Source organism: Triturus cristatus, chromosome 10, assembly GCF_964204655.1.
Source record: "Triturus cristatus chromosome 10, aTriCri1.1, whole genome shotgun sequence".
NCBI lineage: Eukaryota > Metazoa > Chordata > Amphibia > Caudata > Salamandridae > Triturus > Triturus cristatus.
In genome coordinates, this window is record NC_140593.1 from 132,623,539 (window position 1) to 132,911,896 (window position 288,358).

Consider the following 288,358-nt stretch of genomic DNA (forward strand, 5'->3'; position numbering starts at 1 on the left):
CGCCCGGCCCCTTTATTGGCAGGGTCACATGTACAGTGACGCCTGTGCTGGATGTGTGTGGGGTGAGTGTAAGCCATTCCGCATGGAATGTCTGGTACTGGCAACCACTTAAACATTGGACACCAGTGCAACGGAAACAGAAAACACATGCATAAAAGAGTCAACTGCTGAGCAACATGGAGGGAGCCGGAGAAAGCCCAGAGGAAAGCCAACATGCAAACAGAAGGGCACTAGAGATGAGCACGCTCATTTGAAGAAAAGGCCTCGGATTGTGTCCCTTCGATATATACTCCTGATGCAGATGCAATGGGGTGTGTCAGACCTGCATCATCTTCCCCATCAAAGTCCCAGGGGTCCCACACTGTTTGAGGTGACATTGCTGCACAACCTCTCCACAGCACAAGACTCAATCAGTAACGGATAATGGCTTGCGGTGCACTGAGTCACTGTCACCTGGAGTGCCGAGCAGGGTATCATGCCGATGATGGCATCCGCGACAGGTCTGAGCAACTCCGTCAGTCTGTCAGGACCACCGTTTTGACTCAGATGGCGGTTGGAGGTGGTCCTTGCAATGGTGGCATGTGCCTCCTGCAGTGATGCAACGTCCGGGCCGGTCCGGACTCGATTTGATGTGTGCGCCCTGGTAGGACGCAGTCGGGCCGGAGGCTGCATACAGCGCAGGGCCACCGCTTCAGTGGCCATCCAATATCTCAGAAAAAGGGTTCCCGGACTGGACCAGCACAGAGTTAGTGGCCCCGGATGCACTGCGGCCGGCACAGGCACCTAGCCACAGGACGGTGACTTGCGGTGCAGTCAGATGGCCCATGCAAACTGAGCGGGTCACCATCAATGTCCGAGGTGTATGTTCCGGAGGGTTTTGGGGGACAGTGGAAGGTGTCCTACAGGGCATGATGCCGAAAGGTTTGATTTTATCAGAAAACAGCAAAGGGAGGAGTGGAATGCGACCACCAATTCGGTATCAGCTACATGAGGATGAAAACTGCCCCCTAGTCCATGGATTCAGACGCCACCAAAGTTCGACCAGAGAGTGTCCATGATTGTCGGGGAACAGACTTAGTAGCACAGGTGCTGAGAGGGGATGCAGTCTGCGATGATGCTGGTACATTGATATGAACTCCACCATTGCTAAATCAAGACTCTGTGACCTACTGGACCGCAGTGTAGGCCAGAGGCAGCGGTCAGCAGTGGGCCACAGCCACATGTCGTTGGCTCGCGAGGCACAGAGTTAGTGACACAAGGCAAGTTGTGGATAGTGTTCGCTCACCTCCGTAACGATGATCCTGTTCCCTCCGGACTGCAACGCGTCATCCTCTTACGCCTCTCCGTGCGTGTGATGAAATGTATTCTGCCTTTGAATAATCGATGTTCAGTTCCAAATCGGTGACCTGCTTGACCGTGGAGTAGGCCTGAGGCAGCGGTCCGCACGAGCCATTCACCGAGTGTCGCAGGCATAGGTTGGATGGCCCCACCGGCCTGCGTAGTTCAGGTTCAGTGGCGCCACGTGTCGCCGGCTGGCATTGAACAGGGTTAGTGGCACCACGTGTCGCCGGCTGGCATTGAACAGGGTTAGTGGCACCACGTGTCGCCGGCTGGTGTTGGATGGCCCCACCGGCCTGCGTAGTTCAGGTTCAGTGGTGCAATGTGTCGCAAGATGCCCATATGGAACTATGCCTCACTGAACAGGGAGGGGTGGGTGCTGTGGCCGCTGGCCCTTGGGCTTGGAGCTTGCGCCAGCACGTAGTGGGCCCTCCTTGACACACGCCGGTGCCGGAAGGTGATCAGTATGGCCTGGCTGCACAGGGGCAGGAATGACAGGTTCGTGGTCCAGCATGCCGGGGTCCGGCAGCCGCACAGCATCGCAGGCAACTCCGCTCACGAGGGCGGCGTTGTCCTCGTGGTGGGGTGAGAGGCGCCGCCCACGTTGTGCTTTCCGGAAGAGGACCACGCCCAGGGCTACATGCTTTTTATTCACACCTCTACGCTGGTGTGGCATACGCCGGGCCATCCCACTCCGGTCACGCTTAGAAGGCGTGACAGGCAACATTTTTGCGAGGTCCCCCTCTGGCTGGGGTGACATGGTTGCGTCCACTGTCCACTACACTCCATACACCAGAGGTGTATGTGGCCGTGGATATGTGTGTGTTCTGCATACTACGGTCTGTCCAGCACATCTCCGCCACTCTTGGCATTGTGTACTTTCCCAATCATGGTTCTACTGCATCCTTCACACATGCCTGGTTGCCACCTCTCCCCACATTTGGCTATTGTGTGGCTGAGGTGCCATGCCGTTGATGGCTCATGTTCAGGGCTAACCCAGGTTACCATTGTAAGTTGTTCTGTCTTGTCTGGTGGATGGGCATGTTGTTGTGCATGTTGGTTGTGATTTTGTGACATGTGCATTGCCAGAGTTGTGAGTTGCATGGTTGTTGAGGTGAGTGGGGTGTTCATTTTGAACTTGCCAAGGGGCTGTGCATTTCCCTTGTTGCCATCCTGGGGACGCTGGTTGATGATGGACTGTCGGTGTGTGAAGGAATCTTGCACACTGGCTGTGTATTTGGATGCGACATTGTTGGAGGTTCCTCTGTGTTCTGATGTTGCCTGCACATTGATGTGAGACGTGTGCTTCCTGTTGCGGTGATTGTGTGCTGTGTCACCAGGGTGCGCTGGTAGGACATATGTGCTGTGGATTGCCCCAACACATGCGTGCATCCTGCTATGGCGTATGGTTCTTGCTTGGTGTCCAGCGGATCCAGCGCATTGTGTTGAACATATGGAGACTGGGGTACCAGGGTAATGGTGATGTCCAGGTGTGGGGGACTTGGATGTGGCTGGCTGTGAGTCTCCTCCGAATCTGGCGGGTGTTGTTTGGGGTGTGCCCTGGGGCCAACAGGTGCAGCCAAGCCAGCAGCTTGGTGTGGGGTGGGATGTTGGTTGTCTGCTGTGTTGGTGCCGTAGGCCTGTTAGGCGATGATGGTCAGGATGCGTAGGATGGTTGTCCCTTTCAGCCTGTGGTGAACAGTGACATTGTCAGATGTTGGGTCTGTGTGGCTGGCACGCTTCCTGGGGGTCCGCTGTCTTTGTCTGCGCTGTGTCTGTGGTGGTCCGGGGAGGGGGGGGGGTGTTCCAGGTGTGGGTTGGGGTCCTGGGGAGGTGTGGGTGGGTTTTGTGGCCCTCTTGGGTGTCCGGGCCGCATGATGAGTGGCTCCATGGCGTATGTAGCACTTCTGATGTGGCCCTGGGCTGGTCTCCCTTTCGTGGTGCTGGCTGCCGTCCGACTTTACACCAGGTCAGAGCAGGTGTATATTTCCTGGTGCTAACGCGCCTTATCGCCGGTTTTGTGTTTTTAACACCGATGTGGCTGGTCCTTGAGAATGTTGTGGTGTGATGTTGTCGCAGATTTCGGCACGGGAACGCCCACTCTGCATCTCACTAGCGATAGTTGCGGTGATCCTCTGTGGCGACGTTTTTTGCAGCTGCTATCGCGGGTAAACTGGCGCTCTGGGCTGTTAGCACCAGCTTGTGAATGGGGAGGTAAATTTATCACAAGAACACACTATATACAATGGGGTCTCAGGGAAAAGTTTAAAGACCTAACATGGATATATTCCCCAAACAATGAATAAACAACACAAATATCCACGGGTCTACAAGGCAGGATAAACAAAAGGAGCTAAACAACTGGAACAATCTGATTCATTCAACTCAGAAAAAAACTTCAAAATTGACGGATTCCCATCAGTCACCAATGGTGACATATATCATCATCTGGGTCTCCTCCTGATGTCACAATTAGTGGCATTAAGGGCTTTAGCCCTTGTATCAACAAGGGAAAATCAGAGTTGTTTCAACCTATTATAAACAGGCTCTGTAGTAAGACCTCTAGATGTGAATGATAGATTCCATGGGAATCATAATTGCAGTGCAGTGATATGTGTAAGTGAAGTGAGTTAAAATTTGATCAATGGTAAGCAAAATTATGTATTCACGCTTCACAAGGATCAAGATATAAAAACAGTGCAAAAAAGACAGTTTTGAATAAATAGTTGTCTAAATGTGAAAGGTCAACATTTTTCAGCAATAATGGTAAATTTATCGCCACTTTGGCTGCGATAAAGTGCTGATGACTCGGCGATAAATCCTTGTGAATATGCCCCTACATGTTAAGTGATTTGTGCGGTCACCTGATCACATGGGCAGGGCACAAGATTATGCGACCAGTTGTTACACTGAGGAAAAATAGCCAAGCTATAAAATATGTTAAGGCGAAACTTAAGCACAATAAAATACTGATAGTGCTGTGCATTACACAATCGAAATTGTTGAATGTTCCCAGAGGGGTCAAGCTGCAAATAGCAGGTGACAGAGGGGAGTGCGGCCAACTTAGCCCATCTCTCTTCCTCCCAAAATGTTTGGTTTGCATCCCTAAGTGCTCTTTTGTGTAGTAGGGGCAAGGATCTTAAAGGGTCTTCAAAAAATCCAGCCTGCCCACGGGCTGCTGCCATGTCCCTAACACCCTTCAACCAGAGAATATCTGGGGACAGAAAGAGGGACAGGCAGTCTTTGATTAGCAATCTATTTAAGGAGAAGGCCTCACTGACCCAAATCCCATGCCATAATAGCAGTGGGCGGGTTATTAAAATATCCTTGTGATGGGTAAGTCATGGCTCGATATGAATGAGGAAAGAGGTGATGGACTGTGGTACACCCAATAGGCGATTTGCAAAATAATTTTCGGCAATCTGTAGTGGCGAAAACGCCTGAAACCCCCAGACCACTGTACCATAGGTAGTCAACCCTACATATTTAACACAATACATAGCCAGCATGTGGGCAAGCAACCTTTTGCCCAGTTTGGCAGCAAAGGAAAAAACTATGTTTGTTCTCCTTGCTAGCTGATTGTTTCTGTTGTCCATCTGCGGATGCCAGGATCGCCCACAAATAAAGGTTACTCCCAGATAGGGGAAGTTAGTTACATATACACATGGGTAGCCTGGAGCTTAAAGTCCGGTCTCGGGCCTAGCCTATGGCTGCATGACATTACAAAAGATTTGGAAGTGTTGATCTTCATGTCTAGCCCCTCCATGAAGGATGCAAAGGCATCCGAAAGGCGCTGCAATGCTACAGGTGCACGACCTATGATGACAGCATCGTTAGCGTACAGTAGGGCTGGTATTGGGTGCTTTCCAATCTGGGGCATGTCTTTGCACCTTAGAACTAAATCCCTTTCCAGGTAGTTTATATAGAGCGAAAATAAGAACGGTGTAAGGACAAACCCTTGCCTGACACCCCTGCGCACACTAAACATTTCGGAGCACTCACCCCATTCCCCCAGGCGGAACATAACAGCAGCACTAAAGTCACAGTAAATGGTGTTGATGACTGATCTGTCTATGCCCAGACCTTCGATAATGGTGCAAAGTTATGAATGAGATACGCGGTCAAAAGCACTGGACAGGTCCATGAAGCCCAGGTATTGGGCACCGCTCATGCAATTGTTTATTCCGCAAAAAGCGGTCCACATCCCTCTCCTGAACCCATACTGAATGTCAGATAGAGAGCCACTCTTCACTGCCCAGTCCTCCAAGTGGGAGAGTCGGATGTGGCCTAGCACCTTCACAGTGAAGTTCAGGATGGAGATGGAGTGATAACAGCTGGGATCCTTCCGGTTGCCATTCTGAAAGATCAGTAAAAATGAGCAAGTTGGATCAAGAAGAAATCTTGGCAGAACAACTCGCTGCTCTGAGGGCATTGGATACCAGAAGACCACACAGGTCTGAGTTGCTCTTAAATAGGTCCAAAGGGACCCCACCCGGACCGGGGCCTTTACCACAGGGGCTGGCCTTAATGACCTCTTCGAGTGAGGGACAATACGTAGGGAGGAAGTTCCCCTGTGCAGTGGCCGGGGAGCCACTGTCAAATGCCTGGTTCGTCGCTAATGGGTGTAAACCACCCCCAAAGAAGATGGCCCATTCTTGACCAGATATGATAGAGTTGATCAGAAGTACATCGTTTTCTTTGAAAAATTGTTGGTTAATGATTGTCCAGAAGGCCTTTTGGTCTTCCCTAAGCAATGCTTCCTGAAGCGCCTCCCAAGCTTTTGATCGAAGGGTATTTTTCCTTGCTATAATCGCCCTTTTGTATAACTTCATGCAGTGCGCAACCTCAACAGCAGACTTAGGCTGGGTGTGACGTGAGGCCATCAGCTCTTTGTGGGACTTGCAACAAACTGTGTCCAACCAGCCCCTTATCCTACCAGACCCCACATGGGCCGCCCTGTGTAGTGGACGTGACACTGCTTCTGAAAGAGTGATGAATGCATCTTTGACACTGGCTGTATCGGCCTCAATGTCTAGGCAGGTCTCGAACAAAGTGTGATTGCCATTAACCAGTTGAGATGTAAAGGTCTCTACACTGACAAACTCCCATTTAAAATGATTGCCCTTGCTTTTGTTTATGGTAATGCTAATAGATCTCCTAGAACTACCTACCAACACCTGCCATCTACTGACGTCTACAACAAGACTTGGGAGAAGATGACCACTCAAGGCAAGATTATGTACCAGCTGATCTCTCACCCTGGCAGCTAGGATGAGAGATAGCAGGATAAAGTCAATTCCAGAACCCGGCCCTTTGCCCACAAAAGGAGGGGAGGGACATTCATAGACCTGTATTAATTCGCAAAACACAAATTAAACTTCATCATCAAAATGTGGTTAATATTGCTGCCAAATACATCATGGGAAAATTTAATTGAAGGGTTCCCTTCACAATCAGTTATGCCGCATACATCTTTGAAGTCAGGCGAGCAGAGATCAACATTGAAGTTGTCTCCCCATATCATGCCCAGCTCCTTGCCAGCCCTAGAGTTGAGGTGCTCCAGATCACAGTCCAATATTGCCAAGATACAGCCTCTTTCTACAGTTGGAATAATGTTGTAAAAGTTCACAATACCCAGTCGTGAACCTGAGCCGAATTCCAGGCTCAAAACCTGATAAAACAGGGTATCTGCAACATAGAAGAGTTTTGCATTAAGCGTAGTTGATATGTAGGTTGCCAAGTCCCATTTTGGGCATCCGGAAGCAGTAGGAATAGCTGGTAGGTGGAGTGTTTTGAACCCATTAATGTAAGAAGGCAAAACAATGCATGTTTCCTGTAAACATAGGCCCTAACAGGAGCACACAAAGTAAACCGCATAGGATGCTCAGATTTCCCTGTGATTCCAGCCACATTCCAGACCAGAAATGAGAATTTGGTAGTTGTGCACCTCCATCTGGTGTTGCGGTTAAAGCCAAATAATCAAGCTGTCGGGCAGATATGATATCGAATTCCCGTCCCCGCTGAGTGTCATTGAGGTTGAGATCTTACTGTGGATGACAATGTGTGGGCAGCCCACTCAAGAATCCGAAGGCTGTTATTGGAGATGATTGCGAGGGTAGGCATGGCCCAGTAGAAGGGTGACGGGTACCTCATAAGTCGATGGAAAAGACGTGGTTATTCACTGGGGGGGGGGGGGGGGAGGATCTTTTACAAGCTCCTTCTTGAGTTCATGTACCAGAGATTGGGGGAAGGCTGCGCATTCCTGTGGAATTACTTGTGGTCTGATGAAATTGTGAAGTAACTTCACAATTGATACCATTGATGGCTATCTGTGTGAATGACTCAGCGCATTCACACAGATAGCCATCAATGGTATCGATAAGGACTTGAAAAAATCAGAGCCAATGACATCTCTCAGACTACCACCAGCCGGTGCGACATGGCTGCTTGGAGTTGGTAGCAGTGGGGTGGTAGCACAGGTAACAATTCGATCTTACACATAAAAAAGTATCCATGAGCTGCCAAACCGAACTAGCCAAATCTGGGGAGGACCACGTAGTGAGAATGATGTCACTCACTCTTTGGGCTGGGTTTTCCCTAAACCCAATGGACTCTATATGTGTACAGTTGATATGTCTTGTGCATGCAGCTGCCCCAAGCAGTTTCAAAATGGTACTCCTGCTGAGTTAATCGTGTTTGCGCCTAGAAACGTAATGCAGAATAAAATCAAGATTATTTGTTGGAAAATAGAGGGTGCGCGCCACCTGCTGCGTTGCTGGGTCTCAAATATCAGTATTGTAGGTCCACGTGCTCAGCGGAGCTATTGAAGTCCTCACAGAGGAGGAGGGATGGATGGATGGTGGGGACGATGGGCCTTTGAAGGTCTGTACAAGAGTATGCTATACAAGGATGACGTTGCACAAAAGCTGATTCAGGGTTGGCGGGCTGTTTAGCAGATTCAGGCAATACCGGTGGATCAGCTGCCAGAACTGCAGATGGTCCGGGCCAAGTAGATGTAGAGGCATCCCTCCTCGGGGGAGTGTGCTGGATCCAGCAATGCCAGTAACAGCATTCGCAGAGTGACTGCTATTAGCATATGATATGCTAGTTGATGACTTGTGTGCACGTGATGGAGGTGCCAGGCTGCGAAAACATGCTGGTGAAGAGTAAGTTGGGTCTTCGCACCTTCAGCACTTCCTCATTATAATCTGACTTTTATGTTAAGTTGCAGTTAAAGAGGGGATAGATTCTGATTTGGATATCATTGGAGAGCTGTTTGCCTGGGGGCGAGGGAGTAGCTACCTGGCCAGCTATATGGTCATTGCCGGCGATGAGCTGCAGAGCAGGGTCTGGGCAAGGGAGAAGCAGAGAGCGGTTGGTGCTACGCTTGTGTCTTGCCTTTTGAACTCCCTTTTTGTTTGGGTCTTTGCTGTGTCTGTTAACTGGGGAGTGATGGTAGCCCTCTCATAAAGTGGACCATTGTTGCTGATTCTTGGATTGGGAGAAACAGCTCCAGGGGTGCCCACAATCGTGGTTGTAGCGCCTGGAGGCACGGTTTCAAATTAAATGGATTGCTCGAGAGTGGTCCCCACAAGGGCATTGGCAAGATCAGAGGTGGAAGCAGGGAGAGAAACGCAAGCAATCTATGAATTTGCGGGAATGGCCTCACACAGTGCAGGAGCCGTACTAGGGTACACAATGCTTAGTTGCTTCAGAATTGAACCTATCTGGTGGGAGGATGATGAAGAAACCCAATCAAGAACGATGTTCAGGTTTTGAGGTATCATAGCAAAGCCGTGGTTGTGCAAGGGCAAGACTGGAAGACAGCAGCCTGATCCGACTGTACTCTAGTAGCAAGATTATTCCCACAATGTGATCGGTTAGTGCAGTAAAGAAGTCAACTTGCATGTCAAGCATGACGGAGTGGTAGGACAGGGATGCTGAACTGTGTCCAGATTATTGAGCAGAGCATTCCAGAGGTTTGTACTAGGACGGTCTGGCTACAAGATGATTCGTGTGCATATGACAATCATCCCATAGCGACATTAGGTTGTATTGCCCCTGTGAATTTAAGTAATAAGCTCCAAAAGCCTCTTCTGTCGAAGCATGGCTCGGCCCTTCATTGGTCAAGCTAGTGGCCAAAGCCTCTGAGGTTAACAGGTTTAACTTGAGGGGACTCAAAAGGGTAGAAGGAGTCAGGTGGGACGCAAAGTTACTTGAGATGTTATTCCAATCATTTAGTTGGATGCATGGACTTAGCAGTGCTGGGCTAGTCGACGGACATGCCAGGCTGATCGCGCTAAGTGGCTGCTCCTGTAAACCTCACCCCTATTTGAAGTATTGACGATGTTTGCTTCTGTTACGGAGTAGATAAAATGGTATAAAACAGTTTCCAAGAATGATACATTTCCCTCCTGCAGGTCTGTGGCATGGACCTGAGCTGAAGTGATCAGAGATGTGCGGCACATATCCAGGGTGCCGTGGTTCGCATGGATGCTTCCTTGTGGGAATCTTGAGGGTGCTGACCTGCTGGGGGGCATGATGCAAGGTGTGCTGGGGTTATTGGAAATGAAGTAGTCCGCAATCCTAGTGCACCTAGGTATGGGCGAGTTCAAAAGTGATTTACAGGTATGCATGGGGCCAGGGTGAGGATGACGCTTGCTCAGTCATGGTTTCGCCAATCTCATCCTCAGTGATGGTAGACACATCTCTCTTGCCAGACTGCTTAGAGGCTGCTTTACTCCACCGCCCCTCCATTCTTGATAGTGGTGTGTTGGCCCGCCCCACTTTTTTCCCTGAACGCATAATTATGTGACTGGTTACGCAAAGTCAAAATCGGGGTCAGGAGCTAGGGGCACGCTTCTGCAGACTGTTGCTGAATGTACAGGTGAGCCATTGTACCGCCGGTGGCCAATGTCCAAATTCTTTCTCCAACGCCCCCTCGCCCCCCTGTGGTAGAACACGCTCAATAAGAGTTGGGGGCACGATCACGCTGCACACCAGCTCCGAGGCGCTCAGGGTCGGTTAATGAGAGTTAATACACTGTTGACTGTGGTGCATGAAAGGTCTGCTGCTCCACCTGCCCGTTACCCATCACTATGGGCCTTACCGGCTCTGGGACTGGCCTTTAGGCTGGCTCGAACTGGCACTAGTAGAAGTCATATGGTGTCTGAGCAGAGCAAGGCTCATTAACTGCCTCCCAGCACCACCAGCATCATTGAACAGGACCTTAATGCTTGTGTCCATCTCGTAACGCCACCTCCACTCCATGCCTCGCCAAACCGACCTGAGCCACCAATAAGGGCAGAGCGGAGGGTTCCCCTCAGCAACAACAGCCAGGTAAGCAAGCAGATGGAGGCGGAAGGCGGTGATGATTATTGCCCAAATTATCGGGGCCACACAAAATGGTATGGCAGCAGCAGCCTCCTCTCCTCCGAGTTGCGTCTCTGCATTGAGCATCTGGAAATGACATACCCTATATTCTACTCATTAAACTACAACTATCACCCGTTTTAATCATTTTAATTAAAATCTGGAGCCATTCTGGGTTTACACTGGAAAATAATTAGCTGGCCCTGCCACTGTAAACTCTTGACCTGGAGGTTGTGCCACCACATGGCTGCCACTCGTTTACTCTTCCTGGGAATGTCATGCGTGGCTAGGCATGGAGGTACTAGGAGGGGAAAAGGCATAATGGCCCCAATGTGCAGGGAGAAAACTCTCTGCAAGTCAGGGCCATTGTTAAATAAAAAAAACTCCAGCTTTTGAACCATCCCCTGTCTGGCAGATATCTCAATGGCGCCCGGTCCACAGCCAGGCGTGCAAAAGCCATAGACTCAGCTGACTAGACAGGCCGCCTGCCACGCTTCAAATGAGCCATATAGGCCCTGATTTACTAAGGCTTTACATTGCTCCTTGTACCACGCAATAGGATGCAGGGCAAAGCAAAACCTAGAATGAGCTTTACCAAGCCACACAAGGCCAACTTGCGTGGACCTGCATTCCTTGGTAGATCTGGAGTAACGCAAAGCAGCGCGAGTCACGGGCTTGTGTGGTGGCAGCTTTACATGAGTGGAGTGTGGGTGTTTCAAAGCATCCACCCATGTAGTCTGAAACATTCCCAGATTTACAAACACCAGCTGACCTGAGAATGCATCAGAATTATACGCCTTCCTACCAGAGGCGCAAGGAGGAGGAATATCTTTATTTCTCCTTGTTGTTTCATCCAAGCATGTTGCATTCTGCAGCAGACTTGGAAAGATGAAAATACCTCTAAGGATTGGTGTCCCTTCCTGCACAAAAACAATCCTGCCTGTAATGCAGGCACCCTTGCTCCAAGGTGAAAGGGCGTCAACGTTGGCGCTAGGCTGCAGATAGTGCGTCAGTGCAGGAAGAGGACAGGAATGCACTATATCTCGATAGCTATGCCACCTTCCTGCCCTTTGGTTGCAGCACAGTGCGGCAAGAGGTCATGCTGCATTACATGAACTAATTGAAAATCTGGCCCATAGTGATTCTATTGCCACATTACATCCCTTCTCATCGTTTCCCAGCAGAGAGTGCCTTATCTGCTCCTTCCTCTGTGTGCACCAAACTGCACAAGGGTGCAGGACCAGGCCATTAATACATGTCCCTCTGAAGTCAACAGAAAGAGCACAGCACCTTCTGTCCTTACTCCTTGTAATGTCTGCAGAAGGGAATAGAACCAGAAACACTTACCAGGTGCTCTTGTGCTGTCAGAAACCTCCTCCCAGCCCATCTATGGAACACAAAAAATTACTTTTTGCCTCCCATTTTCAAACATTTGAAGACAGCCCAGTGCCAAGAAACCAATTATGCAAGGAACATAGTGTGTGTGTTCTGTGTTGTTTGTTCAATGACTTTAATAAAAGGTCGGGCCATGCTCCTATGGAAGGACTAGAAGGTGCATCAGAGAGCGCATGGGATGAGTATGCGGAAGAAATGAGAAGTAAAGGTCAATAAATGCTTCATTCAGCAGAGCCTAAGATTGTGCTTCCGGCTACAAGTGAATGAGAGACTGCATGCAAGGCCACGGATGCACTACAAACCCATGTCCACAGAGTAGCAGCCCAGTCGCCTGGCTTAGACATACTCATAGTACTTCCTTGACTATCTTATTCCCACAAATAATAAAGCGTAAAGAATACAGGTAGTAAATAGAGAGTAACCAATAGCGAGGACAAATGTAAGCAGGATCAGACATCTGTACACCAAAGTCCTTTGTATGAAATCTGCATTCACACTATTCTTTTGCACAATCATGAGTCATTCAGGGCCTTTTTATTAGAATACAGGACAGCCTTCTGTGTTCGTGCTAGACTGCTTCTGTAGAGTGTAGTTGCTTTACAAAGTGTGGTCATAATTAACAGGGTCAACACATTCTAATCATTGCAGGGGTCTTACTATGAGGACAATAGATTAGTGGGCGTATCTTCATCAGCAGCAGCATCCCCCACAAGGTGCTCAGTGAATCTGTGATATAATTGACTGCACAGTGTAACAAAAAGCAAACAATACATATGATAAAGACTTAATGTTATGTTGGTTAACTTATAACGTGCATGAATCACCCCTTCTGGGGTATCTCGGTGCAGCATAGAACTCAGGCAAGAAGGACACATTGGGTCAGAAACAGCTCAGCCTTAAGAAGTTGACTGAGTTTGAGGTGATCTGTGCATTTCCATATGTTTATGGGTAGTTTGTTCCAGAACCAGGGGGCCAAGTAGTATAAAAAAAAAAGAATCTCCAACCCGAATGGAAACTCCCGATTCGAGGAATAGTGAGAAGGGATTTGTCTGAGGATCTTAAGGGTATAGCAGGTAAGGTGTGAGCGTCCCCGCAGGAGAACTAGGTCCTTTGCTGTTCCGATTTAGGAGTTATACAGCAGATCTTGAAGATTATTCTTTTTAGCGCAGGGAGCTGGTGAAGCGAGCGCAGAAGGGGCAGCCCTGGAAGGAAGATTTTGAATGAGGCGAGCCGCTGTAGTTTGGACCACTTGAAACTTACTAAGAAGAGTCTCATTGTTAGTGGTCAGTAAGACATTACAATAGTCCAGGTGGCTGATAACCAACGCTTGGACCAAAGTTTTACACACAAAAAGTGAAATTAAAGGAAAGACTCTTCGCAGTATGCATCATGTGAAAGCAGGTGCCAGTGGTAGCCACTACATGTGCTTGCATGGTCAGCACCTGATCAAGGCAAACACCCAGGTTTTTTTACTGTAACTTTAGGGGTTGGCACTGCACTTACTTCCAAAGGACACCAGTCAGGGGACAAGAGCAGTTGGGCTCTGCCAAAGAGCATGATCCCTGTTTAGCTGCTGTTCAGCTGGAGACTGTAGGAGAGTGGGATCTGCCTCTTATGGTTACTCCCAGTTTTTGCTGATGTATCAGTATTTTTGACTTAGTCTGACTGGGATCCTGCTATTCAGGACCCCAGTCTATCTGCTTTCTCCTGTAAATTAATTGCATGTACTTTAGGTACACTTTTCAACAGATATGTGGTATAGGTCATAGGTGTGTTGGCGCCTCAAAGAAAATACACAATTATTCTCTGTTATTCACTTCTATGACGGTGCTGTAAGATGTAAAGAAAACACAAACTCTACAAGGGAGAGCAAACGCTCGACATAACGGATTTTTAAATCCCCAGCACACGTAAATATTCGAATTTCTAACGTTCTTAGTCTGTGAGTAAAATACAGTACATAAACAAATCAATGAGTCATATGTGAAGTCTTCTTCTTTTTCTCTTTACTTCAAGAAGCTTCCAAGCGGAACATCAAACACGTGTTTCGTCGTATAGGGAAAATAGTCCCACGACTTCCTCAAGGCTATTTTCTTGTTCAAATAGATTTTTTGAATGTGGTTCAAATTCTGGACCACATGGGGGGTCTATTCTTGGACGAGGAAATTGGAGTTTCCAATGCGTTAAGGAAACATTCGAACTACGGGCTGCTGTACTCGGCGGAACCGCCTTTCTGAACGGGAGGACGAGGGCATGGGACACTTATTGATATTTTTAGACCATTGCTATATAAGCGCCACGATGGAAACAAGATTGTGAAACTCCAATTTCCTGAAGAGCCATGCCATGAATTCCATTTGCACAAGCAAAGAAGACTTATTTTGGTCCAGAGAGCATCTAATGTGGTCCGTAACTGCAATAAGTGCAGTTTGAGTGCTGTGCATGGGTCTGAACCCGGATTGGATAGGGGCCAGAATCCAACTGGATTCTAGAAACTCCATAAATTTGCTGTTTATTTTCCCTTACAGCAGCTTACTCAACAAGGGAAGCAGCAAGATTGGACGGTAATTGGACACTTAAGTATCAAAATAGTGCCAATATGTCTGTCTTTTAAAAGTGGCTGCCAGTGAATACTTGAGTGGGATTAGGAATATGGCACCCAACAGGTGGGGGGTGGGGCATTATTGAAAGCAGAAGGGAAAAATTTGCCAATTCGGATTGTGGCCCCCCTTTGCATTTCACCCACTGGAAATGTTATGGTGTTTTGCTACGCTGATTTAATTGCCCACCGATACGTTGACTGGGCTGAGCTTTATGTATGTAGTATATTCTCTTGTCAAAAACACAAAAACACACACACTGTGATGGAAAGAAGGCTTGCAGTGTGCCAAACCACTTCCAATCACTTGGGACAGCGACCCAACTCCCTGTTCTCGTGATCACCATGCCACCGCATTTTGAAGCATGAGAGCAGTGCAGCCCGACCTGCCAGGCCTGGTCCTCAACAAACACAAGCAACCTAGGCTTGGTTTCGAACGGATATGGACTCTTCAGCCAGGTATAGCCTGGTTCCAGTGGCACATTAAGGTACAAACGACTTCGCATACCCTGGACACCCATGGTGGTTCATCAATCACACAAAGGTGATGGGAGGAATGCTTGAAATCTGTCTAACCACTGGCAAACACTTGGGGGGGCAGCATCCGAACCATCGTTCTTTACCTCACCACGCCACCTCAGGGCAAAACTGGTCCTAGGCTGCTTTTATTTCGGTTCAGGGAGGACTTGTCTTGACAGTTTCTACTAGACTGTTCCCACTGGAGCAGGGTGACGACGGATTTGCATAGGGCTGGGTCCTAATGAGGCGTCATGGCGGGCACGAAACGATGGATTGGGAAACGGTCTCGAGCGATTGCCAGTGGCAGAGATTAATTCAAGCATTCCATCCATTACCTAGCTGTTGTTGCAGCGGATGCTCTAGATGCAATGGGTATGCCGGCATGGGTCCCGTGCTCACTGTGCCAATGGAATCAGGCTACACCGAGGTAATGAGCTAAGGGTGAAACTGGTCCTAGGTTGCATGTATTCTGGTTCAGGAATGACCGGTCTTAGCAGTTCGGTTTGGGCTGCTTCCACTGGAGCAGGGTTGAGACTGGTTTGCATATAGCTGGGTTCAAATTGGGGTGGCATGGTGGACGGGAAACAATAAATTGAAATTGCGCCTGAGCGATTGCCAGTGGCTGAGATTAATTTAAGCATTCCACCCATCACCTGTTTCTTGTATTAGTTTGTAATCAGGCAAAAATTAAAAATGGAGATTTTCAAAAAGTGACTGTCAGTGGCCCTACATTCAATCTGCAACCCAACGCTTGTGAGGCCTTTGCTTGTCTTCTGTAGATTGAAGCTCCCAGTTGGCAAGAGCAACTGGAGTTCAATAGGTTGAAGATTCCCCCGGGCAGGAGCACACACAGCGCTTTATATGTTTATACGAGTGGCCCTTAAAACGTACTGTGCGGAAAGCAGTGAGAGCAGGATTCACTTCCATGCACAATGCCCTCTGACGGAATGACACTGGCTCCATTTCCTTCCTTTCAAGTTTGATGAATGCTCAGAAATAATGTATTTCAAAGATGCGACTGGAGAGAGGAGAGCATAGGCAGGGCAGCTTCTGCTCTCAGTGCCATCCGCTGTCTGAAATAGAAGAGAGACTTGGATTCCACGCTGTTAAGTGAGGCAGAAAACAGACTCCTTTTCCAATCACTACTCTCAAATGTGTAACTCCGCGATACACCTGTGGGCTGATTAAAAACGTGAAACACGCTTCAAAGAAGGAATGACTGAAAGAGGCTGACAAAGGTGTATTGTGGACATGAGCTGTCTCTGAGCAGACCCTGAACAAACAACATGCAATCAATAGAAGGACAGCAGACCAGCTACCATGACCTCTGGTTAGGACACTGAAATGTGAAATTTAATGGGAGAGGATGTGGCGTAACGGCCAGAGCTGCCCACTTTGCAATGGGAGAACTTGGTTCAAGTCTCGGCGACGGCTCAATATCCTGTGATTCTGGGCCAATCACAATCTCCCCGTGCCTACCAAAAATGAAAGTGTCCTAGTGTAGTGTAACTGTTGCTCCTGTAAATTGCTCATTGGCTAACGGTCGAGTTTTCGCTACATAAAACTGCAAAAAGAAAACAAAATGTGTTCATATGTTGCAGCAACCAAGTGTTGTGAACGGGTTGAGTTAAAAATTACACATTTAAGAAAGAAACACATTTCATCAACACGTACAGAGAAAGACAAGACTGAGGTGGCCATTTAAAATAATTTAATCAGTACAAATAAAAAAGTTTAACAACCAAAATATTTACAGTCCTTAACTGTGGCACTCACATTAAATGCATGATTATTTATTGCTTTCATTGAGTGCAAACAAGGGAGTTTCACCTCTAAAACAGTGTGCAGCGCAGATGGCTCTAACGAGTTTACCGGTCTTTACAGGTTCAGTGAGTGGACCCAAAAAGGGGCTGACTGGAGTTTCATATTCGACATTCAAGTGCCAGGAGTCTGTGCTCAAAGCTCACATAGTTTCACAGTTTTAAGATGTCACAACATTGTTAGGTCAGAAGGCAGACATTCTTTCGTTGTGGTAACATTTAGCCATTACTTTTTACAGTACTGAAGTGAGTACCCTCAGAGGTTCTAGCACTGTGCACATGCCCTTGGCGAGAAATGGCTGAAAATGGCAACATTGAGAGGGCTTAGGGACTAGAGAACGAGGCAAGATGCTTACCACACCAAATGTCCCCTAGGGGGCACACGCCTCAAAAGAATACATGTTTGGTCCTAAAGATGTATTTATTCATTACCTACAAATAAGTTCACTAACACTTCACTATATCTGGAAGCAAGAACAAGATGCCTGGTGGGCTACGAAACACTCACTCCTCCACCTTGCAAGATCCAGATGTTCGGAAACCTTTATAACACCCATGTCTCCCCCCCCCACCGATTTATCAGTCTTCCTCCCATTTACCGCCACCTTAGTATAACGTTCCGCTGAGGTTCTAGGACATTACACCGCAGGAGAGTCATCGTTCTTCATTGTGCATCAGGGTCAATCCCGAGGTGAAGTCACAGACGCAGTGGCCCACTACAACCTGTTTTTTTCTCAGTACGTCATTTCCCTGAACTCCTTTGTTTTGAATAGTTAGCGGTTCAGTGTTCCCTGCTAGTGCGTCAGATCTGGTTGCATGGTCAGCTTCCGCTATCTTTTTTTCCCCCCTTTAGTTGGTGGGTGGGGATCTACGCTCATTCCCCTCCCTGTAACTGCTGCGGTGCTTATTACTGCGGTGCTTATTACTACGGTGTAGTGCAGGCGGTGAATTGTCCACGGCCAAATAGTTTCCACAAGAAGACCATATCCCTCTTTAAACTTGCTGATAGTGAATGTGCCAGAGTTCTCACTAAATTCCATGATATGAAAAGGAGAAAGTAGGTGAAGCCCTGAAAACACAATTTAGCACAATGCTATGACGCACGCGCACTATCAACACAAATGTTCTCCAAGTGACAAACCATGAACTGTGGTGGAGTGCACCGAGATATAAAACCCTTGGTTTGCATGGGGAGAAGACTGGACCAAGCCAGATTTATTCAGCTGATCTTAAAAAAAAAATAAAAGGGCAAGAAAGATGGAAACCATATTGATAGATTGTGGCAACAGAACACTGCCCGATTTGTTTGTGTCACGAGAAAAGTCTACACTATAAAACCCAATCTCCGAGTATTATTGGAGACAACTTTGATTGAGCAAGGTCACTAGTTTTATGATCCACGTTGCCCCAACATGTCTCCGGCTCCTCCATACGAGGCAGGGCCTAACAGGAAATCAATTAGGTTTGGCCTGGAAGTGCTTTTACTGCACATTTTCCCCCACCTTTCCTCCTCTGCTTTAAACTTGATGAATGACAATGTTTGCATCACTTGTGTACCTTCATGCTGTTGGTCTGTGCCAAAAAAGCAAACAGTCTGTAGAAGGTAATATGCTTGGCAAATAAAAACTTAACACCTCTCAAAGGATGCTCCTGGGTTTGTGTGGTGAACTAGTATCTGTGTTCAGAACACACCATGACAGTCAGAACAATCATGCTGAACCAATGATTATCAAACAAACCTGAAGGCCAGCAGCCAGGACTCTGAGTTGGGCGTGCTTTAGGTGACCCAACAGTTAATAGCAAATCCTCTCACCTCCAGAAGTAGGGAAGGTGGCAAACATGGGCCTGCATTATCCCATGCGCAGAGTCTGGAAGGAAGGCAACTAGACGTGCACTGGGAATTTCATTGGGAAATTAGTGTAAGGCAGGGAAGTTGGGGGATACGATGTTATGTTCTTCAAAGATAGACGGAAAGGTTACAAACAAGAGATGCGTTATGTACGCACTGCTCCAGTGTCTACCCCCACTGGTAAGCAATATGAGGCACAAACTATTTTTTTTTAAAGTCACAAACCAGGCATGAGACTGGCATCCAAAAGGCTGACAGACCTTGGATCTAGTAAATGATGCCGAAGAGAAGATAGGAGAGGGCAGCCTGACTTTGCCCTCTCGTGCGACAACAGGTCCTGGACCTGGTGATAATGCCCCAGTATTAATGCCCTGGCTATGTGGCTCACGGGATTTTAACACTTTTAAACTTCACAACTGTTGAGTTTATGTCATGCAACCATTTTTCCATAAGAGGGAAAACACGAACTCTATCAAATAAAGATACACTGCATGTTGTAAACACAACGCTTATCACAAACTTCCCCAGGAACATTCAATTTGTCAGGACTCTATAAGCGGTCTGAACAAGATTTACTCTTTAATAATAGCAAAAATCATAAAAACAGGGGGCACGGCTGGTCTGCCCATGATTGGCAGGAGGAGACACAGAGTAGTCCCTGGCAGGATTTAAAATTCGGATCTGCAGACCACACTGGATGCAGATGTATCAATAAATTACTCATACAACCGTTACTCAGTGATTAAAGACACAGTCCCACCCAAGTACAAGCTTGCATCCACAAACTGTTCTTCTTATGCATGTGGCACAGTAACCATAATCCATTCTACATTTATCAGTGCTTTATTGCACAACATGCAGTGATATAAAAAAAAAAATCTATATTGTTTGCAGTGATATAAAAAAAAATCTATATTTTGCAGGAAACCTCGAAATATGGAAGATATTTCAGGTTTCCTTGTGAGATAAAGGTTTCATCATAGTAACAGCCCCCAAACAACTCTCCAGAGTTTTACCACTGTCAGGGCCACTAGGATTATGTGGAAAGTGTATCCAAATTATAGAGCAACAAGTAAATTGTGTGGCACATTCTCTGGCAGCATTATTTTCATCACCTTGCGCTACAAACTTTTTTAGGTAAATCTGCAAACTTGCTGGCAATTATGTGGCAAATGTAAGTTCTTAATTGTGTGGTAAATGCTGCAACCTCAGCATCACCTAAATGTACTGGCCTTCATCACGGTTCATTGATTTCTCAACAAGTTACTCAATAATGGTAAACATTAACATTTTATGTTCGATCAGAGAGATGCTCCTTAACTAATTCAGCAGCGATCACATTTCTGTGGATTCCTTAATCCAGCAGGTCCCAAAAGACCACACTACAGCTCCTTTTAATTTGATGTCTTAAGTGCTCATTAAATTGGCCCCATGATAAAAGCCTAAGCCGCTCTAGAAGAGGTCTAATCCCGGTTGACTGCTAGAGTGGAACAACCCATAATCCCGGTTTGTACTGGATTAACAGGAATGCACAAATTAAATACGTCTACGTTTAATCTCAGCCCATCAGAAAGCAGTAGGCTAGTTCCTCTTTAATATTAACTACTTCATGGTTTTTTTCTCCACGCCCATACCAATGTCTGTCCTTATTAAAGCAAATCCTGGGGAAAAAAGCCCCAACACCTGCCCTCCCATTGTCAAACATGGTGGTATACAATCAAGTGCAGAGCTTCTTAGAAGCCCACGTCATATTGATTTACTCCCTTGCAGGAAATTCTTCCTCTCAGGAAGTCTAAAAATGGAGCTTGATGGCCGAAGAGCTTGAGTCTTCCATATTGCTCGGTTTCTCAGCATCATGCATACCATTGACTATGGAATCCTCCGGGACGCCTATGGGCTCAGGAAAAGTAGTGATAAGGCACTTGTCTGGAAAAGGCCCTATTCGAGATGAGACCTAATAAGACCCCATTACGGTCAGGCAACAGTAGTTACCCACCTACCAACCCCGTGAGAACAACAGAAGTCTTCTCGATCGCTACTATTCTTCAGTGTTTACCAGACGGCAGTAGTGCACACGCCTGTACACGTCTGAGCTGAAGATCCTCCAGTTATACTAAAGTGAAATCCACTTCATACAGTCCACTCAATCTATAGACACCGTGCGGTGCAGGAATGAACGAACTGAATCCAGATGGAACAGAAATTCTTCTGGCCATCCAGAGCTATGTATTCTGAAGACATGGCAAGTGTCTATGGAAACACATCCCACTGCCACACGGGTGGTGAGGGACAGGCAAGTGCCTGGAGCCCAGTCTTGCACTGGAACACCATGTTGTGCAATGGTTAGGACCAGCTTTTTCTCCATCTTAAAAATAAAAACATCAATGTGCCTTTATTGTGGAATTAGCAGTCACTGCTCTAGTGCTCAAACGCTAAGAATACATAAACAGTCTCTATCTCAGAGGCCAGTCTTTCACTGCAGAGCAGCTGCTGAGCACATATTTATGCACTGTGGGTCTTTGACTGGCTGCCTGTGGCCAAGAAAGAGGACTTTAAATCCCTGTGCATGGAACATCTATAATCGAGATCTAAAGTTGATGCAAGAAGCATTCCATCATCTAGCTGCACATGAAGCTCTACATGCTAATTCACTTGTATCCTTGGTGAGCTTAGGTGAATTGTGTTCCCCGCTCACCCGCTTCTCCCTCTCGCTTATAATCAACCGACTGACCCAACCGGTCCCTCTCGTCCATCCAGACTCCAGCTCCGCCATCTCCTCTGAACTCTCATGTTCACACTATCCAATCCCTGGAATTCACCTAAAGAGGAACTGGAACTGGTCCCTTTTGAGACAGGGCAGCATTTCCACTCTACTTATATGTTATTTTACTTTTGCTACATCTGTACCGAGCTTCAGATCACTACAAGGTGCATTAATTCAACACCTGAACATCAAAATACTTTTGGAATGTGCACAGAAGATTACAATGTCAAAGGGGTCTATTGGAAAATCAAAAGAGGACACACCAAGCTCGCACTCTGAAAACCTGGTGAGGCTGTGCAGAACCATCTGCCTGTGCTAGCCGTCTCCGTGTCTCGCGTCTACCCTTCAGTCTATTTCTGCAATGGGTCATTTCATTCTTAAGTGTAACACACTGTGACCTTTTCATGGAAAGTGACATCAGCTGATGCCTTCATCTTCTGCCATTCACACAATTGTTCATTGACAGAATCCTTGTAGGACACACAGCCCTCTCATGTGATTTGCTAGTTATAAAAACAAGTCACAGGGTAATGAGGTGCCGGCTCTCTGCTGTCCAAGACTATTAGATTATTCCTAAAGTAGAGTGTGTGTGGGGTGTGTATACAGTCGATTCAAATTGCACTAAAAGAGTCTACTTATCTAAATACTTTGAAGTTATCGTCCAACCATGTGACATGTTTTCTTTGTTACCACCTCGCCCTAAAAAAAAAAGAAAAAAAAGGGTGTATTAGGGTTTTTACTGGCGCAATGGCTTCCAAAATAGTGGTAATTCGAAGCCAAGAGCACCGATAGTGGCATGACAAGGGTGATGTTACCACAAGAAAGGAAGGAAAATGGGTGCTCTTGCCCTCATTAGCTTATTAGTAAAGAAAATATCCCTGGGGGCGGGGGAGGAGTATCAGTTGGCCTCGGTCACTCCTGAGTCTGGTGCCACAGCACCCACAGCTCTCAAGATAGCTACCAACTTGGCACACAACATCTTAAAGGAAATTGCTCCAAGCTAAATTCAGAGAGAATACTGTCAGTCGGACGACTTCCAAGTTTTCAAGCAGACGGGTCCACCCCCTTGTCACAAAAAGCAATTTATAAAAAAAAATGCAAAAGATATTTTTTTGTTGCCTTTGAGAAGCAAACTGCACGACAAAGACACCCTTAGCATACTGGTCAGGATGCAGCTGCTTCACAGGAAATGCGGTAGCATCAGACTGAACAAGCTGAAGGGACATCTGAGGCAGGAGATGATCAAGGCACCAAACATGATGGCCAGGTGGGTCTAGGACTGAGAGACAGGATGGAGGGTCCACCTGTGAAGACTTCATCAAGGCCATCAGCTGTCTCTGCAACAAACCACTCGATGAAATTAAAGAAATGTGGACCAAGCTCTACCACCGGAGGCACCAGGCCTCGATGGCAGAAGGGTCCATGAGTATCAGGGAGCTTAGATCTTCCGCAACATTACTGAGGGGAAGTCTCTGCTATGGTTCCTAACTATGGGTATTGTATCAGAGTGCACTCCTTGTCAAAGTCAGACAGCCTATCCGACACCAAGGGCGGGGGAGGGGTCTCAAAAACACGATGCATGTTCTACACAGGTCCCTTGTCAACAGTCCCCCCCATGCCCCCAAAAAAACAAGGAAAAATCACAGGTGTATGGGATTTTTACAGGGGCACTGGCTTACAAAATAGTGGTACATTGACCACAGGAGCACAGAGAGTGGCATGGCAAGGGTGATATTGGCCCAGTAAATGGAAGGAAGATGGGCACTCTTTAGCTTAGTAAAGCTCCCCATCCCCCGGCTGCCCATCTTGCACTGGTGCCAACTGAGGAGGAGGTAATTAAAAAACACAAAATGTCCAGCACACACTGCCCTAAGACGCAAATGGTTGTTACCCCACCTAAGCGCCACAGGTGTCCGAAACCTGAAATCTGCTTCGGAGACACAAAACTTGCACCCGAAAGTGAAAGGGTGGCTGTTGTGGCTAGTTACCTTGTCGCAGCCAACTGTTTTATTGTTTTAACTTCTTTGTGAATTTATTACTAACATTTTCTCTCACTGTGTTTCATGGGTTATACCAGAAATAGACAGACCATCAAGAAATAGAACCCTATAAAAACATCTATACACAAATCACAAATATTAGCTGGAGCTGACATCAATCAATACTAGGCAATCGTGGTCAATTATTCAAGACTCGCAGTCTGTTGAATGCTCCAAATGAAGGGTTTCATGAATCCTAATGGGATCATCAGCATTACTCTTTAAAGGGTAACTGGACCTCACCACCAACTACAGACTGAGATGTTATCGATGAACACCCAGGTCGCCCAGAAATCAAACAAAACTACAATTGTAACTGGGTGAGGAGAGCCTCCTGTTCCACAAAGGCACCAGAACGAAGACCATAGTAACGGCTGCCACAAACCACAAAACAACTTAATCTAGTATTGATCCATCTTCGAACCAGCCACTACATCATCCACAAAAAGTCTTTCACTGGAATAACACAACTGTGAAAGGGACTATCTTACAACTATTTTATTTTTCTAGAAAAGACCACCACATCTTCAAATGAACCACTCAGTGGAACGAGTAGATACCACGCACTGTTGCACAGTGACGTGATCTACAATATGCACAGAGCTCGTCGATATCCGGGAGCACAGAGAAGACCCTAAGTATTGATCAACTGGAAGGAGGGTCCACGGGACCCACGTGGAGCTAGAATTTAAGTCAGCGCGCTCTGCAGTGCGCATACAATATTTTGCAACAAGGTAACATTTAAAATATGCCACCCTCTGCAGGCTAACAAGGAATCTGCAATTAGCCAGCACATGTCGCCATAGACAAGCAAGACTGCGCCCTTGGAGTACAGACGCGTGGGCTCCAGAAGGCGATAAACAGTCCACTGAAGCAGCCAAGCTAAGCTTCTAAAAACTCAATAATTATAAACAATCTTATGTATTAGGTCTTTGTACTTGAAACATGGCTCCTGAGTGATGCCAGAGGGCCAGGGTCCTTCCGCTCGCAATGGACAGCACACACTCATTAAACATCTCCAATTTTAATTAATAAACACTCAAAGTATTTTAACGGTATACCCTCATCATACAAACACCCAGACAAAACCACATGACGCAGCCAGGTGCCAACCTACACATGCATGGACCATTTACAATAAACCAATGAAAAGCAAGATGGGGGATGTTCTATAACCCGCATAGAACACTGCAAAGAAACTAAACTACAAGCATCTTTTTGCAGGGAAATTAGCAATGTTATAAAAGGCGCATTTGACAAAGTCATCCAAAAAACCAGCAAAACTTACCCAGAGGGCCAACAGTGACAGCGAGCGCATTAGAAAAAAATCAAAGTGGAAGCAATCGGCCTAGCTGCAGTGGCCTATTGGAGTCTAGATTAGAATAGCATGGGTGACGCATGGAGAATATTGGGAGTATAAGATGGGCATTATAATACGTTAAACATATTTATCAATAATGACTATTGAAATGGTGCGAATTTCTACCTGCAAGGCCATATCATTTTTAGGTTTTTCTTGGTCTCACGGTTTCTATAAGACTGTAGTCACTGCAATCAAAAGTGTGGTGCCTAAAACCAGGCTCAACAAACCATATTTAGTTCACAATTGTGCAGAGTTTCTTCAGAGGCCCAAGACGCCAATCTCCAATAAAGTATTTTCATGCTTTTACTTCAGTAACTTCAAACTCCTCATTCGATCCCGCTCTACAGAGGGCTTTAGCGGTCTACAGCTTCAAACTCGACGGGTCGCAACATTTCAATGGAAACTGTTTAAGAACTTCTTTGGGACGGTGCCAATCGATCAGGCTGGACACATGAAATAATGCGCCAATGGGAACATTTAAAGCTAGGAGTAGATGGCACTATTATAAACATCACTGCCTTTACCATTACTCTTGCTTGAAAGGTCAGATACTCAAATGCAACTTATTGTAAAACGCACTTTCCAACCACGCACTCCAGACTTAACAGTCCTTTCATCGCGAGCCCTGCCTGTAATGGCATTCTAGTCGGATAGCGACGAGTGCATTACTTTTGTCTTCTCAATGGTGCACTCACTCATGCCTGGGATGCTCATCTTACCCCACTGTGGTACAACACCAATAAAGCGTAATCCAAGGACACAAGGGAAAGCTGGTCCCAACATGAGTTACAAATCGTTCGCATGGGCAGCACAACAGTTAAAGATGCACTTTGCAGAAAGTTCTGATGAATGGTCAACAGACCTGTGCCCAACATCTGAACAACAAACTCAAGCTTTAGTTGGTTTTCTTTCTTCCCAGATGTTGGACATACAACTTTGTTCAACTTAAAGTATGCAATATTCTTCTTTTTCAGTTCCTAAAATGTGACACTATGACAGACTGAGTGACATGTCACAGACTGACCTCCAGAGGTCATCAAAGACAGAAGCAAAGTAAGCATGTGTATGCCTCAGTATGGCATTGCTTGTAAATGCAACCAACGACACATAACAAGCACTGTGCCTCCCCAAATACACACACTAGTCGAAGGCAGAAGCCACCAAAGATCAATGTTCCAAAAGATTTTACCCCGCTTACAAACTAACCACCGAGCAGGAGCTGACCAGATTCCTGCTGCTGGCATTCCTGGACTGCTGCTAGGTAATCTACATTCAATTTGCACAGTGAAAAGCTGCACAATATGCTACACCAAGCAGCCAGTTTACCTCTCATCTAGAAAAAACACAAGAACCTACCTTAAAACCTCTCCACTATCTTCCACTGTCATTTAGTCCTAACGCCAAAGCCCTCTGTACCATGCAGGCGGTCTCTTGCAACAAGCACAGAGGATGACTTCAGAAGCTGGCTCCTCTGCTATGTACCAACCAGCAACCTGCGTCTGTCCAGCTCAAGGACAGAACACTTGAGTACATGGACCCTGGCTCTGGCACACTCTCATTCAATTCTTCAAAGCAAAACACCTGCTCATCAGAAAACTCCTGAGGAGTCGTGGGCACCAGTATACTTCATCAGAGGATGGGAATACCAGCAACACAGTGCTCGAAGAACGCCAGATAAGAGTCCAAACTTCTGTTTTGGATTCTCGGTATTAAGAGCCTGAACTACTTATCTAGCTAATTAAAAGCCTCCTCTACCCCCCAGGCAGGACCTAAACGCACACACTAGGGCGAGCGCTTTTAACCAGAACAACTCCCACTGTGCCACACTATGGCTTATTCCAGTTGTGGCATTGCCTGAAGCAGCCATGTGTACTTGTATATGTGAAAGACAATCTGTTTCGCTCCATAAAAACCAAACAAATGAAATACATCTGCATGATACAGTTGTACCTGCTCCATTTTGTAATGGCATACCCTCCCTCATAAGTTCCTTTTTGTCTCAAACAGGTAATTTGGTGGGAGGAGATGGTGCACACTGCGCGAGGTATACAGTGAAGCTCTGAAGGTGCACAATTCTTCCTTGTAAACCATTAAAACAAAGTTTGAGGTGCCACACACATTGGGAATGCACATCTGATGCAGTGAAGGGGACGGGGCTGTACATATTCAAATCTAACACCTTCTCTCCCAATCACTTATTCAGCACCTGGCAAGACAGACTAGGTTCATCTCCTACATGTGTAAGGCAGACAACAGATTTTTTTTTTCTTGCAAAGAAGACAACCATGAAAATCTATCAATTAAATGCATACTACAGTTTAAAAACAGGATCAGAGCAAAGAGCGAAAGGAGTATTGGATTTGATGATGAACAGTTTTGAAACTAGAAGATTTCAAGCCCCACAAGTGTGTTTCACAGTAGAGCGGTGAGAATTGTATTGGGCAGATGTCCCAGCAGAAACAAAAACCAGCATGTCTTGTGCAGTGACACACTGCGCCGCTTTTTTCTTACTCAAAAGGATGCACAAAGAACTGAATAGGTGACACAGCGACATCTAAAACGCCCTACCTTCCTAAATTCCAAAGAGGATTTGTTCCCGGCAAAGCAGAGAGTTTGGGAGAATTGCTGCCCAAGTGCCATTTTTGCATTTCTTTTCAGAAACGTAGCACATTACCCAACAATTGTGTGTGTTTTATTCTAACATTTTAAATCGAAGTGAATACATTTGTCAATTGCAGCATCTTGTAAATCGCTGAAAGATGTAGGTATCCCTGCTACCACGGTGTAGGCGTCTTCGAACTTGGATTGGTTTTGTCAATGCGCAACATGAATGAAGGAATGCAATGTGTTACATTTTCACAGTTTAAAAATACAATCAATTTTTTGGGATAGTTAAAGTGCTAAATTTCTGGAATTTGCAGACAAATCGTACATTCAAGGAATCCAACAAATTTCCACTGCTGCTGCTGCTGGGACCCAAGTTGGCCGCTAAACTAGATGGTAATGATAACAAGTGCTAAAGCACCACATTCAATGGACACACAATGTCCAGGCCTTTCACTTATCTGTATGAATCAGAGTGGATGAATGTGAACCTAGAGCCAGTGAAAACTTGCTTGCGTAATCAATATGGTGGACAAGGAACATCTGATTGGACAACTGGAGTTGAACCCATATCCAATCTTTGGCTTTTGAACACGCTAAGGGGATAAGGAGCAGAACCAGAATGTCTCAGCTCGGTACATATTTCATACGTTTGTCACCATCGTTCTCCAATACTGAAGGCACGCCCAGCACATAAATCTGTGTTCTCCAATAGGCAACCTACAAAAAACGGCATATTTTATATTTCACTTCATTAGGAATTTGCTATTCATAATAATTAATAGTACACAGTGATACCAGGAAAAATAGCTGGCTTTCTAATTTCAGGGTTTCCCAAAACAAAACTGAAGAGCAACATGATAAATGTAAAAGAAACGTGCGGCCGGAAATCCCACCCCTTAAAAAAACAAGTTTTGAAAAGTTGGGGAGAAATTAAGTTTACAGATCTAGGAAAAAAAACATGGAAAAAGAATAAATCAATCCCTCTTTCCCCACTTATCCTCAAAATAAACGGAAGTAAAGGGTATCAAAGATTTGCAATAAAACAGACAACACACTATCCCCGACTTCTACAGACACCTTTGTAAGAAACAAAAGTAAATCAATGCCGGTAACAAGCGTTTAACATCTTCCATTCAAATTAACATGTGGAGCAGAAAGAATTGCTTAGCTATGAAGAAGTGGTTTAATTAATCTCACAAAAAGTGCACGGTCTATAAAAAAAACCCGGGTGATGATGGTTGGAAAAGGAATTTTTTTTCTTATGAAAAAAATCTCAGACTGGAGCTTATTCGAGGTATGAACGGGGAGGTAACAACACAACACATGGGCACATAAATAGAAACAACAATCCACAATATTTGCACTTTATACCCACTTGCGATCACATCTTTTATTTTTGCTGTGGCAGTTGTGAACAACACTACTAATTTCTGAATGTATTTTTTTGAAAAAAAATCCCTGTAGGTTGAAAGCAGAAATTAGCGCGTAATACTGTTTAATTAAAAAAATATAATGCTATGCTTTGAAGTGCCTACGTCTTTTCAGTAACGCGTAGGTAGCGAGCATTTCAAGAATTTATTTTTAACTTAATTGTTAAATAGTTTACCACCTACACAACCTAGGTTTCAGTGGGGGTATTGCTGGGACCACAAATATATATATATGATATGATATTAAAATAGAAATACATCAATCAATTATACAGTAACACAGGCGTGTTCAAAAGAAAGGATTGTACCATTTGAGAACTTATGGCTGTTCATCACACAAGGTAAAAAGATTCTTTCAAATATGAAATTGATTGAAAAATACACCATTAATGCACATTTTCTTTCATCACTTTAGTCCCAAGAATCTGCAGTGACAGGGAAACTCTTCTCAATGTCCACCTCCATTCCAGTATTCTCCAAAGACAGCGTTGGACATTTCTAAGGGCCGTGCGTGGACACAAGACGGTCAATTCTAGAAATGCCATTTTGTTTTTTAATACCCGTTGCATGAATAACCCTAACTTGCAGAACTTTCAAGTCAGCATTCTCAATCGTTTGAAGATTGCATAGCTAGAGGATTAGGGATGTCACAACTGCCTCCCATCGATGAACAGAATGGAGAACAACCAGCTAGCAGATATCAGGGTACATGTTACCGCTTCGAGGAGCTTTCCATGGCTTCAGTTTGACTCCAGGTGATCCTAGTACGTTCAGCGCATCTGTTGCCTGCCCCCCCACCCCCAAATATTATGTCCGTATCCGTCCCGGAGTCTTGAAGCAACTTGCAATGTCAGAGTAGCTCAAGTGAAAATATACAACAGTTTTGGTCTATCGAAACTACCCTTTTAACATGTTCTCAAAACAGTGACGTATATTTTAGAAAAAAAAAAACAATAAGTGTACAATTTACTGCAAAACTTGCCAAATTTTAACAACAATTTGCATGGCTGTAGACCGTGAATTAAGTAAACTTTCAATTACGTCTGGTTAGCACTTCAATTTCACATGGAGAAATATTAGGGTCTCGTTAGAATATATTACATTGAAAAAGGCAATTTTATACAAACGTTATCCCATTTCTGTCCTTGAAACACCATTTAGTATAGGAGAACACGGTGTTTATTTGAGAGGAAACTAATATAAAAGAAATTTGGCTTTTTTTTTTTTTTAGACTGAAGCATATGAGATGAATATACTTTCACTGAGAAACGCCGTCACCCACAGCTAAAGATTTTATAGCATTTTCACTCGAGAACAACTTTCGTGTGGGGAAAAAAAATCAGAACAATGGTCTGCTTGGAGCGGAATCCAACTAAATAAAACAAAAAGTGTTCATAATAAGAAAAGGTTAACTTTGGCCTTGAGATATAAAACGTTCATCGACAGTAACTTTGAGAAGATATGATTTGACAGCAATTTGCAGCATTTTTAATCCCTGTGTGTGTCCTTAAAATGCGTGTTTGGCACACTGAGCTCCTGACATACAGCCGGCCTGCTGGGGGCTAATAATGCAACATGATTGGGTCCATTTGTGAAACCTCAACTTCCACGGGAACTCACAGAGATCTCAGGCGTGGTTTAAATTAGACTTCTTTTAAAAAGAATTTTCGAATATATTCTGGGCTTCCATCACATTATTCAGTGTAGAAAACTCACGAGAAAACCTACAATGGAGAAACAAGAGAAACTGTCTTAACACAGCAACACACCGTCTGTAAAGTAAATAAATAAAGGTGAATATATCAATGTCAAAGGGGACTGAAAACAATGCAGTGATAAACCTTCTGTCCCCAGACAAGATTCATTACTATGTCACACTACACAGCACGGTCTACAAGCAACCCTATATATCAAGTAACTTAATCTCAAGAATCAAAGGAAGACGTGGGTAGGCAAATCCTCACTGGGGGATCCCCACATTTTAGGTTACAGAAACTCCAAGCAAAGTCTCAGAGCGTCAGCACCCAAAGGCAGTAATACTTCAGATACGAATGAGCACTTCCTTGCGGTGGTCTTCATACCACAGCCTTGCATGGGCCGCTCTTCTAGTGTGGACTTCCTCCGGAATGGAGGATTTGTGGTGTAAGTTTCTCTTGGCGTAAAGTGTTTCACACTACATGATAGATGCCGGTCTTTTATTCACTATAGCAATATAGAGGATAAAACCTCACGGGGGATCGCCAGAGGCACTTCACTACAAGAGCAACGCTCCCATTCCCGTGAGGAAGGCTAGCGTGTCGGCACAAACACTGAACTGTAACAACTGAGGCCAACGAAGAAACGGTGTCTGTAATCCTAGATCCCCCATCATGGGAATTCTTTACTGGGTGCATGGAACGGAGTCCTGGCCATTAAAGACTATCGACACGCAGACATCGAAGGGATATCCTATTTTGGATCAGACAAGCAATGAAGACTGCCTGTTTGAAAACAATCACCCAGTCCAGATTGCACACCGACTGAGGCAGTAAGTCACCACGCTCCTGCAAGTCAGAGGCTCAGGGTTGTAGTACCATAGAGTTCTCGGGTCATGGCTACGTGAGGAATCTGAATATCCAACAATAGGTTGGAAGCCAAGAGTAGGCAAATTGGATTAATTGCACTCAATCACTATTCAAAATCAGGACAGAGGAGGTACAAAGTCATTAAACACTAAGCTGAACTATCAAGCCCCAGACAACGTTAGGCTTTCCTAAATTTCAAGTAAATTACCTATGCAAACCAGATGTCCTTAATCTGCAGGGTGCTCCGGGCATGATCTGTTTACTTCAAACCATTCATCTATGCACCTGGTAAGGGATCAGAGATACAAAAGAATAGGTTACAATTTCGGATTTTCATAGTAAGCGTTGAACATTAAAGGTAGAAAATAAACCAGTTTCATCACATGTGGTTTGGAACAGGGAAACCAGAAACTTAGAAAACAAAGCCCACAAAGTAAACAGAGCAAAATGTAGGCCCAATGTTTCAACTGACCAAGTTCTTGAAGGCATGAAAGGGTTATCGGTCCAGTGTTAACATAGCTGCAGAAGCCATAGCATCGAGTCAATGTCCTTGGGCTACTGAGAAATGCTTTGCACTTGTATGTCTGGTTCAGTGAAGATGCCTTGGACTTGGCAGAACTGTTGCACAGTTTTGCCAAAGATCACACACTTCTGACCAGGTGGAAAAGCCTACATTTGAGTGAACACCACCTTAGACACAGACCACATCTTTTCACGCTATGGTAGTCACCATTCTCCAAGTTGTAAGCATGCCATGTCTTGCCCAAGGCTTTTCTGCTACAGGCTATCAAAATCCAGTATTGTGTGTCCAAATGGTTCAATGGAAAGAAACCATTGTCACACCTGCCAGAAGACTCTTCCTCACCACCCCTCTTCTCTCCTCCACTCTTTTCTCCAGTTTCCAGTCACGTAGCAGGGACCGGCGTCACTGAGAGGACTGGCTCATTAAAACATGCAGCGAGTCAGGTTGGTGACTTGCACTGGGCTAAGACCCTTGACCTCCTGGTAGGTCGCCCCCCCCCCCCGCTGTAGCTCCGCCTGCACCCCCTTAGTCGCTGCTCGCCGATCGCTGCTGTTGCCACCACCGGTGAATTCGAGGCCCTCCTCCACCTGCAGGCTTCCACCTGCGCCTCATCCTTGGTGGCCAGTGGTGGCCTTTAGGTTCGCTGTTCACTGTTTCGTTTTGCTCCGTTTCCTTTTGCTGCCGTTGCTCTGTTCCTGAATTTGTCCGTGCCCCCTGCCCCCGCTCTGCTGTGTGCCCCCTGTATTTCATATCCTGATCGCCGCTTTGCTCTGTGCCCCCTGCCCCCCGCTCGCCGCGCCGCTTTGTGCCCCTTGTACTTTGCTTTCTGTATCCCGCTCGCCGCTCTGCTTTCTGCCCCTGTATTCTGTAATCTGATCGCCGCCTGCTCTGTGCCCCTTGCTTTTGTACTCCTTTCGCTCCTCGGTGCCCCGCGCCGGTCTCCCGTCCTCAGTCCCCGCCGCTGCCTCCCCTGCGGCCCTGCCCCATCCGCGTCCATTCGCCACACCCGTCCCTCGCCTCCCGCCTCCCAGCTGCTCCTCCCTCCCCACCTCCCCATATATGGCGGCCGCTGTGCGGCCGCGCGCAGCGGGCGCACCGCTGGCGTGCCTAAGGCAAACCCGTCTGCGCCCGTCCGTGCCTGGACCGCGCCCAGCGCCAGAACCCCTGGCCCTCGCACCTGCCAGGTCGACCACCTCCGCTACGACGCCAAGACCCTCATCTCTCTCAACCCAGGAAGAACCACACCTGCTGCAAGGCTGCCCTGAGGCACACCCACGGTTCCTTCACCTACCGGAACTGCAGCTTCTCCTGCCACGAAAGCTCCAAGACACTCACCACAGCGGAAGCCAACCAGCTTAGATGCATCCTGATTAACACCCTCTGCGCACACAAACACGCCGTCGAACTCTGGGACCTACTTGACACCACATCACCGGACGTTGCCTTCCTAACAGAGACCTGGATGAACGAAAACTCCTCGCCAGACATCGCCATAGCCATCCCAGACGGGTACAAGATCACCCGCAGAGACCGCACCAACAGGGCCGGAGGAGGAATCGCCATCGTCCACAAAAACACCATCAAGATCTCAACAAACACCAACGACACCCTCAGCACCGCCGAAAACATGCACTTCCAGATCCACACAAACCCAAAGACCACCCTAAGAGGCACCCTCATCTACACACTTCCAGGACCCCGGCCTCAATTCTGCGACCCCATCGCCGACCTCATCAGCACGCATGCGCTGACCTCCACCGACTACATCCTCCTCGGAGACCTGAACTTTCACATGGAAAACAACGACAGCAACTCCTCCACCCTGATCGCCAACCTCTGACTGAAACAGGTTGTCACGACGCCGACCCAAAACGCCGGCCACGTGCTAGATGCCATCTTCTCCTCAAGCCCCCACGTCACCTTCAGCCACGTCTCCGAACTCACCTGGACAGACCACCACTGCATCCACTTCTCCTTCCGTAAACCGCCCACACACCACCGCACCCTACAGACCCCCCGCCGCCGCTGGGGCAAAATCACTGAAGAACAACTACAAACAAACCTCGCACTCAAACCCCCCCGACGACCCCAACCAACCCGGATGAAGGGCGACTCGCCCTCGAACGCTGGATGAACGACTGCGCCAACACCATCGCTCCACTGAAAAACCCCACCAACACAGACACCAGCAGAAGAGTCAGCTGGTTCATCCTGGAACTACTCAACTCCAAACGCACCTGCAGGAAACTGGAAAACATTTGGCACAACAACAAGACGCCAGACAGCCGCGCTGCCCACAAAGATGCCATTCGCAACCACCACCACCTCATCAGGACCGCCAAAAGCACCTCCTTCACAGACCGCCTTGACAACAACGCACACAACACCAAGGAGCTCTTCACCATCGTAAAGGAACTCTCCAACCCCAGCTCCAACGCCAACGACATCCCACCATCGCAAGCCCTGTGCGACTCCCTCGCCACCTTCTTTCACCGGAAAATCACCGAAATCCATGACAGCTTCAGACCCCGGACGACCCCGCCGACCACACCACACCACACCGAACCCACCGCCCACGACACCCTGACAACCTGGGCCAACGTAAGCATCGAGGACACAATCAAGACCATGGGAACAATCCACTCCAGATCCCCATCCGACCCTCTCCCACACCACATCTTCAACAAAGCCAGCAAGTCCACCGCTCCCCACCTGCACAAAACCATCAACCTGTCCTTCGAGACCACCACCTTCCCTGAGATCTGGAAGCATGCAGAGATAAACGCCCTACTGAAGAAACCGAAGGCGGATCCAAGCAACCTCAAGAACTTCCGACTCATCTCCCTGCTTCCGTTCCCAGCAAAGGTCATCAAGAAGATAGTCAACATCCAGCTCACCCGTCACCTCGAAGACAACAACATCCTGGACCCCTCCCAGTCAGGATTCCGCAGCAACCACAGCACAGAGACCGCCCTCATCGCCGCCACAGATGACATCAGGACCCTGCTGGACAATGGCGAGACGGTTGCCCTCATCCTCCTGGACCTCTCCGCCGCCTTCGACACAGTCTGCCACCTCACACTACGCACGCGCCTCCACGACGCAGGGATCCGCAACAAGGCCCTGGACTGGACCACCTCCTTCCTCTCCGGCAGAACGCAGAGAGTCCGCCTCCCCCGTTCCGTTCCGAGGCCTCCAAGATCATCTGTGGCGTCCCTCAAGGATCCTCCCTCAGCCCGACACTGTTCAACGTCTACATGGCACCTCTAGCATGCATCGCCCGACAGCACGACCTCAACATAATCTCATATGCCGACGACACTCAGCTGATCCTCTCCCTCACAAAGGACCCTGTCACCGCCAAATCCAACCTCCACCAGGGAATGAAAGCCGTCGCCGACTGGATGGAGGACAGCCGCCTCAAACTGAACACAGACAAGATGGAAATCCTCATCCTCGGATCCAACCCCTCCGCATGGGACGACTCTTGGTGGCCCACTTCACTGGGGTCCCCCCGGGCCCCCACCGACCACGCACGCAACCAGGGAGTCATCCTCGACTCGAAATTCTCCATGACCAAACAAGTCAACGCAGTCTCCTCCACGTGCTTCAACACCCTCCGCAAGATCTACTGATGGATTCCGACCATCTATCTACATACATACATACATACATATATATATCTACCTATAATATTTCAAGTACCTGGTGAAAATTCAAGTAAAAAAAAAACGCCAGCTTTCCGCAATGTATTTCACCACAATGCAGTTTAAAGACATGCTTTTGTGACAAAGGCTGTGAAGAAAAAATGAGCCACTAATCTTCATCACGGTGAAATACATTACAGACAACTAGTGTGTTCTTCTGACTGGAATTCTCTTGTGGAACTTAGAATATTATAATTGGCTGGTTCTGGTACCTACTGCAAGGCGCCTGCACTGCATAGAGAGGAAGCAGCTTTCCTTGATTGGAGATTATATATATATTGTGATCAAGGGCTTGAGAGCCCGAAACGCATCATGGCGGCATTCACTGCAAGAAAATAAAAAAGAAATAGCACTAATTGGTGTCCGTTTCCTACTTCAGAAGCCTCGAGTATTGGGATACTTCTGTAAAAAGTTTGGATTCTTTTGTGTATATATATATATATATATATATATATATATATATATATATATATATATATATATTTTTTTTTTTTTTTTCACTGAAAAAACCATAGGTTTCACACATGTTATAGTTAGCTGTACATTTCACTCGTAAAAAACCAATGAAATTCCACGTTATAGTTAGTGCAGGCAACTATAACTCACGCGACCGCAATCCTCTGCTGATGATGTCAGATATTACATCACTGATGACATGTGTCTTTATGAAAAATAAATATTTGTAATATATGTATGGCTAAAGATACAGTATTAGCATCAACTGAGGATTGCGGTCGCGTGAGTTATAGTTGCCTGCACTAACTATAACGTGGAATTTCATTGGTTTTTTACGAGTGAAATGTACAGCTAACTATAACATGTGTGAAACCTATGGTTTTTTCAGTGAATTTGCAAGGTTTTTTAAATGCTAATTCCTAACTATAACGTGTGTGAAACCTATGGTTTTTTCAGTGAATTTGTACGGTTTTTTAAATGCTAAGTTATGTATTTATTTTTAGAGACTTTCAGGGTAGGAGCGGAGCGTAGCGCCCCTTTAGTTTTGAAAATTTCGCGAGGATTCGTCAACCGGTGCCAAAGTTATTCAAAATAGAATTTTCAGATTTCCTATGGAAACATGGTCCTAACTATAACTATCTACTGGCGACCGCCAGTAGATTGTAGTGTAATATATATATATATATATATATATATATATATATATATATACACACATACATATATACATATATTACCTACTGGCGGTCGCCAGTAGGTAGTTATAGTTAGGACCCTCTTACCATAGGAAATCCGGAACATTCTATTTGGAATAACTTTGGCGCCGGTCGACGAATCCTCGCGAAATTTTCAAAATAGGTGGGGCGCTACGCTCCGCTCCTACCCTGAAAGTCTCGGGGGGATTCGTCAAGCGGGGGCTGAGAAAAAAGGGGGGTCCCAAAACGCGTTTTTCCCATGCATTTTTCCATAGGACCTTTAGACACAGCTACAGCCCGAACTGCTGAACAGAGTTACTTGAAATTTGGCAGAGAGGTAGTCCTCAGGTCAAGGAAATGCCTTTTGTAGGTCTGGTGTAAATCTGTTCAGTAGTTCCTGAGAAAATAGCATTTAAATCAATATATATATCTGAGCCAGCTTACGGTGCGCTTACCGTGCGCTTACGGTAAGCTTACCGTACGCGTACGGTGACGTGCGCGAGCGCGATTCTGATTGGCTGTTAGATCTTAGTAAACATTCGAATCGGTCGAAACCAGGAAGTGTCGGCCGCCATTTTCTCTCTCGCACTCTGAGGGGAGTGGAGGAAAAGCAAACTCGGAAAACAATAAAAGAGGCTTGCTAGACAGCTCCCAACCACCCAGTCATGTTTAAGGTGTCCTCAAAGAACCCACAAAGGCAAAAATTAAATTTTGTAAATTTTCGAAAAATCGCCGATTACGCTTACCGTACGCGTACGGTAAAAAATAATTTAAAAAAAAAACCAATATCCATGCTCTCCACACCCCGTGTGTAAAAGGTGCCCGATGGGCACATTTTGTGCATGGCCTAATAAGGCTTTTAACAATCAATAGATAACCTTTAACAACGATGCGCCTAATACGGCCTCCGTGTGCGGACGGTGCGCGAAGCGCATCGTGCGTACATGGCCCATCTAGCGTAACGTGGGCACGCGGTGCGCGTAGCGCACCGCGTGCCCACCCTGCGTGCACGGCACTAACTGCGTAAAGTAACTTAGCATTCACAAATTCACTGAAAAAACCATAGGTTTCACACACGTTATAGTTAGGAATTAGCATTTAAAAAACCTTGCAAATTCACTGAAAAAACCATAGGTTTCACACAAGTTATAGTTAGCGGACATTTTACTGATAAAAAACCATTGAAATTCCCCCGTTATAGTTAGTGCAGGCAACTATAACTCACGCGACCGCAATCCTCTGCTGATGACATATGTGTCTTTATGGAAAAAAAATATTTGTAATATATGTATAGCTAAAAATTAATGGAAGAAGACATGGGTAAATAAGTGTCTAAATACAGTATTAGCATCAGCAGAGGTTTTTTCAGTGAATATACATATACATATACATATATATATATATATATCTCTCTCTCTCTATCTCGAATCCTCCTTCCGAAGCACCAGCCGGTACTCCCAAAAGACACGGACACTCAAATGCTGGTTCAGGTTTTCATGCTCGATTTATTTTAAACAAAGTATAGGTTCAGACGCGTTTCGACCGACACAGCGGTCTTGATCACATGATTAGCATAAACTGAACGTGGCTATTTAAAGGTGCCGTGGCCTCAGTTACGTGTAGACAGACAAAATACTCACATATGGCTGTACATAACGATTTCACCATCAATTCAAAGAAATATAATAAATTGAATATTAAAGCAGATTCAAACCCGGATTGTCAAACAAATTACGCTGCTGTCAATCATATAGCCGCAATCCGGGTAGAATGCCTGCACTGCGTTAGGATATAGCCATGATAATTGGTGGAAGGGAATCAAACGAGAAACACTCCTCATACATTATGTGCAAATGACGCATATCATGTGCAAACATAGCAGGAAATAAATGCATATGTCATTATCTGTGCAAATACAGAAAAGATGTGCAAAAATCCGCAAAATTATGTGCAAATATAGCAATCATTGTATATATATATATATATATATATTATCATCTACTGGCGGTCGCCAGTAGATAGTTATAGTTAGGACCGAGTTTCCATAGGAAATCTCAAAATTCTATTTTGAATAACTTTGGCGCCGGTTGACGATTCCTCGCGAAATTTTCAAAACTAATGGGGCGCTCCGCTCAGCTCCTACCCTGGAAGTCTCGGGGTGATTCGTAAAGCGGGGGCTGAGAAAAAGGGGGGGTCCCAAAACACGTTTTCCCCATGGATTTTTCCATAGGGACTTTAGTCGCAGCTACAGCCTGAACGGCTTAACATAATTATGTGAAATTTGGCAGAGAGGTAGCTAAAAGGTCCATGAAGTGCCTTTTGCAGGTTTGGTGTAAATCTGTTCAGTATTTCCAGAGAAAAAAAGCATTTAAAACAATATATATATCTGTAAGCGCACAGCGTACGCGCTGGGTGCGCGCACTCGGCAGTGCGCGAGCGCACTTCTGATTGGTTGTTAGAAGTAAGTAAACATTCGAATCAGTGGAAATCAGGAAGCGGCGGTCGCCATTTTGTCTCTCGCATAAAGAGGGGGTGAGAAACAAAGGGGGAGAACGTGTAAAGGGGGCAGAGTGGGGAGATATTGACCCACTAGGCATTGTAAGGGGGTCACAGTAGGACCTTGTAGGGCAAAAAAAAAGATTCATATTTTTAAAAAAAAATTCACCGAGTGCGCGCACCCGAAAAAAAAAAAAAAAAAGAATAAATATATATATATATATATATATATATTCACAGAAAAAAACATAGGTTTCAGGCACGTTATAGTTAGGAATTAGCATACGCACTCTGCAAACGCGCCCCCTGGCCAGTTGTAAGTTGGGGAATTAATTCCTTCAATACTGAGGGTCCCTGAGGGCCAACTAGCCCAACAGGTATCTCCAGTATGCGCCAGGGAGCTGCGTGGCAGACAGGTGTTCTGAGGCCACGCCCCTTTTTACACCTCTATGCAACGCAGCTCTGTGGCACTTACTGGAGGTACGCGCACGGTGAAAAAACTTAAAAATAAATAAATAAATACATAAATTAGCATTTAAAAAACCGTACAAATTCACTGAAAAAACCATAGGTTTCACACACGTTATAGTTAGGAATTAGCATTTAAAAAACCTTGCAAATTCACTTAAAAAACCATAGGTTTCACACGTTATAGTTAGCTGGGCATTTCACTCGTGAAAAACCAATGAAATTCCCCCGTTATAGTTAGGTCAGATAACTATAACTCGCGCGCCCGCAATCCAGTGCTCATGACGTCACATATTACATCACTCATGACATGGTCAGTGGCATTACTCATGACATCACCGATGACATCATCCTTGTGATAGAGTGGCGGTCGCGCGAGTTATAGTTATCTGACCTAACTATAACGGGGGAATTTCATTGGTTTTTCACGAGTGAAATGCCCAGCTAACTATAACATGTGTGAAACCTATGGTTTTTTAAGTGAATTTGCAAGGTTTTTTAAATGCTAATTCCTAACTATAACGTGTGTGAAACCTATGGTTTTTTCAGTGAATATATATATATATATATATATATATATATATATATATATATATATATATATATATCGCGCTAAGTCTCCAAAAGCAGCCGAAGTATCTACTGCCTCAAATCAGAGTGCGGACCACAAACTTCATTACGCCATTAAAAGATTTTATTCAGCCTCAGCTCACACGATCGACATGACGCGTTTCGGTCCCGGAAGGACCTTGATCACATGACGCGCTACACATCTCGCGGTGTCTTAAGTTGCGTTTTTTTTACATTTTTTTACAATTCATTTAAAGGGGACATGCCCAAGAGGTTCAGTACGATCATAGACAGAGGAAATTTCACATGTGAGTTTTATACATTTTCAAATTCTCACATTAAGTGTGCAAAATAGCAAATTGTTAAAATTGTTACAACAATGCTAAAATATCTACAATAATCTACCTTGTCCGTGTAATGTATAGATTTGTGTGGCCGGTTTCTACATTTTAATTTAGACACAGTCAGTCAAATTTAAAAAGTCACTCATTTAAATAAATAAGCTAAAAAGCATAAATATTGCTGCTGTGTCAAGAAGAAAACCTTTTCCATCTTTATGGCCATACTCATTTACGTAAATGTGTATATCAGCATATATAGGTGCCATCCCTTCGTCCAGGTATAAATACCAGGTGACAACGTAGATTTGTATTATAGACACTATGGTGAAATCAAACAAAGAGTCCTGATCGATATTGTAACAACCTCATATTTTCTTGTTAGCATGTGGGGGTAAGTGTGCGTGGGGAGAAGAAAAACAAATGAAAATCCCTTTTCTTTCCTATAGTGCTAAGTGCTATGTGTGCTTTTTATCTCCAAATTCAAAAAATGATTTTTTGCTTGGTTTAAAAAGAAGAAGAACCCGATGTGTATGTGTGGTATTAGAGAAGAGCACATGTGCAAAAACAGCAAGGGAAAAATTAGAGTATGAACATGATATTCCTTCTTATAGGTCTCAGTTTTCCTTAAATTGATCTAATTTATCCCAAAAAACTTCGATTATTGGACATAAAGCTGCTTATTCTGATTTTACCCCGATTTGGTTATGACAAAGGATATGGTTGGTAGAGATTCACAAACACGTGTAAAGATCTTCGGTTTGGTTGAGGCCATTAGGGTGCTTAGTATCCAGATTAAGAATATATCTGGTTTCTAATTGTCTGAGCGCTCTGACCCTGTCTCCCCCTCTTTTTTTGTGTGGAATACTGTCGATCAAAAAATATTTTAACAGAGTGGGATCGGGCTTGTGAAGGTCCTCAAAATGTCTGGCGACAGGATAAGCTGGGTCAGAATTCTTAATTGCCCTTAGGTGCTGGAGTACCCTCTTGTGCCCCTGTAGGATAGTACTACCTACATACCTAAGTCCACAGGGGCACTCCAGCACGTAAATGGCATGATCTGTTTTGCAGGTTAGGTATTTGGAGATCGGGATTTCTTCTTTGGCAAAAGGTGTCTTGAAGGCAGTTGTGTTAACGCCCTGTTGGCATGCCTTACATGATTTACATCGATAGAACCCCTTTCTTTGGCTTAGCCAGGTGACTTGAGTCTGATTTTCCAAGTCATTTCTGACTAATGCATCCCGCATAGATGGCGCTCTGCTGAAGGTTATTGACGCTCTTTTGGGGAGCAAGTGGCCTATGGTGGGATCCCCCAACACTATAGGCCAATTTTTATTGATTAGATTTCTAAGGGTTCTGCCCTGTTTGCTGTAGTTGAGGATAAATCTAAATTGATCCTCAGTTCCCTTGGCTACTCCTTTTGTTTGTAAAAGGGTTGCTCTATCAAGACTATTAGTTTTTTCAATTGCTCTGTCAATAATCTTTTTCGAGTATCCTCTTGCCAGAAATCTGCTTTTACTGGCGGCCTGTTCCTGTCTAAGATCAATAGGGTCACTACAGATACGCTTGAGGCGCAGCATCTCCCCATAAGGGATGCTCTGTATGAGGTGCTGCGGGTGTGCACTGCTGGCATGCAGCGTTGAATTGCCAGCTGTTAACTTTCTGTGTAATGTAGTGTGGATCTGACCCTCCTTGATATAGACCTGCACGTCTAAAAAGTTGACTGACCTTGAGCTGATATCTGATGTAAACTTTAAATTTAGGCTGTTCTGATTAAGACTGTCCACAAATAGAGTAGCGTCAGAGGTGCTGCCTCTCCAAATTATGAAAAGGTAATCAATAAATCTCACCCATTTCACTATGTTGTTACTGACTTGTATGGAGTGTCGTTGTGTCAGGACCAGTTCCTCCCACCAGCCCATATGCAAACATGCATAGCTGGGAGAGAAACTGGCCCCCATAGCTACACCTCGTTGTTGTTGATATAAAGCATTTTCAAAGAGGAACACATTATTGGTAAGACAGAACTCAACCATGTTGGCTAATATGTTACTATGGTCTTCAAATGGGGCACCCCTCTTTGCAAGAAAATGTCTCATTGCTCGTAGTCCATCTTGATGATTAATTGACGTATAGAGTGATGTAACGTCTAAAGTCATTAATTGATACTCATTGTGCCACTCACAGTCTTTGATTTTGGAGAGGAAATCACCAGTATCACGTATGTAAGAGGGCAAAGTTTGTACATAGGGTTGGAGAAAAAAGTCCACATATCTCGATGTGTTTTCCAGTAGGCTGTTGCGAGCTGAGATTATTGGTCTTCCTGGTGGTTGCAATGGATTTTTATGTACTTTAGGTATAAAGTACATGATCGGAATCGTAGGATTATCATTGCGCATGTATTTGTACTCATCATCAGTTATTAGATCTGCACTTTTCCAGGCCAACAGTTTCATTGCAAAAACCTTGTACATGTTCTTAAGTATCTGATGATCGCACCGCGTGTAACATTCCCGATCCTTTAGTTGAGACATCGCTTCATCCACATAGTTTTTTCTATCCAACAGCACAATGTTGCCGCCCTTGTCTGAATTGCGGATGATTACCTCCTTGTCTTTTTTTAGCTTACTCATTAGTTGTTGGTATTGCACTTTTTTTATGTTCCTCTTAGTGCCAATCTTGGAGTTCACAGCGTAATTAAGTTTCTTGATGCCATTGATGACTTGCTCGTTAAAAATATCGATAGAGTCCCTCACCGTGATGGGGTTAAATGTAGAGCGAGGTAAATAAATACATAAATTAGCATTTAAAAAACCGTACAAATTCACTGAAAAAACCATAGGTTTCACACACGTTATAGTTAGGAATTAGCATTTAAAAAACCTTGCAAATTCACTTAAAAAACCGCAATCCAGTGCTCATGACGTCACATATTACATCACTCATGACATGGTCAGTGGCATTACTCATGACATCACCGATGACATCATCCTTGTGATAGAGTGGCGGTCGCGCGAGTTATAGTTATCTGACCTAACTATAACGGGGGAATTTCATTGGTTTTTCACGAGTGAAATGCCCAGCTAACTATAACGTGTGTGAAACCTATGGTTTTTTCAGTGAATATATATATATATATATATATATATATATATATATATATATATATATATATATATATAATGTATACATACACACACACCCACACACACACAGACACACAGACACACAGACACACACACATATATACACACACCAAATATTGTTAGCTCCACAATCGATAACTCGCACAAAAGCCATGCAAACCATAACTCGCACCAAATGCAATCCTTATGAACTCACCTTTGGTGTAACAGACGACCACGGTGGGACTTCTTACGGAAGGAATCCACCCATCCCACGTGGTGTAACTTTTAAATGGCATTTATAGTTATAACATTCAGCTAAGGATGCAATCTTCAGTCTGCCTTCCCCCAGAGCCGGTCATAAAATGGCTCAATGAGTCAACAGTTTTTTGTTCGAAGTACATAAGATGCATTCTCCCCTCATTTCTCCTAGGTAACAATAGCAAGCCACCTGCTCTATGGAGAGATTGCCCATGTTCCAGGTTAACTTATTAAATTATCCAGAATACTACAAATTGTTTACCTTTCAACATTTTGATTGCATTGTTTTATAGCAGCACTACTGACAGTCTTCAAAGACAAATTAGGGATCTTGTCAGCAATACAAGGTTGCCTACATTCGGCCCGAGCAAACTTTTAATTACATTGGCATAAGCAGAGTAATTTTGCTAATTCCACATAGTCTTTGATGCCGAGTTGCCGATAACGCAATTAAACCTGCTTGCGTAATGAAAATAGAATTTGGGGGAAAACAGTCCTATCCTGAGAGCACATTTAGTGGCCTCTAGGGCTCACGATTGTTGTTCTGCTGCATCAAGCACTATTTTTTACTGCAAAATGAAAAATTTCTTCCATTTTGTACGTAAAGGTGTATTTGCTTTAAAAACAACAATAGTGCTAGATGCAAGGAGTTAGTTGGGAGGAAAAACCTACCCCAACAGCACATTGAGTGCTATTTATTTGCACAAAATACCTTCTCATGCTCACTTTGGACATGAGGGGGGTATTTTGTGATAAGAAAATAGCGCTAATTGACGGGTTAAGTGGGGTGAAAATTATACCCCAACAGCACATTTTGCGGGTGCAAGCGGCTGCTCGCATTTGCTATTTGTGTTCTGTTGCATTAAGCACCATTTCTTAGCACAAAGTGCATTCGTGCATAATTCTGCACGATTACTCTAAGCTGAATCACATGAGTTGCGCCCACCCCTAGTCCACATACGCCAAGTTATTGACTAGATGATGTCCTACGCTTCTGGAAAGAGATTGTATTCGATTCAGCTTTGGAGATAGAAGTGCCATGTAAATGCAAAAAAATAATGAAGCGAGAATACACCAAAGTTTCAAGCAGTTACAAAATGTTAACTTCTGGAGTTAGTGCCTTTTCATTAGATTCTAAGCCATGTGTTGCAGTGAAGTTTAATAATCACATTCACCAGTGGTTGATCTACCTCCGCAAAATTACAATTTTTGCTATAACTTACATTGATTAGATCAAAAACTTTACTATAACCCACAAAACGTGTATAGATGTCCTTATTTTTTCTCAGTAGTAAACAAGATCACAAACAAGTATATGGACCAGGGTCGCACCTTTAAAGGAATCCTGTGTGCCTTATTTATTTATTTTGAAAGTTTTATATAGCGCGAACATGACAACCGAGGGTATCAGAGCGCTTTACAGATTGTCCAGTAGGACGAGTACATGCAAACACAAATGATCAACATATCGAAAAGTACATAGACTTAGAATGTCCAACATTCTTATGAGCCTAGCATCTAGGACACAAAACAGCGTTGAATGTCCCGGGAGTCAAGTGGGGAAGGCAGAATGAGGCAGATATTTCTTCATTAAGAGCCCTTTAACTTGTGATTTGAAGAGGACAGTGGAAGGGATCACCCTGACTTCGGGGGGAGGAAGAGAGTTCCAGATCCTTTGGCGCCATACCTGAAAATGTTCGATTATAGGTCTATGTATTTCTTGAATTTTTGTGGTTTGAGTAAGAGGGTGCTGGCATTTCTGGAGGCTCTTGAACCACATGAGAGCTCCAGTTTCTGAGAGAGGTACATCAAGGTCTTGAGGTGGATGGCTGTGTGTGTCATGCATGCAATTTTCAGCTGAATCTGAGCTTCATATGGGAGCCATTTCAGAACTAGCAGGTACGGAGAGATGTGGTTGAATTTTTTTGTGCCCGTTATGAGCCTGACCGCAGCATTATAGGTCACCCTAAGGCGAGCCGTTTTCACTCTGGGCAGGCCATACAGCGTAGCAATGCCATAGTCCAGCTTTGCGACCACCAATGCTTGCACTGCAACCTTTGGGTCAAGAGCAGGGAGATAAGAGTTTGAGCTTCCTAAGGATGCTGAGTAAGCCTAACAGGCTACAATCATGGGTAAATGAGAATTAACAAACGCGTTACTTACCTTCGGTAACAATGTATCTGGTAGAGACACAGTTTAGCCGCAAATTCCTTAACGAATATCCCCAGGCGTCAGACTGGATCTGGAAAAATGTTACCCAGCAGTACCTCTGCGCGCTGGGGGGTGGCGTTGCTCGGCTCCACGGATAGGAAGTCAATGGAGCCATACAAGTCCCTCCCGGTGCGCTGACGTCAGTTTTCTACTGTGCAAGTTTTCCGCGCCACAACGCGGAGCCACTACAAAATCTGTGAGTGTGGGAACAGTGTGCCAAAAAAAGATCAGAAATCTTTGAAACAAAGACAATAATGCACAGAGTGATGAGAAACATCACCATGTATGTCAGAGAAAAGAGTACTTAAAACTGCAAGGGACCGAAGGGAGAAAACAGAGTACCCGCCCCTAGAAACAATTTAGCAGAAGCGAAAGCCATGCCCTCCTATGTGGCAAAAATAGCGTTGGAAAAGAATGTCATGCCAAACGATAGGCAGTTTGCAACCACAGGATGCAACTGTAAAGGGCAACAAGACTGAAACAACATGACTGATGGGAATTGACCACATTTCTACAACATCAGAGAATGTGCAACCATACACCCCAGAAATGAGCCAAAGAGCCCCTCAAACCAATTGACCACAGTATAGTCAAGGAGACCCTAAAGTAATGGGAAAGGAATAGATGATGGTGGAAGGGAGGGTAAAAGAACATGAAAAATACCCACAGTGGAAGAACCAGTGTGGAGGAATGTGGAAGGATACATAACTTCAGCACCCAAGGACAAAAATGAGTGTGGAAGCAACAGATAAGCAGAATGAGACATCACGCCCCGGAGGGAGGTGAAGCAGACCACCCCGCAGGAAGACCAAACCCACCTGTAAGGAGACAAGTGGGTTGAACCGAACCCGGTAAGGTCTTCGCAGAACGGGGAGGCTGGGTGGGCGTTAAGGAATCTGCGGCTAGACTGTGTCTCTACCAGATGCATCATTACCGAAGGTAAGTAACTCACTCATCTGGTAGAGACATCTAGTTGCGGATTCTTAACTTAGAATAGATACCAAGGCTATACCCTTGGAGGAGGGTCTGCAATTGAAACCCACCAAGTTCCAAAGAGAACTAATTCCTCAATAATATTGACTAAAACAAGGTGGAGACCGCAATGCCAGCACGGCTGACACCAGACCCACGGAGCTCAGGATGTAAGTATGAGCAAGGGGAGCAAAGGTACCACAAACCGTAAGAGGACGGCACAAGCCCTCTTTCAACCAGAATGACCACTGCATAATAGAAGAAAGCCTCAAACTTCTACAAAGAAAGTGAAATTGAGCACAGGATCCCATGGATCCGCAAGAACAAAGTCCCACAAAAGGGACAAAAACAGTATACAACTGAGCATGCACAACAGAGGATGCTTAAAATGATAAGGCAGGGGACAGATGTCACCATGTCGAGATACACAGAACCATGACTACCAGGAGACACCTGTATGTGGGTGATAGGAATACACATAACCACACCACACAAATGCAAAAAGCCCAATGAAATGGAACAGCGACACCACTTGCGCGTCGCCGAGAAGGCGGGTACATCACAAGGTAGTCAACCGGCCAACCATACCCAGTGGTACAATGGCTAAAAACACCGGCAAGGCCAGGCACATAGGAAAAGCTATCTCCCATGAGGGAGGGAGAGGAAGGAAGGAAGGGAGAGAGACAGAGAGAGAGAGACAGAGAGACTGAATCTGGGGCAAAACTCCAGGAACCGCAGCAAGGAAAACTTAGCATGCTGGCCTTGTCGTGTGTCCCCCTCATGACAGAATACATATAGATATATATGGAAAAGCCATGAACAATAAAAGACAAGGGGAAACTTGAAGAGCAGCCCTAAATAATAGGGAGCTGCACAATCGGGACCAATGGCACCGATGTAAACACCATCCTCCCCACCTGGGAAGGAAACCTGGTCTCCCGCATGACTGGCGGGAGTACTGACCATCACATAAACGACGAAGGAGTCAGAAAGACACAGTGTCAGAAAGAATGTGTACATAGCCATATACAGAGACTGCATGATGCCATAGAGTAACCTAGGCAAATATGTCCACTGAAGGCAGGAGCAGAAGTACCGGAGCTCTGTATGGCAATGAATAGAAGGACCTGGGATGGGATGGGCAGAGGGAAATAAGGGCACAAGGCAACACGCAGCAGTGACCAGTGTGGCGTAGACTCCACTGCCCATAGGAAAAAACCCAGACAGGGTCTGAGCCGTGAGAGAAGACCTAAGCCCTTCCCAACACCAGGGAAGAAGAGTAGACAATGCCACAAGAATAGGACGCAGCCAAGACAGTGGCGCAAGGGAAACCACTGCACCCCATGACAGCACACACACCCAGTATGTAATCACATGTCGTGTTCGCATAGAACACAGACAGAAACGGTTCAGAAGCAGGACAGAACGATGTGCGCACAAGGGACAGGTGCTTAAGTTTAAGATCGCCAACTTGGCTAAAGAACCTAGCGAAAGCTGAAGGAATAGCCAAAGGCAAGAAAGGGGAACATGAACACGCTGGAGTCAGCCAGGTGTGGCAGAAACCCAACAATACTCTGGAGAAGGCTGCATCCATAGAGGCAGGAGAGCACCACGGATCAACTGTAGGCCACAATACAGAAGCTCCAGGAGAGACCCATACCAAACCTGTAGGTCTCACCAGAGGAGCCGTCCTAGAACAGTAGGAAGAGAGGAAGCAACATGGTCTGCAATTTCGACTGACGACTCACAACCAGTGAAACACCAGGATCTAACATCGAACCTTTGGAGTAAGAGACTGAGACCTCAACCACTAGGCCTCAGTGATTCATCGGAACCACGTGAGAAGTCCACAGTATAATCCACAGGACAAGTCCCCAGAGGGACAGAAAATGTACAAATAAGACTCCACGGGAGCTTTCGAAACTTCCTGGGCAAGGAAGAGCAGCTACAGAACAGCCAACGAATACCCCACATAGGGTATGTCACATCCCTACAAAAAGCAAGGGACACCTCTTGAGACAAGCTCGTAGACAGAGGGCTCAAAAAGGAAATTCAGAAAACAGCTGGCCCTGCTGTGCCAAACTAAGGGAAAAAACGGCTGATTAGCCGCACAAACCGTCCGGGAAATAACGCCGTGAACCTATAGATGGATACCAGACAAGCAGGGACAATACTTAAACAAAATTCTGCAAAGAGGACTATAAACTATTGAAGTAATGGGAACCCAGACATGAGGCGCTGGACCACTGAGTCAGCATGACTGTCAACAAGATTGATCCTATCAGAGGGGAGATCCTTTAGATGATCCTGAACATTTTCAGGGTAACCAGCCAGGCATGGTGACGCAGAGCTACTGACCTGGCCATAGCCCGAACCACGGAATCAGTGGTGTCCATGGACGACCGGATGGAAAACTGAGCCATTTCACGGCCATCACGAAGCAGCAGGTCCAGGTCAGCACGGCGCCCTAGTGGAGAAGATCCAACAAAGGATCAGAAGGCAGAGAGACCGAGGGTGGATGCACCTCCAAGATATCTGCAGCCCTGCAACCCCCCCCCTCGCAAACGCCGCACTGGCCTCCGTGGCTATCCTAGGCGGTGTCATCTGTAGGAGATGGCTGTAGGCTAATCCGTCCACCAAACCACAGTGAAGAATGAGGAGCTGGTCCGTGACCCTGGGTGTGGTGAACCGTCTAGGGCCTTGTCCTCTACCAACAGAGGACCAGCCGGGGTCGGCACCGGCATCGACGGACGTCGAGATGGTGTCGGTTCAACGTCGAACACCACCAGAGAGGACTCATACGCCCGGCGTCGACTCGACCTCCACTGAGGTGGTAAAACGCAGGGAGGAACGCCGTCGACTCAGGGTCGAGCTCTGCGCTGCAGCTGCATCCGACGTGGAAGCAGGGAGCCCCACAGGGCTGTGCGGAGACGCTACAGGAGGGCCCGACGTCTGGCTGGGATGCACCTCCGGGCTATGTCCAGACGTCGCAGCAACTTCGTAACCGAAGTCAGGGCACTCGATCGGCGCCGAGGGTGAATCTGCCGGTGAATCCCCGACCCAAGTCCCCACCCCCCTCTGTGGGGCCCAAAGGCATGCCAGGGAGAAGGGGTGACCCAAAGATGGCCTGCAAAGCCCTAGAATAGGCATTCCATCTGGGTCCGAGTCGCCCCAGGGAATGGTGGGTAGGTGGGGGCAGGCTCATGTGGGCTTGAGTCCGGCAAAGACCGAGAGTAGCAAGCCCAGACGTCACGATTATGCAAGACCGACCACCTCAGTGACTTCCTTCTGTGCTTACCTGCGTCAGGTGAGCGACGTCTGCGGGAACGACTCGGGGGCCTGTCAAGAACAGGAGCCCCAGCATGAGAAGAGTGGCGCCGCATGGACCCCTCTGGTGGAGATGGAGACCGGCACCGCGAGGACTCTGAACGGGACATCCAGGCGGACACCAACTTCATACAACGTTCCCGCAGAGACTTTGGCTTCAGCTGCCAGCAGGCGTCACACTCCATGGAGTCATGGTGCTCTTACAAGCATCACAAACAGATCTCGTGTGGATTCGTCGCCGACATCTGCCGCATACAGATCCCGCACTATTTGAAGCCGGTAGGCATCACACATTGTTCCCGGAAGCTAAAAGGCATTGAGAGGGCCTGAAAACAACAAACATGCCAGAGGAACTGCTTCTCCCAGATCCGCGTTGGGACGCGGTAAAGAAGGAAACTGACGTCAGTGCGCCGGGAGGGACTTGTATGGCTCAATTGATGTCATATCCGTGGATGACGTCAGGTCGGAGCCGGGCGACGCCGCACCCAGACGCGCAGAGGAACTACTGGGAAAAAAAATTCCAGATCCAGTCTGACACCTGGGGATATTCCAAGTTAAGGAATCTGCAGCTAGATGGCTCTATCAGATTGTCTAATTTTAATTTCACAAAGATTTTACCTTCAATATCAAGTAGCACTATTAGACAACAGATTGACGGGTCCACAAGAAGACCCTTTTTGTAGATTGGCTGTGTAGGAAATTCACATTTTCTTCATGGTCACTGCAGACTTTTCACCTTTTGCTGGACCCTGTATTTTTGCTGGCTTTAGAACTCTGTGCACTTTACTTCTGCTAACTAGTAGTAAAGTAAAGTGCCTTTGCTCCCCCTTTACACATGCTTCAACTGACATATTGCTAATTGGTATACTTAGCTTATCTATACGTCCCTTGTATATGATACAAAATCTACCAGGGCCTGCAATGTCACTAGTGGACTGCAGCACCTACTTCGCCATCCACTAAAGTGACAGTGTAAAACATGGCTTTAGGCCAACCATTGTAGCCAGATCGTGACAGCTTAAACACTGCTATTCGACCTGTCAAAATAAACCTTTTTCACAGATCAAAAGCTCCCTTTTGAATATTAAACAGCCAGCCTTATGTAGGCCTTGAACCCAAAAAGCAAGGAGCATGAAATTTCGAAATGGGATACGTAGAAATATAATGTTCACATCTGGTTTTTGGGACCAGCATGCAAAAGCTATTTTCAATGTGTCAGGCCTAGTCGGCCTGTATAGAAAACAAAAGTACATAATAAAATACTAATACTGTATCTCAGTAAAGAAACCACCTAGAATTATTAAACTATTTTTAATAGTTATTAAAAATCCAATTCAATAGCAAAGTCCGAGTTTGATAAATAATCAGGAAAGTTAACTTTTAGAAAGTGACCTTTTACCGGAACAGCCAGAAAGCTAATTAACACAAGCCTCTGCCAGATCCCAGCCAGCAATTAATCTTGATCAGGTGTGAAATATCTCTTAGGAGCAAACAATAGGCTGACCTAACTGGGCAGAGGTGAATCCACTGAACTCAGCAGATTATGCAGGTGGCAGCAGTGGGCTTCCTTTTTGACGCTATAAAGTAAAATCCTGATTCAATATCAAATCCTGCTTGACAGGTCTGCTGGGTTCACAAAAACCCATAGCACACCTGGAGGGGGAAATAGCGGAATGCCAAGACAACTCTTCTGGATCCACTGTCTTGTTGCTGAAGGACTCCACTTTTCCCCCACTAGACTACAATCCTTGGGTTTACATAAAAGCCTTGGTGCACACCTGAAAGGAGAGAGAACAGTATGAAAAAAAACAATTCTTGTGGATTCACTGTCTAGTTGCTGAAGGACTCTGCTTTTGTCCTACCAGACTTCGGTCTCTTTATTTTTTTGTGGTTACAGTGGCTACGTCAAACTAGATTACAATAGTACACTCCCCACACATACGTTCAGGCTTCTGAGCCCAAGCTTATTGAGGTAGAAGACTTTTGTTTGGTCAGTTGGTTAGGGCGCGCCCAGGAGTAATTCCCATCCACCAGCTAGTGCCAGTCATTAATATGGCACCTCTAGGCATCCACTTCAGAATACTTCCTGGACCTTGTGAAGATCAGAAGAGTATTGGGCCTGCTGTATGTGACCAGAGAGGAGCCCTAAAGGGCTGGAACTGCTCCCTCTTGTATCCAGGACAAAGTGAATTCCATGGGTCATAAGGCTAACCTCCTGTTTGAGCTTCAGGAACACAACAAGCTACAAGAGGCTTTCTGCTGGAAGTATCCTGCTGACCAGTGGCAAGAGGACTGGACTCTGCTCCATGCCGAACACCCTGTGGGTCTCTAGAATGATCCACTGAGGTCCTGGGGGCTTTAGAAGTGTACTCCTGTGGTGGACTGGACCTACGTCAGTAGGTGAAATCTTAGACTAGGACAAACCTGGTTGCAATATCTGACCCTTGTTCCACTGTGGTCAGCCTCAAATTGTGCTCTGGTCCCGGTTCACCTCGACCGTTGTCTATCGTTGGAGCTTAGGGCTTCCTGGCGACATTTCTACTTGAACATTTTAAAATTCATATCTCCTTTTGCACTTATTGATTTTTTTTGTCATTTTAGTGTCACTTTGTTTATTAAATTACATTCTTCTTTATCCAATTTGGTTTGGAATTTTTGTTTTGAAGTTTGAATGTATTACTGGGCCAAAGCTACCAGGGGTTGAGCTCAGGTTAATTTAGTGACAATGAGGGTTCACCCCGTCAAGGGTTGCGATTGTTCCTTGAGGTGGGCACTAACCTGCCCCAAATAATAATCCAATTTCTTACAGTCTGAATAAGAGATACCTTCCAGGATTCAGGTTTTGCATCTGAAAATTATTACAAAGTGTTGTTAGAAACAAGGCCAACTTTTGTAATTCAAGCCCAAAAACAAATCTATTTCGATTCCATTTGGGTCTTCCAAAAGACATAATGAGGATACAGTGATTATAAGTGACTCCATGAGAAACAGTACGACCCCCTTCCCTTAAATAGGATAGCTTTCCAAAGCTTACAGCCTTTCAGTCCAAAAACTGAGAAAACAGACGAATTAACACAAATAGTGAAGAGACAGCTAATAACCAAACAGTAGATTATCATCCCTGCTGAGATGTCTGGGTTACTACGCACAGAGATTTCTGTGAGTAACATATACCCTGTTCCCTAATGCAAGTGAAAACCACTAAGTTCTTTAATAGAATTCAATAACTAGATTAGACAATAAAAAAAAACTATAACTGATAGATGGTTTAAGGTTCGCCACATACTTACGCTTTATGATATATACAAAGGCAAGGCAGTCGTGCAATGGTGTCTCCCTGTGTTAGCTCTTCGAGGCATATTGCACACTCCCCAGCATCTTTAGTCAGCACATCCTCTAAAAGAATAAAGGACAATTGTAAGTGCCATAATATGCACTAATAATGGCAGATATTCTTTTTGTCATTTTTGGTTTATAAAATACCGACACTTTACTATCGTATGCAGTCACTTGAAAAGGGATAAAGTGCTGAACACAACGCAGAATAAGCAGAAGTCACAAATATTTCATGGCAGAATAAATGTATAGGTAAAGGATGAGAACAAGTGTACAGGGATGGTAAGTGCCTGAGATTTACTGTCAGGACGCTACTCCAGAGGCTTAAACATTGTGATGGAATACTTTGAGGACATTTGAGACCTGCCACTGAGGCACAGTTTAAATCCCTCCCACTCCTTCTTCTGCAGGATACCCTGAAATCTTTAGGATGGGTTCAATCCCTTTAAATGCTAGTTCAACTGTTGTCTGGGATGGACCATGGCGACCCCGTGTTACATCGCCTCACCCCCTAAATATGCTGCCCTACAAAAAGCCAAAAATGCATCCATTTCGACTAGAAGGATCATTTGAACAGCAGGTGCAATATATTAGTGGAACACTGAAGTACAAAAGGTTCAACAAAAAGGAGCATTTCTAAACTTTGAGCTTCAGTGTTAGAACTAGGACTGCATCCTGCTCCTTAAGAGTGTTTAAGCTGACCTAGAACTGAGATCTTACAGTGTAAAGGGGTATTAACTGCTTACAAACATACAACTGACACAAACACGAATGGGCTGAGCGTTCTTTTCCTATCATGACACTATCCACCTGTTCTCTTCTTAGTAACTTATGCATTCTATAAATTTGTCCAGACGGGAAACAGGTGAACACAAGAGACTGAAAACAAAAGTACACAAACAAAGCCCTGAACATTATAGTTGAAGCAAACAATACCACAGGGCTATGCAAATTTAAAGTATTTACCCTGCCTGTTCAAAGTCTGGATGGAAATTGTCTCGGCAGCTCTAGGCATGACGCGACACATTCTGACTGTCGGCATTTCTAAGTAATATCTTGGCAAAGTGGTTTGCGTCTCAAACTGCTTGTTAATATGTCCTACTGGCTAACTACAGTGCAGGATAATGTCATAAGACATTGGGGCAATGTAATTATTTGCAACATTTTAATTTGTTGCTAAATTTTTAACAAATGATAGGAGCACAACCAACATAAACAGAACAGTAGCCAATGGCAGCCCAGCTCCGCACGCTCAGCAGAGAGCCAGGATCACAAGGGTTTCATTACTAAATCGCGATGGCTGGCATTAAAGTTCCTTGTCTACGACTGGACAATGGTTGCAAATATAGTTTGAAAAATGATTGATATGAGCATTTGCACAGCTCCCAATTCAATTTGGGAAACAAGCCCATGAAAGAATTAAGGATGGGCGAAGAGCTGGTGGTGGAAGGTGCTTCAATTTTCGCACTATTATGCCCCCTCCACCAATGACGGAGGGATGCTAAAGCAATGCAGGGTAAGAGAGGACGCCATTCTCCAAGCGCCTGTGTTTAGGCATATCCAAACCTTCATATATACGGAGTAGTGTAAGGACATCTTGCAAGACCTGCCTACTAAGATTAGCATACTGCATTTTCCTCACTAAATTCTGGCAGATCCAAAATTCTGCCTACAACACAGCGTATTATTAGTTTTGTGACTCCATTTCATTGTATTTTATGTGCGCATTCTAGTGAATTTCCCGCACTTGTAATTGTGGAAATCTGAAGCAAGCAATCAATCTCTCTGCCGATTTCAATTGACATACTTAGTCTGAGAACACCCGGATCTATGTAATGAACCATTCCCCCTATGGCTACATACTTCAACTTAGCTAGACTTCCTCCACTGCGTCTGCTAAATCTCATATATACATATGCAATCCTGCGAGCAAGCAGCTACTACTGTTTGGAGGAATAAGAAGCAATACCAGCTTCTAATCTGTCGAAAATGGAGGCGATAATTGCAAGGAATAATCTGATTGGATCAGTCCTTCAAGTGACACATACATGCCCTGCCTAAAGATGTCTTTTGGAACCCAGCCTATCTCAAGCCCCTTTATATCCTATCCAATTCTGGGAAAAGGACTTATTTCTGGCTGTTGGCCAGCAAGATACTACATTTTAATATGTAGTATGCAATTACAACGAACATGGCGGAAACTAATCGGAATAGAAACTCTTTGCCCGAGAGGGTTAGCAAACTCGAAGTAATACCTATCAAGTGCAGGGCACTGTGGGATCATTGGACTGTAGAATTTACTGCTCCAGGGGAGCAGTGTGAAGCTATCTAAACAAAGAGTTGTGACCAAAACACGTACTACATGTGTTATGGACAAGGTGCAGGCAAAAGGGAGACAGTGGGGCGAGGAGGTGGGGGAGGAAGAAGGCAGAAGTGCGCCACATTTGTGAATGTCATGCAAGATGCGGTTCTTATCTACAGTGGAAGCTGAAAGCTTGTTGGTGAATGTTGGCGGTGAATATATGCGGACAACACCTGCTACTGGTCTGTGAAGAAGATAGATCATGGTTATGAAAAAGGTCGAAGCGGGGAATTAAAAAGAGGGAACTGTATGCAGGCATATTCTAGCAGTTCCAGAGAGCAACACCGCATTGGAATCAGGATTAAACAGGATGACAGCATGGAGAGTAAAGCAACGTTTTGGTAGCAGGAATGAGAAGTCCATGGAAATCAGTTCAGATCGCACTACCGCAATATTTTCTCCCGCTCTTGAAGTGGGTAATGCTCTGGGGCCTGGTGAAGTTCATGAGGAAAGGAATTCCAGACTCTTGGAGCACATCCCAAAAATAAATGTAACGGGGCGTTTTGTTTCTTTCACAGAGGAGGGTGAACACAGATAGATTTGGTTTTGTGCAAGGGAAAGTTGACCCTTGGAGATCAGTAGCTTTCTGGAAAGGTTTCTGGTGGAATTTAATTGCCAATTTGAATGACCATCTAGAACGTAAGGAGAGGCACTTTTGGGATTTAATCATTGGAGTAATATGGCCCCATCGCCATATTTAAAGAGGAGCTTTTTTACAAAGTGTACTCCATACTGCATTCTACTCAAGCGGATGTTGGGGATACCTCATAATAGGGCCTTACCAGACTGGACCACATTTTGATATCCACTTCAGGAAAGAAAGGTTTCATGTTTCTCAGCTGCCTCAGCTGGCATGGGACTCGAGGAACCAAGGTCTTCCTGAGCGGATCCAGGTTCAGCTTAAAACTTAGAGATTTCACACTTTCGACAAGACGGAGGAAATGCCCACAGTCACCAGGGAATTCAGCCAGTTTTCAAGGGGAAGCAAGGGGTGATTGCAGGAATCTGAAATAAATGGATGTTTTTAGCCTTGGAGCTGATGGAATGCTCAGACATCCTTATCAGGAACCTTAACAGCTGTTTCTCAGCAATGGTATACTTTAGAGGAGTTGATTTTAAGACACAGTGGATTATCATTGGTATATTGATGGCAGGCAATGTTGAGTCTTCCAAGTCATAAACGCATTTCTCTTAAATAGTTTATTCTATCATACAAAAAGTGATTTTCCCTCTCTCTAGTTCTTAATCTATTTTACAAATGTGAGTGTCCATGGTCCTTGATCTTAGAATGACCAGCACCTTGGCAACTTGGTCAGATTCTGAAAAAAAAAATGATTTACCGGAGTCGCTTCATCTTGTTAGGCAAACATTATTAGCAGGGACCAGGTTGATTAGCGATGACAAGCTTTTACAATACTGCTACCTGGATTTATGTTCAAACAATCTCACACAATACGGTTATTTGCTGAGAATATATTCCTAAATGCTCAACAATGTTAATGTAGCTATGTTTGATCTCTTTCTCTGGCAATGACTCGATATGAGCTGCGATACAACTCATATGGATTGGAGTTCTTTATTGCCGTTGCCGTTGCCCCAACTAGGCAACGAGATGACATCCTCCATCAACTCATATGGATATACAATCAAAGGAGCCCTAGAGCTATGTGCCAAAGCAGGAATATCACCACCTAGTATCCGTATCCCATCCATTCTGATCAACTCTTCCAGTTAGTATTGGGCATTGCTAGAGGGCCAACAGGACAGTTGCTTAATATTTTCTCTCAGTTCAGCCCCTGTAGGATTCTGCACCAATCAAAAATACTATGCCTCGCTGCCGTTTGCCAAGGGAGCCCTTGTGCCTTACTACATTAGAGACCTGGAAGCAGCTGTGTGGGACAACTTTTGGGCTCGGTGGGTGCTCCTAATATCCCAGCGGTGGACATTTTATGACTGCTCTGTATCCCAGGAACCTGGGGTGGTGAATCGTTTGCCACTCCAGCCCAATGGGACCTCCCTCTTATTGAAGTCCCACCAGGCTGCGACTGCCGGCCTCGGAGAAAAGCGGGGACGGGGGTGTTGCGGCTGCCGGCAAACTGTTGAGACAGAGTCACATGACGTGGCGGCCTTTGGTGGGTCACCAAATTAGCCGCGTGGAGGTCCGGTGGCTGACCTGGGTGAGAGCAGGGATCCCGCTGGTAGCAGGAGATACCTATATACACATGGATGGCAGATGTGTCCTGCTGTACAGCAGACTAGATGGTTTGCAATTAGTATTAGGTAGTATATATGCCTCGAACACTGACCAGGGCCAAATTGGGATCTCCTTAACCAGGAAAGTATCTAACTGGCCTGGAGTCTCGTGGATCCTAAGGAGAGACTTTAACAGTGTCCTTGACACAACACTAGAGAGATCAGTACCACCTCTGCCATAAGCAGTGCCAGCACAGCACCCCAAAGAACTGAATGGATGGTATGAAAGCTGGGAGCTGGTTGATGTTTATGTCACCCAAATAAGTGAGAGCACTCCTTTTACTCCCCCGGTGCATAATATTTTCACAAACTAGACCGAACTGTATGCACAACAGGGATATTAGTCCTGTTCCAGTCAGCAGAATATAAACCGAAAATCACATCTGATCACAATCCAGTTAAGGTAACAATGGGATGGGGTAAGCTCCCCTCACCAATCCAATTTTGCGCATGCAAACAGCAATGATGACATCCCCTTTTGGCACGACATGGAGGCACACCTTGAGCAATTCTTTAATGATAACGAGGGTACGGGCTTCTGGTCGTTGATAGAGTGGAAAGCCTTCAAGGTCACTGTCAGAGTGCTATGCATTCAGACCACATCTGCGGCCCACAGATCCCAGATGGACACCCTATATAACAAAGAACATAAAATACACACTAGGGAGACGCAGACTTCTGATAGTTAGCAGATCCCAGAACTACTACTCTCGGACCTAAAGAAACAGTAAGCCACTTGCATGGAAAAGTTGAGAAGCCCTGACTATCCAATGTATTTATTCATTTATTTATTTTGAAAGTGTTATATAGCGCGAACATGACCAACGAGGGTATCCGAGCGCTTTACAGATTGTCCAGTAGGACGAGTACATGCAAACACAAATAATCAACATATCGAAAAGTACATAGACTTAGAATGTCCAACATTCTCATGAGCATAGCATCTAGGACACAAAACAGTTTTGAATGTCCCGAAAGTCAAGTGGGGAAGGCAGACTGAGGCAGATATTTCTTCAGCAAGAGCCTTTTAACTTCTGATTTGAAGAGGACAGTGGAAGGGATCACCCTGACTTCTGGGGGAAGAGAGTTCCAGATCCTTGGCGCCATACCTGAAAATGTTCGATTATAGGTTTCTTGAATTTTTGTGATTTGAGTAAGAGTGCTGGCACTTCTGGAGGCTCTTGAACCACATGAGAGCTCCAGTTTCTGAGAGAGGTACATCAGGGTCTTGAGGTGGATGGCTGTGTGTGTCATGCATGCAATTTTCAGCTGTATCCGAGCTTCATATAGGAGCCATTTCAGAACTAGCAGGTCCGGAGAGAGGTGGTTGAATTTTTTTATGCCCGTTACTAGCCTGCCGCAGCATTATAGGTCACCCTAAGGGGAGTCGTTTTCACTCTGGGTAGGCCACACAGCGTAGCAATGACATAGTCCAGCTTTGCGACCACCAATGCTTGCACTGCAACCTTTGGGTCATGAGCAGGGAGTTAGGGTTTGAGCTTCCTAAGGATGCTGAGTTGGAAGTTCGCTCCTTTGGTGAGGGAACTGATGTGTTTTTGCATGTTCAGACTCTTGTCTCGTATGATACCAAGCGAGGATGCAGAGTCCACGAGGTGAGGTCTGCAGTTAAGAGCCGTAAGCTGATTCAACCATTGTTCAGTGACCGGTGATTGCTTATGGGGTGAGATAAGGAGGAATTCTGTTTTTAGAGCATTTAGTTTCAGGTGGTTACGTGTTAGCCAGTTTTGTGTTTCCAGTAGGACTGAGTTGAGGGACTGAATGTCCTCAGGGGAGGCGATCTTAAGGTATAATTGAGTATCGTCCGCATACATGTGATGGTGAATGCTGGATGATTTCAGCATTTCTGTTAGAGGCTCCATGAGCGTGGGAGAGAGTGCTGAACCTTGGGGAACCCCCAGCGAAACCGGTGAAGGATGGGACAGGGATTGGGTGGCAATGTACCTTGCAAAGACACATAAGTATGTTGACAGAGCAGGCAGACTGCTAGTGTGTATGCTCAAACTTCCTCTGGCACACACTACAATAACATCAATCAGGGATCCTCTTGGGTGGCCACACTATACACAAGTAAATATCAATGCAGCAATCTTCCAAATATACCAGGGCTTATAGTGACAAGCCCCTCCACCCAACAAGATATTAGAGATGCATTCCTGTGGCTGGCCCAGCTTCCACGTCTAACATCTGACTAGCAGATGGACCTGGAGGCCTCTATCACCGAACAGGAAATCCCAGGTTTACTTCACGAACTGGCTGCTGGTAAAGTCCCTGGCGTGGATCCCTCTGAGTTTTACAATACATTCTCGTCCCAATTCTCACCCATTTTAGAGTGCTCTTTGATAACATATACAATGAAGGTGGTCTACCCCCCTCCACTAGAGGATCCCATAGCACCTCCATTCTGAAGCCTGGACTAGATTCCAAAGTCCTCAGTTGCTGGCAACCAGAATACTACCGGAGCTCCCAACCTTGATCAATGAAGATCAATGTGGGTTTGTCCTAGGTCCCAGCCTGAACTAGAAGCCGGGGCACTGCAGGTATCCTTATTCCCAACCTCCTGCTGCGCTACTGAGGGCTCGAAGCTTTTATCGGTTGCTGCCTCTACAGTGAAGCGAGGACTGCTGCTTACCCATCCCCTTTCCCCTCCCTGTGTCCCAGCATTACCCTGAATGGGTTTTCCCATGCACACTGGGAGGCTCTTCTAGGGCCTTAACGCACAGGTCTATTAGTAATATAACTCAGTTTGGCAAATTATACAACACCATACTCTGATGAGCTTCCACATGCTTCACGAGAAATATGACATACATGAAGGGGAATTTATAACACATGAACACATAAAAGAGGCACTGCATGCCCAATGGAACTAACTATAACTTGCACCCCATCATGTACTGCTTAGGACATCACTGATGACCTCATCCATGATACTCCTTTATCTCTACATTATTTTAAAAAGGAAAATTGTTAGTAAATGGCCTACAGTCATGCATAGGCAAAAATGAGTGTGAATATGTGTAGGTGCATATAATCGACAAGCCATACGCCGTGGAACTAAGTGAGACTGTTCATGGCAGGGTTATATGGTAAACGGTTTACCTACCAGTAAAGATTCGGTACACGCAGTACATCTTTTTAAACAAGGTAAATGCTGCTGGCCTGGTGTGGTTTGCACAGGCATGTTTCAAAGTAGGTTCTGCCAAGTTTGAGCGCAATAATATGAGAAAAGTCAAAGAATTTGGTCACAAACGATTATATATCTGTACATGTCTGGCCACAACTCCCTGTGAAAATGCCATACAGTGTTAGAATAGAAAATTCATGTTTGCGCATTGTTCTATGTATGTTAGCATTCGCGGTGCCATTTTGAGTTATAATCTAAACATATTCTTCGCTATTTCCGAGAAAAGGCCTCTGTTGAGTTGTGTTTCTCCAAGGCTACGTTTTGCATCACTAATGAATACACTGTTCTTATTAGCGCATTCCTTTCCCTCTAGATCAGAGGTCTTCAAACGGTGGGGCGCGACCCCCAGGGGGGGTCGTGGAGTCCTATGAAGGGGGTCACAGATTCACCAGCTTCACTTGTCCCTGCAAAAAGACAGCACTCCTGGGAGGCTAATTGAGAACGTTATCAGCTGCTTGCCTGAATGAAAGGCAAATGGGCCTTATCAGTTACTCTGCAAGTGTAAAGGATGCTTGGGAGCAGTTCTGGCTCTTTGTGAAGACAAAGATGTGTTTTTGAGTGGATGTGCAAAGAGTTAACAACTGGGCTGGGAAGTTCTTGCTTTTAATTGTAACTGCATTTACACAGCCCTTAGTGCCCCTTAAGAGGTGTTGAAGGGGCAGTTATGTATAAAAAGAAAACTACATTACATACTCTCTGGTATTATTAAAACCTACATTTTGAAAGCACCATTTTATTGTAAAACTATTCGCACGTTTTGCAGCATTCTATTTTACCCTGTGTGTAGTGCAAGTATAAAAAATTGACTTACATATTCATAGTGCTTTCTGTCACAGGCTGTGACTTCGTAGCACTAAAAATACACAACACTATTCTCCACTGCACCAATCAAGATTTAATTATGTGGTTCTCTGGTTACACACAGACCTCTGCAGTGAATTAACTAATAGAGGTTTCATAATGTACTACAGTGCATTTCCCACTGAGCAATAACTTTTTAAATTTATTTTTAATTTACGCTGCCCATTATTTTATATATAGATACTTGAAGGTGATAGACCTAAAAAATGTACAGAATATTTTGGGCTTATTTATGAGAGGCTTGCATCGACAGAGCATCACTTTTTTTGATGCTCTGGTGACGCAAGCATCTCAACCATACCTATGAGGCAGTGCAAAGTCACCCTGCATGGCTTTGCATTGCCTCATAGATATGGAGTAAGACATAGCAGCCCAAGTCACTGTGTTGCCTTACTCTGCATCAAGGAGGTGTTCTATGGGCTTTGCGTGGGGTTCCCACGCAAAGCCCATGGATTTTGATGCTGCTCCAGATTTACAAAATCACGTAGACCTGGGGCAGCTCCAAAAACTGACCCCTCCCCAGTGGAGGCGTAAGGAGGAGAAATGTTTTAATTTCTACTAGTTTTTTCCTCTTTCCATGTGTGCTGCATTCTGCAGCTCACATAGAAATAGGAAAACGCCCCTCAGGATTGTTTTGGTGAAGGAAGGTGCCTCTTCCCGTACAAAAACAATCCTGCCTACTTTGGTGCTCGGCAGCAATTTGTGAAGGGAAAAGGACTGGAATGTACCGTATTTCATAAGTACGGTGCATTCCTACCCTTTCACATTGGCATGAGGCAGCGCCGCAAGAAGACTTCCACCGCTGCCCTATGCTAATTCCTCATAAATGAGGCCCTTTGTTTCTAGCTACACCCCTACGCTCAATGACTTTTGGTTTGCTAAACACGGTTTAATATTTCCCCACCGTAAAAATGATTTGCTGTAGTAATTGGGGGCTGTTAGAAATGGGGGTCTCTAGTTGGCAATGGTTTGCACCCTTGTCCAAGTAGGGACCCTTCCTTCTAGTCAGGGTAAGAGGGATACACTACTGAAATAACCCCTGCGCACCCCCTTGGTAGCTTGGAACGAGCAGAAAGGCTTACTTCAGAGGCAGTGTGTAAAGGATTTGCACATACCCAACAGTAATACAATAAAAACACCACAAAAGGTCACCACACCAGTTTAGAAAAATATCCAATACTTTATATATTCAAAACAAGACCAAAACGATAAACATCCAACATAGAGTACTGAAAAATATGCACTTTGCGGGGAGCTGGCGTCGGTCGGTCCGGACTGCGTGTTGGACGAGGCAGTGTGTCGCAAGACTTACGAGTAGTGCCCCCAAGCCACAGTGCGGTCACATTTGTTGAAGTCAGCGATGGCGTCAGTGAGACCAGGGCGGTGTAGTGAAGCGAGGCGGTGCGGAGTGCGGTGCCCACAGGTCACAGAACAAACAGCAGCCCGACGGCCGTCGTCAGCGAGACCAGGGTTGCGGTGTGAGATGCAGCGATGCCCTCATCGGAGTCGGTTGCTTTCCCCCCCCCCTCTGTGGCAACTGAAACCACAGTTCCAGAGACGGTAACCAGACCTGGTGAAGTCTTTGCAGACCCTGAGACTTCAGTACAGCAGGCAAGCTCTACTTCAAGCCCTTGGAGATACTCAGCAACAAGTAAAGAAAGTTCAGTCCAGTCCTTTCACTGCCCAAGGCAGAAGCAGCAACTGCAGGCCAAACCAATGAAGCAACAACACAGCAAAGTTGCAGCACTCCTCTTGGCAGTTCTTTCAGCTCTTCTTCTTGGCAGGTTCCTTGATTCTAACGAGTTCTAAAGTTTTGGGGCCTTGCCCAAATATTTATACTCAGTTTCTCTTTGTGCTTTTGGGCAGAGTGCGCCTGTGCCCAGCCCAAACCAATTCCATTCTCTCTGGCCCAGCTTCCTGGCAGGAGGTGGAGTCAGCATTGTCCAAGGCAGATCAGGCCCATTCAGATGCAAGAAAGTCTCCTTCCACAACTATAAATACAGCCCAGATCTATTCAGCCCAGCCCTAACTCATCCAGGAAAGGCTGGACACACCTTGACCCCCCCACCCCCCCCAGTGGCTGTCTGATGAGCATGCATATCCCCAGCCCCTGTCACTCCAAAGCCAGTCAATCCACAGACCCAGCAGAGCCACACAGGATGGCTAAGCAAGAAAGTACCTACTTTCTAAAAGTGGTATTTTCAAACACAGAACATAAAATTCATCTTTACTAAAATATGCATTTTTATATTCTCAGTTCAGGCATATTAAACCCCATTCTCCATCTTGTCTCAATGGGAAGATATGCTTATAAGATGTTATAAGTAAACTCTCATTCTATCCTATAGGACAGATAGCCTTTCCATAGTGAAAAATGAAACAATATAATTCACTACCAGGACATGTCACACACATCAGTACATGTCCTACCTTTAATATACGTGGTACACTGCCCACAGGGGTACCTTGGGCCTACCTTACATGTAAGAAAAGTGAAAATTAGGGCCTGGCAAGTGGGTGCACTTGCCAGGTCAACATGGCAGTTACAAACCGCGCAGACACTGCAGTGGCAGGTCTGATAACCCTTTTCAGGGCTGCATGGGTGAGTGACAATCAGTACTGCAGGCCCACCAGCAGCATTTGATTTACAGGCCCTGGCACCCTCAGTGCACTTTACTAGGGACTTACTAGTAAGTCAAACATGCCAATCATGGAAACACCAATCCATAACACAATTTACAATAAGAGCACTTGCACTTTAACACTGAACAGCAGTAAGAAAGTGCGCAGAGACACTGAACCAGCAAAAACAGAGTCAAAACTAGGAGGTCTTTAAGGAAAAAAACAGGGGAAACATGCCAAAAGATGCCATGTTTAACAGGGGCATTTATGGTTGTCGATAGATGATGAGGAGAACCAGTTTCTAGAAAATTTTGTCACAAGATGTCCTTACGCCTAAAAAGGTTTGACAAGGGGGTCTCAACATCAAAAAGTTTGAAAACCACTGCTCTAGATAGAGGCCTTCTCCCACTTGTTTAGTGGCGGGCACGGGCAGAGCGACCTCAAGTAGTAGATAGTGTGTGCTCGGCCTCCGAATCAAAACTCATTTTCTGTACTTCACTGGTTTGCTGCATCTGCTTGGAAAATTCCACAGTGGGCGTGCCTTCATTGGTTTTGAAATGTACATTATGTATCTTTATGCTTGCTGACGTTAGTCCCTCTGCAGCACTACTAGCGACTGGGCAGACTGGGTTCCGCCCGGAGTGTACTTTGAATAAACAATTATTGGTTTGTATTCTCTGTCTGACTGACTTGAATCGGGCCACTTCCTACAACAGGGGTAAAGACAAATTGTATGTTAAGTCAAAGTATATAAGGTGTTCTTGTCTAGATGCAGAACGTCCCTCAAGTATTTGAGTAACTGCACATTGTTAAAGAATGTCCAATGTAAGGGTGACCACTTGCAGATCTTTTGACTCCCGGTGTGATTTAAAGCCTGGCTGTAAAGTTGTATGCCATTCAGTTAATCTCCGGAAGGTGTATAGTGTATTTCACAAAACAGAGAGTTGTCTATTGCACTTTGTCATAGGTGGTTTACCATTGACCAATACATGCATGCCAATCTTTGGATTGGGAGTCTTGTGACCTGTTTTGGTGGGTGTTTCAATTGAAGTGAATTAATAACACGTTTATTCATAGGTGCTCAAACTTTAAAAAGATATAACCCAATATAATCTATAGAGGCTTTTTGTTTTTTAGGCGAGTGAATTCAAGTACAAAGAGGGTGACACCCACTAACTGACATATATGCAATCTCAATCATAACAATCATAATAGGAAAGCAATGACCATTATCTTTTAATTACTTTTAAAGGATTGGTCTAATTTTTTACTTGTTGAATTACTCCCAGCCCACAAAGCAAGCCACACACTGGCAAAATCACTGGATTATGTCAGTAGAGTCATTGGTGTTGTCATCAAGGACATTTAACATGTCACAAATAACGTAGTGTGAGGTCATAAGCAGTGCATGAAGGGGGTGCTAGTTATAGTTAGTTCACTAAACTGTAACTTGCCAATTTCACAGGCTTTTAGTTTTTTTAAAGTCAAGTTCTTATCTCATTTCAACACATACCTATAATGACAATTTAACCTTTGATTTATTTCAGTGATTTTCAGTTTTTTTCAACAAATTAATTGGCAATTAAAGAAATTTTCATTCACATTGTACTTGAGTCAAGAAACCCTCTTTAACTTGCATTAGATCTTTCAGCTGGAAGCATCAATAAACCCTTCCCCTGCAGTTTCCAAGGTTACGAAACAAGATCATGCTAGCTGCTCTTCAGGTCAAAAGTTCACCAAGCATAGGCCGCGCCACAGAACACTACGCATTGCAATGATTGGCTGTCCTTGTTTTTGCTAATCACTTTAATCCAATAACAGCAAAGCCCATACATAGCAGTAGTAGGTATTCGATTGCAATTATCAAAAGAAATAGTACTTAATAGCTACCAAACCTAATGCACCCCCTCATTAACAGGAACAAATCGGGAAGCTAGGACATTAAATCACGTTTTTCTTTCCTCTTCAAATCACACACTCTGCCAGGACACCTCCCATTCTACGGCAGCTCCTGATCTGTCCTGCACCAGATCATCAGCATCAAGGTGCATGTGGGCATTGTTGGGCACTCCTCTGCCCACTGATGTCTTGAGTATGCCAAAGGCTGCGGCATTGACAAAGATGCAGGTTTTCCCTATGTGTATATTACATGCATTGGAAACAGAGGGATGAAATAGCATAAACTTCTAATGATTGAAAGCATTTCAAATTGTGAGCACCCCGATAGGATGATAGTGCTTTGTTAAGTAAATATTTGGGGGTCCATCAGCGGGGCAGTTCTATCAATTGCAATAAAAGCAACTTCAGAAGAGTGGTTGAATCTCTTCCACACACATAACATTTGTGTATTTCAACATATGTGGAAGTCAAAAGTGGCAGTGGTCCAATGAATTTTGTTCAAAAAGTAATTTCCAGCATTTTTCCGAGATTATCACAAAGGGGCCATCTACAGAAGAGATGGTGAGCATTTCACAGCAGCAGGGAACAGGATCTTTCTCAATAACTTAAAGGAATGAATAATTTTTTTCTCTACAGGTGGGCATCACACTACAAATGTAAAGGCTCCTGTCAGAGCCACCCCATATTCACTATTAAAGGGTCTATTTCTATTGAAAACATTTTCTAATAAATGTTTATTGTACCGAGTTACAAACGAGGATTAGGACAAATGGTCATTTTACCCAAAGTTTTTGGGATGTGGTTCTCTTATGTCCGGACAGGTATTGTGGATCCTGTATAAGCGCCCCCACCTTCCCCTCGCCCCGAAAAAAGTCACCAATTCTAGTCGCCCCTTCACACCCAGCTAACCCCCAACACATTAGGCAATCTTTGGCCATGCGCAGCAGAGTGTTGGCCAAAGGCCTTGAACCCACCCCTACACATACAGGTAATTTCTCAGCTGCCCACAGCCTTTGGCCCTGTGCTGTTGAGTGCTGGGCGCAAGTCCTGTCCTTTGGCCAGGCTATCCATTCCTCTGTTGGCAGTCATAACCCTCTGCAGCCAGGATACCTCTCTCCTGTACCCTTCCCTCTACAGCCAGCTACAAAACAGCTAACCCCTCTATTGGAAGCTAACCCCTCCTATGCCTTCAGCCATCCATAGCAGAGGGCTGACTGCAGGCCCAGGCCTTTGGCCAGGCCCTGCACCCATCCTCTGGAGCCACGCTACCTCTCAGCTGTGCATGCCATTTGACTATGCAGTGGAGAGATGAACCCCAGCACCCACCCCTCTGTAGCAAGGCAGTGGTTTGGATGCAGAGCCCTGCCCTGCCTTGGGCCATACCCTGTGCCCACCCTTCCACAGGAGGACCATGCACTGCCGAGGGCTGACTGCAGGTTCACCCTCCACAGGCAGGTGATGTGCAGATCTATAAAACTGCTCTCAAGTTATTTGAAAAAAAAACATTTTTGACTCCCTCTGTTATTAGCACCAACGTTATTAAAATATGAAATCTTTCCCTCCCTCCCACACTTTTTACTTGGCCTGGTCCCCCCTTGATGGATCCGCATGAAGCTTGTACATACCCATAGGAGATTAAACATGCTAAATATCTGCCAAATCTTATGTGGACTCATCAAATCGAGTATGCCATATCAGGGCAAATCAAAAACGCAGCTATTCAACTGACAATATAGCTCTTTAATGCCTTCATGCCCAACCTGAGCCCCTCTTTAAATGCTAATTTCTCAAAAATGTCTGAATAGATTTACACCAAACCACAAAAAGCACAATCTTTGCCGAAATTTTAACTTTGGGCCAAGTGTGACGTAATTGTGTTCAGCTGTTCTTTAATGGCGAGTTGTTGCTCCTCAGAGAATTAAAATGGGAATTCACACTTTTTCGATCCCCTCTTTTTCTTCGGCCCGCTTAATGGGTCTGCACAAAAAAATTCACAAAGGAGCCAAATGTTTTCTGTAGATTTGTCTAACAGCGTCCAAGTTCTCAAAAAAAAGAAATATGCTCCTATGGAAACAGACCTAGTTATCGCTACACTGGCGCCATTATCATTTATGTGATGCAATTCAGGTCCAACGGCAAAGCTGTGAAAAAAACAATATGTAGGTCAAACAGTGAATGACCTTTGTACACGATCTAGGAATCACAAATCAGCAAGAATTAAGAAATGTGGACAGCCTGTAGCCAATCATTTTAACCTTGTGGACCATTTGCAATCAGATTATCAGTTTTTTCCCTGTGGAACATGCCTCAAAGGAAGAACTACTGGATTCCAGAGAAAACTTCTGGGTGCACTGTTTAAAATCACTGAATCCAGGTGGACTGAACGTTACTGATATTACCACCTGATTACTGTATATTTCAAGGGATCTCAGGAATGCATTGTTTACACATTTGAAATAGAATCGTCACTCATGACTATGTTTGAAAATGGCGATTCTCAGATTAACATGAATAGAGAATCAGGATTTCGTTAGACACGGAGGCTAACATTATGCATACTCTTTTACTACCACTTCAATCAGCAGCACCTTTAAAGAACAAACCAGAATTAGAACTCCATTATCCATAAATGTCACTTTAATAGAACACTCTTCCTCTTTTAAATGCAAAACTGTGAAGAAATCGAAAAGTTTCATTTAATCTGAAACATCTATGTCAACATGCTTAAGGCTGTAAATCTGAAATGAAAAATAACACACGTAATAACATCTTGTTCTCAAAAGCACCATAAAATTACACATCCTTAATTTCTTGTCTACTTAAAAACTTTTTTTATTTTTTTATTCCAGTAACCTTAATATTTCTAATCCATATGGGCGAGACAGGAGGGATAATGTTAGCCTCCGTATTTGCAATGAAATCCTGATTCTCTATTAATGTTAATCTGAGAATCTCCTTTTCATTACAAGACCGGAGGCTACCATTAATCATGTGGAAAGCCCTTCAACAACGCTTCTAACGTGTTCAATTGGTCAAGAATAATGTTTTGCAAACATTCCCACATTTGACCAATCAGCTCCTTTCAAAATATATTGCCTCTTACCTCAAGACCAACAAACTTTACTGGCCATAACACCTCTCACCGAATGGGCTTTAAACCACTCCACATTCACCCCTGCTTGTTCCACAGCCATTTTAACCCATCTAGAAATTGTTGCATAAGTTATCCGCTTTAAATGGCCTAAATAAGAGAATAATAATGAATGTTCACCATCCCTTCTAGTCACAAATACTCTAGACTCATTCTCTCAAACAGTTACCCATACATAACTTTGGAATTTCATCATACTTTGAAAAACATATTGATGTACACATTTTTTGTCCTTTTTCAAATGTAAGAAAATACTCCCTCTCGACTAAACATCCTATTATTAACCTCTAGACATTTAACATCCGACAATCGTCTGCAAGACACCAGACACAAAAGCGTCGCCATTTTAATTGAAAGGTTATTAGTATTCAAATATGTGATCAAGAGCCATGAGAGGAATCATTTCAAAATCATATTCACATCCCACAACAAATCCTACCTCGATTTCAGGTCTCTTTAATCTCATGTTCTTCATAATCCTACAAACCAGAACATTACTACCAACTGATTCACCCCTGACTAAAAAGCAGAAACTGCGGATCTATAAATTATTTAACGTCTTGTAACTCAATCTTTTTTCAAATTGTTCCACTAAGAAGTTTACAACTTCTACCACAGATGCCTCCATGGGATCCACACTCCTTTCCACGCAACAACTAACCTAGATCCTCCAATGTCCTTTGTATCTACGTCTCGAACCTGGTGCCCAAGAGTCCTCGAGCAATTCAGTAGCTCCTCTCGACAGGCCCTCGAATGCTCCAGAACTATGTTCAACACCATAGGATGCTCCTCTCCGTCTTTGTTCATGAGTAGACCATCCCCTGCCGTAATTAACAAGTGAATAGCGCATGTCAACTCCAGAACTACTGGAAATCAAGCCTGAGACGCCCAAAAAGGGGTTACCAAAACTAATTGACATCTCTCCTTCCTCAGCTTCAGAAGAACTCTCTGAATCATTGCAAACGGTGGGAATGCATACCCCTTGATATCTATTCATTTCTGTTGGAATGCATCTACCACTGTTGCACCTGGATATGGTAATAAAGTGTAATTCTTGCAAATCTGAAAAGTCAATCTTGCTGCAGGGATCCACTTCCAAAGGACCCAAAACATGTTCCATTTTCCTGAACATTTTTTGATCCAGGTTCCAGGCGCTGAAAACACTTGCATGTCTTGAATTCCAATCTGCCACCAAATTCCTTTCACCTGGAAGATATTCCACTCTTAAGCTTATCTTGTGTTCCAGACAGAATAACCAAAGTTCCTTCCTCATTTCTGATACATTTTTTTACCTGCAACCTCCTAAGCTGCTTATGTAAGACACCGCTGAAACATTGTCCAGACTCTCCTTAACCCTCTGCAAAGCTCGATAATGCAAAGGGCCCGGGAATATAGCTTCGATCAATGATGAAAACAATCCTAATATGCTTGCCAAATCTTTCAAAGTCAAATTGACTTTCTTTACAACGCGTAAAACTTACTTCCATATCAACTTTATTTTCTATCCTGGTAACAACTCCCCAATTGTGTCTATTCTGAAACCTAACAATTCCAAACTCTGAGATTGAATCATAATGGATTTCTCCTCGTTTATGATAAAACAATCTTTCCAAGAGCTGAATCATATGCTTCAGTTGAGATACTAACTCTTCCACATCCTGCGACATCAAAAGTATGTAGTCGATAAATAATCATTCGATAACCTCTTTCCCTCAAATAAGCCACTACAGCACACATAACGTTCATAAAACATTGAGGTGTCGATGAAAGACAAATGGAAGACATTGAAACTGATATAACCATTTTATCCATCTTAACTGAAGGAATCATATTGTATTCCTCCATAGTAACTGTGAAATATGCATCCTAATTTTACCAACCAGATTCATTCCTGAAGCATATCCCTTAGCAGATGGATCCCCTCCATCTTGAAATGCCTATAAACTATTGATTGGTTTAAATACTTAAGATTCATTACCGGTCTCCATCCTTTGTCCTTTTTTACACTAAAAATCATGTGCTTATAAATCCTTTTAATTGATCTTCGACTAAACAAATTGCTCCTTTTTTTAACATTGCATCTATTTCTAAATCTGCTATTTTCACTTGCTCCCGATTTAGACTTAACTCCTTTGGTTACGTTACCGAACTTGGTTTCTCTACAAAATCTCTTTTTTTGAAACCTTGCATTGTACTCAAGATCCATGGATCGTTATTTATACATTCGCAATTTCTTTTCATAATTTTGCAACTGTCCCCCTACTCTTTTTTGGAAGAACCAAAAGAAATCTCCGTACTCACCACAGGTACGTACCAGAGGCTGCATGTTCTCTTCCCAGGACACTTTCATAACTAATTCAACAACCTCTATCATAGAGGCTTTTACTTCAGTTTGTATAGTCTCCGTAAACTTTTTTCACTCACCCTTCCTCTCACCATATTCTGTTCACCACTAATTCCTTCAGGGGACATTTCTCCCTAATCTTTGCAAAAAAAATGTCCTCTAAACTATATAACCAAACTAAATCTTATTCTCCAAGTTTTTTTTTTTTTGTAAAAACCTTATATTTCAAATTAAATAATGCTCTTATCACTTCCTCACACATCCAATCAGCTGTTTGTTAGTAATGGGTTACTGTCTCGGAGATCTCCATGCCACATCAGCATAATCTTTGTTTTTAAAATGCTTTCAAGCCCAATCCAAGATGACTCCCGCTATCTTGCAAGATCACAGGAATCAATCCCTGGGCCTTTCTTCGTATTCCCTAGTGCGTGGGGCTATTAATCATAAACACTCACGCTGCCATGTATTATGGGAGCATGCTCAAACCTTTCGCTGAGCTCCGCTCCCTCTTAACGGCCTTTTACAGCCGCACGAGCTCTGCTGCACGCGCTGGACCTCCTGCCGGTAAACTCTTATGCTCAAACTTACCTTGTGTTGCCGAAAACAGCCCTAATTAATCTTTTTGCGAAACCCATAGAATTTGGTAGAAAACAAAAAAGCATTTGCTAGATTTAAAACCGTTCAACACACCTATACAAACAATCCCGGCTTAAAATGTAACTCTAAGTAAAAGCATTTCTATCCAATTAACCACACGTCAGCTTCCATTAATTAGAAGCCCTTCTTACACATTCTTTCCTCACAAACTCACACTAATCACAGCAGCCCTCAAATATATATCAAGTTATAGAAAGTTGAAAGGTACGGATCAGATTAGAAGCAGCATTTAAAATAGGAAGAGTTCTATTACAGTGGCATTTTGGGATAGTTGAATTTTAATTCTGGATTGTTCTTGTTTGGAAGAGTTATTTAAATTTGCTGCTGCCTGAAGTGGCAATAAAGGAGTATGCATAATGAATGAATGGCTGAATGAATGAATGAAGTGACTTTATAAAGCGCGCATTACCCGAAGGTGTCTTAGCGCTAGGCGGATCAGGACTGAGGACATGGCAACAAGCAGAGTTAGGGCTGAATCACTTTATTGTTACCAGAGGGAAAGAGCCAGGTCTCTAGCTGCTTTCTAAATAGCTGCAAGCTAGATTGAGACCGGAGGGCAAGAGGAAGGGAGTTCCATAACTTTCCTTCACGGAAGTTCAGCATTCTGCCGCCCCAGTTTGCTCGTTTGATTCGGAGGATCAGGACCATGTGCGCCGAGCTAGATCTTAGTGTTCTACTGGGTGCATACCAGATGAATCGTTCCTGAGAATAAAGCATGCTGGTACAGTGAAAAGCCTTATGTATTAGACAGAGCCTTAAATGAGATTCTCTTCTCCACCGGTAGCCAATGAAGGCCGTGTAGCAGATGAGAAACTGGTTTAAACTTAGGGATGTTCAAAAGGGTTCTGGCCACCGCGTTCTGTAGGGACTGCAATTTTTTAGCAGATATTTTGAGGTGCCCAGATAAAGGGCATTGCAGTAATTCAGTTTGGATCCTATGAGGGCCAACATTACGGTCTTCTGTAAGTCCGTTGGGATGAGCGGGAAAATTCTTTTGAGAACCCGTAGCAACAATCTCTCCTTCCTCCTGATCCTGTGCATATTCCTCCTCTTCAAGGAGTCTGCGCCTCTCTACTAGAGCGTTGCTTAGGAATCGGTGTCGGCGGCGCCACACGCGGCGCCGGTGAAGTCATCAACGACGTCGACAGAGGAACCTCAGCTTCAAATCTCGACGGCGATCGAACTTGAGACAGCGTCGACTCAGCAGCCGAAGGAGTCCGAGGAGCGAGAGTGGAGGTCCTCGGCACCGGGAAATGCCAAGACTAAGTCGACGGCAAGAATGGAATAAAGGGTGCTTGAGGATAGAGATGAGGAACACCCAAGTTAAAGGCCAAAGGACCCACGGGGCGCGAAGGTGCATTGGATGGAGCAGAGGCCCAGGCAAACATGCCAAACACGAAAATGCGTGGAGTCTGACCCAGGAGCAGAAAAAGCAGGATATGGATCCATACCTTCGTGAAGTCGAATTGGAGGCTGCGGAGCCGGGGACGGCGCCCGCACAGGTGAAGCCACCCGGCCTGGTGACGACCCCCCCAAGCGGAGACATCGCAGGAGCCGGAGAGCCTTCATGCAGCAAAGAGCCTTTTGAAGCCGGAGACACCCGAGGAGAAGGAGAAATGAAGTCCTTTCTTCAAAGTCGCTCAGCCGGAACCGGCGACCTCGACCTTGACCTTGAATTCCTGGCTTTCGAAGAACGGTGCCAAGAGCCATGTCTCCTCTTAGACTTCTTATGCCTTCTTGACTTCGATGTATGGGAAGACGATGACTTCGCCCTTTTACGACCCCTCCTCTCTTTTTTGGCTTTGGCCATAAACAGCTTAGCTTCACGCTCTTTAATGGCCTTAGGATTCATTTTCCTGCAGCATCGGCATTCTTCGAAGCCGTGGTCCGACGATAAGCACCAGAGGCAATTCTCATGCGGGTCCGTAATCGACACATGCCCGCCACACACCCTGCAAGGTTTAAACCCAGTGTTCCTGGAAGTATCCATCAGAAATCAACAAGGATACAAAGTTTTCTTCAAGAAAATGGAGAGCCCCTAGAAAAACCGTTACGCGTCGATGGCACAGAAAAATGGGAACCGACGTCAGCATGCCGACTAGGTCCTCTTATGGCTCAGATAACGTCATGCGGTGTCGCGAGCGGAGCCATGCTATTGCGACGTCCTCGGCGACGTGGGAGAGCTAGGAAAGAATTTCCGCGGAATGCTGGTGCAGGGGGTATTCATAAGGTGAGGAATCCACAGGCAGAAGTATCCATCAGAAGTATCCCCCAGAGGTTACTGCATTGATCGGAGCATCGAAACAGTTTGGTGTCAAAAGTGACCAGGATCCGTTCCAGAAGGAGGTCTCTTTCCCAAAGAGCAGCACCTCCGTTTTTTCCAAATTTAATTTCAGACAATTCTCCTTCATCCAGGTTGCAACTGCAGCCATAAAGCTGCAGAAATTGTTGGCATCATTTTCAAACTGAGAGGAAACAGACACCACTATCTGAGTGTCATCGGCGTAGGATAGTACGGTCAGGCCGAAGCTCAGGATAAGCTTCACCAGGGGGGTGATGTACACATTAAACAGTGTGAGGCTAAACGCTGATCCCTACGGCACCTCACAAGGGAGTGAGAAGGAGCTGGATTTTGCATCTCCCACCTCGCCCCACTGTTGCTTGTTTTTGAGGAATGAGCTTAACAGAGTTAGTGCAGTGCTCCTGAAGCCTAGGCAATGCAGGTGTTTCAAAAGAAGAACGTGGTGGACCGTATCAAAGGCGGCCGATAGATCAAGTAAAATTAATGCAGCTCTGCCGCCTTTGTCCACCCTAACTCGAATATCCTCCGAAGCGGCCACCAGTGCGGACTCCGTACAATGGTTCGCTCTTAACCCATATTGGGCAGGGTCCAGCAATTGATGGGTGTCCAGAAATGTCAAGATTTCCACATTCATAGCCTTCTCTAGCACCTTAGCCGGGAATTGGAGGCAGGAGATTGGTCTGTAACTGTCCACCAGCTTGGGGTCCAAGGAGGGTTTCTTCACCAAAAGGAGAATGGAGGCCCTCTTCCAAATGTCAGGGTAGTACCCAGAACTCAGTACTTGGTTCAGTAGATCTTTAAGTGGCCCAGCCACCTGGCTAGCCAGCTTATTAATGATCCCCAGAGGGCAAGAGTCAGAGGGGGCTCAGACTTGATGGAGCTCATAAGGCTCATTGTTTTATCCCAAGTGAGAAGAGAAAAAGTCTCAAAAGTGGGAGGTGCCTCGCGACCCGTGAAAAAGCCTGAATTTGAGGCCTCTTCCAGTTTAAAAATAGAGTCCGTACTGGGTGACTACTGGGAGAATACCTGAAAGATACGGTTGTAGGTAGTTATAGTTAGGACCCTGTTTCCATAGGAAATCCGCAACATTCTATTTGGAATAACTTTGGCGCCGGTCGACGAATCCTCGCGAAATTTTCAAAACTAATGGGGCGCTACGCTCCGCTCCTACCCTGAAAGTCTCGGGGGGATTCGTCAAGCGGGGGCTGAGAAAAAAGGGGGGTCCCAAAACGTGTTTTCCCCATGCATTTTTCCATAGGACCTTTAGACACAGCTACAGCCCGAACGGCTGAACAGAATTACTTGTAATTTGGCAGAGAGGTAGTCCTCAGGTCAAGGAAGTGCCTTTTGTAGGTCTGGTGTAAATCTGTTCAGTAGTTCCTGAGAAAATAGCATTTAAATCAATATATATATATCTGTAAGCGCGCTCCGAGCGCGCCCCGTAAGCTTACCGTACGCGTACGGTGCCATGCGCGAGCGCGATTCTGATTGGCTGTTAGATCTTAGTAAACATTCGAATCGGTCGAAACCAGGAAGTGTCGGCCGCCATTTTCTCTCTCGCACTCGGAGGGGTGGAGGAAAAACAAAGTTGGATATCATAAAAAGGGGGCAGGCTAGACAGCTCCTAACCACCTAGCCTTGGTTATGGTGTGCCAGAAGGCCATCCAAGGCCAAAAAATATTTTATTTTTTTTGGGGAAAAAACGCCGAATATGCTTACCGTACGCGTACGGTAAAAAATTAATTAAAAAAACCCAAAATCCATATTTTCCCCCTCTCGTGTGCAAAATCTGCCCGTAGGGCACCTTTTGTGCATGGCATATAATCATTTTGTGAACATTTAATAGAAAACCTTTCAGAACGAAGCGCATAATATGTCCTCCGTGTGCGGACGGTGCGCAAAGGGCATCGTGCGTACATGGCCCATCCAGCCTAATGTGGGCACGCGGTGCGCGTAGCGCACCGCTTGCCCACCGTGCGTGCACGGCACTAACTGCGTTAAGTGGGCGTGCGGTGCGCAAAGCGCACCGCGTGCTCACTGTGCGCGCACGGTGCGCGAAGCGCACCGTGCGCGCACGGAACGAACTGCGTGAAGTGGGCGCGCACGGCACGAACGGCGTAAAGTAACTTAGCATTTAAAAAAACGTACAAATTCACTGAAAAAAACCATAGGTTTCACACACATTATAGTTAGGAATTAGCATTTAAAAAACCTTGCAAATTCACTGAAAAAACCATAGGTTTCACACAAGTTATAGTTAGCTGTACATTTCACTTGTAAAAAAACAATGAAATTCCACGTTATAGTTAGGGCAGGCAACTATAACTCACGCGACCGCAATCCTCTGCTAATGACATATGTGTCTTTATGGAAAAAAAATATTTGTAATATATGTATAGCTAAAATTTAATGGAAGAAGACATGGGCAAATAAGTGTCTAAATACAGTATTAGCATCAGCAGAGGATTGCGGTCGCGCGAGTTATAGTTGACTGCACTAACTATAACGTGGAATTTCATTGGTTTTTTACGAGTGAAATGTACAGCTAACTATAACTTGTGTGAAACCTATGGGTTTTTCAGTGAAAATATATATTACCTACTGGCGGTCGCCAGTAGGTAGTTATAGTTAGGACCCTGTTTCCATAGGAAAACCGCAACATTCTATTTGGAATAACTTTGGCGCCGGTCGACGAATCCTCGCGAAATTTTGAAAACTAATGGGGCGCTACGCTCCGCTCCTACCCTGAAAGTCTCGGGGGGATTCGTCAAGCGGGGGCTGAGAAAAAAAGGGGGGTCCCAAAACGTGTTTTTCCCATGCATTTTTCCATAGGACCTTTAGACACAGCTACAGCCCGAACGGCTGAACAGTTACTTGAAATTTGGCAGAGAGGTAGTCCTCAGGTCAAGGAAGTGCCTTTTGTAGGTCTGGTGTAAATCTGTTCAGTAGTTCCTGAGAAAATAGCATTTAAATCAATATATATATCTGTGGCAGCTTACGGTGCGCTTACGGTAAGCTTACCGTACGCGTACGGTGCCGTGCGCGAGCGCGAATCTGATTGGCTGTTAGATCTTAGTAAACATTCGAATCGGTCGAAACCAGGAAGTGGCGGCCTCCATTTTCTCTCTCGCACTCTGAGAGGGGGTTAAAAAACAAAGGCCAAAAACATGTAAAGGGGCTGTTTAGACAGCTCCTAAGCACATAGCCATGTTGAAGGAGTCCCCAAAGATCCCCCAAGGCCAAAAACGGAATTTTAATTTTTTCGATAATTTCGCCGATTACGCTTACCGTACGCGTACAGTAAAAATTATTAAAAAAAAAAAATATCCATACGATCCCCACCCCATGCGCAAAAGGTGCCCGAAGTGCACCATTTGTGCATGGCATATGACAATTTGAAAAATTAAAATATTACCTTTCACAACGAAGCGCATCATATGTCCTCCATGTGCGCACGGTGCGCGAAGCGCATCGTGCGTACATGGCCCATCTAGCGTAACGTGGGCACCGTGCGTGCACGGCACTAACTGCGTAAAGTGGGCGCGCGGTGCGAAGCGCACCGTGCGCGCACGGAACGAACTGCGTTAAGTGGGCGCGCACGCCACGAATGGCGTAAAGTAACTTAGCATTTAAAAAACCGTACAAATTCACTGAAAAAACCATAGGTTTCACACACGTTATAGTTAGGAATTAGCATTTAAAAAACCTTGCAAATTCAGTGAAAAAACCATAGGTTTCACACATGTTATAGTTAGCTGGACATTTTACTGATAAAAAACCAATGAAATTCCCCCGTTATAGTTAGTGCAGGCAAATATAACTCACGCGACCGCAATCCTCTGCTGATGACATATGTGTCTTTATGAAAAAAAAATATTTGTAATATATGTATAGCTAAAATTTAATGGAAGAAGACATGGGCAAATAAGTGTCTAAATACAGTATTAGCATCAGCAGAGGATTGCGGTGTGAAACCTATGGTTTTTTCACTGAATTTGCAAGGTTTTTTTAAATGCTAATTCCTAACTATAACGTGTGTGAAACCTATGTTTTTTTCAGTGAATATATATATATGTGTGTATATATATATATATACATATATATATATATATATATATTCAATTAAATAAAACAAAGGTCAACCCTTTGTTATAGATTGGAAAACTATTTATTCGTTTTATACAAACCAAACTTAAAATACACAAACGTTATATATTTTCAAGTAATACCTTAAATGTATGCACCACCTTTAAATTAATAAAGCTTCAGTTATTATTTATCTACAAACAAGTACTGACACATTTTAATTTCTTACATTCTGCATTTAATTTATAATTTAAACAACACCTTCAAATTATAACTCGCACACACAATAAATAAATAAATATCTGATACAACGTCTGCAGGTGGTACAGAACGCTGCCGCCAGATTCGTTTTAGCACTCCCTAGGGACTTTTCGGCAACGATGGCCAGGAAGAACCTGCACTGGCTTCCCATTAGTTTTAGAATTTCTTTTAAACTTCTCTGCCTCACCTACAGAGCCGTGCAGGCTGGCCCCTCAAATGCCTTGGGGTCTCTGTTCACCCGATATATTCCCAGTAGGTCTCTGCGATCTTCAGACTCTAACCAGCTGGTAGTTCCTCGCTCTAAAAGAGCCAGATGGGGGAGCAGAGCCTTTTCCATTGTTGCTCCTCTACTCTGGAATGGCCTTCCTCTGGAGATTAAGTCGTTACCATCCCTGTCCTTGTTCAGGAAAGCTCTTAAAACCTGGTATTTTATAAAGGCCTATCAGTAAGCTCTCCTGTTTTTCCCAGTCAGCTTTATTTGTTAGGCGCCTTGACGCCCATTGGGCTAAGTCCGCGCGATATAAGTTCTGCTTCATTCATTCATTCACACCGCATACATGGTGTATTTAACTCGGGAGTCACATTACAGAACTATAAATCGCCACTCTACCATGCACTGTTTTCACGAACAATTTGATTAGCGACATCATAACTGTTCTTCAAATTATTATTATTGTACATGGTATAAGTGAGATACTAAAGAACGGTATAAGCAGTGTGGATGTAGAGTGGAATTGCATTGAATGGAGCACAGTGTGGTACAGTGGGGGCTGTAGAGTTGAGTGTTTCACAGTGCCATAGAGGGGGTAAAGTGTCATGCAGTGGAGTGGAGTGGAGTCTAGTGGAGATGCGCATCAGAGAGTGGAGTAGCGTGTTCTAGAGTACAATGGGGTGGAATCAGGTCAAGAGGAATGGCGTAGTATTTTCAATGGAGTAAAGTGTTGCAGAGTGGTGTGGTGTGTGGTACAGGGGACTGAAATCCTATGTTGATGAGTGTTGGAAAGTGATTAAAGTATTGTACAGTGGCATGGAGTAGAGAGCGGTACGGTATGGTAGAGTGGAGTGGGATAGACTGTCGTACAGTTGAGTAGCATATAGTGGAGTGCCATAGAGCGCAGTAGTGGAGCACAGTAGAGCAGTGTCTGGCAGAATAGAGTATATTAATGGGGGAGCGATATAAATGGAGATACGTAGAGTGCTGTAAAGTGCTATGGAGTTAAGCAGTGCTGTTCAGTAGCATTGAAAGGAAAAATTGTTGAAATGTGTAGTGCCGTACAGTGTGGTAGAGTCGAGGGGCATACAATGTTGTTGAGTGGAGTCTAGTGATGTTGAGCAGAGCATAGTGGAGTGGAGTCGAGTGGAGTGGTGTAGAATGGAGTAGCGTACAGTGGAGTGACGTGGAGTGGCATACACTGCAATAGCAATCAATGGATGTGAGTGAAAGGGCACAGAGTGGAATAGCATAGTGAGGAGTGGGGTAGAGTGGAGTTACGTAGTGTGGAATAGTGTACAGTGGAATAGCAGTGTCATGGAGTGGCATACAGTGGAGTGGTATACAGTGAAATACTGCACAGGGGAGTGCAGTAGAATAAAGTGGAGTGGAATTGCGTAACACAGTGGTGTACAGCGGAGTAGCATAGAATGGAATATTGTACACTATAGTACCATACACTGAAATAACGAACAGCAGAGTGGCATGGTGTGGACTGCCAGAGAGTGGAAAAGTGTACAGTAGAGGGAAATAAAGTGATGTACAGTGCAGTGGGGTATAGTGGAATCGCGTTCTGTGGAGTGGGGTGGAATAGAGTTGAATAGGGTACAGTTGAGTGGCGTAAAGTGTAGTTGCATACAGTCGAATAGTGTATAGTGGAGTGGTGTGGGGTAGAGTGGAGTGAGGTCAAGTGGAACAGCGTAGAGTCGTAGAGAGGAGCTGCGTGGAGTGGCATATAGTACAATAGCGTACAGTGGAGTGACTAAGTGTAAGAGTACAGTGGAGTAGCGTAGAGTACAGTGGAGTAGCGTAAAGTACAGTGGCATGGAGCAGCACGCAGTAGATTGAGGTATAGTGTAGTGGCATGTAGTACAACAGCGTAGAGTAGAGTGTTGTAGAATGGAGTGTCAGAGTGTAGTGGTGAGAATGGAGTTGCGTACTGTGGAACAGAGCAGAGAAGCATAGCTTACAGTGACGTAGACTGGAGCTTCATTGAGGGGAGTGGTGTACACAGGAGCGGCGTAGACTGGCATAGAGTGAAGTGTCAGAGTGGAGTGCCATACAGAGCAGTGACATACAGCAGAACACCGTATATTATAGTGGCGTACAAAGGAGGGGCAGAGTTTAGTGGCATACAGTGGAATGTTCTAGAGTGGACTAGCAGAGTGGAGTGAGGAGCAGTGCATAGAGTGGAGTGGCATAAACTGGAGTGGGCTACAGTGGAATAGTGTACACTAGGGTTGAGTAGCATGGAGTGGCATAGAGTGGAGTGTTGTACAGTGTAGTGGCGTACAGTAGAATAGTGGAGACTGGAGGGGTGTAGAGTGGGACAGCGTAAAGTGTTACTGGCATAGAGTGGAGTGGCATATAGTGGAATAGCGTACAGTAGAATTTTATAGAATGGAGTGTCGTACAGTGTAGATGGGTAGAGTGTAGTAGGGTATATTCGAGTGGCGGATATTTAAGTGGCGGATATGCGAGTGGCGCACAGGTGAGTGGCAGTGTGCAATAGTGTAGTGTATTGGCGTACAGTGTACTAGCATAGAGTGGAGTGGCATCGACTGGAGTGTCGTACAGTTGCGCAGCATACAATGGAATAGAGTTGAGTGGTGTACAGTGCAGTTTTGCACACTGGAGTGTGTTAGTGGAGTGGTGTACAGTGGAACAGAGTAGAGTGGTGAAAAGAGGAGTGGCATAAAGTGGAGTGGCATAAAGTGGACTGGCATACAGTGGAGTGTTGAAGAGTGGACTGGCGTGGAGTGAGGTACAGTTCAGTGGTGTACATTGGAGTAGTGTAGAGTCAAGTGGGGTATACTGTAGTGGCATTCTGTGAAATAGCGTAGAGGTGGAGTGGAGAGACATAGTGGAATAGAGTGGAGTGGCATATAGTGAAATAGAGTAGAGTGGTGTAAGGTGGAGTGAGGTACAGTGTAGCGGTGTACAGTAGAATAGCGTAGTCAGCAATGGCGCATAGTGTAATGGTGTACAGTGGAATACTGTAGTGTGGAGTTTTGTCGAGTGGGGTACAGGGGAGTGGGGTACAGGGGAAGTAGCAGAGTGGAGTGGTGTGGTTACAGTGGAGTAGCGTACAATGGAGTGAAATAATGTTGAGTATTATTGGAGTACAGTGCAGTGCGAGTGGTGTGTCACACAGTGGAGTAGCGAAGAGTGTAGTATGGTACAGTGGATTGGGGTATAGTGTTGTACCATAGAATGGAGTGATGTACAGTGGATTGTCTGAGTGGAGTAGTTCACAGTGAAGTTGCTTATAGCGGAGTGGCAAAGAGTGGAATAGCGTAGACTGTAGTGTTGCAGAGTGCAGTTGCATACAGTGGAGTGGAGGGGCGTGTAGTGTACACTGGAGTGTCAAAAATGGAGTGGCATAGAGTGTAATAGCGTACAGTGTAGAGTCACAAAGAGGAGTGGCGTAGAGTGTAATAGCGTGGAGTGGCGTACAGTCATGTGTGGTAATGGAAACAACATAGCGTTAAAGCGTGTTAAAGGATGTAGATGTAATGTGGCAGGAAAATAGATGGAGTAAATGGTGATCTTTGGTAGTATGTGTGAATAGTGAAATTATAATTTTGAAAATACTTAGTTGTATGTTGTGCCGCTCTATACCACGGTACATGCGCAGGATAAGGTAGTATGTGACTGACTAATGGCCTTGTTTACTAAACGTAAAAGGCAGCCATGTCGTTTTCAACACATTTAGGCTGGGTTCTGGGTTAGGGTATTAGATCTAGGTATGTAGCCATTTTTAGGTCTCGCTGAGCCAAAGGCTCGAAGAGACATTTTGTATGTGGGATTTTCAAAGTGCTACCCAGTGTCTTTTGGCTGGCCTAAACCTTGAGTGCTCGATCACATGCACATGCACAGCTGCTCCCACTCACCCCTCCCTTCTCTATATCTTTCACTTTAGCCGCTTTGACCCTTGCATTCCCCCCTCCCTTCTCACCCAGCCCTTTGATGCTCTGCTCGATTACTGGAGAGGTGTGGCTCACTGGTTAGAGGCGGCAGACCCGTAAGCAGAGAATCGGCCAGGGACCAGGGTTCAATTCTCGACGCGGCAGGGTCGTGGACCAGGGTCAAAACAGACTCGATAATTCTCGCCTCGGTACCTACTCTAACCAGGAACACACTCGGCAACTCTGGGCATTAAGCTTGCCTCATCTCTACAACGGCCCCCCACAGACGCCGGGGATGCCTGGTTTCACCTTGGAGATACCCAGAAAGGGACCATCTCACAGGGAAAGCCAGGACGGGTTCCCCAGCGGTCTTCAGCGCCAGGATACTCCATGGAGTCACAGTGCGCTTTACAAGTACACCTACATTTACATTTACATTTACTTTCACTTTCGCCGCTTTGATGTTTGATTTTTTGTTATAGGTACAGAAATAACAGCCCCGTTAAGTTACTTTAAGCTTCTGTGTTCACACACGTCATAACACTGCAAAAAACAAACAAATGTCGGCGATGATTTCAAAGCTTTTTGTTCAGCTCGGACCGCGCTTGTTTTTGTAGGTATAGAAATAACAGCCCCGTAAAGTTGCTTTACGCTTCTATGTTCACACACGTCGTAACGCTGCAAAAAATAAACAAAAGTCGGCGATGCTTTCAAAGCTTTGTGTTAAAAACTAAGGCACTTTGCTTGTAGGTGTGTACCCCTCCAACTAACTTTGAAGTTCAAAAGACACCGAGGTTTCCGTAATTATGCATGCGCTGCTTCGAGCACTTCAGTAGTTAAAGAACTGATGTAAGGCTGTTCTGCCGGGTCTCCATGCAATGTGGGAGTCTCGTAATGTGTGCAAAGATATGTGTCGCTCAATAGATCAGAAAGTTGCAAAACAATATTTACACATCTGTGTCAAGGAATTATCTTAGAAGCATCTCGAGCCGTGGCGAAATGAGGCTTCTCACCTCTTTCTTCTACCTCCAGGATAGCGCGTTGCTAGGGATCCGGTTTCAGTTGCAGCGCACAGTTTATAGAGATATCCGCCATTAACAGGCTGCTAGGTACAGAGTGTACTGCTTGCTACATCCTGACCAAACGGCTGTACATGGAAATGAATTTCAAAGCAAATGCAAGAAATGCTGCTTTATTAGAGAAAGCAACGGACAAGAAAGACGATAGGCTTAAAATAAAAATGTATCTAAGTACAGTGTTAAATAAGTGATTGCCATGTGAATAAATAAATAAATGCAACGCTGCAAGTCGGCGATGATTTCAGAACTTTGTGTTAAGCTCGGACCGCGCTTGTTTGAGTGTAGGACGAGGTCGAGTCACACTTTGGGCTAGTATAGCACACTGATTGCTTTGTTGACAGTCTCGTAGCGCTGTACATAAAGCTGTTGCTCCCGCTGACCATGCTCCTCCGCTTCCTCCCTGGTCTACACCATACATGTATATGCGTGTCTCTAGGTCCTTGCTTTATTTATTTGCAATTTTATATAGCGCAAACTCGACTCAAAGGTATTGGAGCGCTTTACGTGACTTTCAGTTACATTAGACAAGGTCGCATTTATTTTTGAGGCACAGGTAGATTAAATGATTTCCTCGGATCAGGACGCCGAGACTAGAACCTGTGACCACAGTTCCAAGGTAGACAGCGCTGGCCGTGACACCACATCCCTCTCCCAGTGCCTCTCTGGAGCAGCTATGACGTCAGGCCCCTACTTACCTCACCCACCCCCAATTTACATTGTGATGCAAGCCCCGGCGAAAGAAACCACCATTTACGAGCACGAAACTTGCTAAACTCAATGCTGGGAGCCGCTGTTGGTATCCTCTTACGGCTCATAAAGGAGGGCGGGATGAGTGTAGGACGAGTTCGAGTCACACTTTGTGCTAGTATAGCACACTAATTGCTTTATTGACGGTCTCGTAGCGATGTACATAAAGCTGTTGCTCCCGCTAACCCTGCTCCTCCGCTTCCGCCCTGGTCTGCCAGTTCCACCATATACGTATATGCGTGTCTCTAGGTCCTTGCTTTATATATTTGCAATTTTATATGGTGCGAACTCGACCCGAAGGTATTGGAGCGCTTTACGTGAGTTTCAGTTACATTAGACAAGGTCGCATTTATTTTTTAGGCACAGGGAGATTAAATGATTTCCTCGGATCAGGACGCCGAGACTAGAACCTGCGACCACAGTTCCAAGGTAGACCGCGCTGGCCGTGACGCCACATCCCTCTCCCAGTGCCTCTCTGGAGCAGCTATGACGTCACTATACGTGTGACACCTTGAACTCGTTTCTAGCAATTATAATGCTCTAGGACGAATGTTTACCTAAAGTGCATAGAAATGCACTCAGTCTTTAATACATTCACATCTCTCTTTAATTTGCTACATATTGTGGTATCTCAATTTTTGAATACCTCTGGTAACATCCCATCAGATTTTTATCAAACATTCCAGTACAATTTTGTTTGTATCTGTAATCTTTTATCGTAAGGATAAGTCTGTCATTTTCAAGAAATCTTCTGCATATGCACAAGGTTAAAATAAGCATGTATGGTGAGAAAAGCACCAAGTAGGAAAGCGTCGAACCCGTATCAAATTGAAAAGAGAAGAGACAATAGATGAACATAGTGAATTACCTCATATCACTGTTTTCCCACTCTGTCATTGGGCTTTCCTAATGCATCTACGAGCCCAACATGCATGTTTCAAACATGTGGCATCAGGGCTTTAAGTGGAGTGAAAAAATGAGGGGGGCTCTCAAAGGGGTGTGGCCAATGTATTTAAGGGTGTGGCTTAAAAAAACTATCTGTAGTTAGCATAGTGTGCCGCCCGACCTGTATTTTTCTGTCATTACATCTAGATATAGGATATTTCGATGCCTCGTCAGGAGTAGTACGCGCTACATAAATGCAATTATAATTACAATACTACGAGTAACATCATACCTACAACAAGTCAGGACGCTTGGCTTTGTCAATGTTTGTTAGTTGCATAAGATATATAAGCAGCAATTATGGCTTGTAAATTAGTGAAAAAACTTCCACTTAAAGCCCTGGTGACACCACCACAACAATGTTGCTGCTCCTGAGTTTCAAAAACAGAAGGGAAATCCCGAGAGAAAATGACGCTCTTTAAAGGATTTCCCTTCCCCCTACAACACTCACCTGCCAAGACATGATGCCATAACTTCTCCACTAGTAAGAGGTGAGCAGTGTGAGCCGGCGCACATCGATGTGCCTGCTTTCACTACAGTCTGGAAAAAAATGGATCGCCTGTGCCACGGCACAAAACAGAGCCCGAAAGAGACCTGTTTCGAGGCCTCCTTTAAACAAGCATTTGCAATGCAATAGGTCTCGCATTTACGCGAGTTTAAGCTATTTGCATTGTAAATGACGATGCCTTTTATTTATGTTTAAAAAACGAAAACACAAATAAAAGGCATTGTTATTTGCAATGTGAATAGCTCAAACTCGCGTAAATGCGAGACCTATTGCATTGTAAATGATTGTTATTGTTGTTCCCTACCTATAACCATGTCATCAAACTGTAAATAGGTAGGGATATGTATTCATTATTTTCAATATATATTTTACAGCAGTTTAGGATGAACTGCACTTTATTTTCTTTTTTGTTTTAAGTAGCAGACAATGTTTATTTAGAGGAGCGGGTACGTGGAACCAAGCTGTACCTTGCTGATAAGCCCATACCGAGGATGAAACCAATCCTGGGTTGCGTGTGTTCCGGTTCAGGGAGGACCTGACTTGGCAGTTTGGGCTTGACTGTTCCTATTGGAGCAGGGTCAAGACTGATTTGCATATAGGTGGGTCCAAACTGAGGTAGCATGATGTGCAAAATAAGGATGGATTGGGCAGCAGCCCGAGTGATCACCAGTGGCTATGATTAATTCAAGCATTTCATCACTGTTTTGTATACTTACACGGCTGAAAGCTATGACCAGCGTGGGGATGACTGCCTGCAGGCGGGCTGGCCGCAGGGCCAAGCCACAGGACAGGTCCTGCGGCCAACGACCTGCTGCACACGGCCAAAGGCCACGCGCAGCGTTGCGTTAGCTGTCTGCCCTCGCCATGCACTGATAAATCTCACTTAACTATAAAACTTTGACCTTTATTTTTTTAGTGAATGTATACACAAATGCGCACACATATACATGCATATAATACATAACTATGTAATATCATCCTATACTGCCAATCAAGGGGTTCTAGTGACATCAAAAAACACAAGGCCGAGTGGTTTCTAAAGGTCAACAGAACACCAATATGGTAATATCGGACAATATTACACCTGGTGTATTTTTCCCAATTTCATGTTTATTTTAGGGTATTTAGCTTGAAAACGTTTTTCCTCAAAGTGCAGCTAACAGCGGGAACTTATTGGAATTATAATGTTAAGGCTTTGTTTACTCACCCTGAATAAATTGTTTATATAAGAATGGGCAATGGTCAGAGTCCGTGAATTGAGGCAATTCTGAGGCTTCAGTATTTGCCACATATTTATAAACATACTACATCTACCGCCTAATTTGCCATATAGTTCGCAAAATTAACAGATTTCACCAAAAACGTTATTCCTACCTCAAATGGATAAAAGTAACTGACCGGGAATGTGTTGCATAATTTTCTTTTTTTGCTGCATGATTTAGATAACCTTGCCTCATAATTTGCCACTCAATGCCACATAAAATGGAGTAGCCATGACAATGTTAACATTTTTCACAATGATGAAATCTAGTTGTCACAGGCAACTAAGATATGTTATGTTATTTAATACTTGTAGAGAGCGCAGCTACTCAACAGAGTGTCCCGGCGCTAGGCAGTACATGCGAGAAACGGCTTTCAGGGCAGACTCTACCGATAGCTTATTGTTGGAACAGCCAAGTTTTGAGTTGTTTCCTAAAGAAAAACAGGCCGGTAGTTTGTCTGAGTGTTATTGGCATCCCATTCCCAATGCGGGCCACCTGCACCTGAAAGGATCGGCCCCCTCTGAGAGAGCGAGCGAATTTGGGCACAGTCATCAGGTGTTGGTGTGACGATCTTAATTTTCTACCGGGAGTATAAAAAGTCACCCGTTTCCTAATGTAATGGGTCCCTGTGCCATGTAGCGCTTTAAAGGCTAGCACAAGAGCCTTAAAGTGGATTCTGCTACGAATGGATATCCAGTGTAAGTTCTTCAGATGGGAGGCAATCCGTACTCTAGGACCCAAAATAATAATGGCCCTAGCTGCCGCATTTTGGATAACCTGGAGTTTATTTAGTAAACTTTCCGGGAGGCCCAGTTATAGGACATTTACATAATCCAATCTCGAAGTGATGAGAGCTTGGACCACTGCCTTTCGGTGAGGGAGCGACAGGAGGGGAAGAAATTTCCGAAGCATTTTCAAAATGCCGTAGCAGGTACCTGCTACCGATTGGACTTGGGTTTTCATAGCAAGAGAATCATCCATTTTTACCCCTATATTTTTCACTTCTCCTGCTGATGCCTGAGGGGGTGACATATCGGACAGCCACCATTGTTTCCATGCGTCTCAGATAAACGAGCCGAAAAGAATAACTTCAGATTTCTCCGGATTGCATTGTAGCTGGTCGAGTCTGAACCAGGCAAAAACCTCAGTTAAGCACTTATTAATCATCTCTCTGTCAAGATCCTCGCCCTTGTTACAGGTGAACAACAGCTGAGTGAGTCAGCATAAAAGTTATAATTGTTGCACCACAGGCTTCCGCCAGAAGGGCGAGGGGGGTCAAATACAAGTTAAACAACATCGGGCTTAGGGTGGAGCCATGAGGAACTCCAACTTTGAAAACTCCCCATTTTCATGGTTTCCTGTGAAACTTGGGTTTTCTGGCCATGCATTTTGTGCTACAAAAGCACCAAAACATATAATAAAATTATACACACACATCGACACACAATTTATTGTGGAGAGTGAATCCTGTCAATCGCATATTGAAAAACCAATACAAAAGTATAATGAACGTTAATAATTGCTATTTTAATCACGTGATCAATACGTTGGACTAGGCTAAATTTATTTATTTATTTTAAACACGCACACTTAGGTATGACCTAATCTGCTCAACAAGGCCTCATACGAATGTGTGTAAAAGAGTGGCAGACTGAAATGCCACGAGTTGTTTATTTCATGACATTGCACGAAATAAACATTTCACATTTCACATTTCATTTCATGTATTGCTCAGTTTATTCGTCCCGAGTGGTGTAACCCTCTTTACGCTGTGAAACTTATTGCGTTGAATGCCATATTGCTTACGAGAGATAAGCTTAACTTTTGTTTCTCATTCGCTGCTGTGCAACTCGTATTTTCCTTTCACAAACTTGGATAAGTTTAGTTCCTGGCCGCCGTCATATTGTGTGTTCTGGTCTGTACGCGTAGGATAGTTCTAGACAAACAAATGAAGTTAAAAGCAAATTAAAGAGCTCTTGCCTTTTACTAAAAACACACACTTCCCAATGAAAAAAAGGCTGCATACTTAACAAGAGAAAAACGCTTTCACTAAACTTAAGCAATATGCGCTATTTCTGGACCATAAAAAATGCGTAAGTGAATGCAAATTTTTCATCGCACCCTTTGCATAAACTAAACACCTTCAAAACATGAGCAACTTTTACATTTGACACCCGGCGTCACTGGTGGAACATTAATACCACTAACTTGGAGGGGTGATTGGCCAAGCCTGACACAGTCAAGGCACATCTAATGTTGACTGGTTCTTTAAAAGCCATCAGTTTTAAAAATATTACCCATGCACCAGTTCAAAATGTCATCTTACAAATTGAATCGACAGCAGTACATATTTTTGGGTGACGCAGGTCAAGCCTTTCAACAATATGCATACTTAAAACGAAGTCCGTCTACCCAATTCCAATATGAGATGCACTATGCATATCGTGCAATATTCTCTCCGGCATTCAATCCTATCCATATTATGGAATATTCTCTCCAGCATTCAATGCTATGCATATTTTGGAAAATTCGCTTCCGCATTCAATCCTATCCATATTATGGAATATTAGCTCCGGCATTCAATCCTATCCATATTATGGAATATTAGCTCCGGCATTCAATCCTATCCAGATTATGGAATATTTGCTCTGGCAGTCAATCCTATCCATATTATGGAATATTAGCTCCGGCATTCAATCCTATCCAGATTATAGAATATTTGCTCCGGCATTCAATCCTATCCATGTTATGGAATATTCGCTCCGGCATTCAATCCTATCCAGATTACCGAATATTCGCTCTGGCATTCAATCCTATCCAGATTACGGAATAATCGCTCCAGCATTCAATAGGACAGAAGCAGTGGCACACAACTATCATTCGGACCCTCATTTCATACATGCTGGCTCTCGTAACGGAGTACGGTTATGGGATGATCTTCTTGTGAATATGGAGGAGACCTCATCAATCACTGAGGTGTAGATCAACAACGTGCAAATACTGCAGATTAATAGGGTCCAATTTATCAGCTGAAAATCAAACTTGCCTAAAATGTAGGTGGCCACGAGCTCAATCTGTCAACACAAGAAAGAGACCCTCTTGTCTCACTTATGTCAGTTATCAACGAAAGACACACCCCATGATCACCATTACTCTTTCATTCTATTAATCCTACAATGAAGCCGGTTAATTGCAAAAGTATCTATCCTTTAATTAAAAACGCTAATTTGATAAGCCAATAAAATCCAATAAAAACAATATCAATAATTCATTGCATACATCTGTATCACAAACTAGGATTAAAACCCTATTGCATATGAATAAATCTCTAATCTTTCCTAACTATATACCTTCGTTGTTCTCCTTTATGACCGAATCACTGTGTTTTTTCAATATAACGTCATTACTTTATAAACCTAATCAATATTTTCCTGAAAAGGCTACAAAAGCGTTAACAAAACAAAAATAGTTTTTATTAAAAAATATCTTGTCATGGTTGTTCATCAAGTTTTGCTGGTTGTTGGACAGGCAAGAAGCCAGACGTTGACTCCCGCTGGCATAGACCATTGACATGTAAGAAGGTAATGTCTCTGCTGACAACAATAACTGTACATGTAAGATCTTATGGGCATCCTCTTGCTGCTAAAGCAGTACCCTTTGAACCCAGCTACTTGTGCTTTCATAAACTATTACTCTCACAATCCATAGTTCCTACATTCATGACTGATAAAGGTAGCAAGTCGGTGAATGAGGTTCTTTCTGCTTAGCACTTTGCAAAAAAGCAGACTTTTACACAGCTTGTCGAATGGAATCTGCCCTGGAGGCAGGATCATAATAACCTAACAAAACCGAATCACTACCACAGCTCTTCTAATCTCCAACCTGCATTTAGCGTGTTTAATCATTTATTTCAAATACTCAATAAGATAGTACTGTGACCTTAGTCCTGGGATTCTGCTAGTGTAGAATGATCCACCAACCCAAAAGCTACACTGATGACCTGAAAGGGCCATTATTTATTCTTGGCCTGGGCGTAGAATGCTATTCCTGACAGATAGCAAGACTGCCTCGTTTGAGCACTAGATCCGCAATCCAACTGGAAAGGACAGGGCACCAGCCGGAGGTGCTTAGAGCAAGCTACGAGTCTGCTTGATAAGAACCTATTTCTTTTTTTTGTATGAGTGACCCTTCCAACCAATTCTCTCAGGTCATCGGGCATAGATCCTTCACCCGTGGAAATGATGGTTATCCTCGTATTGATACAGTAGAAGGCTTTGGAAACTTATTTTAGGATTCACCAGGAAATTTCTTTAACAAAACTAGCTGGGACTTTCAGATGGTGTACATTATTATTTGCTGTTCCAGGCAGGGGGAATAAAATGTACACAGCGGCATTGATTCACAGCTCATAGTGATCACAAAAAAGAGATAATCATTAAATATGTTTATCCTTCAATCAGTGATACAAATCGCTGCCCATGCAGATTTACGATGTTTCATTCATGAAGTATTCTGCACCTTCAGGCAGGGAGCACATTGGTAAACTGTACGAACCAGTCTGCCGATTCACAGACTGGGATCTTTTTTAGATTGAAAATACCATCCCACATAACTTTAAGGTGGGCGGGCAGTGAGGAATCTATGGTTAGATCGAGTATCCACCAGAAGGAGTGTTACAGATGGTAAGTAACTTGTTCTTCTGATGTATACTTCTAATGGCAAATTCCTCACCTTGTGAATAGATACCGAAGCAGTACCTCCCAACGTGGTGAGTCTGTGGAATGACTCAGACTAAAAGGTTCTGGCGGACTAAGCGGGCAAAACACCTATCACAAAGGAACTGCCTGTCAAGCCAGTTGGGTTTTGTGAACATGTCCACAGATGCCCACATAGCGGTGTGACAAATATCCAGGACAGGCACTACACGTGCCAAAGCAGTGGAAACTGCCGTGGCCCAGGAGGAGTGGGCCCTTAGGCCTTCTAGAGGCTAGTTTGTAGCCAGTGGACAGCAGATATTAATGCAGGTGGCCTATCCATTAAGAGATGGTCCATTGATGCACCACCTTATCCTTTTTTGCTGCATAGAATCTCCATGAACTAATAGACAACCTGATGTTCTTTGGTGCGATTGATATAACCAACGAGTGTCTGCCTGGGTTCAAAATAATGGAGTCTCTCTTCCTCTTTCAAAGGAAGGAAGGAAGGAAAGACAGAAACATGATGGCTTGTCCAACATGAAAAGCCATCACCACCTTCGGCTGGACCGCAGCTTGAGTAGTTAATGCCAATGGGAGGAGAAAAAAATCAAGACCTGCTGGACCAAAAGCAAAGAAGAACATACCAAACAGATTTTCCTGCAATAGGTCCAACTGACAGGCACTGCACCAAGCTACAAACTTTTCCCTGAATATGTATGCTCCTATGAAAAGGACAGAAACTTCATTCATGCAAAAACTCACAAGCCTCCAAGAAGTTTCAAATCTGTAATGTCCTACATGCATTAGTGTTTGGACACCCAAGCGCAAATGGAACATTCAAGAGGATCTAGTGCAGGCTTTTTAATTAGCAGGATTGTCACCGCTTGGTACAGTATTAGACCTTAATGAAGTTTTCTGCAGCCTTGGCCATCGTGGTGTCACAGCATTTACAGCTTCCTCTATACTGACTGGAAAGGACCTCGATTTAATGCCGTCAAACTACAGTTGTGAAACAGCACTGAAGTTTAAAAAGAGAAATGTGGGAACGGGATCTATCGGACTGTCAATAACGGTCAGTAGGGTTATGAGAGAAAGGCGTCTAACCAGAGATGATCTTTATGTTACCAAACTTGTCAATGAGGTATCGAATGGGTTTCTGAATAACACACAAGAATATTTTACGTTAAACGAATAATTACTAAATATTATATACAATGCACTGGATGAAAAGTGGATTGGTTTGAAGGACAATAGAAAGCCCACCTTGGGTTAGAAAGGGGGGGGGGGTCGGGAAGGGGAGCGCAACTGATCAGCCTGCTTTAGAGAAGAACTTTTCTTGGAGACTTGAGCTAAAGCTCAGAAGAGCAATAAACAAACCTGTAGAAAAAATGCCTAATGTGGATGCAAAAATGCAGACCATTTTAATATAAATTTCGAAAACCATAAACAAATATAACTTTCTCCATCGATATGGTGTGTATGCCAACATGTTGGATCATGTGGGGTTCCTGGATTCGAGATAAAGCACCGCGGTCCATGGTGCTGAGTGGCTGAGAACTGCCGAGCCTGCTTATACGCCAAGAGTTCTCCGGCTATTGTAGGTGGGGCCGAAGGCTGTGTCCACAGAGGTCAATATGAGAGGCCTCAACCACTGCACCTTCCCAGTTAACTCCGGAGGCCTGAAGGCCAGTGCGTCTTCTCTGCTTCCACGTCGGATCCAAAAACTACACCAGTTGCTCAACGCAATGTAATAAACAGTTGCAAATTGCCACCGCCTACACTAGAAAGTTAATGCCCAGAAAGCAAATTTTTCATCGCTAGAACTGCAGAGGTGCGTATGTTTGGAAAGGATGGCAAGCAGTCTTGAAATGAAAGCCAAGGTGCAAGATGTATATGTTTCAGAGCAGAAGATGTATAACTCGTTTGGCGCCTGCTTGCATGTGTTGCGCTGCTCAACTTGCAAACAGTCAGTAAAAAGAAAGGCTGCACATAGTTTCGACTAAACCAAGAAGTGCTCAAGGACCGTGATATTGGTCTGGTTTGTGAATGAACTCAGCCATGGTCGTCTTACCATTATACGTTATCCGGGGCTTCGTCAAGCACATCACGAGATGCAAATCCATTTCATCTGTCGAGACAAACTTCGAGCAGACCGGGCACTTGAAACCTTCAAAACAAATCAGAGAGACATTTTGGTTAGGATCAATTCCTTCGCACGATTTTAAATTGCAGTTATTTCAGAGGACATATTTCCAACATAATTCCAATGTGTACGAGGTAGCAGGATACAACAGCATTGCAAAGCCAATTAGAAAGGCTTTTTAATAAGTAACAGTGCTTCTTAATTGACTGAAGGAAGTGAATGTATGGATGGGTGAATCTATGAATTAATGGGAAGCCGAATGTGAGAGTGATCGAATGCTTGAAAGAATGGATGAGTCAGCGCATGGATGCGTGAGAGCATGGATGAGTGCATGGATGAGTCAGCGTACGGATGAGGAGATGAATCAGTGATTGGATGCGTCAGTCAGCACAGGGGCATGGATGAGGGCATGGATGAGGTTACGAGTAAGGGTGTGAATAAATGATGAGCATATGGATAAGTGAGTGTATGAAGGAACGGATGGGTGCATAGAAAGACAGCTGGATCCTAATTAGGCATACCCTACATAAGACACCTGTAGATAGGTTCGACTAGAGCTGCACAACCGTCATATAGATCAGAAAGCACACAGCACGTCTCGCTCGTTGTATCGCAATATATGGGGTCTACCTTAAAATGTGTGCGTTGCACCTAGTTCAATATCGTATCGAGTGGAAAATGTAAAGATTGCCATACGGACGTCTTGCAATGAATCCGCAGGTGCCCCTTCAATGAATCACTCCATCACATCATTGGGGATGGATTTTATTTCAGACTGCTGCACGATTCACCTTGTAAGAACCGTTCATTTGGTTTTTAGGTCTCGCCTGACCCAGCGCATGCGCTGGTCTGGCGAGACATTTTGTGAGGGCTCCAAAAAGTGCTACCAGGCCAGCCTAGAGCTACAGTGCATGTGCGCGGGCGCGCGCGTCGCGATTTACCGCGATTACTTTCACTTTCGCGGCCGCTTTGACGTTTGATCGCGATCACTTTCGCTGCTGCAGGGTCGCTTTGATGTTCTCCGTGAGGCTTCAATAGATTGCAGCAGGTAAAACAAGCATTGGCATAGCCAATGGGTCTCACTTTTGGGACCTTATAAGTGTTTAGTTATGCAAATGTTGCATGGCTAAACACTTATAAGGTCCCAAAGGCGAGACCTATTGGCTATGCCAATGCTTGTTATAATGAAGTTTTTGTAAAGTTGCACGTTGTGCGATAACTAGTTAATAACAATCAGTAAATGTGGGCTGATCAATGTGCGAATGACGATTAAAACTACCAGTAGCCGAGAGGGAGCGGACAACGTGCCTCGCGATGCTGATTTCAAAAGCTTTGAGGGGCAGATAAAGGTGTCCCTAGCCAGACTTGGCGGGGACTGAACGGTGTCAATGAGGGGTTAAATGTACACACACATTTTACCCTTGCGGCTGTAACCGACACGGCATGGAACTGTACTCCTAACCACAGAGACACCTGGCTACCAACCCTAAACTTTTTAGGTCTCGCCTGACCCAGCGCATACGCTTGTCTGGCGAGACTTATTGAGAGGGCTCCAAAAAGTGCTACCAGGCCAACCTAGAGCTACAGTGCATGTGCGCGCGCGCCGCGCTTTACCGCAATTACTTTCACGGCCGCAGGGCCGCTTTGATGTTTCATCGTGAATGCGATCGCGATCACTTTCACTTTCGCTTTCACTTTGCATAGCCAATAGGTCTTGCTTTTGGGACCTTATAAGTATTTAGTTATGCAACTATTGCATGGCTAAACACTAATAGGGTCCCAATGGCTATGCCAATGCTTATTAGTTTTTACACTACAGAGAATCTGAAAACAAAAGCGAATGTTAGCACCCATGGGAGCTATGAGTGAAAACACAAAAAACACCAGCACACTATTAGTGGTCGAATGTATTAAAGGGCTGTTTAACGTCCCGGTGGCCTGATTCCAAAGAACACACGGCACAATCATGAGGTGAAGTCTCGACACCTCAAGCGGGCTGCACAGCTCACGAAGAGGGTGCGGGGTCAATGACGTTATATATAAAGGTCTTTGTCAGCTACACATTCAAAGGGTCGGTTCTAAAACCTCGATCAAATGCAGAAACGTATAAACAAGCAGCCCTCAATCGCTCTTCACAAACTGGATACACAGGTTTTAGCTCAATCTACGACATCCCTTGGTAGCATAAACCATTTTTGTATTGTAAACAAAGCCACCCATTATCATTAGCTCCACATTTAATTTGCGTGTTTGTCACCAATTACCAAGGATGCGCGCTGCCCTGCAGCAGTCAGCCCGTTCCTCTTCCTGCTTTGATCAAGTGGGCGCTGTAACTGAGCGCTCAATCACTGACCTCCAGAGCACCAAGAGAAGGTCGCAAACTTGACCCATCCGAATAAGAACCTTTACATTCCCCGTCTGACTCCCTACAAAGCTAATCCAAGTTATGTTACAGCAGAGCTGGCACTAACTTAACAGGGGGTGCCTGCCAGATATATAGTTCTCTTAGGATTACCAAAGAATTTACCACTTATAAAGGCTCATCAACTAACGCTTTGGATAGGACCCTTCAATCACCTTCAGGATAAAAAACTGAGAGGAACTCTTGAGCACTGGACAGAACCTTTCGATCACTCAAAGGTGAAAAACTGGGAGTAAGGCTAGAAAACACGCCATCTACACGTACACAGAGGAGCAACGCACCAGACCTTTCAATCAGCTCAAAGGTGAAAAATCTGAGAGTAACTCTGGATGACAAGCCATCTACAACCCCAGAGGATCATTGGACAGGATCCCTTGATCAGCTCCAAGGTAAACAATCTGAGAGTAACTCTGGCTGACAAGCCTTATACAACCCCAGAGGATCATTGGACAGGATCCCTTGATCAGCTCCAAGGTGAAAACATTACAGTAACTCTAGAAGACAGGCTATTTACAGATCCACAGAGGGACACCGGACAGAACCTTTCAATCAGCTCAAAGCTGAAAAACCTGGGAGTATCTCTAGATGACGTACCATCTACAAACATAGCGGAGCACTATTATAGAATGTTCTACCTTAACACTCGTTACCGAATCACAGTCCTTACAACCCCAAGCTTCAAGTGCCAACTTAATCAGAGCCCTGCTAAACTGAAGGATGAACTAATGCCATTTTTATTTACCATGGCCTGGCCAAGATCAAGGATACTCAATGCCAGAGCCTTGCTCTTGGCCTCAGAATGTATTAACATGTACGTTAATCGAGAGAATAACTTCATCTGTTGAATCGACTGAAATGCCTTTGCATTCTGCATGAAAGCATATGTGTGAAAGATCTAAAATGGTCTTCGGGAAAAGCCTACCCATTAAATTCTTCAGGCTCATCTGATTTGAACGGTGGTTCTTAACCTTTTGACTTCTGTGGAACCCCCTCTGAATCACTTCCCAAAGCCGGGCATAGCAGCCTAAGCAAGTTCTACAATTTAAACCTCAAAAAAGTTATTTTTGCGGGTGGGATACCTCTTGAAAGAAATGCAGAACCTGGTGGGATACACGAAATGAGACCTAATACACATTTCTAGGTTGGGAGACTTAGCAGGAAAGGAGAGCATATACCGCTTTAGAAGGTTAAGGAATGAATATCACCTGGACCCCCCTCAAAAGTTCCACTATTACCAACAACGGCACGCCTTACAGGCGTAATCCACAGTTGAAGTAGTTAGCAACTCCAGCGCCTCGAGACTCTCACGGGTGATTTGTAACGCTTTATAAATCCTTGATTGACAATCTGGAAAGACATGGAAGGCAGCAGCCCCATAGAAAACAGGATACTGGGGGAGGAACTGACAGCAAAGGTGGTTTTGTTAACAAACCAAACACTCTTTCACAATAGGCCCAACACCCTTCAATCCCAGGGGAAAAATTGGTAACATGAAATCGGAGAACTGGAAAATGTAGACTGGGAGGCAGCACACATGCACCCATTTGAGGAACCAATTGAAGCGAGCAGGAGGCTCATTCAGCTGAAAATCCACTATAGGAAGGACTAGAGTAGGAACTGGTTACACAGGACGGGTAGAGCCCCCTCTCCCAAATGCCCGAGGTGTGAGGCCCCAGATAGTATTAGCTTGGTCCGGTCAGAGAATAGGAAACAACTGGAAACCAATAGCACAGCCCGCATGTCTGAGATCCTAGGAGTACCGGTCGACCCCGCAGCTTGCCCGGTTAGGTATCTCTGGAGACTTGGACCTACAGAGGAAACAGCTGCTGTTGTCCTCGAGTGGGTTTGTCCTGGCTAAGAGACACACAGCGCACCAGTGGGAAAATCCAACAACCCTCCCCACCAGAGAGATGATGGGGATGACCCATTGTATGGAAGCAGAGAGAGTGGTCTACAGAGGGAGGAGCGCCTCCAAAGGATTGATCGAATATGGGGAAACTAGAGTCAACACTATGGACTGCTGCGGGATAGCGACGGATCGCTGAATACATCCAAGAAATAATACTACCACTGTCCTGGACTTTGTCCCTTGTTGGTATGAGGTTGATGGACATGGAGCGGTGTGCAGTAAATCGGGAGGGGAATGAGAAAGGGGCTGGACCCCACTGAAGGTGGTTTCAAGGAAAGATGAATACAAAAGAAATCTGGTAGTGACCTTGTGGAATTTTGTATGTTGTTTTGCAGCAAATGTTTAAAATACAATTTTAAACAAAAATTAGAAGAATGATATGGATCCTACGTCGCAGGCAGGTGTGCTTAGAATAGGCACAGATACGCTTCGTAGTTTTAATGCACATCACAGGGAAATCTGAATCTTACTGACACAAAATGTATTACTGGCTTTTAATTACTGTACATTGTTTGAAGACATTCTTTAAACCACAAGCCTAACTAAAGAGATAAAAATTAGAAAAAGGGATAAGGATGGGGGGAAAGCTAAGGCAAAATAAAGTGCTGACCCATCAGAGTTGTCACTGAAGGGCACTTCTTTTTAAGCGGATATTCACATGTCATCATGGGTATACAGTCACTCATGATACAAGAGCTTTATGTGGGCTGACCCACTCCCCCATGCTGCCTGCTGTGGTAGGAGAAAGCAAAATGTGAATGGCAGCTGAACAGCCCAGTGGACGAAGAGGGCTGACCCAAGCCACTCTGCAAGTATTTTTATTTATGAAATTTTTTCAGTACTTGAGCCTGGAGAAACAGACAAAGCTGTTTAAAGCCCAGACCTAAAAATTGAACATTTCTCAATGTAAAGTTGAATACCCTGATCCTCCATTTTCTTGTCCTCAACAGTCTTTAAAAAACACAAAGGGCTTCGTAGATCAAACCTTGGCCTAGTTTAGTGATACCAATCTGTGCTAATTTGCCTTAACTGAGAACATACTCAAATGCTGCAATGTGACTTGATTCGAAACCCTTTGATAAAGGGTCAAAAGCAAGAGGATGTTTCTTTCAACTTTAAATCAACTTACTGTTCAAAAACATTATTTTCAAACTAGAACAGTTACTAAGATCCTTGGTACAAACAAGCATTAAAAATGCAATAGGTCTCGCCTTTTATTAAGTTAAAGCCATTTGCAGTGCTACACAATACCATTAGCAAAGCAAACTGCTTTAACTTAATCAAAGGCGAGACATATTGCATTTTCAATGCTTGTTTTTCCTAGCATTGGCCACGCGCACACACAACTCCTGCTTCTCCCCCTCCCCCACCACATATCGCGTCTAGCGGCCGCATCAATAAGATGTGGCCTAACGACTAGAGCGTACGACCTCGAAGCTTGGTAACCAGGTTCGAGTCTCTGCGGCTCAACCTCTTGTGATTCTGGGCAAATCACTTCATCTCCCCACGCCTAACAAAACATGGATGTGCCAGTCTGGAACAGCTGGTGCTCGTGTAAAGCGCTCCGATACCTCCGGGTTGAGTTCGAGCTATATAAACCTACAAGACAAAAAACACGGCTCTGCGGATCTCACACGCCCTCACACGTGCACTCACTGTCACGGGCCTCAGAGATGCTCTCTTGCTCGTGGGGGATGCACTCTTCTCCCCCTCCATAAGTGCCCCTCGCTCCCAGAAGACTCGCGCACTTCCTGCTGGTTGGCGAAGAGTGAGACACAAGCTCTCACATGACAAAGTCGGGTATAGCGCCCACCAAGCGCATCTCGGGTTTAAATAAGCATCGTCATACAAATAGAACACGGTGACCAGTACGGGGTGGTTTGCTCTCCCCACGCCCCAGTGACACACTCAGGAGTGACACCCTCAGTAATGACACACCCAGTAGTGATACATCCAGGAGTGATAACCTCAGGAGAGACACACAGGACTGACAAACTTAAGAGTGACACACTCTGGAGTGAAAGTACATGGGCCCCTGTCCCTGCAGGCTGGACTCATCAAGATGTGGTTAGAGCATATGACATCGAAGCTGGGTTACCAAGTTCGAGTCTCTGCGGCTCAACCTCTTGTGATTCTGGACAAATCACTTCATCTCCCCACACCTAACAAAACATGGATGTGCCCGTCTGCAACAGCTGGTGCTCGTGTATAGCGCCATGATACCTCCGGGTTGAGTTCGAGCTATATAAAATTGCAAGACAAAAAACACGGCTCTGCGGATCTCACACGCCCTCACACGTGCACACTGTCACGTGCCTCAGAGGGGGATACACTCTCTCCCCTCCATAAGTGCCCCTCGCTCCCAGAAGATTCACGCACTTCCTGCTGGTTGGTGAAGAGTGAGACACAAGCTCTCACGTGACAATGTCGGGGTATAGCGCCCACGGTTGTTAAAGTCACCAGAGAAGCCAGAGACACTTTTCTCTTTTAGAGCCGTCCCAGTTGGACTGGCTCGCCTTACTTCCTTTTGTGCTAAAAGGTTTCTTATATTTATGGGGCCATGTGTTTGGCCCCATAAAGATGATCAACCTTTTACGTCAGCAGTAAGTCGGGGCAGCCAGTCCAACTGGGACGGCTCTAAAAGAGAAAAGTGTACGTCACTGGAAGCTCTTTTCCAATGGCTGGCCACCGCTTACCATAAACGGTGACGCCAGCCAATGGAAAAGAGGGGCGGGGCTTAAACCCCGCTAGTGAAAGCTACCCTAAATCATTAAATCTCGCCAGCGAGACTGTGCATGTCTGCGCAGCCTACGCCAGGCGAGACCTAAAAAGCTTGTTCATCTATGCTCTGAACACCTAAACTGACGCCATAATGTACTTGCGGCAGAGCCTATAATAATCAACTAACACCTACAGTACTAATACATCCCTTGACAGATTTATTAAAGGTAAGTTTCCAACCATCATTTCCACAGGACTGCAGCGAATGTAAATTAGGAACAAGCTGCTCTTTCCCCTCTGCATGACCCGGAAGCTTTACTCTCTAGGATATGAGAGATGAGGCGGTTAGGTTAGTAAGGGACGCAAGAAACTGTAACCATCCCAACAAAAGGATTGAAACAAGTGTCCAGCGTACTTTTAATTTGGCAGAATTCCCTCACTTCCTAGTTCCTCGTCTCCAGGTGTGATTATCTCCTTACTATGGCGATTAAACGATGAACGTTATGCTCAATGAACCAAATATTTTAAAAATAAATCCAGGGGAGAGTGAGGCAGTAGGAGAGAGAGAGAGAGAGGCAGTAGAAGAGAGAGAGAGAGGCAGTAGAAGAGAGAGAGAGAGGCAGTAGGAGAGAGAGAGAGAGAGAGAGAGAGAGGCAGTAGGAGAGAGAGAGGGGAGAGGCAGTAGAAGAGAGAGAGAGAGAGAGAGAGAGAGAGAGAGAGAGAGAGGCAGTAGAAGAGAGAGAGAGAGAGAGAGAGAGAGAGAGAGAGAGAGAGAGACGCAGTAGGAGAGAGAGAGAGAGAGAGAGAGAGAGAGAGAGAGAGAGAGAGAGGGGGGGGCGCAGTAGAAGAGAGAGTGTGAGAGAGAGAGAGAGAGAGAGAGAGAGAGAGAGAGAGAGGGGCGCAGTAGAAGAGAGAGAGAGAGAGAGAGAGAGAGAGAGAGAGAGAGAGAGAGGCGCAGTAGAAGAGAGAGAGAGAGAGAGAGAGAGAGAGGGGCGCAGTAGAAGAGAGAGAGAGAGAGAGAGAGAGAGAGAGAGAGAGAGAGAGGGGGGGGGGCGCAGTAGAAGAGAGAGAGAGAGAGAGAGAGAGAGGGGCGCAGTAGAAGAGAGAGAGAGAGAGAGAGAGAGAGAGAGAGAGAGAGAGAGAGGGCGCAGTAGAAGAGAGAGAGAGAGAGAGAGAGAGAGAGGGGGGCGCAGTAGAAGAGAGAGAGAGAGAGAGAGAGAGAGAGGCGCAGTAGAAGAGAGAGGCGCGCAGAACAGAGCAATCAACGTTGTTTCCGTGTTACATAGAAATAAACAATATTTTTAGGTAATTGAAACTTATTTCATGACTTCCGGGGCAAGGGTTTGCCTGGAGAACGGATGAAACTTGGCCCAGCATTGTCGTACAAATGAGGCCACCTCCTCGAAAATGCCTTACAAAATAGAGATGTTCTGAGGCCTTTTCTGTGAGTTTAGGTCTTAACTATGGGACGGAACGGAGGTATACAAGGAACACACAAGACAGCAGAGAGATTAAGACTCGGAAATAAGCCTTGTAGGAAATAAAATGCATCTCTCATGCAGGACTTGAGCTATTGGCTCCATCAGCGAATTGTACAGGAGTCATTTGTCGTTGGTTTAGCTCAGCTGTTCTTTCTTTGGCAAGATGTAATTACACAGGTTTGATCAATAGTGGCTGTGATATGACTATTAAGTGGCTATTATAACAAGCATTGGCAAAGCCAACAGGTTTTGCCTATGTGAAATTTGGCTTTGCTACTGTTTTCTTAGTTATGTTGCAAATGGCTGACAGTAATGTAACAAGCATTTGCAATGCAATAGGTCTCGCATTTACCAGAGTTTGAACTATTGGCATTGTAAATGCTAACAGCTTAACTCGTGCAAATGTGAGACCTATAGCATTATAAGTATTTTTTGTTGTTGTTAAAGCCCCCATGCCACACTGTCACGTGCATGAAGGCCGTGCCCCTTTCTTTAAAAAAGCAGTGTCTAACAAAAGGTGCGTGGCCGCTATTAAAGTGAAACTGAGGCATGGGGGCTTTTACAAAACAAGCATTGGCATAGACAATAGGTCTCGCTTTTGTGACCTTATAAGTGATTAGCTATGCAGCACATTATCCTGGGTGCTGTGCCGCCCTAACCAAAGCCAAATGTAGTTAATATGTAGATCAACACCAGACACTGTATTGCTTTATCACACAATGAGCATGTATTCCGTATGATTAATAAGGGAAGCTTTTAGAACGTAATTACAATACATCGTGAAGCCACATAAGCACGCTTAACCCATTTGCAACTGCAAAAGCCACTTCAAGTTGCCCAGCACATTACCATTCTGTTTGTATGGCATGGGATGCTTTGTATCCACTAATGCTTTATGAGCATATATCAAGGTATGCAGTCCTGTCGCCGCTTTACACAGCCATGCTCACACAATCACAAAAAACAACCACAAAACCACAGTTATGTTCATAGTTAACAGCGGCTAATGAAACACAGCTTTTTACAGTGCACCCTACAATGCAGCACTTGTCATATATGATATAAATAAAGGTCAAGTACTTCACACATCTAGGTAATGTCAAATAACGTTCTTTTTATGCAGAAAGACCTCACAACTTGTGAATTTTTCATGAAAATTGTTCAAAAACGTTTTTTACATTTTTTTTTAAAAGGTAACACTGACCCTAACACGCAAGAGTGTACATATTTCCATCAGTTATGAACATATCTCAATATACTGTTTTAACTGCGTATGTTACATAAACAGTAGGGCAAGAAAATAAAAATAAAGAAAGGTAGCAGAAAGAAAGTAATAAAGGAAAAGGGACTATTGAAAAACAAAATACACGCCCACAACTCCGGGGCAACCACAAAAGTAATTACAATTTTACTACTAACAGGTAGCTCCCTATCACTATATTAGAAAATGTGAGCGGTGCCCCCCTCAGCGCGTCACTCACCTCCCAAGGAAACAGGCATGGTAGGAGAACACCAACACGAGGCTTGCCACCTCTAAGACCCTACACACTTGTATCCGTGCAGAGAGAGAGAGAGAGAGAGAGAGGGACCAGTTGCGGCAACGCTAGGACAAAAGACAAGTGGGCACCGAAAATGCAATGCAAACATTCAGGGCCGGAGCTAAGGAACAAGTTTGTGGCACGACGATGTGGAAATGACCTTTCTCACACATGGGGACAGGTGGAGCATGAAGAATATAAGGAGACAAGACTGAGTACAGGGTACAGCCTTGGGCAGCGTAAGAGTATGGATCACACATACACGCCTGAGCAGGACGAGCGTGGTTCCGGTGGATGGGGGCAAATTTAAGGTCTAGAGACGGGGGGCATAGTCGGGGTAAACCCAAAACAGGGGCTGAGCTGGGGACACGAAGGGCAACGCTTGAGTATGACAGACAGGAGGGGGCACAGAACCATATGTAAGACAGACAGCCTGCGACCCACAGGGTCAATCACCCTCCATAGGGCGGCCCTCGCCCCGCACACGGCAGCCCGCAGTATGGTGCCGGTGTGTGTCACTAACACACCTCTCCAATCACTTCCGGGAACTGACCTCGCTGATCAGAGATAGAGGAAGGACACACGCTCATCATAGCCGGAGAGCAAGCACGGGTCATAGACACATAGGAGGGACACAGGCTGGTCAAACCTGGAGAGCAAGCCCGACTCAAAGACACAGAAGGACACAAGCTGATCACAACCAGAGAACCAGAGAGCAAGCACATCTCATTGATACTGGAGGAAGGACACTCTGTTTCCAGAGGGAAGATGGCCACAGTTGCAGAAATAGAAGTTGGACTCACTCATGTGGTAGACTGTCCGCGAGACGCGCTCTGTGGTGGGGGAGGGGAGGAGCATTGCGCGAGACGGAGAAGCGAAGCGAGGCGCGCACGCTTGTGCACGTAACCGCACGCTCTATGCCACACAAAAAGCTGTGGTCGGCTTTTTTGAAGCCCACTAACTAAAAGTCTCGCCAGAGCATCGCATGCGCTGGCTCAGGCGAAACCTAAAAAGCATCAGTTTGTCAAACACATTTTTTTTTTGGTGCAAAAGCCCACATGCCGAGGTTACACTTTAATAGCGCCACGCACCTTTCCTTAGACTGGGCTCTTCCAAAGAAAGGGACGCTGCCTTCATGCACGTGAAAGTGCGGCTTGGGGGCTTTCACAATAAAAAAAATATTTACAATGCAAATAGCTCAAGCTCTGTAAATGTGAGACCTATGGCGTTGCAAACAAGCGCCCGACATTGCCCCGGCTGCTTTGAAAGTAAAAGCGTGCATGGCGCGCTGAATGTAAGGAAAGCACGTCGGGACTGCAGTAGGACAAGCCTATCAAAGAAAATAGTGCTTAAAGACAAATTAAAACATACCGTGTCGCAACAAAAGGAAAAGGACCAGTTGCCATGGGAGGTTTCAAATGAAGACAAGGCTGTACTAAGGAGGGACTAACAAGGCGATTAAGGAATCAGAAACCAGCATTTCTAAAGGACAACGAGTGGGCGGGGCTTCAAATCCCCAACTCAATACAGCATGGCTTGCAGAGCAGTGCATGTGCTGGCCAGGCTCGACATAAAACCGAAAAGAAACAAACATATTTCTCCTTGTTACGCCTGCTCTGGGGAGGCGTAAGGTTTTGGCGATGCCCCAGGTTTACATGATTTTGTGAATCTGGGGCAGCATCAAAATCCATGTGTGTTGCATGGGAAAGCCCACCGCAACGCCCATGGACCGCCTCCTTGACGCATAGTAAGGTGACACGACCGGCGCTACTTTGTCTTACTCAATGGCCCAGATTCACAAAGGTTTAGCATGAGGTTAGCATAACTTTTATACTGCTAACCCGACACTAAACCTATTTGGGGATTAACAAACCAACGCTAATTAGTATTAGTGCTGGTTTGTATGGGAAAGTGATGCAAAACAGCGCAAATCACCGCTTTGCATTACTTTGCGTCGAGGGGCGTTACATGGGTGGTACATGGCCGTTCCCATGCAATCACCCATGCTTTCTGATGCTAAACCCCATCAACTAACTTTAGTAGACAGGGTTTAGAGCCAAAAATGAATGCTGCTAAAAACCAGGCGTTAGAAGGAGAGATGTTTTCATTTCTCCTTTCTTTTCTGGCTTTGCATGCGTGCTGCACTGTACAGCACACATACAAAGTAGGAAAAGGTTTCAAACTTGTCTAGCCACAGTATTTTGTACAAGAAGGGTACCCTTCCCATACCAAACCTATGGTGGACGCAGGCACGCCCCGAGCACTATCGCGCCAAGGTGTGTGCGTGACGCATGGCTGCACATATCAGTTCCAGCGCAAGACAGAGCCGTAGCTCTTGAAAATGGCGCTCTCATGCATTCTCCCTGTCACGCCACGCAGTGCTGCCTCTTTGGGTGCTGCTCTGCATTGCGTGACACCTTTGAGAATCTGACCCATATCTATGAGGCCTTGCAACAGCATGCTGGGTGGCTTTGCATCGCCTCGTAGATATGATAGAGAGACTAGCGCCGCCGGAGCCTAAAAAAGTGACAGAGGCGGCGCAAGCCTCTTGTAAATAAGGCTCCATGTGCACACCGCTTCTTGGCTAGGTTTGATTCTAAGAACTACCAAGCCGGTCAGGGTTCCTGAGAAGTAAAATTGCCCAAGATGACACAGTGATAGGCAGCGAGAAGGAGCGTGGCCTGATGCCGATGAAGTAAGCAGCGTTGCTCAGAGTTCCGCTCGGCCGGCCCTAACCTAGTGCCATCCTGTCACTACACGATCAACTAGACTGCTCCAGTAGCACTCCCTGGATGAGCGCAGCTGGGGCCCTAATATCGGAGCAATATTGTGGCTTGGAGAGTGAGATAGGCTGCCGGGGCCCGAAAACAAAATGGCGGCGGCCACCAGAGAAAAAAGGAACTGGAAGGACCTAAGAAGAGATGAGCTTCGGACTTGAACGTGCCCCACTGGTAAGCCACCTAACAGAAGAAGAGACCAGTGACTGAGCCCCGTATGACCTAGAGCACCTCTGCCCACCTCTCTGTGTTGCTCCGGGTCCGGCAGGCTCGCGCCTGCGCTGCCCGAGACTCTAGCACCAAAGAGCGACGAGGAGCTCTTGAACGCGAATTAATGCCTGCTTGTAATACGAGCGCTCCGACTGGGGAGGGGAGTGCCTTCGAATTTGCGGCACCAGGAGGCGGACTCGAGAATCCCTGCAGGTGAGGTTGCAGAGAGACCCTACACTCAGAGTGCTAGAGTGGGCCGGAGGCAGAACCTCGCCTGGGACGGAACGAGGAGCACCCGCTCCAATTTTATTTCTGCAGCCCCACAACCCAAGATGCGTCAATGGTTTCGAGCGTTACAAGGGAGAGTGATTCAGATTCCGACAGTGATGCTGCCATGCTCCTACACATCAGACACTCAGTGAGAACCGCACTGGTGGTGAGGCAGTAGAGGGCTTGCGAGGTGTGAGCGCGCTGAACCCCTTAACAGACAGAGGGACTGCCCGAGGTAAAGAAGTCCTGTGTGTGAGTTGGACCTGACGTGAGGCCTCCCTGGGAGGTGCAGCTAATGAACAGCAGTTAGTAGTAGACTTGAGCATTCCAGTATAATAAATCTAGCTCGCAATACCCATCGCTGAAACACTAAGGATACCTGGACTCCAATACCAATTAATATCTATTCGCTGTTGCATGTGCTGAATTCCTGGTGCGTTGAGAGAGAGGAAGCGTTCTGCTCAAACGCCGCGAGCGCAGACAGGAGATGTACGTACGCGTGCATAACTCCTCTACAAGCTGTCGCCGTGAGAGTGAAAACGTGTCATGTGCTCGTTCTGCTCAAACGCTGCCGGCGCAAACACCGCGAGTGCGGACAGGAGATGTGCGTATGTGTGCACAACTCCTGTCCTCTGCGTGCGTGCACATGTCCTGTCCCCCTTCCGCCAACAAACCAACAACAATAAATCTCGCCAAGGCGAGCAGCGCATGCGCTGCGTCGCTAGGCGAGACCTAAAAAAGCTGACTGACACAGACAGTAAATAGCAGTGACCAAGCCAATAGTTCTCGCATAGGCGAGGCCTATTGGTTTTGCCAATGCTTGGTATGGAATGGCATATGGTAAGTTATAAGTATTTACATAGGGTTTACAACGGCTGAAGTGCTAATGTTATAGAATGGAGAATGCTCTGTTCAAGGTGTTAGTGTGTCCAGATTCAGAAGCATTTTAAGGCCATACAAAAACTGTGAAAAGAGTGCCATATAAATGTGCGGGATGTAACATAAGTTGAAGGTAGACCAAAAAGTCCACCAAGTTACAATACAGCTTTTATTACAGTGATGCTTTAGGATATGCATTACTTTGGGTGCAATGGTTACGAAGTAACTAAAAAAAGGCACCCCTGAATGCTCGTTTAGTAGTAAAATATAGCAATAATCTGTGTTCACTGGGTTTCCAGGACCTTTTGGCTCCTGTGCCACTGCACATTCAAATCCAGAGCCTAGTGTCTGCAAGGAAACTGTACTTGTGACTGCTCGATTAGTAGTAAAATACAGCAATAATCTGTCTTCAATGGGTTTCCTAGAGCTTTTGGTTCCTGTGCCACTGCAACTGCGGCACAGTTCAAATCATGGCCCTTGTGCCTGCAAGGTTACTGCGCTTGTGGGTTTCCTAGACCTGTGCCACTGCAACACCATTGAAATCATGATCCTAGTCATAAAAAAAAAAAACACATACTTTACACATCAAAGTGAAAACCAAGCATTGTTAAATTGTGTTACAATGTGGCTGGCTCTTTCCTGTGAAAATATCTTATCCTGTGCTTGACAGAGAATGGGCCATAAACAGTGTAAATTGCCCAAGATCACTATATGTTAGGCAGATGCTAAAATGTGGTTTTGTACTTTGTTCCTAAAAAGGCAGTTTCACAAATTAAATGGACTCACCAAAGAAGAGGAACTTTGCAAATGTTCTGTGCAGATGAAGAACGAGATACCATTTGAGATGGCCATGTCTAAAATATTAAAGAAAGGCACAAGCAGGCTCCATGGAGAAAGTACACTGCATTCTTCTTTCCTATGAACGGTCTCACCTTGAAGTCAGCCCAGGCGCGTAGCTAGGGGGGGGCGGTGGGGGCGGACCGCCCCAGGCGGCACTACATTTAGGGCGGCTGCCTGCGGCGGCCTTTTATAATTTATTGAGGGAGTGGGACACGACACACACACAGTACTGATAAATAATAAATAAAGTTAGAACTGTCTTGAAGTAAGTCCCGTCCCTGTAAAGTCCGCCGCGGCCCGGCCGTTTGAGTGCAAGCAGCGCGCTGCGCACTGCGCGCGCTGCTGCTCCACTCTTGCAATGCAAATTCAAGAAATAATAAATAACACGTCATTGTTGCCACAGCCACACATGACAACATCACAAACAACATGATGATATCAATCTCACTGACCGTTATCTCTGCGGGCGCGGTGCCGCGTATACGTAGTACGTTGCTTGCTGTCTGACTCTGACTGGCGACTCACTGGCCCAATCCCCAGCCTGCTCCAGGGCCGTCAATCTGGAAGGCGCGCACGGCGCGCCAGCGCTACCAATGACGGCCCTGGCTACATTCTTGGCCCGGCCCCGGCCGGCCCTCGCGTCGTGATGAGAACGTAGCGGAGCAGCGTCACGCGCTTCACCGCTACGCACTCTAGTCTCGTGACGACCTGTTGTGGCCTGGGTCACGGGCAGTCTGAGTCTCTCCTGCGCAGCGTCACCGCCGGCCCGTGGATAAATCCTTAGTGCAGCTCTGCAGGCGTAGTAGGTAAGAGAATGCATGCTGCTTTGCTTCATTTCTTTTTTAAAAATATGCGCGCAGGCCCAGCAGGACACGTACTTCAATCCCCTTCGGCAAAAACAGTACCCAGTCCCAGTACCTCGCTTTAAACATGCGTCCTGGGGTGGCCACAGCTTTTTGCTTGCAATGAACTTCCGTTTCATCTCTAAGCCTCCCCAACCCCCTTAGGGTTCAGAAATTCATCAAAACTTGGCTATTTAATCCCCCGCTATAGGCCCATTTAGCCAGCGTAATTACTGCATGTGTCCAGAGCCAAGACGCCCTTTCGGAGCATTTGAGCGCTTAATACATATTATAACATAACAACACAAGAGCCCCCCAGCACACCATCTGCCTAAGGATGACGGCGCGGAGGGACAATGGGCTTGATTCAGAAATGGGCAGATTAACAATTTAGCACAGAGTGGTGATTAGATCATATCAAAGAATCATGTACGGTAAATTTATTTATCAATATCGATGATAATAACCCCGAGAATCAAGTATGAATTGTAATAGTATTCACCAATAACAGTATTAGCTTTTGTTCTAGTAATGACGTCAGTCTGCTGCATTCTGTCTTTAGAGCCACTGCATCTGTCACTGTCACCTATTGTAATCACAAGAGTTGGCCACTCGAACTCAAATGCGCATATTTTAGGTGACACATGGTGAAAACGAAAATCAATTTTTGCCTATTACACATTTTTCCAAGGCATGGGCACACTTTGCGCACATAAAAACATCAGGATATTGTTTAGAGTGTGTTTTGCACAACAATGTTGTGATAGTTGACATCATTTAACAATTTGCACAGTTGTGCGTTGCAAATTTTGCAGATTTGAGAATACGCAAAGTGGTACTCCACAGAAGTAGCAGGATGGCTCAGTGAAGTGAGCTAGTGATGCGATTTGCTGTGATGTGCAGAATTTCTGCTATGCTGACTCAGCCTTTCAGACTTTAAAGGTGGATAAACCGAATACTATGATATTGTTTAATAGTAATGCTGGACATCTATCGCAGGTAGAAACGACACAAATGCATTCTGAAGCGGTATTTCGAAACAAGTTATTTATTAGACAAGAAAATGTATACAATTTATCCATTGAATATCAAGTAAAAAGGTATAAAAATTGCCCAACTTTTATGTCTTGAAATTCTTCACTCAAGGGGGGTTTGGGAATGAAAGATCGACATGTTTAGTTTGAAAAGCGAAAAGTGCAAAACAGAAATGGAGAAACGTACTTTGGATATATATTGAGTCTATGAAATTGCCCATTAGTTTGAAAAACAAAATATGTAATTTCTTTAATTTTTCAAACATTAGATTTCAAAAGTTTTTATTGGATGTTTCCAGATAATCAAACACAGAATAAAACACATACAATAAGGACATAATACATTTGAGGTGGTAATATGACAATCTATACATTGTAGATTGAGTTACATGTCATACGCTTTGATAGCTTAGTCGTAGGGCTATAGGGTCCACCTCAGACAAACCTCTGTTAATCAATAAAGTAAAAGAATGCAAAATACAAAATATATCCTGAAATGGAAAAAAGAGTAAGAATACCATAACATCGAAAATGCAATTACAGGTATGCATCTATTGGGCTAAAGTGTGCCGTGACATTATTTGCCTACTAGTATAGTGTAGCGAACTTGTGTAAGTCATCCCTCTATGGCGGTTTATGTGAATTGAAGTACAGGCAAGGTTTTTCACACATTAATTGTTGTTGAAGGTAATTACAAGTCCTGTAAGTAATTTTAACCCTCGCCCCTCACCTGCTAACATTATGCTGACTCCATCCGTTGCACCATCACTTACCTCATAGGTGCCTGAAGGGTGGCTAGCTCCTAGTCTGTAGATACCGTGGTTTGATAACAGGTTCCCAGTTAGGGGCACAATGCATATGCCCCATATAAAATCATGCCTGGTATAGAATGCCAAGTGTAAATATGACCTAGAATATGAGTGAGGATATTTATGAACTCAGGAACGTGCCATGGCGTCATAATGTTCAGTGTGTATGCCTTGATAAATGTTGCATCTTTATTACTGTGCTATAAGAACATGAATGGATCAGCCAATCGTTGTGCCAGGATAAGGCATCAAAAAAGTTACTGGGCAATGATGCATCAGACTACGGTGCCAAAATCAATATGCTATTTGATTTGTGTGACAGAATCCGAACAACTTACTTTTATTATATAATAATAACATGATAATCATTTTAAATGGTCTGCAGATTGTGTCCCAGCCTAAAGAACGCCAGTTTCTTCTATAAGTGGATTTTTTCCTTGGCACTGGCCCACGGAGCCAGAAAGAGCTCCAGGCTTTGGGAAAGTACCTGTGTTACAAACACCGGATCATTCATGGTATCACCAGTACACACATGTTTGTGGCCTTGTCTATTGAGACTTTTCCCCCAACACATGTGCTTTTCAGTCTGGGTGGCAGATGACGCGATAGTCCTTTGTCCACTTTGCAGGAAGCAGCAGAGACAGCAATCCTGCAGACTTTTAACGTATGGCGCGCTGTCTAATGGTGGATTTTTCTATACAAGGGAACAAAAGGAACCACATATTACTAATCTACTAACTATTTAACTCTAATATTGGGTTTAGGAGTAGCATGCTACTTGCTGGAAAGCGCTTCAATGTCTTGTCAGGGATAGTAAACGCTATGTAAACGCTATGTAAATACAAGTTACAATTTACAACTACCTTGTATGAGGCTGGAGTCTATAGATGTCAGCAGAAAATCATGACTTAAAAGAAGTCCAAAACTGAAGAGGAGTTTGTATGCCAATAATATGTTAGTTTAATTTTCTTAAATGTGTGCCTGCATATTTAAAGCCCATGATGAATGAAGTCTGGATGTGTAGCGCTGAGAGGCGACAAAATACTTCTAATCCACTCACCCCTCCACAGAGGACCTTGGAGTGCATCTGATGAGAGCTTTCATCCTGACACCCCTGACTACTGTCATATGAACTTTTCTGCAACTTCAAAAAAACAGGAACTTTGTCAGGTTCCAAAGGCTTAAGAACTGGGCAGTCAGACTTTGTCTCGCCCTTCGAAAAACGGACCACATCAAACCCATCCTTAAACCACTCCATCGGTTCTCTGTTGACATCATGAACGTAAGGTCTTCTTTGCTGCGTCCATACAACATAATGGGCAAACCCCTGTGTGCGGCAGAAGCTTGCATCTCTTTACACTCCATCCAGCCCAATATTCACCAGGTTAGATCAACCGGTGATCACGCAAGTGCATGACCCAATGTTCACCCGTCAGATCAACCGGCGATCACGCAAGTGCATGACCCAATGTTCACCCGTCAGATCAACCGGTGATCATGCAAGTGCATGACCGAATATTCACCCGTGAGATCAACTGGTGATCACGCAAGTGCATGACCCAATATTCACCTAGCAGATCAACCGGCGATCACGCAAGTGCATGATCCGATGTTCACCCGTCAGATCAACCGGCGATCACCAAGAGCATAAAACACGGAAGATCATCACTCTGGACTGGGTTCAGCCTGTGGTCCAAACTCAAATAACTAATTGTGTCTTAGGAAACCTTTGAAAACCTAACTATTCAAGCCTGCCTTACAGTAAAGTTGAAAGAAACTGGGCTCGCGATCGAAGATATCAGGCAGGGTTAATCACTTGTTTGTCTGGACGCTCACTCCCTGCACATTTTTGTGCTCATTCAGCCTTATGTCGGGTACTCGGAAGCAACAAAGGAGACTTTTTATCACTCTATAGTAATTCTTAAAAACATAAAATCTGCAGGACTCTTCGTGGAACATCTTGGATTGCATTATGGTCAGAAGCAATTTATTCCCGCGAGTTGATTTCATGAGCCAGTATTGATTTCAGGCAGATCATTGCAGATGTGATTAGAAATGAACCATGGTAACGTCCCCACGTTCTCTAAGTGGGCGTGAAAAGCACTCAGCAGTACACGAGTTGTTTCACATTCCCTAAGGAAGTGAAAAACGAAATAGCTGTTTGGTGGTTTATGTCGTGGGCTTGTTGCTGAAACGGAGACTCTGTTTCTACAAATCTTTCAGTATTTGTGCATCAAGGTGCAGGGAGGAAGACCTCTCTTGTGCTTGTGCGCAGCGCGCTTCATTTAAACAGTTTAGGGCCAGGGCCCAGGGGGTCGAATCCATCACCATCATCATTCAGTTGAGCTCACTTTGTCACCCCAGTTCACACCCAGCTATTACAATTGGAGTAAACAGGAGTGTCCGGTCCTAGCCCTTCATCGTATACATTTGCATATGCATTAATAATCACTTGACCTCCATTGACAAAGAGGTCTCAGGGTCATTATTCCCAAAATAGTTCCGAATTACCACTCTGTGTGACGTTGCGTGGGGGCCGTAGTGAGACCTGTACCTGTTTCTTCCTGGAATGTTGTTTGTGGGCAGGGCAGACGCTTGGCATAGGCGAGCTGGGCCCAGCCGAAAGAAGAGGGCAGATCAGGTAAGTGGCAGTGAAGGTTGAAGACAGGAGGCATGACCTAATCTACATCACTTGCACTCCACTGATGGACAGTTTCTAGTTCTTATCAGAGCAAGTGAAAAGTGTATGTGAAACCAGTGATAACCATAATGGTATCAACTGTCAGGACAGAAATAGTTAATATTCATTGAATTAATTCTCACTTAACAGGAACAACTGTGTCCGCCAGAGAAAGAACAGTGCAGTAGCTGTAATAATTTCTCTGAAGTAGTAGATCCCATCATACAATGCACTTAGAAAATTATCGGTGGGAGCACAAGGCAGGGGTATCACTGCCCATCAGGCAAACCCCACTGGGGATGAGATAAAATGCCTGACCCCACGGAAATAATTAACTACCAGTACCACCAGCCATTAGGAGTCACAATGCCTAGTCATGGGGGCAGGATTCATCTATACCAAAAGGAGTACTATTGTAGGTTGACCTTTATCACCCACTAGAATCTAGCACTGGGTTGGTGAGCAACATTTTATGGTGCACTTGTCAGTACACTCATGACTCTTGTCTGTTGACAAAAAATATAAAAGAGGAGCAGACAGTTACCTGGTCAGTGTACCAGGACCATGCAACCCTGCAGAGATGCATTCACATCAAGCTCTAACAGATGGCCTCACAACAAGCTCCTTTCTATGCAAGTACAAGATGAATAGTTGACACTAAGTCTTTGCCCATTGGAACCCTCAATATTGTTATCCATTGGCCCGTTCACCTTCCTATCCCAGGGTCACAAGGGTTTCCATTGCTTGTTCCTACCTTTCCTATGTTCATAAATATTCGAGTCATATTGAACACTCTGGTGGTACGTGAGTCTACCTTGAGGATTGCTATCCTCACTTTGCAAATCCGTCTTGACCCTGTGCCCCATGGGAAACTTGAAGTTTCCTGAGGTGGCAGTGCATGCAGTGAGATGTCCAGTGGGGCTGTGCATGCACTTTAAATGTCCTCAAAGGGGGCGGCTGTGCATGCACGCAAGATGTCCTTACAGTGGGGGCTGTGGCTGTGCGTGCAATTGAGGTATCCTTACAGTTAGGTTGTGCGTGCACTTGGGATGTCTATACATTACAGAGGGGCTGTGCGTGCACTTAGCATGTCCTTACAGTTAGGTTGTGCGTGCACTTGGGATGTCTATACATTACAGAGGGGCTGTGCGTGCACTTAGCATGTCCTTACAGTGGGGATGTGCGTGCACTTTAGATGTCCTAACAGAGGGGGCTGTTTCATCATTATTTATCATGGCCGATGCAGGACAACAATAAGACAACAATTTTAAAAGATGCCCCAATAACGCTGGTGATTAATGATCCGCTGGAGAGCAATTATTTGTCTGTTAGTAGTTTTCAAATAACTGGCTGAACTGTATTTTGTGTGGAAGCTCAGTGGGTTGCTGCGCCTGCCTTAGAGAATTGGTAACAGTCGATGGAGATGGGTCCTGGGAATACATGCAGAAAGTCTCTGAAGACTGAAACTGAAATTATTCAAGCTGCATTCCATTGTTTTTTCCTCCACTGTGCCTCTCGGGACAGATTGCAACTCGGGCGTTGTCTTGCTCCAATAAGAAAAGTCTAGCAAGGATCCCTCTGAGAGGGAACACCCGCAACCGCACCCCACCTGGGCCTTGTCAGTGAGGTCCTTTTGAGTCCTGTGGCAGAGTGAGCACAGGACTCACGCTTTTTAGTTTTAATGCACATCAAAGGGAAATATAATACATTTAGGTGCACACAAAAGGTACTATTTATTTCGAAGTACTTTAACCACAAGGTTGTTTAAATACTCCGAAGCGCATAAAACTATTGAAAAAGGGATAAAGAAGTGAAGAAAAAAGTATCAGCAAAGTAAAGTATTAGCACCAGCCCTGGCACTGAAGTAGACTTCTTTTTAGGCAGATGTGCCTATGTGAGTAGGCAAAACTGGTGTGAGCCATTGCCCCTGCTGCATGCTTTGGAGGGCGGAAGAAATATGGGAATGACATTTGAACAGGCCAGGGGATAAAGATAGCTGATGCAAGGACCCTTTGTGTATTTAGCATCTTCTTGCTTTGTTGCCTTTCTGTAGCAGGCTCTCGTCGCCTCTTGTGTCCTTGTTTGTTAATTTAATGTCCGCCAGTCAGCTATTATGATCACACACATTTGTTTTTATTAGGTATTTCATGAGTGCATTTAAGCCCATTATGAGATTTAACAAATTTGATTTTGCTTTGGGATTGTGCTAAAAAAGTGGCGCAATCCCAATGCAAAATCAGGGCCTCAATTAATTTTAATTTTTTTTTCAAACCCTGCCACAAAGAAATTGGCAACAAGGAGAAGCATGTTAGTAGATCTTTTATGCTTAATTGGTTACAAAGTCTGCATTTTCTAATATTTTTATAGGGTTAAGGCATCTGCTGCAGAGGTGACCAGTAACTATCAGGCAATAATAATTGGTGAGAAGAACCCTGGAGGTTAAAGTATTTCTTGGAGAAATTTCTGTTGTGTAGTCCCAGATCTGACTCAAAGTAGCATAGAAGGTTAATGTGCCTGCAAAGCACATCATGTTATATGCAGATGACAGATTTGTTTTAATGTAGCTAGGTAAGGTTACTGCTTTGAACAGAGATCCGTTTGGTACTTGCAGTTCATAAATAGTAAGCCTTTTAATCTAGCACCGTTAGCTTTGTAGGATATGTGACTGCTACAACTTTTAACCCTCACTGACTCATGCAACACATCTTGTACACTGATTTACACGCTTGCATGATTTATTTTCAATCTGTATGTTATGTAAATCGCTCTGAAACCCTGCATTGGGATGAGTAGCGTTATAAAAGAAAGTAAAGTAGTGCTATTTAAATTGTGTTTAAATACTGGGACAGACCAACACATCTGAGATACTTACAGTTCATGCACTCACATAAAGGGGCCAAAGCCAAACAAAGTCAAAAGCATGCCTCTCTTAAGTACCTGTGAAGAGATAACCAGCTGTGTGCTTTTGTTTCCCTCCGTTGTATTTACTCTGGGGGCCCAGCAGGAGCTAAATTATATCTATGCCCGCAAGCACTGCACTGCTCAAAAAATGTACCTCGCCGGCGAGTTGCCACGCTATGACAGCTGGGACGTGATGTGACGCCCCCCTCCGTATGGTCATCAATGTACAGAATGGTCAGATAACAAGACAGTGAGGGTTACAAGGTCTAGGAGTCGCATGCCCTTCTTAGCTCACTGTATTTTATTGCAATTTAAACAGGGAAGACTACAAGCTAACATTTTAAAATGGATGTATTTATCCGTTATTCTTTTTATTATGAATATCTTTCTTTTTCTTATTCTTTCAAGCTTACTTAAGATGAAGCGAATAAAACCAAGTGGTGCAGCCTTTAGAAAAATGAAAAAGGCCAGAGAGGAACAATTAAAAAAGCATGAAGGTGCACTACTGAAATACCTCAGTCGCGAAACAGAAACTCCTAGTACTACTACTACTGTTACTGAAGCAATTTCCGAATCTGAATTCCAACCATCATCAAAGTCAAGTGATCCTTCAACTTCAACAAGTGATAAGGGGTGTAACCAACAAGAAATTCCAGCTGTTGACTTAAAAGATGTTGGTCTTTGGCCAAGTAGGATTAAAGATGACACGCGTATCTTACTGGTAGGACAAGGGGCGTCTGTGGTTCAACATCTAGATTCTGATTTTGGTGAAGTCATTCGTGAGGGTGCTTTAATCAAAGGACGAACCAGAAAACTTACACGCGAGTGGTTTTTTCAAACTCTGCCAAATAATGAAAAAATGTTGAGATCGTGGTTGGTGTACTCTCCTTCCAAGAAAGCTCTTTACTGCTTTTGTTGCAGACTATTTGCAGACAGAAGTCATTCAAATTTTGATTCTACAGATGGATTCAACACGTGGTGGAAACTCAATCCTAAAATTTGCGATCATGAATCTAGTGTGGCCCATGTTCGATGTTTCACACAATGGAAGGAGTTGGAAATTAGAATCCGATGTGGAGCAACAATTGACAAAAAGGCACAAGAACAAGTTGAAAATGAAGTAAAGAAGTGGAGGGAGATACTTTCAAGATTGTTGGATATCATTAGATTCCTAGCTAAACAAAATTTGGCTTTACGGGGTCACCGAGAAGGAATTCATTGCAAGACTGATGATGAACCTGAATCAACAGGAAATAGAGGAAATTTTCTAGAATTGGTTCATTTGTTGGCCAAATACGATCCAGTGCTACGTGAGCATACTGTAAGAATTAAGCTGGGGAAAAAGTATGCTAAATCCTATATGTCGCCTACTATCCAGAATGAGTTTATAGAACTTTTGGGAGAAAAAGTAAGAAGCAAGGTTATCGAGCAAGTGAAAGAAGCTAAGTATTTTTCTATGATATTCGACAGCACCCCTGATATTTCTCATAAGGATCAGACGAGCCAAGTTTTACGCTATGTTATGATCAATGGAAATAAAGTGATGGTTGTGGAATCATTTGTCGATTTCCTTGAAACAAAAGGTAAAACCGCTGAGAATATTTCAACTATGATTTTGCAGAATTTAGAAAGCAACGGAATTGATATTCAAAATTGTAGAGGACAAGCATATGATAATGCTGCTGTGATGGCTGGTCAACATACTGGCGTTCAAAGACGCATCAGGGAAATTAATGGAAAAGCAGAATTTGTCGCATGTACAAATCACTCCCTGAATTTGGCTGGTTTACATGCAGCTTCTGTTGCTGTGAATTCTGTGACCTTTTTTGGAACTGTGGAGCGTTTGTTCGTGTTTTTTTCTTCCTCGACCCATCGCTGGGATATTCTGACTTCAGTCACTGGCCAAAGTGTCAAGCGTGTAATAGAGACTCGGTGGAGTGCACGGGGAGATGCTGTGAGTGTTGTAAAAAAAAATTACTCAAAAATCTTAAGTGCTGTAGAACGTTTAACTGGTGAAGAAGAAAATAGAGTTACCAGGTCAGATGCTGGTGTGCTGCTTGTTGCTTTACAATCTTTTTCCTTCCTGTGCTTTCTTGGCCTGTGGGAATCCGTCCTTGTTGAAATTAACGACACTCAGGTCTACCTCCAAACCAAAGGATTGAATATACAACAATGTGACATAAAACTCAATGCTTTAAAAGCCTTTCTAACTGACAATAGGTGTGAATTAGTTAACAATTCAGTAGCTTACGCCAAAGAAATTTGTGATGATCTTGGGATAGTCATGGATCGTCGGTGTAGAAAGAAGAAACTAATGGCAGGTGAAGAATCACGAGATGCTGAATTGACATACGAAACTGAGTTGAGGAGAGAAATGTTTTCTTCACTGGACAGAGTGATCCAAGAAATCACCACAAGATTTCAACAACTTCATGTTCTTGCTGAAAAATATGCTTTCCTTACTCCATCGAATCTTTTGAATGACAAATACGAATGTCAATTAAATCATTATCATGATGACATTAATGAGGAAGAGTTCCTCGTTGAGAGAAAAAGACTTCAGAGTTTTATTTCTGTTGCTGCTACGCAACACGAAACAGAGACCTGGAAGGACAGTCCCCTTGAACTTTTGCAGTTTATTCTAAAATACAGTCTTGAGAACTCCGTTCCAAATATTGTAATACTACTGCGAATTTTCCTCACAATTGCTGTAAGTGTTGCTGGTTGTGAGAGAAGTTTTTCTAAATTGAAATTGATTAAGAATTACCTAAGATCTACAATGAGTGCCTTACGTTTAAGAAATCTTGCCATACTGTCTATAGAACAGCAACTGAGTGATGAAGTAGACTTCGACGATGTCATTGATGATTTTGCCAATAGAAAAGCAAGAAAAATAACATTTTAGAATGTTGGATTTACGTTTTACTTGAAAATTAAACATAGTGTTTTCATTTACTTTCCTATACATCATTTTGAATTTTTGTTGGGTTTTTTTTGTGTTTTTTTTTCAACTCTTTATTTAACTTGGAGAAACCTTGGTCATGTGATACAGCTCTGCACCTTACATTTTCTTTCTGCACCAGTTTTAACACATGTCAGTACATAAGTTCCAACTAAGCGGGTAATGTTACAATATATGCAATGCACTTCTTAAACTGTACAGTGGTCTTCTGTTTTGTTGTATTTTTGGTGTGTATTAAGAGGGGCGGCTAATTAAAACAATATTTTTTTATATTATTACAAGACCTAATAATAAAGTCATAGTAACCTTAGTGTTGTTTTCAGTGAATTTACTATAATGAATTCATATCCATCTTCCTCCCCCCCTCACCCTTATTGTGCAGGGGGCCCTCCCGCCATGTTTGGGGTACAGATTCTGAGGTGGGCATGCGGGACCCCAGGCCTCTCATTTGGGAAGAGGCCAGAGCGGTCTTTGGCACCGAACGACAGGTTATTGATAAAGATCTGATTGACTGTCCTAATCCTCCACAGTTAACCGGTCGATGGACCCTCCACTCCCCTCCCTTCACACACCAGCAGGGGGCTGAAGGTAAACCCCACCCGGCAGTGTGCAAGCCTTGCCATTCCGTACTTGACACATTATTATGATTTTACTGTTCTTGTAGACTTTTAACATTGTTGGTTACCATGAAAGTAATGTGAACACAAAATCGCAGAAAAATTTAATATTTCTTGTTTCTTCTGAATATTCAAGGAGTGCCGCAGCGCTGGAACAGTTTGTCCCGGGTCTTGGATAGAGTTGAACAAGTTCCCATGGCTCCCACAACTGTGTTTAAGGATTGTGATCATAATGTGTCGCCCCTCCCTGTATTTTAGCTTTGGGCCCCCAGGCAGGCTGTGCACCATGTGTATGCTCAGGCTGCTGTGAAGGAGAGATGCACTATTGCAAGCTGGTTTTGGGTACCAAGAGCACATGTCTTTTCATTCCCAGGGAGTTGGTTGCTTCTGCTTGGAAGTAATGACAGGGCGCGACCCCTGGTTGTTGCCTTTGGGCCACCAGAGTGGGCTTTGTATCCGGTCTGTGTTGGAAAGGTGGAGCTGACTGACCCCTTTGTGCTGCGTTTAGTTTTAAGGGCACACAGTGAGTCATTCCCTGTGAATAATTAATTTGCTGTTTTTGAAAGATAAAGAATCACAGGCTTCGACACTGTTAAGTTAGTTTTGGGTCCACAGAGCACATCACGTTTGTGCAGGTCCCCACTGCTTTAATGGGGGGGACCATGATGTATGGTCATTTAATGTCAGCTGTAGATGAAGGTTACATGAACAGTGTCATGTATGTGCATGTTTGCATTGTGCGGAGGGGATTACCAGGTAATTGTTCACGCAGCTCTCTGATGGATGTCACATGTGGTTTTTCTGAGTCCCCAGGTAGATCATGCAGTCTGTGTGTTCTCTTTTGTACTGCCAGTCACCGGTGTATTCAACTGTGTAGCCTTGGACCGTGTCATGTATGTGCATGTAAGTTGCATGATCAAGGTAACTATTAGAGGCAATACTTGGTGTCTCGCGGACCTCTTTGAAGTGGGTGCCACCCCCCCCCCCCCCAGGGGGGGGCGGCAATCTGAGGGAGAGCCCCGGGCGCCACAAGCTCTAGATACGCCACTGCGTCAGCCGAAAGTAAAATAAACCGGCTCTCACGAAAACACAGCCAGACATTTGACCTTGGACTTTAAATGCCCAGCAAATGTGACGAGATAACAACAAGATTTAAAGGCCTGTTTATTACAGAAAACGAGTTTGTGGAAGAATACTGTAAACCCGGATTTTGCATGGGGAGGTACGAATTCAAGCTGCACAGCCTACAGCAAATAAACCAGCAAATGGGAAGCCAGAAAGTGTGAGTTACAAAACACAAAGCCAATGCATTCCCAGGTCAACTTTCTGAAAGTCCCCAAGGCAACCGAAAAATTTAACCCCGATTGAAATAGTGTATACTTCGAGAGATGGCTTTATGATGATCTGATTAAGATGCGAGATTTCTTTTTTGGTATCTTGAACTACAGTGGGCGTTCCGTATAACAATTCTATAAAGTGGCGTGTAGCCCTGAAGGAAAACGCTCTTCTTTGTGGAACTCAGTTCTCCCTTGTACTGTGGTATTCTTCTTTCTGTCCCCTTCTCGCAGATTAGTATCATCACTGCCTCGTTCCCACCTGCCCCGCTACAAGCAGGGGAAATTACCAAAACGAGACGTACCTCAAGACTAGTCCCAGATTTGTGAGGAATTAAGACCATAACACAGGACGGAGGACCAAGGTAGGTTAGGAGGGGAGGGTTAAGTCTACTGAGGAGGATGACATTAAGTGGGGGGTGGTATGCGCCGAGACATAAAAGAAGAGGCTTCAAGCAGTTCCTGCAGTCTTTGAGTGGGTGAATTCCAGTAATTCCCATTTCAAATGTGCCCTCATCTTGCTAGTGGTCTCATTCTCTGCGTGGTCTATTAGCTCTCTTCATTTCCAGCTCATGCCTTCCACTCCCATCTCATTTGCAAGTAGCAGTCAGGCTGTCTGCGAAGAGACCAGGCAATCGCACGCGGCTCCAATGTAGGTATACTGTTTTCCATTTAAAGAACACGGTTATCATTTTTTCACTGAGTCTCACAAGTCCCAAACATCCTCTGAAGACCAGACGATAAACCTCGTCCCCAGTCTTTACATCCATACTTAACAATATTTTAACCTGCATTCTTTGAGCTGTAAATTCTTTACTGAGTGGCTCCATTTGCCAACATCACTCCTCCGTGGGTGGGCATCAGACAAATAGCATCAGTGTACCCTAATTCGTATTTACATTAAGCATCAGCTACCTTAAATATTGATTCTTTTATGACCTTTTCGTTCAGCATCATCATGATCGTGCAGCCTACAGTTCTTGGAGGACAGTCTACATTATCAACCAAACGCACCTCTGTATGCCCTCTCTTTGAGCACTTCGTGATTCTTTGGTATCCACAAGGCTGGATGTTCCCTCGCATTGTTCCTAATTTCATCTTCCTGGACTCCCCAGTAAACTTACTATCAACTCCCTCCTTTGATCAACACTTGTTTGGTGCTTCATGTGCCATCGCCCCAGCTCAAACAGGAGCATAACAGACCTCATCTGTTCAACTTCTCCTGGGCCAATCCATACCGACTGTTCAAGCGGAGTCACTTCATTGTCTAGCGCTGTGACTGTCACTCGTAAATTGGCACATTTGGTATTTAGCAACAGCATGTGTTTATCCTCTCGAGCACTTTCATTGTAATAGTCCTGCAACAGTGCAAGAAAAAAAAAAAAAGGGGGTGCCCGATACACTTCTGAAGCTGTCTGGGAGTTGATCCCTGAGCGACAAAGAAGCCCGTTCGTTATGTGTATACTAACTTAAAGGGGCTTTCAGCTAGCCCTCTTCTTCCATTGGACTGCGGCTGTGTCATTCACTTTTTTCTTTCACCACTGGCTTCTAGTCGAAAGAAGGATGGCCTTCAAACTTCTCGCCCACGCATACAAGGCCTTTCACAACACCGGACCCGCATACCTGAACAGCCGCCTCTCCTGCCACGCATCTCTGAACAGCCCAGCTCCCACTTGCCACTGTCCCACGTATCAGCTAGACTAGAAGGGGGGGGGCGGGGAGTCCTTCTCCTACCTTGCAGCAAAGCGTGGAACACCCTTCCCCTCCGGCAATCTCCCACACTGTCCCAGTTCAGGAAGGACCTCAAATCCTGCTTTTCAACTGAGCTCCCTCCCCAGCGCCTTGAGACCCTCACTAGTGAGTAGTTGCACTTTACCAACCCTGATTGATTCACTATAGAATACTGCATGGAGCAGTGTGTCAGCCCACTTTCACAATTGGCCAACTTCACTGACAGCATTCTGCTCTGCCACAGAGAGCACATTCTTATACAAAGTAGTTACTGTATATATTTACTTTTAGAAAGTACTTTTATTTTATATTGGCACGGGCAAAGCAGCTCACATAACAAGAACTTGTTTTATGACAAAACAAGCATTAACAAAAATCAAAAGGCTGTAGTGAATTCCAAACCTATTGGCTTTGTCAAAGCTTGTTTCATTTGTCTCTGTGTGTTTTCTTGTTTGGATTGAGCATGGTTTCAATGTGGACAGTGTAGTCAACTGCACAAACAAATTAGCCTCTATGCCCAATCCCCTCTAAAATGGCCGCCACTCTAAACTCCTAACCTCCTTCGCTCTCACGGTTTTGAGGGTGGCAGGGAAGCTGCAGTCCTGTCTATGCACCCTTTACCTCAGCCTCTGCATCTCAGGTGTCTGGCAATAAAAGGGGATTCCAGACCTCAAATTGCTGTTCATTCACTCCCCTGTGTCCTGCCACATGGGCACTGCTCACCACAGACCTAACCTTCACCAGACTGCCACGCCGAACTCCGCATGTCTTTGCCCTGACAGGAAGCCTCTGAGCTGCGTCGTGGCTGTTTCGCAGGAAGAAAAGCGGAAATCACCAAGAGGTTGTCATTTAAACAAGTGTGTTGTCCCTTATGAGCTTCCGTAGCCCATCTGTAAATTCTGTGATTTCACAATCATAAAGAAAACCACATCTCAGACTTTGAGTGACAGAACGCGGAAGGAGGAGTAATTTCAATGCAGCTTAACATGGAGAGAATAAGGCAGGGTGGGCTGAGAGTTCCAGGGACGATGAAACCGCACTGGATAGTAGTATGAAGTATTTAATACATTTTAAAAAAAGATGATTTACAATATAGGTCTTCAATATTAAACTAATGTATAAAGGTAAAAAAAAAAAAAAATACCTCAGCTAGCAGATTTTGCAGCTCAGGATCTTTCCTAAGAGTTGAACTTAAAATGCTGAAGTTTCAACACCAAAGAAAGACAAAAGGAAAAGCAACTGCTTGTCTCAATATGCCGAGATGCACCTGAAGCAAGGGATTGTCGTTTTCAGAGATGAAGCATCAAGTCTGGCATGAGTAGCCCTAGAACATTGAGGCACCATCTGGCAAAGAGCGAGGGCCAAGATACATGCGAAAATCCCTCGGCAAGTACCGCCATTTTCTTTTTTGCCACTTGTGATTAAAAACTATTTTTTTTAAAAGAGGATGGACTGATGGTGTAGGTGTTGCTAAAGGAAAAAACAAACTTCTTCGTATACATCCTGACTATAGTATTACAATAGGCAGAGGTGGCCACTTTGAAGGATCCGGCCACAGCATGATCAAGATCAGAACCAGGGGTTTCACACCCTTGACGATTCTTGTAGCTCCATCATTCATACCCCATCACAGCCTTCGATTACTACATAACCACCTCCCTCACTCGATCATTGTAATAAATCGGTCAGCGACCCGATAAAACAAAGAAAGTAATGGCTCGAATGATTGAGTTACTCTCAACCACTGGTAATTACTCGACCCGCATTCCAGTCCATCGTTTCTTGCCCACTATGGCATGCTAGTGCTAGACAGAGAGCACCCATATAGAATTCATCTTGGTCCTTCTCCTACAAGAGAAGTCCAACATGAACTGCCAGGTCAGGTCCCTGCTACACCAATTATCACTTTTAAGATCATGATATTTTGACTATTTAGCCTTCTGTACTTTCAATTAACCAGTACACCCTCGAAACTTCCTTTCACTGCATGAGAACCAAAGGCCTACCCTTTTATTGCCCAATATTTACTTCTTGTGTGGTGTCCTCTCTTTCACTGCATACCTCTCCCCTTGGCACAATAAGAGGTGATAGAGCACTGGATGTCTTTATCCATTGTGTCATCATCACCTCTTACTGTGCCATGGACCTTCTCACTATCTCTCACCATGCCACCACCAGCTCTCATCCAGCCACCGCCAGCTTTCACTGTGCTGCCGACATCTCTCAGCCTGCCGCCGCCGACTCTCAGCCTGCCGCCGCTGACAGCTCCCAGCCTGCCGCCGCCAACAGCTCCCAAGCCTGCCGCCGCCGACAGCTCCCAGCCTGCCGCCGCCGACAGCTCTCAGCCTGCCGCCGCCGACAGCTCTCAGCCTGCCGCCGCCGACAGCTCTCAGCCTGCCGCCGCCGACAGCTCTCAGCCTGCCGCCGCCGACAGCTCTCAGCCTGCCGCCGCCGACAGCTCTCAGCCTGCCGCCGCCGACAGCTCTCAGCCTGCCGCCGCCGCCGACAGCTCTCAGCCTGCCGCAGCCGCCGACAGCTCTCAGCCTGCCGCAGCCGCCGACAGCTCTCAGCCTGCCGCCGCCGCCGACAGCTCCCAGCCTGCCGCCGCCAGCTCCCAGCCTGCCGCCGCCAGCTCCCAGCCTGCCGCCGCCAGCTCTCAGCCTGCCGCCGCCAGCTCCCAGCCTGCCGCCGCCGACAGCTCCCAGCCTGCCGCCGCCGACAGCTCCCAGCCTGCCGCCGCCGACAGCTCCCAGCCTGCCGCCGCCGACAGCTCCCAGCCTGCCGCCGCCGACAGCTCCCAGCCTGCCGCCGCCGACAGCTCCCAGCCTGCCGCCGCCGACAGCTCCCAGCCTGCCGCCGCCGACAGCTCTCAGCCTGCCGCCGCCAACAGCTCTCAGCCTGCCGCCGCCAACAGCTCTCAGCCTGCCGCCGCCGCCAACAGCTCTCAGCCTGCCGCCGCCGCCAACAGCTCTCAGCCTGCCGCCGCCGCCAACAGCTCTCAGCCTGCCGCCGCCGCCAACAGCTCTCAGCCTGCCGCCGCCGCCAACAGCTCTCAGCCTGCCGCCGCCGCCAACAGCTCTCAGCCTGCCGCCGCCGCCAACAGCTCTCAGCCTGCCGCCAACAGCTCTCAGCCTGCCGCCAACAGCTCTCAGCCTGCCGCCGCCGCCAACAGCTCTCAGCCTGCCGCCGCCGCCAACAGCTCTCAGCCTGCCGCCGCCAACAGCTCTCAGCCTGCCGCCGCCAACAGCTCTCAGCCTGCCGCCGCCAACAGCTCTCAGCCTGCCGCCGCCAACAGCTCTCAGCCTGCCGCCGCCGCCAACAGCTCTCAGCCTGCCGCCGCCGCCAACAGCTCTCAGCCTGCCGCCGCCAACAGCTCTCAGCCTGCCGCCGCCGCCAACAGCTCTCAGCCTGCCGCCGCCGCCAACAGCTCTCAGCCTGCCGCCGCCAACAGCTCTCAGCCTGCCGCCGCCGCCAACAGCTCTCAGCCTGCCGCCAACAGCTCTCAGCCTGCCGCCAACAGCTCTCAGCCTGCCGCCAACAGCTCTCAGCCTGCCGCCGCCAACAGCTCTCAGCCTGCCGCCGCCGCCAACAGCTCTCAGCCTGCCGCCGCCAACAGCTCTCAGCCTGCCGCCGCCAACAGCTCTCAGCCTGCCGCCGCCGCCAACAGCTCTCAGCCTGCCGCCGCCAACAGCTCTCAGCCTGCCGCCGCCGCCAACAGCTCTCAGCCTGCCGCGGCCAACAGCTCTCAGCCTGCCGCCGCCGCCAACAGCTCACAGCCAGCTCCCAGCCTGTCCGCTGCAGACGGCTGTCAGTCTTCCACCGATGGCCAAACTGTTGAGTGGTGGCCGGGAAAACTAGGCGCACACGGCACAATATTAGTACAAATCCATATTAGCTCAAGATAAATACGCTATTGTCCATATCTTATATGTTGGTGCTCTGGAGGAGGGAGAGCCACCCAGGCTCACTCACTTGGAAAAGAAACGTCTCCGCAATAGGCAAAAGGATCTCCGAGCACTCAATAATTCAAAGGTCACTAATGTTTGCAGTAACCACTGTTTTTATTAAAAAAATCCAACCACTTGACAGAGCCGTTTAAAGTTTCTTGCCAACACGCGTTTCGTCTGTTATTTAAATTTTAACATCAGACTTCATCAGGGCTGAAACACGAAATTAACGGCATCAGAAGGAATGTTCAAGTGTATCGACATATAGAAGGATATTGTAGTCTATCCAGTCCCATCACCAGGGTAAATCACCAAAACGTGCCTCATATTATAGTCAATCGATACAAGACTGGAGTGAAAGAGAAAACATTGCGAGATAGATAGATAGATAGATAGATAGATAGATAGATAGATAGATAGATAGATAGATAGATAGATAGATAGATAGATAGATAGATAGATAGATAGATAGATAGATAGATAGATAGATAGATAGATAGATAGATAGATAGATAGATAGATAGATAGATAGATAGATAGATAGATAGATAGATAGATAGATAGATAGATAGATAGATAGATAGATAGATAGATAGATAGATAGATAGATAGATAGATAGATAGATAGATAGATAGATAGATAGATAGATAGATAGATAGATAGATAGATAGATAGATAGATAGATAGATAGATAGATAGATAGATAGATAGATAGATAGATAGATAGATAGATAGATAGATAGATAGATAGATAGATAGATAGATAGATAGATAGATAGATAGATAGATAGATAGATAGATAGATAGATAGATAGATAGATAGATAGATAGATAGATAGATAGATAGATAGATAGATAGATAGATAGATAGATAGATAGATAGATAGATAGATAGATAGATAGATAGATAGGAATTCCCAAAATATTTGTCTAATAAAGTCTGGTCAGGTCTCCTGACAAAGAAGTCCTCAATCTGCAAGAGGAAATTACCCAATTTATTCATAATAATTGATAAAGAAAGATTCACATGTTAACATTCAATATGAATGCCTTACCAAGTATTTCAATATGTAGATGCAAGGACTTCGTGTAAGTCATCGTTGCATCGTAGTATCTGTGAACAAAGTGGAAAACACTTTGTGAGCTATGGCCCAGTGAGTTCCAACAGCCTGAGTGATCCCAGTGTGTTGTGGGATCACAATAACTCTCTCCAAAAGGAGATGCACTTCCCTCAACATCCCTCAATTCTGTTGGTTTGATCATTCTACGTTTGGGAGGGCTTCCACCCCCAGAGTTCCTCTCTGTTCCCTTTAATGAAAATTGTGTTTCATACACTGGCGCGTTATGCATACGCAACCAGTATACAAATCCATATGCTATATCAATCCTCATATAATTCAATTCCCTTGGTAGACTCGTTTACCTTCGAGAGTATAGCGATGTCCGCACGTCTCGTGTCCGTGGCTTTCTGTGTGGGCGCCATGTTATTCCAATTTATACTAAAGCTAGGGGTCACATAAACGCGTCAGTAAACGAGTCATTATTCCTTGTATACCGCGCCGCCATCTTGTAATAAGGTTATTCCGTCAGTATTTTCAACTCTATATGTAGCCTTGTGCCGACAGTGGATCGACGTTTTCTAAATCTGTGTATACTTACGTCTGTACACAATTTTATTCTGTGGACAGTATACATACTGTAAGGTTTGTTCATAATGTATATACCAATCAGCGTATGATTAATTGTAGTCTGATGTATACAACTGATACTCATTATTTCTGAATGGAGTACGCGGATAATCCTCCCGAAGATAAAACAGAGTTTGCTCTGCCCTCCAATTCAGAAAGTTGGGATCTTTATATAAACTACTAAGAGTGACGGCAATAAATATATAGTTAATCATGCCGTAACGTGATATGTTAATAGTGACTAAACCTCGTGATTTACTTATGTTGTTTTTTGAGTGTCAAAAGTCAAAGAGGACATAACAAGGATGAGAAAGAGAGAAACGGACAGAAAAACGAAAACTCATAGTTATTAACGTCTCTATTTTGCACGTTGATGAACATGCTCTGTTGGTATAATAGCATCACATAACTTGCTTTATGCTTATACATAAAGCATATACTTTCATATGTACATTGTAACCAAGAGCACTGTCCTATTCACATGACAGCTCAATACAAAATTAGGGGCATCTAACCTAACCCCTTAAGGCTCGTAGATTATCTGTGTTGCACCACACTTTCACATTAATCTTAAATTCCATGTTCCGTTAGCTCGACATAATAGTTCATTACATAATTCTTTTATAAAAACCTTTCACATTTCACTAATCCAGGTGCAGCAATAGGTCTACATTTAGCCTAAACATATTAAACATATCTATGTCTAAATGTTCAGATCAGGTAATTCAGTCTCCTAGAAAATAATGCATCTCTCGATCCATATTCAAGCCGTGTTGTACAGCCGTAAGGCGCATAATCCAGATTGCCTCTTGGCTTCGTAGCAGGAGTTCTGTTGCCACCTCTGTCAACTTGTTGTACTACTTCCATTCCATGAAAATGAACGGGCCTGTGTTGGCCTTGTTTTTCACAGGTAAATGTGTGAACCGCAAAGGGTTCACACGCAAGGCTTCCCTTGCTTGACTGCTCTAAAATGTTCTTGTATTCTTTCTCTCAGCATCCAAGCCAATTATCCTTCTTATTCTGTGTAGGGTAGGTAGGACGGAAAAGTCCGCCTAGTGTCATACCTCTACGAAATGTGATGCTGGAGTTCTTTGTAAAGTATAGTGCTATATTCTTGTCACCCACCAACAAATGCGAATGTCTATTCAATATTTTACTTATTTTCCCAGTATTACTTCCAAAGGACATACTAGGCTTTATGTTCATATGTCTGTTTTCCTTCTGCATGTTATCGATAAGGGTTGTTACTCTATCCAACTTGGCGGCTCTGCTATAAGCTCTGTTAATAGTGTTAGGATCATAACCCCTATTGCGAAACCTCCGTTTAATATCCTCTAGACTCATTAGGTATTCATCCTCACAGCTATCGTTCCTCCTGGCTGTAACCATCTCGCCAAGTGGTACTGCCTTGATTCGTTGACTCGGATGGCCACTCTGAGGGTAGAACTGTATTCCACAAAGTTTCTTTACAAACATCCTGCTCCTGAGTTGGTCTGCTGTATAGGATTAAACCCAGATCAGTTGACTGGGGGTGAGTGCTTGCAATGCTCAACACTCCGTCCATCATTTCCTTTTGTACCGCTTTTCCTTTAGTTTTGCTTTGTTCGCCATAAGTTGGCAGGGTATGCTCAGACGTGAGTCCCTTGCTCACTTTGCCACTGGATTCAGGCAAGCCTGGCTGAAGACGGCTGAAATGCCAGAAACCGGTCCTAGGAAGCTTGTTTCCGGTCCAGGAAAGACATGGCTTGGCAGTTCGGGCTGGACTGTTCCCATGAGGCACAGGGTCAGACTGATTTACATACGGCCATGTCTGAACTGGGGTGGCAGAGTGGGCTAAAGAACGGTGATGGATTAAACCCAGATCAGTTGACTGGGGGTGAGTGCTTGCAATGTTCAACACTCCGTCCATCATTTCCTTTGGTTTTGCTAAGGTGCTACATCAAGAAACTGAATTGTTTTTTGGTTTTGCTAAGGTGCTACATCAAGAAACTGAATTGTTTTGTTTGCTGAAGTGCATTGTAAATGACATATTACATGAATTGTGCTCCAAGTGGTGTTTAAAGGCATATAGATCCTCTACTGTGCCAGTCCATATCAGCAAAATATGGTCAATGTACCTGCCCCAATAGTGTGTATAATGTACCCAGCGCTCTCCTCTCCTCTCCTGCCCCAGACCCACTCCTCCTCAGCTACTTCCATTACAGTGAGCTCGGAGTCATGGAGTGCTCCGAGATCCTTTTGCCTCCCACCGACGGCTCTTAGGATGCCTCCGGTTTCCCCCTTCACGGTAAAGTCAGCATTATAGATATCATTGCCTCGGTATCTCTCTTGGTTGTATCCTTCCCTGATCAGCCAGGGCAGCCCGGGAGGAGAGGGCTCTCTTCTCAGCTGCAGCTTTTCTCACATCCGGGGTTTCCATTTGCATTAGCGTCACTTAATGGTGATGTAGAATCATTGCAACGTCAATTACTAAGAAGTGAACCGTGCTCATTTCATTATTCACGAGCCTGATAAATTGAGACTTCTGTTCCAAGCGATTCTTCAATTCCAGGGTCTATCGACCCGCCCGGCCATGGGAAGGGGAAAGGCATTTCCGTGTGTGTTGAAGTCCTGTATGAATCATATTAATGGACCACAGTAAAAGAAAAAAAACATAACAGGCAAAAAATGAAAAAGCACTACAATACTACAAATGTCTGGGTGTAATCTGGCCCTTAAAAGATATTTTCAAGATCACTCTTTTCAACACGGACAAGAGAGACGCGCAAAGAACAAAGAGCGAGAACGGACTATGTGTGCTCTCAGTCTTGTGGATGAAATGAAATACTGTTCAAAGGTCCTCTGACCACAGCTTTAGCCTGTAAGTGCCGAAGTGCTGAAGTCACAGAACAGTAGTCCAACAAATTGCATTACTAAGCGCGAATGCATCCTAAAACAACACACGCCACCAGCAATATTCACAGATTAGATGGAGGTAAGCTCCCACCGGCACTCACTTTATCGACCTCCAAAGGATGAAAGGCTGCATTGCTCTGCCAGCTATTAATTGACCCAGGGTCAAACCTAGATCCTTCGGGTCAATGCATGAGTTCCCTGAGCAATCAGACACCGCTCACGGCTGCAGTAAAGCCTCCCACACTAGATATAATGTACTTAATTAAGGGGGGGGGGGTGGAAACGAAAGAGGGGGAATGACAGGAGTTGGGTTTTTTTTACAAACAAAAAAAAATATGAACGGTTATGTTTTATTGGCGTTGATCAGCGCGCATTTAATAACAGCTATTCGGCAGGTGTTCTAGTTGTCCTAGTAGTAGAAAACTTCCGGTGAGTCAATCTCGAGGAGTGGTGCCAATTCCAGGACCTTTTTTTTTTTCCATCCGCGGAGCAGCGAGCAGCGAGGCGTGAAGCACCGAGCAAGCAGCCCCACAGTCCCCCGGCCTTCTTCCAATAGTCCGCAGCACATAGGTGGATGAGTCGCCCGCTCAGCGAGGTGCGAGGAGGCTCCGACGCCCCAAACGAGAGGGAGTTCCAGGCACGGGTGTTAGTACCTCCCCTCGTACCAAGTCTTGTTTGCCAGCACGCTTGGAGCATCGGCAGTAATTTGGCGATCCAGCAGGTTAGCAGCGGGCAGTTGAGCTCTGCAACACACCAACAATACCAAAAAGACAATAACTAAGTGCCTAGCCCGAAAACAAACAACAAAGGCTGCCACCGGGAGAGCGCCGGGAGATTGCGGATACCCTCCCCTCGTCCGGTGCCAGAGCAGCTCAGAGGAGCCACGTGTGGGGGGTTCAGAGAAGCAGTGGCTAGATCAGCCTCCGCCGGCACTGAGAGGATCACCAGCACACTGTGCTCCCGGCAGCGGCAGCCGGCTGGCAAAGAGGTACGAGAAGGCACGATTCGGCATAATTAAGGTTTGAAAAACCGTTACCGATTGACACCAGACATTACTAGACATCTCCCAGACAACTGCCGAGCTGTTGGGCCGAGTGCCGCCCTCCCACTGCCCCCACCACGCTCCAAGAAGAGAGTGTGCAGTGTTTGGCTGACCCCCCTCCTCCTTCTCTATCTGGGGGGGCGGTGTGCTGCGGTGTGGCATAACTGCCGGCAAGCTCTGAATCTCATGTTTTAGCGTGCACGAGCGTATAGAAGAGAGCTGCCTTCGAGCAAGGACTGCGGAGCGCCGTCAGAAGAGTTCAAGCAGGTTAAGTAAATCAAGCAGTGGTAATCAGAGGCCCTATCCTTGCCCTATTCTCCCCCCTTTCTAGCTCCAAACTCCACCTCCTGTGGGACGAAGTGGGTTCTCTCTACTTTTGGGGTGGCAACAGCCCGAATGAGATCAGGAAGGATAAGGGAAGAGATGCCGCCACGGTCGCTCAAGTCCAGGCGGGGGAAGAGCAAAAAAACAAACCCATGCCCAGTCCAACTCAGCGCCTGCGCTCTTCAGCTGGAATCAAGAGCAAGACTGCGCGCAAGATCAAGCAACAGTAACAGGGCAAGAGCATGAACACAGCAAGGGTATGGAGCAGTGCGTTCCCTCCACCGCCACCAATGCTATTCGTTTCGACCAGCCCAAGATCTACACAAAGTTTCACTTCTTAAAAGACATTGGGTCAGCATTGTACTCAAGCAACGCTGCACTTACAGGATTACAATCTCCCATGCTGCCTACGCCACCCAATGCTTCAGCTCAAATCTGCAAAGCGGATCTACATCAGGATAATCAATCGACTAAACTACTGTCAACTAGCCCCACATCACAAGAAGGGCCTACGACGGCTCAATCGGACATCACTGCTTTCATACCAACAGAGATCCCAGGGCCTTCGAGCATGAGGCCAAGAACAAGCACGAGCCATCAAGGGCGGTCTCTAGGGTCTCCAAGGGCTCAGCCCGTGGTCCAAGGGCTAAAACAATTTTTAGAAATCGCGGAAGCCTCAAAACCAACGCAGAAGGATGGCGTGGGACCCGGGAAACATTTTGCTATTCGGCAGGAAGATATTTTAAGTGAGTTGCGTGTCAGTAGTTATTGCGCAATTACCTAGTTTGGATGAGAACCTAAACATATCAGGGTTTTTGGATTGTGCTCAAACTAGACCAAGTGCGCAAAATATCTGTGAACACTCGCACACATCTGTGCTGCACCGGTCATTTAAAAAGAATTATTTACACAAATTAACCCATAAATAGACAAACGAAAAACATTGCCAGGGAACATACTTTATCGTAGCATGACACTCCGCGCCCAGACCCCTGCCGTGGACTCCATACCTTTTAATATATTCATAAATGAGGGCGTCTGCTACAGAGTCGAGTCATCAGGCTGGGGTTCAAATAGGAAAAGCACGTCTGGTTTTTGCTGCTAACTTGGCGACGTCCAATAAAGGTGCACGGAATGCAGCGCACGATTTTATGTTCAGAAATATTTGATAATGTAAAATGATTTTTTTTGGGGGTGGGGTGGGGGTTTGCATTGGGAATCATCCAAAATCTACTTTTCCAACAAAATAGGAACTTCAGCACTCTGCTACAGCTAAAATCGCTGAAAGGAATTACAGCAAACACGTTGAAGGCAGATACGTGAACTTGACTCTCAAGATATATAAAACCTATAAACGGAGTATGCCCTAGTTAAACTAAACACTTTTTCATTTAAGGCTTTCTCAAAGGAAATGTACTACACTTTTCAAAGTGCATGCCTACAAACCTCTCGGAAGGTGATTGTGCTCAATAAGCCCATAGCCACACTAGATATATAGATATATATTCCAAAAATCCAGAAGTACGGAGCTTCATTACGGCGGTCCTGGACGGGCTCCAGCTGTCCCATAAATCAAGAAATAACTTTCACACATACGATGAAAGAAATCCAGGACTCCCACAGCTTTAGAATTTTTATTTCAGGCACAAAGCGCCTCATCAACGCGTTTCGCTAACAGCTTGGTCACCGTCCGTGGCCACCGTCCGTGGCCAAGCTGTTTCGCCTGTGGGAGTCCTGGATTTCTCTCTCTCTCTCTATATATATATATATTCACTGAAAAAACCATAGGTTTCACACATGTTATAGTTAGCGGAAATTTTACTGATAAAAAACCAGTGAAATTCCCCCGTTATAGTTAGTGCAGGCAACTATAACTCACGCGACCGCAATCCTCTGCTGATGCTAATACTGTATTTAGACACTTATTTGCCCATGTCTTCTTCCATACATTTTTAGCTATACATATATTACAAATATTTTTTTTTCATAAAGACACATATGTCATCAGCAGAAGATTGCGGTCGCGTGAGTTATAGTTGCCTGCACTAACTATAACGGGGGAATTTCACTGGTTTTTTATCAGTAAAATTTCCGCTAACTATAACATGTGTGAAACCTATGGTTTTTTCAGTGAATTTGCAAGGTTTTTTAAATGCTAATTCCTAACTATAACGTGTGTGAAACCTATGGTTTTTTCAGTGAATTAGTACGGTTTTTTAAATGCTAAGTTTTTTTCCCTTATAATAAGCCCTGTACATTTGGTGGCCTTCGGCCACCAAAAGCACAGGGGGTGGGGTAAGTGTGGATAGTGTTTTTTGCCCTTAACATAAGCCCTGTACATTTGGTGGCCTTCGGCCACCAAAAGCACAGGGGGTGGGGTAAGTGTGGATAGTGTTTTTTTTATTTTTATTTTTTTACCGTACGCTTACCGTAAGCGTACGGTAAGCGTACCCCGCGAAATTGCCGAAAAAAAAATAAAACCGTTTTTGCACTTGGGGGATGTTTGGGGACTCCCTCAACATGACTATGTGGGAGGGAGTTGTCAAAACAGCCCCTTTACATGTTTTTGGGCTTGTTATTTTAAAAATCACTCTCAGTGCGAGAGACAAAATGGCGGCCGCCGCTTCCTGGTTTCGGCCGATTCGAATGTTTACTAAGATCTAAGAGCCAATCAGAATCGCGCTCGCGCACGCCACCGTACGCTTACCGTAAGCGTACGGTAAGCGTACCGTAAGCTGTCTCAGATATATATATTGATTTAAAGGCTATTTACTCAGAATCTACTGAACAGATTTACACCAAACCTACAAAAGGCACTTCCTTGACCTAGGGACTACCTCTCTGCCAAATTTTGAGTAATTCTGTTCAGCCGTTCGGGCTGTAGCTCGTTCTAAAGGTCCTATGGAAAAATGCATGGGAAAAACGCGTTTTGGGACCCCCCTTTTATCTCAGCCCCCGCTTGACGGATCCCCCCCGAGACTTTCAGGGTAGGAGCGGAGCGTAGCGCCCCACCTATTTTGAAAAATTTGCGAGGATTCGTCGACCGGCGCCAAAGTTATTCAAAATAGAATGTTGAGGTTTTCCTATGGAAACGTGGTCCTAACTATAACTACCTACTGGCTATCGCCAGTAGGTAATATATATATATATATATATATATATATATATATATATATATATATATATATATATATATATATATATATATATATATATATATATATATATATATATATATATATATATTGCTGCAGCAACACATGATGGATGGAATGCTGAATGAATCAAATATTCACCCCCTGTCAAGAGACAAGAGATCTGGGTTTAATCCATCGTTCTTTTGCGGACGTCACCCCAGTTTGGACCCAGCCATATGCAAGTCAGTCTTGACCCTGCTCCTAATGGGAAAAGTCCAGCCCTTGAGCAGAAACAAGCATCCTGGGACTGGTATCGGGGTAACACCCCTCATCAGCCAGGCTAGCTTGAATCCAGTGGCGCAGTGAGCACGGAAGCCACGTATGGGCATACCCTGGCCACTTAGGGCAACAAAAGCAAAAGGAACAAATGATGGACTGCTTTCTGGTCACCTTCCTCTTGTATTACAAAAGGTCTCCCTCACATTTCATTATCAGGATTAGACTTAAGACCCAATTCTGCATTCAGTAGGCTCTCCCCCAATACTCCTCATTTAGCAATGGTGCCAAAAGACTCAGGTGTTTGTGTTGAATATGTTCCAAATAACAAATGTTTTTTGTTTTTTTAAAGCTCTTTTACTCCTTGATGCCACTTCTTTGCACTGCAAATCAAAGATCTTACTATCACTCAAGTGATAAAAGGTGAGCATGGTCTTGCCAGTTTTTGAATTTGTGACCTCCAGGCCACGCTAGATATCAGATGCGAGTGCTTAACGTGTAACAAATACATTTTCACCCAGTTTACTTTTCAAGACTCTGACGAAAGACATTTAAGGACAGATTTTTCCAATGGAGTGCACATATTGTGCCTTTAATTTCTTGCTCAGCAGCAACCTATTCCCTTAGAGGTTAGATTAGAATCTTTGCAAATGTTAGAAGGGGAAGGGGGGGGGGGGGGGAAGGGGGATCTGAAAATGGAATCGAAGTATGATCCTTTAATTTTGCTCAATCCAAAGGGCGTCACGAAAATCTGAACATTAACCCATTTTAAATGAAATGAGGGCGAGAGTTGGATATATGGAAGCACCTGCCGTCACAAGCCTCCTCACTCCGCCATTGACCATGCAGCTTTCAAGTGTCTTTTGGTCATCTGGTTACGTTCTACTACATGTTTTTCCATACCAACATTGTAGAAAGGGTACGGTGAGCGAGCAAGTCCTACCCCAATTAATCTGAAAATTTATTAAAATAAGTGCCTGTGGAAGAAGGTTAGGGGGACAGATTTGTGACGGTTCTCTTTCACCCCATGGATCAGATGAGAACCAGCCGTTTGTCTGCTTCAATTTGAGCTTCACCTCATCTATAGCATTAACCCCTCCCCCCCCCCCCCCCCAATTGAGTTTTGGTGCGGAGTAAAACCCAGTAATGTGTTGGGCCTCTTTGACTTAGTCAATGTGTTTTTACTATGAATATCTTGATCCCTACTTTGGTTTGGCTTTTTGTCTTGCTCATCACACCAAGAGGCTGTAAATAGTGGCTGCCATTTGCTGGAACAGGCTTTTCATATGAGCAAAGATGGGATTCTGCTTGCAGACCTGAATCCTCATTGAGAGTTTATTCTTGGCCCTGGTTCCCCTTGTTTTTACCCTCAGTTGGTTTGGAGGAGTATGTGGCGTCCATTGAGGGCTCCAAAACGTTCAGTGTGCCCCAGGGTCAGATTTTAGGCCTGTTGCTTTCCATTATTTATGTGGACCGGGCAGAAGTTCCCGTGGTCGAACTGGATTCTATGTCAGGACCGCAGGTGAGGATTAGGCTTTCTTTCTCAAGGAGGCTATCACCGACTGGTGCTGGAGGATCCTGTCAACTAATGGCATGGAGGATCATAGGACTCTGGACGATCCCAGGTCAAGACAAACCGAGATACTCATCAACAGAGCCAGAGCCAACTGCATGCTTAACTTCGGGTTGGGGAAGATGGTCCTGTCTGGAGCGGAGCCTGGATACAGTGGAGCCGAGATTGTGCATGTCCTAAATTCTCTACTGGACACGGTGATAGAGGGTCGGGCTTACAGGTCAAAAAATGCATTTAGATCTGCCATTTTATCAGTGCATGCCCTGTAGAGAGGGTCCCACTCAGAGAATATGCCTTAGTGTGTAGGTTAATAAGGGGTGTCAGAATGACTGTTCGCTCAAAACTCAAACATGTGTGTCGTAGCGACGTAAATCTGGTATTAAACCTGTTCATGTCTTGGCAACAGCAAGAGTCCCTCTCCTGAAAGGAATTAACAGGCAAGTTAGCCATGCTCCTCTGCTTGGTATTTTGCAAGAGGGTCTCTGATGTTAGGGCGCTGGATTTGACAGGAAGAATGTTTACTCCACATGGTGTTAGTTTCCATTTCTAAACATTCTAAATGCAACACCAGTGAGGTATCCTATCTGGAGTTTAAAAGAAGTCCAAAGATGTAGTATGGTATGTTGTAGTAAGCTCCATTAGACCATGATGGAGGAGTTGAGACCGATGGGAGTGTTGCAACTTCGAACTGCTATAAGAAACCGATTCATGGTTGATGTATCCCCTACCATTGCTAGATGTGTGAGATGGGTATGGCAGGAACAAGCCCCTCAAGATTTGCTTTCTCGCTTGGGGCTAGCCTAAAGGAAATATTTAAGGCCGCGGATTGGTCTTCCAATTCAACCTAAAAGCATTTTTATTTCAAGACAGTGGGGAATTGCTTTGACGCCTCCGGTCCGGACATTCACATTTTTCTAGCTGGCGTGGAAGAAAGACTTTCATCCTCTTATGGTTAAGAAGGCAAGGATGATTCCCTCCAGCGGTTATATGAAGGATCACATATTCTATCTTGATGATTCAACCCAAGATGTCTTAAGGAGTAAGTATGGTGAATTAATGCCAATTACTGATGATCATGTTGCATGATGGACATCAATTGACTGCTTGTTATACTACTGTTTTCCCAGTAGTTCTTGGGAAGTGCAGTTTGTTTTGACTGCTGAGGGAACTAAAGTGAAGATAGAAAGAATAATCTTTGCCTCCTTGTCCTTAATACAATTCTAAACTTTATTTCAAGCTACTTAGGAAATTTTGTATCCACATTCAATAGTGCGTGTTAATATGCAACTATAAATGTAGGTGTCGGCGGAAGACCTTTGACTGCTAAAGCACCATCTATTCGGGAAATTAAAATGTTTGGATGCCCCTTCATTTTCTTAAACTCAAGAGCTCCATACCAGAGTTCCTGTTTTTCTCTTTCGCAATCCAAACTTTCTGCTGGTTGACGCTTGCAGGAACCGGGCACTGCTGGCATCATTCCTTCTCTTAATGTTTGCAAAAAAGTCACTTTGATTTGAGCTTGAGTCTTATCTTTCCACCAGCACACCGGTCTGAAGCTGGCCAGGTCTGCAAGAGTTCACCTTCACTATCAGTGATGCAGAAATGTGATCCTTCTCTCCGACCTTCAGTTCGCTCTTTGAAGCCTTGTTTTTGCTTGGATTGCTTTTCTTAACTCGAACTTCGCAAGCAGTACAAATCCAATCCATCCCTCCAAGGCTGTGTGTTTCCTGCAGCTATCAGACTAGTTGCAGGCATTACTGCACTTTGATAAAGCCAATCAGTTTGAAGGAAGAGAATTGACTGCCCTTGCCTATCGCATCCTTTTTAGGTCAAGCCTGTAGCAGCGCGCATGCGCTACTCTGCCAGACTTCGTGAAGGGGCTTCTGAAAGCTGACCACACGCTCGTGCGTGTGCTTTTGTTTTTATCGGCTGCAATTGGCTTTTGCGTGCGTCTTTTTAAAAAGACAGCACGCAATTGGTGAAAGGCGGGTGCATGTCCCAGCTTACTTTAGAAATGGCCGATTGGTGTCTGTTACGCGCAGCAGCGGCATCTAGTTTTAATTATAAACATGTGTTTATAATTAGCGCGCGTTTGCTTTGCTGCCACGCTCCCTCACCCCCACGCCTCTGCATTGCGCGCGCACTACTGGTTTCGGTTCCGTGCTTGTTGGCAGTAAGCTCTCAAAATCTTGGCGATTTCCGAACGTCCAGGCGTCTCAAATGCATTTTGCTTTCTGCGTTTGCTGTTCATTTCTTAATCAGAAAATGAGCGTAGTTGTGTCTTGTGTGTGTTCTTGGGCTACCTGCAGTTTAAGTATGTGGAGTGCTTTAAAGCAGACTGTTTAATGCAGCATGCACAAACACAAAAGCGCTATATAGCCGACACCTTAATATCAACAGTGGAGACTTTCAAATTATTTATTTTCCGAGTGCTGAGAATTCACCTGAGATGGCCACAAACTTTTGTCATCACGCTGCCGGCGTCAAATAGGTGAATGTGAAACTTCTACTGTCACAGCTCGCAAACTATCAGCTGCATGGCCAGGCCAAGGGGGATGTGTGTGCGCATCTAAACTGGCAATCAAACCAGTTCTATCAGCACCGGCCAAAATATATTGGTAAATAATCACTGAATTGCCACATAATCTTATTTAGTTAGTGGGGCCAGTGTTAATTTTCTCTAAGATTCATGTCTGTCTACACCCTTCAGTTTTTGGTGGGCGTGTGAGACCATTTCAAGCATGCGCAGCGAACAGCATGCATTTCAAACTCCTTGTCTTAATAGTGTATTGCCTTTTCTGACACAATGTACCCTGACTCGGTGCCTTGCTGTATCGGTGTAATGTGACCCCCCCTCTCCCCCCGAAGGCTAGTTTACAGTTATTGCTCCCTTTCTATGGTGAGGTGCATCAGGCTCTGAAAAGAGTCTCTCTTCCTGGACTCTGCTGCTGCCCCTGACGGGGCTTGTTGTACCTGCGCCTCTGAGTGATGGCTCTTAGCGTCGGGTTGTTGACATTCAGGTTAACTATTGGCCTGCTTGGTGGGGGTAGCATTTCAGAGGCCCCCTCCACGGCAGCGCTTCCTCAGTGTCATTCCTGCAGGATTCACCTACACCAGCCAAGGGTGGGATTAAGTTACAGAGAATGTCGGCGATGCGCGATTACGTTTTTCTTTCTTTAAGTACTTGTATGGGTTTCCACAGCGTGCACCAGGCCTCATGGGCATCAGATCACTGTACATACATTTGCAGTTATATATTTCTTACAGAAACTACAGTAATCTATATATATCTAAACGTAGTGTTTCTTTACAGTAAAACGCATATAGATGTCTTCATACCACTTCATTCCACTACACAAATACAATACACAGCACAATTCCACCCCACTTAGTTCCGCAACTAACAATTCCAATCCAACCCACATAATTCCACTCCGCACCACATACATCCACTCCAATCCAAACCTAAACACATTGGTAAACGACATTGTCATTTAGAACGCCAATAGCTCTAACTCTCTTTCATTTATTCCATCCTGTTTTCATTTTTCTCTTTGTACGTTGTTCCCTTCCCCCACTAAGTCGCCACACCACTTCCCTTCTTTCCTACAACTGTCTTACATATGATTTCACTCCAACGCTTCCTGCTTACACATATGCTTCCATACTTTATAGCGTGCGCTTACTTCTTTCCAAAAACACTACACTGCAAATAAAACATAAATAAAAAAAGTGTAATTAATATCACCAATAGCTCTAACTTTACAAATGCGAGACCTATTGCATTGCAAATGCTTGTTTATTATTTAGGATTGCCACCCAGCTTGTGCACACTGGAACTCTCCCTTTGGCCAAGAGGTGGAATATATATATGGTCACTAACAGGGGCCTAATGACCAGAGAGCACCTACAACAGAAGGCATTTAGATACCTCTTAGAAAGAGCTAAACCATTTTTAGTATAGCGGTTTCAGTTTGCAACTATCAATCTAACTTTAGTATTTTCCTTTGGGGTTGATCCAGCACTATGGAGTTACCCATTAACTATAATCTAATGCACTGTATTCCTGTCATTCCTTTTGTTCTTTTTAATAATATATTTCGCCTGTGACATTCTGTGAAGCACATTATCTATTGTTTGTGCTATCTAAAAAGTAAAAAAATCTAATTAAGTACATATTTAACTAAGGTTGATCGCTGGTGGACCGGTTCTGAGACAAAATCTGTCTGGTTAAAAGCAGAGTCGATAAAGGATAGGCTGTGATCATATCTATTACTATAAACGAAACAAATACGGATGGAGGCACTGTATCCATATTTTTTATGCAGATTAAAATTTATAGAGTCCATCAACCACTAAAATGGTCTTGGATTGCTATAGAATGATAGTCACCACAGCACACAAAAACAGGAAATAATAAAAATAATAAAATGGTTTCGAGTTTCTTCATAAAGAGAGTAAATGAGAAGGTATATTTAGTTCTAAAGGAAGAGAGTGTTCCAGAGACGTGGAGCCATTAAAGAGAAGGCTTTACCTTCAGATTTGCATTTTTTTTTAGGCAGGTTGATACTATGTTGAGCTAAGAAGCATCTAAAAATTAGTTCAGTTTTCCACTAAAAGTGTCTTCTTAAAGGGTCCATCATGTTACAACTCAAACATCAAGGAAATTGACTTTCCAGAACCCCTATTGTTGGAGACGGTTGAGGTGACTTGACAGTGAGGATGCATAAAAAATGACCAGTTTTTTTCTTTTCATTGGATGACTATTTAAAATTAAATTCACTACAGAAATCCAACATGCTGACCCTGACAAATGCCTTTGACAGGTGGGATGAGATCTCAAGGACTTAAAAAAGACTCAATCCATAGAATTTTAAAAGAAACTGTAGTGAGATAACACTGAAACTTTCACATGTATACACTACATAAATCATACACAACAGACCAGGTCCATTAATTTTCAACTGAGAAACAATATATTTTTTCCAGGATGGTCTACCAAACCTACAAGGCCAACTCCTCAAAACACATGGCAATATTAAATATATATATCTCCTTCTCCCACTATTCTCCTTTCTTTTTGTCCAACCATTCAGTCATATACATTTTCTTAAAAGTGGTAAATGCATGTAACTTTTCTTAGAAGGAAAAAGACAAATACCTGGAACAACTTGAATAAAAGAATTCAGGTTGACACTTGTTTCATATTTGTGCGGCCAAATAACAATGATTTGTATTCACTTATAAGGAGAATTCTGGAAAAAATGGGACTGTTTAATCAGAAAGGTGATGGAGTAAAGTAACAAAAAGCCGGAGTCTAAGGAAAAGAAAAATATTACTCTAAATCTAAGATTTCTAGAAGTATATCTTTAATGGGACGAAAACCCTCACCCACCAGAGGTGTCATGCTTCATCATAGGGTTTCTCTTCACAATGCAACAGCTAGCCACGGCTACAACTCCCACACTAATTGGAAGGAGCTCTTTGGATGTTTTAGTACATTATAACCCTATGGAGTCAGTCGTGTGGTGAGAGTTGCAGTGTGGCCAGTGCTGCAGTACAAAAAATATATATAAACAACGTGATTAAAACTGACTACAAGACAGACGTTATGCTTTATTAGGGTCTGACTGGGACAGGACTAAAAATTATGCATGAGTGAATATTTAGGGAAGCAGTTATCTAACCCAGACGGTGTTCTTCATAATGGTCAACATGTTTCTGCCGTTACTCAAAGTGTAGGGCATTCATCAGAACCTCTATTAGTTCACTTCTGCTAATCTCATAGGAGATGCCAAATTGTGCATACACAAAACAAAACACAAAGTGGTCACCAAAAACCCATCATGAGATCCACTTCTCCAAGACCAGTAGGGAGATATGATCAAAGACAAACGCAGGAGAAGCCTAGCCCCCGCATTTTGGACCACCTGGCGGGGATTTACCAAAGCCCCCGCAGCTCCTAAATAGAGGATATTAGCGTAGTCCAAGCGCAAAAGGCATCAGCACGTGGATAACCACTCTCCTAGCCTCCAGAAGAAGGAGAAGGGGAAGAAATGTCTTCAGATTGCAGAGCATAGTGAAACACTGGCCCACCACCGCAGAGATACGCAGCTGCATGCAAAGGGCAGTGTCCAGCTTCAGAAGGAAGGTCTCAGACATAAAGACGGAATTCAGGATGGCATTGGCCAGGAACAGACACTCCATCAGGCAGCTAGCCGGAATTTGTGAGGCTGCACTCATACTCGACCCAAGCAATCTTTCCAAGTTTCTTCAGAGAAGCCAAGACGAGGGGTGAGTCAAATCCTGATCTCTCTCAGGAAGGGATTTGCGTCAGTCTCTTCCTCATCCATTGGCAGATGGGTTCAGAGGGGTCAAGCAGTAAGCTGCCATCGATACCACCAAGTATGGTGCCCATTCTGCCAGACAGGCAATGGATATAATGAAGACAGTAGACTGGTCATCAGAGTCCACTTCCAAGAAGTTTTACTGTAAACCAGTCATGGGATTAGTTTCGACGAAGATGCTTTGAACATGCACAAACCTTGCCTGTTGTTGTGACAAAGAAAGTGAACTTTTCTAACTTACAATAATGCAACTTTCAATTCTATTAACAATACGGTGGGAAGGATTAGCCAACCCGGCAGTCATTGTATTGCTTTTGTCCTCCCATGGACACCTATGCTGAGAAAGTAGTTAACCAGTGTAACTGGTTGAGTTATTAGGTTTTTGAACTGTGATGTGACATGATAAAGCATTTTATTCTCCTGAGCCAGACACAGATTTAAGTTCAGGGCCTTAACAATATTTCTGTGTGTATTTATGCCTAGAGTCAGAGAAAAGAACTGGATTGAGTTGAAGGGACTTGACAAGTGAGCCCCCATGAAGAAAGTGAAGGCTCACCTCAGGAGACTGTGGACTTCAGTGGATTGTGACTGGTGGTTTTTATTGTGATTTTGCCTGGGCACCATGGGAGATGTAGTTTCACTGTTACGGTTTTCCATTTGACAGGCCAACAAAGAAGAAAGCTTATAGATAACCCTCACCTCCGGGTCATCAACAGAATTGAAAATGTCCTTCTCATAAGCTAGGACTAAGTACTTTCATATGTAGCCCTACCGTAGCATGTCTGTTACCTATATGTGCTTTAGTCACGTATTCTAAATTCTAATTTATCTAGAGTACATTGTGGCTTTCTCAGTGCTGTAACCAAATATATCAATGAGATGCTACTCCACAGATCGTTTCATTGTATAATAAGACACCTCTCCCAAGAGACATGTGGCAGAAGACATTATTGTATGTAACATAAGAGTGATTCAGCTTTTGGAAAGTACTCATTACACCCTGTGGGCTACGGGCACCCAATAGGTCTTGGGTTGCACTTAAGGAAACAACAAAATAAAGGGATGAATGTGTGTCATGTTATGGTGAAATGCATATTATCGGTCATTATTCTGCAAGCAGCGGGCTATTCACAACGCCCCCCTTGGTACGATACTGACGTATCGGAGACCGCACCACTCACTACTGCATACAAGCCAGGAACTGGCGATATTCAGTCCTTAATAACCACTAGAATGAAGTTATGGTGTAACAATTCCTTCCTTATGTTTGATAAACTACAGACAGAGGGAATGTCAAACGACGCGGACTAACCACATCCACCCCCCCATTTAGGTTGAAGACCAAAACAAGCATTGTTTGCCATGTAAAATCCACCTCTGACACACCTCGAGCAGGAGGTGAAGTGCTATTATGAAAAGGGAATTATGTAAATGTCGCATTTGCTTTGTGACATGTTCGCTGAGAGGTAAGTTAACGCGGCCAGTAAATCATGGCTTTCTGCTAAATTTCCTTCGGCAAAACCAAGTGCATTTTAGAAACATTAGTAACATGACTGGGTATCCTCTGACGCTGTAGAAACCGTCTATTAGTAAGAAAAAGCTGTAAGAAAGCAGACAATGTTGTCATATTGTAAGCTAGGAGCAGGCCACTTCCAAAGAGCCTTTGTTTCCAGGTAGTAAAGCGGCTTTATTTCAACAACAGACCAAAGTCTGCGAGCAAAGGTGAAAATCCAGCCACTGTTGTGTAACCAGGCCAGTTAGAGTATACAAGTTAAGAGGGCACAACATTTGGTGCACTGCTGAAAACACTACGGAAGGAATTTAACACATCTGCATTTCATATTTTATCAATTCAAGCATAAACGCTTATAGAATCCACATCAAATGACAGAACCACTGAGTGTTGGGTGGCATTAAATCAGTGTATTGTATTGTATTTGCATTTGTATCGCGCTTACTACCCCCTTTATGTAAGGATAAGAGGCAGACGAGTGAGACATCGCTTGCACTGATCACAGGAGAGATCAGGAGTCATCACGATGGGTCATAAGGGAGTAATAGGGATGTAACATTTTTTAAAATTGAAATGGTGGTGGTTGAGGGATATTTTGATGGCGCGAGAAGGCCAAAATATATTTCAGGGGGCAAACATTCAGTAATTCACGAGGAAGGATACTTGATTTCTGCGCACTTAGGCTCTGTGTCTAGGCGGTGCCCAGGCTACGGGTGGATTTGAACACAAGAATGAGAACTTCAACATGAGGCTGAGGTACACGGAGAGACCATGCTCTCGGCTGTAGATGAAAGTGGAACGCAGCTGAAACAAACTGAACAGTAATGAAGTCACCACAGGTGAGGTGTGCCTGTTTAGAGGATAAGGAGATGCAAGCTTGGGGCTGGGTTAGGTCCTTTCTGGAGGGTCGGGTGCAACAAGTCTGGTTACCACCAGCAGCGTCTGCTCCTCAGCCGGTTACTACTGGGGTCCCTCAGGGGTCGTCCCTTAGCCCCCTCTTGTTTAATATCTATCTTACTCCTCTAGTCGTGTTGGCTGAGGCTTTGGGGGCTAATGTGATCGCCTTTGCTGACGACACCCAGTTACTTTTCACCTGGAAAAAGGATGAGGAATCCGTGGCTTCCATTCAATTCTGCCGGTCTTCGGTATTTAAGTGGCTTGCGGACGCCCAATTAAAATGTAATGAAGACAAGTCGGGGATCCTCTTGTATGGCAGTTTTCCCCCTGGTTTTAGAGATCTGATCTGGCCGTTTGAGTTCCCGCCACCGTTCTCTAGCAGTAGCACAGCGAAGAATCAGGGAGTTTGGTGTGAGGATAATTTATCTTTCGCCACCCAAGTCAAGAGACTTTCAGGGTGTTGCTTTGGCCTCCTCAAAACCTTGAGAAGATTTCTTCCACTTCTCCCACGGGCGGCGAAAGAGACAGTTGTCCGCGCGCTCATTCTTTCCCGCCTTGATCATGCTAATGCTCTTTATGTGGGGATTCCGGCATACTCCCTTAACAAACTCCAGGTGGTGCAAAATGCGGCGGTTCGGCTCCTGTTAGAGATCCCCTTAAGAAGCAGTGTGCGAGGTTATCTTCGCTCTCCTCACTGGCTTCCCATGGCTGCTCGGGTGAAATTTGAATCTATTACCATCGCCCATCGTGCTCTGCATGGCCTTGGGCCAACTTATTTGCAGAAACGTCTCTCTTTTTATGTTCCAGGGAGACTGCTACGCTCCTCCGCTCTTCTCCTGGCAAAGGTTCCCCGTTTAATCGGCACAGGCTTGGTGGTTGTTTCCCTCGCTGTTATGGCCGCTCAGGCCTGGAATGCTCTTCCGTTTGCGCTTCGCAACATTGAAGATCCTGTGGCTTTTAAAAAATTGTTAAAAACTCATCTCTTTGTTTAGTACGGACGAGCATCTCAGTCCCTCTGTGCTCGTCCCGGGACACTCCTTGGAGTAGCTGCGCGCGTTAGAAAACTAAATAATATAACAAGCATTTATCAATGATGTTCTAGGTGATCCGAGAGGACAGCATCACTTCACAGTTGAAATTAACCCCTAGATTTCACGCTAAGGAGAAAAAGAACAGTTGAGGAATTATTTCTGTATTGGCAGGCTTAAGCACCGGGCAGTATGTAGCACTCTTTTGTCAGATCTATAAAAATAAAAAAAAGTGTCAGTAACAGAATCCAAACAGCGAGTCCCCCGAACCCCGGGCAGAGGGAAAAGATGCAGAGATGTGGCTTTCATAAGCAGTAGAAAACCAAAAGAGAAGAATATTTGCCAGACAAAAGCTGAGCAGAGGAAGAAGTGAGAAGTTAATGGCAGAGACCTATGGACTCCTACTAGTACTACTTGGTGTAAAGCTCAAGAAGCACCAGAACGCAGACTACGATCGGTCAGTAAAGTAGGAGGGTAACTGAGTGCAGTGATAACTACAACTGGCACTGTGAGACTTATGTCATGAATGAAAGGCGGGGGCCAATGGACGGTGTCTTTAGACAAGCCGTATTTACAGCATCAGCGAATATCACAGATGTCTGTAAAGATAAACGAGTTCGAATAAAGAACTAGAGCAGCACTTCCCAAACTATGGGTAGAGACTCCATTTTTGGTGGGTTATAAAAGTCCTCTATATCTGTAGGTAATATTTTAAATGATTAGCTCTGTTTGTGCACCAGTGCAAAGGTGCAGAACGCGGTCTCTATATCCAGTTTTAAAACAAACCCTAGCAAGTATTCTCAAGCAAGGCTCTGGGAACCATCCAGTACTTTTTGCTCCTGTTTTGTTTATTTCACAAAGCTATTTCAACAATGTTCAATATACGTGACCATGCACAACCATACCACTTGTGAATGACTTTCATACCTACATTGAGAAATACGGATGTGGCTTAACAGCGACAACAGCCAACTTTGGATCTGGGGAACCAAGTTCACGTCTCGAAGTTGGATCAACATCCTCCGATTCTGGCCTAATCATTTCATCTCCTGTGCTTATAATAAAATGAATTTAACCTTGTGTAATGTAATCTCCTGCTCATGCCCTTGGGCCGCGTTAGCACTATAAAAAACTGCAAATATACATGGAGTCCAATATGCACCACTGGGCCTGGTTTGAACACAGAAATGGATACGAGGCCTTACCCCCCACACTCTTCGGCAGAAGAGGTTCTCTCATATTTTCGAAAATCGCTGGCATCAACATAGATTTTTCAGAGGCCTTGTAATGTTAGTGAACAGATACCACAGGCCAGCACCTCGTTCTGAAAAGTGTTCTAACTCCAGATTTCAGGGCCGCCCACCATCTGCCACTTTTACAGGCAGATCAATATCTTAACCACAATATATATATTATATAGGAGGCCGCCCTGAAGGGTTGGAGGCTCCCTGCTAGGTTTTTTTTTCTGCTTGATAGATATATATATATATATTTTTTTAGGGTTACAAAGTGTGTCATTCTAAAAATCGGGTGTTGGTTCTAAAACATTTGGGAAGCACTGGCAAGAATGCTCGCCTAGCTCACAGAATGCCCCTGCTCTGGGAGTCATGCTGCAGGAGCAGACCGTTAAAGAATCAATCACTTTCCTAAACATAAACCTAAATATTCATGCGAGTCTCTTGGATAAATGAGTCCCAAGAAACATTCCTTTCGGATGTATGACTTTACAACGCACACTTTTACAACGCATGCACTTACAACGCATTTTTTACAACGCATAATCCATTACAACGCACTACACTTACAACGCATGACACTACAACGCATTTTAAAAAACTACCATTACAACGCATACCATTACAACGCATAATATTTAATTGCATTTAAGGTAAGTATTAGATAGTATAGGGGTAAAAATTACTTTTCTAACTCCAGGGGGTGCAACAGTAGGGTAAGGGTTGGATAGTATAGGGGTAAAAATTACTATTCTAACTCCAGGGGGTGCAACAGTAGGGTAAGTGTTGGATAGTAGAGGGGTAAAAATTACTATTCTAACTCCAGGGGGTGCAACAGTAGGGTAAGTGTTGGATAGTATAGGGGTAAAAATTGCTATTCTAACTCCAGGGGGTGCAACAGTAGGGTAAGTGTTGGATAGTATAGGGGTAAAAATTACTATTCTAACTCCAGGGGGTGCAACAGTAGGGTAAGTGTTGGATAGTATAGGGGTAAAAATTACTATTCTAACTCCAGGGGGTGCAACAGTAGGGTAAGTGTTGGATAGTATAGGGGTAAAAATTACTATTCTAACTCCAGGGGGTGCAACAGTAGGGTAAGTGTTGGATAGTATAGGGGTAAAAATTACTATTCTAACTCCAGGGGGTGCAACAGTAGGGTAAGTGTTGGATAGTGTAGTGTAATATTATGCGTTGTAATGGTAGGCGTTGTAATGGTATGCGTTGTAAAGGTATTTTTTAAAAATGCGTTGTAGTGTCATGCGTTGTAAGTGTAGTGCGTTGTAATGGATTATGCGTTGTAAAAAATGCGTTGTAAGTGTAGTGCGTTGTAACAGTTGCGTTGTAAAGGTTGTTCCCCATTCCTTTCTATTTGTTTCACATTATATAAAGTGCTCCCACTGGGAAAAACTGAAGTACCCAGACACTGCTTTAAAAGAGTCCCTTCATTGTTCTGTGTGATTTTCAGTACATATTTGAAACAAGGTTTTCATTAATCGAATGCAGTAATTTATAAGGTATACAGAAAAAAATGAGATCTGTCTCCAAACAGCTTCATTCGTCTAAAAAAAAGAAAAAAACACTCCCACAAGAGGAGTTTAAATGAGGTATGATGGAAAAAGCGGATGGATACTTCTGCGGAAACAGATGTGAAAAGAGGATGCTGGACATAGGACATGATCTCATTAGATTTTTTTAGCCCCTTTAATAGTCAATTATTTAATATAGGACTAAAAACTCAAACTTCCCGAAACAATTTCCTGAAACAGCTGGTTTCATATCTGCATTCACCCCTTGATGCTCATTTACGTCCGCTCACTCCTAAGGAAAGGCTTCAAAGTCAACAGCGCCTATTCTCGCAAGATGGCATTCAGGGGAGCCACACATTTATTGTGAAGATAAAACACTAATACTCTAGTTTATTTCTCATTAGATCTCTTTGGTGAAGCTACAGTAAAAGATTAGGGACCCAAACGACAACCTGCTGCTGGAAGTAACAAGTTTCACTCAGACTAAAGACAGTTTTTAACATGGATGAGGAACATATTCAAGATATTTAGGAATTGTGAACTCATCTAGCATTCTGGAACGTTAACCATAATGTCAAGGACGGAAGTCAACCCCTCAGTTTCCTCAATTACTGAAATCTCCTTTATAGAATAGCAGACCTGCCCACCTTCAACAAAATCTTACTGTGTGTCAGAAAGGGGCCATAATGGGGCGGAGCCTGTGGAGGGAGGGGTTAGGATCCTAAGCGCATTGCCTCTGCAGCCTTGAGACTGCTTTGGAGGGGGTGTTGCCCTTGAGAGGGAGCAGGGCTTTGTGCAGTTCACTGTCCATGATCCACTGTAACCCCCCCCCCCCCCCCATCCCTCCGCCCAAAAATATGAGGCTTCTAAGGCGGTCGTTGATGTTCCGGGGAGCTTGCAAAACCCTGATAGACACCGGCTCTAGACAAAGGGAGTTGAAAACACTCACTGACGGTGTTTCCAACTCAAATTGTCAGCAACTGTGTGATAGCAGCTCCTCGCCGGGAGACCGTGTGACACATGGTGGCACTGTGTGATATCAGCTCCTCACCGGGAGACCGTGTGACACATGGTGGCGCTGTGTGAGGTGGCAGGTCTGGAAGGGTTTTCAATTTCAGCTCCTACTTCAGGACAATGGTATTCAGGTGTTTCTCACATCCATCAGTAATGAACCGAGAATGCTAGCATTCATGTCCTTCAGAGAAAACCATTCTCTCAAAGATGGTTCACCAATACCAGGAGAATCAGTATTTTTCACAGGGTGAATAGGCTTAGAATGCACCACAGTCTCAACAAGCATCAGCAAAGCCAAAAGGTCGGGCTTCATCAAGCTGGTACAATTGGCAATTTTTTTTTTTTTATTACATGTCTTTGGTACAAAAAGAAAAAATACGCTGGCACCTAAATGTGGCTGCCATATGCTTGCAATAAAAATCTGAAATTCACTACTGATGTTTTAAATAACAAGCCTTGCAGCTGTGCCATGAAATGTATTTGTGAAGGAGATGAGAGAAAACCGAGACCCAAGTAAGTACTAAAAATGCAGGCAGCTACAATTTTACAATGTCATTTGCTCACATTAAAACATCTACTTTACGAAAGGAGATGTAAAGTAAATGACCAACAATGCAGCCATCTAAAATGCAGGCAAAAGGAACAGTTAATTACAGATAAGATTAAATATAAAAGCACAATTTGAACAGTTTTGTCAATGAAAAGAACAGAAGCTATTTTTAGGTAGATGTGAACAATATGCACAGACTTTGTGCAGTCACTCAAAGTGAAGAAAGCCAATGTGTAAATTGGGCTGACCCAGTGTCCCATGATGTATTCTGTGGTGGGTGAAAGCAAAATGTGAATGGCAGCTGAAAAGACTAATGGATGAAGCCTGCTAACCAAAAGCCCCTACATGGATGTTTTGTATGCATATTTTGAAAAACAATAATCTGGCTTGACAGCTGGAGCGGTCTCAAAGGCCAGTCCTAAAGATTAGTATGGCAACACAATTAATTGCATCATATAGTGACTAAAATGTATTACCCTTTCTATATACTCCTTTTTGAGAAAGTCAAAACCACGCATTCACTACAATGCATTTCAATGGGACAAAAACCGCAAGTCCTTCTTACCAAAGGAAAAACCAACAGACATGTATGTTTATTGTAACCTTAAACCTAATAACACTACAATGAAAAACAACCCATTTGACAAATAACTTTTTTTAATTTCACCCCAAATTAGCAATACTACCCTCAGTCAAATACCTAGAAGTGCACTGCCCTTGGATTACATTGGTTACTTATAATTCTCTTACAACAAACCATAGTCCAATTGATTTAAATCATGAAAAATATAGGATGTAAGCGTTCTGACCCACGACAGGAGGGGCAGAGGGGGGTAGCAGCAACTGGAACACCAAACTCTGCCCAGCCAAGCAAATGACATGCATTAAGACTTGATAGTGGTTTGCTTTTTCAAGCGCTCCACATCACTTAACCCGCTTTGTGCCAGCAGTATTGAGCATGCCATGTAAACTGATTTGAGTCTGCAGTATTTACATTTGCCTGCAATAAAAGCCATCAGAGATATTATAATTTGGCAACAGTTAAGTATGCAATGCTTGATGATGTCACCATATTGCATCACAGAATTATTTCATTATTGCAAGTGGTATTTTAATTACTATCAATTTGGCAAAAAAAACTACAAGGTTTTACCGCTAAATGAACTTTGCAGACACAAGAATCTTAATGTGACTTGGCCAGCAACACTGGCAAATTGAAAGACCACAGCCAAAAAACATTTTGTATTGTGGTCAGCTGCGTTTTGTTTGGTTAACAAGATATCTCCCCCCCCCCCCCACCTGTCAGTGGAGAGAATCTGCATTGTTCACGCATGTCTAAAAAAAAAAATCCTTTGGTGTATTCTTTTTCGGATACATGGAGTATTTCTGTAACTTTCAACTCCTATGTTTTTTGAATTACAGATACTAGTGGTGAGGTTCACAAGAAGCTTTTGCAAGAGGAATACTATATTTCAATGGGCCAAGTGGCAATGGAAGAAAAAAAAAAAAAAAATTACAAATCCTATAACAAGTGTCACAGCTCAAAGATGTTCAGAGGTTGGAAATTTGTGAGTGTGTCACGCATACATCAAGATTATCGAACACCTACACGTGGATCTGCGAGAAAATGAAAACCCAATTGTTCCAAAGGCAATACAGAGTGTTTCAGAAAATAGAGATCATGGCCTCATCTCTTTTATACAGAAAGAAAATCTTGAACCCAATCTCTAGTTAGTGGGATCTTAAAAACTATTTACAAGAAAAGGGATTCTAGGACCCCTCTCAAGAAAAATGTTAAGCTCCTTCCTCTTCCTCACTGACCAGATAATGCAATCACTTGAGGTAGTAGGAAAAAAAAACCAGCAACCGCAAGAAAAATTAAAAAAGAAAAAATACCTTTTGTACATAACTCACAATTTAGCTAAGTCAATAAAGGCTAGATCCAAATGGTGGTGCTAAACGACACAAATTACTGAAATGTGTTACATACATGCTTACTAGCGCAACACATAGTATTTGAATCTTTTGAAACTTAAAATCCTAGCTTTGGAGCCCTAGAAGACGAACACTGTTAAACTCAGGAGGAAGAATAGTTTCAAGAGTGAAAAAAAAAAGTTGTTTTATCACAAACATCTTAATATTAACTTTGGCTGAAGCAAAAAAGGAGTCCCGAACACAAATATGATAAGGAGGGAAAGGATTAAAGGTGCAGATTTGCCTCTCTTGACGAGGTTATATTGCCACATCCTCCTCCTTTTTAAAGGAGCATTAAGACTTAGTGGTTGGTACACCTCCACCACAGAGTAATAAAAGAACAGAAACACTATTTGCAACTGAAACTATAACTGAAACTGATGTCATTCGCCTAAGATTAACCTGAAAAACTTGAAAAAATGCAGGCCACCTATGTCTGCGCAGGGGGCATCAGTGTAGGTACAGATGCATGGCAAATTTTCAGATTTATGAATGATAACTTGCTACAAGTTATTAATATAATGACAACTCACTTCCATATTCTGTCGTTACTCAGAAATGTTGTCATGGCCTCAGCACTTCCAGACCTACATTAAACCCAATGGTCTCCCGAACCAACCCAACTCCAAGTAAGACCGCATGCACATCAGTAACCTTAATCTTCGCAACTAAGAATAAATCTTAACTGTACTATATAAAGAGATACAATTATTTTAATCTAGAAATTTGACGGTAGTCAAATATTCAGGGAAAAGAAAGATCGCCACAGTTGTCTGTACCTTAGAAAGTTGTGTTCTGAGAGTAGGAACTGACAGCAGAGTTAAAGAAACTGGAACATTAAAAATGTCCTCAAAGTAGACCTCGGGGTAAGGAGTCCAGAATAGGATCACTTTAGGTCTGTTCATTTTGCCACGCTTACATTTATTAAATGTTCTTTATATAAATGAATTTTGTCCATGTAGCCACATCAAACCTAACTGTCAATTCCACAAGCCCCAAACATAGCCTAGATGTGCCTTTAAACAGAAGTCATGGGAGTCCAACAGCAATCAACAAAAACACAGCCTCTTACAAAACACATTCTAAAGACCTCTATACAAACAAGCATCATAACAGACATACCACACATCCAATGCTTAATTTGAGCAGGTGGTTGCTAGTGGGGCCCTCCCAGCATTCATTCTTTTTTTCTCATAGGGTATGTACAGAGAGCAAGAGAGGGAAAGCACAAATACGGGAAAGTAGGAGGAAGAGAAAGACAGAAAAAGCATCACAAAGGAAGAAAGCAGGAGCCTTCAAGAATAAATGGGGAGGAAGTGCTTGGTAATAAAGAGGCATGAGGTGGATTCAAGGCTCTGCAGCCTTGGCATTTGAGGCACCCACATTTAACAGCACCGGCCCCATGCATCTGAGGGGAGATTTGGGCAACGGCACTCACTCTTTCACAAATTAGGCACTACATATAGCTGTGTGTCAACATGCTCACAGCAGTGGAACCTGGGTCTGATCTTTGTGACTTGCAAGGCATTGTGAGGGTGTGTGGTGGTCAAGAAGTGGTACAAATTGACGAATGGTCCAATAACATGCCTGGGTGCGAAGAGGGCAATTTATGAAACTAGAGGTTACCCAAGAAATAAAATGTGAGAAATGTACTGGAATAATGCTGAGGCAGGAAGTTACTATCTAGGTATACTCAAAATAACTTGACAAGTTTGTGAATCTGTTTTACCACTGCAACATAATCCCTGATGTAATGGGTATACGCGATGCAGTATTTTCCATTGACTATGGTCCAAAAGTTTTATTTTGTTGTGGTTTTGCATTTCAAATATGCTAATAGAAACAGTAAGAAAAATAAAATATGAAATGAACTGGATGTTAAAGCATTTGACAGTATTTTCTACCACTAGCTTCTTACTACACATATAGCTCCGTCGAGCAATGAGCATTTGTGCATCCGAAGAAATACATAAACAATGTGATACTGTCCTTCAGCTGCACCCACCAAAAACTTATATACTCGTTAAAACTAGGTCTAGGTGGAGTTCAGGAACTCCGCGAAGTGACAAGAAAACTCAGCCACTCTCCGTGGAGTTCCGCAAGAGGTGGAGTGAGGTACAGCATAGGTGTTTGTCCGGTGCTGTAACACAAGAAGAATAAATAAATAACTAAAACCCATGGCAAATGTAATGAATAAATAAAGACAATCAGGGGGGGGGGGATGCACTCAAAATAAAATAAAAACTTACCTGAATGTGACTACGGTGCTCTCCTCACTGCTGGAGCTGGAAACAACTCCCTTGACCAATCAGGGCACTGCATGAGAGAAGCGCCCTGATTGGAGCGCTCTGGTGGCTTTGGCTTGCTCTAACCCAGCTGTCTTAAGACAGCTGAGTTACAGAGGTTTAAAGTGCACGTGTGACTGGCTGTCTCAAGACAGCCGGACAAAAAGATAAGCGCACTTTAAACAGTGGCATACCAGCCCACCCTCCTCTCTGCTGAGTGACATGATGCTTTCACTCAGCTGCCCCCCCCCCCCCCTCTCCCCAGACGCTCCGTTTAGGACGGGGAAGAAAAATAAAATGGTAAGAAATTTTAGCACCTTTTTTTTTAGGGGTTTGGGGGGATTTTAAGTGGGGCAACACTCATCCGCTTCGACGGAGGAGCCGCCCCAGCTTCTAACATATTCATTTGCATTTATACAGTAAGCTTCTCTGATTACGGTCATGGAATGGAAGGCTGACCATACTTGGCTCAAGGCCGTAAATACACTCATCCTTAGAAAGAAAAAACAAAATGTTTTCCATAGGTTTTATAATTTCATGGGGACCTCTACAGCTGAATAATTAGCATCTTATTTTGCAGAAATGGGTATACATGCATTCTTTTTAATGTTATTCTTTCCTTTGATGGTTCAAACTCTGTACCTACCTTGCTTCCTGTCCCTGTAGGACATTGTGAAATCCTTTAGTTGGCTTGTGTTACTGCTTCTGCTATTTATCTACATAACGGCGCCTCCCACTTTTTGGGGTGATTTCTCAAACATCCTAAAAATGTTAATGCCTTAGAATTGCTCATGTATTGAACTCTGCAAGGTGAGGTTAAAATATAATTTTATGCAGCAAGGGGGTACCGTTGCAAGGCGGTTCTTCAGTCCCGATGTTCAGAAAGAGCACACCACAGCAGGCACAAGAAGTCTTAGGTCAGTGCCGGGTCAGTAGCTGCTGGAAGTGGTAGTCAGAAGCACCTTGTAGCACGGGGTTGACAGTCAAAAGGGAGGTGCGTCTGAAGATGGTTTGTGGTCGCTGCCAAGCAACATGTTGGTTAATGGAAAAGTTCTCCGGGTTTTCACTTATTTTGTGGTATTCTCCATTGCAAAGAGGTTACATTCATGAGTGTGGAATGGCATTTGATAATAGTGCCTACTACTTTGAAATAAGATGTAGGACCACATCAGGATACATTGGTCATACAGAGCTGGAACCTCATCCATATCTCGGCTGCCAAGCACAGGCTCCAATGTCGAAGTGATTGTAATAGCATTTATATAGCACTTACTACCCCTGTCGGGACGTCGAGGTGCTTTTTAACGAGTAGCACGCTACTCCAGAACCCAAAAAGCATTAGTGGTGAATTTGCAGAAGGAAATATGAAATACATTTGAGCGGTGGACATGTGAGTCTGTTAGCTGGAGGGACAGAAGAGGGAAGAGTCTAGAAAGTGTTTATTTGGGGATCATAGCAGTAGGAGTAGTTTTTATATGTGAGGCTCCTAGACAGCGAAATATCTACCAAGCTCTAGGGAATTTCTGTTGCTATTGCCAAGCTTGAGGGAATCTACCGAAAGCTTGCACTCGCAGCCTCCTTAGGATGGATTTTTTGGGGAACTGAAAAGTATGGCTAGGCTGAATAATCAACTGAATAATGGGATTCAGGGTCGCCAGGGCAAAAAAGACCATTTGGTGGAAGCCAATGCAGCGGAGCTTCTCAGATTGCTGGTTTGCTTCTGTGCCTCTTGCATCAGTGGTCTAATGGTATTTATGGTATTTAGTAAGCAGAATACCACATGTAGAGCTTGGCTCACCAGGGGCCAAAGTCACCAAAGATTCGGATGAGACTTTTCAGGGATGTATATTTTTCCATCCACAAACATTAATAGCCTTAACTCCCTGACCAAAAGAGCTCTCTTAAAGAATATATTTTGGAAACATCACATTCACTTTGCACAAGAGAACTGCTGCAGAAGTGATAATGAGTTAGGAGTCAATGGGAGCTGGGGAGAATATGCTGATTTGAACAAGACTTGATTCAGGATGAAAGTAGGGAGAGAGGCTTAGGGGGTGAGAGTGAGGAGTGAGTGAGCGAGAGACTGAGTGAGACACTGAGGGTGAGAGGGTGAGAGCATGAGAATGGAGGGGACATTTCTTATAGTATGCAATTTCAAACAGTGGCTAACCTTTCCTTCACGCTAATTATGTACAGGAGAAAACTTCATTCTAGGCAGAAACTTAGTAACTTTTATGTTTTTGTAAGGTGCAATCTGATGGGAGGAAACTATCATGGTGTGGATCTCTCACTGGACAGGTTAGGAGTCGCTGGGCAATCCTGGAACCTGAAATATCACCCATAAAGTTTTAACTTATTTGAATCACTAGAGTGTTTGTTCGTTCAACCCCTGACCTTGCCACTGAATAAAATAGAAGGTTTATAAGAACAAGTTACTTACTTTCGGTAATGCCTTATCTGGTAGAGACATGATCTAGCCACAGATTCCTTACCTTTAAATTTCTTGGGCGTCAGACTGGATCTGGAAGATTTTTCTTTTAGCTATACCCCTGCGCACCGGTAGGTGGCAGAGGTCGGCTCTGCATGACGTCGGCAGCAGTGTCTGCACCTTAGTGACATCTGCGTCACCTATAGATGCACCACCTCAGTGCGCAGATGTCACTTACTTTTCATGACTTTCCACACCAGTAGCACGGAGCCATGAAGTGCACTGATATTAGTATGTTTACAACAAATAGGGCCCTAAAAGGGATCAGCCCTGACCTAGAACCCTGTCCGCAGTGCAGCGAGGATGGGTGGGTCAGTAAGGAATCTGCAGCTAGATCAGGTCCCTACCAAATAAACAGTTACCAAAGGTAATAACTTGATCATCTGATAGGGACATCTAGCCACAGATTCCTTACCTTTGAATAGATACCCAAGCAATACCATCCCTGGAGGAGGGACTGCGGTAAAGTTTACACAAGAAAATCCAGAAAGACAGAATGGTATAAGAGGCCTTTCCTGCAGGCCTAACCGTTGAGGCAGTAATGCTTGGTAAACGTGTGCAGGGATGACCACGTTGCTGCCTGACAATTGTGGAGGACTGGAACTCCATGTTGCAATGCTGTGGTAGCACCCTACGGAGAGTTGGTCATCCATCCAGAATTCTTTTTTGCAGTCAAGGTAGATCAACAATGCTCTTTTTGGGTCCAGGTGGTGGAGTTGTTCCTCTTCCTTAGGCGTGGAGCATAAAAAACGGGGCAAGGTGACAGACTGCCCCACATGGAATGGTGTTACCAGTTTTGGAAGGGAGGAGGCCCTAGCGCGAAGCACCAACTGTTCAAGAAATGTGGTCAGGTAAGGAGGCTTGGATGAAAAAAAAACAGCAATTTGCTCACCCTCCTGGAGGATGCGATTGACACTAAAAAGGCTGTTTTGATGGTAAGCAGCAGGAAGGGGCAATCGTGTAGAGGTTGAAATGGAGCAAACATCAGGAAGGTGAGAACCAAATTAAGGTCCCACCGAGGCACAATGAAAAGGGAAGGTGGGAAGATATGTACAAAGCATTTGAGGAATCTATTTACAATGGGAGTTTTAAATAATGAGGTTGGTCTGCCAGTCGCAAAAAGGCAGACAGGTTGAATGGTACCCTTTTACAGTGTTCAATCAAAAACAGTGGGGCACGGTTCCTAGGGAGGGGTGCAGAGTGTCACTCACTCCCTTGAAAGGAAGAAACAAAAAGAGAAAGGAATAGGTCACCTACGTCTAGGACTCTATAGTGACAAGGAAGAACAAATCTTATTCCTTCTTTTGCCCTCACACACCCCGAAGGATGTCATGCTTCATCATTGGGCAGTTGCTCCTCGCCGGGCCGGCGCTGCAATGCCCTACGGGTCCCCCGGAGGGTCACTTTGTCGGAGATCTTCTGCGAACTGCCGTTTGGTGCATGCGTGTGCGCGGGGGGGTGCTAAGTGAATAGTGAATGCGTGCATGCAGTGATCTAAAATTGGCTAAGGGGTACCAAAAAAAAAGTGTTTTAATAAGGCGGTCCCCTTGCCAGGCTAAAAAACCCTTAGGTTATGCGTTACCTTGCGAGGCATAATGTGCCTGGGTAACTTAGACGGTCAACATGTTTCGCGCCTCCATGGTCCCATAGCATACGTGGCGCTTCTTCAGGACCAGTGAAAGTTGTGTAGAGTGTAGTGCACGTGAAAATAAATTTTAAATAAGTCAAGAGAATCAGTCACCCTCTGAATGATCAGTGCAGGGCCCAACCTGTGAGTTCTACAGGTGGACTGCAACTAAATAGTTGAAACTGCTGTCTGATAGTCTACCTAAAAGCCATCGGAGAAGTACTCCATGGGTTAAGACCGTGGGGTGCCTTACCGGGCCAGTGGCTCGGGTGCCAGCTCGACACACACCTACCCCATCCTCACGTCTACCCGAATTTAGGTACTATTTAGTTGTAGTCCACCTGTAGGAAGGAGCAGAGACAAGACAGAGTTGTAATTTAGATCATCAAAAAAGAAAGTACAGAATGTTACACAAGAAAGGGACTGCTGAGAGGTTTAGATCCTTTTATGGGAAATTGTTTACTTCAGGACTGATGAAGTCTCTATCATATAATGCAATATTCAGTGGGATAAAGTGTGATGCTTTCTGCTAACGTGTTCAGCACATTAAAACCAGGGAGTTCTAGTTTTTCCTACCAAGAATGCTTTACGAATGTCAAACTTTGGTTGAGAGAAAAAAAAATTCTCATATTTGTGAGAAAAAAGTCTGAGATTTGTGATAACCAGACAATGCTCTACACCTAGTGTTCCCACAATTCTCCAGTTAAAAACAGTACCTCACACGTGAAGGTTAGTGTACTGTAATGGATAGGAACAGGCCACCAAAGCTGTGCTAAGTGAGGTCATGGTACACTCAATGTCGTCTTAAGATGGTTAAAGTTCTGGCTTAAACATGTCCCATGCAATAGGGTCACACACAAATGCGGGGTAGTGTTTTTATCAGAATATTTGTCATAATGAGGGAAAGATGGACTTTCACAATTTGCCATGAAGTTTGAGTTTTCGGTCACAGAAAAGTGAAAAGGTTGTGATTTTTACCAATTCTTTAAGAAATGCAGGGTAGTCTAATTTGCAAGAACTCAGAAAATGCATATCACCCTGGATTATCATGGGTCTCTACTTCTGAAAAACATCTGGTGTTGGTAGCTTGTTGTGCCCCAGGCACAAATAATGCAGACATCCCAAATGGAGTACCATATCTTCCCCCTCACCCAATCACAAACTTCCCTTTCCCTGCACTCAATCTCCAATCCTTTCTAGTAAACGGGCAACAAAAGTGGTGCTGGGAAAGTTCATCTCCAAGCTATTCTGCCTGCCTTGCGGAGTCCCACAGGGCTCCGCATTAAGCCAGATGTTGCTCAATCTATATGTTACGCCACTAGCTAAACTTATTAAAAAATGTGGTCTTTCCCTAGCCTCCTACACAGATTACACACAAATTGTGGTGTCACTGGGGAAACACGAGAACAACTCGGACCATGCCTTTAGAACCTGCATGACCGATGTTAGCAAACGGATGGAATATAATTGCCTGAAGCTAAACTCGACGAAAACTGAGGTCATCCTCGTTGGCCTTAACCCATCATTTTGGACGCCTGAATAGAGGACTCTTGAATTGGGCCCCCTCCCATAGTGGCCTCTTGAATTGGGCCCCCTCCCATAGTGGCCTCTTGAATTGGGCCCCCTCCCAGAACCAGCAACTAAAGTGAAAACACTTAGGATTCCTGCTGGATGAAGAATTGAAGCTGAAAGATCAAGTGAACAAAGTTACATCTGCCTCTTTTTGTTCTCTGAGGCTCGTGAAAGAAATTAAAACATTTCTGCCATCAGATCTGCTGAAAATAGTAATCATCTTGCTTGTAATTTCAAGGCTTGATTACTGTAATAGTCTACATCTTAATCTTCCAATAGGATCTTTGAAGAAGCTGCAGACATTGCAGAACGCAGCAGCTAGATTTCTTTTTTAAATCCCTAAATTTGAATCAGCTAGAGGAGCCATCAAGAAACTTCACTGGCTCCCAGTCAAACAACGTGTTAGGTTTAAGGCACTTTGTCTGGCCTACAAATCATTGTAGGGACGAGGGCCATCTCGGTTCGAGGATAAGCTCAAACGGTATATCCCAGGGAGGCCTCCACGAGGGTCCGCTATGAACCTTGTAGTCCCTCCCATCAGGAGCTTTTTTAGGACTACCGCTTTGATCAGAAATAGCCTACCCTTGGAACTCAAAGCTGCCTCCTCTATATCTATTTTAAGAAAAGCCCTGAAACATGGCTCTTTTCTCAGAATTAGGAGCAGGGTCTGTCCTGTAAGGTATCAGAGTATCTACAAGGACAACCAATTCTGTAGCTGTACCCGTTTCTATAGCGCCAAGACGCCTTTGGGCAGGAGTTTGCGCTTCATAAATTTCTCATTCATTCTAGTGCATGGATCCCTGCACAAGCCTATTGAAAAAACTCACACATCTGGTTCTTCCACACTCAGAAGATCAGGAGGAGCATAAACTGCGGTTAAGCTTGGGAGAGATATGTTCCTTTAGAAAGGGATGCTTTGAAAACCTAAATGATAAAAGGCGGACGAACCTGCATGGTATCCCCACAATCAGGAGATAGAGGAACACAGCTGGGGCACAAGCCTTTCCAGGGATTAGTTCCAGAAGTAGGGAGACTGAAGGGTGTTACTATTTGTTTGGAACACAAATTGCTAAAAATGAAATGTGATGTTCAGTGTGCTGTCAGTCAGGGCAAGGGAGGTCTGGCTCGCACCACTAGATTCTTTAGTTTAAACAGAATTAGAAATATATATAGTTTCTATATTTATTTGAAGAGTTTCATATAACGCAAACACGACCCGAAGGTGTCAAGGTGCTTTAGAGTAAGCACAACTGAATAACACAAGGAACAAACAGTAAATAAAAATACATAGTTAACAGCAAAAAAGATTAAATGATACACAGTGGGATATGTAAGCAAAATAGCAGATGTTACTCTGGTTACATAAACGGAAATAAAAATAGAAAGTAACAAAATATGAAGGATGTAAACGAACAATATGCAGAATATGTGAGAACGCAACGTTCGGAGGTAGAAGAGGGAGGAAGTTACAGGGGAGGAAGAGTAGAGGCATAGTTTTCACCAAGGTAGTGATGCACAGGTTATGTAGGGGGTGTGGGGGAAGGGGTACCAGTGGCCAGCCCTGGTGAGAGGAATTTATTGGATAGAAGCATTTTTACTTCTTTCCCGAAGAGGGATGCGGATGGGTTGCATCTGATCTCCGTGGGAAGAGAGTTCCAAATGTTAGGGCCCATTCCAGAGATTAGAAGGAACGGTTGTAGATTTTTTTTTCTTGAATTTTTGTGTCTTGAGAAGTAGGGAACTCGTGCTCCTGGAGGATCTATTTCCTCCCGATAGGGTCAGTTTCTTGCACAGGTAGGAGGGGGTATTGTGGTGCAGCACTTTGTGGGTCACGCAGGTGATTTTGAAATGCATCCTGTATTCGAAGGTAAGCCAATTCAGTGCACGAAGTTCAGGGGTGATGTGATCACTTTCTTTTCAAACCCATGATGAGCCTGGCTGCAGCATTGAGGGCCGCCTTCAGAGGTGCAAGTGAGGTTTTCGGGAGGCCCACAAAGGTAGTGCTACTTTAGTCAAGCTTTGAAACCCAAGTGCATAAGTGGCAGTTATGAGTTCTGCTGAGGGGAGGAAAGGTTTTAGTGTCCTAAGGATGTGCAGCTAGGTTAGCTCCTCTAATGATGGAGCGGATGTGCTTTTGCATTAAGAGGTCTTTGTCTTGGGTTATACCTATAGATTTGGAGGAGTCGACGATGTGTGGGGTGCAATTCAAGGAAGAGAGAATAGTAAGCCAGTCACTGACTTTAGGGGTGGTAGTGGGTGGAGCGATCAGTAAGAATTTGGTTTTAAGGGCATGGAGTCTGAGGTGGTTACGAGTTAGCCATTGTTGTTTTTTTCTTAGGGTGGCGTTGAGGGTGTGATGTCGTCAATGGAGGTTATTCTCATGTAGAGTTGTGTGTCGCCAGCATACATATTGTAGGAGACGTGGGAAAGTTTGAGGACTTCAGTAAGGGGCTCCATATAGAGGTTGAACGTAGAGTGTCAGGGAGAGGATAGAACGTTGGGGGACACCCAGCGATAGCAGAGACTGCTCGGAAAGAGTGTGATTGATTAGGAAGCACTGCAATAGGTTATGTAAAAAGGAGAACCATTTTAGCACAGTGCCGGAGAGACCCATCCTATGTTCTAGAAGGTCAAGTAGCGTAGCATGGTGGATGGTGTAAAAAGCTGCAGACAGATCGAGCAGGATTAAAAGCCGAAATTCAATTTGGTCGTGCGAGCGCAGGACATCGTTGACAATGTGGACCATGGCAGTTTTGGTGCTAGGACCAGAACGGAAGCTGAATTGACAGTGGTCGAGGAGTAGGAATTGGTCAATAGGATTGTGGAGCTGCAAATGTACACATTTCTCTAGGAGTTTGGCCACAGTAGGGATTGTGGAGATGGGGCGGCGGTTGTTGGGTCGGACTGGTCGGAGTTGGGTTTTCTTAGGATGGGGTGACCTGACCAATTTTGAGGCAGTCCGGTAGAGAGTCTTGGGTGAGAGGCATTGACTATCCTGGTCCATAGTGGGAGTAAGAGGTGAACAGACTCATTAAGGCGTTTCGGTGAGGGGAGGAGAGAAGTGAAGTACTTTCCATATAGTCCTGAGCTTGGTATCTGTCATCAAACCTACTGTGCACCTTAAACAATCATTTTTGCCACAATTTTGCAATCTGCTCTAATATTAAATAATTAATTTTATGGCATGACACAGAGGCCAATATTATGCAATCTCCTTAGCCTGTAACGTTGACAGCACCAGTGTCCATGGGTTTTTACATGTTTGTCGGATTTAATTAAACAGGATTGTTTTGATGTAATCTCCCAGACAACTAGTCATTGGAAGTAAGCGCCCTATACCTCAGAACCTTTGGGTCCCAAAATGACAGGCAGATTTTGCAAACATACAAGATAATCTTGGGAGAGATGGAGGAGGAGAGAAGTGTGCTAACTTTAGAGAAGGAGGCTCTGTCATAGGTATCATGTTGGCATATAATTTACATAGATCAAACATTACGTACTTAGATAAGGAATAGTCATCCAGCGCTTTCCGTGTGTGAATTCAGCAACTTCCACTAGTGCAATAACCGGGGGGGGGGGGCTCCTCCACTAAGAGCTCTTAGAGAAGGAAAAAAAAAAATTATAACCTTGTTATTAGCATTTTATTTTCTTTGCTGTGTTAGGGTGGGCGGGGCTGGTGGCACAGGTGGAGAAATGGTGTGCACACACTAAGTGCGCATGACTGTTTGGCAGAGTTAGCATGCCACCAGGCTTCAATACACAGCCTGGTGAGGAACATGTACAGGCTCCCATGTCCTCAGCTGAGCGCTGAACCACTGCGGTCAGACCAATCATGACGCTTGCATTGCAGCGTTGTGATTGGCTTTGGGGAGGGAGCATGGGTGCTTCCTGGATCTGGGGCTGCCAGGAAGCTATGCAACGGCGGGACATGGCGGCAGAGAAAAGGTTTTTTTTTTTCTTTTTCAATCAACCCTCCCCCCCCTCCCCCTTCCTCCCCACTCTCCACCCGCACCTCCGTTCCCTTCCAGCCTCCACTGGCAATAATTCCATCATGGAACGTTGGTCTACTAATGACCACAGAACTATGCAGACGTTGAAACACACATATCAAAACAGAAATAATGTTTTCACTGAAAGCCACCAAAATAGTACAGATTGCATTTCATAGGTAGATATGTGGTGATAAACTGTTCATTAACTCCACGTGGACTCTGCCGGGAACAAGAACTGAGAAATGAACCCGCACTTACGATACGTTGACCTGAGCAGAACCAGTGCTTTAAATGGGCCGGTACTCACAGGTACTGAGTACCGGCACTTCTCATTTTCACCGAGCTGAGTACCGGCACTTCTCCACTGCCAAAGAGAGTACCGGTACTCAAGAAATGTAAGCTCATTGCTGCTAGTGCTGCTGAGCTCGAGGCAGTCAGAGTGGAGCAGATCTGTAGGGCACTCTGACATCCAAAGCGCCTCTCTAGCCCTTAGCTGAGCCACCACTGAACCAATCAGCAGCGACTCATTTGCATTATGCACGGGATGTCCGGGTGTTGGAAATTTCACCGCCCTGCTGTGTCTGACAGAGTAGGCCCCATCCAGGCCCTGCTCTGTCAATGACATATGCACTGTCCCTGACGCTCCGAAGTAACTAAGGAATAATCCGTAGTGCGCCTTTTGTGTATTTGTCGGCTTATGTGTTCGTGTTTGCCTGATATTGTGTGTGTTTGAGAGAGACATTAGATCAGAGGAAGAGAATCGGGACACTCAGGGGACATTTGAAAAGAAATTCGTGGAATGCTCGTTTGTGTGCGCACTCTACAAGATAAAAGATTTCACTTAAGTCAAGCAAGTAGGAAGAGTATGACATTAGGAAGCAGCAAATATTACAAAAACAAGGAAACATTAACATTTCGCGTTTGCCCTTCATTTCATGTAATGAGTTGAAATGTTTCGTTAGATTGATAAGTTTCTCGCATGTTTTGGTATGTCCTGAAAGGGGTGTCAGAGGCGCAACTAGATCCCAATTTTGTTTTGCGGGGGCAGGGGGGGGGGGGAGGGGGTGGGGAGGACGTCTTCTTCCTGCAATAGGCAGAGTGGAGATCCAGGGGTTCTAAGGAGTGAAATAACAACATAGGCTCGTTAACAAGTAAATGGTCTTTTAAAGACCTGTGAAGTACTCGGTGTGGCTCCAATAAGACAGACGCCAGACCAGCCAGCCTACAACAGCTCAAAAACTGTCTCAGACTGTGTGTGCCCTGGAAGCTGTCTCTGCCCGGGCTGGCACACACGACGGGGGGGGGGGGGGGGGGGGGGCTGAAGCCCTTTGAGCCCTATGGGCGTTGCGAGCCTGAGTGGAGTAGATCTCATTATTAATTATGCTATGCCAGCGTCTCGTTGGTCCTGGTACACACTGAATATTAGCCTGAAAGTGCTAACAGTACTGCAGATGGCTTGGCTGCACTCATAGTTTACAAGCTCCTTCCATTATGATTTAGGGCTTGTTCCAAACAAGTCTTCACACCACCCTTTATTAGCATATGTAGCTGGTAATCTGCATATATGGAAAGGATAGTTCAAGGGCAAAATTAATATTCAATAGAAGTGTCTTGTTATCATGATGTCTCGCTCCGCCTCTAACCCCGCCCACTAGCCACACCCCTAACTCAATTTAATGAGTACCTGCTTATATTTTCCCATTTAAAGCACGGAGCAGAACTGACTCAACAGGTAACACTGGTAACAGCACACAACCCAGCCCTTTCCCAGCTCAGCAACATTGAGACTATAGATCATTTTTGACACAGAGAATAAACTCCCTCTAATTACCTACAGAACAACCAGATCCTAAAACGACTCCTAAGGAACAGATTTCCACTGAAACATGAACAGCTACAGAGAAAACCTATCCGCACAACAGTAAAAAAATATATGAAGGCACCCAATATCAGTTTACAAGCTACACACCTCAAAAACCAGAAGCAAGCAGAAGACTCTACTTCTGAGCTTCATGTCAAACAGTTCATGCAAGTCCAAACCATGACGGTCCAGCATGGAGAGGGACTTGCCTGAACGGGCTAGTAAAAGGTATGTATTTATTTGTTCATTTTTATATAGCACAGACATAACCCATCGATGCTAGAGCGCTTTACAACAGAAATGGCTCGTTACATAGGCGCACTGTAATGCATACAATGGGAGTGGTGCCCTAGAGGAGAGGATGCAGTTACACCGGAAAGAAGAGCACCCCTGAGCAGGGCTGGATGAGCTCCGAAGCAGCCGCTATCCGGGGGGGCTCCCTTGCAGCTCCTGGTCCATGGCCTGGCAGAGACCAAGGTGATTCAGTAGAGGAAGTGGAACCAGAGGGAACTCCACCGAGAGGCAAATAGCAACGCTAAGAACTCTGAAAATACGATTAATTTACTTTGGGAGGACATCAAAGAACAAATTACTCACCTTTGGTAACAGTCTTTCTTGTGGCTATTCTATCTAATTTCAGACTCCTCGTCTTTAGTATATCCCCACGTACCACACTGATCTGGAAGTTCTTCATAGCTTTGGCTCGGTTCCCCCGGAAGTGAAGGAGCGAACCCGCATAGAATCAGCTCCAAAGCGTGCAGACATCAGTTTCTTGCTGGACTCTTTCTGCACCCTACGACGCACAAGACAATTGGCGGTACCAGTCTGCGGATCTCCAATTTGGAGAATTTTATAAAGCACGAACACAACCCATGGGTATCAAGCTGCTGCACATAAACAACCGTATCCCATTTCAAGACATTAAAACAAGTATATTCGTAACATGAAATTCAAAATAAAGGCAACATTAGAAATCAACCTAGGAAGACCGGCTCAGCATATCCCCCGCCTCCTCTCGGTCGTCATGATAAAGCGCTGCTACTAAGATGGCTAGTTCAGAAAACAGCCACATCCAATATGCCAAAAGGTTGGAAGAGCTTTGCTAATGGCTGCAACTTCATTGCTTCTACACTAAAACATTTTGAAGGTTTGAAGTGGTGAGGACATGCATTTCCACTTCTGTACAGATGTTCCTCCCTCGGCTGCTACGAGCACACGAAAGGTCACGCAGCATGTTAGCCGCAGACTCCAGCTGGGAGCAGTCAGCACTCTTCTCACTTACAAGCTCCTGGGACTGAAGGCACCCTTACAAACATGGCTACACAGCTCGATCTTTGTTGAATTTTGATGCGTGTGTGTTTAAAGGGGCAGCGCCACTGAACTTTAATGCGAACCTCCTCTGGAGTTCCCACAAGGTAGGTTCGAGGTCCACACTCTCGCTGTAAGGGCGGCTGTGAAATCTACTTCGACAGTGACGCAGCAGGATGCTGTTCTACAGGAAAGGTAGGGTTCCGCGCACATGCGTCACAGAATGCAATTCCTCAGAGCCTTCATGCAAGAGGAGCGCTAGCAACACTTTTGTACTCCTACCGCAAGTGCAGGGTCCACCATGGGAGGAACCCATTGGTTCTGCCTACTGGTAGCATTGGTACATAGCTAGAGAACAGCCTTCAAGCACTGCCATATTTGATGCCTTCCTGGGATAGTCTTCAATGTGGTGCTGTGACATTGGGCGGATGCAAACTCCATAACCCCAGTTAGTTCTGTAATCCACCGAAGTGTGGACGAGGTGGAAGACACAAATCGGTACAGCCGAGACACATTCTGTGGCAGCATTCTGGTATCAAATGTGGTCCTTCTGAGCATGTACCACAAACATGCAATGGGAGTACTTGTGAAAGTGATGCCCCACTGCTCCAGGATTAAAGATGCCACATTCAGTGACAGTGAACTGCAATAGAGAACTTGTCAGTTGCTTTGAGGATCCGTGACCCGATAAGTAGTCTGCATGCATGCGCCTAGAACACGTAAAACAGGTCATAGAACCAGATCTGCAAAACACACATTGGTGTAATGAGTCAGATGTTTCCTCCAGATATCTAAATTTGTCCACAATCGCATATCTGAACCGAAAAAGATCATTTGTTTACAAAAAAAACTGCCTCTATAAAGTTTTGTGTGAGAATCTTAAAGCCTAAACTCTGCATTTTATCTTTTATACTATGGTAAACACATTTAATTACTTCTTTCCCAGGTGTGGAAATTGATCTCTTGAATATCATCCTATGGGCATTTTTGCTATGGAGGCAATGATAGTCCGCTGCAATATACTTTCCTTGGGAAAAGCGAATAGATGTTAAAACAGTGCGACACATTTCTTGATCTGTAATGTTTACATAAGGTGAGCTATGTAAAGATAGATCTTTGATGATCTGCCGATCGGTGCATTATAATAGAAAACTATTGCAGTGTTGAAAATGAAAAGTAAAGAAGACTAAGCCAATGGATTGTCTTTGTTTATTTCCGGGAAATCACAACATGTGAAGCTCCGCCTTTGAGGCGGTCTGTGTTGGAAACACGGACGTCTTTCAATGTTGGAGAATCGTCATCTATACGAACACCAGGTGTAACAGACCTTTGTGGGTTGGTACAGTCCGTCATAGGCCAAGCTCTCCATTGACAGTCCTTTTCCGAGGTACAGTGATTTATCAGAGTTGAAGCCTTGATGCATAAAACCTTATATCCTTTTTGCATAGCCAGAAGCCTTGTTGGATAGCTTCACATGTCCAACAGCTGATACAGTCTCCTTTCCACATGTATGTAACCCAATACACTTTAGGACTGATTCTGGAGTGCATGAATTATCAAATGTCATCACTTGATGAAGACTGAATGCTGGTACGCAAAGCTGCCATTCTTATGCCTTGGAAAAGCTTCCTCCAAACTCTCATCCAAGACTCGATGCAACCATGCAGCAGATTTGAAGCAGCTTCAATACATTTCCAGGGAGCACCGACACGTTTGGGCTAATGTAGTGTTTTCTAGAGTTTTGACATGTTTCAATATATTTAATTTTGATTTATTGTATTCCGGTCTATGAAGCCACAGTCGATTAAGTTCTTTGACCACATTACGCCTATTTATGGTTCACAGATCTCGGATGGATTTAAGGGGTGGTATTCATGACATTAGCCAGAAGAAAACTTCAAAATCACTGGCCAATAATCTTGTGAAGCTTTTCTGACAGGGTTTCAGGCTTGCGCTTGAAGCGAACAATTCTTTACAAACCCTGCGGGTCATCGGTGGAGCTTGCATCTGCATCGAATTTAATTTTCCAGATGTCGACCTGCCGTACTCAAAATATCATTCTGTAACACTGTAAACATGACTCACACTTAGTTGGCAAATGTCATTTTCTCATTGTCACTATGTATTTTCTTCTCATGGTCAATAAATATTTGTAATTTTCAGTTCCTCCAGTCTCCGATAGTGTAATTCCTTTACTAAAAGCAACTTGGATTGGATGTAACGTATATAAAGGGCTTATGTTATCGTTGTTCCTCTGTTGTGCTAAGATGCTGGTCTTATTGTTAACAAAAATTATACTGCTGCTAAAAATTAGAGCAACTCGGCTCAAGGGTAGTGTGATCGAGCACAATAATGGGATGTTGCGTAAAAAGCATCGGATACAGGTGGGTTAAAAATGAAGAAAAATGTATATGCACGTCTCTTGTTCTAGATAAGCTGAAAGCAGTGAATAATAAAAATGTTTTAAAAAAATTACTTGTATAAAGGGCTGCGTTGAGTTCACTTTTATCCGCCCATCCTTCCCAATGGAAAAAAGTCTAAGTTGCTTGGATCGGTCAGCTCGTTTCTGGTTGTATTTTGGGGTAGCAACATTTATAGATCATATTAATGATCACTTCAGATAAACAGATGTTTGAATATTTCATATGCTTTTCACGCCACCTAAAGTGCCCTTTTGAGTTCCATGTTTAGTCTGATTAAGTCCTTACATGTGTATCCCAATAAAAATTATTACTGCCCTCAGTCATTTGATTTTAAGTTTTGAATTCAGCCCGTTCCTCAGAAAATGTCAAAGTTCTTTTTAAAGTAATTTAAATGACTGTTTAAGTCCTTAAAATCACGTATAGCGTCTCAGCTTCAAAAGGAGCCAACTTCCAACGGTACGTTGTGACATTACGGGCGTTAGGTGAAAAAATAATCCTCAAGGCACTGCCTCAAAATCCGTGGCTGCCCAAACTTCCCACTGTCTCCAGAACCAGTATTAGTATTCAACATATCCTATCTAGGTTCAATGCAATTGCTTAGTGGTGCACTGAGCATTCTAGAAAGATTAACTTCTGGGACTCAAAGGGCATTTTGCCCATATTCCAAGAAATTTCAAAGAGGAGTTAAATTTAGGGGCAATGTTCATGTGAAGAGACATTCATATGGGTTCTCCTGCATTTACATCTCTTTGCAGCGGTATTCCCATTTTATCTAGGACCTACTTAGAAACTGGACAAATGCAAAGACCAAAACAGACACTGCCAAAGAGGCTACAATGTACGCTGCCTCCTTGCTAGTCCTTACACCTCTTTTTTTTCAAATGAGGTTTAAGCCAGACCCTCCTCAAGCTCACTATTTGAGGACAGGCGAGAACAAAATGCAAAAGGGTCTGAACCAGTGGCGGCTACTCCTGGGGGCGTCAGGGCTGTGCCCCTCTGATGTTCAGGACCACTTAAACATTCTTGTTCTACTCTTTAAAATGGATTACTTGGGCAATACATCAGCGCCCATCTGCCTGATCTGAAGTCCGATTAAGGGCCAGGTACTCAGTCAGGCCGATCAAATTCATGGGAGTGAACACAGAACTGCCTTAGCAAGCTGCCACCATCATTATGCAGGTATTATCTTTTCATGGCCCTTAATTCCCATAAGGAGATATAGTGGCATAGTTGTGTTGCATGGCGCCTATGAAAACAAGCATGACCAGACACTGCATGCTGGAGGCCTCTTTGCGAATTACCAGGTCACTCCAGGGCTTTTGCTCCGTCCTTTTCACACCCACTAGATAGATGATTTTGTACAGAAAATTCTACCAAAAGGCCGTCTGTATACAATGTTTACGGTCAAAACGACGGACGACAGCGACTGTGCTTTCAATGCAGCAGCAGGTTGAGGTCACTAAAGTCAGGCATTTCATCCGAAGAGAAGCGCATCCTGCCCAGATATTTACTGGCTGTGCTCACACCGGCAAACCTGTCCCAGGTCAGGTTTACGGTGGCCCACCAGTGACCCATTTAACAAGCATTTGCAATGCAATAGGTCTCGCATTTATAAGAGTTTGAGCTATTGGCATTGTAAAATTACAATGCCTTTTATTTAGGTTTTAAAACAAATAAAAGGCATTGTTATTTACAATGTCAGTAGCATAAACTCGCATAAAAGCAGTGTGAGGCGTGCAGCCGTGTGAGGCGTGCAGCCGTGTGAGGCGTGCAGCAGAGACACGTGGAGGGTGGGGAGAGAAGTGTGGAGGGTGAGGAGAGAGACGTGTGGAGGGTGAGGAGAGAGACGTGTGGAGGGTGAGGAGAGAGACGTGTGGAGGGTGAGGAGAGAGACGTGTGGAGGGTGAGGAGAGAGACGTGTGGAGGGTGAGGAGAGAGACGTGTGGAGGGTGAGGAGAGAGACGTGTGGAGGGTGAGGAGGGTGAGGAGAGAGACGTGTGGAGGGTGAGGAGAGAGACGTGTGGAGGGTGAGGAGGAGGGTGAGGAGAGACCGAGGTGGAGGGTGAGGAGGAGGGTGAGGAGAGACCGAGGTGGAGGGTGAGGAGGAGGGTGAGGAGAGACCGAGGTGGAGGGTGAGGAGAGACCGAGGTGGAGGGTGAGGAGAGACCGAGGTGGAGGGTGAGGAGAGACCGAGGTGGAGGGTGAGGAGAGACCGAGGTGGAGGGTGAGGAGAGACCGAGGTGGAGGGTGAGGAGAGACCGAGGTGGAGGGTGAGGAGAGACCGAGGTGGAGGGTGAGGAGAGACCGAGGTGGAGGGTGAGGAGAGACCGAGGTGGAGGGTGAGGAGAGACCGAGGTGGAAGGGAATCAGAAGTGGAGGAGAGAGAGAGGTGGAGGGTGAGGAGAGACAGTGGTGGAGTGGGGGGGAGGGGAGGATATCACTTTTACTTCCTCTCCTAGTGTAAGGTAACGCCCCCACCCCACAGGCCCTGCCGGGGCCGAGAGCAGATCACTGTTCGCATCAGCCATCACCCGAGACCGCTCCGTACTTGTTGGTAAATAGAGGTTCACTATCTGTTGATAATGGGATTCACTTGGGGGGCTGACTTACCTCCTCCACCCCCAGGGCCAACACTGAGAAGGCATCAGAGACCTGGTGCTGCCTATGCTGCAGTACTGCGAGAGAGAGGGATGGGGGGCGGGCAGAGGAAGAGGAGTGGGGTTAGAGAAGGGACAGGTGGAGAGAAAGAGGAGAGAAGGGACAGACAGAAAAGGAGCAAAAAAAGAATTAGAGAGAGTAAAGAGGAGAGTTGGGGAAAATGAAAACCTTACGAGAGAACATGTAGCAAAGAGGTGGAGAGAGAAGATGGGAGAGAGTAAGGACGCAGCCAATAGATAGGGCAGAGACAAAAAGAATCGAAACAATACAAAAGTATTTTCCAAACTTGTAAATAACCACGGGCCAAACAACTGATCTGCAATGAAGCATCCGAATCCGGTATATCATGACGTTAACCATGCAATAAAAAATACATTAAAAAAAAAAAAACCACCCAAAAACACGTATACACCATGTTGACCCTTTTCCATGCAACGTATTCTAAAACGCCATTCTCATTCATACATTCACAGCAAACCTGTTCACAAGAGTGACAGAAAATGTGGTATTAGTGTTACATTTTTGTTTACATCCATACCCGCTCACTTATGCAATTAAAGGATTCATGACCACACGGTTAAACAAAACGTACTGATTGGCCTTGCCGTGAAGGAGAAACACTTGTTGACACACACTCCCGATCTGTGAAACATTCACCCCACTTTCTCGAAATTGAAACCAGTGCATGTGTCCGACGAACTCCCTGCTGCTTATCTGAATGCACCAGTGGCAGAAGATAGTCACCATCTTGCAACAACACAATTAAAGGGAGGCATGTCTGTCTCTCCCCACCGCCACATGTCTCTGAGTCTTACTGTCTCATGCGAGATCGCCCTCTAGGAGACAGCTGACACCGACTCTTCCCCTGAGACAGTACGGGAGATGCGTGTGTGTGTGAGCATAGTGTGTGTGTCTATATGTATATATCTGTGTGTGTATGCATGTGTGTGTGTTTGTATGTGTATATGTTTGTGTATGCATGTGTGTGTTGGTGTGCAAGTATGGGTGTGTCATTGTGTTCATTTGTCTTCATGGATGTGTACACCTATGTCTGTGTATGCATGTTTGTGTGTATGTATATGTGTTTGAGTATGTTGGTGTGCATGCTTGTTTATATGTGTATGTGGGGTTGGTGTGTTGGTGTGCATGTATATGCATATGTTTATGCATGTCTGTGTGTGTTTGTATATGTTCATATGTGTGTGTAAATGCATGTGTGTGTTTGTATGTGTGCATAGTTGTGTATGCATGTGATCAGAGGGAAGAGTGCACTTGAGGGCAAAGAGGAAAACATACAGGGAAGAGTATGTGAGGGCAGAGAGAAAAATACAGAGGGAAAAGCACGTGAGGGCAGTGAGAAAAATAGAGAGGGAAGAGTCAATGTGAGGAGGAGAGAAAAATAGAGAGGGAAGAGCTCATGTGAGAGCAAAGCGAAAAAAATACAGAGGGTAGGGCGCATGTTAGCCCGGAGATAAAAACAGAGGGAAGAGAGCAGAGAGAAAAATATAGAGAGAAGAACACATGCGAGGGCAGAGAAAAAAATACAGAGCGAAGAGCACATGTGAGAGCATAGAGAAAAAATGCAGAGGGAAGAGTACATGTGAGGGAAGAGACAAATACAGAGGGAATAGCATATGTGAGGAAAGAGAGAGAAAAATAGAGAGGGAAAAGCACATGTGAGGGCAGAGTGAAAATACAGAGGGAATAGCACATGTTAGACCAGAGAGAAAAACATAGAGGGAAGAGCATATGTGAGGTCTAGACGCCTTACACAATTGGCGCCCTGAGCAGCATTTCCTTTTCATGCCCTGGCACAATCAATCTTACATTCTATGTCACGTCACTCAGGAGTACAACCTCGAATGCTAAACACTGACCAATGAAATTACGTGGCGAAACACCTGCCTATTCAGTGTCATGGACCCCAGGGCAAGTAAGTAAATGACCCCCCAACCTCCTCAATATGCTACAGTTATATTAAATACACGATTTATCAGCGTTCGTGGGCCCTGGTGCCACTGCACCTGCTGCACCAATTGAAGAAACGCCCCTGGGCAAAGGTACACAAACAAGGAATCAATGACTGCCGACCTACCGGAACAACTGCAAAATGATAAAATAAAAATACTTTCCACAGAACATTTACGAGAGAATGCATAGAAGCGCTGCCATTATAGCATTATTAATAGAAGATCGTTGCTACACGTTTGTTTTTGAAGTGTCGAATTCTAACCTGGAGAGTGAGGATGGTATATTTTAGGAGGGCTGAAGAGGCGCATGGCGTGGGATCGCGCTAGCATGCATCACAGCTCACAAACCTCGGACACATTAGGGGCAGCGGAATGTACAACATACAGTAAGTATGTGCATCACCACGTTGTTACAAAATTGCAGAAACCTGATGCTTTGGTTAAAACATGGCCACAATGTTATCAACTACTGCAGAAGAAAAGATGGCCGAATGGGAAACGTGTGGAAGGAGAGGAGTTTTCTTGTTTGAGAACAAGGCTGTAAGATTACGACGACATTTAAAAGTCAATTGCTTCACTAAAGGCGAGAGTTTATTATTAAAGTAAATTAAAGGGAGTGGACAAAAATAACCGGTTCCTAGTCGGGAAAGATGGGTCTAATGAAGCAAAGCTAATGAAGCAAAGGTGACCCAAACAAGATGGACTTACAAAGGGATTTAAGGACAGTGAAAAGGAATCGAGCAGAGCATCAAAGGGCTGGGTGAGAAGGGAGGGGGGAATGCAAGGGTCAAAGCGGCGAAAGTGAAAGTAATCGAGCGGAGCATCAAAGGGCTGGGTGAGAAGGGAGGGGGGAATGCAAGGAGCAGAGGAGCAGCTGTGCACATGCACGCCATCGTGCACTCAAGCCCTAGGCCAGCAAAACCATGTGGGTAGCACTTTTGAAAGCCCACTTACAAAATTTCTCAAAGAGACAGCTTTCGCTGTCTCAGCGAGACCTAAAAAGGTAGCTCGATAAGCTCGGTTTTTCTTCGGTCATTGCTTTCCGCAGTCTCACAGTAAATCCATTTTGGTCGCTTGCAACAGATTTTTCGAAAATGCTCCCAGATGCGCAGAGATGAACTCGTATTAAAATGTACATACTTTATTCCTCATTTGCAACAGGTAACACTGGTTACAGCACACAACCCAGCCCTTTCCCAGCTCAGCAACATTGAGACTATAGATCATTTATGACACAGAGAATAAACTCCCTCCAATTACCTACAGAACAACCAGATCCTAAAATGACTCCTAAGGAACAGATTTCCACTGAAACATGAACAGCTACAAAGAAAACCTATCCGCACAACAGTAAAAAAAATATATGAAGGCACCCAATATCAGTTTACAAGCTACACACCTCAAAAACCAGAAGCAAGCAGAAGACTCTACTTCTGAGCTTCACGTCAAACAGTTCATGCAAGTCCAAACCATGACGGGCCAGCATGGAGAGGGACTAGCCTGAACGGGCTAGTAAAAGGCATTTATTTATCTGTGCATTTTTATATAGCACAGACATAACCCATCGATGCTAGAGCGCTTTACAACAGAAATGGCTCGTTACATAGGCGCACTGTAATGCATACAATGGGAGTGGTGCTCTAGAGGAGAGGATGCAGTTACACCGGAAAGAAGAGCACCCCTGAGCAGGGCTGGATGAGCTCGGAGGCAGCCGCTATCCGGGGGAGGTCCCTTGCAGCTCCTGGTCCATGGCCTGGCAGAGACCAAGGTGATTCAGTAGAGGAAGTGCAACCAGAGGGAACTCCACCGAGAGGCAAATAGCAACGCTAAGAACTCTGAAAATACGATTAATTTACTTTGGGAGGACATCAAAGAACAAATTACTCACCTTTGGTAACAGTCTTTCTTGTGGCTATTCTATCTAATTTCAGACTCCTCGTCTTTAGTATATCCCCACGTACCACACTGATCTGGAAGTTTTTCATAGCTTTGGCTCGGTTCCCCCGGAAGTGAAGGAGCGAACCCGCATAGAATCAGCTCCAAAGCGTGCAGACATCAGTTTCTTGCTGGACTCTTTCTGCACCCTGCGACGCACAAGACAATTGGCGGTACCAGTCTGCGGATTTCCAATTTGGAGAATTTTATAAAGTGCGAACACAACCCATGGGTATCAAGCTGCTGCACATAAACAACCGTATCCCATTTCAAGACATTAAAACAAGTATATTCGTAACATGAAATTCAAAATAAAGGCAACATTAGAAATCAACCTAGGAAGACCGGCTCAGCATATCCCCCGCCTCCTCTCGGTCGTCATGATAAAGCGCTGCTACTAAGATGGCTAGTTCAGAAAACAGCCACATCCAATATGCCAAAAGGTTGGAAGAGCTTTGCTAATGGCTGCAACTTCATTGCTTCTACACTAAAACATTTTGAAGGTTTGAGGTGGTGAGGACATGCATTTCCACTTCTGTACAGATGCTGCTACGAGCACACGAAAGGTCACGCAGCATGTTAGCCGCAGACTCCAGCTGGGAGCAGTCGGCACTCTTCTCACTTACAAGCTCCTGGGTCTGAAGGCACCCTTACAAACATGGCTACACAGCCCGATCTTTGTTGAATTTTGATGCATGTGTGTTTAAAGGGGCAGCGCCACTGAACTTTAATGCGAACCTCCTCTGGAGTTCCCACAAGGTAGGTTCGAGGTCCACACTCTCGCTGTAAGGGCGGCTGTGAAATCTACTTCGACAGTGACGCAGCAGGATGGTGTTCTACAGGAAAGGGAGGGTTCAGCGCACATGCGTCACAGAATGCAATTCCTCAGAGCCTCCATGCAAGAGGAGCGCTAGCAACACTTTGGTACTCCGACAGCAAGTGCAGGGTCCACCATGGGAGGAACCCATTGGTTCTGCCTACTGGTAGCATTGGTACATAGCTAGAGAACAGCCTTCAAGCACTGCCGTATTTGATGCCTTCCTGGGATAGTCTTCAATGTGGTGCTGTGACATTGGGCGGATGCAAACTCCATCACCCCAGTTAGTTCTGTAATCCAGCGAAGTGTGGACGAGGTGGAAGACACAAATCGGTACAGCCGAGACACATTCTGTGGCAGCATTCTGGTATCAAATGTGGTCCTTCCGAGCATGTACCACTAACATGCAATGGGAGTACTTGTGAAAGTGATGCCCCACTGCTCCAGGATTAAAGATGCCACATTCAGTGACAGTGAACTGCAATAGAGAACTTGCCAGTTGCTTTGAGGATCCGTGACCCGATAAGCGCCTAGAATACGTAAAGCAGATCGTAGAACCAGATCTGCAAAACACACATTGGTGTAATGAGTCAGATGTTTCCTCCAGATATCTAAATTTGTCCACAATCGCATATCTGAACCGAAAAAGATAATTTGTTTTACAAAAAAACAGCCGCTATGACGTTTTGTGTGAGAATCTTAAAGCCTAAACACTGCATTTTATCTTTTATACTATGGCAAACACATTTAATTACTTCTTTCCCAGGTGTGGAAATTGATCTCTTGAATATCCTATGGGCATTTTTACAATGGAGGCAATGATAGTCCGCTGCAATATACTTTCCTTGGGTAAAGCGAATAGATGTTAAAACAGTGCGACACATTTCTTTATCTGTAATGTTTAGATAACGTGAGCTAAGTAAAAATAGATCTTTGATGATCTGCCGATCGGTGCATTATAATAGAAAAATATTGCAGCGTTGAAAATGAAAAGTAAAGAAGACTAAGCCAATGGATTGTCTTTGTTTATTTCCGGGAAATCACAACATGTGAAGCTCCGCCTTTGAGGCGGTCTGTGTTGGAAACACCGACGTCTTTCAATGTTGGAGAATCGTCATCTATACGAACACCAGGTGTAACAGACCTTTGTGGGTTGGTACAGTCCGTCATAGGCCAAGCTCTCCATTGACAGTCCTTTTCCGAGGTACAGGGATTTATCAGAGTTGAAGCCTTGATGCATAAAACCTTATATCCTTTTTGCATAGCCAGAAGCCTTGTTGGATAGCTTCACATGTCCAACAGCTGATACAGTCTCCTTTCCACATGTATGTAACCCAATACACTTTAGGACTGATTCTGGAGTGCATGAATTATCAAATGTCATCACTTGATGAAGACTGAATGCAGGTACGCAAAGCTGACTTAACGCATTAACTGCAATTCTTTTGCCTTGGATAAGCTTCCTCCAAACTCTCATGCAAGACTCGATGCAACCATGCAGCATATTTGGAGCAGCTACAATACATTTCCAGGGAGCACCGACATGTTAGGGCTAATGTGGTGTTTTCTAGAGTTTTGACATGTTTCAATATATTTACTTTTGATTTATTGTATTCCGGTCTATGAAGCCACAGCCTATTAAGTTCATTGACCACATTCCGCCATTTTTGGGTCACAGATCTCGGATGGATTTAAGAGGTGGTATTCATGACATTAGCCAGAAGAAAATTTCAAAATCACTGGCCGGCCAATAATCTTGTGATGCTTTTCTGACAGGGTTTCGGGCTAGCGCTTGAAGCGAACAATTCTTTACAAACGCTGCGGGTCATCGGTGGAGCTTGCATCTGCATCGAATTTAATTTTCCAGATGTCGACCTGCCGCACTCAAAATATCATCCTGTAACACTGTAAACATGACTCACACTTAGTTGGCAAATGTCATTTTCTCATTGTCACTATGTATTTTCTTCTCATTGTCAATAAATATTTGCAATTTATCGGATACATGTGGGTTAAAAATGAAGAAAAATGTATATGCACGTCTCTTGTTCTAGATAAGCTGAAAGCAGTGATTAATAAAAATGTTTTTAAAAAATTACTTGTATAAAGGGCTGCGTTGAGTTAACTTTTATCCGCCTATCCTTCCCAATTTAAAGAAGTCTAAGTTACTTGGATCGGTCAGCTCGTTTCTGGTTGTATTTTGGGGTAGCAACATTTATAGATCATATTAATGATCACTTCAGATAAACAGATATTTGAATATTTCATATGCTTTTCACTCCACCTAAACTGCCCTTTTGAGTTCCATGTTTAGTCTGATTAAGTCCTTACATGTGTATCCCAATAAAAATTATTACTGCCCTCAGTCATTTGATTTTAAGTTTTGAATTCAGCCCGTTCCTCATCAGAGAATGTCAAAGTTCTTTTTAAAGTACTTTAAATTTCTTTTTAAGTCCTTAAAATCACGTATAGCGTCTCAGCTTCAAAAGGAACCAACTTCCAACGGTACGTTGTGACATTACGGGCGTTGGGTGAAAAAATAATCCTCAAGGCACTGCCTCAAAATCCGTGGCTGCAGGGCTATTTTGCCCAAACTTCCCACTGTCTCCAGAACCAGTATTATCATTCAACATATCCTATCTAGGTTCACTGCAATTGCTTTGGGGTGCACTGAGCATTCTAGAAAGATTAACTCAGATTTTTGGGACTCAAAGAGCATTTTACACCTATTTCCAAGAAATTTCAAAGAGGAGTTAAATTTAGGGAGCAATGTTCATGTGAGGGAGACATTCATATGGGTTCTCCTGCATTTACATCTCTTTGCAGCGGGATTCCCATTGTATCTAGGATCTACTTAGAAACCAAATTAGGTTTAAGCCAGACCCTCATCAACCTCACTATTTGAGGACAGGCGAGAACATAATGCAAAAGGGTCTGAACCAGTGGCGGCTACTCCTGGGGGCGTCAGGGCTGTGACCCTCTGATGTTCAGGACCACTTAAACATTTTTGTTCTGCTGTTTAAAATGGATTACTTGGGCAATACATCAGCGCCCATCTGCCTGATCTGAAGTCCGATTAAGGGCCAGGTACTCAGTCAGGCCGATCAAATTCATGGGAGTGAACACAGAATTGCCTTAGCAAGCTGCCACCATCATTATGCAGGTATTACATTTTCATGGCCCTTAATTCCCATAAGGAGATATAGTGGCATAGCTGTGTTGCATGGCGCCTATGAAAACAAGCATGACCGGACACTGCATGCTGGAGGCCTCTTTGCGAATTACCAGGTCACTCCAGGGCTTTTGCTCCGTCCTTTTCACACCCACTAGATAGAAGATTTTGGACAGAAAATTCTACCATAAGGCCGTCTGTATACAATGTTTACGGTCAAAACGACGGACGACAGAGACTGTGCTTTCAATGCAGCAGCAGGTTGAGGTCACTAAAGGCAGGTATTTCATCCTAAGAGAAGCGCCTCCTGCCCAGATATTTACCGGCTGTGCTCACACCGGCAAACCTATCCCAGGTCAGGTTTACGATGGCCCACCAGTGACCCATTTAAAAAGGTAGCTCGAGAAGCTCGGTTTTTCTTCGGTCATTGCTTTCCGCAGTCTCACAGTAAATCCATTTTGGTCGCTTGCAACAGATTTTTCGAAAATGCTCCCAGATGCGCAGAGATGAACTCGTATTAAAATGTACATACTTTATTCCTCATTTGCAAAGCAGCATCGGAACAAGAACAAGTGCATCGTAGTCTGTGTTCTGCTATGTTGCCCCAAATGTCCCATCACTTTGGAACACAAAGCTAAGATGTAGATGTAATGAAAACATTTACAAAGAGTCCCACATTGATGCACAGTTGCAGTCAGGCACTATCGAAATAAGAAACCTAGTCGTATGCATAATTGACTAAAAGAGTGTTTAGAAAGACCAGAACCGGTCACCATTGATTAAAATTAGTCTCTCAAGCCCTGGCTTGCATAGCAGACTTTTTAGGTCGAGCCTGTAGCAGTGCGCATGCGTTGCTCTGGCGAGACTTCTTGTAAGGGGCTTTGAAAAGCTCACCACACGCTCGTACACGATCGTGCGTGTGGTGAGCTTTTCGTCACAGGCTATTGGCTTTTGTGTGCGTCTATCTAAGACCGCACGCAATTGGGCAAAGGCAGGCACATGTTCTGCCTTTGCTCCGCCCACGGCCTACTGCTTGCGGTTACACAGGCACCATCTGGTTTGAATTATTGTGCCCAGACACGTGCGCGATAATTCAAACCAAATGTCTTGCTGTGGCGCGCGCGCGCACACACACACCACTCGCGTGCTTGTTCTAGAAGCAGTCATCCTGGACAGGCAGAGGGCTGCAAAATGCCGGGTGAGTTTTACCTGGCGCCCAGATCATGGAATTACGCAATTGTGTAGCTGGGAGCCTTCTCACGGAGGGGGGAGTTAGTCATTCTGGATATATGATTCACTCTGCTGCATAACTTGTATTTTTAACAACAAACCAAATGTACTTTAAAGGTATTATAAAGGGCGGGTGCAAGGCAGAACCAGACACACTGCAGTAGTTAACTAGTCACATCTTAGCTGGCGATTTTTGTAATCCGACACTGAAAGAAGTGACAGTTTTGCCCAGAAAGTGTTTACATTCCCCCTAAGGACACGGAAAGGTCTATTGTTTGCATCAGGAAATAAAATCCTCGCATACTTGAAAGAAACTTGAATAGGCGGGAAAACGAGTCCTCCTTTGACATGAACATGGTTTGCTTCAGTATTCATGCAAATTCATGTTTACGTCACAGAAACACTGGTGAAAGCAGAAACAATTTCAGACTTATTGCTCAAAGCTGCACTTATTTCAAGAGGGCACTCGAAGAATCCCAAACATGTTGCGTCTCTTGGGGTTTGTTTTGAACGCAGAAAAGCCACCTAGTAGGACACTTGACCGTGATATAGATGTACAGTAACATTATCCTCAGAGTTACTTGGAAACACCCATTGTGTGGACACAGAACCTGCCTCCCACCCCCTCCATAACTGAAAAAAAAGGTTTAAAAAGAAATTGCATATAGATTGCTAGGCTGCCTCCGTGTTGGTGCTTCAGTTTACTAAGAGCTGGCTGCTTAACTTGATCTTTGATCACAGTCCACCAGTGGAGACATCAGCCTTACTCATCAACTACCCGGCAATGTATCCCAGCTTGAATTATTTTAGTGCTACTTCAGTTCTCTGTAGTCCGTCTTCAGCCTCTAGCACTCGAGTTGAGCCCTTCCTGGCAGTCGCGTTTTGGTCTGTGGCCTCATCCCAAAAAACTATTGGTTCTTAGGTCCTCCCATACATTTTGGGAACTTTGCTCCATCCCTAGTCTGTCCCTCTAACCACTCCCGTAGGTTCTTGTCCGTCATGGATGTTTAGCTTTTCACCTAGTCCTTTATTTTGGCTTGAGATGTTCCTATTGTTTGGGTTTATGCTGTTAAGCTCCTCCCAATGTTGATTAATTGTGGTGAACTGTTGCCTTGTTTGTTTTTTGGGGCTTCAGCTGCACCTATAGGAATATATAATATGGGACGATTGAGACTGGATAAAAGAACTTTATCGGTTATAACTGCAGATAGTTGTAGAGTCTTGTGCCAATCCATGTCACGTGACGTGCAATAGCAGTATTCAATCGAGTGGTTGCAAACCTTCCTGTTGTGGCCAATCTTCACCCCTCTGTCGCTCCCCTCTACCCACACGCGCAACCATCGTCCACCCCCTGCCAGTATGGCCTGTCCAATCCGATTAGGGCATTCCTTCAGCAGCCCGAACCTGCTAAGTGGTGGAGCCAGAAGCGCGCCAGTGCCAGTTAGCTTAATCTGATCATGGGCAAAAACAAACTCATTAAATTAACACTTGATAGACGAATAAAGCTGTTAAAGTAAAAAAAGAAAAATTAATAGCAGGGCTGTGCATTCAAGGGGTCACCCGGTATGAATCTTAATGAGGTGGTAAGCAGATGGCCGCCTTCATACTAATGCGCAGTCACATTTTGATGACATTAGAATGTGCGGCTCTTCTAGGGTGCTTGATGCAAAAATACCTTCGCTCCAGCAGTCGTGAGATAAGCCGTTGCCACCCCTCCCCTGGCGGGGCCAACGTTTCCACCCCCTGCTTTAAGGCCTGGATCTTTCCAGGCCACCTCTTAGTTTTATTTACTTAATTCTCCAAATTTCCAGCCAGAAGCCGGCATGTTGGGTGGGATGCTAAGCCAGTGGTTGCCTGGGCGCCTGTACCATCCTGCCTAGGCGCTGATATGAAGTGATTTCGCTGTGCTTCCCGGCTGCCGGCTCCATTGCTGTCATTCCTTCTTAGCCGTGATTGGATGGGTGTGTGTGGTGGAGAGTTGGGTGACTCTGGTCCCTGAATGGGTAGAAGGGACTGTGTCCTCGTATGGTCTGTGAAAACCTGTACTGAATCGACGTCAGACAATGTACATGGCTCTTAATTAACAGTGGCGGTCAGGCTGCTTTAAGCAGGGCCTCATTGGAGAAGTAGTTCTTTCCTATTTTGATCACGTGGTTTTTGGTGACGCGGGAAGACTGGTTTAGAATGAGAACTCATGTCAGTGGCTTCAGCAGCGTGGCCACAAACTTGCATCTCCTTTCTGGAAAAATTGAAGTTACTGTGAAGAACTTGGGTCTGACATCCGTCGGGAGTGTAGGGGTGTCTGTTATGTTATTTGCAATGCCTCAAGTGTAGGTCTGTTTCTTAACGGAAGAGGCGGGCTATACCTATTGCTAACATTTGCAATTTTTGGCATAGAGATGCCACTATGGAAATTCAGTGGCCTGCACCATGGGTCATTGTTTTACCTCTGGGGCTTAATCTTTTGCTGCTGTTTTCACAAATATAAATCATGTAAATTGGCGGGTGCTCTTTGTGATGTCTTGGCAATGCTGGTCTCTACTAACTGGCCCAAAGGACTGCCGCCCTCCCGTGTCGACCTCTGAGTGGCTACGGTTTCACCTGAGGCTGTGGTTGCATGTCTGCTTCACCTGGAGACAGTCACTTCAGGTCTACCTTTCAGCATGTTGACGCAAGATTTAACAAGCATTAGCATAGCCAATAGGTCTCGCCTTTGGGACCTTATAAGTGTTTAGCCATGCAACACTTGATATTGTTGCACCAAGGATATTGTGCTGGATAACTAAACACTTAGAAGGTCCCAAAGGCGAGACCTATTGGCTATGCCAATGCTTGTGTTAGTAACAGCAGCTAGCAGATGCCAGCATTCATGAGTACATGTTGCCTCACGTGAAACTCTACATCGGCCATGTACTCCTTAGCAGACACCCACAAGCATCAAAGGCACTGATCTCGTGTTAGCTGCATGGGTGTCAGTGCATCCCTTGCAAGACAATTTGCAGAACCTTGACTTGGCACACATATACCTGCATTCATGGTCGAACTTTTGCAGAAGACAAGAGAGATTCATGTTCACTGCTGACATCGGATGTGACCAGTGGGCCATGAACCGGAACCCATGCAAGGCCAAGTCAGCCTTCGATAAGAGTTTAAACACGGAGCACAATGGAATTTGGATGTACCAACAGCTTTTATTTACAGTCGTTCAAAACACCTAAACGGACATGAAGCAATACATAAAAGTAAATTATTAAGTTTTCGTTAAATACAGGTTTGATGTACTTGTGGTCAGTACAAATTCCAAGACAGTCTATGTATTAGTAGCAGAACCTGCTGTGGGGACTATGAATTGGAGTCGTTTCACATGTTCTCTTCTCCCACTTTGTATAGCTTTCATTTGTTCCTTATAATGCATTACAGCGGAGAGTACAAGTGTGGTTCTTGACTCATCCATTAGAGCTTTGCTTCGCCTCTCTTTTGTCCTATGGCAGTCCCAGAGTCTGAAGCAGCACCATTCAGCTTGAGTCTGAGTGACAGTAATACAAACATGTACAAACTGCTCATATCTTGGTTGACAATGCACACACTGCCATCCTGCAACGCACAAGCGGACTGAGGGGAGGCGGGTCTTCACAAGTGCCACGCGGCTCTCTATGGAGCACTGCATGACAGCGCCCTTACCAATGACAGTGCCCAGAGTCACACTTACAAAGAGTGACGGACAATGCCTGGAACAACCAGGCCCTGCGCTGTCAATTCGGTGCTCGAGGCACCTGGAGTTGTCCATGCAGTGTGAAGTTTTGCCAAGAGGGAGCTGTGTGCCCAGGGTGTTCATGACCACTGGTGGCTGAGGAGAAGTTTAATCGAGACCCACACAGAAGGTAGACGTGTAAAAAAAAAAAACACCCTACTTAAATTCTGTAAGCATGCACGCAAGAGGGTGTTAGTAAATGCTTGTGTTCATGGGTTTGCACGCTTGCATGTGCACGTGAAAATGCAGGTCGGCTCCTGGTCCTGGCATAGGTGGTGGTGATGCAAGACATTCTGGGGCCATTCACAGCAGTACTATGCCTATTCTTGGAGAAACACAGACCGTGGCCTATTTGGAGCAATTCTTTGCACCTTGTGTGAAAATGTGCTATAAAATGAACTATTGGTTCTCGTTTTTCAATTTTTATTACGGGGGAAAACCCCTGCACTACCCTGGAGATAACTCAGCTTGCGCCCTTTACTCCCTCACTCATTAATATTCAGAGTAGGTATTACGCCGCACCACTTTCAAAGATCACCAGCCACCAATGGCCAGAACCGCACCATTCCCAGAGGCATTCACAAATGTGTGTGCAGCATTGAGCTTAAAACTGTTCATCACCCACAAGCTTCAGGCTACATTCTTGTAAACAGTCCCATCCTGTGAACAATAAATGAGAATTATATTCCACCCAGGTTCAACTGCATCTACCAAACAGAGGCCAGGCCTATCAGGCACAAGGGGTTCCTGACCAGGCAGTAGGATCAGCTGAGCCTTTTTCATTCTACTTCTATGCTTTACTTTCTCCCAGTATAAGGGCTAGTGACGGTGCTGAGCCACAATAGTGTGCATATCAACAGGGGCTTCGCCTTATTGAAATGTCAAAAGGGCTCACCGTCTAGATGACATTTGTAAACCTTGGGAGGCAGTAAGGGTTCCCTTTTGGGGTTTTGAAAAGACATTCACACTGGACAACTCATTTTCAAGTCAGGGCTCATTTTGTACCTCTCAATCAATGCACCTGCATCGAGCAGTGAGAATCGGAGCTAAGATACTGAAAAGTAACCAATCCATCATCTCAATTCTTCGACCACCACTGATCATCAGCTGAAGAAGTGATATTCAGGAAGGACAAGGTACAGGTGTGACCAGAACCAAACCTAGTTGATTTAAAAAATGTTTATTCATTTAATTGAACTACACTACTAATCTCATATTGCCCGGAAATTGTTAAATAAATCCCTGCAGAAACAATTTGAACGCAACACAGAGAAAATCTAAAAGTCAATTTACAGCAACAGTAAAACAGCTGAAATTTCAACCTAGAAAACAAAAATACACCACCAAAAAGTGGACAAATAATAAAGTTACAGACTATTGTATCAAAAAGCAATTTAGACTCCTACGAGGGAGGTGAATCTATGTTAAATAAACTGTTGGAAAGCAGCAGATCTCTTCAAGTGTGTCCATTAACAAGGCCAAGCGTGGTCATGGGCTTCGGATGAGTAAAGGTGTCATCCGAATAGAATATTGTTGAATCATACTTTCTACAATCTTACCCAGAACATTTGGTGGAAAAAAAAAAAGACTCTCTCTGCACGTAGTTACATCGACAATAAAAAAAAAAGAGGGGAAACATGCATAGACCATCTCGGCGCTATATAATCTCCCCATCAGCACTGTGCACCAGGCATGCGTCATCCGAGCGACATTGAATTGTGAAACAGATCGTCCTCGTGAGGTTACTAGGGGTGGGCGGAATTTGCGTAATCGCGTTACGCAAATCTCCGCGAAACGGTAAAAAATCTCCGCGAACATGCAGAAATTCCGCGAACACGCGGAATTGCTTGTTCGCGATACTTTTTTCCTGTTCGCGATCACTGTTTGCGTGCTCGGGGTGAAATATCTCGCGAACACGCATATTGAGAACGCGAACAAGCAAAAAATTTCGCGAAGTTGCGGAACGTAGATTTTTTGCAATTTCGCGTTCTCCACGGAACGCGAAATTACCCAAATTTTCGCAAATTCCGCGAACGGAACGGAATTTACCGCCCAGGCCTAGAGGTTACCACATGGCCACGCCAGGCAGATTCAACTCTACGAATCTTGCTATTAATAACCCCTTTGCAGACACCAGAATCTTTTGAACCATTTGAGGGTTCTTGTGTCTTGCTGAAGGTTCTCTAGGGTTGTCGCTCACTGGCCAGAAGCCGGCCCGACAACCCTCCCGCCCCATCCCCATTTTGCACACAGATTTGCAATTCTCCTGCCCTGCTTTCCCACTGATGTCCGTCTCTTCCTTTTCATGGCAGGGAGCAGCCAGCATAAGCTCTTTGAAAACAACCGACATAATGCAACAAGTTGGGCACACGGGCGCGGACAGTCCTAGAGCATTGCTCCCTGACCCTTTAATGAAAACCTTCATCCAGTGAGTATGCCTAAATTACAGGGCACGGTTCACCAAATAGCTAAGCAATGAAACACAGTTTGCAACAGCAGTTCCTAGGGTATTGCTCACCGACGTGTTGAATGGCATGTTTGCTGTGACTATTTCCAGCGCGCATAACAATTGCGGCAGATGGTTCGCTAAACTGCTAATTAACAAAACACATCTGACACATGGGTCTCTGGCACGCGCATGGAAGGCGAGTCAAGTCCGCGTCGCATGCCTGTGTATTCGGAGTTCCTTCAGCGCAGGTGTGATGCCAACTTGGTAAGCAAGTACAAAAAGAACAGATGACGGGCGGAATGCTGAATTAATCATTCTCCCAAGAGCAGATTAAATAAAAAATGAAAAAAGCCAAAAAACAGGCATGATAAAATTATAATAAATCAGTGCAATGCAGCAAGGAAACCAACACAATTACACATCACTACAAAGAACTATTACACGTGTCACTCTGTTAATAAAACTCAACCAATCTACTGCTTAAGAATTAGGCTAAACAAAAAAAAGGAGAGGCCAAACACCATTACGCTGGGGAAAGCCACACATTTAAAAGTCAATTTTCTCCTTCAATAATTTAGGCATATGGGAAATTCACATTTAGTAGTCCAGAATCGATACATTTTGATGATGCTGGTGATTACCTATATCACTCTCTGATGCAAAAACAGGATATCTATAAATAAAACAGACAAACTCTTAATGGAGGTAAATGCAAGTTATCCAGTACTGAACCTACTAATGGTAACAAAAGCAGCAGAAAGCCAATCCATGCTGCTCACACCATCACAGTCGTGATGTCAACCAAGAGTCTGCATGGTCTGAAAAGCAATCCCAGAAGGGCCGGGTCTTGCCTTTGGAATTAAATACTTAAACAAATTAATTAATAGGACAAACCCTGCATATCACTAACTTTTGTCCAGTCCCTAGTCTTTCCTTTGTGCTTGAAAATCCAACTTCAACTAATCGTCAAGGTAAACTAAACTAGTAGATGGGCTCCAGTGAATCTCCAGTAAGGCTTTGAGGCAGCACGGCAACTGCAATGATGCGCTCCGGATCCTAGATACAAGGACCTCATGTCTCCTTATCCGCTTGAGTTGTCAGCTGCCTTCAGCATGGTGTACCATGTCACTTTCCGGGAAATCCTAAGTGCACGAATGGGGCTGAATAACAGTCTGACTGGTTCTCATCATAAAAGGATCACAGGAATCAATGCGTAAAAATAGCAAATTCTCCTCCAACTCGGGAAGTTTCGCCCATGCATTTTTCTTTCTCCCACCCTCTTCAACCTCTATATGAAACGGTTTGCCTTCCTTCTTAGAAGCTGTAACTTCCTATATTCCCTTTACAGCAATGACACTTGTTGGATGTGGTCCTTTTCCCGGGTCATCCCCAAACCTTATGCCTTCCATCCTCCTGTTTTTGCAGACTTCCTTTTTGTTGGATTTCTGGACTCTGCAAAGATTACTACTGCTAACCAGCACTAAAGTGTTTGTGCTCTCTCCTATAAACATGGTAAAATTGGCTTACCTCCAACTGGCAAGTTTAATTTACTAGTATGCCCCTACCAAAGTGGTACTACATGTACCCAGTCAGCGCCTGTAAATAAAATGCTACTAATAGGCCTGGAGCACTGATTGTGCTACCCACTTAAGTAGCCCTTTAAACAGGTCTTAGACCTGCTATTACAGCCAGTGTATGCAGTTTAAACTGCCTTTGCAATCTGAAAAATTAAACCTTTTGTCACTAGCTGGTGACCAAACCGTGCACCAGACCCAAGATGCACTACCGACTGGCATGAGTTTGTGGGCAGAGCACTCACCAGGGGCGCACACAAACATTCTTCTTTATATGTCCTGGTAGTGAAAAAATCTTAAATTATTTTTGCACTACTGCAAGGCCCGTCTCTCACACAGGATAACATTGGGTTACCTTATGACATTTAAAAAGTGTGAACATTTAATTGGGAGTAGTTGGACATTTGAGTTTGGTGCCTAACGAATTGTAATTTAAAACCCTTGTTAATGCTAAACTTGGATTTTAAGTCTCAATTCTGAAAATGACGCTTTTACAAAGTTAATACAAAGAGATAATGGATAGTTCTTTAGCTCACTTCGCCACCCCAATTCAGACATGGTCATATGCAGATCAGTCTTGACCCTGTCCCTCATAGGAACAGTCCGGCCCAAACTGCCAAGCCAGGTCTTCCCTAGACCAGAAACAAGCATCCTGGGACCGGTTTCGGGGTAGCACCCTTATCGGCCAGGCTAGCTTGAATCCAGTGGCAAAGTGAGCAAGGGACCCATGTCTGGGCATACCCTGCCTACTTAGGGCGAACAAAGCAAACACAAAGAAACCTGGCCTGGCAGTTTGGGCTCGACTGTTCCCATGGGGAACAGTGTCACAACTGATTTGCGTTTGGCTGGGTCTAAACTGGAATGGCGTGGTGTGCAAAAAACAATGGATTTAACCAAGGTCTGTGACTGGGAGTGAATGTTCGATTGATTCAGCATTCCATCCATCATTTGTTCTTTTTGCTTTTACAAAGTTTGTATTTTCTTGTCCCAACCATTTGGTGCCTGTAGTCTTTACCCTGGGTCACATGACTAGGTGTAGCCGGAAGCTTGTGTTTTGTATTTCTCCCAGAAAGTGCAACACAAAGGAATATGTGTTGACAGATTGGGCCATCTCTGAATGGAGGATGAGGAGGAGTTGTCGCCTACCACAGTTGCACATCACAATGGATTTGCCTGAACACACTCACAAAGGGTTTGACACTAGCGTTTTGTGACACCAAATAAGCTGGGGCCAGGACAGAGGCAGAAAATTCCAAACACCTCTGGGGTGTAAACCTCCAGAACCTTCTCCTACTTCAAAGCTGGCACCTGGTATAACTATTGGAACCTTTGGGCCTGTGGAAGACTGTGCTGCTCTGCAAAAAGGACTGCTACTCTGCTGCCTTGCTACCTGAGGAGTGAGAAGGACTGGACCTGCATCCTAAACCCAGGACCACAAGGAGGTCTCCAAGGGCTAGTTAGCTGGCCTCCTGATCAGAGCCTCAGGGATAGAAAACACTCAAACAACATTGAACCCAGCACCTGGACTCTGTCTACTGTCAGTCAGTCCTACCCTACCCCACCCCACGTGGTGTCACCCCAGTTCTGGACCTTTGCGGTCCTCAAAGTGTTCTGCCATCCCAGCTGTGGCCTGTGAGCAGAACCGCCGCAGCATGGCGCATCCCCCACAGCCTCATTGGATCTGCCGCTGTGCGATGCATCCCCGATACGTAAACTAACATCACAGCCTGCAACTTTCTTGGACCCACCACGGCGCGACACATCCTCAATGCAAGCGTTCACATTGCAAGCCCCTCATCAACTGAATCCACAGCAGCATCTCCGCTTCTTTGTAATCACCGATGTCTGAACCTGTGACTTTGTCCCGGTCCTTCGTGACCAAATACCCACAGTTGACGATTTGTACTTCTAGGCAATATTTTCACTTAAATGTTTAAAATTGCATATCTCTGGTTCCAAACTATTGGATTTTTGTCTCCATTTATTAACTTCTACTCTATTTTTCTAAATTGGTGTGGCACTTCTCTTGTGTTGTATTTTCACATTATTACTGTTTGTAGTGCTGCATAAATACTTTACGTCTTGCATGCAAGTTAAGTCTGACTGCTTTTGTGCCATGCTATCCGAAGGATAAGCACGGGTTAATTTGGGGCGGCTTGTGTTTCACCCTGACGGATTGTGGTTGCTGCTTGAGTGGGGTTACACCCCCCTCAACCAGTAACCCAATTTACTACACCACCCATGTTCAATGAATGACTCCCAGTAGTCCTGAATGACATACAACCTGGAGGCAAACCACTACCTGAAACTTAAGTTCCTCCTGTTATCCCACCCAACTGCCCTCTTTAAATTCAAGCTTGACTCAATGGGGGAAGAGGAGTTGGCCTAACGGTTAGGGCGGTCGACCTCGAATCCGGGGAACCGGGTTCGAGCCTCGGCAATGATGCTGAACATTTTGTGATTCTGGTCAAATCACTTAATCTCCTCGTGCCTAACAAAAATGAATGTGTCCCCGTGTAACACAACTGGTGCTATGTAAACCACTCTGATACCCAATACCTTTGGGTCAAGTTTGTGCTACATAAAACTCCGCAAGAAAAAAAAAATGTACCGTGTTAAACTGCAGCCATTCAATCGTTGAATTCACTGAATCTCTAAAAATTGACTTGTACCAACAGCGCAACCTTCCAGCCCACATCAACATGATGGCAAAAGATACACCATTTCCGTCCTGTGAAATAAAACTTGTTCTGCCCAATACCAACTTTAAAACTAGAACTCTAATCTCTTGTAGCGCCTAGGCTGGTTTATGGAAATTTCCTTAGCAATTCCCAAACTACATCTTGCTACCATTAAATCCAACCTCTATGTGGCTGTCAGTGTGGCTAAACAAACATTTACATTTAACAATGGCTCACCTAAGAACATTCAAAGGGAAAGGGCCGGGGAAGCAGAATTCTTCTGGGACTTGCAATCTGTGCTTAATTGCTTTTTTGAGGCCGGTGGCGAGTAGAGAGAGCCGCTGCTGAGAGCTGCACGGGAAGGTGGATGAACGTCTGACTGGACACAGGATTGGCAGTGCACAGATAACAGTATCAATCCCGACAATTAACATTGCTTCTGGTTAGCATCCGCTGCTGCTCAAAAATACACAGGCCTGCATCACCCTACAATTGATTCTTAGAGATACACAACAGGCACTGTCAATAGTGCCTCAGAAGGCCGTGTATATGCTTTTTAGACAATAAAATAAAATAATAACAGGGCACGGGCTTTGCTTCTTTTCTTTCAATGGCTGAATGGAGTGTTCTGGAAGATGATTTCCAGTGACTGAGGAGAAATATAAAAGCAGGCTCATATACACTTTGAAGGCACTTAAGAGGTAATGGGATCCACACATTCAGACAAGGCTGCACCCATCCTAAGCACCTACTGAAGATCATTTTGCTGAAACGTAAGAAAATTGCTGGACACCAGGACATGTGGTTAGCCAACCAAAATAAAAGTACACCAAGCAGGTTCATCAAACCACTGCAAAGAGGATTAAGATTTAAAAAGTCAGAAAGACATGGTAGGTTAATAGAACCTGTTTGGGGAATTTTCCTTAGGTGAAGCAAAAGTTTACTTCCCTGGTAAGAGTTACAACATACTCCCATCCAGACCCAAAAGGCTTCGATGAGAGAGCTCGTTTCTCAGGAGTTTCCATGTTACCAAGTAAACATGCTTGGAGTTCACAAAAAACAGATTAATTCCCTCCTACATCACACAAAGCATGTGTCGAGCAAAGCCTTGAGACCTATAATAAGTCAAATCATAAATGCACATAGGCAAATAGTGTCAGAAAATGGAAATGTCATAGAAACAACTGCTGGACAGAGGATTTGACCTAAACTGCAGGCATGGTTTACCGCTTCCACTGGAAACAAAGGTGATTTTTAACTACTGCTCAAGGGGACTTGTTATACAGTTGGCAGCTCCACTGACGGAAAGCATCCTTTCTGCAGAACTTTACCGTGAAACAGAAGACACAAAGCTTCTATTCTGGAATAGCAATATTGAAGTATGCAAAATACTCAGTTCATTGCTAAATTTCCTTTGAAGGAGAGGCAAAAACAAACGGAGGCGAGAAAAGAAAAGTAGAAATGTTTAGGATAACATGGTGTAGTGGTTCTTGCAGTCATTCATTCCCACGATATTTGAATGACCCAAGGATACATGTGCGCGGATACTCATCAGATGATCGCTTTACTCCGTGTTAGTAAGTTGGATATTTCATGGTCACGTAAGATCAGGTACTTTCAAAAGATAAAAGTTATGTCGTCAGTGTTCATTGGGGTCAGAAGAAGAAAGACTTCTGCTTTGCCACCGATGCGGGATAGCAGGTTGATGGTCACATTTTGACGAATATGGTCACAAGAATGTTTTTGGGTAATTTTGGACTGAAAGGTAATCATCAAATGATATCTTCAATTTAATAAAGACACTAGTGGTTCTACAAAAATAAGCAAGCATTTCCAAAGCCACCGTCATTAGCTGCCATCCTTTTGACTTGGTCAACACTAGTTTTGTTCCCTTGTGGATTTTGTAAAACTATTGTTGATGGGTTTGGGATTGATGCAGGGCCCTCACGAATATAAAAAAGAAAATGTCTAAAACCGATAATATTTTGGGGAGTTCAAAAGCACACATTGCCTTTGTAGTCCCTGGAACTCAAAGGAACTACTTAGTGTGCAGACGAGATGTGCTATTTATGAAAGACCAGAATGTTGTGACTCACAAAGAAGTTAGCCAATGTTTGCAGTGGGCGGAGCCATTTCCCCTGTTGTATGCTGTTTTGGGAAGCAGAAACATGTGAATCACACAACAACAGACCAAAGGATACAGACGGGGTGGCTTAACAGCCCCTGTAAATAAGAAATATATACGTATAATTTTACTAAAAATCAAAAATGTCTTGGCTAACGCCAGACCTAGAGCTGTTATGGATTACTTTTACAAAGCTGGATGTGTATCCTCAGAAGACAAGTCACAAAGCAATCCCAAACCTTTTGACAGAAACTACTTCTATTAACCACATCTAGAGACAAATGGGGATGTCTGATTTGATCTACACATTTCTTAATGTCGATATTCAACAGGAGTAACCTTACCAAGATTACACAATGACAGAAGGAAAAATCATAATAAAATAAAACGACTACCACATAATCTTTGTCCACAGTGTACAATACACAACTACTGGGGTTTTCAATGTTTCGGGGGCACACCCTGAATCTTTAGCTTACCACACACAATCTAATGCAGTCATCAGGCATCCTGCCAGTTAGCTGGTCTTACCATGCTGCTAATACCTTTCACATGTTGGAGGACAAAAACATGGAAAACAAATTCGAATACCCTTGACAGATCTGTGGACTGGGTCAAGTGCACTTCTGTGAAGACTGAAAGAGAAAAGTAAAAACTGAATTATGGGTTTTATAGCTCAGGGACTGAACTCCTCACATTCCATGGGGAAGAAATGCCCAACGGCAGACACGTTTTGCTATAAGGAGGAGATACTTTATTAAGAGCTGCACACTTCAGAGCCTACTCTGCCAGCATTCAGACCACTTGGTGTAAGGGGAACCGGATGTTTCAAGTACACTACAACATAACTATAAACAGCAAAAATAACTGAATGGGACATCATTCCAAGGCACATGTGTGCACAATACCATTTTGAACCATGTGGCTGCAATCTAGATGAAGTTTCTGCCCATTACATTAGAGCTCTTAGTCACTGCTAACACGTTAAATCCTTAAATGTCATTTTGAATTAGAACCCTGCAGATCGGAAGTGACGCAGATCAGGAAATAATGCAATGAAAGCTGAATATAGGATCCACACATCAATGACCCAACGTCTGCTTTGAAAACAAAGGTAGTAAGTAGTAGTCTCCGTATTTTAAAACAAAATCGGGGACACAAATCACAGATTTGAAATGTTTGCAGGCAGAGAAGACAGGAGCACAGTTTGCTCGGTGGGTTACTGGGCCTGATATAGTCATCTTTGTGCAGCCTGAGGTCCCACGTCAAAATACAGTGGTATACATGCACTCCTCTCGTAAGCAGCAGACTCGACTATAGTAACGCACGCTACAACTGCACCACCCAGAAACTCCTAAGGAAACTGCAGAGCATCCAAAACGCCTCTGCCAGACTCATCCTGAACATCCCACGCTGCAGCCACATCATGGGCCACCTAAGAGACCTTTGCTGGCTACCTAAGCACAAAAGAATTCCCTTCAAGCTCCTCATGCATGCCTACAAAGCCCTCAAAATGCCAGACCTGCATACCTAAACCACTGCATCTTCTTCTACACTCCCACCAGACCTCTACGCTCAACTGGCCTTGGCCACTATCCCACGGATCCCCAAGTCCATGGCTAAAGGAAGAGCCTTCTCCTACCACGCTGCCTCTGCACCTAAATCAATCTTCATTGCTGTCGCAATTCAGGAAGGACCTCAAGACCCGGCTCTTTGACTGAACCGCAGATACACCCCACCCCACTCAGTGCCTTGAGACCCTTACGGGTGAGTATCCGCGCTTTATAAGAAACCTGATTGATTACCTTGCAAGTCTATCATCTTGTGGCTACCTCTAGATCTGTGCAGCACATGAGTCTCTCTCTATGTTACGGAGACATTCACAGTCTAAAGATCCATCTCTCTGCTCCTGGCTCTACATCTGCGGTCTTACACAAAGCGGATGGGGAGCGAGGGAGGGGGTAGGATGAGCATGGAGGGTCAAACGCAGACATGAATACCGAGTTCAGCCTGACCCCATTATCTGAGGAGTAAAAACCCCGAAGTGGGAGGGATGGAAGTGCACGAAGGGCTCTATGTAGACAACACAATCAAGTTCTCCCTTGAATGGTTTGGCAAGTGAAAAGCCCAAAGTAGGAGGCACGGGAGACCATGGAAAGCCATATGCAGACAGAAGTCCTAGCTCCTCCTTGTTCCATTTGGTAAGTGAAAACCCCAAAGCGAGCGGAGTGTATGAGACTGAAGGGCTATATGCAGAACCGGAAGACGGGAGCAGGAGACCACGGAAGGCTGTACGCAGACAGAAGACCGAGATCTCCCTTGAGCTGTTTGGCAAGTGAAAGGTCCAAAGTAGGAGGCATGGAGGAGAATGGGCGGCATGTGTAGATAGGAAGGTCTAGCTCCCCCATGTCCCATTTGTTAAGTGAAAGAACCCAGGGCCTATCTACCCTGTTCAGTACAAAAGTACACGTGAATTTCAATCTGCACAAATGAGCACTGGGAACTCCATTTCAAAACTCTGCAGATGCAGGTCTAGCGGGAGATTCTCAAATATTAGCTGTGACCCGGCATCACGGTGTCGAAGACCACCACTGTATTCCTTTCCATGCTAGGTGGGCCACAGTTTGGGAAACAGAAGGACCTGTTGAGATGCTCCTGAAGAACTGAGGGCATGCAAGCTCTAGAAAGACAGGAAAGACTTGTATTCCACATAGTGTATCTCGCATTGCACATTGAAAGTGTTCGCTGGCGTGTGATTAGTGTCAATGTGAGATAGTTTTAAATTCTGTGCACTGACGTTTCAATATCAAAGAATGTGTCTGTAAAGTTGTAGCAGCGTTATAACCCAACATGTCTGATTGGAAATGCATTTCATAAACTGAAAAAATATTTTTCCGGGGCTGCCCACGCGGGCAGCATAAAAACCGTTGTGTGTCACACAGCTCCGAGTCCTTTACTGATGACTCGGGGGGGGGGGGGGGTCATGTAACTCCATAGGTGGCGTCATGCATTACAGTGATAATATTGGAATCCAGCCTGTTCTGTTGTCCAGTAATTTCTGGAGAAGTTATTTGGTTAAACAAAGTGTCTGGTAGCCTCTTCCGTGTGTCATGACAGGCAGCAGCCGTCTGTCCTCAGATGCATCGTCACGGCGCAGTAACACTATGCAGGCACGCTGGTGTACGGGGTTTCAGGAGCACCTAAAAGGCACCAATACAGCATTCCACCACTTGACGTTTTGTTCATAGCAGCCCTCTCTACAAGGTGGAATGCCAGCAGGAGGGCCCGGCTGAAAAACACACCAAACGGCAAGGAAATGTAAATAAACCCTCCAAAGCAAACATCTGAAGTGCGCGGGTAATTCAAATGCCTCACAGGGATTCAATGTGTTTAAAAGGAAGCAACAGGATATGAACAATCACACAATCCCACTTCCGCCGCTCACGGAGGGGTGAGAGTATTTACAAAGACTTCTGTTCCAGCTGTCAAAATTCACAAGCGTTTCTAAACGGTGGAAACTGTGCCGGGATTTCGATTTTTATTGTCAGGAGGATAATAATCTACAACACGTTTATTGAGTCCGAGAGAAAACCTGGTAAAACGTATTTACCTCGTTTCATCGACTCCGTTAAAAAATATATGACAGCAAGAAGATGGCCCAGTCCCTGCTTTAGTCGCGCACGCTTCAAGCCAACTGCTTACACCATGTCAACGAGCAACCATGCTGCGCCTTACAAACATATCACACGGAGGGAATGAAGTTCGCAATGGGTATTATGAAGGATTTGGTTTATTTTTAACCCAGTCATTCTTTCCTTTTGAAATGCCCTTTCTTAGGTCTCTCCTACAGGTAGCGTTTCCCGGGGAGCTTTACAAGACCAACTTAGTTCAATTCTAGTAGGTGGCCTTTGGATCTGCCCACTGCTTACCGTTTGGAGGATTTCTTGTACATTTCTTTAGCTTGCTTCTTCTAGGATTGTTTTCCTGCCTCTTGTGTTTCTCACTCTCCTTGAGCACACCTTTTTCCCCCAACCTTTTGGCTGTATGGCTTTAATCCTTCTATGGCTCACATTTACTATGTTTTCCTTTTTAGGTTGAGCCTGAGCCAGCACGCAAGCGCTGCTTAGGCGATGACCTCTTGGAATCGGTCTGTACTTTTTCGAAAACTCGAGCATTTACTGCACTGTTTTCAATGAGCACTCGTCCATGTACGGCACCCACCTTGCGGGAGCGAGCATGGGCGCGCTGTGTGCCATCTTTCGGTTTCGTATTTCAAAGGCTTCGCCTTCACTCTGTGTCCGCGCCGCCGGGCACTGTTTTCTGTAATTGCTTTGGTCCTGCCTGACACGCTCTTAGGCAAAGCGCTTTGTGTTCTTGTTTGTTCTTCGAGTTTCATGCTGTATCAAGAAAATGAGGCCTTAATTCGCTATTGCAGACCCTGGCCCTAGATGCTGCAAGACGTGGGTTCACCTCAACAGCTTTGCTGTAGCAAATCTTTACGTGCTGCCCAGAGGCCGAGGGAGAAACTCGGCTAGAGATTTTTTTTGAGCTGCACGGCTTCCACTGGGATTTTTTGTGGTATTTAGACTTTTGTCACATTGGATTATTTCATGGCATTCTAGGCGCTTGAGCAGAGACATTTTTTTTGTTTTGCTTGGGTTGCTGTTTAAAGAATTTGGTGTGCAGTTTTAAACTTTTGCTTGGTGTGTTTGTTGCAATACTTGTGTTTTTATGCATTTATGTAAACTGAAATCAGCTACATTGAATATGATTTTCATGTCGTCCACCCAACGCTTTCTGAGGGAGGTCCCACAACTATCTCTCCACCCCCCCTGCGTGTTGCTGCTCAGAGCCAACGCAGACAAGGTGCAGGTGCTGCTGAACTTGTCCCGATGTCTGAAAACGCCACCGGGACCATTGCAGCATATGTGAGTGGGGCCCAACTTCTTAGCATGGTGGACGCCGTCCACCCGAAGGAAATGGTGAGTGGAACCGTCTACGCGTGTATACCTTTGAATTGTGCCCTGCGTACAGGCTCCACGCACACAATTTTGCATACACGCACACATTGATAGAGTGATACGTGCACAGAGGACACTAGCCAGGCGGGTAGATGGGTGTATACCTGGTGCTCGGGGTGGATGCAAGCATAAGATTTTGTTAGCAGTCTTAAAGAGTAAATCACTTTTCAGGTGTACAGTGGCGTGTTAGTACCAGTTCAATCTTTGCCCCCTCCCTAAGCCACACCCACTGGGGACCTCCAGACATGTCCCTGTTCGCTCAGCCCAGCAGACCTCCGTGTGCACATGCCAGCAGTGGCATACAGCTGTGGGTGAACGCTTGCATCACTCTGTTGCTAGCATTCAGCAGCCTGGGTGCTCTCCCACCAGTCGGACTGGACTGTCCTCGCAAAGTGAGCAACAAACGTGGTGGAATGGAATAAGATTCAGAGTAATGACAGTGGTTAGCACTGACCCTCGCTTTGGTTTTCTCAGTGGGACCTATATCCGGCGGGCGGGCCCTGACATGGTCCCGGAGCTCAATTTCTCATGGGGTTCAAGTGGCCCCTCACAGATGAGGACCCAAAAGTCCTAGGCGCTATATTTGGAAGACCTCCTTTGATCTGTACGTCCTTCGCTTTTAAGGGCAGGTGCAGCCTGTAAGGTGCACTGCTTGACTAGGAGTGCCTTCTGCTCTCAGGGAGCCGCCCGGTGGGCTGGTGTCCCGTAAAGCCCTCTGTCCCCAGACAGCAGGCACCCACCCCCTCTGCATGAGTGTTGTCCACCTTGGACTTCCTTTTTAACGCTCCGCCTCATCTGCGGGCTCTCTCTTCGCTTTAGGTGACCGCCCCAGCCCCTTTTAACCCACCAAACACCGCTACACTCTTGATAACTACTGTCAGGTAGAGAGTACCTGCACTCCTTCGGTTTGAAAGGGAGTGTCGGCATTCCTAAGCAGAGGCTCAGTACAGTGGGGACGGTGGTGTACCGCCGCTGCTCATTGGCCAATAGGTACTCTGGGATAGTGAGTACCACCACTGCTCATTGGTCAATAGGTACTTTTAATAGCGTTAGATTTCCTTTTCAGTCATTGACCCCAGTGCTGACCACGCCCCCCCCTCGTTCAAGGTGATGTGATGTAAAACCAGCCAGTGACGCTGCATGAACATGTATTTTTGACCGCTATGGACCACCTTCAAACACTTCCCCACAGTTATAATTGTCACAAATGACCATCCCTCTTTACGCTCTGCAGAGAGGCCAAGAATTGGAAGTGCTTGTAGTCTGGCATCCTTTATGACCCCCTGTTAAAAATAAGACTGCCTTCCACCTGAGCTCCGTGGCTCTCAAGCGTGCCCCTTTATAAACACCCACCCAGAACCTGAACTGACCCAGACACCCGAGACTCTGTTCACAGTAAGCACTACACAAGAGCCATGTTCTGTGGAGGGGAAAAACTACCATCAGAACCACAACATCTGGAACAAACATTCGCACAGCCAATAGGTCTCGCCTTTGGGACCTTATTAGTGTTAAGCCATGTTGTTGCACCAAGGATCTTGTGCTGCATAACTAAATACTTATAAGGTCCCAAAGGCAAGACCTATTGGCTATGCCAATGCTTGTTCTCTGAGTGCCTGTGTGCTGTGTTCCTGCTCTACCCGTGTGCTTCACTCCTCTTTACACACCCTGTACTCCCCATGTTGCTTCTGACCCCCCCCCATGCTTTTCTGTATAAACACAGCAAAAGGTATATTTTGCCAGGTTTGACTAAAGAGCAGACATTATCAGTTTTTCTCCTTTTATCGCCTGCCTTCCATATGTTGCATAAATTCCTGGTTTGACACACAGCACTTAAGTCTCTGAGGTCGGGCACCCTGCTGCACTAACTCGATCAATGTTACGGGCACAAGGTGCACAAAGTTACTGCACAGAGGTCTCTCTTCTCCCCAAGGCCCATAAATCTGCTACCACGCGGCTGACACGCACCAAATGGACAGAACATTTGTTCCAGTTCAGAGCTACTTAGAGGAGAAATAAAAAAAATGAAAGCTTATGTTTTTAAATGTTGCCACTTCCCCAGACAGCTGTTATGTTTTTAAAGTACCTGTAACTAGTCCTCTGTTATTTTTTAACCGGATCACTTGCAACAGGGGTTTAAAATTATGTTCAGAGTTTCCTGCGTAAAATTTGAAAAATAAACCATGCTGTTTATAAAGACTGAAAATATTCAATGCAGTTTTCAGTTTTAAGATACCTTAAAATAAGTGTTTGCTTTTAGCTCAGTGTTTGGAAATGCTTTTGTTCAACTTTATTTTTGAAGTGATTTACAATCAAGCACTGGTAAAGCCAATACCATAGCACTCATCAAGGCAAGACCTACAGGATTTGCCAACACTTGTTACACATATTGAAGCAGGCCCCTCTACTCGAGTCAATATACTAAACACCTACGCAGACAAAAGCGATGTTATGTAGAAACATAATAGATAAAAATGCAAAAAGTCTTTAGATGTATGCAAATCTCCATTCAACAGTTGAGGTCATTAAATTTCAGTACCCGTTAACATACATTATTACTGCCATTTAAGGGTAGTGCAATTCATATCGTTACTGCCACACAAATTCTTGGTGCTAGCTGATAAAACGAATGCACTAAAACCTATAATTGCCCTAGGAGTCTGTCTTGTTGTTTAAAATGGCAGTACCTTTCATTAAAAAAAACATCGTAGACAAGTTGCGATGACACGGCTGCAGAGGACATATTTTATAGGCGCACAAATGTGTTGTTACAACTACAAAATGAGGCAAGTGCCTCTTCCTATTTATCGATCAGAGATGGCTCATTAAATATATTTTAATAACAATAAACGCGAACAAGTAGTGCAGAAGTGATTTTCTTTAAGGTAGAGGTGCCCGCAGCAATTTGCTGCTTGGTCCTCTGCCTTAAAGAAAAAAAATGGCTAAAAAAACTGGTTTGGAGGACGCAACAGGTAGTGGGCAGGGAAAAGCAGCACACAAGGGAGAGCAACACGGGATGACGGAGAAGCACGAGTGCGAATGCAACTTGGAGCACAGGGCAGGTATTTGGTCCGGGAGAAGTACACATGGGACAGAGCTCATAAAACACATGCAAAGTCAAGGATTGATCAAGCAAAAAGGAGAAAGCAATTCCTAACAAGCATTGGCATAGCCAATAGGTCTCGCCTTTGGGACCTTATAAGTGTTTAGCCATGCAACAGTTGCATAACTAAATACTTATAAGGTCCCAAAAGCGAGACCTATTGGCTATGCCAAGCGGCAGTGAAAGTAATCGCGGTCAAGCGCGCGCGCCCGCGCACATGCACTGTAGCTCTAGGCTGGCCTGGTAGCACTTTTTGGAGCCCTCTCAAAAAGTCTCGCCAGACCAGCGCATGAGCTGGGTCAGGCGGGACCTAAAAAGTGAGCAGTGGAACAACAGAAGCCAGCCAGTCAGAGATAGAAGATAGGCTATGCTTCAGAGGAGGAATGAACACAAGATGGACAAGCGGAGACAAGGAAAGCCACCGATTAAGAAGCACGCAAATGAGTGACGATAAAGCCAACGAAGGGTAAGCAATGGCCGGGGATGTAAGCTTCTGCAAGTTATTGGCAAGCACACGATAGGTCTTTTGCAACCAGACAGTTACACTGTCTGGTAGGCTCGAACTGAAGACGCTTAGCAGCTGTTAGCAATTCCCTTAAATATATGAGTAACTTAAAGCGCACAGTTTAAAATCCACTTACACACACTCCCAGCTGAAATGAAAACTGTGGAGATGGAGGAGAAAGCCAGTTATAAGCACCTTGAGACCACTCAGTATGTTAAGCATATCACATATAACTTTAGAAATTAGATTTTGTACACAAGAGGTTAGACTGAGGCGGCACTCATGTTTGTGCCCAGCCAGGCATGGGTTTGAATCCCAGTAACCAGAAAGCAACCCTCCATCTTTTGAGGTTTGTGAAATGGGGGCAACCAGCCCAGGATCTTTCAGAGCTAGAGAACTGCAGGTCTCTGCCAGCAAATGTTCTAGGACATTCACAGGCACCAATCATGCCTCTGAAGCAGAAGCCATCTTCACCTCTTATCAAGCCTCAGGCCAGTTCAGTGGTTTAGGTGTGAACCGTTCGCCGAGGCTGGCTACAGGAGAAAAAAAAATCTCAACCCACCTCCAGTGGATATTAAACAAGCATAGGCATAGCCAATAGGTCTCGCCTTTGGGACCTTATAAGTGTTTAGCAATGCAACAGTTGCATAACTAAATACTTATAAGGTCCCAAAAGCGAGACCTATTGGCTATGCCAAGCGGCCCTGCGGCCTCGAAAGTGATCACGATCAAACATCAAAGCGGCCGTGTGGCCGCGAAAGTGAAAGTAATCGCGGTAAACCGCGGCGCGCGCGCCCGCGCACATGCACTGTAGCTCTAGGCTGGCCTGGTAGCACTTTTTGGAGCCCTCTCAATAAGTCTCGCCAGACCAGCGCATGCGCTGGGTCAGGCGAGACCTAAAAAATAGTGAAGTAGAGCAATACTTTTAAATGCATGAATTCCAAACCATAACAAAGGGAGACCAATTATTTAAGCCACCCTAACCATAAAAACAGACTGATCACAAGAAAGCCTAAATATTGACTAACAAGACTACCCAACGTTATTCATGCGATCACGCCAAAGCAGTTCCACAACATATAGACCACGCACACATTTTATGCTCGTGCACAGCTGAGCCAGGTATCCAGCATACAAAGAGGGACTCAAAGGACAGCGTTAACGATTTAAGTAATTCCACCATGAATGCCGAACATGCCACTTCGGTAAGTATCAGCATTGCAACACTAGGGATGCGTTCACACCAGCATAATCTTGTGAATTTTTGCAATTTCGCTTTACGACTGTTGCACAAAATGTCTGAAATTATGCCATCGCTTAACTTTGATTCATTCGGGTAAAAATCCTATCACAGAAGCAAGGGAAGAATGCAAGCGGCTATCGTTCATGTCACAAGCAATATTGAGTATTTTGTAACACAAAATGCATTGTTGCGTCCAAAGCACACATTTGGTGCTTTGAAAAAAATAGGGCAGAATGCCAGAACGCCATTTGGCATAATGTTTGGGCATCTCAGCTAATTTCTGCAGAAGAAAAGAGGAAATGATGCTAATCTCACCCCAGCCGACTCACCCCCGCACAGGATGTCAGTGGACTAAAATTGTGAAAAGGACAATTCATAGTCTCACAAGGAATCGTTGAGATACAATTAAAGTTGTACCAACACACAACACTCTCAGAATCAGAGAAATCTGGGCTGCTACCAGACCATTAAACAGAGGTTCCTGTGTTTCTACAACCCAGGATTGCACTGTAATAAGCATCTATCTACCTCTGTGTTACAGACCATGTGACTATCAGTTGAGCATGCATCAGATACACCAAACCTCTCAGAGAAACCAGCAAGACACTTGAACATCTCCAAACCCCACATTCAAGCATGATCACAGGAGCACAATCGACTAGTCGCCACAAGCATAATGTCCATGTCAAAATGTGGCTTTGTTAACAAGAGCTTGGACTATGCATGGTCTTAATACTGCAAAGTCAAACTTACCCAAGATATTCAATGACTCACCTCAGTACAGAAGTTGCCTCTGACATTAAAAAGACGTAAAGACCACAGTCCGTGAGCAGTTGCAATGCGGGCATTCAGTAGCCTTACCATCACTCAACCACCTTAAGAAAGACCCTTTAAGGCATAGACAACACAGCCTTACAGCGGATGACTGGTTCTAAACCGACACATGCTTGATGTACAGAATGTTGAACAATGTCAAATATTCACCCCAGTAGAGACATTTGGGCCTACATCCATCGGATTTTTTGCACCCCGTGCTATTCCAGTTTGAACCCAGCCATATTCAAATCACACTTGATCCTGCTCCCCATTTGGCTGGGTCCAAACTGGGGCGGGGTGGTGAGCAAAAGAACGATGGATGAAACCTAGATCTTTATGAGTGGGGGTGAATGTTTGCATTGTTCAGCATTCCGTCCATCATTTGTTCCTTTCGCCTTTGGTTCTAAACGGACGGCACTGCAAAAGGTAAAATAGATTGAATGCTCCTGGCCGCAGTCACCAAGTGGCATACATGCATTACTGATCCCTCCTCAGACCAAGTTATCACCGCTATCATCGTCACTGCATCAACCCTATTCTTCATACAGTGTCTGGTACCAAAATTCAGCCTTTTTTGTAGCACAGTAAACACAGGTGTTACTAGGATTTTCCTCACAAACACGTCTTTTGCTGAACTCGGAACGAAGAAAGGCGGAGTTAATTGATATCTGCCTACAAGTTGAACACAAATTTCAGCAGGGAGCACAAAACACCCTGATCTTACCATCCACAGGGCTGACCGTGAAGCGGAAGCCTGGTGATTGTAAGGTGGTGCTAGGGAACTACGACAGCACAATTTCAAAAAAGTTAATATGTAGTATTTGATTTATTGTACAACATATATCGCAAAGCGATTTAACATTAAAGAACTGAAATTAGATCAGGGCCAAACAGCTCTACGTCCACAGGCACACAATATACCATTCCAACAAAGGCCTGGACAAGTAATGCGGCTTAAAATATAACAGAAAAGTAAACGATGCCCATTTCTGAACTTAGAAGGATGTCTTTAATTCTATACTAGTATTTAGGCCTGCTCGCCAGACTAGCTTTCCAAAAGAAATCACAATAGGGTGACAGAAATGAAAGCGAGAGAGGAGAGAAAGAGGGAAAGAACAGCCACTGGAGTGTTCAAGTGCCATTCAGCAGTTTCTGCAGCCTATCCAGGCTTACAGCATGGGACACTGGATTAGCCCTCTTCAGCCACTGGCTCAGTTCACTGTGAGTGACGAGATTTTGCTCCTGCACACGTTCAATTTTGTTGAAGAAGTGCACTTCCGTGTCGGGTCTGGTAGGCCAATTTTTCATTTCCGGTCTTTTTAAAAAAAAATATTTTAGCACTGGCTCATTTTTACATACTATTTTCCATATGCATGCCATCTTTGGGTGGTGACATTTTAACTTTATTATCATTGTTATTACATTTGATGTCTGTTCCATATGATTGCAAAAAAAAAAAAAAAAAAAAAAAGAATTAAAAGAAGATAGAAGCCTTGTGAAGCTCAGACTGACTGAATGACTTTGCCAATCTTGTTTCACTGTACTAGAGCTTATTATGGTTGTGGTCAGAACAGGCAGGTTCAAAATCCTATAACTTAAAAAATACATTAGGCCATCAGTTCATGCAAGCTATAGTATGGGTTGGCAATGTCTGTTTAACAGGCGGTTTTAATGCCATACGCTTTACATTCCCAAAAGGAAATGCATGTGCACTAAAGCTTTGCAGTACATTGTGCTCTGGGGCTTTGTCGGGGTGGCGCTATGCTGGCTGCCCATACCTGTGCGCGCTAACTGTAAGGTTCGGTCGCTGCTTAGTCTGCAAGCTAGAACAGTAGTCACAGTAAGCAATCAATGGCCTGGTACACATCCGATAAAATCTCTTTGTGATCTGCTGGCTTCCAAAGATCAGCTCCGAGGGATCCTTTCCTCGCCAATAAGCTTTAAATAGAGCTGGTTATATGGGAGCAACAGAACCTCTAACGCTCAGGACAAACAAGCTGCACACCCTTCTCTTTGTAGAGGTATTAATTAAAGGCTATATTGTGTCTTTGGCATGCTGTGCAGAGCTGGCCCTGGTAGATTCAAGCGTGGAGGATGTGGCGCATGTAAAGCGGAACATCGCTTTTCCATGCTTTGGAACCCTTTTTTCCGTTTCAGAGCAGATTCAGGGCCACTGGAATAATGCGATACTGCAACTTTTTTCGGCATAGTTGTGGACTTGCCGCATTTGCCACGATGGATTTAGGCCCAGATCTCTGTACTAGGGTGAATGTATGACATTGTTCTGCATTCTGTCCATCAATTGTTCTTTTTGCATTTGTCACCCTGAGTGGGACGGGTATGCCCAGACGTGGGTCCCGTGCTCTCCATGCCACTGGAGTCAAGCTATCCTGGGCTGATGAGGGCTGAAAGCCAGAAACCGGTCCTAGGATGCTTGTTTCCAGTCTAGGGAAGACCTGGCCTGGCAGTTCGGGCTGGACTGTTCCCATTGGGTGCAGGGTCAAGACTGATTTGCATATGGCTGGGTCCAAACTGGAATGGCATGGTGAGAAAAAAAACAATGGATTTACGCCCAGATCTCTGTACAGGAGTGAAAGTATGACATTGTTCTGCATTCTGTCCATCAATTGTTCTTTTTGCCTTTGCCATGACCTGCAGATGTTGACAAAAAAAATGTTCTAGCTCAAACTAATCAAAAGTTAATAAAACCATGGCAATATGTGTTTACGCACAGGCTTCACACAGGTAAGTAGATCATTTTTTAGTTGCTCATTTCTGTATTTGGTTGCTAAATTGGTACTGAGGTCAAATCATTGCCAAGACATTATTGCCAAGTGTAAATTAAAAAATAAATATAAAATACAAAATTAATACTATAAAAATGTGCTGCAGCATTTGCCTATTCTTCCACCATACTTTAGTTAAATATGCAGCATAATTTGGTGTACACACACACACACACCCCCAAACCCAAAAGGTTACAGGGACGTTATAGTTGGGCTGACATTTCACTCGTACAAAACCAGAGAAATGCAGCTGTTATAGTTAGCTGAGCCAAGTATAACTCACATCCCCGCAATGCACTGCTTATGACCTCACATACTACGTCACTCATGACATAGTCAGTGACATCACTGATGGCATTACTGATGAAATCATACAGAGAAACACTAACTCACCCACTTACACCCCCATAAATCATGCCATACACCCACTGCCACACAAACATTAACAAACACATTTTGGAACTGATCCATACAGCTAGTTAACACATCAACTCACTTACAGAGCCACTAACAGAACCAGCAACTCCCATATACAGACAACAATGAACCTACTCACTTACCAATACAGCCAGTCACAGATCCAGTTAAAGAGACGGACACACTTACAAATCCAGTCATACACCCATACAGCTACGAACACAGTAAATGAGTTAATCATACACCTACTCACTTACCCATACAGTCAGTCACACAGCCAATAACTCACCCATTCAATTACTCACACAGCCACTTACTTATACAAATACTCACTCATCTATACAGTAACGGAGAGAACCACATACTTTCCCAGACAAACTCTCTCATGCTCACTTGCCCATACAACCACTCAACCAATCAAGCACCCATTGGCCCACATACACCCACTTACACATCCACTGATGCACCAAGACAGCCACTCGTGTTCTCGGTCACTCACCCATACAGACACCTATGTTTCTGTTCAAACACCCATTCAGCCACTAATGCAACCTCTTATTCGCCATTTACAATCACTAATACAACAACTCAATCCACGTTACAGTTACTCACACAGCCACTCACTCATAGACTCACTGACACACCCACTTGCTCACCAATACAAAAATGTGCACACCCACTATTTGATGCATACAGCCCCTTATATACCTAGTTACTCCTCTATAAACCACTTAAACACCCACCCACTTACCCATACAGGCTCTTCCGCAGCGATTTACCGTAGTAAATATGTTCAACATTTAGTAACTTTCAGAAAACAATCCCTGGATGATGTCATCAGTGTCATTTGAGATGGTAGTGATGTCACTGGCCATATCATGAGTGATGTATTATGTGAGGCCATAAGCTGTGCATTGTGGGGGCACAAGTTATAGTTAGCTCAACTGACTATAACTGCTGAATTTCTCAGATTTTGCACAAGTGAAAAGCCAGCCGAACTAGAACGTCCCTGTAAACTTTTTCAACCTGCAACTTTGCATAAAGTCTAATATGCAGCTGACTTATACACACTCACCACAAAGGCTCTTGTCAGAGCCACCCAAGAACCCAAAATGCTGTGCATTTTCTTGTTAAATGATTTGTTTTGGGTATTTTTTTAATTTGCAAGAAACGTCGCGATGATCGTGATCATGTTGCAAAATCACAAAACAAATGCAAACATCCAACGACTACCATAAAAAATTAGAATGTGCCTTTTATTAAGAGGTGTACAACACATACGCACACATTTTACAATATTTTAGACACAAGGGGTTTATTACTGCACTGTTACTAGTCCTATTTTTATATGGAGTTTTACCAAAAACAATCTTTTAAACCAATTTTCCATGTTCACAATTATTCTGAGTATCACGAACAGATTGACAACCACAAAGATTGCACCTTTTTTATAAAGTATAAAACACTTATATGCACACATTTTACAGTATTTTAGACACTAGGGTTTTATTGGTGCACTGTTTAAAATCATATTTTTTCAAGGTAGTTTGCATAAAATTCTTCTTTAAAAATAAAAAAATGATGTTTCCGCAGTGACACCTAGCATCACGAATACATCGATACCCTTGACAGTACATGGTGGGTGTGCTGGCGGTAGTGGCGAAATCGCAAATATTGCGCACGATTGTTAAAAAAAGACCATTTTGGTCACATAACTTGTGTCGCGCTAATAACCCCATTTGTCAAGCACGGGGTCAGAGCACCTCTAACTTGAGCCCTTATGTCACTTTTCCCAAAAAATGTCAGCCTGCAAACAGTCCTCGATACATAAAATGGCAGCCACAACTTTCTGATCGGGTTGCGGCCAGCCAATCACAGCATTCCCGTTGGCGCGCACTTTTGCGGTTTACCACGAACTCATTGCAATTTACCTGCAATCATCGCGAAACCGCCGCAAAATATCAACTACCAGAGATATCACTATAATGTTCGGATACAGTTTCTCAAGAACTACAGAACGGATATGCATGAAATAACAAAAAGCACAATCTGTGTAAAATCATCTAACTTCCTACCAAATTTTGTGTAATTCCGTCCAGCGGTTCGGGCTGTAGGTTCGACAATACATTCCTTAGGGATTTTATATTGCAAATGCACCCTTGTTTCGCATCCCTGTTTCTCGGTCCCCACTGCACGGATCAGCCCAAATTTTCCACGTGACACACAACCTAATTTGACACTTTTTTGGAGGAAATTTCAAGCAGATTGGTCAAACACCAAAGTTATAGGCAAGTCAAAAAATGCTTTTCCTATGGAAACTAGGTCCCAACTATAACTACCGCCTGTAGGTAATAAATAAATGATATATATTATATATACACATACACGCCTCTTCTTAAACCACACAAAAGAATAATTTTTGAGTGCAAAGTTTCTATTCAAGTTGGTAAACCTGATGGACTTGCAAACAGTGCCAATTTTGTCAACATCGTGGGTGAAGTCTAAAGTTTGTCACACCCTTAGTTTCGGAACAGGCACACACCTCCAGTGCTAAGGGCTAATGACCTAACTAGAAGAAAACAGACAATGGCAAACATTGGTTTTCGATATACAATAGCTAGGTTAAGACTCTCCTTTGTAAGGAAACAAGGAGGTTCAGACACAGTCTTGCAATGGATAGATTTCTGCAATGCAAGAACTCCATGTGAAGATCAGCAATGTTATCACTCCAGACCATAGGCCAGGAGGGCACGCTGAAATACTGCCAAGGACCAGTAAAGGTAACTTGACAAAGGGAAATAAGAAAGAATATGCCACTTTACATACTCTGGTATTATGCAGTGATTCACAATTGGGTAAATTAGCAGTCCCGGTTGGACACAATTATAAACAAAGCTATGCACAAACAACTAACTTAGCCAGCATTTGTAACGCAATAGGTCTCACATTTGCAAGAGTTAAAGCTATTGGCATTGTAAATGACAATGCCTTGTATTTATCGTTTTTGATAATTAACACATAAATAAAAGGCAGTGTCATTTACAGTGCCAATAACTTAAACTCCTGCATATGCAAGACCTATTTCATTTCAAAGAAGTGGCCGCCATTGTCCCAGGCTGCTTGGAAAGTAAAAGTGTGCATAGCGCCCTGAATGTTGTAGGAAAGCAGGTCATGCCTGCAATAGGAGAAACGCATTAAAGAAAATAGTTCTTATTGAATAAATAAGACATACCATGTACCAACAGAAGCAAAAGGGCCAGTCTTCATGGGAGGGTACAAATGAAGACAAGTAGGCACCAAGGAGGGATTAACAAGTCTATTAACGAATCCGATGCCAGCATTTACAAAGAAAAATGGCACATGCCAATGAAAAATATGGGCGGAGAGTGGGTGGAGCTTCAAGTCCATACTCGAATACAGCATGCCTCGCAGAGCAGCACATGCGCTGCCCAGGCTAGACCTAAAAACAAACTAAAAATAATTCTGGAAAAAGAAAAAAAAAAATCACTTTGAATATTTGGAGAATGACAACTTCAAATTAGGAGAAAAATATTTTGGAATTGTATCCAATAAGCAGACTGTTTCTGCAGTCCGTATGTGCAGAAAGGAATTATTCTGCATACTTTGACTTAAGAGTTGGCAGAATGTTTTGTTTACCTGTGGTCTATAGGAGTATTCTGAATGTGGGACGGTGTAGGCAGTGCATGGACAAGAACACGGTCTTCCGAACTGAGCAGTCCTACAACCTATTGAACACAAAGAAGTTGTTCACACTGCTCAAACGAAAATGGCAATACCCTACAAACTCCCTGAAGAAGGTCCAATATTCAGCAACTCACTGAAACAGAACACCACGTTCAACTCAACAGTGTAAATAAGGGACGAAAGCTGGACACCATCAAAACAGTCTGCAGTAGGGATAGCATAGTCTTTACAAGTATAAAGGAGGGCTTGGGCACAATGGCGCTTAATAAATCTGAGACTACCAACGAGAATCAAAAGTATTTGCTCGTTTATATGCATGCAGGTGCCCCTTCCTGTACATAAACAATTAAATTATTATGATTTGCTACTTCTATGTGCAGGAAGGTAAACCTTCCTGCACATTAACAATCATTAATGGTATTATGCTCTTTCATAGAAAAATCAAAAATGAGGAGAAATAAAAGTATTTCTCCTCGTTGAGCTATTATAATGCCTGCTATTGCACAGCATTCACTTTTGGCCCCAACTCAGATTTACAAATCCTTGTAAATCTGGTGCAGCAAAAAAATGCAATGATTGTTGCGGTGGAACACCCACAGCAACACCCACTGCACGCCCCTTTAACACAAAGTGATGTGTGTAAAGGGACCATATTTACAAGACAGCGTTAAGCCAACCAAAGTGTCTTAGCACCGCTTTGTAACTATGGAAAAGGGCATATCGCACCAGAACATCACAAAAGTGACTTTCTGGTGGCGCTATCCTCTTGTAAATATACTCCTTTGTTTTAAATTATGACATTAGTTTGATCTTCTGCTTGTAATCTCTTAAGCTAAAGAGCTGGAATTTGCCACCCAGGTTTTGGCTATCAGAAAAATACTTGCACTTGAGAACAGGAACACTTCAAAGGGTAGGGTAACGAGGGGGTCATGGTGTATATTTTTTAATGGGGAATGCATACTTTGTTAATACGAGGTCACTACACATGCGAAATGTTTGAAGCAACCTTCTTTATTTGGTCTCGAAGAGGAATTAGGAACGAAGAAACAAAAGAAGGTGGTGTTCCAGCACGTGTCGACAATGAACTGCATGTTCAACACATACTGAGATGCGCAATATAGATAACATGTAACAAGAGTAACAATAGGTCTCAAAACCAAGCAGACCTCATCCTTGGCTACAAACATAAAAGGTGACAGAAGGAAATGCCTGAGTCAGCACAATGTAGATGAAATCATACTGGTTAAGAAGTGGCAGCTCGAACATGTTCAACGCTCCATCAGTAATGATCCAACCCACACCTTACCAAGGAGGCATAGACATTAACTGGAATACATCTATGAGCAAAGGCAGAAGAGCAGGGTTCGTTGCAAGGAATTTAACAAGGAGATCATGAAAATGGGGCATGCGGCTCCCGCAGTCCTCACATTCAGGTAGCCACTACCATGGGGTCACACCTAATACCCACAGCAAAAGTGTGTGCGTTTAATTCTCTAGGATTGTGAGACATCCTTCTCACCTCAATTTGGTGCAGTGGCTAAAACGTCATCCATCAACTAAGTCATGGACAGGGAATCCTTCATCGACTGTCCATTCTTCACAAGAATTTGTTAACCCTAACAGAGACCAAATTATTGCATTGCCATTTATTGATTTATACCAATGTAATAGTTGATACAACTTCAAAGGGCCCAGAACCATGTGGCTTGCACACTTTTGGTCTAAAGTAGACTGCAAACATCAGCTGCACCACAAAGAGCATGTATTGCCTTCTGCTGCATGACAGAACACAGTTCAAAACACACTGCATTGTTACCAACGCTCTACACCAGAACCCCGGTTATTCCAGTAATATTTTGTTTGTCCATCTATATACAAACCACCAGCATCAAATGGATGATGGGTGGAACCAATAAATGCTACATATGGTCTATGGATGCATAACAATGTGCCCTGATTAAGTTCATGTGGTGAACGAAACACGTTGGCCGTTTGCTGTAATGTTTGAAGACTCATTTTATCTGCAAAGAAGAAAAAAAAAACGATATGCAAGACATGCAACGTAGAATTGGACCTCTTTGAATGAACTTTGATTTATCGTGGCACCACTGTTTGTGGTGATATTTGACCTTGGGTCGCACCTTTTTGAGCAGCAGGTGCTTTAGTAGGGTTCATGTATTAGTGGCTACAATATTTTTAATGCAAAAAGAACTATTGATGGACGGAATGCAGAACAAATCAAAACATTCACCCCCAGTCAAGAGATCTGGGTTAAATCCATCATTCTTTTGCTCACAATGCCACCCCAGTTTAGACCTGGCCACCCCGAGTGGGAAGGGTCTGCCCAGACGTTGTTCCTGTGCTCTCCATGCGATTGGAGTCAAGCTATCCTGGCTGAAGAGGGGTGAAACCCTGGAACCGGTCCTAGGATGCTTGTTTCCAGTCCAGGGAGGACCTGGCTTGGCAGTTCGGGCTGGACTGTACCCATGAGGCACAGGGTCAACACTGAGTTGCATATAGCTGGGTTCAAACTGGAAAGGCATGGTGAGCAAAAAAAACTATGGATTTAGGCCCAGATATCTGTACTGGGGTCAATGTATGACATTGTTCTGCATTCTGTCCATCAACTGTTTTGACAACATTTTTAATTTCAATGTCTAGGACAAAATGGAAGAAGCCGCATCTAAAGGCTCGCTGCTCAGTTTTGTTGTCTTTAGAAAGTTAGTGTAATTGTGAAATGCCTATAATCTAAAAGTATGACCATTTTGAAATGAGTTGAAGGGCAGACTTCTGAAGTAAATTGCTAAATATCATAGTGTAACTTGGAGGAAAAGGCCCTCAATGGGGAGGGAACTGGTCCTGTAATATTTGAGCATTTTTTTATTCTGTTGCTTTGAGTTTGCTCTTTCCAATGCAAGCATGGGCCAACAGGTCGCAGTATGCCATGTACCAATGACTGACCATGACTGAAATGCCATCCCTCAATAAAGGTGTTCTTGAGGACATGGGGCCAGTTGGAATCCATGCACCGAGTGGGGTAAAATTAACATTTTTTTACATTGCAAAACAATTCTAAGAGCCTGAGGTAGCATGTGCTATATATAAAAATATAGATAGATTAGTTCCAATAAGGAGCAACCATAGCTTAGTCTTTTTTGTTAATTTCTATTTGACTCAGCTGCGCTATGCCCAGGTAGTCCCTCCCCTCCACTTGGTTAGGCTATTGATATATACGGTAGTTAAGCTTAAAAAAGTGACATTATGCTCACTTACAAGGTCTACTTACTGATAATATATGTTGCAGAAATATGCAACTACGGTGTGAAAGGCAGTACAATTTTGAAATTGAATACGGCGATAAAAAACACTCAGTTGCTCTTACTGATATCCAGACAGTGTTACACCACGGTCATTTGTACTACTATTAAAATAACATTGTCGTCTTTCTGCGGTTTTTAACAGCCACGGGTCATGTGTGCTTGTTGGTCATATAAGGTTTCGACAGCTTGTTCAGAGCTTATTTTAGAAGCACTTTGTGTTGTGTGGTAGTTTCATTTCCGTGATTCTATCACGTGTCTTGGGGAAGCGCGTGGCAATGCTGTTGGTTCCCTGCAAGTGGGTCCAAGAGTCCAGGCAGGCATGTGCTGTCTGGGGACGACCATTAGTCATTATGGCAGAAGTATACTCCCTGAACCACTCAGACATGATCAATGTGGGACAGAGGGTGTGTTCCAAGTCCGGTAACGTGGAATTAAAATTCTAGCCCCGCCAGTGGACATAATGACAGCAGTTAAATTAGTTCACTCCCACTGTTTTTATGTAACCTGTAACTGCCTACCATATTATCATCCTTCCCAGGCCGATAAAGTAAGGCAGGATGAGCCTCGCAGCAGCATGTTACTTCACAGCCTCTTGTGGGGTGCAATAAATGAAATGTTAAGCGTTATTCTTATTTCGGATCTTGGAGAAATCGCTTGCCTCTGTCTCGCGTGCACCAAGTCGCTTAGAAAGGGAAGGAGAAAGATTCCTGCATCCCATGTATGCCAGCGCTGCCTCTCCAAGAGCCCCTCGGTAGAGTATCCAGTTACAAATAGTTTTAATAAATCCTGGTCGCATATTACGTGCACTTTTCAGACCTGCTTAAAAGCTACGGAGGAACATATGTTTTACCCAAGTTGTGTATTTAAACTAATTTTGGTGCTAAAGGGTTTCACTTTTCCTTAGTTAACCAACAGAACGGTCTTTCCTTTTTTGCCGCCCGTCCCCCTCACAAAGGTCAATGTCCTAAACAAGTATTTGCCAGAAATGGGTACAGCAGAAACTATGCGATTCGTCAAATAGTTAACGTGGGACGGGTAGGTTTTCAGTTATAAACAAATAAAAATAAACTATGCATGCAACGCCGAATGTAGAAGGAATCAGTGCATAAAACAAGGTTTGTTTCCATGATAGCGAGTCTGAAATACAGGTACTGCAAGGCAGGGGACCTCTTTTTCGGCCAGCCGAATGAAATACACGGTAGCAGGTCAAGGCATAGTCACCCATTAATTAACAATAACTACTTCAAAGGAAAATCTTTGGGGGGTGTGAGACCCTAGGTGCTCGCTCATTGTGCAGCCTTAACATACTATCTCTAGCTGCCAACTGCAGGCCAGAAACGAGGGAAGTATCCCCTCGAGATAACATGCTTGACTGTACAGGCCAGGGTCTAGGCGCTATGCACACAACACAATACAAAGACACACGTACCTCCGAACAGGTGAGGCGAGAGGTGCGAAGGCAGCGATCCGATGAGCAGCCGGGGCCCTCCGTGGCCAGCGGCGGTGCGGTCCCTGCCCCCCTCCTCGGGGGTGCTGCTGCCCGAGTCCTGAGAGCCGCTGCCGCCACCCCCGCTGCTGCTGTTGGGGATGTTGAAGGAAGACTGGGCCCGGGAGCCCACCGAGGTCCCGCCAGCGCCGCCCCCGGCGCCCACCCCCGTGCTCCTAGTCCTGGGTCCCTGGAGGGCATGCTGGGAGGCGACGAAGGCCTCGGCGGAAGAGGACCCCGAGGGGCCCTGCTGCGGGGGCACACCTGTTGCATACACCGGCCGGACCGCCGCCGTGTAGAGCCCCGGCCCCCCCGGGGCTCGTGCGCTGCCGGCGGGCCGGTGGGTCCCGTTGCTGCTGGAGGGGATGTCCGAGCCAGAGTACGCCCTGGTGCGCCCATCTGAGGCGGGAGCGCTGCTCTGTTTACCGCCCATGTCCCTGCGCCTCGCTTCCTGCTTTCACGCCGCGAGCCTGCGGGGCCCGGTGTGCACAGTCCATGCACTCTCCCTCCTCCGAGTCAAGGCTCCCGTCGGATCAAGCGCCGCTTTGTTGGAGGAAACATTAGCTCCAGGGTGCATTCCCCATATTCCACATTCCTACAGAGCAGCGGCGCTTCCCGGTGATCGCCTACAGGCCAAGCCACGAGACGGCAGCCCCCCCTTCCTAAAAGGTGTGCTGTCCTCCTGTCTGTCCCCATGGCTGGTCACCTGCCATTCTCTGGGCAGCGTGGCCGGCCGCCACGCCGTTCAGGCAGTCCTCCAAAAGGGGATGACTCCGGAGAACGCCATGTTGGGTGTGCGGGTGAAAGTTCAGATTATAATCACGGGGGAGGGGTTGTTTATTTTGCCATCAACTACACACGCAATGCAGGAAGAACAAGGCTGGTGGCAGACTCGCCGACGGGCACAGTTAATCAATGGCCGCGAAAGAAGGACGTCTCTGGTGAACACACATGGGGAGAGCCTCGGAATTCACCTTAGTGAAACCCCTCATTTTTCTTTCAATGAAAAATGGTATCGAAAGGGGCAGGTTCTGGTGTCAAATTAAGCCAACAACTGAAATCAATTAACTGATGACAACGTGTATGAAGAGAAGGAGAAATGTGTGATGGATTTGAGGGTTGTATCCGATTTAAACTCTAGTGCTGCCTGATAGAACAAAAAGCTTACAATAAGAAAGGGTTGGTCCTACAGGAACTCGCCTGTATATCTGTCAAGAAAGCACATGCTATTAAGAGGGCTTAAGCCTTCAGCCGAAAGCTCTTTTTTTTATAACAGTAGGCCACCATGGGCATACACTTAAGGAATATGTATGTGGGTGAACTCTATGTAGGTTGTGAAGTGGAGTGTATGTGTAGATAAAGTACAATGACAACTCCAGTGTCTAATGTGTGAGAGGGCAACGCGTATGTGGTGGTAAAGACTGTGTATAACTGTGCTGGACAAGTCTGTTGTTACTGGTCCTAAGGTGTATGTGGAGGACACTGCACACATGCAGTAAAAATATGTTGGTGTATGCACAGAAGCTGTGTATACTAGTGAAGGCTGTAGGAGCGGGGGATACTGCGAGTATTGTGAAAGCTGAAGTCCGTATAAAGAGGAGAGCAACTAAGAGGGTGAACGTGTGAGGTTGGAGGCCACAGGCTAGTCTACTCAGAATAAAAGTGTATTGACTGCCAGGAATATGTGGGGCCCCTGAGTAAATAGGAACAATATCGTTGCAACCAGTTTGTGTGTCTGCGAAGAAATGTTGATTGCAAAAAAGTATGCACGTTTATAGAGAGAGCTTTTGTCTCTGCTGAAGGGCCCTCAGTGTGCCTGGAAGGAAGTTTCTAGAAGTGTGTGATGAATGCTGCGAGGATAAATGCGTTTTTGCGATCTAGCAAAAGATCTGCCAGTCCATTCCTGCCAGAATGCAGGTTGTCTGTGCTTTTAGCATACCCTGCTTTCCGTCATGGCACAGGTCTCAGACTGGCAGATTTTCTTGAACGTGTGTATGTTAGGACAAAGGCTTTAAGGTTAAATTCTGCCTATGTCATAACACGTGATGTATGTTGGCAGCCTTTTCTGTTTTGTGTGAGCCAAGCCACAGGTGTTGTTGTTAATCTGCAAGCCTCCAACGTGTTGCAGGCAAGACACAGGTTTCATGTGCTGTTAGGATCCCCTCGTTCGTCTGTTAGGATACGAGTTGACAAAATCCCATGCTGTCTCAGGACTAGTTGAGAAAATCCTCTGCTGTCCTGCTGAGGACACAGGTTTTGTTGCTTGCCCCTCAATTCGAGATTTGGTGACCCTCCTCAAAGTGTATCTGCCAGGAAACAGGTTTTACTTTTGCTGGCAGATCTCATGCGTCGTCAGCACCTGTCCTTGTTCCGACAAGTAGGCTCCCCGAAGTATGCACGTCAGACACCGCTTGAGCTATATCCACAGGCGCTCTCCTGTGTGCCTCTTGGGAGTTAAGTTTCACTTGGTATTGGCAAATCTTCGTTGTGTGTCGCGTAAAACCGGTACTGTCCCAGTATGCAGCCTCGCAAGAGTGTGACTGCTAGCACACAGGTTTCTTTGTGTTGCCTGGCGCCCTGCGCTTTGTGTCTGATTCCAGTTGGCAGGCGCTACAGGTGCTGGGACGGTGTTAGCAGGCTGTAGGTGCAATCAAGGTTTCTAGCAGCAGATGCCACGTCGCCCACCGTGTGCTTGCTCAGCCACAAGAACCTCCACCGGTGTGTGCCTGGCTGCCGATAACAGACTCCCCCAGTGTGTGCCTGTGTCTGGTGTGACAGCCTTCCCCGGAATGTACCCGGGTCTTGATGCTGACAGCAGCCTCCCGTGTCTGCTCGTGCCTGACTCTTGTTGGCAGGCTCTCCCGACGTCTGCCCGGGACTGGATCCTGTCTGCAGTCTTCACCGCGGGGTGTTGACAGGTCTCCACGCGCGCGCCCTTCAGCCGGCTGTTTTGGTGTCTGCAGTTCACCCCTGTTCGTCCTGCCCACACTGGTCAGCTTCCCACCGGCAGGCTCCGGCGGGCGCCCGTCAGCTCCTCGTCTGCAGGACCTCGCCAGCCGCTGCCCCGCGTGCGGAATTGGCAGCGACTAGTTCCCATCACAGGAAACGACCTAGCGACGGCGCTGACGTCACAAGAACCTGCACGTAACTACTGCGGATCGCGCCTGCGCAGTTAACCCAACTTTCGGCACGTCCCCGCTTGTGACAACCCCGAGAGTAACTACCCATGGCTTTCTATTGGTTCAGCGTGGTGCGAATGGGCGTGGCCGTAGAAAGTGAAAACAATGGAAGCGAGGACCGTGGAGCCCCGCCCACCAGACGCCGGCGGTCTAACAGTCTGAGTTTCCGGGCTGCGCGTGAGACCTTGTTGCAGACAATGAGCTCGGAAGACGGGGGCGAGGTGGGCTGAGACAGGTGCGGTGGTGGGTGACAGCAGAAAGACGCTGGGCCGAAACAGGGCGAAGAGTTGCTTAAGGGAGAACACCTAGTGTCACCTGGTTAAATGACAGATCAGTCACTGTTTTGGAAAGCAAATCACCTTATTTTGTTTTTAATATTCAGTACAGCTTAAAGGCCTAATAATCTTCTTCCTTCAAACATACACATTTTATGTAAATTATCCACACAATAGTTTGGTAGCTGGCAGCAATAGGATTTGAGATTAAGGTATCCAAACGGAAACCACAGTGGTCGAAATGGGCGGGATCCAAGGGGCACGATATGCCCATACTTTTTTTTTTAATTTAAGAAAACCATTTCCCATATTTTCTTTTTTTTTTTAAAAAGATTGCGTTAATTCCAAACGTCGAAATGCTACAGCTGAAGTGTAAGGCAAGAAGTCTCCCTGTGCCGTGAAACCGAGGGCGGGCCAGACATCAAAACAAGCTTTGTCCTGCCCTAAAATAAATGTAAATGTGTGCAACTGGTTAATCTGCAAATGTAAAGTATGCTTGGGAGCAGGTATTGGCTTTAATTGATGGAGTCACTGAACACTTCCTGAAGAGACAGTTTGATTGTTTTTGAGTAGTATTGTAATAGAGTCACCAGCTGAGATGTAAACTGTGTGCTTTTAAAGGATAGTTATAAAAAAAAATACACAACACGCAGTCTGGGTATAGCTAAAAACTATATTTTGAAAGCACTTTTTAAAATTTCAAACATTCTGTAGCAGCAGGCCTGTGGCCAGGGATACTTGGTTCAGGAGGAATGGCACCTGTAATGGCAGCATCAAGAAAAGATTCCAGATAGATCCTAGTACCATAACATTTTAAAAAAAAATTTAGCTGTATTAATGTGATTTCAAAGCAATCTGTATATATTTTTTTATCATAGTATGCTCTTCCCTGAGGATTTGTTGAATTGTGTGTAAAATGGTGTGTTTTAAAGCATTTTAAGTCAACAATGAATATTATTGTAAATAACAATTTTACAGGGTAAGGCAGGATACACAATGTTCCATAAAGAGTTTTTGGGATCATTAATGTTCCACGATACATATATAACATGCAAGGTCTAGTCCAATTTGTTTGCGACATCTGTCCCAGTATCCTGACATATTCCACTAAATGAAATACTTCTTGTGGTTTTGTGAGGTTGGATGAGGAGCACAAGCATGATATGTATCACACATCTATCATACCTGATCTCATTTTCAGCATGGTCCAAGACAGGCATCCATTTTCCGCACAGCCCAGCCAAGGACCCACAGTCTGTGTGTGACTGGCTGCTGTAGTGTAGGTTTTTTCTTTGCATTCTGGTAGTTCTCGTCTTGCTTATCTCATTATAAAACAAGGTCTACTAGTCATGCACGTACCCCGTAGACCCAGCAGCTATATTACGAATAGAGCTGCTGCCTTTTGTTATCATTGCTGCAAAAAATTGGGGTAAAAGCTGAGCATGTCAAACATTTGTGTCTTTGCGTTTTTAAGTAATCCCATTGCAACAACGTTTTTGATTCATGCAATGGTTACTGAGTGTGAGATTGCTGGTGAATATGGCTAAATGTGAGCAAGCAGCAAGCCAGATCTGATACAATACTATTCCAGGCTGTGCAGATTCGCGTAACCCAGGTTCACTTACAACTCCATATGTCTGTACAGAAATTAGCAATTCTAAAGAGGATCACAACATTTCCCTTTACTTTTTACTGTTTGATTAACACAAAAACAATAGCAGTGTGTTTGGAGCTATCTGATCCCATAGTGCTCTGTCTGTGACTCATAGTTGTATTCCTATTCTTACACTTAGTGACTGTCCTGGTTTTTGGTTTTGAAAACCTGGCCACGCTGCATTTAGCAGAAATAAAATGTGGTCTAAGCCACACTGAGACAGTCTAAAACAACATTATGACATACAAACTATTCATACTTGTACAACCTCTCCCTCACCTAGGCACAGGCGTTATCCAGCCAGTGCTTAATCTGAGCAGGTGGTTGCAGAATGGGCCCACCAGCACATAATTTTGGGGACTGGGATTTATTTTTCCTTAACAGATTTTGATCCAGGGCAAGAGAGAGAAAAACACAAAAGGGGGAAAAAGGTTGCAGAGTAAGTTAGAAAAACGATGACAAAAGGAGAAAGGCATGGAGTCTCTGGTGATGGATTAAAGAGGCATGTGGATAGTATCAAGACTATGCAGCCTATGTATGTGGCACCATGACATTTGACAGTGCTGGTCATGAGTTTCTACGCAAACATTTGACCCAGCTCTTATTCTTCTACAAATTATGCAATGGATCCAGCTAATACAGCAGAATTTATACTGCTGCATTTGTACAGCTCTATACACCACCTAATTGCTTCTGAGCACTTTGAAGATGGCTCTACTTTAACAAACAGCAAGACCACTGACTCATTGTCAGTGAAATTGCTCTCCCTCCCTCGCAGCTCCAATATTAAGTGAGCCTTCCCCCAAGCCCCTGCACTCTCGAGTGTTGGTGTTTGAAGCCCTCCTCCACCCGCAGGTTTCACCTGCGTCTCATCCCTGGTGGTCCAGTGGACCTCTGTCTCTATTCTCTTGCTCCGCGTTTTCTCTCCTTTTCACTCGTTTTTTCCCTCACTTCTATCTCCCCCCTTCACTCTCTTCTGGGTCTTTCCTCCATTTTCTGTCGTTTTCCCCTCATTTCAAGCTCCCCCTTCACTATCCCTCTGTGTCTTTCCTCCGTTTTTCACTCATTTTTTACCCTCATCTCAATCTCCCCCTTTCACTCTCCTGTGTCCTCTGTGTCTTTCCTCCACTCTTTCTTGCACTTTTGCTGCCTTATTTGCACTTTTTTTCTCTCTTTTTGCCTTTTGCCTTTTTCATCCCGTTTTTCCCCGCCGCTGCTGCCCCAGCGGCCCCTCCCCCCAGCACGACCAGTGTGACCGGCCCAATCCAGCTCCCCTCCCTGCCTCCCAGCTGTCCAGCCCTCCCCGACCCCTACTTAATGGTGGCCGCACAGCAGCCACGCCGAAGGGACGCCAAAGGCAAGCTCGTCGGCGCCCGTCCACGACCCTACTGCGACTAGCGTCAGGAACCCTGGATCTCTGCACCACCAACGCTACTACCCAGCGGCACTCCGCGCTCTCAACCCAGGCCGCATCAACAGCTGCAAGCTAGCATCACCAGCCGACACCCACCGACCCTTAAGCTGTCACAGCTGCTGGCACACCTACAGCACCGCCAAGACCACTGACCCAGCTCAATCCGCCAACAAAAACACAACCGACCCGAAGACCCTGCAATGCATCCTCCTCAACGTCCAATCCCTCCACAGACACGCCACTGAAATCTGGGACCTCCTCAACAGCACTACCCCAGACGTAGCATCCTTTTACCGAAACCTGGACCAACACCACCTCGGGACCGGACATCGCCATTGCCATTCCCCAAGGATACAAGATCTCCAGGAAGAACCGCCCCACCCGCCCGGGAGGAGGAATCGCCATCGTCCACAAATCCACCCTCCGCCTGAGCACACTCCCCAATGAGTCCACAGACCTCATGGAACACCTTCACTTCAAGATACTGGCCAGCCCTACCTCCACCCTCCCAGGAATCCTCATCTACCGACCCCCTGGACCCCGCAGACTTTTCGCCAACTCCATCACGGACATCATCTCGCCGCATGCCATTGCGTCCACCAACTACACCCTACTGGGAGACCTCAACTTCCACCTCGACAACCAACTGGACCCCAGCACCACAGCCCTCCTGGACAACCTCCGCAACATTGGACTCTGCCAGACCGTGACCGAACCCACGCACTCAGCAGGACACACCCTCGACCCCCTCTTCACAACCAGAAACTCCATCACCTTCAGCCACACCACCAAACTCCCATGGACTGACCATTGATGCATCCACTTCACCTACAGAACACCCCCCATCCACAGACACCAGCACCTGCTCCCACGAAGAAACTGGACCAGAATCACTGACAACCAGCTAGCCTCATCACTCAGCAACTCCACCTCAACCATCGCGGAAAACGACGACGCCAACACTGCAGCCCGAACCATGCACAAATGAATCTCCGACAGCGCCAACACCATAGCCCCCCTCAAGAAAAACAACAACACCCACGCCAAGAAACCTAGATGGTGCACCACCGAACTTCGAGAGTCCAGACGCACTTTCCGCCGCCTCGAAAAGGCCTGGAGGAACACCAAATCCACAGAAGCCCACAACAACTTCAGAGCCGCCACCAATGCCCACCACCAACTCATCAGAAAAACGAGGAAAAAAGCGATTAAAGACAGAATCTCCACTCATGCACACAACAGCAAAGAACTCTTCAACATCATCAAGGAGTTCGCCCAACCCACCAGAGAGTCCACCGACATCCCTCCCTCACAAGACCTCTGCGACAAACTCAGCACCTTTTTCCACCACAAAATCAAGAGCATCTACGACAACTTCGACGATGACAACCAACACACTGAACCCTCACCAACCACCCCGACACCCTGAAGCCAGCGATCGACAACTGGACAGCCCTCACCACCAAAGACATACTGAAGACTATGAAGTCAATCCACTCCGGGGCCCCTACGGACCCCTGCCCCCACCACATTTTCAACAGAGCCGCCGACACCATAGCACCCATGCTCTGCCACACCATCAACCGCTCCCTGGCAACCGCCTTGTTCCCTGACGACTGGAAACACGCTGAGATCAACCCTCTCCTGAAGAAACCCTCGGCGGACCCCACCGACCTAAAAAACTACAGACCCATCTCCCTGCTCCTGTTCCCAGCGAAAGTAATCGAGAAAGCCATCAACAGCCAACTCGCCACATTCATCGAAGAGCACAACATCCTCGACTCCTCCCAATCCGGTTTCAGAAAAAACCATAGTACGGAAACCGCCCTCCTCGTCGTAACAGACGAAATCCGTATCTTACTAGACAAAGGAGAAACAGCAGCCCTCATCCTCCTCGACCTCTCAGAGGCGTTCGACACAGTCTCTCACCGCACCCTAATACGCAGACTCCACGACACAGGAATCCAAGACAAGGCCCTCGACTGGATCCGCTCCTTCCTCTCTGGCAGAACGCAGCAGGTTAGACTCCCCCCTTTCCTCTCGGACCCTACACCTACCACCTGTGGAGTCCCCCAAGGGTCCTCCCTCAGCCCTACACTCTTCAACGTCTACATGGCTCCGCTCGCCCCCATCGTCAGAACCTACGAACTCAACATTGTGTCATACGCAGACGACACCCAACTCATCCTCTCCCTATCCAACGAACCCAACACCGCCAGACACAACTTTCGAGAAGGCATGGAAGCCGTCGCCAAATGGATGAAAAACAGCTGCCTACAACTAAACAGCAACAAAACGGAAGTACTCATCATGGGCCCAGACGCCTGGAATTACTCCTGGTGGCCCCCCGCCGTCAGAAGCCCGCCCACCCCCACGGACCACGCACGCAACCTGGGAATCATCCTGGACTCAGAGCTCAAAATGGACCGCCATATCAACTCCGTCTCGTCCTCCTGCTTCCACACCCTCCGCCTCCTACGTAAGACCTTCAAATGGATCCCCCTCGAACACAGAAAGACCGTCACTCACGCCCTGGTCACCAGCAGGCTCGACTACGGCAACGCACTCTATGCCGGAATAAACTAAAACCTCACCCACAAGCTACAGAACATCCAAAATGCCGCAGCAAGACTGGTCCTCAACCTGCCAAGACACTGCCACATCTCCCAGCACCTGCGCACACTCCACTGGCTCCCCATCGAAGCTAGAGTCACCTTCAAGATGCTAACCCACGCTCACAAGGCCCTCCACGACACCGACCAGCATACCTGAATAGCCGACTCAAATTCCACGCACCCCAAAGGACCCTACGATCAGCCCAGCTCTCCTACGCCGTAGTCTCCCGCATCAGAAAGACCAGATCGGGAGGCCGCTCCTTCTCCTTCCGCGCGGCCAGAGCCTGGAACGACCTTCCGCTCCACCTCAGACAGATAACATCGCTCCCCATCTTCGCAAGAAACCTCAAAACCTGGCTCTTCGACAGACCCCCTCCTTGATGGACTGGAACCTGCGAACCCCCCCCCCCCCAGCGCCTTGAGACCCTTATGGGTGAGTAGTCGCGCTTAAAAAACACCTGATTTGATTTGATTTTTGATTTTAGTAATCCATGGTGGGACTGGACTTGGTTAACCAGCTCAGAGAGGCTTCCTGCTGCTGCCGGTTCTAGTTGTGAGAAAGCAGATGTGGGCGAGCCACTGAAAGTTCAGGTCAGAGGCCTACTGTAACTCAGCTCAAGTTCCTCTTGCACCCTTGAGGTCAAAATGAGACAACTTTTATTAACGTGGCTTTTTCTTACCATCCATGCCCCAACCCCAGTCTCCAAGCCTTACTCTTTGCTGTAAAACAGGAGAGATAAAGAAATGTATATCTAGTGGCTAAATTGCACAACTTGAAACTCCTAAAAAAGGAATCAATCCCGGCTTACTCATTTGACTAAACTGTGTGATTATTGGCAGAGATTTTGTGTCACCATGATGTCTTTTTCTTCCTTATCGCAGTGCAGCGAAGTTTGAAAACATCCATATTCATTTGAAGCTTGTGCTGCAGGCCTTTTCTGCCAGCCACACAAGCTTCTGTTGAAAAATTGATGTTTCGGACCGCCCTATGGGCTGTCGCATCCAAATTGGGATGTTGGAACCGCCGACCTAAGGTCGGGCAATTCCTTTCCCGTAACGGTGTTGGGCGGGCGCAGGTCCGCCCAAAGTTGTAATAAAGCCCTTAGTCTCATGCCATTTCTATTTTCTATTTAATGAATTTGTAAAGCGCATGGCTGCCCGAGGGCTTCCCAGCGGTAGCAGGAATACTGACAGTGACAAGCTGAGCCAACGCATAATTAGTGTTGGAAAAGCCAGGTTTTCAGATTTTTCCTAAAGGCAAATTCGTGAGGGGTGGCTCTAATTCCACAGCCTAGGTATCAGATGGGCGAAGGATGTGCCTCCCCAGTGCTCTTTTAACTCTAGTAGTCTTGAAGAGCTGTTGATGGGCAGATCTAAGATGCCTGGCAGGAATGTACCTGGATATAAGGTTCCTCAGTTTTTCGGATCCAGAGTTGTTAATAGCTTTATGAGCTATGCAAAGAGTTTTAAACTTTACTCTAGCCTTAATAGGCAGCCAGTGGAGCTGTTTAAGTGCTTCTTTAGCGGAGATGCAGTTGGGGATCTTCAACAGAAGCCTAGCAGCCGCATTCTGTACCACTTGCAGCCTCCTAGTGACGTACTTAGGTGAACCCAGATAGAGGGAATTTCCATAGTCCAAACGTGAGATGAGGAGGGATTCTATCACCATTTTTTCTCATTGCTCCAGGATTATATCAATGATTTGCCTTAACATCTTACGCAGAGAAAAACATAACCCTGAGAGTTTCCTGGATTGACAGTCCAGTGTCAGCGAGTCCTCCAGCCAAATCCCCAGGTTCTTTATGGCGGATTTGGCAATGGAAGGATCTCCCATGCATTAGGGCCAGTGTATCAGAGGTGAGTGGATGCCTGGATCTCCGAGCAACATGAGCTCAGTTTTCCCCCATTCAGCTTCAGGTAGCTGTTGGACATCCAACTCACCACTCTCTCCAGACAATTAGGTAGTTGCTTATCTCTAACTTCAGGGCCATTAGAAAAAGACACCACTAGCTGGGTGTCATCGGCACTACAGATATTCCAAATTCCTGTACCATCTCAGCCGACTGACGGACATAGACATTAAACAAAGTTGGACTGAGGGACGAACTCTGCAGGACGCCAAAAGTGGTGGGGTGATGTTCTGAGACGCAGTCCCCGTCCATCACCTGGAAAGATCTATTATCCAGGAAGGAAGCGAACCACTCCAAGGCTTTTCCCTGAATTCCCACTTCCCCCCAGTCTTGCCTTTAAAATGGTACAATCCACAGTGTCGAAGGCAGCACTGAGGTCTAGCAGCAGGATGGCGGCAGACCGATCCTCGCAAGTGTAGTTTTGAGCTCTTCAGTAACTGTCAGTAAGGCTGACACAGGATAAAGACCGACTAAAAGGGCCTCATGACCCTTATCTTCTGTAAATGTATAATTATCAGTCCTGCTAAGGTTCCAGGTCCATGCATGATGTGCTGCTCCAGGGTTTTCCTTTCAATCATGGGACTTGTAGTCTTGTTTGTTTAATTATAAAACAGGACTACAAGTCCCAGAGGGCAAATGAAAAAACTCTGGACTGGAGCAGCACATCACGCAAGGACCTGGGAAATTTGTCAGCTATGAATTGCCCGTTTAAAATCAACCTTCATACTCAGAATTTTTTGCTCTAATGTTTCACCTAAAAACATCCCTATTTCTGGAGGCATGAGAGATCACATGATGACCGACTATTTGCTTTGCAGCCATTCCCTCAGCTCATTTTTCCATCCCAGCTTCTACACAATTAGCTGGTCAGTAGCTAATGAATTGCTGTGCTGTCCCATAGCAGAGGTGGTTACACTGTCCTGTGCAGGCTGAGCGCTCGGATATGTTGTAATGCATGGACTCCATGCTCCCACTGGACAGCTGCCAATAGAGCAATTAACAGTTCATCAATAAGCGATGAGAGGGAAATCTGGAGAGACAGGCGCGCAGGCACATGGGGTCGTGATTGACAGGCCTAAACTGAGAATTCTAGTAAAGGAAAATTGCCTGAGTAGGAAGCTGTGCTCTGTGGGGGCCTGGCCACCGTGCACGTCTGTACCGTTTTAGATGTGGCTTTAATGGCGCCACTCATAGCAACTTCTTTTGCAAGCGAGCCAAATGGAGAGGTCGTGCCTAGTATATTAAATTTGTAGGCTTTGTGATTGGTGCTTGGTGAGGTAACAAGAAAGTAATGGAGTTTACCTAAATGTTATTTGGGCTCCCGCCCTCGCAGTCTATATAAAGGTATTAGTTGTAATTGATTATGCATATTTCAGAGCATGACAAGCTAAGAGAAGGGCAGGGAATACTTTTCCTTTACTGAGGCCTGACACAGTGCATATCAAACTGTATGGTTAGTGATGGAATTGTGGGTACGTTTGAATAGTCTAACATGCAAGTATAATAAAAACACACACGGGTAACCTTGCAGGTAATTTCACACAGTACTTAATTTGTAAAAAAAATAAAAATAAGTGCCAGGGCCCTCGTCGGAAGGCTACTGCCGCTTGTACCACCCATTGCCCCAACCAGCACTGCCATCACAGTACAAACACATCTATTAATCATCACACTGCTACAAGTGTACCAATTCGGACTGTTCGAGTCCCCCAAAGCTATAAGAATGGCCTGGGCTGCAAATATTAGTTGTTTTTAATTTATATTAAATTAATAAAACGACTCTTCTGCCTATCTCTAAATCACACAAACAGCGCAACCATGTGGCAGCTGTCATAAGTGCCGGTGTTGCCAATTAAGTGCTGGTGTCGAGCACCAGGAACCACCAGCATAAATTAAGCACTGGCTCACACCATGGAAACAGAAGAAATGATGTTGTCAAATGAATGAATATGTAAATGTAAATGTATAGGTATTTATATAGCGCCGATCACCACTACGGGTATCTCAGCGCTGTACTCATACCGCTGAAGGAACCCTTCCTGGCTTTCCATGTGAGGTGTTCACTCCTGGGCACCCCCATGGTGAGGCCAGGCATCCCAGCGCTGTTGGGGCCGTTGTGGAGATTAAGCAAGCTATTGCCCAGAGTTGCAGCGTGGGACCCATGATTAGAATAGGCACTGAGGCAAGAATATCCGGTCCGCAGAATTTATAGCCCAAGACCCTGCCACGACAGGAATCGAACCCTGGTCCCGGACCAGTGCTCTGCATCGAGGTCTGCCGCTCTAACCATTGAGCCACACTTCTCCATATGTGTGCTACTATGGTGAAAGTGGGAAGGGAATGCCGCCGTAGTGAACAGGAGTGTGGTGGCACAATGCACTAATAGAAAGTTAACAGAAGCGATGCACTCTTCTCTCTCAGCACGTCCTCCAATGACCGCACATACAGGGATATGAGGGCTAGGGGCAGAAACAGTGTAAGGGGAATGGGATAAAAGAGGAAACAGAGATACCAGACCCCACCACTCTGACTCAGCACTTCTGCTGGTGTACATGTCTGCAGGAAGTAGTTACTTTCGAAAGGCAAAGCAATATCTTTAGATACTTTCCATGAAGGTTCTGAACTTCAATGTAACCGTGAATGGATATCCCTTAGGAAAATCTCGGTGCAGCCAACTCTGTACTTTGATGAAGAATAACTTCCTCAAGCTTTATCATTGTGTACTCTTTATGGAAGGGGAGTTATAGTTTCCATTTGGCTCGTGTTGCACTGCAAGATAATTATCTAACAATATTCTGCTATTATTTTATCAATTTGTGCTAACATTATTGGGGCCACATGCACTTAAAATCAATTAGCAACAAGTTGTTGCAAATTGTGCACTGAATTCATGCAATTCTGTCCTGATGTTGTGAACAACCTTATGTACTATGAGGTTTGGTTGCAAGATTAACTTTTGGTGTGGGTCGCAGATACCCACCTACCTCATTACAGTTCATCAGGTAGGTCACAAATTGTAACTCACTCTGGTTGAATGTCATCACAGGTATGGTGCCTTATGAGCCCAATGCCTGTGATTGCATTTAAAGGTCAACTTTTTTTAAAGTAAACAATCCTTTCTCTTTAAAAAAAATAGGACTGTGTTCAAATACTTTAAAAAAAAAAAAAAAGTCTCACTGAGAGTTGGCTGATCTCTCGCTGAAATGTTTTTCAAGATTCTGGAATTGGTTCCAAAATACACCTTTTCCAAATAGCAATTCCTAAACTATTTCTAAAACCATTTAGGAAAACACTGAATGGGTCTAGTACATTTCAAAAGGGTTTTAGCTTTCACAAACCCTCTCATTTACTGAATAAGATTGTTTGTGAATGATAAAACCCCTTGTACATGAGGCCCTTACTGTATTAGACTGTCCTTAAATCTTACAGTAAGATTGGTGTTATGTGTTGGGCATTGTCCTAACCTTCCAGTGTCACTTGAACTCTAGGTTGATTCATCAAAGTGCCTTAAACTGTCACAAATTCACTTACAGACATTTTTTTCACAGACTACAACTTCCGTTTCAAACTACCAAGCAGGTTAGGCCTTCACTGCCTCCTTTGTCTCATTCATTCCCTTTGAGGCTTGAACTATTCTGTTAAATGTGCCTGCAATGCCTCTTTAGGAATTATTTGTTTTCAGATGCTATTGATTTTGAACCAAAAGTGTTGGTGGTGTTCATTCTTTCCACATATCCATTGTATTGTGGGTTATATAAAAAGGTTCTTGCATGTTAAATTCCACTCTCACTCATTATCGCTTGAAATGTGTTCAGAAAATCCTTCCTGTGTTAACATCTGTCTCAAAAATGTAACAAATGTTTCAGTCATGAATTGAGCTACACATATTACCCTAACCCTTTTACTATAATAATCTACAACTGCAAAATGCTTTATCTTAATCATAGGCACCATCACTTCAAAGGTTAACGTTAGTTACGGGCTTTCCGGAAAAACAACTGGTGTTAGGGGACACAAACACACTTTTCCTTCATACATACATCACAGCATTCCAATCCATCACAGGCCACCAGTAGTTCAGTCAGAGTTGGTGCCGCCTGTGAGGCAAACAAGCTCCTCGTGTGCAGGTTCCACCAACTTACAACTGACAGGAAAAGGCACAACTGGCACGTTACCTTCCACAATCATCATTCTCATTGAAAAGTTTATTTGGTTAAAACAACATAACTATAAAACTAAACCAGAAATAAAATCACAAATATCCATGATCTTATTAGTTCTCGTTGTTTAACAGGAGTGGCTAAAACGGACTTGATGAATAACAAATAATAGGCTGATAAAAAAAAATTGAATACTATAGAAATGCTGGTCTGCAACTTGTGAATACAATTATAACATTTAAAAAAAATTAAAATGAGCACGGTTGTTTGAATAGATAATTATTCTCACTGGCAAGTATTAATATCATCGAGCTTTAAACAACCTAAATCAAAGCATAAAAGATAATGTACTGAGCCCAACCTAAATTTAGTTAGCAGCCATCGATCAAAGGTTAAAGTTATCACTGACAGTTAGGGCTCCATCCCAGGTCTCGTCTTTACTACCAAACGGACATAGCTGAAATCTCACAGAATTCGTGTTGTTCTCTTTCTAGTGTAAGGCAAGAATCCAGTTAATCTTTTACCCAATATTTAAGCTTTTGTGGAATGAGCCCTGGATGAGGAACCAAATCAGGTCTGTCTAATTCAGTACAAAGTTTTCTAAAATAATTAAACCATTGAATATTAATGGCACCACCAGACTTCAAACAATGTAGAATGATTTTCCAATTACATTTGGTAGCCACGCTACTCCAAATTGTGATCCACAATAAGAAAGAAGCTATGAGGAGACGATCAGCCTTCCACAATCATTTCATTCATTCAATGCTATGGAATGCCGGGACCTGTTGAGACCAGATTATAGCCAATGGGAGGAGACTACAGTACTTGACAGCACAGTATGCCAAGTGCAAAACCAGGTCTTAAGGTCATGAGGTCAGAAATGAAGCTTCCAGATTAAAAGACATAGAAGTCATGTACAACGATGCAAATGGGTGAGTGCTCCACTACCTAGCTTTGTGCTCTTAAAACTAAGCCTCTGTGAACAACTTCTTTCAAGCTGTGCATTTCGAAAAAGTATTTTTTTAATTTTATAAGTGTCCTTCAGAAATATGGCATTGTGCAGGAACGTTGCAGTGCGTCTGGGCAAATAAATAGCTATAAGCCAAGATACCAGCCAAAGAGTGTGATGGGCAAGGTGGCTCTGGATGGTTAGCGCAAGATGTGCTTATGATAGGGAAATAACGGGGGATGGATGGTAACTGGAATAGTGGCAGAAAAGCTTTTTACCAAGTGTCATGCCCCCGAAACTGACAATCTGAAGCACATTAAGGGGAGGTTAATGGTAACTATTAAAAACATATTTTTGTATTGATGTCACTAGCACATATCTTAATTGTGCACTGGGGCAGATCTTTTGATTTTAATGATATGCTGTGTTTACATTTATTTTTTTCACTCTGCATCGGCTCTTGACATGTAGGTCTGAGGCCCACAGAGCGTACAGTTACACGGTCTGGAGGGATGCTGGAAGCTAGGGTTCCAGGGATGCAGCCTTCGGGTAGTCAGAACTTTCTAATTTATCGAGAAAAAGCTTGAGAGATTGGCACATGCCACTCACAGGAGGAATGAGAGCATACAAGAAAGGGAAAGCCACCACAGACTGAGACACGGGTGACGACACCCAGGTAGACTAGACACACACTCAAATAATGCCGGTGGGCCGGGTTGGCCTTACTCGTTGGTATGTGTGACTGCCTGAGTCAGCTGGCCTGTTTGTCTGTGAAGACATGTAAGTGCGACAATGGCATCTGCACTTACGTGATGTCTGCAGGAGGCACCAGGCCTGGGGGAAAGACCAGCAGCACAAACCCTTCTCCATGCACATAGTGCGGGCATGCAGCAGACTGATATATGTCACCTCTGGGAGGCAGCAGGGCGGGCGCCCCTTGTCCCTGTTCCTCTTGCCAACCTGGAGAGAGAGAGAGAGAGACAGGGAGAAAGGGGAGAATTACAAATATTACACACCACCTCAAATATGCCAGGGCTATTGGCTTTGCCCACGCCGTTTCCAGGTCTGCAGCCTCCTGAGTCAGAGCTTGCATTTAGCTGCTGTTGGTGCTGTGTCCTAGGCACGTTTACTTTCTTAGGGGTTGATTACAGTGATCTCACAGCCTTTGGTAACGTGTCTTAGTTCATTGGCATGGTTACTTCCTTCAGGGTAGATTGCTGTGATATTGCGGTGAAAACCAGCCTTTGGTGACGTGTCTTAGGTCAGTGGTATCTTTACTTCCTTCCGGGAAGATTGCAGTGATCTCACGGTCCCAGCCAGCCTTTGGTGATGTGCCCTAGGTCATTGGCATGTTTACCTTTCTTCAGGGTAGATTGCAGTGATCTTGTGGTGCAAGCAAGCTTTTGGTGACGTACCCTAAGTCATAGGCATGTTTACTTCCTTCAGGGTAGATTGCAGGGATCTCACGGTCCCAGCTACCCTTTGGTGAAGTACCCTAGGTCATTGGCATGTTTACTTCCTTTGGGGTAGATTGCACTGATCTCTCTGTCCCAACCAGCCTTTGGTGACGTACCCTAAGTCATAGGCATGTTTACTTTCTTCAGGGTAGATTGCAGGGATCTCACGGTCCCAGCTACCCTTTGGTGAAGTACCCTAGGTCATTGGCATGTTTACTTCCTTTGGGGTAGATTGCACTGATCTCTCTGTCCCAACCAGCCTTTGGTGACGTACCCTAAGTCATAGGCATGTTTACTTCCTTCAGGGTAGATTGCAGTGATCTCACGGTCCCAGCTACCCTTTGGTGAAGTACCCTAGGTCATTGGCATGTTTACTTCCTTCAGGGTAGATTGCAGGGATCTCACGGTCCCAGCTACCCTTTGGTGAAGTACCCTAGGTCATTGGCATGTTTACTTCCTTCAGGGTAGATTGCAGGGATCTCACGGTCCCAGCCAGCCTTTGGTGAAGTACCCTAGGTCATTGGCATGTTTACTTCCTTTGGGGTAGATTGCAGTGATCTCTCTGTCCCAACCAGCCTTTGGTGACGTACCCTAAGTCATAGGCATGTTTACTTCCTTCAGGGTAGATTGCAGTGATCTCACGGTCCCAGCTACCCTTTGGTGAAGTACCCTAGGTCATTGGCATGTTTACTTCCTTCAGGGTAGATTGCAGGGATCTCACTGTCCCAACCAGCCTTTGGTGAAGTACCCTAGGTCATTGGCATGTTTACTTCCTTCAGGGTAGATTGCAGTGATCTCGCGGTGCTAGCCAGCCTTCGGTGACGTACCCTAGGTCATTGGCATGTTTACTTCCTTCAGGGTAGATTACAGCGATCTCGCGCCCCTCGGCCCTGCCAATGCTAGGCCTCAGACTGCTCATCACCTGAGGCTGCAGGGATCGGATTATTAGACAAGACACAGACAAACGAGCGTGTCGGTCTCCGACGAGCACAGCTCGGCTGGGCCCCTGTCCAGGCTGACAGACTGCCTGTCAGAGGGAATCTGCGCGCGGCAGCCCGGCTCCGACACATAATGACACTCACAAGGCCTGGCGTCCATAACAGCCTGCCGCATCGATTGTACGCTGGGGATGACATCAGTCCAGGTTCGCTGGCGTCTCCAAGCCGCTATCCCTCCTCCTCGCGCTCAGGCCGAGTGATGGAGAGGGGGAGAGGCGCGGAGAGCAGGTGAGGCACCTGCGGGAAGGCAAGGAGCCGGAGGCCTCAGGTGCTTACATTGTGAAAACAATACACAAACAGATCAGTGCGGGGACCCACAGTTCTGTTCGCAAGAGCTGCCGGGACGGTGTGAGGTACCAAGGCCACCTAGTCACCATTTCATCACATGCTTCTTTCTTCCACCGGACTTCCTAGCGCCTTATCGCATAAAGGAAACACTGTGGGCGCCAAAAGAAGCCTGTCTCTGCCATAGTTTTGTGTTAAATTCCAGAAGAGCTCGAAGAATGCTATTTTACCGCCATAGACAGTGGTAAATAGTTATTTGTCATGACTTTCAAAGAATATGCTGCTTTCAGCTGGAAATGTAGCAGCATTTGTTGACACATCTAAAGCAAACAACTGAGCATAATACAATAACATACAAAACCCAACATAAGGACACAATTGACCCCTTAACTGCTGGGCGTTCCACCCCCACCCTCCCTCCCCATCTAGTGCTGAGACCTTTTTTTGGCTATATGGGACAGTTTGTGCGTAGGGCTTCATAACTTTTTCCCCACATAATATCCATGTCAGATAGGCATTTTTTGTGTTTTTACAACTTCCTGGAGATTCTAAAGATACCCAGGTTTGGGTATTACCCTGGAGGGGATCGAGAAAGTGGTCAAAATATAGCTACATTTTGAGATTTGTGGGAAAAATAGAAAAAAAAGTGTTCCACCAAAAAGTGTATGTTTTTTTCTCCAAAAACAGCATTAACAAAAGGTTTGCTGTGCTAAAGTCACCATCTTCCTAGCTTTCAAGAACAAGCAGAGCTGAATCAAAAATCCTATTTTCAGAGCTGTATTTCATACTCCTTAGTAATAGCCAGGCCTCGTTGCAAAGGATGCAAGAGGCAGGGAGGGGGGTGATTCATGTCACATGGAGGATGATGAGCGGGGGTAGCCTGTAAATACCCAAGGGAAGTTGCCATCTGGGCGGGGTTCCAGCTCATTCAGCTTAAGCTGCTACACAGGCACACTTTACGCGTACACGGCTCTTTGTCATGGAGAGGAGAGACTCGGATCGCTGCCGATGGGGCTGTGGAAAGCGGGAAACATTGCTTCACACTCTCTGGGGGTGCCCGTGAGTAAGGGCCTTCTGGGAGGGGGTTCAAAGTAGGCTCTCGATGGCATTGGGGGATACCCTGGTACTCACTAGCTGGTTGGTCTGCCTGGGCATCTGGGGGCAGGTGACCCTGGACAGAGACACACTTTCGCTCTACACCGTTGCATTGGCGGTGGCCAGAAGGGACGTGGTAAGGTATTGGGGTTGTGCAGTGCTACCGACACTGCATGACTGGGAGTCCAACATCGAGTGGTATCGGCAGTGGAAGTTTGCAAAGATATGGGACTGGTAGATTGAAAAAGATCGGGTGTTATGGTGGAGGATTAAGGGCGGGAGGAGAGTCCCGGGACTGCTTGGGATCTGGGTGGGTCAGGAGGTGGCCTCTGTGACTTTCCAAACTGAGTGTTTCATGCTTACTGTCTGATTTCAGGCTGACACTGCTACTTGAGGTTTCCTCTATATTTGTGTGCTGCAGCAACCTGGGGGTTTGGTTGTCCCATGTATCATTTCACATATTGTTTTTTGTGAGAAAATCCAATAAAAAGATTTGAAAAAACAAAACCATCCTGTCTTCTCACATGTCATCTGATATGAATGGTACCCCCCTTGTTTGGCTTAGCCAAGAGACCACAACACAACAAGCACTAAAGCACTACATTGATAGATAAGCACTAGGGGGTAGCTGTGGTATTGGGGGGCCGTGCTGTGGCGCCACCCATGCCAACCTACAGGGCACCAGCTATTTTTGAAAACTAGCCAATAGGGGATTCCAGGGTGGTGTGCTTTGCATGGTTCCCTCAAGGATTTCTTACCCACAATGCACTGCAAACCTCAAACTTTGTCTGCAATCACACATTTTCCTTACATTTCTGTGATGGAAACTTCCAGAATCCGCAGAAATCCACAGACATTCCTGCCACCGAGGTAACCCCACTTGTGTCAATGAAAATGCTGCATCACTTGTGTGGCTGGGCCTAGTGCCTGTGACAGGAATGGATTAAACCAAGATCAATGAGAATCATTGCGCGGGGTCTCCCATAGACTTTGGTTTGATCCATTCCTGTCTGTTCAATTCCATTCCTTACAAAAAACAGTAAGTTCAGTACTCAAATATGGGTGCTCAACCTCCATCTGCAATAACTGTTATGAATTAAGCACTTAGATCACAAGCGGTAGCCTGTGTAGGAAAGCTTCTTCCCAGGCCTGTCGAAAGGAAACATCCAGTGGTCATCATATAGGGACTACCTGGATTTGTCGTTGTGATGTCTTTGAACTCCATAGCTGTATCTACAATGGCTTGTGCAATCCAGGAGTTTTGGTATCCAAACGAGTCATCACACATAAAACTTCCAAGGGTTCACAAGACAGAACATTAAACATGCATCCAGCATTGTACGGAAATGCGGTTGAGTAAGTTACTCAGCGGCGGCTCCTCCGTTATGGCGGTGGAGCATCACCCCCCCCCCACCAGCACAGATGCAAAGCTTGTAAAATAAAATGATAATAATACAGGTTTATTATCATTTTATTTTACGTTATAGGGCTGAGTTTAGGAGGCAGAGCCATCGTGATGACGGTTTAGGAGGAGGAGTAGTGGGCACTGCTGCTCAGTGCGCATGTGGCTTCAACCGGCTGCCCTAGGATGGCCAAACCGACATGTGCACTGAGATGTCTTCAACCCGAGCTGCATTGCCAGGTTCGAGACAACAGTCCCAGTGGGAGCACAAATCCAGGGCGCTCAGGCCAATCCCGGGGCTTCTCCCATGCTGCCTGCAGCATGAGAGCAACGTCTGGGTTGGCCGTAAGGGCGTCTGTGAGTCTCAGCCTGTGCTGCAGAGGAGCAGAAGAGCGGCAATGCGGCGGGCATATTTATTTTTTAGTACTGTGCACTGCCCCGCCACACTTTTCCCTGACACCAGCCGCTCCTGAAGTTACTCACAGCAGCACTCCCCCCATCAAAACACAATAGCCTGTTCTCCCCAAAAATAAATAATTAAAACACAAGTTAGCACACAACCATATTGTCCCAAAAATATAATTGGCTATCAATGATGAGAATGTAGATTTATTATATATCACATCGTTAGTATTAACAATTGCAATTTTGCTTCTAAATCAGCTTAAAGTCCAAGCATTGGCATTATTGCACATTTACACACATTTTGGTGCCGATTACGATCCGGTAAAAACCGGGTACGAACCGTCGGTCGGAGCGTATTCTCCGTCCGACTCGTACTCGGTTGTAAAACATTACAAACATGGAATTACGATTCGCACGGAAACACCATTTCCGTACGAATCGTAAAAAACACCGACCGACGAAAATATGCATACGAATGTGATCCGAGAATGCTGCGACGTGACGTCGGGACGCTTCCAGGCAGCGTTTCACGACCCAGGAAGTACGATTCGAACCGACAGCAGTCCGGACGGCAATATTTTTACGGCACCCAAAAAGTGCCGGAAAAGCGAAGTACGGCGCGAAACGACCAGAGTAGGTGGCCCGGTAAGCGCCGTACCCCCCCCCCCAGCCCCCGCATGTACGCGCCGTACCCCCCCGCCCCCGCATGTACACGCCGTACCCCCCCAGCCCCCGCATGTACGTGTCGAACCCCCCCGTGTATGTACACCAGAGTACGTGTCGAACCCCCCGTGTATGTACACCCGAGTACGGGCTGGGGGTACGCACCGTACATACACGGGTGGGGGTACGACTCGAACGTACTCGGGTGTACATACACGGGGGGGGGTTCGACACGTACTCGGGTGTACATACAGGGGGGGGTTCGACACGTACAGTTCGACACGTGCTCGGGTGTACATACACGGGGGGGTTCGACACGTACAGTTCGACATGTACTCGGGTGTACATACACGGGGGGTTCGACACGTACTCGGGTGTACATACACGGGGGTTCGACACGTACTCGGGTGTACATACACGGGGGGGTTCGACACGTACAGTTCGACACGTACTCGGGTGTACATACACGGGGGGTTCGACACATACAGTTTGACACGTACTCGGGTGTACATACACGGGGGGTTCGACACGTACTCGGGTGTACATACACGGGGGGTTCGACACGTACTCGGGTGTACATACACGGGGGTTCGACACGTACTCGGGTGTACATACACGGGGGGGTTCGACGCGTACATGCGGGGGCTGGGGGGGGGTACGGCGCGTACATGCGGGGGCTCGGGGGGGGTACGGCGCGTACATGCGGGGGCTGGGGGGGGTACGGCACGTACCGGGCACCTGTTTGGACGTCTCCATGGTTGTTATAGGAGTTCGGTGCGGACGGTCTTTTTACCATACGGTTGTACATTCGGACGCCCGGGACGGATCGTGATTCCCCGGTCGGACTCCGCTTTTCACGTTTGTACGGTAAATCGTCCGAGGACGTGTCGGACACTTTTTCCGACCCGAGGACGTGTGGGGAATTATTCCCAATGCGACTCGTATGGGCTTTTTACCATGCGAATCGTGATTGCCAGTTTGTACGGCACTTGTACGATTCGTACGGTAAAAAGACCGGATACTAGTCGTATGGGAATTTTTTTTACCGGATCGTAATTGGCACCTCAAAATGTACTTTGTATTTTGTTATCCTGTGTGGTAAGTTGCACGTTTAGCTCAACTATTCTAGTAAATCTAGCCTCCTTCTAAAATTGGAATGATGAAGGAAAACCTGCTAAAATTAGGCAAGCCACTCCGAATGCTCCAACTCAATGCCCACAACGAAGCGGGAGGGCTTCGTCTACCACATTAGGATACCAACTATCTAGCCAATCACGTCTCACAAATGGCAAACTGGTCGGAGGCAATACCAGACCCGCCTATTTGTCACTGGTTTGAGAGTGCCATGTTGTACTGTAGTTCCACCATTGATGCCCTTTGTGTTGCAAAGTCTGATATGAGGGCCATAACTAACCCCATTATGATGAATATATTTCGCGTCTGGAAACCGGTGCACATGTCCCCGAGGGTGGACCCCTGGACCCACGCATGGGTCTCCAATATGGAATAATGAAAAGATCCGCATTGGAGGGCAGATTGTCAAATGGCCATTTTGGAAGGATTGTGGTGTACGTTCCATTGACCAGTTAATATCTGGGTCTTCATTTAAGACCTTTGCCGAGTTCTCTTCGAATACGATTTCCCTATTGCATCTCGTTGGCAATATTTGCAACTCTGACACTGCTTCCAGGGGCTACTAGGAAGAGATCCCATTTCGCTCACCCCATCTCCGATTTGTGCCTGCTTCTACACCTGAAGTACTGGCAAAAGGATGATATCGGGACTGTACAGCCTGTTGAGTGATACTACCCACTCAGGTATTGTCGCACATTCATTGGCAGGGAGCAATAGGTCACACCTACACTCCCAAAGCCTGGGCCTCATCACTTGACTCCCACAACTCTTTCCTTCAGGAGGCCACACTGAGGTTTGCATATCTCAAACTAATGCTCAACTGGTATTGGTCCCTTGGGAAACTGCACAGAGCTGGCTTGCTACCCCATCATAACTGTTGGAGATGAGGAATGGATGAGTGTGACACACTCCATAATATGTTGATCTGACCCGCACTTACCGGCTATTGGTCGGAGGTATGGTCCACTGTTGGGGAAGTGGAGGCGGTCAGATAACTCCTTTAGCCAGGATGGCTTTATTACATGATGTGTCCGGTTGTGAGATACCGACAAAACATAGGAAATAGTAGTTGCTGTTGGGATTGGCTACTGCTAAGCTCTGCGTCTGCAGTCACTGGCCGACGGGTCCTAGTGGGGCCGATTGGCTCTCAGAATTGGCAACATTTGCAGACAGTGATCGTATAATTTATAAGAGGGATGACTGAATGGACGTTTATGCCTAGGTTGGGAGCCCTTCATGCAACCATGGGGAGCACTGGGCTAGCGGGTGGATACGGCTTATTCTATTGGACATAGCCCTAATTGGAGATGCCCTGATGCCCAGGACTCTAACTGTGTCCCTGGTGTTGTCTGCTCCCCCGCCATCACCTGACTGGCCTGGTGAACGCCTTCCCACCATTACACAATTGCCTTTCCAAGACACCTGGTTGTTACATGGTACAACGTGCCCGGGGTGGGAGACCCATTCCCTCTCTCCATAGTTGGAGAGTCCGACACTGTGACTAAGGGTTTGATTTGTTCCATGCAGGTTGAACGGTTGAAGTTTTGTAATATACCTATGTTACAAGTACAATTTTTGTTGTGTACTGTATTGATTAGCGTGCGCATTGCACCTAAAAAAACAATACAGAATTATTGCAAAAATAAACACGTAAGTAGGCAAGTCAGCCTTATACTTGAGAAATGTGTATCTAACCTTCAAGATCTTCTTGCTTTCTTTCCATGAGGAAAGCCTGACACCTGCTCATTAGCGCCTATCTGCAGTTTTGATTCATTACGTTTTTTAGTCCTCTATTCATTTGCATTGAGAAAAAGTGTATAAATGTAGCCCCAAAATGTATGGATTTTAGCATTGCATGCTAACACCGACCAAAGACGGCGCTCTAGTTGATTGATTCGGTGTTTTGCCTTTGCTTATTTTGATGCTTGCTGGCTAATATTGCATTAAACATGTGGTAGATTTCTACACGCTATCACTAGCATCTGTTTTTAGGTCGAGCCAATAGCAGCGAACATGCGCTGCTCTGGCGAGACTTATAGTAAGGGGCTTTCAAAAGCTCACCACACGTTCGTGCGTGTGTGGCCTATTGCTTGCGGTTACCCGCACCGCGCCATATGTTTTGAATTATCATACCCAGACACGGGCGTGGTAATTCAAAACAAATGGCCTGGTGCTCGCTCTCGCACGTGCGCCACTGGTGGGACGCTCCGTCGTCATGGCTCATTAAGCGCTTGGCTCGCGGGCACCCTTACAGCCCTTCGCAGATGGGCCACGCGCCGCTGCTCCCACTAGTTTATTTTTTATATCTCCCACTTTCCTCTTCTTAAATGTTGGCACTTGGCTTGTGCTAGAATACTTCCTGTCACTTTGGGCAGCGTCTATATCCTCGGCAAACACAATGCAGCTCCTCCTATGTCTCGGCCCCCACAGCTTCCCCCCGGACAGAGACCCGAGCCCGGACCCATAGCCAAGAGACACGCTGAGTCCCGCACAGGGAAAACCCACTAAACTGGCTTCTGAACGGGTCACTCTTTATTCATATAGGGCGTGAAGCTTTTAGGAGTTTGGGACTCACAACCTCTCTCCACTGTCTGCCGGTGAAGGACAGAGGGTTGTTTACATTTCTCTGCCTAGTACATGAAACACTTTTTAATGCTTGTTACACACCTTTGTCAGTTTGCTGTCTTGCTATAAACCCAGCAGTTACTTGTGGTCTATGGATGTTTTCCTTCTGTCAGTGCATCAGTTCCGCAATTAGTGGCAGAGCGTTTTCGGGGGCAGCTGCCTCAGATTTGACCTTGCGTACTCTATCTTTGCAGTAACAATTATTTCTTCTAAACGTCAGGAAAGCTCTGAAGCTCTAGCTTTTTCTCTCTCTGTTAAATAAGTGTCATTTAGGCACTATGCCCTTGCACCCTTTCAACTGTGAACCCCCCTAGTGAACAGTTACCTGCAACAATCTTAAAGTGTGCAGTGTGCCCCCCGCATGCTTCTTGATGTTGGCCCTTATGCATTTTAATGAACTGTGATCCTCTCAATATCTGCACTGCTCCCTCACACCCTTCTGTCTGTGGAACTCACGAGTGCCAGTAAATGGTGCCCCGCGCCCTTACAATGCAAACAAGCATTGGCATAGCCAATAGGTCTCGCCTTTCGGACCGTATAAGTGTTTAGCCATGCAACAGATGATGTTGTTGCACGAAAGATATTATGCTGCATAAATAAATACTTATAAGGTCCCAAAGGTGAGACCTATTGGCTATGCCAATGCTTGTTTCTTTTACGGTGCATAGCAGCTGCCTACCACATATTTACACCTGCACAACAGTGGGTATACTCATGGATCAAACATTCTCCTAAGACATGATGTACAGTCCTGCACCCATACCAATGTATTTCTCTATTTTTTTGATGATGACACATACACCTAATAGAGATACACTATAATTCACCCAACAGACCACACATCACTACAAACCGAATACGACTGGTCTGTGTTAGAAGTATTTAAATCCCCTTTAAAGTCCCCCTGGACCACCAGAAACCACAGTGATACCATGCTTATGGCCTATTGTGCACTAGATACAAGCCAAAAATGCCAAGTACAACACCAATAACAAAGTGAGTGCCTGGCTATTTAGCTCCCAATAAAATGGACAGGAGAGTTCATGCATTCTTGTCTGGACCTGGGAACCAGCAAGGAACTGATGATCAGGGATCTGTGGCACAATATTCCATTGCAGGGAGAACACCTTGAGGGCACCGTAGTTTGCAGCACCACCCACTGTGCTCCTGATGGTTGCTCCTACGCTTGCCTACTCGACCCCTCATTGACTAGCACCAGGGACGGTGATGACCACTGTCCCATTGTTAATGAATGCCCACACAATCCCTTTCATAGGGATCTCGAGATCCTGGGAGATCTCACTCGAGAAAGTGCTTCTGCCTGCACTAGACAGAGTGACCCAAAGTTTGCATCTCACTCACCTCTCCTGCTCTCCAAAGAGGCTTCAGGACATGGGCTGAAACCTGGCAAGCATCTGTAAGACTGTGGGGGAAGTGATGAGAATTGATGGGAAATTCAGTGATTTTCTGAGGACGATGAACTACAGACTTGCAGCTTCATTAAAAACATTTTGCTTTCATAAGGATGCAGGAAGTACGGGCCAGCTGTACAAACCTTTAGCGATTTGAAGCCAGTCATAAATTGCTTACCAACTGCTAACATCTGTATTTCCTATGTACAAATGGCCTTTTCTTTTTTTTTTTTTGCGAAGTGATACAAGACTGAATCACAAATTTTGCGACTCTACTTAGGGAATAGTTAATGGGACATTTCCTAATAGCAATTCAGTATTTCTATTTATGAAGCATTCGCAAATCGTGATTAGGGACAGAATGATGACCTTGCATGTGCAATTCATCACCAAAAGGAATCAAGTGGTAATGAGGTGCGACCTACATAAACAGCCCAAGAATACATCAGGCCCTTTCACATTGTCTGCTTTGTTTGTGATCATGAGGAAGTGGAAGCTGGAAACCCACTTGGTGTTCAGAGCTGTGAAAAGATCACCAATCCTTGAGGTACTGCAACGAGGACCAAGGATTGGAGGTCTGCTGGTCTCACAGCTGGACAAGGGGACACTGCCCGGGTGCCAAGAGCACTTGCTTTGAGCCTGGAGCACTAGCTTGCCTGCCTGCCAAGACCGTTGTCCACTGTGACGAAGAGCAAAGCCTGGAGTGACTGAGGTTCCCAAGAGAACAAGGATCCCAATGAGCGAGGACTGAGGCCAAAGGCCCATCGGGACCGCCTCTCTTGTAGGAACCTCATCAATGCACTGAGGGCAGTTTGCCTGCAGATTGTGTGCCGTCGCCCAAGGACATTGTTGGGGCCGTTGCCCAAGGAACCTAGTGAACTTGTGGGAATACCACCCTCCCAGCCAGGAAAGAGAGGCTCGCTCGACTCTGGGGCAAACATCCTTGACCCCGAGTGTGCACCATTAAGCCCAAGGAACCCAGGGGCTATTTACATGCCACTGACCACCAAACCTGCATGCAGAGGAGGAGTCGGCAGGATAGTGAGGCTCCTTCCTTCCCACTTTCCAGCAGACTCTTGCCGAAGGGGTTCGCCGCCACCAGAGAAGGTGCCTGTGTTGTTAAAGGTACTCTGCCTGATGCCAGGCGCAGCACTTCCGTCCCACCGCAAGACGTTCCGGGGCATAGAAGAGGACTGTTATGTAGTGGCTGCCACCTGGGTAAGAAACAGGAAGCAGGGGCTCATTAATACTTGGGAACTAAGGTGCAATGCACCGCACATGAGAACTGTAAGAGAGACTGTAGGTCCTCACTAAGAACTTTGTGAAGAGACACCTAGGACAGAGTACGGTTGTCCCTGTAGGAGACTCACTTCATACATGACCTAAACACTTCAGAACAGGGAAATGGGCATAGTTTGGAGGGACTTGGGTGAACTCACAGCACCAGACGTGGCTCCAAAGGGATTTTGTTGATTATCTCACTGTCATTATTGGGTTGCACCTTATTTATTAGGATTGCTGAAGGGCTCATTGAGTTGTGTGTTTATGCCTACAATGGCACTCCACCTTCCCTTCCAAAGCCTTGGACTGCTCGACTCACGATACCACTGACAGGTAAGTGCTTACGGGGTAATACGTGGCCCGGTTGCACAGAGTGCATACTAGGCTGGGCCCCAGGACAACAGGAGTAAAAGGTCCCAACCACTATGATGGGGCCCATTACCCCTGCCCGCCCTGTGGCCCTCTGGAAGCGGTTCTGACAGGGTTGCAGAACGCCCACCAGGCTTCATAATTATTCTTGAGGCGGGATGTTTTGTGATGTTTTGTGAATATACATTTTGGAGTGTGACTGATTAGTGGATATGTTGTGTTGCAATAAGCAGTCTTGTTTTTAAACCCGTCAGAGTGCAGTTTATGCCTCTTGTTTGCCCACAAGGCTTCATACAAGTGGCCCAAGACCACAACAGCTCCAAGTCTTGCATGGCAGATCCATTTCCTGTGCAAAGGGTTGCTTCAAATCAGGCCTCATTTCCAGTTCACGATGGCGTTTCAAATCATGAACAGGCAAATTTTCAGAAAAACAGTATTTCAACATCATTGAAAAGAGAAGAACCAGGCTAGTAAGGCCTGTGAGATGGGTTGGTTGATTTTCTAGTTGTTGGAATCCCAGGTGGTCCGTATCATACTTTATTTCTAGAGGGGCGGGGCTGGTTGATCCTTGACCAAGTTGTTCAGATCTCAAACGATTCATTTTCTATTCAATAAGGAAGTTGTATTCAGTAAGGTTGAGGATGTCATATGGAAAGCAGGGAAGATGGGTACTATTTTCCCTAGATATTGATTGGCTTGTGACACATCTTACAAGAAAATATTCAAATCTGTCGAGTATCAGGTCTTAAAATTCCTTATACAAGGTGAGTCTTCAGAAATGAAGGCCATCCCTCCACCTTTTCCTCTGCTTTTGGAGAGGATATGGAAATGGGACGTCCTCCAAGTCTGATGCACAGGAAGAGGGGGTGTCAGAGTGTCCTATGCAGAGTGTAGAAGCATTGAGAAGCTGTGTGACCTCCACCCGCCTGACTTATGGGAATACCTGGCTCTCTGGTCACATAAATAGTTTATCTAGCTGAAAAAATGAACAGTGATGCTAATATAAATTTTACTTGTAAACATTTCATTGGGCACTGGTTTTCTAACTACTCGTCATTACCATAGAGTTATGGGGGTCTCACCGCGGAAGAAATTCCTTTAGGGGTAGGCTTGCCCACCGAGCTGCCATTTCGGCTCTGATGTAATGCTGTAATTCCAGCCGTGGTATATAAATAGCACTAGCGTTCTTGAAAAAATATAACAATATGTTGCCACCATCATTTCCTTGGAATTATTTCCACTGGGTGGACTTAGGAGCTGGGCAGGCAACAGCCTTGGGGTAGAAAGACCATGAAGAGGGTGCAGGACTTTGGAGCACCATCACGACCAGTACCCCAGCAAATCTTGCAAACAAGCTTATGATCTCTGGTGGTTCTCTGCCGCAGGCAGGACGCCTTTAGACTGCAGACTAAGAAGTGTACAAAAGAAAAACAAGGTAGCCGGCCTATTCCATCTGTGCACCCAGGATCTGGAACAACAATTCTGCAAGCATGTGGACTGCCCAACATGCTCCAATGCAGGAAAGAGTTGAAGACTCGCCTCTTTAAAGAACACTACATCACAATGCATTAACCATATACATCCCAGCTTCCTCTCCTATTACTGACTTCATGCCTGTCTTTGACCATGTAAAGTGCTCACCTCCCTTTTGGCTAGGTTTGAGCTATAGAAATACCATATACATACATACATACATTCATACATACAAACCGTGCAAGCGACCCCAAGCATGAGCTGGGAAGTTGGAAACTACTCTGTGTTTGTGTTTGCATTTCACCTTCGTATTCAGGTATGTGAGAATGTCTTTTCACCAGGTCAGAGGGATGGTGCATTTGTAGCACATATACCAATTGCTCACTGGTATGTAATCTAACTTCAAATAGCGGGCAATGTTTTGGCAAATTTAAAAGCAGCAGCAGGATCTCATTTTTGGGTGCTATCTTCTCCTGTAATGGTGATGGCCAACGCTGATGAAACTGAGTCGCCTGTGTGTATGCATTTATTGCTAGCAATACATTTACCACCAACAATTTTTGATGTCAAGATGTATTTTTTCCATTCTGAACTGAATGGTATTTTTCTTCCAATGAGAATATTGAACACTTTGTACAGTATTCATGGCCACTTGTCCTCTGATCAATTAATTGGGGACATTCTCTTGCCATTTTCAGGGCCACAGTCTTTGAGTTTGTTGGAACACCTCATCAGGGTTAGTACGCGATCTATATATGCAATTACATTACAATACATATAATGTCAAAAAACATGTAAAGGGAGGGCATATAATTGTGTTGGTAGCAAAGTGAGTTGTATACTGACTTCTACTGTATTTGCTGGAATGAACATATGAAAAATAACACCTTCTCTTTACATCTTATTCAATATTATTTCTGAAGTGTTATCTTCGCTCCCTCCAACCACCATAGCACTCTGCAAAACTTTGAGATGACAGAGCGTACAAAGCTGCATGCACATTGAAATAAAAAAGCTGGCACAAAATTCAGCTAAGAAATAATGAAGTGTGGTTGTCCCCCAGGGCTTGATTTAAATATGAAAGGAATAAATTACAAACCAATTACTTGAGGCTTTTAAAGATCAATATATGCAAAACGCAAGTGCGCAAGGATGTTGGCTGGCGTGCCAGAGTACTGAAGTCATAGGAAACAGCCTAAGAGCTATCATTGATGTCATTATGTATTTCTAGTCCCTGCTAACTCCTAGTCCCCCTAAATGGAAGTCTGGCACCAGGGCAAGAAGTAGTTTGCCACCTCTGGAGGGTCAGGCTCAGAGTAGCGCCGCAAGTGATGTACGAACCAGGCCCCTATTATGTGTAGGGTGTAATGCTCTGGTCTGCACATCTTTAACTTGGTGTGTCGGATGAAGACCAGGTCAGCACACGCTATTACATTTAATGTACTGCACTCAGAGAAGCCACAAACTTGCACCTGCCTTGGGTGTACGACATTGGTGAAAGGTGGAGTAGATCTTTGAAGCAGCAGCTCCGTCTTTCACTGTGCAGATGGCAAGAGTTTGGGAAGCGGGGCAGAGATCTCCCAGGAAGCAGGTGCTGTGAAGCATTGCACCTGCATGGAGGAGACCCCTTTTCCTCTCCTTTCAAGGGGCACCCTTTGGGGCACACTGACTATTCACCATCTGTTTGTGGTACACAGGCAGTATGCCTACTACCACCTCCTTTGCTTCTATTACATATGCTAATACATTGCAGGCGTAGAAGCAAAGTATTCCCTCATGTGAATGGGCCATGCCTTCATGAAAAGGGGGGAATGCTCCTTTGAGGTCATGCGGGCAGTATATGTATGCTGGCACGATCTATAGTACAGAAGAGGCATACATGTATCTGCAGCCCCTTCTCTAATATCAAAGTGGCCCATGTGGAATGAAAGCGGGCGCACATGCCCGCTGCACACCAAGGCACTCTGCTTGCTAGAGCCAAATCTGTGGTCTGTTGATCCTAAAAATGGGTCTCTTGCACTGTACTTTACTCCTCATACAGCCTCATCACAATGATAAGAAATGATGTCATTAAAATAAATGTGAATTAAGATTAGAGTTATGGATGCGATACCAAGGGAAGGTAGGACGAAGTTAGGGGGGCAATGTACGCTAATTTCAATGTTAGAGATAGTTGTCAAAGTATGGAGAAGTAAATCTGAAAGAAGTGAAGTGAGCACATAGAACTGTCCACCCGGGGACCTATTACACTGAGCCTCTTAAAGCCGACCACCTGCGGGGCAGGCGTCCGAGCCTCTGACAGTGAAACCCTTTTCCAACTGGCCTGTTAAGCTGTTCCCTCTCTGGCAGCATGGTGGCCCACAAACCGCCTTGAAGCCTTCCCGAATACTAAACTGAGATTAGCCCCTTAGGTTAATTCAGTTCCGTTTCCTCCGACTACTGAGATGGCTGTTCCTGTTCCTAACTCCCCCTCATGGCATTGAAGCCGCCATCGCTGTCGTGCACTCATGCCTCGACGATGCCAATGGGCTCTGCCGCTGCTCTCCACTGCAGATCCAATGCAGATCTCAGAGGATGCTCTTGGTTTCAATAATGCCAGCCTTACAAGCACTTCATTGGCTGTTGGTAGGTTCAAGGTTGTCTGGATTGCACATTGTGTCCTCCGTAGAGTACATCAATGTTCCATGCAACAAACACTCCGCCATAGATGGGGTTTCCATTCCAAAGGCCAACTGAGGATTGGAAGTCTTACCAAACCTCACATTGTAGATCATCTTTCTTACTGCAATCTCCAAACATTTGTATCAAGGACCACTTTTCTTTGTGTAGAGTAATTTAAAGATATCTCTTCCCTCCTAACTCCTGAAGCACCACTTAAGCTGTTTGCTTGCCTGCTGCCATTATCGCCAGCCGGATGATCAACTGGAAATGATCTCAGCCATTCCTTTAATTGCAACCACAGTGCATCACTGACCGTGTGTTTCTCGTAATCACCCCCATCCGACTCTAGCAACATCTAATTCTCCATGCACACAGCAAGCCCTCACGTCTACTTTATCATCTCACTCTTTCTGGACACCATTGTGCCTAGATGCAGTGCAAAACTGGCTAGGGACCACTGGAGCACATCTAGGTACAAACACCAATTGGGGTCGGCAAGGATGGCAAATGCTATGGGGTCCTGGAGACAGTTGCAGGAATATAAAGAAAGCAGAACTATTTGGGCCATGTTTGTCTTTTGTAGGTTCCAGGGACGGGGTTAGCGCTGGTGACACCTGGTGCAAAAATCTTTTTTGGTGCCCCAAATCTTCCTTCTCCACAGATTACCTCAGTACCACCATTCAACAGTGCCCCCATCTCTCCATAGCCCCTTCCTCACATGCATTTCATTTGTTTCATAGTGCTACTCATACCCGTGTAGGTTGTCAGATCACTTTACATCACACATACATTATAAAAAGACAGTGAAAAACACATGTGTAAATCAGTCCATAGGAATTATTACATAAAACAATGAGAATTAGAAGGTGTAGGAATTACTTCATCCATACTAGTAGGTAGTATATTTTAAGACTGTCTGGTCTGGAGAAGCACAAACTCAGGATTTAACAAGCATTTGCAATGCAATAGGTCTCGCATTTGCGAGAGTTGGAGCTATTGGCATTGTAAATGACAACGCCTTTTATTTATGCGTTTGAAAACCTGCAAGCGGCGCATAAACATGCACTTTGTATGCATAGTCCTTGCTTACGAGAAGCAAGGCTTGCAGTAAAGGAGACTGCCAGCCTTGCTTCTCATAAGCAAGGACTATAAGTGCTTGTTTAGGCACCGCTTGCAGATTTTCAAACGCATAAATAAAAGGCATTGTCATTTACAATGCCAATAGCTCCAACTCTCGCAAATGCAAGACCTATTGCATTGCAAAGGAGGCTGCCACGGGAGGCTGAGCACTGCTTATAATTATGGCGCCGGCCGCGTGCTTGCATCGGCTCTGCTCGGCCAATCGCGCGGGGTGCTAGCAAAGTATTACCCCCTAGATTTAATTGTAAATATGTAACTGTAGCTCACAGAGATAAAGAAGTCAGTAATACGGGGCTTGGCTTTGACACAGACTAGAGGGCGCTTCTTCTGTGAGGTTAGTGAAACTTTGCAGTTTTATGTCTGACTGGTTAAAGGTTAGTGGAGAGAGCCTCCCACTTGCAGCTTTTATGCTGCATATTGGTTATCTCTCCTTAATGTAGCTTCGAAAGAGGTTCAGGGTCTCTAAAGCAACCTGTACGCTCTTTTAATATTTTGTAAAGGAGTCACTCCTCAAGCTGCTTGAGCCACGGCAATATTTTTTACAGCGGCTTATTAAATAAAATAGAATGTGCTCTGTTTATTAAATGCCATGAATTACTTTTGATTTATTAGGGCATCTTATAAAACTAACAACGCTCCTTCGTAGGCGCAGGTTTTTTATCCGGCTTTGAGAATGGGTTTCTATCGTGTAAGTGTCCCCTCCTACTGTGATGGCTGAAAGGGTTTTTGTTGTGTGGGCATTATTTAATTAAACGGCAGTTGGAGAGACTGTGCGCATGGGAGCAACATTTCATTAACAAAAGGTATGGCTTGTCTCCCTGGACTTAAAGTAATAGGTAGCAATAGCAACAGTGCTTCTTCGTAGTGTGACAGCTGCGAGGGATGTTGAAGTGCACTATTGTAGGGGTGACACATAAAGGTACAGAAGACGTGTAGGCTTTTAGATGTTCTTTGGCGTGTGTACATAATTTATTTAAACGGAAACTTGGTGAGACTGTACGTATAGGAGCAATTTTTTATCAGCAAATACTGTTGACGCTCCTTTGTAGGCGCAGCCTTATTTTTTGCCCCCACAACAAATTTCTATAGCGTAAGTGCCCCATCTTACTGTGATGGCTGCTAAGATGTGTTATGCCAATGCAGTATGTGTGTGTTATCGTCTACTGATAAAGTTGCGCAACACTGCTAGACGCATGCTGCGGAAAAAAAAACGAACGTGCTAGTACTTGGCTTCCGTGCTCGTTCACAGTTCTGGTCATGGCGTTTTGCTAACGATGCCATACACGTGCACAATGTGGTATGTTACCAGTCTGCGAGGAGCAGAGCAGCTGGGAGATTAATATTTTAATGGCGCCAAAAGTGTAAGCTTTTCAATATTAATGTATGAATGTCTAGTTTGTGGCATTTAATTGTTATAAATTCCTAGCGTATTTTTATTAGGACGTTTTAGAGGCGACATATTCAGTATAATTAATAGTGACATTTAGTATAGCAACGGTGTAAACAGTGTTAGTCTTTTTTTAGTCTGTAAAGTCTAAAAAGGTATTTTATGTATTGCGAACAGGCTTAATAGCGGATTATTTTAAAATATATAATAAACGGCATGCAATGTGTGGTATGCTTTAACTAAGTATTGTATTGTTTTGTATATGGTTGTGATGGTTGGATAATATCTCTAGTTGTAGAAGAGTGACTGTTGGTAGGCAAGGATACGAAAATACGGTCTGCCTGTATTTCCTTTTGTAATCTATTGCGATAGTATGAGTTTCTAATACTTGGGCTGGAACTGATAAGTAGTAGTAGAGCATTATATAAATATGGTGTTTTTCCTGCAAAAGTGAAATGTTACATGTGATAAACTGTACCAAAGTAGCATTGTGTATGTTTATAAAGAGGGAGAAATAGATTAGTAGGCAACTTTTATAAATAGTAAATAATTCTGCGCGAATATACTTGGAGCACCTTGTTTGCAAACTTAAAGGGCATTAAGGTACTGCGTGCTTTTTTGCGAAGTTTATTTAACAAAACTGGCGCGTGGTATCTTTAGTGTTTGTTTACAGAGAAAGCCAGTAGCACGTGTTTACGATCGCGCCATAGCCTACCGCATGCTAATATTACATCATCGCTATTTGTACTGAGAAAGCTAGTCGTACACGCATAGGAAAAGCTACTGCGCGCATATTTTACGTGTGCATACTGTTGTTGTTCGTTAACGAGAAAGCCAGTAAATCATGCGTCCACCAACAAATGCTGCGTTTTTAACGAGTGAATGTTCACGAAAGTGAAAATGCATGCTGACTTGCGAGGGAAGGGGGACAGGAGATGTGCACGCCGCGTGGCTGTAAGCGCGTACACCAACTCAAATCCGCCAAGAGCCTGCGCGTGCCCATCTCCTGTCCCACTTCCGAGGCAAATCAGCAACAATAGATCTCGCTGGCGACAGCAGCCAGTTGTTGGGGTTGGCTTTACTAATAAGAATATATTCCTACCCAAACAAACCCTTTCTAGCAACATTACTATAATGAAAGACGTGGGAAAATCATAACTTTCTAACCTATACCTTTACAGTTTGCATGTTGCTCTTTGATGACCGTGCATAAATCATTGTGCTTTATTAGAATTGTAACTTATGAGTTTTAGGTAACAAAAGGATCTCTGTGACAAAAGCAGAAACCCACTAAGCTATCCACATAATATACAGTTCTGTGATCTGCATGGTGCATGTTCTTTGCAGCAGGCATATTAACCCTCTTTGCTACTTTATGATGAGTCAAAACTGCCACGAGGCAAAACTCAGATCTCCCTCCAGCAGCAACAGTAATCACCAGCGTTATCTCAACATTTCCATTGTTGACGTGAAAACCCCTGCTGGACGCACAAGGAACTCTGCCGCAGGTACTTTTAAACCCAGAAGATATTTCAAAACACAACGTCCCCTCCTTTCTACCCTCCCCAGCTCAGCGCCAGGTGCAGCAGCCCCGCTTGCACCACTCTAAAGCCGGTCCTGGTAGTTACTACACCTTGCCCTTCCTCTAGTCCATGAGAAGTAAATAGGAAGCGCCTAATGGCCCAAGGAAGCGAAAGGGCTCAATCCTGTGATGTCTTCGGAGGTGAAAGGGTTCATGACGTCATTTCTGCCTTCCCTTTTGTGAATTGATGTCCGTGACCTCTGGACCTCATCTCTGTATCCCACTGCTTCCCATGTAGGACACATTTAACACACCCACCTCATCCCATCATGTGAGCGCTGGTTTGAAATCCCTTCAGAAGGCGAAACAGTGCTTTGAGGCCTCCCTCAAACCATCTATGCACTATAATACAATTGACAAAACTGTTATTTGACTCTTTTGCTTTTGCATTATGAAAGGCGAGAGTGGGCTGGGGTTTGAGATAATCTCCATGAGATGTTTGTGCATTGGTCTTTTATATTCTGGATAACACATACCGAAATCCTGTGAAATAATGAAACAAGCATTGGCAATGTCAATAGATCTGGCTTTAAAGGAATTTTGTATGGAAATGTGAAGCCTTACATGGAAATGGATATGTATTTGTGATAAAGCAAAGAACTGTAGAATATTATTGGTGTAAGTTAAAAAGTCAGGTGACACTTGCACTGGCAAGCCAGATCTAAAAATCCATGTATATTAATGACTGCCCTGCTCCCATCTGTGCTGCTGCCAGAAAAAACAAAATAAATTATCTAGTTATATAAGACACTTTAATAGATTTGCAAAGTCATGTGTGCCCCTGAAAGTTCAAGCTTAGGCATTTGGATAAATAAACAAAATAATCACAGCTGTGATGAGGGCAAGCACTTTTTCTGTGGAAACACACAACTTCTGCCCATTCAAAACATGTACTCCTGGCTCCCATCATCTGCTTGGAGCAAAAGCCCCTCTCCTGGTAATTCTCACATAAATGTCTGGCAACAGCTGCACTATCAAGCCAGGCCATAATAAGGAATGTCATAAATATGTCTTCAACTAAAAGTAAAACTCATACAGCATTTTTGGTCTGGGGTCAGTGTTATCATAAAGTTTTTTAGGGCCCAGTGCAAAAACAAATTTCAGGGTTCCCTGTTTGAAACAACTTTACACTTATTACCCATTTCCCACTAAATCAAGCACTTATGCCAAACAGTGCTGAATTATAGGTTAAACTTTTAGAAATGTGGGGGGGGCATGAAAACAGCTGAAAGCTTAAGCTGCCCCACACCCAGAACACAAACAGATGTTAAAGTAAGCCTGATCAAGCATTGTTAAAGCCCTTTCTTTTTGCACTTGGATCTAGTTCTTTTTATTTCTTGCAACAACATTTTATGAGGAGTTAAATATTTATCCTGCGTGCTCCTCCCATGGTAGGAAAGACATGGCAATGGTTATTTAATTGATGTTTACTTGACCAGTGTTGGACTTGGCCCTTTTTGCAGGGTCATCCCTGAACCTTTTGCCTCCCTCCTGTATTTTCTCTGACCTGTTTTTGTTGGTTTTATGACTCTGGGCACTTTACCACTGCTGATCAGTGCTAAAGTGCATATGCTCTCCCTATTGTAAATTGATGTATGGATTTGTGACTCCATGATTGGCTTGATTGGTTTACTTGTCAGACCCTAGTACAGTGCACTGCGTGTGCCCAGGGTTTGTAACCAATGCTGCTGGTGGGCTTGCAGCACTGATTGTGCCACCCACCGTAGCAGCTTGTAAAGTGTGTCTCAGGTCTGCCATAGCAGAGCCTGTGTGCAGTCTGGTATTGCCATGCTGACTGGGCAAGTGCACCCACTTGCCAGTCCCTAAACCTTCCCTTTTAGTTACATTAGTCACCCCTATGGTAGGCCCAAGGGCAGGGTGCATTGTAGGTAAAAGGTAGGACATGCCCTGATGTGTGTGGCATGTCCTGATAGTGAATTACAGCCATTTTCGTTTTTTACTATTGCAAGGCTACCTATTCCCCATAGGCCAGGATGGGCAGTTTGATTATTACATTTTATAATCCTAACTGACTCAGGGGACATGGTAGAAATTCGAGTTTAGTGTGCCTGAACACAGAATGATAAAATACATCTTTTAGTGAAGTTGGTTTTAACATTCTGTGTTTGAAAATACTACTTTTAGAAAGTAGGTTTTTTTTGTCTAACCATCCAAACCTGCCTCTGCTAGGCTGTGTAATCCTTGTCTGGAGTTTGAGTGACAGGGGCTGGGGGATTCCAGGAGACATGGTGAGTCAGCACAAGGCTGAATAGAGAGATCTGCAACTAGATAGGTGGGAGGGGTTTTCACCTGGGACCTGAATAGGGCTGGGCCTTCCCTCCACAATGTTGGCTCCACCTCCTGTGGTGTGTCTGATGTCCCTGCCCTGCACTGTGAAAGGAAAGTAGGAGGCATGTCAACAAAGTGCTCCAGGACTGACCAGAACTGGTTTGGACTAGGCAAAGGCCTCTCTGCCTTCAGAGAACAAAGAGAAAAGTAGTATAAATATTGGGACCCAGACCCAAGAACTTTAGATCACTTCTGGGAATCAAGACGAACCTTTGCTGAGGAGAAGAACTAGGAAGCTGAAGGAGGAGATGACCCCTGTGTTTGGGGGTTGGCCTGCAGTGGTTGCTTCATTACCAAAGAGAAGAGAAAAGGACTGAGTGTGCTTTCTATCAACTTGAGGAAGAATCTCCAAGGGCTTGAACTAGAGCTTGCCTCCTGCCTGAAGTCTCAGGAATACAAGACTTCACCAACCAGCTCCCCCCTGAATTCCCTTGCTGGGAACTGAAGTGCATGCTGTTGTGCTGGGCCTTCAGAGAGACTGCGTGTCGCTGGGAGCTGGAAGCGCGACGCAACAACGAGAAGCGTGTTACCGCCGCAGCCGCTGTCATCACATCGCCGAGGAAGCGAGCCGCCGCTGTCATCATCGCATCGCCGAAGCGCGGCGCATTACCGGAGAAGCGGGAGGCTGCCACAGAGGTCATTGTCGCACCACCGGAGAAGCGCGTCGCAGGGCCTGTCGCGGCTCCAAAGATCATTGAGTCGCCGCACGGCTATCGGGCGTGCACGCATCACACCAAAGTTGTCGCATCGCAACCAGGACACCATTTTGTCGCATCGCACCAGAGAAGAGTACCACATCGAGGTGCCAGCGTGTCGCATCGCACCAGAGAGCATTAAGAAACCGACGCATCAACTCCCCACACAGTAAGGAATCGAGCATCAACTCCCCTGCGCAGCAGTAAGGAACCAACGCATCCACTCCCCTGCATGTAAGGAACCGACGCATCACCTTCCCTGCTACCCTTTTGTTTTCTTTGCGTTACGCATCTAAGGTACATTGAGAGTAAAGTGTCGCATTTGCAACTTGAGAGAACTGAGCTATTTTATAACATTTGAGAGACTATTTTTGAGTACATTATTGTGGATTTTTGTAGTTTGGTCTTGTGTTAAGTCTATATAAAAATACTTATTTTTATAATACAACCTGTGTGGTGTCCATTTGTAGAGTTGTCACTGTATTACTGTATGTGTTCACAAATGCTTTACACACTGCCTCTGAGATAAGCCTGCCTGCTCGTGCCAAGCTGCCAAGGGGGGTGAGCAGGGGTTATTTTAGGAGGGTAGCCCCTTACCCTGACTAGACACAAGGGTCCCTATTTGTCTCAGGTACCTACCTATGCCAACTAGAGACCCACAAATCTAACAACCGGTGTATAGTATTACAATATGCACATGGCACTTGGAATCATAGTTTTAATTGTCAGATATTTATAGTACAAACAAACTCCCCCTCCACAGCTGGCATTGTCACTGCAACAGGAAAAATCAGATAATTATAGCACTGCACCAAGGAATGTGACCGTTCATTGGATGAAATCTGATCATTTTCTCCTTAATTCTCTTCCCCTGCCTTTCTTCTCCTCTGCCCTTTCTTTGAGTACATGTCTCTGGCTAGACAGTCACCTCCAGCTTTGTTAAGAGAAATAAGAGGGGCACTAGGCAGGAGAGGCACAGAGAGGAACGAGAACGATACAGCAAAAAAGGTAAAATAGAGAGAGACGAGGGTAGAGATAGCAAAAGAGGTGAAGTGGAGAGTGAGATAGGTGAGATGGCAAGAGATTTAAGGTAAAGAAAGAAAGGTGATGTCACCAAAAAGAAAGGGAGAGGTAGGAAGAAAAAGATAGGTGGAGAAAAATAAGTGCGAGATAGGTAAGGTTTTAAAGTGATGTTGAGAGAGACAGGGAGGGAGAGAAAAAATATAGCATGAGGGAAAAGGTGGGATATATCGAGATATGAGTAAGAGAGATGGAGACTCAGCTAGAGACAGGTGAGGTAGTGCAACAAGAATAGAGAGAGACTGAGGCAGAGAGAGAGAGGGGAGAGAGAGAAGGGGCAAAAAGAAAATTGGGGGTTAGAAAGGCCGGGGTAGTAGTAAGGCACCAGAAAGGCAGAAATAGTGCAGTGAAAGGTAGAAAAAGTGATAAGGTGTCAAGCGACAAGAGGTGAAATAGAAATACAAAGGTAAGATAGAGAAAGAGTAATGAGATAGAGAGATGTAGAGACAGATGAGTTAGGTAGAGGTGTTTAAAGAGATGCAGAGAAGGTGAATTGGAATAGGAAAGGCAGTACAGAAAGAGGAAAGGGAGTGTAAGAGGATGTAATAGTGAAGAAAATAGGTAGCGAAGGAGCGGTAGTGAATGAAAGAAGCTGTAAATTGAAAGTTTTGTTCATAAAAGACAGTGATGGGGTAGAGAAAGATGAGCTAGTGAGAAAGATGTGAGGTAGAAGGAAATAAGGTAGAGAGGTGAATTAGAGAGTAGTGAGGAGGAGGTCTAACAGAGCGGCAGAGAGGTGAGGTATAAACAAGTGGCGAAAGAGGAGAGATAAATAGAGATGAGGCTAAGAGAGAGGTGAAGAAGATGGAGGAGAGATACGGGAGGGTGAGATGGAAACAAAGCAGTGAGGTGCTCAGAGTGTGGTGACGAAAAGAGAAGTGAGAACAGAGTGGGCAATGAGGTAGGGATGTAGATGTAAGCAAAGAGAGGAGCTGAGAGAGAGAGGTGAGGTCATGTGAGATTGGTAGAGAGAGGTGAAGTGGAGTGATACGTATTGAAAGAGATAAGTAGAGCTGGGTAGACAGAGGTAAGGAGATGTAGTGATGTACAAGAGAGGTTATGAAGAAAGGAGAGAGACAGGCAAGGGATACAGAAAGAGAGGCAGAGGATGCCATTGAGAGGTGATACAGAGATAGTCAGGCACCGATAGAGAAGCGAGGTAGAGAGCGCGAACGTGAATTAGTGATTGGTGAGACAGAGTGAGGTGCAATGCAACACGCTAGAGGGGCAGAGAAAGATATGTGGTAGAGAAAGGTGACTTAGATTGCAGAGAGGTAGAGAGAGAGACAAGGTAGACAGAGGGAGGTAAGAGTAAGGTATTGGGGGGTCGATCAGAACAATAGAAAGAGATAAAGTGGGGTGAGTGACGTAGGGAGAGAGATGGCAGGGCGAGAGATAGGTGCGGTAGAGAAAGACTGAAAAGTAGAGAGGTGAGGTAGGGATAAGTTGAGAGAGACAGACTGTGAGACAATTGTAGCCAAGAGAGGGAGAGAGGTTGAGATAGAGAAAGAAACAGAAGGGGGATCTTCTGTCTGTCCCCATGACTTTACCGGGGACCCCCACTGCAATTGCACATGCCTGAAAGCCAGTGCTTAATTTGAGTCAGTTGTTTCAGGTGTTCAGCACTGGCACTTAATTGTCAACATCAGCACTTGTGACAGTCTGCCACTAGGTGGCCGTATCTGGCTAATTTAGAGATGATCACAACAATAGTTAAATATTAATTCAATATACATAAAAAATGACTATTACCAGGCCTCCAGGCCATTGTTATGGCTTTGGGGGCCTGAAATAGTCAGAATTGTCACACTTATAGGAGTGTGATGGTTTAGTAGTTGTGATGGCATAGTTGCCAACATTTGTGGAAAACATCCCGGATGCTTTGCAGCACAGGGCTGCTGCAGATATAAGGTTTTTGTTTGCGTACCTTTGTGTAATAAAGAGGAACAGTTTCTGCAACAATATTACCCGGGACAGAGTCCAACTTGCTGGGACTGTCCCTGCAAAAACTGGGCAGTTGGCGACTATGTGATGGTTCTGTCGTTGGCAGCACTGGCAGCGGCAATGTGTGGCGCAAGCTGCAGGGGCCTCCTGACGAGAGCCCTGGCACTTCTTTATTTTTCCCTGCTAATGAGGCACTTTTAAAGGCATTTCTGCTCCGAGTTCATTTGGTTCATATTCTCATGGCTCCATAAAGGAGTGAGTACCCTTTTCTTTTTTGTTCTGGGTACTTTTGAAACATAAGTGCTGTTAGACTAACACTTATTAACCTGTCCCGCATGGAAATCAATGATATTTTTCAAGGTTATATGAAGAAAAATGTAGAAAAGTCGCTGAAAGTCATCTCTTAAATAATCCCTGAAAAGCAATCAAATAGATTATTGTAATGATTGTAGTTACAGTAAGCAAACGCCTGCTCCGTTTCAAGGGGGTTGGAAAGATGCCGAGTCACTCATCAGTGCATCTGTCCCTTTAAGGGCCAGGCCCCTGCCAGCCATGTGATGTTTCTCTCCACAGTGGTTCTAGATGCGCCCTGTGTGTTGATTCGTCACACTGGCCTCGATGCCTCCCTCCACACGGTGGGCTTGTGACTCAGCTTATAAAGGCCTGCTTCATCTCAAGAGAGCCTGGGTAGATAGACTGCACAAAACTCAGCCCCTCCCAGAGCATGTTTCTGCTGTTTATAATTCCCCATCCCTGACCATGTTGCCCTTCGATTTAGCTTCAGTCCTTTTAAGGGCAGATTCCAAAGTATTAGGCCTGCATTGAAAGGTCGCCTCTATTAATTAACCCAGAACAGGCAGCCCTGTGTCTTATTTACGACAGGGCACTTATTGGCGACAATCTGGGCTTAGGTTAATGCAGTGTCTTAGACTCAAAAGCTGACATTTAGTTTCCGTAATAAAAAATACTTCCAAAAAAAACACTTCTGTTTTTTAATATTTATTCACACTTGCAAGGTGCTTACTAATCTTTGGAAGTCTTGGCAGAGAGGCCACAAATTGATTGAGCAGGGATTTTTATTTTGATTTGACCATTTATAGAGCGCAGAGGGAATGGGTGACCTCTGGGCGCTTACTTAATATGCATTTTTATGAAACTGTAACATACATGGCTAGAATTTAAACCAGGGACCACCAGGAAGCATAGACATCTTTTTATCATGTGCTCAACCTGCTGAGCTATCTGAATATACCCTGTCCTCTTTAAACGGGCTCTGCTCTCAGCCCACTGACCTTTACATTGTCTCGCCTACGGTGACACTGCTGCAAAGGACGTCTTCGGTGACTCTTTCCCAACTGTTACATAGCTTATTGCAGCGCCTACAAGCCATTCGTCACACTCCGACCGCTTTAATTGGGACATCCGCGTGTCTGCGTTCCATCTCCTTCACGCCACCCTGTAGCCAATTCTGGGTTGTCTTGTACACGGCTATTTTTTTGGTCGGTGTGCACTTAGTGGACCAGAATCATCCACAACTCCCTCTCTCCCTTCCCCCCCCACCCCCCCTCACACTCCCACCCCTTAGTTTCGCATCTCGGTACTAGCCTCGCAAAGAGGCCAAAGAGTGTAAGAGTTAGTGGCTTCAGATCTCACTTAGCTGTCACCTTGTTACTGTTTCAGTCAGTAGTAGGTTTTAAGCCTACAGTGTGCTGCATTCTGGAAGTTGTAGTTTGGCCTTTAACACTGTAAATTTGACTAAAAAATCCCACAATGCAGAGAGCTGAAAACTCAAGAAACAGAACATCACAAAGGGGCCCTTGCAGGTGTGACCACAGCTTACACTGGCCTCAATTTAGATGCACTGTCTGTCAGGAAGCGGGCGGGGGCGGAGGTGTGGGGGAATGGGCTAGGGGGGGACCTTGCACATCTATGGAGCAGACATGAAACTTCCGTTCACCTACTTACACACGATGCACATAATGTCTTCACTTAACAAGCATTGATAAAGCCAATACGCTTACACATGCAAACAGAGGCATGCACAAATGCACACAGAGTGTTTGTGCCGTGCCCCCTCCTTTCTGTGCCTCCGACCTCTATGCTGTATTTGAGTTGTCCAAGCTTGCCATGCTGGATTGAATCACCAGCACAACTCAGGGACTGAGAACCAGCTGTGCGGCACGCTGGCACACAAGTTTTCTGCACATCGGTTCATGCCTTTGTCTTCTTGTGTTAGCACATAAAAGCTAGGCCTTTTGGCATTTATACTGCTCATGGTCAGTGTGTTTGAGATCTCTGGATTGTACCATTTCCATCTCTGGTTTATTGCACTGTCGGTGTGTTAAGATCAGGATTGTGAAGGGAAGAACTGGTCTGACAAAGCTAACTTTAGAGGGTTGGATTTGTATGTGGTGTTGCTGCCTGAAGATCATGTCACTGCTAGACCCATTCTTATGGTCAGCTGAAGGGAAATGGCAACCCTGCAGCTTATTGTTCGGAAAGTTTTGAAGAAGTACATGGAGATGTCTTAGTCTGACTCCCAGTGGAGACTGGAATCTCCCAGTAAAACCTAATCACAAGAGGAAGCGAGTTACTGAGTTCTATAAGCAAGGAAACCATCAATAACCCCCTACACCATTGATGCTCAAAGTACGGCCCGGGGGCCGCATGCGGCCCTCCCACCTCTACATGCTGGTCAACTGCAGCACTGGGCTGCTGATTACTCCAATCACCACTAACAATAAAAATATGTTAAATAAACAGGTAAACATTTATTTAAAGAGAAAGGATGTAACTAGGGAGTGCTGCACTGCTTAACTTTAGGAACACCTTCATTTTTTAAAGACATTTTGCAGAAAAAGTATAAAAATGACAAAGTCTATTCAAAATTCAAAAGTGTATTTAAATAACACGCAGAACCACCTTTTCACCTTAGTAAATCAGATTATATCAATCCATTGAAAAGTATTAATTTAAGAGTGATAGTTTTCAAATATGAATTTAGAAACATACATTCCCTCCTTCCCACCCTGACAACAAGTCAAATAGTGAACTAAAGAGACATGTCAGTTATTATGTGCACTCTTGGGTGGCCTGGGTTCCTATTATACATGAACAACATTATAGTTTATTAAATCGAACACATGAGAAGGTTTTGTACAGCGCACATCATAAAGTCATGTATTTCAAGATCCTCTTCTATGTGCCAATCCACCTCGAAGCCCCTCGCACGTCTGTGACCCTGCTGGCATAAATGCGCCCCTCGGGCAATGTTTGCGACATGGCACCTGGTGTGTTTTATAAGATGCTTAGAATCAGTGGTTTAGGAGTCACATTTGTAATATCCAGCATGAGATATTGTAAGGGGTGGTTTTCACTGAGTCAATCTGTGTGCATTTAAAGGGTCCTTTTAGATAAAGGGGACCACTACTTGTTTTGTATGGTATATCGAGGTGGACAACTAACTGTATGTTAGTTGTATTATTGCTAGGGCTGGTGAAATTATGTGCCGGGGAGGACTAAATTATGTGGCAGGATTGACAAATTATGCAGCAAGATAAAACGAGTTATGTGACGTTATGTGGCACTTTCAGTGTTAGTATTACCTCATTATTATTTTGGATTTTTATATATATTTTTTTATTTTAAATCATTTTTATTGAAATTTTCCAAAAAATGAACATATAAATAATGATATACACAATAATAAGGTGCAAGCAATGGGAAAGAAAAATACATACAAATCATAAATATACAAAGTAAATAGAAAAGAAATAACCGAACATCAAATTACTCAAGTGCCTTACCATGGGAGTCGCAGTGAATCCGTAGTGACGTACAAGTGGGCAATCAAGCACAGTTACCTCTGAATAATAGTGGAAAATACAATGCAGTACAGGGGTGTCCTGCAAGTCCTGTCTCACAGTAGCACTAGTATAAAGTACAATATATAACAGGTGTGACACAGCGGCTATGGGTTCAATAAGCATTACCTTGAGGACACATGCTAACAGCATTACCTTGATTTAAACATGTTAACACTATCTGGGCAAAGGCTTGACCTCATGAGTGACACTTTAACTCCTAAATAGAGGAATAAGCAACAGAAAGGTAACCAGTCAACTTTTGCGAAGGGCCCTTCACTGCGCAGCAACATGTGGTGCAATGCTTTTAGAAACTTTTGATTCATTTGAGGAAGAAATATGTTTTGTTTTCTAAATCTGCACATTATGCAGTAGATGATGGATTCTGTGCAGGGCTTTAAGTGGGATGAAAAAACTGGGGGGGTCTCATAATGGGGCGTGGTCAATGTAATTAAGGGCGTGCCTTTAAACAGGTAAGCTAGAAATCTGTGCTTAGCATAGTGTGCCGCCTCACTTGTATTTTGCTGTTTCTGTCATTGCATCCAGATATATGATACAACAAGTAGCATCATACCTACAACAAGTCAGGACTATTGGCTTTGTCAATGGTTGTTAGTTGCACAGGTTAAATAAGCCGCAACTATGGATTGTATACAATATTGAAAAAGCTTCCACACACAGCCCTGGAGACACCACGACAATGTTGCTGCTCCATGAGTTTCAAGAAGGGAAATCCAGAGAGAAAATGACTCACTTTAAAGGATTTACCTCCCCCTACAACGCTCACCTGGCATGAGGTCATGGCGTAACTTCTCCACTAGTGAGAAGTGAGCAGTGTGAGCCGCGCGCATCGATGTGCCTAGTGTCACTGCTGTCCGGAAAAAACGGACCGCCTGCACCTGTGCCAGGGCACAGAACAGAGCCCGATGGGAACCCGTTTCGAGGCCCCCTTTAAAAAACTGCCGGTGCTCAGCACCGGTGAGACCCAGCCCACTTAAAGCCCTGATTATGTGACAAATGTGGCAAATCAATAATTATGTGGAAAAAGTCTATGGGCATGAATATAGTGGTTTGAAGGATAAACAGAACCAGGTTTCTGTGAGGGCAATAGTATCAAGGTCACAGTCTTGGAAGAGGCCAGCTAACGACGCTACATTAGAGACACAAACCTACTGTCCTGCAAGGCAGTTTTAGTGCTACGTGTAGGTGATGGGTCCCTGGGTTAAGGGTAGATGATTCATCTGAGATTCTTGAGGCTGGTGAATTGTTTGTTGTTTTTCGACTTGTAGCTCTGTAGACTGTGGTTATAGGATGTGTGGAGGAATCTTTGATCATGCAGTGCTCAGGTGCATAAGCAGTAACGTGCATGTAGGAAAGCTCCGAAGCACTGGGGTTGGAGTGTCGAGTGAGGTGCAATAGGTGTGATGGTATGAGGAGAGCGCTGCTTAATTTGTGCCGGTGGTTTCTGGTGCTCGGCACCAGCACTTAATTGCCAGCACCGCCTCTAGTTACAGTTGAGGTGTCATGTTGGTACTGCCATTGGCAGCGCTGGCAAGGTATGGCTGGTGCAGGCTTCAGTGGCCTTCAAAAAAGGGCTCTGGCACTTAATGTTTTACAAATTAAGCACTGGGGGAGAGTAGACCCTGTCCTTGCGGGAGAGAGACAGAGAGTGTGGGCTGCAGACTTTGCATCCTCCTGCAGGTGGTCCAGCTTCAGTTTGATGTCAAGCATCTAGTTTTGGTGAATGGATAAGGGGTTTGCACTCTGGTCAGTAAAATGGCCGTCTTGCAGTATTAGGTGAGTAAACACACTTCCGTCTTGTAGTATCAGGTGAGTAAACACACTTCTCTGGACATATGCCTCCGGGTAGTAGAGTTCTGTGGAGAAAGGTTTGCTGTTGTTTTGGTGCAGCTGGACTGGACCAGAGGTTTGGTTGGCAGAGGGAGGCTGTATCAAAGGGTGGTGGCGCCTCCTGGGAGGGCAGTTGGTTTGGTCCCAGCTGGTACACCTTTCTGTGTGTTCCATGTTGTGGACCGAAATACTGTGATTTATCCTGGCATTATATTGTTTATTTTCATTCTCTGATGGTTGTTCGGGTGATAACGGGGACATGGGGGGAGGGTGAGGAAATAGGCTCCAGGTCAGCAGGGATGGTAAGCATGGTGGTAGCCCAAAAGCCTGAGCCCTACTAGAAAGTTTTAAAGCCTTCAGGGTATCAAACAATGTGCCAGAGATTTGGCGAGTGACATCGTAGAATTGGCTCATGCCCTTCTTCAGTAATGCCACGTTCTTAGCAACAACTAACATCCAGGAATACAATAGAGCCACAAAACCCAAGTATGCCAGCTTGGCATGCTGGAGTTGTTATTCTGTTTATGGTAAAGGAAGATTGGGGTAAGCAAAGAAGGTACAGTTGAGTGTGTGATTGTTAAAAGTTTGGTATTCCTTTTATTTGCATAGTTTCGTAAATCACGAAGGGGGCCTCGTGGGTGTCTCATGCTGTGAGCAGTGGTGCACTGCACGCAGAGGTTTGATACATCACGACTTCGATTCACTTGATGTCACAAGGGAGCAGCAGAGCAGTGGAAACTGAGAGCAGTTTGGCTTCTTGCGTGCACTTGTGTATCCGATATAAAGGTTGCAATACCATTCACAGGATGTCAGTTTACCAAAGTGCAGTAAGGCAGATACTACATACATCAGGGATTCTACAATTTATACAAATCAGTCAAAGAGTTTGGTTGACATGCACTACATTTAGTGGACGGTGTTTTCTTTTAATGTGGTGCGCGTAGTAGGGTGGGATTAAAAAAGGTGTTGGACAATAACCAATAATCAGTGCTTGATTTGTAAAAAAAAAAAAAAAAAAAAGTAAGTGCCAGGGCCGTGCTTGGAAGGCCACTGCAGGCTGCACCAGCCTTCGCCCATCGCCCCTGCCCGTGGTGCCAATGACAGAACTAACACAACTTCTAACCCATCACACTGTACAAGTGTGACAACTCAGACTATTCCAGGCCCCAAGCTGAATTAATGATGTGAGTGGCAGGTGTTATTAATTTTTAATGTAAATTGACTTAATAAACACGTTTGTGGTGCTCATCTCAAAATTTGGTGAACAGTACCACCATATGGTGGATGTCACTGGAGCTGGTGCTGACAATTAAGTACCAGTGCTGAGTACTGGAACCCACCAGCTCAAATTAAGCTCTTAATACTGCATGTAAAATTGTAAACATTGCGGAGCATCACTGGCAGTAAGGGGGAACCTAGAGATAGAACCGGCTAAGAGTTATTCAGGTGTCTTGTATCTCCGAGGATGTACTGACAATTGAGTGCTAGCCAGGAGTCCCAACTTCTGGGAGCATTTTTGCTCCTTCCTCCACACACACTGCTACAGGTACTTCTGTCAGTAGTACTGGGTGATCTCCTTACATCTGTCAGTAGTACTGGGTGATCTTATTTCTGTCAGTAGTACTGGGTGATCTTATTTCTATCAGTAGTACTGGGTGATCTCCTTACATCTGTCAGTAGCACTGGGTGATCTTATGTCTGTCAGTAGTACTGGGAGATCTTATTTCTGTCAGCAGTACTGGGCGATCTTATTTCTGTCAGCAGTACTGGGTGATTCCTTTTTCTGTCAGTAGTACTGGGGGATCTCCTTACATCTGTCAGTAGCACTGGGTGATCTTATTTCTGTCAGTAGTACTGGGCGATCTTATTTCTGTCAGCAGTACTGGGTGATTCCTTTTTCTGTCAGTAGTACTGGGGGATCTCCTTGTGCTCAAGCTGGTGTCCTTCACCCCGATCATTAATGATTCTGCCTTCCGTAACACTCACTAAGGGATAAGGCAAATGGTCTCAACTGCTAGCTCACAGCCACAGCTGAACAACACAACAGCAATGTGTAGGAAAAGATAAGCCGCCAGGAAGGAAGTGCAAAGGAAGTCACTCGGAGATAGCTTTTCCTCCCTTCATCAACTGTTCCAAAAGCTCTCCATGCTCACAACTGCGGCGTTCGTTAGTTGTGCAAAATGTTAAATGCTGCACCCATCCATCCAAAACAGCAGAGATGAGAGTTTAGAGAATTCATACTCTTGCAAATTGACTAACCCATTATAAGCCGGTGAAAGCTCTATAGATTTGTGTAATGGTTGTACAACGTTAGAATGCTTGCTTTTACCATGCATTTAACATGCATTTTTTTACAACATATGCATTTACCACGCACCTGCCTTTACCACGCATGCTTTCACACACAGGTAAGTATAAATAAAGCAAGTTTAATATATATATATTATCTACTGGCGGTCGCCAGTAGATAGTTATAGTTAGGACCGTGTTTCCATAGGAAATCTGAAATTTCAATTTTGAATAACTTAAGCGCCGGTTGACGAATCCTCACGAATTTTTCAAAATAGGTGGGGCGCTCCGCTCCTACCCTGAAAGTCTCGGGGTGATTAGTCAAGCGGGGGCTGAGAAAAAAGGGGGGTCCCAAAACACGTTTTCCCCATGCATTTTTCCATAGGACCTTTAGTCGAAGGTACAGCCCGAACGGCTGAACAGAATTACGTGAAATTTGGCAGAGAGGTAGCCATAAGGTCAAGGAAGTGCCTTTTGAAGGTCTCGTGTAAATCTGTTCAGTATTTCCTGAGAAAATAGCATTTAAAACCATATCAATATCTATACGCGCGCACCGTGCGCGCACTGTGCGCGCACCCTGCCGTGCGCGAACGCAATTCTGATTAGTTGTTAGATGTCAGTAAACATTCGACTCTGTCGAAATCAGGAAGGGGCGGCCGCCATTTTGTCTCTCGCAGTCTGAGGCAGTGAAAAACAAAGGTGGAGAACGTGAAAAGGGGGCAGGGTGGACAGTTCCTGACCCCCTAGCCTTTGTCAGGGGGTCACTGAAGGACCCCCAAGGGTGAACAAAACATTTATTTTTTTGATTAAAAAGCACGGGGTGCGTGCACAGTGCGCGCACGGCACGCACAACGCTTCGTGGGTGCACGGTGTGCGCACGGTGAAAAACCTGAAAAAAAAAAATATTAATAAATACATAACTTAGCATTTAAAAAAACTTACAAATTCACTTAAAAAACCATAGGTTTCACACACGTTATAGTTAGGAATTAGCATTTAAAAAACCTTGCAAATTCACTTAAAAAACCATAGGTTTCACACATGTTATAGTTAGCTGGACATTTCCCTCGTAAAAAACCAATGAAATTCCCCCGTTATAGTTAGTGCAGGCAACTATAACTCACGCGACCGCAATCCTCTGCTGATGACGTCAGATATTACATCACTGATTACATATGTGTCTTTCTGAAAAATAAATATTTGTAATATATGTATAGCTAAAGATTAATGGAAGAAGACATGGGTAAATAGGTGTCTAAATACAGTGATGTAATATCTGACGTCATCAGCAGAGGATTGCGGTCGCGTGAGTTATAGTTGCCTGCACTAACTATAACGGGGGAATTTCATTGGTTTTTTACGAGGGAAATGTCCAGCTAACTATAACATGTGTGAAACCTATGGTTTTTTAAGTGAATATAAATATATATATATTCACTGAAAAAACCATAGGTTTCACACATGTTATAGTTAGCTGGACATTTTACTGATAAAAAACCAATGAAATTCCCCCGTTATAGTTACTGCAGGCAACTATAATTCACGCGACCGCAATCCTCTGCTGATGCTAATACTGTATTTAGACACTTATTTGCCCATGTCTTCTTCCATTAAATTTTAGCTTTACATATATTACAAATATTTTTTTTTCATAAAGACACATATGTCATCAGCAGAAGATTGCGGTCGCGTGAGTTATAGTTGCCTGCAGTAACTATAACGGGGGAATTTCATTGGTTTTTTATCAGTAAAATGTCCAGCTAACTATAACATGTGTGAAACCTATGGTTTTTTCAGTGAATTTGCAAGGTTTTTTAAATGCTAAGTTACTTTACACCATTCGTGGCGTGCGCGCCCAGTTAACGCAGTTCGTTCCGTGCGCGCACGGTGCGCGCCCAGTTAACGCAGTTCGTTCCGTGCGCGCACGGTGCGCTTCGCGCACCGTGCGCGCACAGTGAGCACGCGGTGCGCTTCGCGCACCGCGCGCCCACTTTACGCAGTTAGTGCCGTGCACGCACAGTGGTCACGCGGTGCGCTGTGCGCACCGCGTGCCCACGTTAAGCGGGATGGGCCATGTACGCACGATGCGCTTCGCGCACCGTGCGCACATGGGGGACATATTTTGCGCATCTTTGTGAAATGTATTCTTCGGGCACCATTTGCACACGGGGTGAGGAGAATGTGGATAGTTTTTTTTTTTATATAATTTTTTACCGTGCGCGTACGGTAAGCGTAATCGGCGATTTTCAGAAAAAAAAAATTCTTTTTTTTTTGGGCTTGGGGGTGGTTTGGAGACCCCTGTATCAATGCTGGGTGGTTAGGATCTCATGAAACTGCCTCTTTACATATATTTGGGGTACGTTTTTGCTGCCCAACTCAGGAAGCGAGAGAGAAAATGGCGGCCGCCGCTTCCTGGTTTCGACCGACTCGAATGTTTACTAAGATCTAAGAGCCAATCAGAATCGCGCTCGCGCACGCCACCGTACGCGTACGGTAAGCTTACGGTAAGCGCACCGTAAGCGCACCGTAAGCTGCCACAGATATATATATTGATTTAAAGGCTATTTTCTCAGAATCTACTGAACAGATTTACACCAAACCTACAAAAGGCACTTCCTTGACCTGGTGACTACCTCTCTGCCAAATTTCATTAAATTCTGTTCAGCCGTTCGGGCTGTAGCCCTGTCTAAAGGTCCTATGGAAAAATGCATGGGAAAAACGCGTTTTGGGACCCCCCTTTTATCTCAGCCCCCGCTTGACGAATCCCCCCGAGACTTTGAGGGTAGGAGCGGAGCGTAGCGCCCCACCTATTTTGAAAAATTCGCGAGGATTCGTCGACCGGCGCCAAAGTTATTCAAAATAGAATGTTGCGGATTTCCTATGGAAACGTGGTCCTAACTATAACTACCTACTGGCGACCGGCAGTAGGTAATATATATATATGTATATATGTTATGCAAAAAAGAAGCAGAGAACTCTGGGTAGTTCTCAAGTTTAGGTGGAAAGCAGCTCCTGTATAGAGCACTCTCTACACCAGCGACACTCTAGATCTGCTCACCTCAAATGTCTGTTTTTCTATCAAAATCTTTAAGCATAGGATTAGCACAGTGCCATCCATGCCGAGATAAAAAAGTATTTTGCCATTTCTACAGCAAAGTCTTTAAGCATAGGACTAGCACAGTGCTGTCCTTGCCGAGCTGTAAAATAACAAAAGCCATTTACCACTCCAGGCACAGTATTACAGCTTTGAATTGGTAAAATACCAACCAAGCCAACCTGCTGACCGACCCATCCGCACCCAGAACTCCAGAGGGCCTGAATTTAGTATTCCTCTTCGATATTTACAAATAGTCAAGCTCCTTTCCAGTGATTAGATCTTCAAAGACCTTTTGAGGGCTATACCAAGAATTTACGGTAGGCTTAGACCCGCTCACAGCTTGAATTTAGCACTCCACTTCCGTATTTACATGCAGTAAAGCTGCCCGTCCAGATTTAGGTGATGGATGGCGTGTAGTAGACATACCAAGAACTTCCATTGGCTGGCCTTGTTGTCATTCCCATTCACTCGCTTTTCACTAGATGGCTTTCCTTCCTCGACCATCCTTTTGATTGTCTAGCTCTCTCGCTCGTATGCTTCTCTCCTCACCAAAATCCCACCCCATGTTTGTGTTGCTCTCGTCCTCTAATGCTGCTCTCACTGTGTTGTGCTTCTTCACCTGCGCTCCATTTTGCTCTCCCCTTCGTGTATTGCTTTTTCCCTTCTATCCTTCCCAGCTGAATTGTTATTTTATCTCCGTCCACTCAGGGGCATCTTAAGGATTTTGGGGGCCCTGGGCCGAACGGATTTAAGGGGCCCCCTGTTCAGAACAACTTTGAATTTAATATTCAATTTCAGATATTTCATGACCTCTTTGGCCAGGTCACTGACAGCACACAGGTACACTCGTCCAAATTTGGAATGTGTTTCCATCTAATACTCAGGGATGGTGATGTGTGCTTTCAATATTTAACACGTCAGCAGCTCACTAATATTACTGCAAATAATCTCTGTGACACCCTCCCATTTCTCATAGGTGAGGTCCTGTTTTGATCTAAAATAAACTTTTTTATGGATGTTGCATGAAACATAAACTCAGCATTTCCCTTCAAAATGCCCCTAAAAAACTCACACATCACCCACATTAAAAATAAATGAAAGGAAAACGGTATTTAAAACAATTGATTTGAGAATTACCCTCATTAGGGCATGACTCTGCAGAACATGGCTGGCTCTATAAGGGGCCCCCTGAAAGTCTGGGGCCCTGGGCCAGAGCCCACTTTGCCCATGCCTTAAAACGTCTCTGCGTCCACTCCCCATTGCTTCCCTCTGCTGTTTCTCCATTGTTTCCTCATACCTTGCAAGCATTTACATTTTTGTATGTAGCATTTCTTTCACGCACTTGCATTGTATTTTTTTAAATTTACGAAGCTAAGTAATGTCTGCCATACTAGACTGGTCACTTTAAAAAAAAAAATGGCACCTGCCTCATTGTGTAGGCCTGCACGTGCATGGTAACACATAGGTTTACCTACACAATGACGGCACCGGCACCTGGCTTTATTTTATTTTTATTCCCTATTCACTCCATGCTGCTTCTCCCTCTGTCTTCTCTTTTACTCCCCCCATCCCAAACGACCATTTCATTTTTTTTTAGATTTAGCATCTTTTTTGGAAGGCCCAGTAGTTACCAGACACTCCACTAGAGTAAAAGCACTTTTGCGCCCTTAATTGTTTTTTTATTTACCAATCTAAATGTTGTCCACCATCCTGGATAAGTCAATTATAAAAATAAAAAGGAAATGGTGCCTGCCACATTTTGTAGGCTCACAAATACTTTGTGAAGCCCATGCCTGCCTAAAGAACAGAAGCAAAAAGAACAGATGATGGACAGAATGCTGAACAAATCAAACATTCACCCCAAGTCCCAGCCCTTGGTTTACTCCATCGTTTTTTTGCTCATGACACCACCTAAGTTTGGGCCCAGCCAGTTTCAAATCAGTTTTGACCCTGCTCCTGATGGGAACAGTCCAGCCTGAACTGCCAGGCCAGGTCGTCCAAGGACCGGAAACAAGCATCCTGGGACTGGTTTCGGGCTATCAACCCTCATCAGCCAGGCTAGCTTGAACCCAGTGGCGCAGTGAGCACAGGACCCACATCTGGCCATACCCCTCCCTCTTAGTGAAACAAAAGCAAAAAGAGCAGATGATGGATGGAATGCTGACATATCAAAGATTAACCCCCAGTCACAGATCTCGGTTTAATCTATCTTTTTCTTGCACTCCACGCCACCCCAGTTTGGTTCCAGCTGTATGCAAATCAGTCTTGACCGTGCTCCCCATGGTAACAGTCGAGCCTGAGGTGTCAGGCCAGGTCCTCCCTGGACTGGAAACAAACATCCTGGGACCGGTTTTGGGTATCACCCCTCATCAGCCAGGATACGTTGAATTCAGTGGCAATGGGAGCACGGGACCCACATCTGGACATACCCTTCCCACTCAGGGCAACGAAAGCAAAAAGAACAGAGGCTGCGTAATCGTAGCATTTTTTTTGTTTATTTTTGCCAATGCTTTACAGCATCAGCAAAAAACATTGGTCTAAAAAGCGGGACCTATTGGCCAATGTTTGCTCAGTATGAGCTCACCAGGGTATAACAAGGGACCGACTATTATATCGTATTGTATTGTAATTGGATTTACGTAGTGCTTACTACCCCTAACGAGGTGCTCTTGGCAAATTAGCACGCCACTCCTATCTTCATACAGGATTAACATCGTTTTGATCCATGGACTGAAATGGATAGTATCCCTGTTGTGCTTGTTTTTTTACTTTTACCAAGTACCTCTATGCCACTTACCACCTGTCTCCTATTACATTACGCGCTGACCGACGCCAGGAGAACGCTGTTGCCGCAGGAGGGGACTACCTGTCCCAGATACCTTTGCCAAGTGAGGGCGGAGCCACTGCTGCACGAGCGCTCCATAAGCGCCAGGGAGACTCCGCAGCGTGGGACGCGCTGACCGACGCCAGGAGAACGCTGTTGCCGCAGGAGGGGACTACCTGTCCCAGATACCTTTGCCAAGTGAGGGCGGAGCCACTGCTGCACGAGCGCTACATAAGCGCCAGGGAGACACTGCAGCGTGGGACGCGCGCGGGCGGCGCCCGGGCGGCGCCCGGGCCAAGGGCGGGCCCGTCCTTGCCCGTCATCGCCAGGAGGAGACTGGACTGGGCCACCCCTCTTTCGTCTTGGTTAATCCTGCGACTACAATCAGGTGAGCGAAAGACATTGGATCAATACTTCATACTTGTGCAGTCGTTTTCCAAGTTTCAACAATGTAAAAAGTTAGAACGGGGTATTCAAAAATTAGGAAGAAATGGCGCTCTGCTGATAAACGTAGGTGATGTGAGCTTTAATGTCTGTATGGTGCAAAACAGGGAGGGGAGACCCCTGAAACCCCTCGAATTGTATAGGACAAATAAAATTTGACCTAAAACCAAGCAAAAGAACAATCCTGTGCACACATACAATTAATTAAATCAAAATTGACATGAGTAAATACAACTTGACAAAAGAAACATCCGTATATATATCAGTAATTCTGTTTAATATGCGTATCCAGCCGACACGTGTTTCATCGTGGGACGTGTAAACCACGACTCTTCAGGGCTGAAGCTAATGCCAAACTGACAGTAGATACCCTCCACCGGTGGTAATTCCAACCCGGTAGGGTAACGCAAAATGTGAGCGATGGGTCAGTAGATCTGAGCAAATAAGTATAGTCTCTCCAAAAATTCAGCAAAAACAAGGGTCTAAGATGACTTCCTGCCGCCAGTCACGTAAAAATCAGTGGTAAAGAACACGTATCCTTAAATAGTAATTCCAGCCCGTAAGTGTCAGGCAACGATTTCTGCTAGAAAACGTCTATGCAAACAAGTGTAAGTAGAAAGATGTATCAAAACATCCTGGCGGCATCCATTCCGTATGCGAGTGAATTCGAGACTCGTGACCTTAGCACTTCCGGGTCACGAGTCTCGAATTCACTCGCATACGGAATGGATGCCGCCAGGATGTTTTGATACATCTTTCTACTTACACTTGTTTGCATGAACTTCTGCTTTTTGACCACCTCTCGGTGCTCTCCTGCCAGACTATAGGATACTCAGAAAGGACAGAGCGGGGGGCAGAGGAGGGGGGGTTGCGATAATTTACAAACATCTTCTGGTCTGCCAACAGATACCAATGACAGAACTAGAAGGAGCTGAGGGATTGGGTTTCTGTCTAACAGTTTTAGCCCTCCATTCTATTGCTGGGGTCCTGATCTACCGTCCACCTGGGCCGGCCAAAAGGTTCTTGGAATCGATAGGCTTTGCCATTACACCCATCATGTCCAAATTTGGACAATGTCTGATTTTAGGGGACTTTAATATTCATTTCGACCAAGCAACAGACTCAGACACAACTAAACTCTGTGAATTATTTAACATTTTTAAGTTGGCTCCATACGTAACACTCCCTACACACGAAAAAGGTCATATTTTAGACCAGATCTTTCAACCACGGAATTGGAACCAATTGTCCCTGTGCGTATTGTTTGGTCGGACCACTTTCTGGTAAATTTTATAATCAATAAGACGCCAGCCAAGTCTGAGTTTCATTATAAATCTCAGCCAGAAATGTTTAGATCTTTTAATCAAATGACACCTGAAGCCATAACTCATATGTTTAGTCAACATCCCTTATCAGTCAGTAACAATCTGGAGCAATATGTGTACGCCTTGGAAAACTGGCTTCATGAGTGTAGCACGCAGTTAGCCCCCATTAAAACACGAGTAGACAAACAAGTCCGAAATTCGGCACCATGGTTTAATGAGTCCCTTAGGAAAAGCAAAAGTGCTTGTAAAAATTTAGAACGCCGTTGGAGAAAGAACTTTGACCCTGCTGAAAAACTAACATACAAAACAGCTCTGAAAGCACATTATGTAAAGGTCCGCGATGAAAAGAAACAATTCTTGGCCAGAAAAATTGAACAAGCAGACAACTGTGCGAAGGAATTGTTTAAGATTGTCAAGGACTTTACTGTTCCTTTAGCCTCAAAGAGCTCCTTCTCTCCCACGGACACCTGGACAAATGAAATTGCACAATATTTTCACAAAAAAATTCAAAAAATTCAGGACTCCTTTGATAGTCCCTGTCAGGATGTGACTAGCAGTCTGCATAGTCCCTCACTCATAAATCTTCCCAGTGTGAACACTCTAGGAATTCGTGCCTATGCCCATGGCGATCTCTCTTAAGATTATGAGAGCCCTAAAATCCGGATCGCCATCTGATCCGTGTCCGGCAAAAATATTGGCTTCAATTGCTGAAGCAATAAATCCTGCAGCAAATAGAACACTCAATCTTTCTTTGTCCGAAGGAGGGATGCCCACAATATGGAAGCATGGAAATATTCTCCCACTTTAAAAAAAAACATGAGCAGATCCACTGGTAGTTAGTAACTATCGACCCATATCTCTCCTACCTTTTTTCTCTAAGGTGACGGAGAAATATGTGAATACAATCATGACAAATTTTATTGAAGGAAATCAGACACTCCATCCGAGTCAATCGGGTTTTAGAGCGAACTATAGTACGGAAACTGCTCTACTAGAAAGTGTAGAGACGATAAAAAGCACCCTAGACACCGGAGGAAAGGCGGTGCTGATATTATTAGATCTATCAGCGGCTTTTGATACCGTGCCCCATGACCGGCTCCTTCATAGATTAAGCGAGAGCGGCATAGGGGGCACGCTGCTCAGATGGTTCACTTCCTTCCTGGAAAATCGTCAACAAACAGTTTGGGTCCCTCCTTTTTCTAGCCCCATTCAATCTTTGAATGTAGGGGTCCCGCAGGGTTCGGTGCTAAGCCCAACCCTTTTTAATATATATATGGCCCCTCTTGGTCCTCTTGCCGAAAAATATGGGGCAAAAATCATATCCTACGCAGATGATACGCAATTGCTTTTCACCTGTGGGAAGGATGAGGTGTTTGATGGAAATGAAGTTAACGTCTGTCTAACGAGGTGTTTAATTGGTTTAACCAAAACCAGCTACTCTGTAATTCTGATAAATCAGAAATTATCTTTTTTGGGCATACCCCGGACAATGAGTGGCGCAAATGGTGGCCTAAAAATCATCCTTCCCCGGAGAAGCCTGCCCTCACTGTGAAACATTTAGGAGTAAAAATTGATTCTGATATGGCCATGAAGTCCCAGGTTCAATCGACGGCAGGCACCTGTTTTGGACTACTAAAAATTATGAGAAATTTTCTCCACTGTCTCCCGATCGCGCACAGGAAAACTGTGGTCCAGGCTCTGATCATGTCCAGGTTGGACTACATTAACGTGTTGTATCTGGGCCTCCCGAACTACCTATTAAATCGTCTGCAGGTGGTTCAAAATGCAGCGGCGGGGGCAGTTCTTGCTGTTGGACCTAGAGCCCATATGTCCTCCCATCTGAATACTTTGCATTGGCTACCAGTAAGACAGAGGATTTGTTTCAAATCCCCGGTTTTAACTTTCAAAGCCTTGAATAATATTGGAGCCCCATATATCAGAAATAAAATCCAACCTTATAAACCCTCCAGAACACTGCGCTCATCATCCCAACAACTAATAATTGTGCCCAAATTCCACCGTTCTCATAAAGGCAGCCGCTCTTTTCAAGTGGTCGCAGCCAGATTATGGAATAGCCTCCCTCTTATCCTGCGGCAAGAATGTGACCTCCTCAACTTTAGAAGAGGCTTAAAGACCTGGCTTTTCCAGAAATAGTGTGGCTGTATCCACGTTTGCTTTTCTGTTCTGGGGTCAGGCTAGCGCCGGGACACTCTGTGAAGTAGCCGCGCGCTTAAGAAATACCCTATAACATAACATAACATAACATGATGTGGGGCCATGACAGCCACCGGCTACACCAGGCCTGGTAGAGGTGGAGGTTTGGTACGCACTGCGCATGTCTGCCCTCGTTTCAATTTCGGCGCAGAGCCTGCATCCGTTGTGAGGCTCGGTCCTTGCTTGCTGGCTGCCTCATGGGGCAGGTTGACAATAAGCATGGGTGCTTGATAGGCCAACCTCTCACTAAGGGCAGTGGTAGAAGTGGGGGGAAAAAGTAGGGGAACTGTGGGTGGAAAATCAGAGGGCGGGAATAACCCATGGACTGGGTCAGTGGGCGGAATCAGAGGTGTGGCCAGAAAGAGCAAAACATCCCAATTTTTAGTATTTGGTATTTCACTGACCATTTACAACTTATTACATTATTTAATTCAACCAAGGGATACACATGTTTATTAAAGGTTGAATATGAGTTATTGACATTAAAATGTATTCACAAATTGGGATACGTTTCCAATCACAGAATGTCCCAAATACACTTAACCCCTTCAGCACGGCGCGGATTACCGCGCCGTGCTGAAGGTTCGTTGCACGGGCGGGGCCGTGACAGAGCGGTTCCGTCATACGCACAGCGCGACCGATGCGCATGACGGAGCAGCTCCGTCATGCGCATCGAAAGGGTTAAAAGTGGAAGTACAAGCCATTTGTCTCCGAGCCATGCAGTTTCTGTCATCAGCACTTCTCCTTCCTTTTTCCACAAGAGCAGTTCAAACATGAATGACAAAATATCCCAGTTTGCAAATGCTTTCCACCTAATTATGGCTCTGCCATATTTGCCACATAATACACCATCTGCTGCATAATCTGATGATTTTAACTAATAAATTGTTTGTAGCTCAAATGGATCAAAAGGTACAAAAAAAATGTGACTTGTGTTGCTATGAAGTGGAAGACCCTTTGCAAAGGTTGAATGGTAACCTTTCTCATTGCTGCATTTTACTGTTACACTGGTACTAATGAGGCAAAATATTTGCAGAGACTTTTAGTATATATAACAAGCATTTGCAATGCAATAGGTCTCGCAGTTACGACAGTTTCAGCTATTGGTATTGTAAATAACAATGCCTTTTATTTATGTTTTATAACAAAAATAAAAGGCATTATTATTTGCAATGTCAATAGCTCAAACTCGCGTTAATGCAAGACCTATTGCATTGCAAATGCTTGTTACTCCTTAGGAATGCTCTTTTTGTCGCACTTCAGTGCTTCAATCGAGCACTCGTCGCCCGTACTGGACTCAGTTTTCTGTGCTTGCGTTGCTTCCATACAGCAAACTACAAAATCCAGCCTAATTTTAGCCCCCAGTTTCAGATTTATATAGTCATGTTTACATTTTGCTTTTTAAATTCATTTGCACATTATTCTTCTGCCAATATTTTTTTTTATAAGTAGGCATTGGACTCCAGGAGTCCACGGACCACAAGTAAGAAATGATCTATTGCGCACAGCTATTCCCAGGTCCCAGATCTCTCTCACCGTTACTATATTTCTCACCTGAAATCCAGGTGCGCCTGGGCGGTCATTGGTTCGAGCCCTATGGGACAGAGTCCGATATTCATCATCTGCAGGGTGATATATGGAGAGCCATTTAATTGAATAAAGAAATGGTATGACTCATTGATCAGGATTTTTAAAAACAGAGAGACCCATAGGCCCATATGAACTGGGTATTAGCTATTACCTAGCAACAATTGTTCACAGGGAACTCATTGTCAAGTAAAACCTTATTTACACATGCTTTTACTTTGCCTTGATTTATTCATAAACATAAAAGTATAAATCAAATGAGGCATAAGGTAGAATCCATCTTTCCTTAATCAATTGGGTAGATAGATTCTACCTTTTGCCGAACTTGATTTATCATTTTTTGTATATGATTAAATCAAGGCAAAGTAAAAGCTTGTGTAAAAAGAATTCTACTTGAAAATGAGTTCCCAGTGAACAATTGTTGCTAGGTAATCTTGACCAAGAAGGCCGAATTATAACTGTAGCTGCTGTTACTCGTATGTACATGCGAGACATCGGCGGCCTGAAATTTGTTCATGGTTCGTTAGGTTCCGCCATTTTGTGTGGGCTTTGTGGATCTCTGCATCACCTGAATACAGTGCCGACGCCCATCCGTTTTACTCTGTTTTGTCCGCTATTACTCCAATCCATATTTAGAAAAGATTTTGCACAAGGACAAATGTGGAGTGAAATATTTCCTAAACATGTATAATTAAATTATTGTTTACACGTTGTTTGTTTTTTACTGTTGCGATAGAGTTAATCACAAACCGTGTTCCCCCAATAATCTTTAAAAAAAACTTAAGCAAACTGGTTTTACGTAATTTTTTCTATTTATTTTCCAGGGGAATTAAATGGCTGACTTTGATTCAACCTACAATATAGTCCGCAAAATGACTCTACTGTTCTGTTATTTAATGCGAAACAACATTAACCCATTTAAACTAACTTCCCTTCTTAATTATTGCTAAGAATAACAACCAAGAGTTATACTAAATTGCATACGATATAGAATTTGCACTATGTCCGTTTTCCGCAAAAACGAGTATATATATATATTTATTTAATTCTCCACAAACGAAGATTGTTGCCAATGCATTGGAATTTATTCCATAGAATTGTCTATATACTGTTTTGCACTTGATAACTTTGCACTTTGCCTTCCTATAGGTGTCCATCTTTAAATATTTATTATATATTCCTTGTAATCTATTATGAATTAATATTCGATTATTTTTTGCATGTTTGCACTATTATCTATTTACAGTGTTTAGTTTTGCTGGCCCAATTTTATTTGACCTGCATTTATGATATTTACAGGCAAATAATGATACATTTTAATGATTTTTAAATTCTGTTTCAATTTATTTGATTGCCTTCTTTGTGATATAAGGATTTCCATTGCAGGTTTCAGCTATTTGTGCTAGTATTTTCTTCATTTCTACTACCTAATGGGTGGTACTTTTGGTGGCCAACTTCACTGTATTTAAACTGTATGGTCTTTGCTCATGTCATGTGATCAAGACCGTTTTTTCCGGTCGAAACGCGTCATGTTGCTGTCATCCAAGGAATAAAAGCACTTTATTTTTTGTCACGGAGTGGTCTGTTCCTGATTTATGCGATCTTCGCATATTGTGTTTGGAACACACGCCCATTACCAGGAGCTTACCATTAAAGGTGTCAACAACCATGCTCGCTCCATCCAGGCTTAATATCGGGTCAGGTGAAGGCCAAACGACTTCAGCTCAAAGAGCAAAGAGGCGACCTTGAGTGCCTGCAGTGCTACTCACAGGTCCAAGACTTTTCAGTGCGACATAACTATGTTGCTGGTATCCGGGCGATTGTGGGCGGCCACGGTTCGAAGTGCGGCGCTTTTCATCCTTCCACGTCGAGAACTACTGGGTTTGATTTAAAGAAAGCTAAAAAAAACGAAATGGAACTGATAAATCTACTATCGCCATGCATCAGTTCATCACTTGATTTATTTTGTAGTGACTTTGACTTCGAGGCCCTCATTATTAGTGACCGATAATTGTGTGTTTTTAATCACACCTGATAACATCGACCCAGCGGAGTCCGAATTTATTTGATGTCACAAATGCCACCTGATTTATAATTTCATTAGGTAAATATGTATTCTTTATATTTTTGTGTGCATACCTCAGTTCCAGAGAAGTGAGGAAAACGCACAGATCACACAACGTGCCAGTATCAGCAGAGTTAAACCTTTGAAATAGTGGGAGGCAAGCATTTACAATGGATTATGTAAAATGTACAGGACAGCATTCACGGTGTATCTCTGTATTTTTAAGTGAGTTGCCCAGAATCGCAGTATGGGGACGCGACCCCGACTCTTGAACCTTGGTTTCCAGCACCAAAGCCGGCAATCTAGCCGTCAGACCACATCCTCTTTGGTGAGTATCAAGAGTGAGATTAGGGGCGAGGAGCGCCTGGTAGAGGGTGGCAGGCAGGGTGTGGAATCAAGACTGTGCCACCGCGGGGTGCGGCACCCATACCTGGGCAACTTGTCTATGACATATTCTTTTACAAACTAAGCCCCGGCATGGGGATTGTCTCTGGACGAACACGCCCTTCTGGTTTTTGCCATATTTGTCTTTACCGCAAGTGAAAACAAGCGGCACTGAAAGCGATCGCAAAAGCGATCGCTATTGTAAAAAAAAAAACCACGCCTGCAAGTGTTGCACGCGCGCCACAGCGAAACATGTGTTTTCAATTATTGCGCCCGTGCCTGGGCACGATAATCGAAACCACATGGCCTTTGGTGCGACAGACACCAATAGGCCATGGGCGGAGCAATGCACCCGCCTTTGGCCTATTGCGTGCCATCTTTCAGAAACACACGCACGCAAAGGCCAATCACGAAAGCCAAAAGGAAAAGCACACGCTTGAGCGTGTGCGATTTCATGCTCCGTTTTGGAACCCCGGACAAAAGGACTCTCGCTGCGCGAGCGGTGTTGCGCACTGCAGCGCTAGGCGCGAGACCTAAAAAGGTAAGAATGATAAAGTATCAGAAAATATACCGCATTATGCTGCAGACTTTTTGTTTGCTGCTTAATTTAGTCAACACTGTGGCATAATTTTGTTCTCTCATGCTGCATAATTCTTCTGTCCCCAAAGCAGGCAGCACATCTTAAAAGTGCTTGTCCATGAAGTTTGCGAACTTAGTTTAGTGTGCGTGCAAATCGTGCATTGCCGATCTCTGGTGAGTTGCACTACTATTGCTGAAAGAAGGCCAACTGAGGTACCAGTGGGTGAGGCAGACTGACTTCAAGGGTCCTGTGACCTTAGTGACCAAGTCACTGTCACTCTTCGGTGTGTTGCTTCATAAGCCTGCCTGCAAGACTGGAGGTGAACGTCCGCATGGATTGTGGTGGACAGGCCTTCAAGGGTAACCCACACTTGCCACTGCTAGGGCCCACCTTCTGGCGCTAAGACACCCGGACTTCTACAGTCTAGCTGTGCCTTCTAAGGTCTAGCATGGTAATGTGCTCCCTCTGGAGAGTGGTTTGGTGGAGTGGTCATGAAGGCTGAACTTGGTTCCCCAGACCCACATTCGGCAGCTGTGGCCATAGTGCCAGATCCTCTCCCACACTGAACACCATACGCCTCACTGAGAGAAACTCGCACTGACTTCAGCTATAACCCAGCTGTGCTGCGCTATAAACACCTGGATGTGACTCAATTCAAATTATGCACGCGACAAGTAATAGTGCCTGAAAAAAAAGTGATAACATCTTGGGAAAATCAGTTACTCTTAGGGAATGCAAGATTGAGGAAAACGTGAAATGTAAGCAGGAACAACGTGGTCTTAACAGGGCACAACAAGGAGAAATGCTTTATTTCTCCTTGTTTTTGCTGATTTCATGTGTGATGCATTGTGCAGCATACATAAAAACAGCAAAACCCCATGCATGATTTTTTATGTACAGTAAGGTGTACCTTCCTGCACATAAACAGTCATTTAAAAAATGACGAGTTTTAACTTTTATTTTGCTACACAATGCAGCACAAATAGAAGTTATAAATTGACATTTAAGATTGTTTATGTGCAGGAAGGGACACCTTTCTGCACATAAACAATCATTCCTCCACAACGAAGGCCCCCTTTCACTATGGTGCAAGAGTGACTGCGTTGGCGATAGCAAGCTGAAATTATCACCAGCGTAGTGGGAAACGCAGGGCTGCACTGTATTGTTGTAAATACGGTGCAGCTCCGCACTTCAGACGTGGCGGAGCGCGGCGTTAAGCCTAGAAGGCTAATGCTGCGCTCTGTCACTTCTTTGTAAATATGCCCTGTTGTTTAAATAAAGATGGCAAAACAAAAGTGGCGCTTCACCGGCAAACTCTGTAAAGGGGCCCTAATGTGTGTTGTTGTGA

At 44.9% G+C, this 288,358-nt stretch overlaps 1 protein-coding gene across 1 annotated transcript; it reads right to left on the reverse strand.

The window, feature by feature from the left end:
- Positions 1 to 29,022: 29,022 nt before the first annotated feature.
- Positions 29,023 to 224,031, reverse strand: ZNRF2 (zinc and ring finger 2). The gene is made up of 5 exons (XM_085630632.1): positions 220,835 to 224,031; positions 95,576 to 95,671; positions 54,099 to 54,204; positions 31,868 to 31,944; positions 29,023 to 30,819 (listed from the first exon to the last, which is right to left on the reverse strand). The coding sequence occupies exons 1-4, from the start codon at positions 221,322 to 221,324 to the stop codon at positions 31,887 to 31,889; spliced, it is 750 nt and encodes a 249-aa protein (XP_085486758.1). The 5' UTR covers positions 221,325 to 224,031; the 3' UTR covers positions 29,023 to 30,819; positions 31,868 to 31,886.
- Between the last annotated feature and the right edge of the window lie 64,327 nt (positions 224,032 to 288,358).

Excerpts from the sequence above, each read along its gene's own strand:
- ZNRF2 (XM_085630632.1), bottom strand. The coding sequence starts at position 221,324 with ATGGGCGGTAAACAGAGCAGCGCTCCCGCCTCAGATGGGCGCACCAGG. Across the intron at positions 54,205-95,575 it reads GCCCCGGATAACGTATAATG|AGGATGTGCTGACTAAAGAT; the intron begins GTAAGACGACCA and ends TTATTCTTTTAG. Across the intron at positions 31,945-54,098 it reads CTTTGTATATATCATAAAGC|GTGCATAGATGAATGGTTTG; the intron begins GTAAGTATGTGG and ends ATCCCTTACCAG.